Raw genomic sequence first — 288,358 nt, forward strand, 5'->3', positions numbered from 1 at the left:
ACCAGCCCAACAGAAATCCCCTGCATCACAAAACTGCATTTTAAGATTTAAAAAAATGATGGCTGTGGTGTGTCTGCTGAGCACATATGGAGCAGGATGGAACATAGACATCCCAAGAATGGGTACATTTTTTTTTCTTCATGTGAATCCAACCAGAAGAATTCAAAGGCAGAATGGCTCAGCGCTGCTGTGCTGTCATCTCAAAAACTTAATACTGCACAAGAAAATGTCCTGTATTCAAAACGACCTTGCACTGGTGCTACTTTCATCTTTAAAACATCACACAGTTTTTTGTTCTAGTAAAAACACAGACATGTCCATCTATTTCAGGTTGAACACCATCAAATGAGGGCCATCACTCACTGAACGCCATTGTTTTGTAAAATAAAGTCTGTGACGAACAGAGAATTTCATTTCAGTCTGCACGGCTAGCATTCAATTTGGGAAAAAATGTACACACGCAAAGCACTTCAAAAGAAGCTCTCTCTCTCTCTCTCTCTCTCTCTCTCTCTCTCTCCTTTGCCTGGTGTCAGTTTCAAAGAACCCATTTGCCAAGCATATCCCTGTGTATAGAAATTGACCAGCACTATGAAAGCCTTCAGAAAGTAAATGCGAGGAAAACCACATGTTGTAAAATGTACATGAGCTAAGAAGCACACTTGTAAACCTGTTTTTGCAAAGCAGTGAAGTGACACGCTGAATGCTAAATGTGAAATCATTCCAAATGCTCACACAGAAATAGTATATATGTGTGGGACTGGGGTGATTTAAATGTATATTATATTTATTTACAAAAAGACTTGGGTTCTGGAGAAGAAAGACAGAAAAAGAAAATAAAATGTTTGAAAAAAGCAGAACCAGTTTTGCAAGGCAAGCACTTCAGAGGTACCCAGCCCCTTGGGAAAGGAAGCCCTTTTACAAATGTGAAAGGACCAAGGTATAGGAATTTGCGACCTCGTCAGACAAGGGCCAGCATTTCTGCTGCAAGGAACAATGGATCAAGGTTAACTAGACCTGTCACAGAAGTGTGAATTCCTTTTGACACCTCTCCTCAGCTTCAACTGCCTAGGATCAAAGGGTGCTATGTTTACCCTGTTGTTCAGAACTGACACAGAGGGGCCAAGCTGGCTGTGGAGAATTGAAGGACCGCCCAACAGTGACAATTGACATTGATTTGAATTAAAAGACTTTTTACATTAAGATATTTATTTCAATACTCTGAATAAGCAGTAATATGAAATTATACCAGTTTTTATGGGATTATTAGATACACAGAATGAGACTGGGTGTGTCTGTGTAGCCCCTGCAGAAATGGAATGGCAGAAAAATTGCATTTCGGTGTGAATTATAAATGGTACAGACATGAAACTTGAGGAAAATATGCCCAATACTAATATGTATATATGGAGCCAGTTGCAGAATTTTAGGTGTTTTGTTTCCCCAGAAAACAGTGAAATTGTGCCCAAAGGTCAAAGCAGCATTGGCTGTTTGACATTGCATATTCCTTGTAAAATATAGGATCTCCCTAGCTAATTTTTATGATGATAACAATTGTAAATATAAGGGGTTTTGTTCCATAACTTATTTTGGCAAAAGTGACTGTGGTGAAACAAAGCACATCCTAAAACACACACACTTAAACTGATGTCACTTCCTTCAGTCCAATCAGCTCAGGGGGAGGTGGCGACAGGAATAACCTGACCTATCTCATCCAAGAGGTATGTCCAGGTTACTTCCGCCCACAGAGTAAAACATTCTCTGATGTTATCCTGCTTATATAAGAGGGAGGCATAGGGAGGTCCAGGGATTCAACATTCAAAATTCACCCTGCAAGACTCCAGAAACCAGACCAGGCAGAAACACCTATCCAGAACCTCCTATCCAGGCAGAACCAGCTATCCAGAACTAAACCCTACAAAAATCCCAATAATTCAGGGAGAAAGGAGGAAAGGCGGCTGATCCCTTTGGGAGAATCCAGTGACCAGGCCTGTCTTTGCCCAGATGATGCATCCCACTGTCCATAGTGACGAGACCCCTGTTACCCCGCTGTTCCCTTAAAGGAGAGCCCAGCCACTCCCCAGTGACCAGATTCTTGTCCCGCTGTCCAGAGACACGGTTAGCTGTCCAAACTACCCAACTCAAGTGCATTTTGTAAGTATCACCCTCCCCAGTACAAAATACCCCACCCTGTTGCCTTGCATTCTCTCTAAACCCTATAAAAATCCTATAAGTACCCTAGTAACTTCCCAAATTGTTAGCATCCTTTGGGTATCCCATTCTTAAAAGAATCTGTGTTAGTCTCTATCTGTTATCGTAATTCTTTTCAAATCCTTTCAGTCCTTTTTGTAAGTCCGTAGTACCATTTTTAAATAAATACATGATTTTCCCATAAGGATGAAACATTGCAACATTGCAAATTAACCTCCTTGCGTGCAGTATCTTTCTTTAATAATCTAGCCACTAAAATATAGTCTCAGTAAAACCAATCATTTTGCTAACAAAACCCTGTTTGCTCATGAAATTGTTTCCATTCTAAAATCCGATTTTCCTTTCCCATAAAGAAACTCAGACTGCCACACCATAAGAGTAACCCATACACTTCAGTATCATATCTGTTATGTGCCTTTGTACCTCATCAGAAAAAAACAATTTTCGATTTGGACTGTTTAGCCCATTTCCTTAGCTGTGTGCTTGTTTAAACCCGTGAAAAATAAGAAATTTAAATTCTGCCAGATTTGATTTTTGCTGCACGGCTTTCCTTCCCAAAGTCGATTTCCTCACCTGTATTTGTGTTGTTTAGTATCTTGCCTTGTAGCTTGTAATCTGTCTTGCCTCTTTAGTTTAGCCACACAAATTCCTGTCTTATTCATTCTACTGCACATGTAAACTGATTTCTAACTATCCAGTAAATTCCGAGTGCCATTTTGCTCATTTTTCAATGGTTTTTCAATTTGTTTGGCCTCCAATTCTGGGGTGGTGGGTAGAAATTCAAATCTGATTTTTGTCTCTTATTTGTGACTCCTTGCTACTCCTTTCCAGCCACACAAAACATGGTCAGCCAGTGTTTGGGGGAGTGTTGCAGGGAAAGTGCATAAACTCAGTGCAATCTAAAAGTATGACCAAAAAGGATCTTGCTTCCATTCATATTTGCATTGATGTCTCTTATGTCAGAAAGTTAAATTAAGTGTATCATATCATGTTGCTGTGTAATTATCACCACACTGGTGATTGCTGCACTATATTGAATCTGTTTGATTTTCATTTGAATTTTAAAATAAATGAATATTTCATTACTACACACCGGCCTGGTTCATGGTCCATTGCGACACGGGGTGTTCATCAAGGGGGGTGTGAGACGGGTTGGCTGCCTTCTCAAAGCAGAATCCGATATTAATAAAATTTAAAAGTGTTTTTATTGTGCGCCACATACCTTACCAGTGGAAAGAGTCCTGGTCTGGAGTGCGCTGTTTCTTTAAATCTGTTACAGTTTGCAATGCATGCACTAAGGTGATTGTGCACCCTCCTCTATGTGCACCCCACTGCCCCTGCTGACGGGATGTGCTCTCTTAGCATTTATTTTTCATACACTATCGCCTAGGGGGGTGGGAAGACCCTCTCTGCTTCCCAACATTATCAAAACTATGTCATCCATTAGATGAAGCCATTCGCAGGTGCGTGGCAAACCCTCCAACAAGAGTCGGCAGCAGACCCGGTGCTGACCATCATTGCTTGCTGCATCGCCATGGGTAAGATGAAACATGCGAGAGACATGGAAAAGCCCCTCGACCACGCTCACCAGGAAGATGCCAGAAGCATGCCCCTTGTGCAGGATGAACTCACAGTCATGGAGGATCACATCCTCATGAAAGGCTGCAAGATTGTACTACCCCGATCACTGCGACAACAGTTTGTAGACCTGGCTCATGAAGGCCATCGCGGGGTGGTCTCCACCAAGAAATGACTTTGACAGAAAATGTGGTTCCTGGGACTAGACAACAAGGTGGACGCGTCCTTGAAGAACTGTCCCATCAACTGTGTGGTGGCCCTCTGCCAAATCCCTTACAGATGTCTCTGCTGCCGGAGGGCATATGTGACGAGCTGGTGATTGACTTTTTCAGTCAATTCCGGGAAGGCTCCTATGTCTTGGTGTTCATCGATGAACATTTGAGATACCCAGAACTGCAGCTCATACCGTCCACGGCAGCCACATCTGTCATACCAGCATTGGATGGCATTCTTACAGCATATGGCATTCCTACCCAAAACCATTAAGTCAGACAACGACCTGCCTTTCACAAGTCTAGACTTTGCTCACTTTGCCCAGTACATGGGGTTCAAGCACCTGAAGGTCACGCCTCTTTGGCCTCAGGCCAATGGAATAGTCGAACGATTCATGGGAAATATCAAAAGGGCACTGCAAGTGGCCCACATGGTAGGCAAACCATTTGAGCAAACTTTGTACCACTTGTTGAGAGACTACTGCCACACGCCTCACAGCACCACAGGTATGTGCCCGGCGGACCTCATGTTTGGCAATGGGTTCGGGACTTGCATCCCACAAGGACCAGAACCGAGTGTACTGATGGTCTCCGACCAGTGGATTTGTGAAAAGGACACGAGGGATAAGATGAGAATTAAAGCGGTGGCAGACCCCAAGAGGGGCGCGCGAGAAGACTCTTACACCACAGGAGACAGAGTGGAGGTGAGGCAACCGTAACGTCGGAAGGAAGATCCCAGGTTTTCCCTGGATGTCCTCACATTTACGCTGAGGAAGGGCCATGATCACGGCACGAGACAAAGGGGGCAGGACAATCATACAAAATATATCTCACTTCAGAGAATGTGGGGAAGAGAATGGAGCATGGGACTCCCCCACAAATGTGCAGGAAATGTGGGACTCAGAAGAGTCATATCAGGGAGATGCCGAGGCATTAGATGAGGAGTGGGAAGAGCCAGAGCTGTCCTCGCCACGAAGAAGCCCTGTCCCGCTGAGGGAGGGGCAGCCGGGCAGGGCTAAGATAAAACCAACAAAACTAATTGAAGAAATGGGTTAAGAAGGGGGAGGTGTTGCATTCTGCATCAGCCTCATTATGTTAGAGGCAGGTGTGGGGACGTCACGTGATCGCGGGAGCGCGGTCTCGCGAGATCTCGGCATAACGAGATCTCGTGAACCTGCGCTCCACGAGAGAACGTTGGCGCGAGTGAAAAGGTTGGCGGAGTGCCAGACAAGAGGTCTGGAGGAGCGCTGCTCCTGATAAGGAACCAGAGTAGCTGAGGCCCAGTTGAACCTATGCAGCCAGCTTCCAGGGCATACATCCAATGCCACAGGAGGCCTCATGGGGGCCCTGGAAGCTTACAGCGTGCCATCCATGTGTACACCCTGACTCCAGTGAAGTAACTGGGAGGCCCAGGCTGAGACTGTGAGTACCTGCACTTGCCCCGCACATGGACATTTTAAGCCTGCCTGTTTATCCTTTAAATAAAGGCCATTAGAATCACTTCAGGCGTCCTGTTGTCCTTCGAGGCCACCACATAATTGGCAATGAGGATATCAAAAGACTCATGGGCCCACCACGCAAGGCGCCACACCGCCCCCTGCGTTTCTCCCCTCACCTGGGACCCTGGCAATTCCGTGGATGCAGTGGGAGCCCCTTTTCTCTACGTATCTGGAGGCTGTAGGGGGCATGAGATATGCCCCCGCCAGGAAGAAGGCGATGCTGCTGAACGCAATGGGGGTTGAGGGACAGCAAATTTTTGCCAGCTTAACAGCCATACCAGTGGACAATGACGATGACGTCTACAAGGAGGCAACCCGCTGCATTGTGAAGAGGTTCACCAATAAGGAGAACGTGGTGCTACACAGGCTGAGGTTCTACACCTGTAAACAAGAAGGGAGTGAACCCGTGGACGACTACATCACCAGGATGAGGGAGCTGGCATCCTTATGCGCTTTTTGGCAAAAACGCAGAACAAGTCATCTGCGACATGCTGGTCGTTCACACTAACTCCAAGAAAGTGCAGGACAAGTTCATACAAGAAAAGGAAGTGACCCTCGACAAGGCCATCCAAATTGCCAGGGCGGAGGAAGAAACCTCCAGCAGGCGCAAAGAGGCGGGAAGTCATCTGCCCGTAACCAAACTTATGGCGCTGCAATGGAGAGGGCGCAGAGAAAAGCAGTCCCGTGACAGCCCCAGAGACAAAGGCCCCAGGCAAAGGGATGTGCTGAAATGCTACAGATGTGCCAGCAGCAAACACATGGCGAATGATCGTGACTGCCCAGCCAGGAATAAGTAGTGCTCCAAGTACGGACGCATTGGTCACGTGGCCCAGGCATGCACGTGGCGGGGAAAAACCATCTCCTGTGTCGATGGCGACCGCGCTTCAAGCGACAATGACGAGCTACAGGACAGACCTATGGTCATCATGGTCAACGCCCTCCACGCCAGGAGAGAAAAGCCCCACTGCACTATTAAAGTGGACGGCATGGAAACACGTGTCATGGCAGACTCAGGATCAGATCTCACAATCCTTCCCATCGACACGTACAAGGAGATGATGGGACAAGCACAAGTGGAGATTAGAACAACCAGGCAAAAACCGACAGTCTTCGGAGGTGCAACCGTCGACCTACTAGGCTACATCAGAGCCCAAATTGAATTCAAAGGGAGGTCTACCACCACCAAGGTGTACTTCTCACCCAAAGGCCCAGCTGTGCTCGGATGGGACGACCAACACAGACTCAGTATTAAACTGGACCCCAGCACTCCGGAACAGGTACTCATGGTCTCCTCAGGAGCAGCGCAAAATTTCAAGGAGATTTTTCCAAGCCTGTTTTCCGAGAACCCGGGGAAAGTGAGAAACTTTGTCCACAAGATTCATTTGAAACCCAATGCGGTGCCTGTGAAACATAAAGTTAGACCAGTACCTGCCACGGCGAGACCTGCGTTAAATGCCCACTTTCGGAAGATGGTCGAAGAAGGAACCATCGAGACAGTGGAATCCTCCGAGTGGCTGAGTCCAGTGGTCTTAGTTAAGAAGAAATCCAGTAACGACCTCAGAATATGCATCGACCTGAGAAGTCTGAACCTAGAGGTTGTTACCGATAGCTTTCCGCTCCCCAGCATCAGCGAAATTGTCCTCATGATGAAAGAGGCGGCAATCTTCTCGAAGCTGGACATGCGTGACTCCTATCACCAAATTCCACTACACAAATCTTTGCACCCCCTTACGGCGTTCAACACTCCCTTTGGCACATTTCAATACACTTGCATGCCGTTTGGGCTGTCTTCGGCGGCATCCGCATTCCAGAAGATGATGAATTCCCTACTCAAAGGACTCACAAACGTTTCATTCTTTCAGGACAACATCCTTGTATATGCCAAGGTCAACAAGACCCATGACAAAGCACTCAGGGAAGTCCTGAGCAAGCTTCAAGCGGCAGGCATTCATCTACGCCACGAGAAATGTGTTTTTGGAGTGAGCAAGGTAGAATACCTTGGGTACTGCATCTCAAGCGAAGGGGTGAGCCCCAAGAAGAACCTTATGGAGGCCATAACACAGACGCCCCAGCCCCGATGTCCAGAGAAGAACTACGCTTGTTCCTGGGCCTAGCAGAGTACTACGCAGAATTTGTCCCAAGGTTATCCGAAACCATGTCCCCCATGTGAGAACTTCTGAAGAAAGGGGCAACCTACTCCTGGGGGCCACAGCAAGATGAAGCCTTCACTGAAATCAAAAGAAGGATTCTGCACGCACCATGCCTAAAACCGTTCAACCCTGAATGGAACACCTGCATCACAACGGACGCCAGCGTGTACGGGTTGGGGGCCACTCTGACCCAGAAGAAGGGCGACACTCAAAATGTTGTGGCATTTGCATCAAAAGCCCTATCATCAGCGGAGAAGAATTACTCCACCGTAGATAAAGAAATGTTGGCATGTGCCTGGGCCGTTGACTACTTCAGATCTTACGTTTGGGGCACGAAATTTAGGTTGGTCATTGACCACAAAGCCCTCATTCACATGTTGAGCCCAGGCGGCACCCAGACTGCCACCCCGAGACTGGCCAGGATCGCCGCAAAACTTCAAGAGTACACATACGAGATAGCCCAAATTGCTGGCTGGAAAAACGCGCAAGCGGACTGCATGTCCAGGCTCCTGAACCAAAACGCCCCTGGGACCACATTCTTGGAAGAAGAATGTGTCGTAGCCTCTATAAGCGACTTGAGGAACGGCGAGTACATGGACCTGAGTGAGCGCCACTGGCAGGACGAGTTCGAGCAGGACGATGCCCTACAGCGCGTAGCAGCCTCGGTCCGTGAAGGGTGGCCTGACGAAAGAGCAATTCCTGAAGGCCTACATCCTTACTGGAAGGTGAACGATGAAATCACCACCATGAACGGGTCTCATTCTGAGAGGTGACCAAGTGATCCCTCCCAGTGGAATTTGCAAACTGATACTGTGCAGAGCACACTCAGGCCATCTGGGGTGCAACATGACCAGACGCAGGATATGTGACGCTTATGGTGGCCAGGCATGGATCAGGACATACGACAAATGGTCGAAAGGTGCCATAAGTGCACAAACAGTGACAAGCGCCTGTCTGTGAGACAAGCCCCCATGCTGCCCACTGAAGTCCCCAAAGGGGTGTGGCGCAAACTAGGGATGGACTTCATCTGGCCTCTGGACAGCATGCCCCCAGAACATAAATATGGGATAGTCACGGTCGACTATTTCTCAAAGTGGGTCGAAGTTGACTTCACCTCGGACATCACCACAAACACAGTCATCGAAGCACTCACCGCCATATTCCAGCGCAAAGGCCTCCCCGAGGAAATTGTGGCGGACAATGGCATCCAGTTGGTCTCTCGTGAAATGGAGAAATTCCTTAAACTCAACAATAATCGACAGCGAAGAGCAAGCCTCTACCACCCACAGGCCAATGGCCTGGTCGAGCAGGCAAACCGCTTCATCAAAGGGGTGCTCCAACTAGCGCATGCCTCGGGCCTAAACCCATACAAGACTGTCAAGGAGGCCGTCACTGCCTACTGCATCACTCCCAACGCCGGCACTGGCGTTTCACCATTCCATCTGCTAAGGGGGAGAAGGGCAGCATTCATACTGGTACCAACATGGCTCCATCAAGTGAGAGCTGACGTAGATGTGGACATGGAAGACGTAGTCTTTCGCATGCAGCGTAACAAAGAAGCCATGAAGGCTCAAGGGGACATGCGTCGGGCCGCTCGCCACACAGCAGTTAGAGGCGACCTGGTAAAGAAACGTCTTCCCCACAAAGACAATTCGACCAGCTCCAGATACAGCAGTCCCATAGAGGTCTTTGAGAAAGGGTCAAACCACATTTGCACCAGTGATGGAAGGAAATGGAATCTAGAAAGGGTAACCTAATAATAGGGAAGGAATCCCAGTAGTCACTTGTCCACCACTAGGTGGAAACACGTGTCTACTCTGTCTATAACCGGGAAGGAGAAACCATCAACATATAAATGAGACAGAGCTCAGAAAACAGGTTGCACGACTAAGTAGGTTCCTAAAAAAACATATATAAACTTTAATTTGATACACATAAAAAAATCACTAAATCACACAGTTAATAACAATCAACACAAGTTCCTAAAATGAATTACAAAAGGATCTTACAAAATCATCACATAAAAAACATAGGATTTTGTCAATAACAATCAAATGGTCGGTTAACATAAAGTGCCAAATACATTCAACATACAGCTGATGATGTATCAGTTTCTAATTACTATTAGATAACACAAGTTGTTATTTCCCTGTATACATCCAGGGAGTTGTCTCAACATATTTCTGTTCTTAGGGAGCAACTCAGAGATCATTCATCAGGAGAATTGTCATAATCACGAAAATCCCAATTAAAAAGTCAACTACTACTGTGGTGTACGCGTGCAACCTTTCGTGGTGCTCGTGGGGTCTCACAACGACAGTTTCTCGAGTTGTGGTGGGCTACCAAGTCGCTCTTGACTGCACATCAAGCACTGTTGCCATCATTAGCAAGCACTGTTGCCGTCATTAGCAAGCACTGTTGCTGTCCTTATCAAGCACTGTTGCCGTCCTTATCAAGCACTGTTGCTATCATTAGTCAGTAATGCTGGATTGAAGATTTGCTGTTCATTAGCACATCCATCACCCGGAGCCTCTGAGGCTCCGGGTGATGGATGTGCTCTTCATGTGACCTGAACACTTTATCGGTGTGTCCTCGTGTCCAGCAAAAGGCCCGGAGCACCGACTGCAAAAGATGAATTAATCACATGATGATGTTTGCTTTCTCCAGACCTGAGCACTTTATTAGCGTGTCCTCGTGTTCAGCAAAAAGTCAGGATTGCGGACTACAAAAGGTGATTGATGGCCCAAAAATGCAACAACAGTGATTGTTAAATTATCTGGACTAATGAACAGCAAATCTTCAATCCAGCATTACTGACTAATGATAGCAACAGTGCTTGATAAGGACGGCAACAGTGCTTGCTAATGACGGCAACAGTGCTTGATGTGCAGTCAAGAGCGACTTGGTAGCCCACCACAACTCGAGAAACTGTTGTTGTGAGACCCCACGAAAGGTTGCACGCATACACCACAGTTTTCCTCTTATGAAGTAGTTGACTTTTTAATTGGGATTTTCGTGATTATGACAATTCTCCTGATGAATGTTCTCTGAGTTACTCCCTAAGAACAGAAATATGTTGAGACAACTCCCTGGATGTATACAGGGAAATAACAACTTGTGTTATCTAATAGTAATTAGAAACTGATACATCATCAGCTGTATGTTGAATGTATTTGGCACTTTATGTTAACCGACCATTTGATTGTTATTGACGAAATCCTATGTTTTTTATGTGATGATTTTGTAAGATCCTTTTGTAATTCATTTTAGGAACTTGTGTTGATTGTTATTACCTGTGTGATTTAGTGATTTTTTTATGTGTATCAAATGAAAGTTTATTTACGTTTTTTTAGGAACCTACTTGGTTGTGCAACCTGTTTTCTGAGCTCTGTCTCATTTATATTTTGATCTAGAAAGGGTAGCCATGTACCGCAGGAAAGAATCTATTGAACAGCCACACTGGGAAACCGGAGAAGAACAAGACCAACACCAACAAGAGCCATCCAAAAACCCTTGCCAGTCAGAAATAGATGCCTCGGAGTCACCCTACAGCGACGAGTTCTCAAGCACCAACTCCCCACCCCCACTCAGGGAGTCACAGCGAAGGGCAACACAAGGAGAACCCGAATCACCCGCACCTCCCCAAGAGTGCTCCCGCAACCCTGCCCCGCTTATAGATCAAGGCAGACCACACAGAGAGAAAAGGAAACCCAGCAAGTTTGCAGACTTTGTCATGGAATGACCATCTATCCTTTTCCCAGCAAACGAGGTGTGTGGGGACGTCACGTGATTGTGGGAGCGCAGTCTCGCGAGTTCTCGGCATAACGAGATCTCGTGGACCCTAGCTCTGCGAGACAGCATTGGCGCGAGTGAAAAGATTGGCAGAGCACCAGACAAGAGGTCTGGAGGAGCGCTGCTCCTGATAAGGAACCAGAGTTGCTGAGGCCCAGATGAACCTATGCAGCGAGCTTCCAGGGCACAAATCCAATGCCACAGGAGGCCTCATGGGGGTCCTGGAAGCTTACAGCGTGCCATCCATATGCACACCCTGCCTCCAGTGAAGTAACTGGGAGGCCCACACTGAGACTGTCAGTACCTGCCCTTGCCCCGCACATGTACATTTGAAGCCCGCCTGTTTATCCTTTAAATAAAGGCAATTAGAATCACCTCAGGCGTCCTGTCGTCCTTGGAGGCCACCACAGCAGGGTTTGGGTTGGGATGGTTTGGAAGGAAGTGGTGTGTTGGGATGGGACGTCCCGAGTTTACTAATTGAATGAGTTGAGGCCAGTTGATCCTGTGTGGGCTTCCGTTATTAACGTAAATGCATAGTCAGCCCATGGCGCCAACACCACCTCCTAACACTCCCTACCTCCAACTCGGTTACAAAATACATTAACCCTTTCCTGTAATATGACAGACGCTCCCAGGGATTAGAAGAAATCGTAATTCCAATTGAATAAATACATCTCAACTGGCTTTCTTGAATCACGTTTTTTTAGCTGGAGAGTTAAGTGTGTCCTTGCATGTAAGGATGTACTTTGCCTTATGTATGTCAAATGAATACTTTCTGAAATTGCCCTTCTTTAAAAGTTTCATAATTGTTTAACTCTAGACCTTTTCAAGTAATCCTACAAATAAAAAGCTATTTCAATGGCCTTCATAAAAACTGAGAAATGCTGTAAATGTGGCACTCTTTACACTAGACATTGCTTTACACGGTGAAATCTGCGGCATCCCAGTCCGGGAAGCTCGCTCCTAGATCCAGATTTTACCAGTCACCCTTTGCTTTCTCGGTTTTACGACTGTGCATCCGGGTTTTGTCACGGGATATTTGGTGATCCAAATCCTGAACCAGGGTTTTGACGTTTCAGGCTTGGATCTGTGTGCTCGATGCCGACGCTCCTGGCTCCGCGTTTTGCCAGACGTGAATCACTGTCTTGTTCCGTGCTTTTTCAGCACGCTCTTTGCTCCGGGTTTTGCGGAGCGCCGCCGACCCGGTCGCTCCGCCCGCTCTCCATGTGCAGCTGGCTGCTGAGGAGTCACTGCTGGGAGTGATAGCCGAGAGAGCACAGGGCAGCAGTAGAGGATCGGGCAGCACAGGGCCGGGCAGTAGCACCCGTTTGAGCAGACTCCAGAACACCCAGCCCGGCCCTTTTTTAACTGTAGGGAAAGACGTGACGGTGGACTGTGAGTGAACTACGAGATCCCTACTGCACAGGGAGTCCCAGATTTTTTATTTTTGTTTTACTTTTTTTTAAAAACTTTGTTGTTGGCAATCTGTCCTGCGGTACCAGCGCCTTCCTTCGCCATGGTCTGCCTGCGCTTGCTTTGCACTTTAGCCGCTCTGATCGTCTCGGCGCTGGCCGATCTGAAGTCCAAGAGCTGCTCGGAGGTCCGCAAAGCCTACGTCTCCAAGGGCTTCAACCAGAACGATGCTCCCAGCCAGGAAATCAACGGTGAGTTGGTGGGGGAGGGGACTGGGTAAAGGGGAAGGCAAACACACAGTGCGTGCAGTGTAACCCGTGGGCCCTGGCTCCAGGAGTCTCTCTGACTGCATGCCCCTCTTGCACAAACTGTAGGATTACTGACTGCCAACTCCCTACCGTGTCCTACTTTCCACAGCCGGCGAAATCTCTGCCTCCCCCTCACCAGCTCAGCCCTTATACACACTCCGCTCAGAATGCCCACAACCAATATGTGTAATGTCAGTGCCTATATGCTTTCCATACGTGAGCAGCACCCGCCGCCTGGACCCGTGTCTGCCGCAGGAGCCCCAGCTGCTGGCATGCTGGCAGCTAGTCCACAGTCTCTGTGATCCCCGCGAAAGCCAGCCGCCCCTGCCTCTGGGACCCCGACTTCCCCAGTCTGTGGAATCATTATTGCCAGAATTAACACTGTCCGGGGGAATCTGTAAGCGCCCCCAGTCTCCCCCCCGCACAAACACGCACTTGCAGTATTTGGGACCCTGATGGTCAGCCCCAGTTAAGATTCTGAAGTGCGAGTACTTTACTCCCTAGTTTTTTTTAAAGTTGGGTGTAAAATGATTTTTTTAGAGAGCACAAAATTAATTCGCATTCACAATGGGCGTTTTTTATAAGCGAGTAAAAATATGTTTTAACTGTAGAACAGAACTGTTTTTGTAATAAATCCTTGTTCACGCGTGGTTTATTCGTGAAATTTACGAAGTACATCTTCGTATGAAGCAGACATAATATTGGCTTCTTCCTGAGACATTAAGTGCACTACTGGCCCAAACCTATCCATGCAGCTGTGGGGTAAATGCAAGGGCACAATGTGTCTGTCTGCTACTTTTGGTTGGGAGTATTTTTACTCACTATTTGTATTGTTTCTGGGTGTTTGCTTATTTTGGGGGAGTAACATTGGACGATGCACCCCTTCCCTAAAGGACTGGTCAGTTCCCTGCATGGGGTTTCCTTGTCCTTTTAATGCCGATGCGACTGCCCACAGCCTCTACGCCCCTGCCCGCGCCCTGTATCTGTAAACTGGACCCCTTCTTTCTCTGAATGCCGCCTAGCCCACATTTCTGGGGTCCTGACTGTCCTCTCCCCTCTGCTTGCACCTCCTTGAGTCCTTGGCGTTAGGCTTTCCCCGCGTCTAGGATCCTGTCCACTCCCTGTCTTTGGCAGCCTGCCAGCTTCACCCTGTGGCCATGCTCCTTGTGATACCCCATGGCTAGTCTTGTGCGTGATCCTCAAATGTGTTCCTAATGTATTTTAATCTAAGGCTCGGCATAGAGCCCGTTACCATTCTCCTGGTGAATGAACCCACTTCGAGATCAGCTGGCCTGCCTATGAAACAACGGTTGACAGCAGCCCCCTCTGTGGGAAGGACTGGCTGGCAGATTCTCCCACGGATTAAGTGCATATTATGAGAGTGCCTGTCAGTAGTCTCGATCAGGCTGATCTCCCTCCTGCAATAATGGCTCAGGGTAATTTATCTCCCATCTTTGCACCACACATAGGCAGGCCTAGCAATGTGTATGCCCCAGGCAGGTAGATGCTCACTGGTCTGTGTGTTTACCCCAATCCCCTGTGTGTGACCCGGAGAGGCAGGCCTAGCTGTGTGTATGCCCCAGGAAGGTAGATCACTTACTGGTCTGTACCCCAATCCCCTGTGTGTGTGACCCGAAGAGGCAGGCCTAGCTGTGTGTATGCCCCAGGAAGGTAGATCACTCGCTGGTCTGTACCCCAATCCCCTGTGTGTATGCCCTGGATAGGCAGGCCTAGCTGTGTGTATGCCCCAGGAAGGTAGATCACTTACTGGTCTGTACCCCAATCCCCTGTGTGTGTGACCCGAAGAGGCAGGCCTAGCTGTGTGTATGCCCCAGGAAGGTAGATCACTCGCTGGTCTGTACCCCAATCCCCTGTGTGTATGCCCTGGATAGGCAGGCCTAGCTGTGTGTATGCCCCAGGAAGGTAGATCACTCGCTGGTCTGTACCCCAATCCCCTGTGTGTATGCCCTGGATAGGCAGGCCTAGCTGTGTGTATGCCCCAGGAAGGTAGATCACTCGCTGGTCTGTACCCCAATCCCCTGTGTGTATGCCCTGGATAGGCAGGCCTAGCTGTGTGTGTGCCCCAGGCAGGTAGATCACTCGCTGGTCTGTACCCCAATCCCCTGTGTGTATGCCCTGGATAGGCAGGCCTAGCTGTGTGTATGCCCCAGGCAGGTAGATCACTCGCTGGTCTGTACCCCAATCCCCGGTGTGTGTGACCTGGAGAGGCAGGCCTAGCTGTGTGTATGCCCCAGGCAGGTAGATCACTCGCTGGTCTGTACCCCAATCCCCTGTGTGTATGCCCTGGATAGGCAGGCCTAGCTGTGTGTATGCCCCAGGAAGGTAGATCACTTACTGGTCTGTGTGTTTACCCCAATTCCCCTGTGTGTGTGACGCGGATGGGCTACTCTAACTCATCCAAGGGTGAGCTAGTCAGGTTTATCTCCCACCCCCCCAGCAGTATGGACCAAGAGGGCAGTCTGCCTCCTGCATTGATGTCTCAGACAGACTGATGGTACTCCCCAGGCAGACAGAACTAGCCTGCATGTGGGTCTAAGGCAGACTACCCTGCCACCATGGCTCGGGCAAGCTTGGGAAAGGATGATCTCCCTCCTGTGTGAAAGGTTCAGGCGAGGGCTGATCTCCCTCCTGTGTGAAAGGTTCAGGCGAGGGCTGATCTCCCTCCTGTGTGAAAGGTTCAGGCGAGGGCTGATCTCCCTCCTGTGTGAACGGTTCAGGCGAGGGCTGATCTCCCTCCTGTGTGAACGGTTCAGGCGAGGGCTGATCTCCCTCCTGTGTGATCGGTTCAGGCGAGGGCTGATCTCACTCTTCTGTCAACAGTTCGGTTGAGGGCTGTGATCTCAGTTCGTGTGAGGGCTGATCTCCCTCCTGTTTGAACGGTTCGGGCGAGGGCTGATCTCCCTCTTCTGTCAACAGTTCGGTTGAGGGCTGTGATCTCAGTTCGGGTGAGGGCTGATCTCCCTCCCATGTGAACTGTTCATGAGGGGTGATCTCCCCCCTCCTGCGTGTATATGGCTCAGGCCGACGTGGACTGCGTGTGTGTAAGGCAGGTAGACTTCTCAACCACTTTCAGGGGATTCTCCATCATTTTCAAGGTTGAAACGTCAGAACTCGAAACACACTCGTGAAAGAGGTTTACTTTAACCACATGATGATGGTGCCTTCACGCGGGGCTGCATCGGAAGCAGGGGCGGGTGGAGGGAGCACCTTGGATAGATAGACACCCCTGTTGAGGAGAGGAAATCCACGAGTGGAGAGGGTGGGGGCTAGGCCGCCTCACCCTCTATGCCTTGATTTGTGTAATGAGATAGGAAATTGAGTCCATAAAACGCATCCTTTGGAGATGCCATCAGAAAGTCACTGTCGCTCTGGCCTGGGGGTGGGATGGGGGGCGGGAGAGGCTTCGCGAGACCCGGAGAGGCTCGGGGCCCAGTGAAAGGCAGCCGTGCCGAACGGAGCCAGCGTGGGTGGTGGTTTCAACCCTCAAAAATGCCACGCCTATTGATGGAGATATAGCAGTAAATAATCAAATTTGATAGAAAGTTCTTCCGGCATCGAGGCAAAGTGTGCTGTGTTTCAATAGCTGGAAAGTGAGCGTGCGCCCCCCCCCCCCCCGTCCATGCGGGCGACTGTGAGGCAGGAGTGCCGGTGGCTTCCATGTGTTCATATCTAGTCTATGCATATTCCAGTCAGAATCCCCCTTTACACAGTGAAGTTCCGGTTAAGGCGCAGCCAAAAAGGAGATTGGCTCCAAATTGCCATGTCGCCTTCTGACCAGAGTGGGAGACACGGGCCCTCCCACAAAGGGACAGTTTAATGGGCCAGCAAGGGTGAAAGTGCACCGTGGAGGAGGGGAAAAAAGACGAAAACCCCTCGAGGGCGCAGAAAAGAAATGCTTCTCTTGTTTCAGGGCGGGGAGGAGGCAGCAGACATGTTCCCAGGCCGGGGAGGTGGCAGGGCCGACTGGGAAACCCTAAACCTAAAGGCGTGTTGTGTTCAAGGCCTGGCTGGGGAGCACTTCGCTTTCCCCAAACGCCCATTGCGCGAGGGTCCATAAAATGGGCCTGGGAGAGGAGGGGGCAGACGGGCCGGCGTGCTTCCTGAAGTGGGGCCGGGTCAGGGCACCCCGGCACACGCATTGTTTCTTAGAGAGCAGCGCCCTTCACCCGTGAACACGCTACCCCAAACTAACTTAACTTTGTTTCCTCACAAAGCGCGCTTCAAGTAAAGCATGTTGTCCGTATTACCTTTTAGTTTATTTCAGATTGTTTGCTTTGACAAATTGTGTGTTTCGTCGGCTCCCGAGTTTGCCTTTTCCCGTATGAGTTTGCCACACCGCTGGGGAGGGGGAGCACTCCCGTGTTTGCCCACGCCTGAAACCTTAGCCCACATGTACAGCAGGCATAGAAGGACGTAGAAATGTAACCTTTCGTGTAGATACATCGCCATGCAAGGCTGCTAAACGTGCGTATCTGTTTTGCAAGTGAGGGCGCTTTGTGGGTGACTTGCCTACCCAGCTTCTCTCCTCTCAATCCCACCCCCCAAACCCCCACAGCAGTTTGTAAGCCGGGTTGAAACTTGGGTTTTTAACCCCGAGGTTAATTGCAAATGCAATTACAGGCATTTGAATGGGATGATTGCTGGAGACCTTAATCTCTTTTGTTTAGAGACGGTCATGCAAATGAAGGAGGCTAATCCCCTGGAAGGAATGATCGCGTTTTTTGCTCTCGAGGTGTTTACAAATCCCCCCACCCCCTCCTGGGGATTGTTCCCGCAACATTCCATTCTGGAAGACTTGCTGCAAGGGCTCGAGCCAACGATGACAAATTGTGCCCTGGAATGATCGGGGCATTTTGCAGCTACCCCCTCCCCGAGAGCCTAAAATCTGTCTGCTTGGTAGTCAATCCGTGCATAGATGGATGGTCTCCGGGCCACGAGACGCCCTGCACTTCCATATACTCAGAGAAAGAGTCACTGCACATGAAGCTGTGGCACAATGAGTCATTTGCCTTCTGTGCTGTACATTAGTAAGTGTTGAACTCTGGTAGCATTAATAGTCTTCGGATAGCAAGTATTTTTTTTCCCTACTGTAGCAGTTTGATGGCCTAGGAGGACTTTTGCCACAATAGAACTCCTATGGAAAACGAAGTTCATTTTGTTTGCATTCATTAACTAGGCGATGGCCATGCCACTGTTTTTTTCAGTTTGCATTTGCATTAAGCAATCTCTTCTTGTTTGCAATACATAGGCTTTTCTTTGGACAATGGGCTGTCTCGGTTGGATCCAGATGGAATACTTTGTCGCGGTTCCCCTGGAACACTTAACAAGTTTTCCTAGAGCAGAATGTGCCCTGCTATTTTTTTCATAGCGCTTCGAAGCCATTGCACAGTTGGTTAACTCGATGCAATTGCCGTAGAATATGTGATGATGCCTGTTCTTTAAAGCGCTTGACCGCCACAAAGCGCTACATTCTGCATGGCCCATTGTCCTCGGCATGGAAGGGGCTGCACTTTCCTGTAACAGACTGGTTTTATTACCCCTCCACGTAAGAACAATTAGACTATCCATGGTGAAAGTGGTGGTGGTAATTAATGGGGGCATTATAGCCCTATGAACGTGCTGTTCCCTCGCAGCTCGTGCTCACGTGCTGCTTTCTGAATGTCCTACTGTGAAATGGAGGAGGGGCGGGGGTTACACATAGCCCCTTAGCGGTGACGTAAAGGTGAGCGCTGTCGCTCCCTGCCTTGACATGGGGGCAGATGAGAGAGGCATTGGACTCGGAAAAGTGACAGAAAACAGCAACTCCAGGTAGAACATATGTGGAACTTCCATCTACAGGTCAAGCAAATCCGCGAGCACAACACGGGGCTATGCCTCTTGGGGCAACGGGTCCATTGGGTTCCCCCAGTGTTCCGTGTGTTAAGGGCATGCTGGTGGGATATGGGGAGCGGGCAGCTGTTCCCACCCAGGCGGCGGCGCTTTCAAACTTGGCGCCCTGGGCGAATTTGAGGTGTAGACCCCGTGTGAACAGACCTGGGTGCAGGGGTGGGCGCGAGCAGCCCCAGAGACGCAGGGCTATCTCGTGCTGGGCCGCAAGGAAGTGACGTGTCGAAGGCCTGAATTTGGAGCCAGGTAAACAAAAGTAAACAGCGAGTTCACACAGGCTGCCGTTTGCTCTGCGGTGCATTTACAAGGGGGGGTGGTGGGGGGGTTTATCAGCCGCAGATTAGACGCCGCTCGCCCTTGAGATGCCTTTGTTTTCGCATAGTTAAGTAGGTGGCGTTTAAGCACGTTACTCATTGCCGACCCCCCTCCCCCTCCCGTATACGCACACCTGGAATGAAAAAAAAGTAGGCCTAAACCACCTCACAGAAACGAGTGACGCAGTTCGCGCATGCGCTCTCGCTTACATTTTAGCAACAACTATTAATATATAAAGACCTGCCGGGAGCATCAAGAATCAATTAAGAAATACCCTTTCCAAAATAATATGCCTCTGGTTCATGAAAGATTATACGACTCTGAGAAGCAACCCTTTGCGCCCCCTTAAGACAAAAGAGTGTCCTGATAAGCCTCTTTAGGAAATAGAAATTGTTACTAATGTGTGCACAAGAGCGGCCTGTTATTCTTCTGGTTTAATCCTTCATCTCCTTCCCAGGACCACCGCTTTTATTTCTCGTATTGAATGACCCGCTGGACTCCATTCTCCCCCCGCAACAAAGGAAGTGCCTTTTTAGCTGGAATCCTTTGGGAGACCACCAAGGACTGCAGGTCAGGCGGTGCCATTCCGCTCCACTTTCAACGGGGACAAGAATGCATGAGTGAATGGCCGAAAAGCGCAGAGTGTCAGAGGCGTTCATCGGAGTCCAGGGCACTGTCACAACACAGACGGCAAAGTCAATACCCCTCCCGCCCCTCGCGGATCCCATTTTTCCTGATGTAGTTTATCTAGTGAATGCTTTTGAAAAATATGCTACAGTAAAGGGGTGCAAACACATGAAGACTCTTTGGAGAAATGTGTTAAAATTAAAAAATGTCCCAGTGCGGTGCAGAATTTGATGAAAATCCTATTTAATCCCAGTGGAAAAAGCATATCCCCAGAATGCATTATGTCACGCTGAGCAATATGTCAGAATGCCCTGTTCTGTCTGGAGCAATGAATGGGTTGTCATTCTGGAGTGGCACCGGACACCTTTATTACTATGTTACATGACCCCCACGTTCCAACCGATTTTCATTGCATGCTCCCATGAGTTCATACATGTGCCTCAGGAGGCGTTTTTGTGTTTCATTTAATTTTGAGTGTAAGGAAATGCACTTTATATTTGATTTAAAACCTCTATGTAGCAGATGTGCTTTAGGAATTTGATTGCAGAGGTGGGGCAAGTATGCATTAAGTGTGCATTAAAGAGGGGAAACCCATCTCTCGTTTTATTAGCGGCCTGGCTTGGGGGCAGGGGTCTCTTCGCTTGTCAAATAGCTCAACTGGTTAATGTACGTGCTGCGAATATCTGTGCACACGAAGGCCTCTGTGGAATCCTAGCAGGCCGCCATTCCACGCCTAATACATGTGCTTATCTTCTTATAGTGCTACAAAGCGCCAGGATCGCAATGACACGCGTTCTATTGGGAGACGGGCAACAGGTTAATTGATCAGGGGCACACTCCGATTGATGCGCCAGGAGCTGTCTGTCTATTCGACACATTCCATATGCCTTTCATGTCTTCCCAATAGAGTATGGATTCAGGTGTCCTGTGGATGATTCCTGGCTAGGCCGAGGGGCACGTTACTGTCACGCTGTTGTTTAATGTAAACACGTGTTTTCATTTTAACATCAGGGGAGCCCCCACTATCGGCTTTCACATCTCTAATGATTCTGCAATGCACCTTCTGTTCTCTGCCTTCCAGCAGCCTATGGTTGGGATAGTCTTATGCAGGTGGGAGTCGAGGAACGCCAACTCCGGAGGTCATTTGCAGTCACATTTTTGGTCAGCCTCCAATCCCTCCGTTCACAAGAGTTGACAATGGTCACTTCTATCCAGACACGCCATCGTGTAGTCTTGAATCTTGGAAGAAGCAATTTGCATGGAACTTTGGAGTGCTACGGTGGTCACAAGCAGTCCCTCTCTGCAAGGCTGTGTGGCAGTTTCTTTTCTCGTACCAGTGCTACCCAGAACAATGCTGTCCACATTGTTTCATACAATTGGGTGAGCTTCCAATGCCGGCTGTAGCGTATCTTGTCCAATGAGGACATTGGTTGTTAAGTTGCGTTAAAGGATACTTATACCGTGCACTATCACCACCAGAGTGGCCCCTTGGTGGATCTGAAAAGCAGGAGGGTAGGGTAAGTTAGTAGGACTGAGCGGGAGAAGGTGCAAGAGAGCTGTGATGTGCTTTTGGCAGCTTCAGTTCGGTTTAACCAGTTGGCTGAGTGTGGTTGTGATTTTTTTCGGTCAGTAGCTGTCGTGCTGTTGTGCGAGGCTAGTTGTGGTTTGTTTTGTTGTTGTTGTGGTGTAGTGAAGTGCGTGGGGTTTGTTGTGCAATATAGCTATGGTTGTGTTTAGAGTTTGAGAGGTGTAAACTGAGGAATTAATTTTTTTTTGTTTTTTCGTGGGTTGATTGGTGGTGGCGCTCCATCGTACCTCCTCCGTTTTGGCCACCTGTAGTACGCGTCCCTGCCAGTGTCGCGTATTGTAGTCAGCTAGGGCAGGGGTCTCCAGCATGTAGTCTGTGCAGGGTTGTGGGTTGTCTTCAAGGCTATCTAGTGGTGCTGCATTCTCTGCAACCCCTCACCCCCCTGTTCAGACTGATGGATCACTACACTGCTTTGGCCCCTGGAATAACCTGGTGTGCAGCTGCCATCGCCTCCCTGGACCCTTTGCTCTCATTCTCGTGGCCTTTAGCTACCTGGGCCCCGTGGTTTGTCTGTTCAGTGCCACTCTTTCCACTTCAACTCTTATGTCCTCTGTCTGTGGTACAACCTCATACGCTCCCATCTCTCTCGTTAGACTCCGGCATGGCCCCCGCTGGGATGCGGGTCTCCCTCCCACTTGGAAGTCTCAGCGTCTCCCTGGACTAGTCTTGGTACGCTCTAGTTCTCAGTCTTGCGGTATGTGTGTTCGTGCTGAGGGGTGTGGGTGTTCATTCATTCGTTTTTGTCTGTTTCTCAATTGAAGAGCCAGATTTTTAGGACTTGCTGTGCATAGACTTGCATTGTGGAAACAAACTTTCATGCCATTGTATAGAGTGAAAGTGTTCAGTACTTAAGAAATATAGCCAGTCATGGTTTCCATTCTCTGATCTCCCTCTGCTCCCCTCTTCCGTCTCTCACCCCCTTACATTGCAAGACTTCTAGTCCTCCTTCTGGTTTGTTTTGTTTGTAACAGCAGGGCAGCAAAGGTGAATTCTAAAAATGGCGGCCCACAGGTTTCAATCTAAGTGTTCATTTTGTGGTTAAACGTAGGCTTTCGCCATTCACTAAGGTGCCACTGATAAGTTCAGTGTTTTAATATAAAAAATCTTGCAAGATTCTTTGCCAATAACATTGAATCAAAGTACAGGGTGTTTAGGAGTTCTTCTACAGCTGTATTTCCTTGTTGCGTTCCAATCCAAGGGTCCGAATGTTCTTTGCCTCCTATCAAGCCACAAGGATTGTTTTTTGTATTTTTTTTTTCTTTTTTTTTTTTTGTGTGATGGGTTTCTGCCACTTTGACAAAGGAATCAAGCATTCTGGGTCTTTCAGATTAAATTGTGTAAGAACTGAAGACCCATCCACTTCACTGGACTTTGTTCTGGACAACTATTTGCAGTCTTAAGGCAATCCAAGATATTCTTAATGCGATGCATTTCTTTCCCTCTTCCACACTACTCGCTTGAATCGTTCCCTCTCATAAAGAGTCCCTGTACCCAGCCCCTCGCCCCCCCACCATCTCCCTGCACTCTGTTCCCACTCCGGTGTGGCCTACCTTTTTCCCTGAACATCACATTCCAGAGATGAAGCAATGAATACGTCTTTTGTTATCGTGGACAATTGCTGGGCTGCAGAAGTAATTATGATGGAAATGCCATTGGAAACCCAATCGTGCCCAGGCGTTCTGCTGTTTAATTGCAAAGGGGAAGGGACCTCATTCATAGCTTGGAACTGATGAACGCGCCCCTCCCTCCTCCTTGCCGGTGCATACAGTGCACATATGCTCATAAATTGCCGACACAAAGAGCAGCACATATGACATGGTATCACGTTGCTTGGTAAACAGCCTGCCCTTTTGGTGTGTATCATGGCAGATGTTTCAAGTTGCGCCATGGAGTAGGCTGGAATCAAACCGCAACAGCTGGCCTCCAGCTCTTAAAATAAAATGATCTATACAGTGCGCTCTAAATCTGGGGTTCTCTTGCCGTCAGTTGGTCCGTTAAAATCCATAGTGGTCTCATTTCAAGGCAAAATAGTGTGCACTTCTCTAGTTATCTACCAAACTTTATGGCCGCCTTCCATTGGGCCGCATGGGTATCCCTTCAATGCTGCTCTGACCTTGATTTTGTTAGTGGTCTCAAAATGGTTGTTTGGAGCAAGCAATAAAGCCTGCGTTTGAGCCAAGTATGACGCGCTTAGTGGTCTGCTTTTGATTGGAACAGTGCGGCTTAGTGTTGCACCGAGCCGCCTCTCTGCTCCAGGCCCCTTGTCTATCAGTTGCTCATGCTTTTTGCTGAAACTCATCCTTTTATCCTGTGCCTTCGAGGCCCAGTGCCATAAGACATCCCCGAGCGACTACCTATATTAAGCAATATTTGGGTGCTCCCTTATTCAATTATGGCTACCACTCCCATCACAGACAACACAAGCCAGTGCCAGACAGACTTTAATAAATCACACAAAGCCCTGCCTGTGTGCCTAGTGCATGCCAAAACCCTGTCTTGATAATGTAGGCATGGCTCCTTGGACCAGTCTCCGAGAGGCGGGTGTTGCCTTTCCTCTGGGGTTGTCTGTACAGGTAGCAGTAGCTTTGCACATGATGGATTTGATGGGACTGCCACCAGTTTCCAAGCTGTAATGTTTACTTGGAAGAAATGTATGTGCTTTCCAAATGGTGGATCCACCTCACTATTGGATGCTTCTTTCCTGGAGTAAATAAAATAATTTATTTGATCAAAATGTTACTCTTCTGGAAGGAAACCACCAGATTTAAAGCACGTGCAGCAGATCACGTGAATACATTTTTTTATTTTAAGGTTTGTATTTTTTTCCCATACTAAAGATGGATGTTGGTAAATTTGGGGTGGAAAAAATATGGCCTGGCAGTGTGAGGGCCTGATCCTGCAGCTTGGCGATGGGAGATTTTTCTCTAAATTGCTCATTCTTTTGCCTGGCCACGTCTGTAAATGGGGCAGGATCCTAAATGTATTAAACGTAACTTCCACTGAGTGAGAACTGTGATCTACCTTGCTTTGAGGAGAATAGTTTCTTCCGGGTTTTCCTCATTGTTCTAACTGTTGAATGCCAACATTCTATTTCTGAGTGGAAATACTCACTGACCAATGCAGTGTTTTCACATCTATTTGAATTGATTTGTTTTTTTTTATACAAGCTTTTTTTTTTTATAAGTGAGGGCCAGGCCTGCAGCAACCTTGTGACCCTTCCCATCCTGATTGGTAGGAGGTACACGGGGATGAGCCGCTTACATTTAAAAGCAAGCCTACACCTTGCCAACAGTTGCCTGTTGCTGTCCATAGTGTGGACACACTGGAGGATCTGTATATGGCCCACTCCAAACCACACATCAAAACATGCAGAAGGAGAAATGAGGCCGTTCCATCTCTTGGACTTGCACAGGGTGAACCTCCTAGAGAAATAACCTTAGTTTCATAGCGGAGAGCGGATCTAGCCGCTGGCAGGAGTAGGTGGCAATATCTGGGGGCACCCGCACACCTTTTCAGCTGGGTTGAAGCTCAGGCCATGTCAGTGGGAGATAGCAAGCAGAGTATAAGAAGCGCACACCTAAATTGCCAGGAATGGCATGCTTCGGATGGGAAATAAATAAGAAAAGTGGCCAGCACCGCTATTTGGTAACATCTTGCAACCTACTTGGTGAAATATCAGTAGAGTTTTGAGAAAGTGACTTTGATGTCCTTTCGTTCATGAAAGGAGGTCGTTTCTATGCGGCCTCTACTCCCTCACTTACCAACTCTGCCTCTGCATTATGCGAGGAAGCCCTGCACTTTCAGATGGAGCGGTGCCTCTGATTCTGTTGTGTGTTCCTGATATCCATGTTTCATGCTTCTGCCAAAGAGCAACGGCAGCAAGGTTAACCGGAAGGGGAAACCTACCATCCTTAATTTAGTTCAAAGAATGCAAAGGCCCTTTTAGTTTCCCTGTCACAGTTCTCAGAAACCACAATGTGTCTGATTTGGGAGAAGACCCATGCTCACCATTACCATGAATTTCTTTTTGAATGTATTTATGATTTATTTTTTTTATTTTTTATCATTCTGTTCCTAAATGTCATTCAATCAAATATCCGTGGGAGTTCTTCGTCTCCGCCTGCCAGGCAACATATGCAATCCCTGCTCTGTCTTGTTCCTATTGTTTTTTTCTGTAATTCTACTCCAACGTCATACGGATACATATTTACTTTAAGGACGCCTCGTTTTTCCAGTTCAGACCAAAGGCAGAACCTACAGACTAGCTATTATTGTCCCTTTCTAGCATTCAAATACAGGGTAGCGGGTATTTCCCAGTGAGATCCTGATGAGGAAAGGATTTGGTATGCCCCAGGCAAAGCAGCCAACTCTTGCCTTTCCTGATCGTGGTCCCATTCATAAATTATTGTTTTGTGGTGGGTTTAATTGCTGTTATAAGCCTGCTTGTATAGACGCTGGAAGTTTATATTTAAGTGGGATGGTTTATTTACTGTAAGAAAGTGAAGGTACCGATTTCCCTGCCTTTTGTTGCATAGTTAGGCCCCACCTTTGAAAAGCTGAAGGCAAGCTGGGGCGTCTGAAATGATTGCAGGTTTAGCGTATATATATTTTTTTCCCGTAGGTTTCTTGCTGCCAGCATACTTGGATACGCTTAAGCTTCTAGATTGGTGCATTCTCCATCTGCTGTCCACTAATCCAAACTAAAATGTCCTCTAATCTGTGCCCAAGTCCAGTACATACTTGCGAAATCCATAGTCGCCCAGGGAGAAGCCAGAGGGAACCAGGCAGCCAGAGACACCCTGCACCAAAGGCTGTCTACCCAAGATCAAATCCCAGCCGTCTAGACGAATGGCTGACAGAAGTAAACTTGCCAGCCTGTGCCAAGCCAGGAGGTCTTTTTCACTCGAGTGGATAACGTGTGCCAGTTGGATATGTTTCCATGACTGAATTAAGACTGTGATTCCTGGTGAAGGTCCTGGAACATCAGTCAGACTCTCCTGAATAGGTTGGCGTTGATACAATTTAGCACCAGGGAAAAAAAAATGTAGGCCCAATACCTGTGTAATAGACTTAGTAAAATAAGCTTACATAGGCATTACATGGTACATCAGTGCCCCCATTGGGCACTGTGGTTTGATGGGTTCTGTAAGAGGAAGTTGGTCTGTCCACATTCTGGGTGCGCCATCCATACACTCGAGTATCCAAAATTGTCATTGAAAAGGGGGACAGGCCAGGCTGGTACTAAGTGCATTAGTTAATTCCTGCAGTTATGAAACGCTGTGGGACATTTTGGCGTGGCTGTTATGAAAACTACATTGCTGCAGGCTGGATGGTCTGACTGTGCCTTTTAACAATCCCATGCTCGGAGCGACGAATTGACACCATGGCACGAATGTTCTGATGGTTTCAACCACTCAGGCCAAACCCAAGACAGTGGCTGATGGTTACAGCTCTCTATTGGATGAAGTTCACCGGTGGTCCTGAAGTGTCTGATCCTCCCGCATTGCTTCCAATCTTGGAGCCATAGAAGAGAATGACCCCACAATGGACTACCTGCATGAAAGATGGCCGCTGCTGTGCCACCATGCATTGCACCCTGGTTATCAGCAAGTAAATATATAAAAATGCACCTTTTTTGATGTTGCTGTCATCCTGTTTCCATGAAGAATAGGCATCAGCCACCCACCGCTCGTGCACAGAACCTCAATAGGTTGATATTTACTTTAGGCGCATCTGAAGCAGAGCAGGGTAGCGTGCACCGGAACATCCCATAGCCCTGGATTTGGACTGCTGGAGCCGTTTATATTTGCCTGGTAGGATTTGGCAAAGCAGTTGCTTTGTTTCCAAGCATCAAGACACCAATTCACAAGAGTACATTGAAGAGAGTGAACTGGCGCGTGGCTTCTCGTTGAATTGTGTTCGTGCTAGCTAGACGTTATAATGGGCTAGCTTTGTGTTTATGCTGAGCGCCTTCTGTGGTGTAGTTCTACAATAAATCTAATGTGTGCGGTGCTGTAGGGTAGAAACATGACGCTGCTAGTCTTTTTACCACCCTGTTCATCAAAAGCGTGTTTAACACAGTGGCAATAGAAAGTTATAATGTACTGAAGAGCATTTGGATTGGAAACTTGAGTCTATAAAACGATTGTTATTCTCTTGGCATCACAAAGCCTTCTTAAAACTGCAAATCAAGTGTACTGATGTGATAAGTATCCAGCGGGCACATACTTTCAGCCTCTGTAACTGATTACATTGGGCGCCGTTTCATTGGTTAATTATGTTAGCTGTTAGTTATTTACAGAGTTACACATTGAGGAAGCAAGAGCTATATTAAAAAAAAAAACAAGCTTTGGCAAAGCCAACAAGACTTGTGACAGCATGCGTTTGTCATTTTCCAAGCACATCCGTACTGGTAATGCTTATGCAAGAGTCAACACGGTCGGCTTCAGCAATATTTGTTTTAAAGGGAATTCAGTGCAAGGAACAGATGCAAGGACACGGACGTTGCTTATTAATCATTTGAATGAAGGCACACTTAAGACCTTTTTATCATAGCAGGAGCTCATTTAAAGTCCCAACTAAGTGATTAGTTCTCAGAAGACTGCATCGAAATGATAGCAGCCTCAAAAGAGATCGCAGGGTGTGTCTTTTGGTGGGGAGGGGAAGGTACTGTTTGGGAATTGCCATACGGGGAAGCATGCCCATAGACTGTCAGTGGGTAGGTAAAACAGCAAGCGCCCACAGGCTACACGGTGCTCTTGACATCCAATCTCTTTCCTAGTTTCACTTCTCATGCCAACAGCTGTGGGTTAGAATTTGCATCTTCAACCAGTAGCCAAAACGAATCGAGTAGCTGTTATTTAACAGTGGGTATCGGACATGATACTGCTAGCATTGACTTAGCCTGCGAAATACGATCGTGTCCCCTGCGCAGTCTAGTTGTTGCTGCTCAGTAAGATCGAGCAGTATTGTGTATTGCATTACCATTGCAGCCAGCAAAAGGCCCTATATTCTTATGCGCGTGTGTTAGGTGTGTTGTCGGAAACCTATGCAAGAAGGTATTCGCTGGAATACTTTCTTCAAAGGATGCCTGCCGTCGTGCAGCCCCCAAGCTGTGCGATGCATTTTTGCATGAACCTTGCCAGGAAGCCGCTCTCGGAAGTCTTCTTTTCCTCAGGCAGCTGACTAGACAAGTGACACTGACTACCACTACACTGACTACCTGAAAAAGCCCTCAATGGCGCTAGGCATGGCGGGAGCAGACAGCAACGGCAACGGTGCCCAAAGCGGGCACCAACACCCCTTACTCACTGTCTGACTTATTGGAGCAGAATTAAGAAGCAAGACCCCCACACCCCCTCTCTCCCCTCTCCCCTCGAATGTCTAGCACCAGGGTGCTCGAGAGTGAAGAAGACAATGAGAACTAGCCTGACTGGTGTGAATAGGTAAGTGAGCTGGAAATGTCAACCTGTCAGCGAAGACCAACTACAACTGTGTGGCCTGGTGAAGTAGCAGACAGGCAGCCATTCCCACCAGCTGAAACTTGAGAGGGAAAAAAACAAAGAGAGAGGACAGACACTGCAGAGTTTAGGGGGAAAGCCGGCAAACTCCCTCTAAAGGCAGTGGTAAAAAGCACTCGAGCCTAGACTGAGGTGGAGCTCCTGCCAAGCTAACGATTGAGGCAGCAGGATCAGATGCCGCGCGGCCACATATTGGCACACTGAAGACTGGAATGTGTAAATGGTTGTGTTTTTAGAGAAAGTATTCACTGCCTAAACCGCTGCATGCTGGGAAAGTGCATCTCAAAATAAGAAGTCCCGAAGACGCGACCACGAAGACGATGGGCAACAGTGACAACCTGAAGGGCTCACACAATCAAATCTTCCTTCACCTCCTCCAAGGATCTGGGGAAAAACAAGAATCCATGGTAGACTCTACACCATGCAATTTACATCTAAGGAGACACCCATGGAAGGCCTCTGAGGACACCGGTACTCCTTGTAAGCCATGCAATGTTCCCTGACTTTATCTAGTTACTGCTCACTGGTTTTCTTCTTTAGATAAACAGAAGCCCCCCAGAGGCGTTAAATGTCCCAGATACGGATTGAATTTGGCTGTCCATTGTATTTGCGACCACAGCTAATGTTGGTGGTTTGGTGTAGTAAAGCACCCTATCCCTTATATCTAAAAAAAAAAAAATTACAAAAAAAAAGTCAAAAAAAGGTCACAGGCAGATCATCAAAGAGCACTGGTGTGAAATGTCGACTCCCGCCATTGCACGTTCAAAAAGGAGCGCAGTGCATGGCAGTGGAGTAGCGAGGCGTGCCATTACCTCTCTACGAACCCCTTATTGCAGCCAGAGAGGGTCTACCCTGGAAGGGCACACGTGTGGCTGTTTCAAGCAAAGTCAGTCTATTTTGCCAATGGTGGGAATTCCAAGTGCCAGGAAGCATTCAGAACATTCTTTTCCTGTACAAATGATCTATTCAAAGGAGTTAAACTACTTAATTTGTCCAGGCTATTGCCCAGCCCAGTTTTCTGGGAGGGGCGGGTATCGGAAGGGGAGGTGAGTAGCTAACCTGCATTCATCCAGTTCCGTTTCCAAGCGTCCCCAATGGGTTGTTCTGGGTGGAGTGGGGGGGGGGGGGCGGTGGGGGGGGGTTGGGCTTACTATGATTTTTTTTCGTTTTGTTAACAGCCTCTACCCCATTGCATGAAACAACTAGCCACATGGTGTTCTTTGTTGGAGATATTCCCATTCCTTTTACAGAGAGGGTAACTGCAGAGGAAGTATGTGTGACATACTTCCAGGGAAGTGAGATTGTCTTATGTTGTGCTTTTATTGTGTGAGCGATGGCCATGAATGGATGCATGGATCCCTGGGTGGGTGACATGAGTGAGTGTTCCACATATGCCATTTGCGGATGTCGCAGTAGTCAGCTGTGAGGATAACTGCTGATCCACTGTACCGATGTACCTGTAACCAAAGCCAGTTTGTAATGCCGAAGAAACATCAAGATGCCCTTTTGTAACCTAGCAACGGAAAGCTCATTTTAACGCGTTGCTTGATCATATCTGTTTGGCTTGGACAGTACCTCTAAGAGTGATAACAGAGGTAATGACAGGGAGGACAGTGTGCCACACATCATGCTCTGAAAGCTTGAAGAATGCTATACAGTAATGCTACTGCCAGGTTTTATTTGTATGAAATCTTTTACTCCTCAAAATAAATAAAGGTGGTTGGTAGGTAAGGGGATAAAAGGGGCAGCAAATGGGTTGGGATAAGGATAAATTAAGGAAGCAGGCCGGGGGGGGGGGGGCAGATATATAAAAAAGATTTTCAATTAGTTTTTCCAATGTACATTTTTTGTAAAATATAACGTTGAGGAAAAATAAAACGGGCACAAAAGAAGAACGTGCTGGGCGGGCACTAAAACCCTCTGAGCGCAGCCTCCTTAAAAAAGAACCACAACAAACTTGGGACTGTGATTTGAGATGAAAAGGAAGGGCCATATAAATATAGTTCCAAGGACCACCCATGTCAGGACCACCAGGAACGTGGGGCTAAACAGGCATTCCCCGAAAAATAACTTGGTGGAGACTTTTGAACTCCTCATCAGGAAGAACATCCTTTTCCTGAATGCCTTTTGAAACCAACAGGAAGTCTAAGCGTTCCTTCAGGGAATGGGCCAGACCACCCCTACCAGAGAAGGTGTGGAAGCCCCTTAACACCATCAAGTGGAGCGCATATATTGCAGTATCTTAGGGGTGTAACCTGTAGAGCAAGAGCCCTTTGGGAAAATGAGGGTGTCATTAGTGTCCCTTCTCCAGGGCAACAACACCTCCTTATACGGTACATACCATTTGACAAAAAGGCAACCAGTGAGGTACGAAAGGGCCTCGGACAAAGTGGCTATCTGATGTGATGTTTGCTCGGTTTGTCCAGCAACTTCTCTTGTTTTACATACCAGAGGCACACGTGACTGTGGATTATCGGTTAGGTGCACTTAGAGGATGTTGCTCCTTAAAGCAAACTATGCTGAGCAAAAGAGCCAAAACTGAAATGACCGTACACAAACATTGGCCCCATTAACAACACTGGGAAACCCAACTTGGTTACCAGCCTGTTGCCCAGATAGTAGACCCATGCTACATCTGTGGCAGGAATGTAGTTGGAAACACTTTCTTCCCAAGCAGTTTGTTGGATGAACATTTGCTTTTGAAGGATCTTGCTTGTGGGGACCCCATTAAGAGGAACACATCCCATATCAATGAACCTTCTGCCAAAACCACAAAGGCTTTTGCTGCTGAACATGCACTTTTTCAGTATTTCGCCATAATGTTTTTTATCATCAACCATGTACCATGACGCTATCTGATTAGCAACATGAAGCAGACATGGCAGTGCAAGAAATGGTGGGGGTAAAGCTCTGAACCACCCGCCTAGATGCATACAAGCTTCTAGTTTACAGGCGGTCACAGTTCTTTACTTCGGTGTGGTTGGGGTTGCTGCTGTTGGTACCTCAGTGCCCTGGGTACAGGTACACAACTATCTGGCATGGAAACCAACATCTTATGTCTTTGAAGGTCCCTTCTTGTAATTCTGGGGAAAGACAGGTTTGGCCTCCAGGAAAAGCAAACGATGCAGTGTTTGGCAGCTCCACACCTAAACATCTGAGCAGCAACACCTGCTCTTAGGTGTGGAGTCGAACCTCCACCTGCATCATCCTGTGTAATAAGTGGACGCTGCCACAGTTGCTGGAGGGTAGCATATCAGTAAAACAGCAGAAGGCGCTGCAGCCTGGTAAGTTACGTTGAATTGCCCATTGCAAGGTTAAAATGGAGAGTGGAGGGTGTAGATGGGTTATCCCAAACCAAATGATTAGTGGCTAAATGTCTCTAACCAGTTAGCCTACTATCTCCTCTCCTCCTCAAACCTCTCTCTAATGAGCAGCTGAATTAACCACATGATGGGAGAAGTCTGTGCATGCTAAAAGGGATATTATTGCCCCCCAAACGTGTACATTTATCAGTAAATCCGCCTCCCGCACCAAGAAATTGTACCAGACTAGTACAAATGAAACCTCTACTTCCATGCAGAGTTAGGACCATTCGGTCATGGAGCCTGAAAAACACGCATTATCCCACATTCCTTAATGCTTGGATCTTTGCCCAAACACAAAAAAAGATTTCTCCTAAATGCCTCGCATTACCATTTCAGCAACATTGTCCACCGTGTACTTTCTCAACCCACAGATGCAAACCACAGCATAGCACACGTTCTGCAGTCTGTGTCGCATTACATTGGCAAATGCAATCTTACTCTCCTCTCTGTCAAAAGGGGACTGCAAGTGACAGTCACGCTAAATTAAACCTAGTCGCATAACATGAGACCCTCTTCCCCTTCTATTTCCCTCCTCTTTATCGTCCTCTCCCAGCCTGACTCTTTTCTGTCCACTCCTTTTCCCTTACCATCTCTTTCCCTTCTGCTGCTGCCAACACTCTCCCTCCTTTCTCTTCCTTTTACCCTTTTCTCTGCCTTCTCCTCTCTTCTGCTCCTCCTTCGCTACCACATCCTCATTGTAAACCCTTTTCTTATCTCTGTTCCCACCCACCTGTCTTCCTTTCTCTTCTCTCATCCCTCCCCCACTTTCTTTGCTCTAGTCTAACCCCCCCACATTTCTCTCCGCCATCTTTCACAACCTCCGCCTTCCCCTCCCCAAGGCTCCCTCATACCTGCACACATTACAATACGCCTTTGAGAAGATGAAGTAGGTTTATTAAAGGGTACCCCAGCCTCTTTCTGACCATGTCCACACAGATATACAGACGCCCCCCAGGAAACTCGTAATGGTTGGAGACTGGGAGAGTGCATAGTGTCCAAACTCCAGCTTTCTTAAATCCGGCCTTTGTGAATTGGCAAACCTTAGTCATTCACTGGTGGACCTTCACCCTATTTGGTGTGCGTGAGAGTGGCCCCTTTTCAGCATTCCATGTCAATTGGAGGTTCCAGTTGGTGGTGTCCATCGACTGGGGTCTGTTAACTGTGCTCACCCTCCCTGGCCTGGCTGCAATATTTAGTATGTTACTCGGTTTCCAAAGCGTGTATGAACTCTCCTTTAAAATTAATGTTTTAGTCCAGTAACCTGCAAATAAATGTCACGATTCTGTATAGCGCTTCATTCCAGATTCCTCACACTTCTGAGCACTGCAATAACGGGTGTTAGCCAATATAATGGGACACAATATATCCACCTCGGAAGGGTGAATGGGTGAGATGGTCTTGCATAGATTTGAACCTGTCTTCTGCATGCTGAACCCCGATGTCCGGGGCAGTCTTACCTGGCTGATATTAATTATTACATAACATTTCACATATCACTATGTATGCCTTGATGATGTTGTTTTGATTTATTGACTGTAGTTTGAATATCTAATTGAAATAGAACATGTTTTTCCTGGTGTAAACAATTATTTTGAAGCTGTGACTAGTTGAATTTTTTACATTGAAGGTCATTAAGCCATTTTCTTACCTGCATTATTTTTATAATGACGAAAGATAAACTATTGGACAGATGGATCAATGAATTGTCCAAATGCAAGCAGTACACATCCAAATGGAAGAAATGCCATTGGTTCGCATACCTCCCATTTGGGCCAGGCCTGGTTGTGCTTTTCTGCTATGTTCCCATAACCCAATTCTCCTCATGCTGGATCCACCCCATAATTTTCTCCTACACCTCTCCCAGCACTGCATGCCGGATCGGAGTACTAATTCCAACCTTTCATCTCCTGAGCCTCCGGGCTAGTTCGTGATCCCTTTTAAACCCACTCTTGTCCCCTGGGCTCGGGTTGGGTTCCTCCCTCTAATGGAACCCTCCCACCCTACATGTCACTCTTGTCTGAGATTGTTTGTCCTCATTTACAGTAGCAATGTGACCGCTGGTTATTGTTCCCCTCCTCTCAACACTTCTACTAACTACAAAGCGCCCATCAGTGACATAAGCAGGTCTCTCAGTTTTCAGGATGTATGTTGCTTTTCTTCACAATACTTTTCTGCTACCACAAAAAAAATGGGCAGATTAGACCTACTCAGACTGCACAGTTTCAATGTGCTAATATATCCAAATTTGATGGCCCTTTATTCATGATCCATGTTCTTGCCCAGGAATGCTGGAATCACACGGCATCATGCATGGTTGACTTCGGGTAGTACTGTTTGGAAATTGTTCCCCAGTTAGAGTCCACGCTATTAAGCTGCCTTTTTTGGCGTATGATTTATGTGATCTTCTTTTGATGTTTTCCAGTTTTTTTAAACCATCTGGATATTCCCCTGGGATGAGCTACATGGTTGGTTTGTAGAAAGTTATGTCCTACACTCGAATTGCCTATATTTTCCCTTTTTATTTCGTTCTTTGCTTTTTCTGAGAATTGTGTCATTTTTAGTGGGGGGGGGGTAACCCCCATACCCCCCTCTTCACTCCGTCAACCCCCCCTCCCTTTTTTCAAACCTTTTACCCATTTTTGCCACTGCTCCTCTCTCCACCCACTTTTTGATGCCCTATCATGCTTTTACATACATATTTATTTGTTTAAAGTGCAATTTGATTAATAAAACCCTTCTAAACCTTATAAGCAAAAACAAATGCATACAAATCCTTAATTACACCATATTAAGTAAAGCAAAAATACAGTTAGATAAAAGATTACTTTAACATGTCATCACCTTTTTACAGGTCAATTTCAATTGAATTCTAATTAATTAAACAAATCATCAGTGTAGATTATATCATAAAATACTTTAAAAAGAAATTCATGATGATTTCCTAACAGATGGCTCTTTTCCAAATATAAAAAGCTGCCCCTTAAAAAGGGCTGATCTCCCCTTCATAGATAGTAGCCCACAATTGGTCTGATTCAATCATTCTCAGGTCCCTTGCCAGATTTCTATATCCTTTATTGTACCACACCTTTAATTCAGTGCACATCGTAAGAATGTGCCTTGCGGTCTCCACCTCTATTTTGCAACGCCTACATAGTTTTTCTGCTAGGGGGATATTAGTCCAAGCACCAATATATTCATTGCACGAAAGGGTGTTCATACGTAATTGCATAATAATCTTCTCATTGCCCTATTACCTGTTTTTAATAAATATTCTCTTGGAGTGGCCAGTTTAAGTCCCTGAAGAGCATAGTCAGCATACCGTGTCTTAGTATAAAGATAGGACTGGTTTTCACATAGGTCCCAAATGATTGATATTTCTTTAGATTTTCAAAAATTATAATAACATCTTCTTTCTCCTTTGGTACTATCAAGCCTAGATCTTTAAGGAAGGTAGTATTAGTAACCGTGATTTTTTTATAATGTCACTAGCCAAAGCCAGCTTGTGAGCATTCGAAGGAAGGGTTAGAGGACTTCACTGGGAAGGTGGTCAGAACCTGGGCAAGAGTTGGGATGTAAATTTTAAGTGACTACTTAATGCCTCCGTGGATGGACTGTAACAGCAGTATATACACCAGTCTTCTGATCTGGCTATAGGCTGTGAGGAATGGCAAAAAGTTTTGGTAATGGCATTATCTAGCTATGTTTGTACATAAACTAATGAACGGGCAGCAGGATTTGGGAGGCAGAACATAGATTTGTAGTTGGTTTGGGCGTCCCATCCACTTCAAAATGCTTTGAGAGCATTATTGCGCAATTCTTCCAAAAGAAGATGGCTCTACTTTATGCAAGAGACATACTATTGAGTCACCCAGCAGTGTGCAAACTGAGCAAGTGTCATATTTAATTTCATATTTATTAGTGTGCTGATGTTACCTCCTGGGGTCAACCTTGTTCAAAGAACCATCTGTGCTTCAATATATTGGACACACATTGTGGTTGTCCTCGCACAGTGGCATATGTTGCCTATAAACTCTTTGTGGCAGTGCAGACAACTGCACATGCTGTATCTGTGGTTTCTCCATGAACTGACGACAAGATGACATATGTCCCACTGGAAGCAGATGCAATGCTTCTCCTGCTCTACGCCACTGTGTATAGGCACGTCTGATCTCTGAATAGTGGATACAAGATGGATGCACATACACACATATTTCCAACTTAAGGAGGATACTGGAGCGTGAGAAAATCCAGGGCGAATTGGAGACATTTAAAAAAAAATGCCCTAATGCACCTATGTGCTTTCATATATTAATCCAGTATCCATTCAAATAACTAAGGTCGGTGGTCATTGTTACACGTACTTTAACCATAGGGTTCCTTCTGATTTTACACATTTAAAGCAAAATCCTGCACCACACACTTGAATAAACATTTATATCTCCTGTCAGTATTTACATTAAATGCGTTCCTTTCAAAAAGGACAGTATGTACATTGAACTAAATTTACTAAGAATACAGACATTTGCCTTTTTAGATGGTTGAAACGTATTGACATGCCAATCAAAAACTAGAAATCATTATAGGTTTAGTTTTACAATGGCCTCATTTGTAGGTATATTTTGATAGGTTCTATTGACAACTTTTTATGACAAATTGGCAATTAACGTTTTGGCAAATTACTGTAATGACAAAATGTTCATTTTTAAGACTTGTCAAGATAATAAAAAACCGAAAAAAAGAAAAGTTATGTAAAATTAAATGAAAGTGCGACAGGGAGTGTTAGGGTTACGTTAATGGGACAAGTTGAAACCCAGGAAAATGTAAGACAGTTAAGAAGGAAGGCATACGGCGAGAGGGGGAGATCTATGGACTGGGGTGGCCGAAGTGTAACAGTGAACATTTATGAGCACAATAGTTGGTGCATCTTTAGTGAAGGAGGGCATCACCTGGGTTAATGACTGCAATGCAGAGGAGGAACGTGCAGCATCTAAAATATGAAAGGAAAGCATATTGAGAGCTATATGTGAGACCACTACCCAATATGAACAAAGGAAGAAAAAAAAGGTAAACAAGAGGGTAAAAAATGAGAAATGACTAATCAAAGCAGCAGTGCCAATGAGGTTCTGAATATCCGTGCAGTTTCACCCTGTGTACTGAAACCCATAAAAAAGGTATGTGATGGAAGCATGCAGTGTGTGAAAGCACAAGGAGATAGCCACGTGTGCACTTAAATGCTCATCAAGATGGACCCAAATGGAGGTAGGGTGGTGGAAAGGCATAAGGACATGTGCGGATACAGGGCAATGAGGCTGAACTGTAATTCTGCTGCAAGTTTCATTTTTGACTAAATCTGTATTGCTCTACTTTCTCCCATGCTGCATGGGGTGGTTTAATGCAGCAGGACCTCATGGGGATAAGAACCACCTCCTGGGTGATAGACGGCACAACAACCAAACCTCCCTGAAACTTTCATCACCCTTTCACACACACCCTTTGACTGACACAGCCATGTGCTACTGTAATATCGGGTCAGTTTCCCCAACTGAAACAAGATCATCCAAGATGTAACATTTAACATCATATCTGTTTCATCAACTGAGACAAAGAAGATCTTTCCTTTCGAAAAGCACAATTCAACCCAATTCAATTACTGAGAGCGGTGGCCCCATGGAGCCATAAATAGTGACTTGTGGAATGAAGGAAAGCATTCTATTGTTCTGTGGCGGATTGGCCACCAAAACAACATAAAAACAGATAAAGTACTCAGTGAAGGAGAGAACCGTCCTGGATGTGGGCCAGACGAGAAGAAAAGCAGCCGGGAGAATCAACGGTGGGGCAGAGAATGCTCTGGGGAAGCTGAAAGCAGTCTTCTGCTGGAGACGAGAAGCTGGTGGCGAGAATCCTTTGCCCAGGGGTGTGGAGCGGTTCGAGAACGGAACTGGAGGCTGGAAACGCTGGCGCAACCTTTAAAAGTGGACCTGCAACCTTGTCTACACTGCCAGCCTGGCGAGTGGGAACAAATGACCTGGAGCAGGAGCCACAGAGACCAGGAAGGCCCGTGCAATGCTGTCAAGCAAGACCCCAGGAAGAACCGGCTGAGCGCCCCAAAGCCATCCAAGGTAATGAGTGTAAGTCCAGAACTGGTAGGGGCATAAAGTTTGAGAGTAAATACAAATTAATTGTAACTACTGAGTGCAAGTTAACTGGACTTGATGATACGAGTAATCTTCTTCGTAGCAGTACTTGGTAGGCGAGTGAACCAAGTTTGCCTAGCGAAAAGGGGAGGAAAGAAAGGGCTTGGAACCCGAACACGATAAAGGTCTGCGACCCGAAGCCAAACCAACCATGAGGGAGTCGCTCTCAAGACAGTGGCAGAGATGTCGTCCTCTGGCCCCCAGAGAGGAGTCTGGGGTCCTGTCCACCATCGCGTTGAGGAAGAAGTACCCACTCGCCACCAGGAAAGTGTCCAGGGCCCTGTCCATCGCAAACAGTGGGGGACAAGGAAACCACTGGTGATTATAAGAAGGGTCTGGGACGCCAACAAAGAGACATTAAAGTAGAGGACATCTTCCTAGTCCCGGTGGCAGAGATATGTTCACAAGTCACAAGCAAAGGATCTGGGATCCTAAGAAGATTCAGGACATTATTGAAAGCAAGTTACAAAAGCAATGTGCGTATCAATCTAAAAGCTGTGAATACCAAGTGATACCAGGAGAAGGCAGCCATTCTACCAAGCAGAATTAGAGAGACGCCAGGGGAAACGAGTCACTCACCCAAGCTTTGTGTGTCAATTATAGACCAGGAGAAGGGAGACATTCTCTTGGTCTTAAAATAGAAGTCAAGTTGGTGACGACAGGGGGTGGGAGTCATTCCTCCTGGCCTTTTTGTGCATTGTATCAAGACCGAGCAGTGGAAGGGAGTCAATCCCCCTTATCCTATTCAAACGTGTACAGAATCGCACTAGAAGGGAGCCATTCTCCTGAATAGAACATTGTGTAAAGACTATTTTGAAACTTGCAAATCAGGGGCCGGTAGTCATTCACCCTGGTGTTTTGTTTGAAGGAAAGTTTTGGTTAAGCAACAAATCAGAAACGGTAGCAAGGAGCAACTCCTTAGAGTAGAAACTTTGTGTTAGGTTATTCTTTAGTGTTATAGTGTGAGGGATAGAAGTCGTTTTTTTCTACATAGCACGTGGATTATTCTTTGATGGATAGCCTGAAAGGCCCTTTTAGTATTAGTTAGAAGTTGGGGATAGCCAGGTCCTCTTTTCCATCTTTTGTTTTCTAAAATAACTCTAGAACCAAAATCATGCCACCTTTTGTGTCAATCTCCTTCTTTGACACCCTTATACAAGCTACTAGCCAGCCATTAGAAAATCACTTGCAACCTCAATTCTGTTCATACCATTAGCACACAATGTCATACTCGCCAAGTGTCCAATATCATTAGCCATTGGCTAGTCACAAGTGCACATTTTGCATTCTGATTGTAGACATTGTTCAAATCATTACTTGACATTCCATTTCATCAAAAGAACTCTACTAAAAATAGGTCCAAAAAAGTTCGTCAAACAATGGAAAGGTATGTCACAGAGGTAATTGGTCAGACCAGCATAAAACCTAGCTTATTATTACTGAATGATTGCTATGTAGACATTATATTTGATGTGGAAAACAGTCGCGGGAATATTTCCTTGTCTTATCTTTGAAGGAAATCTGATCATCAGGACCCATATGGCTTTTGTTCGAGTGAAACTCCAAATCGTTTTTGTTGCATTTGAACGGAGTACAAGGAATGAATTACCAATACTCTGGGGGTTTGCTTTGATGAGGTCTTAGACTGTTGACGGTGCCTTGATTTTATTATAGAGTTTTTACCCTGCTCTTCTTGCGCAATTTTATACAGTGCCGTTTGTCTTTCATTTTTGGGTCGGCATGTCTTTGGGGACCTGAAATTATTGCTCATTTAGGTAGGGGCTTGATTTCTCAATTGTGCAACAACTTTGATTTGCAATAAATGATGACTTCCAGATGTTGCTGGCCCTTCATTCTGCACACGGATTCGCGAAGATGTTTGTGGGAACAGGCCGAGTGAATCTGATGTCTGTTTTGAGTTAGGGGTTTGGATGTGTTGATATATGTAAGAAATGCGGAGAATGTTTTTCAAATGGTGTGAAAGTGCACGTGAAGAGCCAATGCATCTTATTGAGGATTGGTCAATCCCTGTTAAACTTGGTTAGCAAACGGGTATTGTGGGCAGAAAGCCCTATATTTGGTTTGGTTTATTTTTTTTAATTAATTTATTTTTTTACACCATACCGCAAGCGGATTAGAAGAGGGCTTTTCTGGAAAATTAACTTGATAGTGGTGATGGTAGAGTAGGGCTGGTGGCACATGCAGTTTTACCAACCTTGGCCACATTTGCTTTTGTACATTTGATCTGCAGGGTATATAAAATAAGGTCTGAAAAAAATAATCATGATGGGAGACCCACACGGTAATAATTCAGGATATATAAATTTAATCTCAGAATTCTAGTGACAGTACATAGAACAAATCACTTATCTGCAGGATCACAGATAAACGGACAGTTAAACATTTAGCTTTCTAGGGTTACCACTATGTACCTCCCTCTTTGATGTAGAGGGTCTTGGCCTCATAAAAGTGCAAAATCTCTCAAACAATTTGAACATAGATTCACAAAACAAGAGTGAGTGCTGCCCAGGACCTCTGTTGGTCCATGGGAATTGTCATAGAAAACACAACAAGAAGTGTGAACATGTAAATGTTATCCTAATATCTAATGTACAAAGATGGACACTGTGTACAAATGCAGTTGACATGGAATAGTAGCACATGGGGTGCCAAAATTGTGCCTAGGGTGTACATAAATGGGCACTAGGTATAATGGACGTGGAAATGTGATGGAAGATATCCCACGGACTGTGTTCATCCTTCACCCCCATCCTGAAGAAGGCCACGCCCAGTGGTCGAAGTGAGCGGGAGTTGTGCTCCTCTACTTTTTTTAATTACGTTTTACTGCTCCTATACTTTTATTTTAAAAAGAAACCGTTCCGGAATGGTTTCGTTTTAAAATACAAGTGTAGGAAGAAGTTGAAACTTGCACTTTCAGTGCACTACACTGAACGTTCCCTTAAACAGCAGGTGCATGTGTTTGGGGGTTTGTATTGTGTGTGGGAGAGGACGTGTTGATGGGGTTTGTGGGGAGTGGGTGCAGGCCAGCAGGGAACATAGTTCCACTACTAATTTTCATACACTTCGACCACTGGCCATGCCAGCCACTAATGTCTAGTCTACGTTACCTGCGGCTGAAACACTACAGTGTCGATCCATGACACAACTCCATTGCACATTTACCTGTTCAAACTTGTGTTTTCTATGACAATTCTCACGGACCAACAGAGGTCCTGGGCAGCACTCGCTCTTGTTTTGTGAATCTATGCTCAAATTGTTTTTGAGAGATTTTGCACTTTTATGAGGCCAAGACCCTCTACACCAAAGAGGGAGGTACATAGTGGTAACCCTAGAAAGCTAAATGTTTAACTGTCCGTTTATCTGTGATCCTGCAAATAAGTGATTTGTTCTATGTACTGTCACTAGAATTCTGAGGTTAAATTTATATATCCTGAATGTATACCCTGTGGGTCTCCCATCCCGATTCTTTTCTTTAATGACTGTTTACCCTCCTGGGCATATCAGGACTTAGCCAGGCGCCCTTTATTATTTACCTGGGTCTGAAAAAAATACATTAATTAAGTGACTAAGTAATTAATGGATTGTGTGGTAATACCTGCTTGTTCTTTGGTAGTTTATCTTAGTGTGTTTTTATCTACAGCTGTTGGATGGGATGTATATATGTACCATATTTTTGAAAGGTTATATTTTGGCTGTTTATATTTGCACTTTTTACATTTTATTTTTTACCATTTTTTTTATTGCCATTTGAAAAACTTGAACATTAACACTCCCCTTCCCATCTTGTCCCCCTAGGATATCCAAGAGTATGAATCTCTGGGCACACCATTGTTCTCTTTTTAATGACTACTTTATGTATTATTATTTTTTTAACCCTCTTCATTGAATTGTAATGCCATATTGCTATGCAATAAAGTTTCATAGATTGGTGACTGGTTATTGTGGGTCACATGTCCTGCTTGTAGGATTAGTTAACTATCTATTTTGGTGGCACCCAGTGGGGGCTATATAGTATTGCTTGCAGCGATCTTCCCATGATTTTAAGAGGGCACTTTTCCACTTTTGTAGGGCACTTAACATGTAGCAAATCTGGGCTTAACGGGGCAGGGTGCTTCTCTCTGAACAAGAGGGGGATTTGCTGTGAAATCTCCAAGGTTACAGGGTTCGAAATTATGATTGTATAGGAGCTAAAATCAGCTCCTGGGTTTCTGGCATTGCCCAGCAGGCAGAAGCTACGACTGTGGACCCAACAGCAACATTGCACTATAAATCCAACTTCCACATGAAATGCAAACTTTCATTTATGCCTGTTATGTTTGATCCGGTGCGTTCAAATGTGTCCTAATTTTTCTTTATTAAAATTCTCAAAGTTAATGTGACATATTGTTTGTAAGACACCGGTTTGTCTGGGCAGCCACAAGTAGCTCCGGTTAGCTGTTGCCTTCAAGCTATCCAGGCTCTACTAGGCTGGCTGCAGAAGCTAAAGAGCTCCTGGCAATTTCGAACCCTGTTGATAGTGACATGCATTTAAAGTTCTTTGAGAGCAGCAACGAGAGAAGAGGTTTTCAGTGGACACAAATAAAAAGGCAGCATCCACAAAGGTTTAGGAATTCTTTCTGCAAAGATTTAGAAAACGATCATACCCTTTTTCAATTCTGAATGAACTCACTTTTGCTTGCTACCAGCTATAATCGCGTTCAGCTCTACAAATGCTTTGCCCGTCAAGTTCATTCCCAGTCTGATCAAACTCTCAACTCCGTATTTAAGAGCAGAAGCATGAGCAGTTTCACGCGGCATGTCGTGACACAAATTGCCACTTGTATTTCTCATTGGTATTCGGGAGTCTGCCGCTCTCTTGGCTGGCCCAATGCGCCTGACTTCATCACCCGAGCTGAGGGCGGACCTTGAAGAGACACAGCACTTCCTTGTGTGGAAGGATATCAATTTTCATGGACTGGACGAAACCATTGAAATGTGGGAGTCATGGCAGTGAGAGAAAAGTGGGAGTGGATAGGCGTACTCGTTTATGACTAGTAACCTGTGTCCTGGAGTACACCATGCAGCACAGAGTTCATGTTATGAGTTGTAGGTTTGCATGAATTTCATCGATGTTTCTGCACTGCAAACCACCACGGTGTAAAGGCGCCACGTGGCCTTACAGAACTCCATGCTACGGGCTGGAAGAAGTATGTTCAGTCCACCCCTTGCTTGATGATCTTGCTCAGAACGAGGAGGCCGGAAGCATGACCAGCCGCCTGCACTGGTGCTTGGTGACCTGCATCGGTTATGCAGTGAATAGTGCAGGCAAACAGAACACCATGATATGTTATAGGTAATTTACACTGCGCACTATTGCCCCCGAAATGGTCCCCTGGCAGCTCTGAAAGGCAAGCTGACTGGTTGGGTTAGTAGGGGATAGCGGGAGGAGGCTCGGAGAGCTGTGATGTGCTGTTGACGGCTTCAGTTCTGTTACCGTCGTTCGCTGAGCATAGGTGCAGATTCTCAGTCGGTAGGTTGTCGTGTTCTGTTGTGAGTCTGTGTGGCTTGTTTTGCTGTAGTAAAGTGCGTGCTGTGCAATAGATGTGCTTGCGTTTGTGTAGCCTTTGAGCAGTCTATGCAGAAGGTCGAGATTTTTGCAGTTGGGTTAGTGGGTTGCATGATCTTACCTCCTTGCTTCAGACATCAAGAGTTAAGCGTCTCTGCCTCTGCCTTTTATTGTGGTGTTAAATGGTGTCACTCTCCGAATCCTGTATGGTTGGTGCTTGTCTACAGGGCTGTCTAACGGTCTGCATGCCTAGATGGAGGGTATGCCGCCTTCACCCATCGGGCATATAGTAATCGGTATCTAAGGCCATCGTGGATCACCATGTGGTGATCGTCTTTCATTACCTAGATGCCGGGGAAGGAAAACAACCTAAAAAGTGATAGATTGACAGCTTTCCAATAATTATGAGCACTCCAAGGTAATCGGAGAAGCTAGTGCCATAATTCCTGCCCTCAACATCTTGTTCGCTCTTCCCCAACTGAGTTCATGGTTGGTTGTGACTAGGTGCTGGGACAAAGCAAGAGAACCAAGGAGTTACTCGGACAATGAAAAAAAGCTTTCAGGATATGGAAGGGAACAAGGCCTGTGAAGCTGGCATTAGGCTGGTGTAGGAGGCAATGGGCAAGTGAACAGGGGCGGTGGTTCATGGGTTAGGCCCCACTGTCTCACGCCGAACACCCCTTTCTGATTATTATTTTTTTTTTTGTTTGCACCTTAATTTGATACATGAATGAAGCAGTGGGATGTCACATGAAGGTTAATCAGAAATGTTTAGGCTGTGCTTGGGGAGGGGCTACTTCATTTCAGTATACATTGCTTGACGGACAGACAGGAGGGCCCATTCTCAAGACCTAATCTAATGTCAGGATAGATTTATAACGAGTGTCTCAATCTTCCAGACTTTATCTGCAGTGTATGAGGCTTGATTACAGTGGCTGGGGCAATGGGGGTGGGGGGGTAGTGGGTGGCCAGATTACAGTAGCTGGGGGAGGGGCGTGTGCCATGCCGGATTACAGTGACTGGGTGGGCATGTGTGAGGCACGATTACAGTAGATGGGGGGGGGGGCATGATTAGTGGCTGGGGTAGGGGGGCATGTGTGAGGCACGATTACAGTAGATGGGGAGGGGCATGTGGGGCTTGATTACAGTGGCTGGGAGAGGGGCGTGTGTGAGGCTTGATTAGTGTCTGGGGGAGGGGTGTGAATCTTGATTACAGTGGCTGGGGAGAGAGTTGTGTGTGTGTGTGGCTTAATTAGAGTGGCGGGGGGGGGGGCGTCCTCTAGACTTGATCTCTGTGAGGCTGCATGAACAAAGGCGATTAAACTGCCCGTTGGATCATCATGTGAGCCCACGCTGGTGTTTGTGATCGATTCAAATTATAATGAAATGTGCATAGCAGTGCCATCTATAATGGATAATTTTAACTGTTTGTCTAAAAGAATCTTGGTCTATATTTTTTTTCTTCAACTGATTAAGTTTTAAACTGATTTTGGATTGGACTGATTAGGCCGTTCTGATGTTTTATTTGGTCATGCGGGAAAGAGTTCTGATGCATGAAGCAGTGAAATGAAAACAATCCTAATTTTTATTTATGAGATCATGAAACTATAGTTGGATTGGTTGATTTTATTTTGCGTTATTGTAAACCAAGCAACAGTGTGTGCGCTGTGGGGGTGAGCATCTCACTTTATCAACAAAGACCTCCAGCATCCACTTTGGTGCAAGAAAACATGCATTTGCATGCACATATCAAATGCACATAAATGAGTGTAACTATTGGAATTGCCTGTAGGGTTTCCTTTTGGTGTTTATGGGACTATCACCGGAAGTGCACTAACCACGGTCTCGCCATACCACTGCCTCCCTCTGCGGTATTTAATGTGGTTTCGAATTCTTCGGCTGCTATGGGTGCTCGACACGTGCTGCTTTTGTGAACTGGCGATGTTTGTATTTGTATTTATTTTATTTATATAGCGCAGGCCAGGCCAAAGGGCAACCGGGCGCATATCTTAGTCAAACAGTTACATAATATTTACAAGTAAAGGAACAGTACATTACATATAATCACAATAGTCCCGCCCGATTGCAACAAGTAAACAGTAGGCGTTACAGATCAGACATAGATCATCATTGCAAGTAGGGTCCCAGCTGGCCCATTCAATAAAGAGGAGCAATTGTTAGTAGGAAGTGACTAACCAGAGCTTGGCTTTGTGTTTGAATTGGTTGAATGAAGGTAGGGTTCTGATCAGAAGTGGTACGGTGTTCCAGAGCTTGGCTGCCAGGACAGGGAAGCTGGTGCCTCCAGCCGATTGAAGCTTAAATCTGGGGATCGCAAGACCTTGGTTTTGTACAGATCTGAGTGCTCGTGCTGGTGTATAACGAGTGAAGCGCGAGGCTAGGTATGAGGGTGCTTGGTGGTTGATGCATTTGTAGGTGAGGGCCAGTGCTTTCAAGGAGATCCTTTCGGCGACTGAGAGCCAGTTGAGGTTCTTTCTGGTTTCTGAGATGTGGGCAGATCGAGGGATGTTAAGGGCTGCTCTAATGGCATTATTTTGGGTCGTCTGGAGTTTATTAAGATTACCCTGGTTGGTGCCCTGGTACAATGCATTACAGTAGTCCAATTTGGACATGACCAAGGTCCTGGCCAAGGTGATGCAATTCTGGGCCGTGAGGAAAGGGCGGCAGGCTGAGATCAATTTGCAGGTGTAAGCAGACGCGGAGGCCACTGCATTGGTTTGTCTAGTGAGTGTCAAGGAAGCGTCCAAGTATATGCCCAGAGTTTTGGTGTTTTTGGATACTTTAATCAGATTGCCGTCAATGTTGAAGGAGTCGAACAGGTGAGTGCCTAGGATGAGAAGCTCAGTCTTGTCATCGTTGAGGCACAGTTCATGCTGGGCCATCCATGCCTGTATGACAAGGTAAATGTTATTAAGGGCTTTGGAATCAGTAATCTAGTCACCGGTGATGGGTATGAGTATCTGGGTGTCATCAGGGTAGTTGGTGTAAGTGACACCCAGATAATCAAGCACGTCAAATAAAGCTTTGGTGAAGACATTGTAAAGAGTTGGGGAGACGCAAGAACCCTGCAGGACTCCACACGGGACTGGTGTGGGATCGGCCGATGAGGTAGGAGAGAAAACTCTCATGTGCCTATTGTCAAGGAATGACCTGATCCAATTGGATGCATTGTCAGAGAAGTGGGCCGCTGACTTCAGATGCCTGCATAGTATTTGCTGTTTGACCAAATCAAAGGCAGCTGATAGATCCAGTAGTAGTAAAAGGGCCAGTTTACCGTTGTCTTTAAGGTCATCAATTTGAGTTTTGAGATCAAGTAAAGCTGTTTCAGTCCCATGCTTAGGCCTGAAGCCAGATTGTCTTGAGCCAAGGAGGTTATTAGTTTCTAAGTAATTCTGAATCTGCAGGTAAGCTGCTCTGTCGAGTATTTTAAGTAGGGACGGTACGGTGGTAATAGGTCTATAGTTAGTTGGTATTTCAGGGTCTAGTGTTGGTTTTTTTAGGAGGGGGATAACCCACGCGTCCTTTAAGTTGTTAGGTACCGTACCTGTTAGGAAGGAGGAGTTAATGAAGGCAGTTATAAAGGGAGCAAGGTTGTGTGCTGCTTCCTTGATGATGGGTGCTGGACAGGAGTTGCCTTGGCAGTTGGAAGGTTTTAGATTGCGAATGATGTTTTCGACCTCAAGGATGGTGAGTGGGGTGAAACTAAAAGGGGTATGAGTAAATGGGGCCGTTGGAATATGGGAGGGTTTGGTGAGGGGGTTGGAGAGTAGGGTATTTTGTTTGGCGTTAATTTTAGATTGCAAAGTGGTAATTTTGGTGAGGAGGGCTTTTTGGATGTTATTGCACCATTTGCTGTCTTTAGTGCAGGTGTCAGGCGCCGGGGATGGTGATTCCAATTATTTAAGGATTTTAAATAATTCCTTAGTGTTGGATTCCGCTTGAACGATGCGTTGGTTATAGGTCTCCTTTTTGGCTTGTAGGATCGCCTCTTTGTAGTTATGGGTAGTAATGATGAGGCGATCTTTGTTAAGGTCAAAGGGTGACTCTTCCAAAGTGATTCAGTCTTACGTTTTTCTTTGTGTAGAATTCTTAGCTGCGGTGTGAACCAAGAGTTCAGGTGGGCATGTTGTTTGGCTTTCCGTAGTTTGAGTGGTGCTATATTGTCAATAGCTTTGAGCAATGTTTGATTGAAGATGTCTACTAGGGCTGTGGGGTCGTTATGTTGGGACACGCATTTGTTCAGGATGGGAAGGATGAGAGGGAGGAGTTTATCCTTAGTGATGTCTTTTTTGTTCCTAGTGGGAATGGTTGGAGCTATGGTAGGAGCAGTGTGGGGGTTGGTCGCTGGTAAGTGGAAGGTGATAATGTGATGGTCGGACCAGGCGCAGGCGTGGTTAGATATTATGGTTGTGTTGCAGTTAAGGTCAGTAATCCAATCGAGTGTCCTGCCCTTAATACGGGTGGGTTTGCCAATGCATTGTTGGAAGCCTAAATTAGCTAATGTGGTAGCTACTTCAGAGGCCAAGTGATCCTTCGTGTCGAGAAGGCCCAAGTTGAGGTCGCCTAGTAGCAATACCTTCGAGTTGGGTTTGGTATTGACGGTCAGAATGGCCGTGATCTCATCTATGAAAGAGCCAAGTGGTCCTGGAGGTCTATAGATAAGGTGGATGGTGGCAGTGTTGGTAGGAGATAGGGTGAGTTTCACAGAGAGGGATTCTGCGGAGCTGAGCTCAGTGTTGGGGATGGTTCTGAGAGTGATGTTATTTCTGTGTATAAATGCGGCTCCACCTCCTTTAGATGTAGTTTGACGGTCCGCTCTAGTGATAGAGTAACCGATGGGAATGGCGAGGGCAAGGAGTGGGCCAGAGGCAGCATGTAGCCAGGTTTCCGTAATGGCTAAGAAGTCGAGGTTTTGAGTGGTGATAAGGTTGGAGATGTCCAACGCGTGGGCTGTAAGAGATCTAGCATTGATGAGGGCGCCCTTGAGTTCTTTGGCAGGGAAGGTACAAGGGGGTGGTGGTATATTCTGTGTAGTGGAAGTGTTGTGAGTGTGCTGGGTGCTCGCGGCACAGGGGGCACGGGGCAATCTGGATCCCAGTCTAAGAGTCCTGACTTGGAGCCTGCACGGTTGATTGGGTGTGGGTTTGGTGCCAAAGTGATGGAGCCATAAGGCAGGGTCATTAAGGTATGGGTTGCTGAGGGGCATAGTGAGAGAGAGTGGGGTGGCGTAACAGTGGTTAGACTTAGCAGTGCTGTGGGTGGGGAGGCAGAGCAATGTGGCAATGGTGAACCCTACTATGGTAACAAGAATTGGGTGGCTGGCAAATGACAGTGGCCGCATATCGTGAGCCAAGTGTCCTAGCCGACTGTGTAATGGAGTAAGGGAACACTGGGAGGTATGTGGAGGGGTTCTGCACTGGTCAGGGGTGGAATCCACCAGGCGATGGCAATCCACGTGCAGTTTGCTAGGTGAATGCATGTTCAGATAGTAATCAGAAGGGAGTGGTTCAGCTAGTCTGGCAAGGAAAGTGAGGAAATGCAATCAGTGACTCAAGGCCAAGGTTCAGCTGGTCTAGCAGGTGGGTACATGCGCAGAAGCAGAGGGCATGTGCAGGTACAGTGGACCAAATGGGTTCACCAAAATGCAGAATTCACAGGTAGGCTAGAATGGCATGTGCAGGCAGGTACTGGAGACCAGAGGGGTTCACCAAAATGCAAGATTCACAGGTAGGCTAGAATGGCATGTGCAGGCAGGTACTGGAGACCAGAAGGGTTCACCAAGAGAATAGGCAAGCTGGAGGTACAGCCCTGAGGCAATCACAAAATAGTAGTAATTACAGGCAAGCAGTCATGCATGTAGCATTCAGTTGATATGATTAATCACAGTATCACAGCGTTCTACTAGTATAGGTGTAATAGCTAACTACTGTAGGCACTAACCAATATTGCAGCTGCTCTTGGGTTAAGTGTGAGCTGGCTGGGTTAACATGGGGGATGGTTATGGCAGAGTAATGCAATACATAATAAGTGGATAGCAATCGAGATAAACACAGTGGACCACTGCAGAACAAATGCGCTCTTGGATTATAAGGATAGTGTAGTAGCACTATGTATAGCAGTCCGTGATCAGGATACAGTATCGAGGAGTCTTACCAGGTCACTAGCTAGGTTGATGGGTGGACATTTGGATCCTTGGACAGACAATTGGGCATAGCGACTGGCCCCGGGCTCCGTTTGGCTCGTGACAGGCTCAGGACAGAGCCTTTGTTCTCCGCCTTAGTGCGGATGCCGGCTTGCGCCTGCCGGTGGGTCGGCGTACTTGATAGGTTGTGGGGCAGCCAATCAGTGGATCGCTTGGGTGAGGGGGCTGAGGGCTCTACAGATCGGCCATCTTAGAGTGGTCAGGCCGAATCCGAGCACTGAGGCATTTCAATCGGCAAGGAAATGCACGGCAATATGGTGGAAGGCACGGTGGGGATAACGCACATGTTATGTGCAGCAGACATGCTCCGGTGGGTAGAGGGAGGAGGGTGGACCCCAGGCTCACCTCCTTCTTTGTAGATGGGCTCCAGCTATGAGGGGGGCACTGCTCCAGCAGTGTGCCTCGAGGGGGGAGCTCCTGCTCCAGGCACTGCGGGGACTTGTATAGTGGTGTCCTCTGCCCTGCAGATAATCGGCACACTCTCCTGGTAAGCTTTTAAAAAGGAGACAAATACTCCCCATTTTCTTTGTTGGGAGTAAGGACAGCCTGAACATTAAATGGGGAGTTAAAATTCCCCCAACAGAAGATGGAAAACATACACAGGAGCCTGCACGCTGCTTCCACGTACACAGCTCAACAGATATGCGCAGCTCAGTGGTACCAGCAGAGCTGTGCTACATGTAGGAGCTTAGTATTACTACAGCCCGGTCCTGCTTCCTCTCACACAGCTCAACAGATATGCTCAGCGGTACCAGCAGAGCTGTGCTACATGCAGAAGCTCTTGGTGTTACTACTGCCGGCACTGCTTCCACGTGCACAGCTCAACAGATCTGCTCAGGTCAGTGGTACCAGCAGAGCTGTGCTACATGCAGGAGCTCTTGGTATTACTACTGCCGGCACTGCTTCCACGTGCACAGCTCAACAGATCTGCTCAGATCAGTGGTACCAGCAGAGCAGTGCTACGTGCAGGAGCTCCTAGTATTACTACAGCTGGGTCCTGCTTCCTCTCGCACAGCTCAACTGATGTGTTTAGGTCAGCAGTATGTACAGAGCTGTGTAAATTTGACTAATGTATAGGTGCAAAGCAGTATGGATGACGGGAGGCTATGCTGGGGTAGAAGAGCCGTGTTGGCTAACAAGCACACCTACCACAGTGCTACCCAGTAGTCAGTATGGCATGTTTATCAAACACCAAGTTATGGTGGACTTAAAAATGTGTTAACCAAAACTCTTCTACCTGAAAGGGAAGGGGGGAAAATAGGCTGAAATGGCATTATGTTCTTAAATTTCAAATCGTTTTTCTTAATAAATCTTTTTAAACCCACCGAAAACTTTGATGACCCAAAGTATATGCTACATTGTTTTACCTGCCTAAAGATCTTGCCGCTGGGAATGGGGATTTCTTTTCTCCCTAAAATGAGGGTTTACGCCACAGTTCAAAAAATGGGGGACACTAGAGTCCCACTTACAGTTTACAATTTTAACCATCCGTTGAAGTAGCTCAGTAAGATGAAGTCTTTGTTTTAGAGAATGTAATAGTAGTGTTTTTCAATCGCAGCCGTACCGCCTCGGCCACCACCCTTCAAAGACGGGTACAGTTTGAAGCAGTCTATAGGGCAATCGCACCTGCTCTTGCATTGCTTTGAGAGGGAGGGATCTGGCATGGAGCTGCAAATGCAGAACACAAAATGGCTACTGTAAGGAGGGCTGGGATCTATTGCTAGACTGCTCCCTTTACGCTGTATGTTATCTAGCACCCAAAAGTGCTTGGTGTGCGTGTGAATTCTGATCGCCGGGTACTTCTAACAGATGGAATAGGCTGGCATGGGGGTCACTCCCTCACCCTACCGTGACCCAAAGGATTTTCTATGTGAATGTGTACTCGTATATACGTCTTGGCCTGGCAGAGCTGTGTAAACTGGAGATGTCCTTTAATTTGGGCATGCCTGCCTGCCATCTGAGCCTACTCGGGTAATGGGCACTGCCTGCAGTCCAGTAAATACAGTGCAACAAATGGTTAATGGAGGACTATCCACTTCTTCTAGACAACTTGAGTTTGCTTTTCCCAAATTCTTACACCCTACATTACCGTTGAGTTAGCCAGGTATCTGCGTAGCCTGGCTACTGACCGCAATATGGGTGGGGTGGAGCAGCAGAATTCCAGGACAGGCTGTAGGGTCGCTCACACACTTGTAAAATATTATCGCTGCCATTTAAGAGGCAACAGTACCCTTGGATAACAATTGCATTGTACAGGCCTACTGCCAGCTGCTCTGTGTTCATGGTACATGTTCTGCTCATGAAAAGGCTATACAAATGCCGGCCTCTTGCTTGCTTTTTCGACTGTCATTTCTGCAGCTCTTTATCCATCACGGCCTGTCTTTACTTACTAAGGCTAAACTCCATCGGAAGACGGTTTGCTTTCTTTTGGTTTTGGCTTTTGAGCCCCACCTATAACCCAAAACTATTAAGTGCACGCGAGGAGGGACACAACGTGGGTGGTGTTTGGCTATTTATCCACCCGCTGACTGCCAATTTCTGTAGTAATCCGTATTGCCATTCCTACCCAAAACTGATCTATATGTTTATAGAGCGCCACGGGCACCAGGGCGCAACTAGAACACAAGTAGACAGCAGAAAGAACGGGACAGGGCTCATTCTTCCGGGGATCACTTTGAGCCAGCTATGTCAGGCAGTAACAACTTGTAACATTATGTGTACTGTATTTTGCACTATATTCTTCTAATATTATAAGCTGAAAACATTCTTGTTCCTGCACCCTGATACCTTCGGGTCTGGTGTGCATTATAAATAAACAAACAACAAATATTGCTGTATAGGGTCTGCCAGTGTTATTTATAAGCAGCCTTCTGAAAGTTAATTGATTTATTGCAGCTAGAAATGTGCTACTGGTGTAATACTATTTTATAAATGAGTGCAAATTCAGCACTTGATTCATAAACGATGTGTATGTCTACGTATCTGTCACACTGAAGTGATAATAAAAACAAGCCTTTGTAAAGCTGATCCTTTTGGCTTGCGTATTATAGGCATTAGATAGGCAATTGCAAGATGCTGCTATTACGTGCCCAGGTACTCGTGCGCTTTTCCACCTTTTGCCATCAAATGACCATTTAGTATTACCATTATAGCACTGCCAGGCAAATGCTTTTTCCATGTCCGCACACACTCTAAACGGTTGGCTTTGCCAATGCTTGCTCTACTTTGCTGTTGAGTTCTCTGCAACATTTTGAAGCCATCTTGGTGACCTCGTGTTGGACTGCATGCCCAGTCAGTGAAGTTACTCACTCTCTATTCGCCTTTTTCGGTTACTATATGTTCTCCATTAATTACACACTACACAATTGAAAGACACATTCTGTTGCACTTTCTACTACTTTAAGAAACTGCAGTACACCTATCCAATATTTTGGGGGTCCACCGTGTTTTTGATGGCACAGTCAACAAACGAAAGCCGGCCATGAACTGCGTGGCACTGCCTCCTGTAGCTTCGTTGTTTGAGCCAAGTTTTTGTACGGGAAATGGAATGACGCACGCGCAAAGGGACTCTTTTTAATGACTGCATAGCAGAGAAGGCAGTCGCTGATCTGTTCGCGAGCTTTTAAATATCCTCCTGGAATTCTTTCCTGAAAGGTTTAGACATAATTATACAGGTTTCGCGAACGTGGTCCTGCCAGACAGATGCAATCGCTCTTAATTTGTAATGTAAGGTGTCGGTACATTGCAATTTGGTTTTTATTTCACCATACTTTGTCATGTTTGTTGTTTTGGAGTGTCAAGTCAGCTGCACTCATTTGTGTTCTAACACGTTATGCATAGTGTTTTATAAATAAAAACTTACACTATGATTAAACAAAGTATTCTGAGCTCCATTTCTGACCACCTTCTTCAGGCGGCCTGAAACTGCTGGAGTTGCCATTTCCCTAGGTTTTCCCAATATCTGCCTGCCGCGATGATGCAAGCATTGCCTTGCTCCTTTTCACACCTTATGAACTTCCGCACGATGCTCGTTAGTTTATTTTTATTTACTTGTGGAATGATGGTGCACCCTGTGATTTAAAAAAATAAAAAATAAAAAAAAATAATGTATTTTTTTTTGTTTGTTTTTTTTGCATGGGAGAAAATTAAGATTGCATTAGTAGGAGCTAAAGGAAGCTCCTGGGTATCCAGCATTAATCCGTAACCAGGCAGAGGAGTGGTCTGGGGTGCCACGTGCTACCCCTAGAATCTGATCACCTCAGGTGTCCCCCATTATCCTAAACTATGATCCTTGTGCGTTTGTGCGCTCGCTCGCACTTCATGCCACCTCTGCATAAATCAGTGCCCCAATTGAGCCCCCCCTCACCCCCCATTCATGAGTCTGCACACGCCACTGAAACCAGGAGCTACCAATGGAGAACAAAGAGCTAGTGCATAGTGTTCTGCAAATCTAACTTCCACATAAGATGCAAAAATAACCCCCCCCCCCATTATTCTTGTCCGAATATGCTTTAAATGTTGTATAGATGTGCCCCACTGTGTATTTAGGAATTGTCCCAAATGCACAGAGTTAAATTCATACAGGTGTGTTTGCTCAACATCAGATCGCCTGGGGAGCCAAAAGTAACTCCGGGTAGTTGTTGGTATCAAGTGAACCAGGCTCTTTAAGGCCACCTCCAGGAGCAAAATAGTTCCCAGCTCTCTTCAATTTTTAACCCTGTTTTTGTAAAGTACCTGTAACGTTATTTGAATTGAGTTATTGTATTTTTAGTGCGCAAACCTGAGCCCCAGATAACGCAACATGCTGTGCGTAACGCAGACTTCTGTTTGCTTAGCATGGCAACACACATTGCTCATTCGTTGCGCGTAGCACAGAAGGAAATGTAATGCGACAAAGCATTGGTTTAAAAAATAAAATAAATTAAAACCAGGACTCAAGCTCGGAATGCAGTAGCTGGACATGCAGCCATTTTACCCAGATCTGCAAATAGCACATGTACATAGCGCAGAAGGAAATATCCGTGTTGTGCAATTCTTCAGAAATTCAGAAAAGGGGGAAAGAAACGCGGCCCTGATGACGGCTTGTTTGCCAAGAGGGCACCACAGCCGCTTATTTCTTCTTTCATATTTGGGCCTTTATTTACATTTTGCCAACGCTGCACGCACAAAATGGAAAGAAATGCAGAAATATGAACAAAATAAACGTGGCCCTGGTGCCCTCTCGGCACCCAAGCCACCACCAGAACCAGTTTTATGTCTTCACATTTAGTCATTTATTTCCATTTTGCCCACGCAGAGCCTGCAAAATGGAAAACAATGCCTATGAAAAATAAAGATATGGTGGGGAGTGGGGGAACGTGCCTACGCTTCTTAGGTCGTAGCTGCTTCAGGGTGACTCCCTGTTCTGCCCTCAGCCAATCATGATCTGGGGGCGGGACAGGAAATCATGGCTCAGAGGGTGGTGTGTGGGCGGGCTTGCACGCAGCTAAGCTTTTTTTTTTTCCCCTCCTTTTTTTGTCTTCAGCTTTCCTGGACACTGGGCAGCTGTGATGGGGTCTGGGGGTACCGGCCCGGAACAAAGATCGGGCTGGAGCCCCTGTTTGAGCCCGGGCCAGCCCCGGCCACCTCTTGTATACTGGGGCCCAATCATCCAACTGCTTACTGTCGGATTTAAGCACTAGACTGCCCTCAGCAGTTATACTCTTTTTACAGCAGCATTATGCCATTAGTCCTTTTCTTGAGCACCGATATGCTGTTCTCGCTCTTCAGTGACCCTACAAGTATGGAAACTATTACAATCTCCCCACCTACCTTCCGTTCCATCTCTTGCCATCGCAAGTCCATCAGATTTGTTTTAACTCAGCTGCCCCTGATACTTCTTTGTCTGATGTCCGGGCCTCGTGTCCTGAATTAAAAAGTGGGGGGTGGGGGTGACTGACGCACGCATTTGGAAGTGATGTCACAGGAACTGAATTTAGGAGACATTTTACCATGACTTGATATAGACTTCATCTGATCTTGTTGCAAAATGGGTCTCCTTTCCACCGAGCAACCTAGGTTCGAATCCCGACCACGGAATTGTACACTTCAAGAATGTGAAGGAAAGTTTGTATATTTTTTTAAATTTATTAAAAATAGTGAGACTGCGTTCTTTCTCCCATCGACTTGTGCCCTCTCCATTCCTCTGCAGATTTGGATACGCCTGGAAGTGGCACAATACACCCCTTTTCCGGTGCTGTTGGACCACTATTGTGGTGACTGCAGTATTTTAAACGAATAAAATTAAGAAAAGAATCGTTTCCTTAACAGTCGTTAAAAGAATGAAAAAGTCGGAAAAAGAATGTCTAAAATCTGGCGTATGGAAGGCCGATTCCATTTGCCAGTGCCACCAGTATGTTGGCAGTTACATTTTCAGTCAGTGCTGTAATTTGATTAAATGCTTTGCCCCTCCCCCACAGGATTTTTCCACCGTGTTTCCTCTCGAAGTTGCTTTGTGCGGATTGGTGAATAAGCTTAGTGCTGTTTCTTAATTTCCATTACTCAGAGAGCACGAGTCATGCCCAGTCACAGCCAAAGACACTTCAGCAGGTCTAGAGAGAACCAGATAGCCGACAGGCTGGAATGTAGATTTATCAGGGATGAAGGAATGAGCCAAAGCTCCTCACTTGGATGTCTCTTTTTAGGCAGGTCCGCCCTGGCCTGTCTGCTCCTGCCTTTTGAAGAGGGTTTAATCCCTTGTGTGACATTACGTGTTTCCTTACTAGGCCCACATTTACATTGGAAGCGGAATGTTTCTGTAACGTTATGCCCTAGGCTGTCGCACTAATTTAGAAGCATGTTACCAAAATGTTATTAAATGTGTTTTCATTTCAAGATCAGGTGTTACGACGAGTCTAGAAAGATGACTCAAAGGATTGCTGGGTAGGGGGGCAGGTAGCCCTTTCCAATGAGGCGCTAAGCTGTATAAGTTGAACTCCGATGGGGTCTGGCATATATGATCCCCATTCCTGCTTATTTGCGGTTGAAACACCCTTCGTCCCCTCTGACTGCTTGATATAGTTCCTTAAAGACAGAATAAAAGTATAGTGTATAGCCTCAAACTTTGATTAATTACATTGGGCCAGTCTACAGTTTGCTAGATCTAGTCTAGCCTTGCCTGGCTGACTAGACTAAGCCTTTCGTGGTTCTAAAAGGGGTCAATTGAATATCATTAAATGGAGCACACCAAAAAAAACCACCGCTCAGAAGTAATAGGAATCGGTTAGGAGCTTTATGTAAAAACATGATATCATTGTGAGTGGAGGTCGAAGTTTTGGATTTATAATTCCAGGTAACCTTGGAAATTGAGGATCCTTCCAATCGGGGTATTGAATCTTGTGGCTAGATAAGCTGTTCGCTCTGGATCTCAGCAATTGTCAGCCATTGCTATGAGGAGAAAGACAATAGAATATGAGGTGAAGGCTAAGAGGATGTGCACCAGTTGGGGCAAACTCCCAGGTAGGTTCGCGATCTACTAGGAGTTTGCGTACTCTTGGAAGGCCCAACACCTTCCCCCCCAAAAGGAAAGTAGACCCAGCCAGACATCAAGTTCAAAGTGCGGTTTATTACAGCAAAACCAACAGGGATCAGTACAAGGATAGGAGAAATTCAGACATCTCAATGACTCCTGGCTCGCAGGACAGTTTTGTCCTAAAGTTGCGTCATAGTGACCTCACAACCTGGGCCCTTCTCCAGAAAACCTATTGCACTACTGGATTGGGTACTGAGTAATATTCCACCTATAGTGGACACTATACATGTTAGTCTACTGGCCCTCGCATTTGTCAGGTGGCTGGCCTGGTCCGTCCCCAAATTGCTATCTCTAACAATGTTGTAGTGTGAAGGTCTTACCATTGGTTCTTGCCAACTGCTACCCACCCCTAGGCGCCTGAACTGTGGTTGGCTAGAGCTGACCTCCCCAGGCCTGGGATCTGCAAAGGTTCTCAGCTCCTAGTGTACCTTCAAAGGTAATACGACCAACTATATGTCTGTGTTGTAACTCGTGTGTGTACCACTATAGACTATTAGAGTGCTCACTCATTTCATGCAGCACTTGTCCCACATTGCAACATCCTTGTTCCAAGCCTCTGTCTGGCGGCGTGAGATCAGCTTTCTTTCCCATCTCTGGTTTCTGTCCATTGTCTGAGTTGGCCCGGTCACATGGATTTGGTACTTCTGCAGGTCTGAATTATGAGGAATTATTTGCATTTATTGCAACTGGTGTTACTGTCGTTCAGGGAAAGGCATGTTCGTATCTGGTAGTATTGGCAGCGGCCCTGTCTCACATGTTTGCTCTTGTCCAGCCTGAATTCACCTCAGCTCTTCCTGAGAGGCTTGTGGCGTGCTGTAATTTTCCTAAACCATTATGCGATTCCTACAGTGTCCATGCTATTCTATATTCTCCATATGTAAGTCGCGCTTGGCTCTGTCGGGTCCCATAGGTGCTCCTGCAGTTCCATAAGGTTAATTGTATATAAGCCTCAACAAGCTTTGTTCAGGATCACCTGCTTCTTGTGGTTTCTGCATTGCTGCGTTAACCTAATGACAAAATAATAAAAGCAATGGCAATATGTATCTGTCCTCTAACTCTAACTGTATGCTTGTGTTCATGTATTCGAGTGTGTGTTTGTATCCCGATGGCACGTGTGCTTCCTGTCTAATGCTGCTAAGTTGTGGTGTCTCTAACAACATCAGTGGCTTTGGCATCTCAGCGCGTTAGTCAATACTGTCAATTGAGGTCTATTTAGATGCAGCCTGGGGCTACTCATCCACTCGGGGGAAGATTTGTAATGCTCCTATTCTGTAGGGCTGGCTGAGTGGGTACCTCTCGACATGCTTATCCATCATTGGAGCACTAGGAATTGGTCCCAAATAGTATGGGCGTTCACGGTATCTCCTGGTCTTCTTCCGTGTCATATACCTTTATATGAGGGGGTGAATTTCCCCATCCCTCTTCACACCGGGTTGTGTTGCCTGAAAATAACACATGTATGTTGGTCATTCACGAAACCGCCACCTTCCATGGCAGCGATAAACTGTACCCCGTGAGGGCCACCGGTGACAACCGGAGAACTTGAATTCTCCTGGAAGCCTTTCTTAATTGATGCTTGTCCCACCGGCGCCCTCTTCAGTAGGTTTTGGATTATTGAGTCGTAGCTTATGTGCCGACACTCCTCAAAAGGCCTTATACCACCCGTGCACTTTTGGACTCAAGTCTTTTGTTTCCTTGCGTTTCTGGTGGGCTGATTGCAAGTGTTGAGAGGTTTATGTTGAAGGCGGCCTTCCTGTACGTGCTAAACTATGTGTTGGAAAGCGGCCATATGATTTTCTATGTGTCTGTGATTCGCCATCTGTCTTCCAGTTCTTGGAGCAGTACAGTTCCTTTCCTGGTGCCCTTGGTTGCTGATCGATGCTGTGACTTCTCAAGGCGGCGCCATGTTGGCCTACGTAACGAACTGCTTGTGTTTGCATGAAGGCATAACTTCATGGTGGTGTAGGATGGACTGTAACCATGAGGTTTTTAGGTAACGCCAGTTGCTACTTTACTAGTCGAATGGTGCAGAGGCTTGTCGGAGGAAGTGCCTCGTTATGCCCTGACCAGGTGTAACCAGTGCCAGGTGTCTGATAGATTCATAGGGGATTTTACAATGGCCCCCTGGGGATGCCACTTTTTCGGATCTCAACTACATTTGAGCCATGCATACCTTGCTCAAATGACATTCGTGTAACGCACACCTTGCACTGCTTTACTTATGTGGCATTTGCAGGTTTTCTTTTTGCATTATAAATTCAGGACTATAAGCCCTCAAAATGGAGAAAAAAACCGGGGGGGGGGGGGAACGGATCTGGGTGACGATCAAACCAATGTTGGCCAACATGTTAAGCAGACTATGTGAACGCTACTTCCCTCACGTTTTGGGGAAGGTAGTGTTCCTTACCTTGACTTCACCAAATAATACCGTAGCACACTATTGTAGAACAGCCTAGGACTGGAAACATGTTGTCCTTGGGACGCAAAGTTATCTAACCTTTTGAATACTGTTGTTTTTTTATGGACAACATGCTTAAGAGAACGCCATGGGAAGAAAAGTCTGGGGGAAGCGTTCTGGTGAATTCTGCTCCCCTTGCATGTCGCGAAGTCTTATGTCGCGATATTTCCCTCGTTTGCTTTTAAAGTGGAATTTACAGATGGGGGGGGGGTGGGAAGGAAGCGACCACCCAAAGTGGCCAGTTGCAGTCTGTGGTGGGCGGGTGGGGGCAGTCAGTCAGCAGCTCTCTCCACTCGATCTTGTGTAAGCTGAAGTCTGACTGCCAGGTAGGCCGGGCCACTGGGAGGAGCCGGCTTTGTGCGTATGTGCATGCAAGCAGATTCTTGTCCTCACAAAAGGGAACAGCTGGCTGCCAACGTGAAGACACTCCTCGCTCTGTGGAGCGAGCAGCTGGGTGGGCGAGGGGGCACCTCTCTTGGTGAGTCAGACCGAAAGAGACGACAAAAATACATAGAGGGCGCATAACCGACGTTCAGTGCAGCTCGCAACTCCACACCGCCCCACTCCTGCAAAGGGGCACAAGGAGCGCGCTGTTATTAGTTGTGCAATTATAAGCTATTCGTTTGTCAGTTAGGAAGAGCTTTTGTCCAGGTTCAGCGCCGATTTATCCTGCTACTGGAACGAAAAAGAAGGAAACTTGCAAAATGTGATTTTAATCTGTGGAACTAGATTTGAATTCTCCCCATGGTTAAAGTGCTTTATATGGCACCACAAAGTGTTCACTGTAACATACCTTGTGGCAAGCTTCACAAAATCCTTTTCCGTTTACTTAAGAGTGCGGCAGAGAAAGGACTTTCACATTTCTTGTAGATCCCTAGAAAAGGTTCTTAGACCTCTAATGCTCCCATGTTGTCCCCCGGATGAACCCTCGCTAGCAGGGGACACCCCTTTTTCTGCCCCCTCTTATCTCATCTAGGTAATGCATTCTGTGAGTTGTAATCTTGCTTCCAGCCAGAACTCTGAACCGGGGGTTCCGCTGATATGGAGCAGTACGTGCTGTCTTTGCAAACGTTCTCGGAGTTCGTTATGGCCGAGTATTGCACTAATATGACTTTTTCTGCGTTCAGATCAGCATCTGAATCCGGACTTCAGGGCACACATTTTGCCTTTTTGAAGAAAAAAAAAAAGCAGACCCATCCTTTGCAATGAATTGTTGCCAGTTATGTTTTTATTTTGTTTTCCTCAAAGGAGATGTGAATTTCCGATCACTGCAAACTTGGGTCATTGCCACAGACAGAGCACTTTGTGACTTAGTTGAACTCAAGCTTAACGCCTTACACAGCAGACTGTGAAGATCCGGCAGGGCCACAGAAGCAATATGTGGCATACCCCACTTAGATTATCCTCCTGCCTCAAGAAGACCCATTCATGCGATTCAGCCGCACTCCTTCAGAAACAGATAGCATGGTGTGTGACCAGGCCCTCCAGCCGTTATTGGAATGCACACAGGACAACAGTAGGAATAGATCATGCCACAATTGTTCAAACCCATATGGAAATGAGGAGGTTTGGGGTAGTCTCAACTCTGTGACTCCTGTAAAACCTTGGTAGCCCCGGGTTAATGTTTGGTTACCTTAAGAAAACCAGCTGGAGATTCTCCAGAGGGAATTGGTGCTTGCGCTTTTTAAGGAGCACTAGTGCCGAGAGCTAGTTATGCAAGCAATGGACATGCATAGAAGGGATCCAGGGCAGGGATGGTGGTTTCCTCTTGTTACATGGACCTGTGCTCGTAGACTGTTCAGCATCATCCATGTGGCGACAGTGAAACTGGGGTCTAGTGGAAGGACAGGATGTTCATGTTTTTGATGGTCAAAGCCGCTCTGGCCTGTTAATGCCAGGATTATTGGTTCACAAATTGCGTTATTTGGTAGTGACAATGTGGGTGGAATGTATAAAGTGGATGGTGGTTTCGCTGTCATACAGGAGGACCTCTCGGGTGCAAACCAACGAAGTACAGAAGAACATTGCATGATTGCAGCGCTCATGTCCTCATTGTGAAAGTTAATAGTGCACTGGGCACGTCTCTGAATGAGACCATATTACAGGGTATCAGGTAATATTATCCCCATATATATGGTCGCCGTAAATGAAATCGCCGGGAAAAGGTTGTGGCGATATTATATGGGTGACCATATATATGGGGACAGGGGCAAAAAAACCCCCAAAAAAAATTTAACAAAAAAATTGGGGGTTGCGGGGGTGTCCCCCGCATGTTCCATGCAATAATGTCGCCACAAAAAACGGCCATTTTTCGTCGCGATATTTTTGCATGGTGAGATTTTTGTGGAGACATTATTACATGGAACCTATTACAAGGGCATTAAATCCCGGTAATCCCTTACTTGGTCTTCCTCAATGTACATTTGACCATTTTCGATGGGACATATTTGTTGGGGTGTAAGTTAAGCACGTGAGACGATTGAATGTGCCCATGGAGCATTATACTAATCTCAGCATCTATATGCACTTTTTCCTCTGGAGTGGAAAATAGTTCAGTTCCAATACATAGCGAATGGAACTCTAAAGCAGGCGATGCATTAAAAGGGTGGGATGCTGCCAATTGTATGCTTTTCTTCTTGCCTGCCAGAAGCTAACTTTCATCCACACCCCTTTGTCCGTTTCCAAATCAAAAAACAAGCTTGGTTTCACTGAAGTGGCTGCTTAAATGTCTGAGTGTCGCACCATTTCATAGTAAGGGGTCAAAACCTGGCACTATCGGGTAGAAGGCCGATGACCTAACAATTGGCCTAATTGACAGTTTACCAGTAAGTCACAAGTGTTTTTCGTCTCTAATCAGAAAATCCAAAAGGGACATTTTCTGGGGGGTGGATTTTTGAAGGATTGAAATCCTGCTTCATAATTGGGTAATCATGAATTCCACATTTATAGACCACATGAATTTGGCACCAGAACAAGGAAACGCAACCACTCACATTTATTCCATTGGGCAGTCATTCTAGAATTAATATTTGCCACTCTTCAGCACATTTTACTAAAGAACAAAAATAGATTATGGGCTGCAAGCCTGGCATTGGACAGTTAAGGCCACTTCCTGTCTTAAGTAAATAGTCACATTGTATCAACGCTCTATTCAGTAGACCATGTAACTGCAATTGACATCTGGGTCCACTTCTAATGCAATGTGACCTTGTATGTACTTGTCTCAGATAAGCACAGTGGCCAAGTTGAATTCTAAAATATCTCCCTTCTGCTCCCCACAGGAGTGCATGCATGTGTTCATTTGGGGGCTTATTTACATGCAGTCTAATCCTATTCTCCACGGAGAGATGTACGATTACTTCAGTGTTGAAGATATTTCCCACAGGATACAACTCCTTATCCTTTTTGGGTCATTCATTTTCTGTATTTGTTTGGAGCACTAGTCTCCATTTGACTTTTTTTCTGTTCAGTTTGCTTCTTTTTATTTGTTAAGTTGTGACTAGTGTGTGGCTCTTCCGTGTGACCCAATCGATGCTTGGATGGAGCACAGTTTTATTATCTGACATCATTAGGGAAGCGCTGTTCAGGAAAACAATTCGATCTCACATTGAGACAGGCACTATCCAGATAAAATGGGCCCCATCACTGGGTGAATATTGTGTGGGCCTTCCGGAGTGAATATTGTGATTTACTAGAATGATTTTCTCCCACACTTCAAGTAGTGCAGCTTCCAGAAGAGAAAGCACTTGAGTCGGTGCCATGAAGCAACAGTGTGTTGCACAATGAGGGGATACCGTGATAGATTTAGGATGGACTATTAAGGGTGCACTTGGAAGGTCATGGAGTAATGTGATGATACAGAGGGTTACAGGCAGGGGGATACAAGTAATGGAGGAAAAGGCGTCCCATTCTTGATTTAATTTGTTGGTGGGTCCAGAGAAATGTTCCAGCTGAAGCTATATTACCCTGAGCCTGCGTGTATGTCGATGCCTCCCCAAAGAAGTCGATATCGATGCTCAAGGGTAGTGTTGCACTCCTGCTGTTCACCAAGCACAATGTGCATTTCTATCCAAATCTTCACCCAGCTTTATTGCAGTCAGCAACAATTAAACTGACCTGTTCCCATGAAACTGGCAGTGCGTCTACCAAGACATCCCTTGGAAGCGACCTGAAAGTGATTTTTTTGGCTTATGGCGCTTCTGGTGCGTATTAACCGTACCTGTGCATGCATGGAGTTCTCCTGCCTAAAATAGACGATCAAAGGGAGCCCCCCATACATGAACTCTCAGTAACCTCTTAAAACAAGTGCACTTCAGCCCACACCATCTTTGATGATTAGCCATGTTTTAGCCTAATGCATTTTTAAGGAAGCCTCTGTAGTTAAAGTTGGAAACTTAAGGCAGTGAGAGACGAAGGATTTCACCAAGATCTCCTAGCACTGGTTTAGGTCGGTGAGGATGCTATGGCCTTCTTCTGCATGCAAGTGTTTGCCCGCCCCACCAGTACGCAAAAGCCCTGCCTTCAGAGCACGTAGTGTCTCCATGCAGCGCCACCCTTTATATGCCATTTTGAGTGTTCACTTTTGGGATGCATGTTCTGTAAATGTGTGGAATCGGTTTGAATGCATCACACTCATCTAATTCTGATGTGGAAGAAGTTTCGAACCAAGCCTGAAAGTGGCGATATTTGCTTGACTTGCGTCTATTTTCCTTGAGCCCGTTCGAGCGACCATATGCAGCCATTGAGATGCAGCTCAAACCCGTACGAGTGACACGTTTCCTGTTTTCTTTGGTTTCAAGAATTCATTACTGTTATCGAATAAAGTATTTCAAATTGATTTGATCAAGAATTTTGAGCCCAGTCAAGACAACAAGTTCTCGTCAAGACAGCAAGTACTCTTATCTTTTCAAGGAGTTCCAGTAACTTTGAGTTTCCTGTCCATAGAGTTCAAATCATTCCAAACCATTCAAACTCCAGTTCCTTTGATGGACAGGAATCGGGTATCCAACAGGTCATGCATTTTTAATTTACATTGTCAATTCTTCAAGACTGAAGAGTTTCATTTCTTTGGGGGGGAAAGGTTGGTGGCATAATTACAGCAAATGTCCGCCTGATTTGCACTCCGTGGAATGTGAACTGACCAGCTCAGCCACACCTCTCTTTTCCTACTGGGTGCACTGCAGCTTCAATTGAGGTTCACCTTGCTGCGGTGTTGGTGCCAGATCAGATGCAGCCAGGAACCTCCCTCCAGGACACCAATGGTTTCATTTCCCATTCCGGCACTCGTAGCTCTGATGCACAATGTTATTATCTTAGGCAGCGGGCACTGATTGCCCAGTATAATACCGGAGTATCTCACCCAGTCTTTAGTCTAGTATTTCTAACTTTAAGGCAGACTGTAATCCTACTAGTATCAGACGCAGGTGCGTTCAGGGCTGCACGAGCTACACCCGTCATGTGCCAGTTCAGCGCTCTGCTGAGGGTTTATGCAATAGGAGATGCCACGTCTTCTGCAGGGTTTGAGAGGCTGTTTTATGAGCTGTGCCCTTTGCCTACCGTTCTCCAGCCAGAGCGCTATATAAATGCCAGATAATGTAACAGAACATTCCTGCCTGGTCCTCCATCAAGTTACTTTTGTGAAAGGTTTTGAAATCGGGAGATTTAGCTGACAAGGACAAAGTCCCTACTCTGATGCACTCATGCGTGATTAACCAGTTTACTTGCTGAAAAGGCTGCCCTTGTTCGTTGGCATTGTACCCTACACTCTTGCCTCAGTCGCCCAGACTGGTATCTTGTAATTGTTTCCAGCTTCTATTGGGACTGCAGTAGCCCATTTAGGCATCCACATTTCACCAACCATGAGTATTTGGTTCTGCGTCATTATTTCGATTTTTGTAGGTCGCCTAACCAAAATATCAATTTTTTTCAGCCAATTTTAGGTGGCCTACAACAAATGGAAATAATCACATTTGTACGCCACTCGCATCCACCCTCTCTTCCTAGTTTTACTCCAAAAAGGGGGGTTTCACCAATAGACACCCCCCACCCCACAGCACCCCTGCATCTCCCTCCTTCCCCAAGACACGCCCACCCCTCCAAAATGCACACACACACACATAAACTTACCTGTTCTATGTTGCGGAGGCTTCCGGGTCATGGCATGCCTGTCAGCCCCTGCGCACACTTGTGTGCGTTGCAGGGGCTGACTATTTGATTTAGAAAGACTGCTCTGCGGTCTTTCTAAATCATTTTTTATTTAATTGGCCTGATATTCTGGTAGAAGAAGAGGCGGGTTGCAGGCGGGAAAAATCAGCAACAAGAAAGCAGCATAGGTTTGGATGAGGGTTCAGGTGAGAGTGGACATAGGAAAACTTGACAGAAAAGTTTGAGTTTTTATTAATTTATGGAATAGAAAGAATGGTGCTTGTGGATGTAAACTTCAGACCGCCCTTACTGGCCATTGGTGTCAGAGTTTAATGGCATCCTATGAGAAATAATTTCTTTTCGCTTGGTGCTAAGTGCGCACAGATCGTGAAATAATCCTACCTAGCTTATAGTTGAAGTTAAGATATTAAAATCTTGCCATACAATCTTTCAAAGTAATTTTGCAATGTTCTGTTTTCCTTTTTAATTACCCCATTTTTCCAATAGGGCTTTCTTTTGTTAATTCTGATTAATGTGTGGTGTAAATCAAGGCCTCTGCATGAAAGGGAGTACTTTCTTTAAGTGAGTTTGAGTTGCTTGCCAAAGTGTTCTCATGTGGTTAATGGGTGGTAGAAAGTTGGCAACAAGTGAATTGCAATAAAACAATATTCTCTATTTATGTGGGATTGGGTCCAAGAAACGTTTTGTGGTATGGTCGAGCCAGGTGACTTAATTTCATTTTCGACTGTTTGAAAAAAGCCGCCATCTGTCTTCAATGTACGCAGTGTATCATAGTTTTATATATACATACAAGTGTGTTCATTTCTTACGTTTCCATGCTTGTATTACTTTCCATGCTTGTATTACTTTCCATGCTTGTATTACTTAGTTTTTTACTTTTTCATCCCTTCCTCTCTGTAATTAGTGACTCACCATTTAACATGGTATGTGCATGAGCTATCTTGGGGAATTAAAATGATAAAATGAACTGGAAAACTGGTCATATTGCTCGATCTAGAACTATGAGAGACCTACTCAAGTGTTAATTATTTTCACCATGACTGAAAATGATTTTTCAGGGTGGAAAATGTGCACTCGGCAGTAGCCATTGGCTAGTGATGACTGACTCTTGGCGACCAGAAATTGTATGTTGTATGCATGTTTTACAATTGGTGTTTATGGTAGGTCGGAAGAAGGAGTTTGACACTTTAAGAACATTTTAAGGGATCTCTTATTTAAACTATAAGAAAAAGGCCAATCTTTCCCAATCGCTAAAAGGCAGGGTAATCCCATCTAAATAACTAAAGATGCTCCTCTGTCATTCGGAAGTCCAAAATAAATGTCTTTGCTCCACACCTAACTCTACCTGACCCTACTACTAATATGAAAAACTCAAAGTAGGTCAAAAGAATGTCTCTCTTCTCCTGGTCTTTTATTGCCTCCTCATATTCTCTTTATAGAAATGTCTCCCTTTCAAACATACATTTCTTAAGATAATCGTCTTGGGTATATTCCTCGCTATCTCCTTTATGTGCTCTTGTAGCTCTTCCAAAATATTCCAGGATCTTGTACTCTCTTTAGAGATATACTTATGACGGCTTTCTTTGAGACACACTTACATCCTTGTCTTTGGTCGTATGTCGCTGTCTTTAAATTCAGTCTCTGATATGATTTTATCCAATTTTAGTCTCCCCCTCTCCTGCGTTCTCTGTATTGGATTATTACTGTTCACTTGACAGTCTTAACTCACAACATTTATTACACGTTTTTGTTGCGTGTTCTCTACGCTCTTCCACCCTGTACTCATGGGTCCTTTCCCCTTCTTCCAAGTTATTTGTTGCCACTGTTCACTCTCTACGCCATGGTTTGCTTATGTTCTGCCTCTTCAATGCATGCTTATGTCAGGGGGCTTCCACTGCGCACCATACACACTCTCTCCTCGTAATCCACTCGTCCCAGTTAAATACACGATTCTTCTTAAAGACACATCTTCTTTTCCTTTTGATGACTGCTTCAACATTGCTTGTAGACAAATGTAAGGAGACATTATTCTTCATAGCAGACAGTCCCATATGTATTAATAACGTGCTTGGTCTAAGGAGTTAATCATGGGAACGAGTGCCCTTGTCCCTCGACAGAGAGTCACTCCCAGTGAGATCCCACTTGCCCAGACCCCTAGGGAGGGTCTTGCAGAGTGGGCTTACCTCCCTAGCCTCAAAAGGGGTGGCTTTCCCTTGGGGGTGGGGGGATAAATACCCTTGATTAATCACACGTGGCATTTTATGGCTGGCTAGTTGGCTTGCAAATATTTTTTTTCCCTACTTTTGCCATTCCATCGCATGGATGGAGTTTGAAGACGTCCTCTGTCAGGCCCAATTTGCATTTACGTGCAAGCTAGGAATATGATGGGGAAAGGATGTCCCTCAGTTTATTCAAATTCTGGTCCTACATCTTCATCCCTTGTCCCATTGGTCTTATAATGCGCAACATGGCAATGCTGCAGGTGGTCTACTGTCTCCGCCACTGCTGTTGCTATTATAATGTGGGCCCACTGGCATACACATCGAAGAAACACCATTTCTATGGTGTGCTGATGGAGAAAAAACGGGTGCCGTTCATCAACAATCTGACAGAATAAATTATAGGAATGTATAAACAAAATAGTTTACATTTAACTTTACACTAGCCCCTCCTTCATTTTGTATTAATGTGCACCATCAGTGATGCTAGACCCAGGTTCCAAATCTCAATCGAGGATCCCTGAGGGAGACGAAGATCCTTCTAATCTGAGAACGCGTCTCAACTGCCAGACATCTTAGCCACTTTCGACACAGTAGACCACCAGGCGCTTATGGACACCCCACATAATCGCATGGGGATCAGCAACCTTGTCTTACACTGGTTCAAGTCCTTCCTCGCCAACCGCAAGCAGTTTGTTCAGATGGACTCCTCTAGATCGCCAATGCTACCCGTCACCTGTGTAGTCCTGCAGGGTTCCATCCTCTCCAATGATCTTCAATTTATACATGTAGCTGCTAGGAGCCCTCCTAGCGCCACACAACATCCACATCCACCAATGCGCCGACGACACACAGCTATACCTCAAGTTCGACTCCATCAAGGACATCCATAGGCACAAAACCTGCTTCTAGCTGATCCAGTCTTGGATGTCCAGTGCATACATGAAGCTCAACACCTCCAAAACCGAAGTCCTACTCCTCACCAACATCAAACACTCAAATATACAGACCTAGCTATCAACCATGAATGCTAAGGGCTTCATACCCAAGATCACCCCCTGTGCCAAGTCCCTTGGGTTCCACATCGACAAACCCCTCTCCTTCAAGACACACATAGATAAGAAAACCCAGACAGCTTTATCAGCTCTCCCTCCTTTGAAAAGTCAAGTCCCGCCACCCACTTGGACAGCTTTACATCCACTATTCAAGCACTGGTGCTATCCCACCTGGATGGGGCCAATGCACTACTCCAAGACCTCCTGTCATCCTCCCTTGTGCCCCTGAGAAGTGTCCTGCACGCGGCTGCATGCCTCATCAAGGGTCTACGCAGATACAACCACATCACCTCGGCCCTCATCGACCTTCACTGTCTCCCCCTGCATGCACAAATCCCCTTCAAGTCTTGCTGCATCTTCTATAAGGAAGTCGCCCTCGAGTCAGTTAGCTACCTCGCGGAGAAACTCTGCATCTCCCACAGACGGTGCACCACCAGAAGCCAGGACACGTGCAGACTGGAAATCTGCTGATGCAAAAAGTAAAGGACCAGAAAACGAGCATTCTTTGCCTGCGCCCCAAGACTATGGAACCTCCTCTCTGTTGACATTGGACTCTTCCACAAGCTCCTGCAATTCAGAAAAGAATTCTTGACCCACTTCTTCAAGGAGTCTCTCCTCATCAACACCTAGTCCATCGCGCCACCTGAGTTGCTAGGTGCTGCCCACCACTCTTGTTCCTGTCACCCTGTACAGCTGTACCTCTCCTCTGTTCCCCTCTGTATTCTCCTCCCTCTCCCCCAGCTGTATATCTTCTCTGTTACCACTGAAAAGCACTCTGTTATCTATCTGTATTGGTGTATACCTCTGTAAGCGCTCCGTTGCTTCTCCAAGCTAAGTCCGTGCTAAGTAAATACTGTGATAATAATAACAGCGAACGTGTTCTTCTCCTGTAGGCTCCCTTCTATCCAGCAGCTTTTCTAAGGATTTGATCCCTTTGCAGAATCTTGGAAACTCTGCAGCCCTATGGAATACAGTAATTGCCGATCCTGCCCTGAAACCTCAAATGACACCGAACATCACTGAGTGTGTCTTCTCTCAGCCTCTCGATACAAACCCACTTACGTTCTCCCCAGATGTAACATCTGCAAGAAGGATATGTGAGAAAGGCCTAAGGCGAACGGGACTAATAATATTGTCACTTTCCCTGTAAAGAACATGTTGTGCACAATGTAGGAAACGTGTTCATTGCATCTGCACATGCAGTAGTTCAGAATCTGTTGTTGCAATTATCGGGTAGTTGCAGGTCTCCACTGCAGAGGAGGGAGGTATAATTAGCTCTTTGAGTTCCCTCGTGGTTGGGCAGCCTTCTTTTTTTTCAATCAGACTTTGATAAATTACAGAGTGAGTGGCATCCTCTTTTTAACTCTTGGCCACCATCCAGTTCGCCTCCTTCCTTTTTTACTGTCGCCGGAGCAGGCCCCGCTCTGCACAGTAGCCCGGGCCACTCTGACACACTATCCTCCTGTGACTCCCTTCATTATGTCTGTCTGGGCAGCGCGATGGGCTGGCTGGCAAACCTATTAGTCTTTTATAGAATCTAAGAATCTGTGAAAGTCCTGCCGGAGTGCCTCGTATAGCCATAGTCCTTTTTATCTGTACTGTAAAATGCAAGCTCACAGTAATTCGTGAAACACTAGTGCGTCAAATTACACTTTCCTAACGGATACAAACCGACGAACTCCTTTGCTGTATTTGAAGCTCAGTCCCTAAGGTGGATAACCAGGCTAGCAAGTCTCTTATGCCAGACTAAATGTGCCATTGTAATGTAAAACTTCTGAACTTTAAACTACACTTCATTCCACTCTGCATTTCTCGGGGAACTGTTTGCTTGGTGTGACTTCTTTTCCTAGTCTTTTTACCACTTCCTCGTCAAAGTGCTTGCTGAAATGAGGTGTATCCACCCCCTGTGACCAGCACCCCTTTACATCCTCGTAACCTCCCTCCTGGTGCCATACAACGGGATCACATTTATCTGTTTTGTCTGTCTCTAGTGACGCAGACTCTCGTGTTCCCTGTCTAATGCGTGTTAATGTACACCTTTTTTATTTTTTATTTAAAAAAAAAATGTAGGGCTTTGCTGGCCCTTTTCATGACTCTAACATTGGCTGGTTATCTGCTGGGAAAAAGTGTCAAGCAGGGATGTGTCATTGCACTTGAAGCGTAAGGCTTAAAAATATTGCTCCTTGACTCTGGAACCCAGGCTGGTTCAGGGCCACATTCTGGGGATTAAATCCCACTCCTGGTTTATTTATTGAGCATTTGTTAGGTGCCTGAACAACAAAATAGTGTTTCAAGGCGCCACAAAGCACAACGGCAAAACACAGAAAAAATACAATTGTGGTCCTGCACTTTGTGGCATTCGGATGTGCAAGTGCTGTGAGAAGTGCAGGAGGGGCAGGGGGTGTGGAAGGTATGGGAAAATGCTAATGAGAGTGCGAGAGGAAAGTGCTGAGGATGCCAGGGGAGAACCTGCTGGCTAAGTGCTGGGGTGGAGGAGTCCCACGGGTGGGATGCACAGCGGCTTGGTAGGGGCCCATAAGGGCAGTACTGTGGCTGGGGAAGCCGCTGGTATCGACTGGGTGGGGGCCTGGTAGCTGTGAGATTCATAAAGGTCCAGGCCACCAGTCTCAGCAGCTGTAGGGTGAATAAAAGGGAAGGGAAAGCGGAAGAGAAAAGAGTTTGGAGATGCTTCCAGAACTTAATGATATGATTGGTTATTTATAACGTGCTTAATACCCAGAGTTTTCAAAGCGTGGACCCGAAAGTCAAACCTGTGTTGCTCCATGTCGTCTTGCTTCCAAGGCGAGCATGTTGCCCCTGAGCTATCCTCCCAAGAGGTCAGGCTCAAGTCCGAGATGGGCAGGGAGGCTGTTCCAAAGAGAGGCACCAGGAGGAGAGACCAGCCCCCATCTCTGCATGGAGAAGCATTTGACAAGCAGAGAGTTTGAGTTGGAGGCGTGAAGGGCTCTAACGGGGAAGCATTTAGGGAGGGAAAGTTGGGGATGTTGTAGTCCCAGGCCCCAGAAAGCCTTGTGGATGATGCAGAGGGTCTTCAATTTGATCCTTGCGGCCACCGGGAGCCATTGGAGATATTTTAATGCTAGAGCGATACGGTCCCTGGGCTTGAGGCCAAGGATAAGTCTTGCAGCCCTGTTTTGGATTAGCTGAAGGGGGCATAAGGAGGAAAGAGGGAGATTGAGGAAGAGGCCGTTTCGAAAGTCCAGCCTAGAGAGGACCAGAGCTCTGGAGACATTGAGCTTCTGGAGAAAGGTGAGGAAAGGGAGAATGCCTCTAAGGAGGTGAGGCTGGAAGTGGGCCTTCTTGGCAAGGTTCAAGATGTGATGGGTGAAGGAGAGTAAGTAGTTGAAGATGACCCTGAGGTTTTTGGCTTCAAGCAAAGATGAGGGAAGAGGGCCCAGGAAAGGCGGCAAGTGGGTAGGAGGGGAATAAGGCGCAGGTGTCCCAATGAGAAGGATATCCTGTCTTACTGGCAGTAAGACAGAGGTCATTGGCCGCAAACCATGCCTGGATAGCGGTCAGACATTCAGGGATGATGGAGGAGAAGGAGGTAGTAGAGGGAAGTTTGAAGGAAAGCTGTGCGTCGTCAGCATAACACTGGAAATGAGGAGAGAAGGAGGAGATAAGGTGAGCAAAAGGGCCATGGCGAAAGGATAGAGCCTTGGGACATGCCACAGGTGGAGAGTGTAGTGGTGGAGGAGAAAGTGCACTTGGTGTCAGGCTTCAGGCGGATCCTCATGACGGGGGACAGGATATCGAGGGCGCTGGTGATAGAGAGGTGCAGTTTAGTGAGGACAGAGTCTGAGGGAGAGTCGGAAGCAGGGGTGGGTGGGGATGATGATGGTGGAGTCAAAAGCAGCAACTGACACTCACTTCATCGGTGGAATGACGGCAAAGGAGACTGGCAGCACTGGGGGTGAGGGCCGAGGGGCCTCACGCAGGAGGAGATAGTGGGCAGACTAGGAGAGGGGTTGGTGACTTGGTTTGAGCGTGGGATGTCTCCATATATGGAGGCGTAAAGTGTTTGTCCGGCCAAGTGAGTCGGACCAGAGGGAAGAATAGTGAGGGAGGGAGTCGCAGATGTCCCGTATCTGAGAGGTGGCTGGATCAGGAGAGTCGAGGTGGATATTGAAGTCACCAAGGAGGAGGAGCTTAGAAGAAGTCAAGAGGGAGGAGATGAGGTCAGCCCGTTCAGAGAGGAAGAGATGGGGCAGGGCGGTATGTAGATAGTCGCGAAGGTGAGTGAGGAGGTGGGAGAAACCCTGAGCCTACAGGCGAGGCATTCAAAGTATGAGTAGGATTGAGTAAGTATGATAGGAGCAGGGACCCACTCAGGGAAGATCAGGGCCACTCCACCTCCAGGTCAGTTGGGTCTGGGTTTGGAGAGGATTTTGTAACCCTCCCGAAGGAGAATGTCAAGAGCAGTGACCGAGCTGGCCTTGAACCACATCTCGGTAAGGGCGAGGACATTGAGCTTAAGGTTTAGAAGGAGGCAAATGTCAGAAGAGTGTTTGACAGCAGAGCAGGCATTCAGGGTAGCTAAGTGAATCTGGGTGCCACCTTTAAAGGTTTTCTGAGGGGTAGGACAGGGGCATGGTACTACCATCAGTGGTGATGGTGGTGGGTTAGAGGAGGGGAGAAAAGAGGAGTGGCGGTAGAAGGATGGAGCAGGGAGCCACGAAGGGAAGATTGGGGCCACTCCACATGTTGCATGCTGCTTATCGTTCAATATGCTTCCAACGTGTTCTCTCTGGGAAATGTGCTCTGGGAAGCTGTGAAGCAGTCCATTCCACCTGAAGGAGAGTCCTGCCTTTTTGATGGTCTCCTTTAAGTCCTGGCTTGGTACTGAAAAGGAGTGGCAGGTGCTCTCCTTTTGTATATGATGCGAAGATGGCCTTGTTCATAGTGTCTCCCAGGAGAGCCAGCACCACTCTGCATACATGGTGAGTGTGTGAAGATCTCAATGTGGGCATTTATTTCGAGGACTATTTCTGGGGTGAGAAATATGAGGCTTCAAGCAATGAGGATATTTCCCAGAATGAGCTTATGGATGATAATTGGTGATGGTCCTTATCTTTCTTTTTCCTATCCTAATATTGGTCAACATAAGTGCCACAAGGTCACATTTTAGATACACAAGCACAGACGTACACTGTTGTATGGACGTGTGATAATTGGCTCTGATACAGGAGCAAGATAGTTTGTCTTGATTCTCAGTCTGCCCAAATGTAGGTGTTTTGAAAGTACTTTGATTCCGAAGTTCTGCCAAAATGGTGTCGACCGGAAGATATGGAGTGGAAGTTGGCAAGATTTTTCCTTGCTGATTTATTTTTGTTATCCCTTGCAGTGTCATCTTAGGTGGCTGTCTCCTCAACATATGCTACAAGCAAGCAAGTGGGTGGAGTGGCTCTAGAAATGTCATGCCCATGCATAAAGGAACAGACATGTACATGTATAAAGGAGCAGAGACAATGTCGCAACATGCGTTGGTGTTTGTAAAATTTTAGTTTAATCTCTTGGTGCTGCCATTGTGTTTAGCATGCTCGCATCACCTGAAGCTTATATATTGGTGTCTTCCATTTCTGTCTGATGTCATTTCACTGGCCTTTGCGCTAGAACTTTGGCTGCAGGTGCTTTGATGGTGGCCAGATATCACATGCACTTAAAAGATGGCAAGTTAGAGCCTCTATACATGACTATGCTGGTCATTCTCCCCAGTCGGATCACACATGGTTTGACTACTAGATGTATTCCTGAAAAAAACATTTGATTGCCATCCGAGCCAGCCTTAATCCTCATTGGCAGAATTGCAATTCTTTGTTAGTAGATCTGTAATCTAGCTTGGGTTTTACTTGGCCAGTTGTGGTGTTTGAGGGGGTTAGGGGTCAGCTGCATCAAGTTCCCTTATGGATGGGGATACATCTGTTTCCAACCAGCTGGGGAGGAGATAATGTGACAATTTACATAGTGCACACGGCAGACTTGAAGTTCCTCTTGGCGCTGGTTTCCACAAACCTGTGATGAGCAACATTCTGCTTCAAGTTTAGAAAATGTGTTCACATGGACAATATACCTGAATGATTGGGTTTGGAGCAACAGAGAATAGGGAGTTTATTACACTGTTGCCGGCCCCCCAAACTCTCTACCACACTACTAGCAAGAATATTTAAGTTTAGGGATGATGATGATGATGAGGGGTGGGCTTCTGATCTCAGAAGCCATAGAGGCTGATAAAGTCGTATCTTGTCACAGATGCATGAGGACATCTCATGTGGAGGTGTTCCTGAATGTGGCAGTGCTTCCAGTGTGAGGCAGTTTGTGCAATAGAAATGTCTTTATTGGAGGCCCGCGGCATGATGCACAGTTGCGTTCTGTATTATTTGAAGCTTATTGGTAAGGTTGCATGAAGCCTGCAAAGAGTTGACGAGGGCATCCAATGCTGTCACTTCTGGGCAGGCGGATTGAATGGTTTAATAGTAGGAAGCTGCCTCGTGATGCAGTAGAGTTGGCTGGTTCCATTCACAAACGGCACGAGCTTATTGACTGTAGAGGGGCAGAGCCACCATCATTGCCCTCTGGCCACCACAACATGCCATTTAACTTCTTCTGGATCATGCTATTATTCTACACGGTCGGGTTGAAGGGAGCAAACAAATGTAATTGATGCACTTATGGGAGTGAAGGTGCCTGGATTAGTAACCCATGCTAAATCAGGTTCATTAGTTTGATTCAATTCATGATAGATCTCTTCAAAATATCGCCCGTTTTGCGGTGCCTGAAAGATCATGTCCTCTGTGAATATACAGGGCACTTGTGTTCATGTTCCTTTCTGCTGGAGAAACCACTTTGATTTTGAGGTTGTCTGACTTCATTCATTTTGTTTTAGTTTTGTCGTGAAGTCTGCTCATCCGATCTTTATCCAAGTCCTGGGTGCCCTGGTAGAATTGTTGCAGAGGAGTGACTTGTGGCCTTGCCTTACCTGGATTAATTTCTCACCTATTCAGCCATCCTTCAGGTGAACCTGCACGCTTGCTTTGTTTACAAATCCTTGGAGAAGCCCCTTGTCATGCTCGTGGGAGCCTGGAGCCTTTAATGGTCATAATGTGGTGATGGGCCCCCTCTTGCTGTTGGTAGCAGTTTCACCAACAAGTGTGTTCCTGCTTCATCTTGGTCCCCCTTTTGCTGTCCTTGGAGCCATGCTTCTGAGTCAGATGGTTCAAAGGCGGGTGAGGGGTACTTCAGCAGATCAATTTTTCCTGAGTCTTGGCACTTGCAGTACATCAACTGTACTATCCCTCTACATTTGAAGGCATATTTGGGCCTCTCCCCGGGCTTTGTGCCTCTTGAGAGAGATCTGTGCAATGGTGCAAGAAGATCCTGCACTTTTTTTGCTTTTAACAGGATGTTTTGTATGCATCGTTAACTGACTACTGACTTCAGGTGTTCATTGGGCATCAATCAGTACCTTTAGGGATCCTTGGACGGGTTTGCTTCAGATGAGTCCATTCTCTGCAGGCTTTTGCCTTTGCTCAGCTTCCGGTTATGTTTCTTCTCCCTCCGGTCTGCCTATCTTGTTATGTGCGTTGCAATATTGTCCTACCTCTTGTGAGATATTCAGTAAGATAAATCTGCTATAAACATACTTTAAGTGGCGAATCCTGCAGCGGCCATGATCTTGGCTGCATAGCTGAGGCACTCGGTTGGTTTTTGTTGCAGAGAACTCTACCTTTGTGTTCTCCCAGACTGTTGGTACTTTGCCACGGTCCGTCCATTTCTTTAATGTTTTATCATTTTTTTTCCAGACAAATCGGTAGACTATTTTTGCTGTTTTTCTTGTTGTTTATTTCCTCTGTGGTGGTAGAGCGCCTTCACACATTGGCTTAAGAAAAAAAGAAGTAGAGATTTTGCTGTCGAAATCAGTAGCTGTTTACAAATGTCTCCCTCTCCTTTCCTCTCCTCTCCTCTTCTCTCTCTTATGCCGAGGAGTAAACCTCTTGAAATTACTTGAGCATGTGTATTTTGATGACTATTTCCATGATCAAGTGAAACCACTACCTTTTGATTCTGGACACATGGACTAGTGGATTGGGCAAACATGCATAGATTTCCTTGTTTGACAGTTGTCCTGCAGACCCTTGGTCACCAGTGAATATTTGAATCACTACTATACACTGTTCCCCTTTTGGCTTTATAGCTCTGCTGTTTGTTTTGGTTTATATACGCCATTGATTCTGCATCAATTAACAAGCATTCGCGATGCCAACAGTTTGGGCTTTTGCATAGGCATGGGAAAGGCACATGCCAGGCATTGCTGTAGTGGTATTAACTGGCCATTAATGTTAGCAGGTGCAAAATGGTTTGCGTACCTGCGCATCTAATAGCCATGCTTGGCAGATATCTAATATTTATACACAAGCCAAAACCAAGCTTGTTTTTTTAACATCCATTGTGGCTGTAGAGAAACCTTGTTAAGAAATTTGTATTACAACAGTAGCAGGTTTTACGACTCGAATTAAGCTATTGAATCTCTCAAGACTGCTTTAAAAAAACACGAAGGCACTTCGAGTGAAAAGTTTGATTGTAAGGCTTGAATAAAGCGTGTTCAAAGAGTTCCCATAAGGAGGTGTCTTGGGTGGGGAGGGGCAGGAACTGGGTGGGAATGGCCATAGGGATTAGCAAGGCCATCTGCAGTCAATAGGTGGACAAATAAATACCTTCAAGCTGCATATACCTCCTCGCATGCTTTTTCTCCCCGTCTGTACTCTAATGCAATAGTTTCGGCTTTTAGATGTCATAAGCGACACACAGTAGCCCAAACTAAAAATCAAAGGTGTTGCATAACTGCTTAGGTTTCAGCAGTTGTTTCTGGAGGCTGAGGTCTTTGGACTGTTTAAAAATTGCCACATGTAGTATGAAAGGGGCAGGAGTATTAACTGGTTACCTCAAAGTAACTACTGTTACTTCATCTTATTCCATTCCTCATTGTAGTCCGATATTGAGACAAAGATTCGACGAACTGGAAGATCCCCCCTGGTATTGTGCGTTGCGCCGCAAGCAGGAGCTACCTCCGAGAAACAAGGATCTGGTTCATGGTTCTACAAATGTAACTGTCGCTGGAGAAGGAAGCCGTAGCATTTCTCCGCTCTAGATGAGCCAATCTGCTTTAAGTGTCTTCTAGATGTTTCCTAATGCTCCTTTTAGACATGTTCCCAAACACACTGAGTTAGTGTCATAAAGGTATGCCGGCCTATTGCAGTGGTATTCAAACGTTTCTATGCTGAGCTGAGTAAAAAATACTGTTGTTGAGCCCCCCTTGAGTAAAAATGGTGTTGTTGCCCCCCTCCCGATGCCATATATGCTTATCTTTTCTATTGTACATAGTCATTGTACTCCCTTTTTAAAGAGCTTCGTGTCCCCCCCCGGATCTCCCCCCGGCTTTCCCTTGGCACCCCCTGGCGGGGGGGGGGTGCAGCCCCACAGTCTGAAGACCACTGGCCTAGGGAGTCGAAAGCTGTTGTCAAGCTAACAAGTTTCTCCGAGTCTGCAAGCAGGATCTAAATAGTTGTCCGGTTCTATCTATTTTTATTCAGCAGTCCTTGCTCTTCTTGCGTCCATTTGTTCATTTTCAACCAGTATTTAATGCAGCCCCCTCCCTCTTTTTGGAAGGGGTCTGCCTTTTCACAGATAACATTTTCACGAAAAGAGCAAAATCTGTCACGAAAATCTGATAACAAACAGAACGTGAATCGGTCGGTGTTAGGGTATTTTAAGAGTAGACAGCGGCGGGCTGGGAGAAGCTGGTTAATGGGGCATGGTGGGAAGCCCCCCTTAAAATAAGAAATAGCAACACTAATAAAAAAATGCAAATCTGCGATTCAGTAGTAACATTTTCGTCGAAAGAGCACGGGTGCCAATTTTGATCGCCGAAACTGTCAGAGTAGGGAAGGGATGCCTGATCACAGCTGAGCACAGTCTGGCACCTTCCTTCTAGAGCTTCTAGAGGGTTCCTGACGAGGCATTGATTCAAAATGGCGGGCTATAAAAAAAACTCCTAACGATAAGAATGTGCACATGTTCCTTTTAACGGTGCATACACATAAAGCACTGTATCACATACACTAACATGTTTGTGTACCGCTAATGGAAAGTCTGAGCCTTCCAAATAAAGCCACAGTTTGTGAGGCCTCGTAGGATGGAATGCACAGAAAAGCATGAAAACATTTTTGGCAGTTGTGAACTAAAACAAATGAATGCCTTATTTGTCCAGCATAGAGGATGTACGTTTGCTGTCAAGTTGCCATTACGCTGCCCTTCCTCCATTGCAACCTTGTCATCACTTAAACAGGATATTTTGGGTAGGATATAATTGGATGCTAGGGTGGGGATTTCAATCCTAGTATATTGCTCCAGGGATGCATTTAAAGAAATCCAGAGCAAGCGGTTTTGTGGGCCTTGGGCTATGATTATGCTGCCTCGAGGCGATGACTTCTCATTATCAGAGCAAGAATGTATGGATACAAAAATCAATGCCAGGCGATGCCATTCTGTCTAAAGCAGTCAAGGCAATTAGTAAAAATGCATTAACTGCTGCAAAAACTGTACATGCCCATCTGGGTGATAGATATTTGACGTTGTGCCTCATCGCAAGTTGGTCGGTCCAGAAATAAAGTGCCGGTAACAACGTATACCGGCACTTTTCCAGACCGGACAACTACAAGTTTGCCGGTAGGGTGGTTGATTTGCCTCCAGCTCGGAGCTGGAGGTACATTTGCCACCCTATGGCAAAAAAACAGCTGGTATTACCGGTCTGGTAATACCAGCGAATCCCCCCCATGGATCCGTATGGGACTCCATGGAATGGGGATTTACCGGCGTCACCGCCACTTGGAATCTGCTGGTAATTCTGGCAGATCAAGTGGCAGAAACTGTATTAGTTCTTGGTATCCCGCTGGTATTTATCACGACGGTAGTACCGGCAAACTTGTAATGAGGCCCCTTGTCTAGTGGCCAAATTGACTTGTGCAAAACTAATCTCGGGTACTTGATTTACCCAGATTCAGTCTCTGTGCAATGGTTTTGTCACTTTGGGAAAGATGTTCTTTTCATGATCAAATATGGACTGCTAAAAGCAACACTGGTTGCACTACCCGTTACCGGTTCTTTATACATCAGATGTTTGGCTCAGTGGGCTAATGTATACATTGCAGCTGCCTATGTGTGACCTCATGATCACAGGTTCAAATTCTGGAAGATCTGTTTAGCCCTTCATTCAACCAAGGGTATAAAATGTGTACTGTTGCGCTGGATAACATCGTTTATCCATCTGTAGTGCCAAGGTATAGTGTGAGGTACACAGGTGGCGTGGGGCGGATGATGGTAAACGTGCTCCAGAAATGCCCTGATTGTGTTAATCATGTTATTACAATAATTTGCCAGTAGTGGCAGCATTTTACTCTGCCTCCCTCCCCCTTTAAAAAAATAAAAAGAATATCCATGTCAAATGTTTTATAGGGGGGTGGGTGGTAATTCCTATTCCTAACGTGGATATGCGGATATCCTGTAGGCAAGTACACATATATTGGAACTCTAAAATGGGTATCCTCTTTGCAATCAATTTTTCTTTTTACCTAATTCCTGAAAATTGAAGATGATGCATTTTTACCTTTACGGTTCATCTTCATCTCGGACCTTTGACTCTACTGCCCTGGAGGTACGGTGGGTTAAAAAAAAAAAAACATGTAGCAGTGTGAGTGGGAGCAGGAGGCGGGCTCTTGTGTGTCCCGGTTTCCTAATTTTTGTTGCTGAGTGTTTTTGCTCATTAATTGCCAGAAGTATTTTACTGTTTTTTATTATAACATAAAAGGGGATGGAATGTTATTGTGGCTTTAGAACTTCGTCCTCTTAAAGTATGGATACTATGCACCGCAGCGAACATGGGCGGAAAGAGAGATTTGAATGCATACATTGACATGATGCAACATTTTAGGAAAGGCCTTATTTAAAAGCCCTCCTGTCCAAGTTAATGACTAAATCGTACAGCATGGTTGAAACACCTAGAAAGCCTCAGGATTCTGTGAAGGACCCCCCACTCATTCAATTCAGAAAGGAGCCCAGGGCGCTCACCTTCAGGGAGTAGCTTTTCCTTCACCATAGATGGAAGCTTCAAGTTCCTTCTCAATGCTCGTTACTTCTCCCGTTGCTTAACTGGAATACACCACAGCCATGTTGTAGCTTTGGCCCCCTTACCTACTACAGTCCTCTAAACCTACTGATGTATAGTGATCCTCTGCTTCTCAAAACTAGGTTTGCACTCACACCCAACGTACAATATAATCGAGGGCCTGTCGTGAGAGTGTTTTGAGGACGTTTAATGAGATGCAAATGTGCAGTTTGGCAGAAGTGCTTGCAAAATGTTATGCAAATCGTTTACATTTTAATGGGGCGAAGAAAAATGTGCGGGAATGTTGGCTCTTGATCTTTATTTATAAGAGGTCTTTAAACGGGTGATGGATGTATCGCGAGAAACTCTGGTTCCCTCGAGTACCTTCAAAGATCACAGAAAACGCAACACATCTTTACTAGGGGGCACGTTTTAGTGACCCCCAAACAGGGCTGTTTTTTTCCCATTAAGCTCATTGCGTCTCTGCAGTGGAAACCCTCTGTGCACCTCACGCGTGCATCCAAGGGACTGGGATATATTTACTGCAATGCTTCTCTGACTTCATGCTTCAAAACCATTGAGAGAGATGTAGCTCCTGCTGGTAGCCTAGAACAGCCTGGTGAGCTGGACACCACGTGATGCCAAGATGAACATTGCAATGCGGTATTAACTTTGTGTTTGAGCGTCCACATCAGTGGCCATTGGAGCATTCTTTCTTCTCATAAAACGAGCAAAGTCTAGATTCCAGGCACTAAGCTCCGATAGAGGCATGTATTATTCAATGCTCCATCTTTTGTCCTTCTCACTGTTACTAACTCTGTGGTTCATCAACCAGCGTGGACATTTCGATCTAATAGTCTTTTAAAAAGGCTGCATTCAAGCTTCCCTTAGTGATGGGTACACGTTGGCCATTGGGCAATGATCCCTGGAAAAACTGTCAGCGGAAGCTCCAGGTGAGGCTTGCCATTTATCCCCCTGCCTAAACCCCGATATTGTTTCGAGCCCTTACCATTGGGCTCTGTTGTGTGCTAGGCGACCTTCACTCTAACCAGAATTTTGGATTGCTAACTTTGGGCGGTGGTCGTTTCCCACACAACGGAGCCCTCTGGTGTGGTCCCTTACTCTTCATTAGGGCATATCTAGAAGGCGTTTAAAGCACAGCGGGGTCATATGTAATTGACAAGAAGTTAGGTTGCCTTTCGAGTGGAAGCTTAGATTTTTGGTACACTATATACTACCTCCTCGGTCCCCAGCCGTAGCGCTTGCTTTATGGGTAATGCCCAATACCCAGGATTCGCTTATATCCCCTGCGCATCAAAACTGTATTTTGATCTCAGTGGCTCAGACGTCGAATTGTTTGTGTGTGTATTACACAAAGTAACCTTAATCCTCAGCTGCACAGCTGCTGCGTATTTTCCCTATCTGATTGTTTGTTCTACACTGCCTTTATTTCTACTCAGTTGCTCAGTTTAAGAATTAAATACACTCTCAGAAGTGCTCACAACTATTGGTGATTGCAGCACCTTTTTGTAAATGTGTACCTGTCCCATTATTCATATTACTCTAGCTCACTGAACTCACTTCGGGGTGGTGAGGGTGTCTTTTATCTGAAATATGTGGTCTCTCTTGCTCTAACTCAGTGGTCTTCAAACTGGGAGGCGGCCCCCCTACCCCCCCTGACGGTGCACAAAGGATGTCCAGGGGGAGGACCAAACTCTTTACAAAGGGATTAAGATTACTGTTTTTAATATCAAATATAAGCACATGTTCTACTGTTTACGTTTTCTTTTAAAAGCAGTGAATTTAATCCTTTTTTTCAAAGAGCCCAGGGGCCCCTTTGACATCATTTTGGCCTCCTAATGGTGCCAAACTCTAGGTTGAGGGCGTGTGGGGGCAGAAAAATTAGATTTTTCCGGAATACCACTGCTCTAACTGATTACATTGGCACCGTTCTGCATGATGCAAGTCTGACTGCAGTAGTCTACTTGACTGGCCGTTGTCTGCTACTGGTTTTGTGTTTACCCTCGAGCCTTATATGGCCTGTACCCTTCTGCCTAACTTGGTCTGTGCCCCTTTGGCTTTTGTGGTCTGCATGCGGGTACCTGGTTTTGATTTTCTACATAAGTCTCCCAACTTTGGTTTGCATTGCTTTCCACCCACTGTATTGCTTGGCCGGATGGTTGCGTCTGTAGTCCTGCGTTGTTGTTTCCTTTACCTGCCTTGGATTTACTCCTAAACCCCCTGATTTTGTAAGTACTGGGTCGCGCCTTTGCTGGGTCGTTCGGCTGAAGCTCTGTATAGTTTGTTTCTTGTCTCTGAATCGCTGTCCGATTCCATAAGCATTGTTTCCGTATGTGCCCCTCTAATAATGTTGATGACCTCCTCCCACTACCCTTTAGCCCTCCTCTTATCCGTACTGTCTACCTGTGGAACTCCTGTCCTCTCCTATCGGTTATGTATACTATGTGGGCGTATCAAAAATTGTTTCACTTGATTGAAAATAGTGAGGAAAACAGAACTCTAGCTGGCTTAGTTTGTTTGCGAACAAGAGGTGTGTATGGATGAAAGGGATTCGAGGATCATATACTCCTAATTCTGTGTTAGATTTTACCGACGTGAAGTGGTTTCTCTGGCTGCTTCGTTGGTTGCACGTTGTCGACTGTTTTCAGTACTTTTTGACTTTTGCATGTGGCTGTTAGCATTTGCTCCTTGGGCGTTCAAAATGGACACCATACTTCTTTGGCACATTAAATGGCCGTTGTATCTAGCGTGCGGCGTGTCTTCATCCAAGCTTGCTGCCAGATTTCCGCTGTAAAAATGTCCTTGTGTTGTGTACGGCATTGCACTTTAACTTGCAAGGAGGGGTTCCCCACAATAGAGCAGAATCCATAGTCCTCTTGTGGAAAATCCTGTCTGCGTGGTTTCTACTGGATCCAGTTGCCTACCTGTGGGATTGTGGGCAAATCCTTAGCTGCTGTAAAGATGAATACTATTGACTCCAGTTACAACTTGAAAGTTGTTTTAGATGTCTAAAGGTTGCTGTTTGCCCATTTTATTTATCCTGTAGGATTGTACTTCTTTTTTTCTGCTGTTCATGTAAAACAAAAAATCTGCAGCTGGATCTCGTGGAGACTTTTGGTACTGGATAACCTCCATTTGCAACTGATTTGCAAAAAAATAGCTATCTGGTGTAAGTTGTAGTTGGCCCGTGACAACATGTATTCTGCTTGATCTTAGAACTTGTCTTGGGAGGATACATCGGGGGCAACGCGCTTGCCTTGAAAGCAAGATGCCACGGAGCACCACAGATTCCGCGCTTAGAAAACCCTGGGTATTAAGCGGTTATAAAAAACATAACATAACCGAGGCAGCCTGCCCGCCTGACAACTGTTAGAGCAGCATGCACAGAAGCCATGCACACGCGTTTGTATTTGTAATGAAACGTAATTGTCTGACATTAACAAATATCCCAGGATTCAAATGTGCCTAATTTTTCTACCATGCTTTCTCCGAATTTGTTAGAGGAGGGCAAGACCCCTACAGCTGCGAGCCAATTTACGTAAAGCGATTTGATTGCAAGACAAACACCAGATTTCTTTACAACATGTAAATGAAACCAGAGCGGCCGCAAATGGTCTTTGGTTAGTGTCAGGACAGTAAGTGATGGGATGAAATGTGTGACCCGGATGTTGATGTTAGCACATTCTGCTGACGGAGCTGCTGCAATGCCAACAAACATGGGAGCCTTGTGATGGGGCCTTTCTCCTTATTGAGTGAAGGGCGAAAAACCGGCTCGGAACCTTTAGAGCTGTTATAATTTCAATTTTACCCTTGTCTTCTAAATTATCCCAAAAAATGAACGCCACTCTCCCAAAATGTGCACGTTTCTGATGGCCCCAAACCCAGAAGTATATCCTCTCCTGTTAATTAACAATGTCACCCCAAAAATGTAAGCTGATCAATGGAAGTGTTTCTTTCTGTGGCTAATGAATAATTCTGCCTTGATCATCCCCCTTTTGGCCTCTTGCAAACTCTGTCTGTGTCGCCGTCCTGCCCCCCTCTGCCGCAGCTCTCTCCTCTCAGCAGGGCCCCTCTTTGTTAATTGATTGCGGGATTGTCAGGCTTGGTTCCCAGCGAGAGGTCTTGACAAAAATGCATGTCAGGGAAGGAAAATGTAACCTTTCACGGTTGCTATCAAGCGACGGCTGGAGAAAAAAATCCCCTAAAATGCCTGGCATTCCTGAATAGCCGATGAGGCTGTTCTAGGAGTGGAAGGTGCTACATGATGCGGTTTGAGCGGGGAGAGCTCTGCATACTCCAGAAAATGCCCTTTGTTGCCTCGGGGCCGGGAAATCCAAAGCCGTCAGTATAGGTTTCCCGTCTCCTGCAAGTATGTGTTTCAAAATGGCTGCCACAAACGCGTGGCTGCCGTTCCCGGTAAAGAGCCACAAACTACCACGTTAAAGTATTATGCTCTTTTTACTGCATGTGCCGAACACATTTTCTCTTTAATCGGTAAATCTGAAGTTGTAGTGGTACATTTTAAACCCTGTCCCTCCTAAAATAGTAGCAAAACATGGAGCCAATTGACACAATTCTTAGTGGATTATGCCACTCAAGAATTCCTAGGACGACAGTCCTTCCACCAACCAAAAGTGCCATATTCCGCCTTCTTGGACTTTAGTATGCCTCCATGATTTGGGGAGCTGTGCAAAAAGTGTATGGGACACATTGATGACGCACGCCATGGAGAATGGGTTCGGTGGACCAATACCCAAAGTCCACTGATTTGAAAGAATGGACGAAAACAGGATCCTGTGCGTAAGACCTGATCGTGGTGTCTGAGCAACCCAAGCATCAGGGCTGTGCAACCTTTGGCTCTCTAGATGGTTTGGACTACAGCTACCATTAACCCATAGTCAATGGTCTAGGATTTTAATGTTAAAGGTTGTATACCGCGCACTGAAGCCACTTGTGTGGTCTCCAGGCTCTCGGGTGGATCTGTAATAAAGGCGGGAGGGTGGGTGGTTAGTGAGCTTGAGCAGGAGAAGAGCAAGAGAGCTGTGATGTGCTGTTGGCAGCTTCACTTCGGAAACACTGTTCACTGAGCATAAATGTGATTTTCGGAAGTTCGCCACTGTGTGCTGTTGTGCGAGGTTATGCATGGTTTGTGGTGTTGTTGTGAAGTACGTGTGGATTGTGGTGCTGTAGAGGTCTGGTTGTGTTAAGTCCAGAGTTTTAGAGGTGTATGCGGAGGGTGAGTTTGTACTGGTTGCTGTTGAGTCCTGGTAATCCATCTAGGTGTTCCACAACTCCCAAACCCCGAAATCCACCTAAGTGTACCAAATTTCCCAGTCTAGGCATCCATCCAGCTGCGCCCCAACCCAACCCAAGTGCACCACTACCTCCACCCCAGGTATTGATCCAAGTGAATCATAGCTCCCCACCCCTGAAAAATCAATCCAGGTGCATCACACCTCTCTCCCCTGAAGTTCAACCAGCTGTTCCATAACTGCCACTCCTGAAATCTATCCAAGTGCGTCACCTCCCAACCCAGGAGTCAATCCGAGTGTCACACCTTCCCCTGAAAATCCTACCGGGTGCAACACATTTTTAGCCACCTAAGCGTATCAGATTTCCTAGCTCTGACATCCATCCAAGTGCATCACAATTCCCAATCCTGAAATTGGTCTAAGTGCGTAACATTTCCCTGTCATGAAATTAAATTCATCTAACTGCATCATCTGTGGCAGTCGTGATCTTTGTCTCCCTCCTAGTTGCCCTTTCTGGGTTTTGGCTTGATTACCACCACAGTGGTCCGAATTCCTAAGCTTGTCTGACTCATGCTGTCTGATTTTTTTTATTTGAGTGTTTTTTTTTTTTTTTTTTTTTTTTTTTTTAGTGCAGGCCCTATTTCTAGCTACACGATGTCTTCACCTGGCCATAATTTAACCATTCCACCTGCCACAATGTCTTCACTGGTCTAAGGGGGGGTAATGGGAGTAATAGTTGAGAACATCTGGTTGCTGACCCACTGCTAAGCTGGGCTTTCTGGTCCTGCCAGAAATCATGCTTTTGATAATAAAGATATTCAGTATTTTATTTTTTTAATGAAAAAGCAAAACCAAGTTCTAACCACTCCTCCACCCGCTGCGTGGCTGGCACCACTGGGTTGAAACTGTTGAGGTGGTACATTTTTGAGGTACTATCGAGTGCTTTTTGGCCAAGGAACAATCCTGTTTGTAGTCCTAGCACTAGTCATGGTTGTTGAGTTTGTATTTGTTTGCTGTTGCAGTTTTATTCTGTGTGAAATTGATTTTGGAGGAGATGAGGCGAGATGTGGAAATTATGAACCGGGAGACATGGGTTCCAATCCTGAAGTGCTACCTCAAAGCTTAAAAAAAACAAAAACGGTCCCATTGTGTTCTCACTGGAAGTGATTATTGATGAATTCCAAACGGATGAACCAGGAAGCGTGGGATCAAATGACGGCTTGCCATGTGACTTAATTGTTATTCTGGGCAAATCACTCTAGGTGCTTGGAGCATAAAGCTGTGCTGAAGTCTTCTCAATTACTTAAAAGTTCATGAATGCACATCCATATACGAGTGAATGTGCATGGGCAGGGGTTCCGATCTCTGAACGACTACACTGTTGCAGCTAGTAATACCATGAAGCATAACAACATTCTGAATAGATCTAATTGGTCCATGCCCCCTAACTTCATTGTCCATGCAGTAAGCACCATTTTCCCTTTTCATCCTACTGAAAGTATTTCTCAGACACATAAAAAAGCCTGCCATATGTATGATGGATAACTTGGCTTAACAAAAAGAGACCTCAAAATCACAATTTACCCATCATATTTACCCTTTAATGAATGCCCATTGAGCCATCAAAAGACAAACCTAGAAAGTGGACTGAAAAAAACTCAGGCAGACAGTAGACTGCTGTCATTTCCACAATTTACCACTCAAATGGGAATAAACCTTTCCTGGAGTGGTTGCACCTGGCCATAATTTAAACATTCCACCTGCCAACACCCCCACCACCCATTTGAGGATTGGGCAAGTTATGACTACTGAAAGTCACTCAAACCTGAAGGTGTCTTGGGAGTCACCCACTTATCCCTACTATGGAGCGGTCTTTCAGGGCGGAGTGGTCCTTCAGTGCTGCTCCTTCTGTACACTGGTGCTCCCATCGTTTGTTTGCAGCATGTACGATTCCCTTCTTTCTTCTCTGTGCTGTGCCTTACTGTGGAAATAAGCAGAACACACACCTTTTTCTTTGCTAATTCTGCCAATCCTGCTCCCTTGGCTTTTTGTTACTAACAGTCACCTCTCACATGTCAAACTCTTTTATTTTAGGCTGCCTTTTGAGTTGGCTTGGCAGCCCCAGAATTATAGTTCGGGAATTGTATTTACCTGCAGTAACCTAAATCAACATTGTTGGTGTTTTCAGTCCATATACCTACTAGGATTTCTCGAGCCCCTGACTCATACAACACTATATCTCTATTTTATAATACTCCAACACTGTCTTAGAATCTCTATAAGATTGCCCATATATAATGGATCTGGATCCATCCGCGTACAATAATTTAGCGTTGCCTAACTTCCCTCCCTGTGCCGCTTTCCCTCTTATTTCACCATTGTTCACGATATATATAATTCCCACTAGACAAGGTCTGGTGATCCTGGTCAGGGTGTACAATACACCTCAGAAAACTATTTGGTGCTTTGAAACAGGCATGGTGGTCATTCAGCACAGTGCAAAAGCATAGCAACATTACATTTTGGGGTCTCGTAGAGTTGCCATTTAAGGACCAGTTGTGTCTTCCAGTGGCACACGCATGGTCAGACATGACGGGATAAAGTCTCTGACAATGTTTGCATTGTGCTTTAGAATCCTGGATTGGTGACTCACTCATTCGTCTTGTCTCTTTCGTGCACAGCATGCCAGGAGGCGAGCGTGCCTCAGCAATATCCATAGGTACATCTCTTAACCAATGGTGGTTGCCCTTCTGGTTTACATTTGTTTGCACTGTCAGACATTTTGACACTCACCTGTCAGGCTGTGTTTTACGGTGACATCCCAGTGTCATGCTCTAGCACCAAAGAACACTGCAAGAGCAGGTACTGGTGATTCAGTAGCTCCCGTGAGTTGCAAGCCTGATCTGGGGACGCTTAGCATATATGGCTGCCTGAACTTTGTTATTAGGAGCACAAGTGCACAGACGGTGCATATGTATGCTGAACATATACATGCGTGCAATTTATTACGCTCGCAGTTGAATTTCTTATTCGCTGATAGCCACTGGAGAGCACAAATCGTGTGGGCTTTTTATTGGGTGTCATTACTGCTCAATTTAACAGTGATCAATTGATCAAACTCTGAAGTTGAAATGCTGAATCTACAATGCTAAGATTTCCTGCCATTTTACATGAGTGTTCAAACTGTATTAGCAAATATGTAGGATTAAAATCCAATAGGGAAACCATGAACTCTAGTTAAATAGACTAGTCAGTAGGTGCCCAGCACTAAATTGAAATACTGTGGTTTCTTGGTGATGCTGGGAGTAACCTTCGCAATAGTATTTGGCTTGTCCATTATCTCTGGTCTCTGTTGCCCGAAATCAGACTCGAGGCAAGCCTTGAATTTTGTTATTTTAGCTTGCACGTCCCACAAATGGGGAAACTATCTCGAAGCAAGAAACTGGGTCACTGCCCATCCCAGAATGCTCCTGTTTATGCTGAACTTTCACGTGCATTGGTCCTTAGCGGACTCTCGTGTAAAATGCAGCCACAACATATTTTGCAGGGTTAATGTTTTTGTATAGACCAAGTCTAGAAATTTAAATTATGAGCAGTCTGCCTCCAGGACAGCAAAGTGATGTATAGTCATTGAGCAGTATAATATAGCCATCTCTTTGTGATATTAGTTTACAGAAACACCTGTCAGGGTGTGGACATTACCTGCAATCAATTAGGCTACAGTATTTAGTAACCTAAGGCTCCATGCCTTGGCCTCATAAGCAGAGCTCGGATAATGTTACAATTTGCTTATCTGATTTTGTGAACAGCATTTACAGTACAGCATCTACATGCAGGATTTCCATTTTTCTGTTCTTGCCTTTTGTGAGCACAGCAATTCTCAGAGCTGTGAGGAGCCAGGAATGAGATGCAGACACAGGACTCATAGTTTTGGCTAGGAGCTTTTATTAAAAATAATAAAGGGGCTGGAAAATGTCTCACTATCCCTAATTTAGGAGGCATTGACCCCACCTCAACCAAAACTAATATGTCTGTCTTTTGTCAAGATGTCCAAAGCGAAAATACATCCTGTGTCGAAATACTATTCTGGCCCTCACACTCTGAAACTAACTAAGGTGCAAAGGAAAAGGTTTCTGGATCTCAAGGTACACAAATGTTCAAATAACACACAAAGATGTAAATCCAACCAAAAAGTTTCAAGTGCATAAATGTTCACAGTTCCAGGGAATGGCTACCTTCCCCAGGTTCCACAACAACAGTTCCAACAAAGAATAATCAAGCTCCTTCTCCGTTCTGGGGAATGACTCCCTACCGCAGGGTTTCTCTTCAGGTTTCAGCTGCTGTAAAAATCCTCGGGGATGTGACATCTTAGGAATTATCTTCTTTACTGTATTACAATTCATGTGCGGGTCCCAGACTCGCAGGTTGCCTGGTATGCTCTCCTGCCAGGACTTACACACTGTTACTTTTCCCTTTTATCCATGAAATGATACTAGCCCAACAATGCTGTATCGTTCCTTGCTTAACAATGTTTGTTTCAATAATGGCTCTTTTTATTTCCATACAATGGGCTTTTGCCCCTTTTACAAGCTCAGTTCTGTCTGTTTTGGGATATGGGCTCATGGGTATGTAAACCGCTGCATGTTGTTTTCCGTGACGTTTTTATGAAGCGGTGCACACTTTTAGGCAACCCGGTAACCCTTTCCGACTTCCCTGGGCTTACCAGGTGCTTTTAGTGTTCCTCGCCCTTCTCCGCTTCGCTTTCCTCCATGTTGCTGGCTCGATGGGCGCCACCCCGTCAGCTGCTGCGCATTCGTTTTGTCCTTCTCTGCTATATGCGCTATCCACTGCCTTGCGTTCTCGGGCAGTGAGCCAACTGCATTCTGGTTTCCTCCTCCACTGTTTGGATCAGCCTTAGCACAGTTTCCCGCCTCCTCTTTCCCAGCGTATTGGCTGGTATCTGTTCATGTCGCTGTGCTGCCCAATGTCTGCAGCTTTCTGCTTGCTGCTAACTGCGCTGGTTTTAAACTCCCTGGCATGATTGATTAATCCCCAAAGACTAGACCACTGTGTGGGCTTACTGGTTTTAGTAATCTTTTTTTATTCTGTCCCTCTTCCTCGTCTCAGTGGTTACCATATCGTTCTTTATATGATGTTGAGGAAGCTGGTATGAGATTGTATTGGGCGTGATCATTTCTGCTCCCTGCCGCTTCCTCCTCTCAGTAATTGATCTACTGGCCTTTGTGTCAGGTTGGGGAATACTAAAAGTGGGTCTGGTAAGTGATTGAGGGAGAGTGCTACAGTATGCGATTAAGGTATGAGGAATGGAAGGAAAATCTGCTCAAGGGAATGGAGGGCCTGTGATTTTTCCCCCACTGATTTCATGTCGTTCCCCCAAAGATCTCATCCCTCAGGCGTTCCTCCCTCCTATAGCCATCCCCCTCCCAAGAGTCAGGATCTGGTAGTGGCTGCCGTCCCCTGGCCTCATAGGGAGAGGCTACCTCATGGAAAGGAGTGATGACCTCATCAGATTCATCACAAAGCCAGTTGATATATGTTTTTCTCAAGGCAATCTTTGTGTAATGATTTATTAGTACATCTTATTGTTTTTAAAATACTATACTGGTTGCTGCAGAGATGATACAGTTTATTTGCGTATATTTTTGGCTGCCCGCTTTCACGACTACACTGGTCCCTTTACTCGGGCAGCCATGAATGAGTTGACTACTCAGCACAGTGTAAGAGGATTCAATTCAGCACTACAGCTAAGTTAACGCCTAGTCTAGAATACTGAATGAAAACCCTTATTGATATATCTTTAGGTCCAGTTCATGCGTTCTGGATGACTACCCCTGTATCACACCCCTCTCTTGGAATCCCCCTGACCCCACTGAGCCAAGAAGTAGTTCTGTTTTGCAAGTTTAAAAGGTTTATTTGATCATTTAAAATAGATATATATATCACGCTTTATAATAAATTAATAATTGAATAGCACACTTAATCTGATATGATAAAGATCAACAACGGAGAATCTGGCACTAGCACACTTCTTATAATCACTAATGAGTTGACATGAAATGGATAAGGTAGCACACTGGTGAATAGGAACAAAAGTATAATGTGGTAGAGGATGCTTTATGTAAGCTCAGGTGGATGCAATATTCAATGAATGCAGTACAGAAAATACTCAATATGATTTCAACCAAACAATGTAATCACTTTTCTCTGGCTATTCACTCCCCCCCCTCTTTATGCAATGCAAGGAAATGGGAGGAAACACACAGTTCTCAGAAATGCAATCAATGTAATTCAGTTCAACCCAGCAAGCTTAGACAACAGAAAACAGATAGGAGTTTTGAAAACACAAGCCCAAATGCTTTGATATGTGCTAGCAATGGATGAGAAATATGCTAAATTTGCTTTTAATTCCCTTTCAGAGGTTCAGGGTGAGTGGTATCTAGTTAATATTAGTCCAGGCTCACACTAGCAATGATGCAGGGATAGTTAACAGGTTAAACGAATTTCTGGAAAATGGAAAAGCAAAACTGCTGTCTTTTTACACGTGAAGAAATTTGCACATCGCGGCAAAATTTGCGGATGCGTGTTCCGCGATTGCGGTAAAACTATAAGGGGTAGGAATGCGGTTCTAGGTGCGATTCAAAGCTAAGATTCTAAGCTTTCAAATAAAAGTTATTGCAAGTCTCTAGCACAAACGGTTGCGGAGATATGACCGATTTACTAGAGGTCGTTTTTGGTTTTTGCAAATTTTAAACGCACACTTTTTCAGCTTTAAAAATGATGGCAGGATAACACAATTGCTAAGCTGCAGTTCTACTTAGATTAAAAATGGATTGAATTATATGATTTTAACTAAGAGATGTGTTCTGAGTTTTGCTGAGTACTCACAAGAGATTTTGAACCGGAAAGCGGCTTTGTCACGATCTGGTCAGCAGTCTGGTCAGGTCTTCCCGGGTTCTGCTCACAGCGCCTGGCCTCTGGAACTGCTCACAACGGTCTGGTCTGGGTCTCTCTAGGTACAGCACTGCTTTCTCTCTGCTAGGCACCGGTTCTCTGGGTCGGGTCCTGCCTTCTCTTTGGATATCTCTGTCACCGGGTTCTTGCAAAAGTTCTTGGCAAAACTCAGACGGCTCGCCCGGCTGTCTGAAGAGTTCAGTTGCAAAAATATTTTGAGGCCTGCTGACAAATACTCTTGCTGGCAGTGGCCTTTTTGGTTAAGGTTCTGAAGTCTCTGTTTATCTTGGAGTCTAAGGGTTGGCTCTTTGAAGATTGATGGAGGTAAGTATGGATTTTTCCGGCAGAGTGCGTTGCAGCAAATGGAATTGAAGGTCCCTATCTGTCCTGACTCTCTGCTTTTATGTGTTTTTGAGAGTGGGTGTGTGTGTTGCATCACTAGACTTGCCCCTCTCACTTGTCATTGGTCCAGCTTTCATTCCTCCCCTTGATTGGGGAATGAACTGTGAGTCAGAGTGATGTCATTTTATGGCTTGCCAAGAAGGCACTCCCTTGTCAGATTGCACACATTCTATATTTGATAATAAAAGACATATTTCACAGTTACACAGTTGCTTGAAATTACATATACATGGTGTGGCTGAATTTAGCCATGTCTCTGTCCAAATCTGCTCTTTCTAGGAGCTTGCATTCAGAGATGGCACATAATGGACTTTTTAACTGATTTTTCAATTTCTGACATGGACCCAACTTTACATACATGTGCGCAGGGAGTAGGGACATTAACTGATGAAGTTTCAGATTTTTAACATGCATACATTTTGAGTAATATCCACTTTTCCGCTAACACCCCCCTGAACATGCCACCGGGTCGAAAAACCTCTTAAAATGTGGGCAGAAAAATCACAAGAATTATGGTATCATTTATAAAATTTTCACATGTCCGCACCATGAGTTATTAATCTTTTTCTAAACAATATTCTGGCTACAAAGGGGTGTGGTTTTCTCTCAGCACAAGGTAGAAATACTGGTTAATCCAGTTCTGCCAAGCCAGCTTGCTCTCACAGGCAGTGCCCCTCCCAGCTCCTGCCAAGAGGAAGCTACATTTTACGACTGCGGTAATAAAAACCTTTGCCTGAGTGAAGAGGGCTTTGTTCACTCTCCTGCAGAGCACAGGTAATTCAATTATCAGATAGATGGCATATCCTTAGTGTGAGCAGCAAAAGGGCAGCTAGGCCTGGGAACACAGTGGTGACTCAAGTTTCACTCCTGATGGGGGTAGCTGCCAAGCAAAATCAAGTTCCTTAAGCCAGACCTTCAGCTAACTGGCAGGTTTTTTGTTGCTTTTTAACTTAACTTGCAATTTTACACATGCAGCTAGGATGCTGAGTCTAAGTGCAAAACTATGACATTTCAACAGTTACAAAGGCATGTGATACCAAACATAGGTCACTCATTTAATCTAAACATTTTCGATTTTAGTGTCTTTAAATCCAGTGCAACTTAAACTGCTGCAATCCACAGCTCAGCCAGTCTTGTTATAAACCTTGTCTTATGATCTTCATTTCCCAGATTTTGTAGGCACACAAAATTCCATTCTGCCAAATGTCTGCTGGTGTTCAGTAAATATTTTGCACATATTGCAATGTTTGAAAATAGGCATTTTGACTTGCCTTCAGGGAAACAGAGTGGTTTTAAAACGCCGGCTTTTGGATAGTGGTGAGTACTGGTACTGCACCCATTTTTGGGATTTAAGAAATGAATTCCCCACAATTCTAGGTTGCATTTGGCAATCAGCATTTCCATTCCCAATGGTTTCAGACTACTGTGCGGGTAGTCCAATGGTGGTTTTAAAGCGCTTTGAAGCTAACCGGCGCTACTGTTTTTCCTTTGGCAACCCATTTCCCTCATGGCAACCCGGCCTTTCATTCTCGCACTGGTGGGTGGCAAGTGAGGCAACCATTTTAGTGTGCGCACAAACTGCGCAGCTTTCCTGGATTTCGGCGCACATGTGGGTTTTCCGCCATCTTGAATTTTCTAAGCCCACAGCACCAAATGTTGTGGCATGATAGCTTAAACGTGGGTCAGGACACCCAACAACAGTATCCTGACCACTTATTGAAATTAAGTGAGTTTGCCAGCTATACATTGAAATCTGTTCTGCGGCTCACAGCACGACAGCTCTCACTTTGGTGACAGCACTGGCCTGTTTAGTTGAGGCTAGGGTGCAGTGGCGCTGGATATCCTCACCCTCTCTTCTACTAAGTCTTCGGGGGGGGGGTGCATGAGGCCCATGATGCGAGGGACACCAGACGAGGATTTCTCCTGGCCTGGCTGCCTCCATTTCAGACAAGGTGATTTCTGAGGGAATTATGCCACCCAGAAGAGTTTCGATGACAAAACCATACGTTTTGAATTTTGGATCAGAGCCTATGGTTCTGAAGAATTCATTTCTGTTCCTCTGTGGGTTTTTCTTTTAATAATAAACCAGTTGCATAGACAACACCACATATGGAAATTAAGATTTGATAAGCAGGAGCTAAAAGCAGCTCCTGGGTATCGAGCATTAACCAGTAACCAGGAGCAACTGCTTGGGATCCAGGAGATGATAGATTGTGTTCTGCAAATCTCAACTTCCACATAACATGCAAACATATCACTGTCTATTATTTATGTCCCCTTCTGCTTTAAATATTGTATAGATGTTCCTTATTGCTCATTTATACATTGTCACAAATGCACAATCCACATAGTTGTGCTTGTTCGGTATCAGTTGGCCTCGGGAGACAAAATTAGCTCCTGCTAGCATTTGGTGTCAACCTTCCCAGGCTCTTCTTGGCCATAAGCAGAAGCTAAATAGCTCCCCTCAATTTCGAACCCTGCAACACACCAACATTGATTCTGTGTGCAGGCAATTCCATGCAGCCTAAAGAATCAATGAGAAGTTGATGAATCGGGTGTAACGTATAAGATTTATTTACAGAACATTCTTGAAGGAGGTAATCATAGAGGTTGCGGACTTATGGAAAGTGTCAATTCTTCTCACATATATCATTTTGTGTACTACCAACCAGGAGAGCCTACTCATAGAATGGGTTAAATGAATGGCGGCAACAACTGATGAGAGGGTGAAAGTAAGACATACTACCTCCTTTAAAGCAGTAGCCAAAGAGTCAAACTAAGATGTGTCCAGCCCAAAACCACTCACCCTGCCAGTTTCCGAGCATATTTAAGACAATATTTGCCTTTTTGGGAATTCAGTTTTCTGGATGCTTAAATGTGCAATGCATTTCCAGTAAGACCTGTAAAATAATGCTATCCTTCTGTGCAACTATTGTGATGTACTTAATAATAATACAACTTTTTATATAGTGCTTAATGCTAGATACAGCCAGCTTCCAAGTGATGTAATAATGGTGCTCCAATTTATCAAATGATGAAGGTCAGGGTTATCCCTGCCGGGGTTCAAACTAGTGTTCTGCAGGTAAAGCACGTGTCCCAGATGAATCCTTATTCCTCTAGACCATCTCACAGGTTGATTGCAAAACCGAAAACATTTTTTCAGACACCATGGTCATGTAGAGTAGTTTGTTTTATGTACTAGCAGGGCTCCAAATAAGATTTTAAAAGTTGGAATTTTGTACTCACTATTTTTGAAGAAAGGTAATTCCCTTCCCCAATGGGGTATTTGTTTGGGTTAGTGAAAATGCTTTAACTCCAAAAGAGAATTTGTATTGCTTTCCTTGCTGGTTTGCACATTCATGGAGCTATTTGTTTCCTCCCCCTTTTTTTGGGTTGGGATTATCTTTACTCCCTATTTTTTATGTCAGGAGTATTAGCCTGTTTTCAGTGAGTAAAAGTGGGTGGTTCTCTGCTTCTCTGTAGGTCTGTGTGCTATCTTGGTAGATGTAATGCTGGGATTTACATAGCAAAATAAGCCTGGGACACCTTTCAGGGTACCTGCTGTGCGGTGGTGAAACTGAAAAGGGTAATCCTCGGGTGCTTAATGCTTTCAGACAGTTGTGCACCAAATATGGACCATGGTTAGACATGGGCTTCTGAGGGGTCGGAACAATCGAGGCAATAGCCGTGTTAGTGATAGTCCATTTCTCATGACCCTTTAGGACCATTGGCGACCGGAATAGGTGGACCTGTCCCAAACTGAGCAGGATTTGCGATCTTTTTTGTTGTTCGACTCGATATAGAACAATGCAGCCAGTAGCATTTTCACCTTGCATGGGCTAGGCACAGGGCTACTCGAGCACCATGCTTAATGGCCAACACCACAGCATATGCCGGCTTGCTCATGCTCTCTACCCAAAAAGGATGCGGCCAGCACTTTGTGTCTTACATTTGCACAGTATCTTGATCCTCTTGCCGAATTAATATACACAAACTCGCGCATTATCACCATGGGAAGCAATTTCAAGTTGCAAGCCAGTAGCCAAACATAGCCACGTGCCGCTTCAATTTTATGCATACACACAGCACACCATTTCTTACCCACCAAGAGTTAATTATCACTAGCCAATGGTGAGTGATGATAACATATTTTGCACTCTTATCACTCTAGAAAACCTACTTTGATTTAAACAAATACCATACGCATTATGTTTCTGTAGTTATTTTAGTTCTGCTGTTCAAACATTTTAACCATCTGTGCCTACTCTATACCCTAAATTCACTTTATACAATTAACTACTTGCATTAAGCAGCAACTATATACGTGTTTCTTTGCCTCAAGTATTCTTTTTAGGATTTCACAATTGTCCATATTCAGTACTCCTCTTTATTCGAGAATGGTCTAGTATTCCCACCTCTTAAGGACTAGACTTCATGAACCCTTGGCCTGTGCAGCGCATTTTAGCAGACGTGCATCATTTTTCATATGGTTAAGCAATAAGATCGAGTCAAGTCTGATCTCTTCTGCTAAAAAAATAGCAAAGAGAACCTACATTTTCCTTTTTGATCTCAGAGCACTGTGCACAATTTAATAAATGCAAATGAATATAAACCAACAAGCAATTAGACACGTGCATTGCATTTACTTTTTTAACAACAAAAAAACCTCCATTCCCGTTCCAGAAAGGAAACGCCCCAAAACACTTGGCTCGGAGAAAACAAACCACAGCACCACTAAAGCAGACCTTGGAGTCCTTTGAAAATGTTAATAACAGCTGTGCCAATCTTACATTTTCCAAAGTTAATTCCAGAACTTGGTTGCCCAGGCAGAACATTCTAGACCGCTAAACATTCATGACCTAATCTTTGGGAGTGCCACAAAACCTATACACTTCCTGTAAGTAGGCGGAGACAGATTACAAATGTAGCAGCTTTAGCTGTTTAAATCCTCTTATAAGATGATACCCAGCTAGTGGTTGGTGTTTGCGTTTTACCCACCCGTTGACCTTCCAGGTTCATGCTAATCCGTATAACCATTCCCACCCACTACAGATGAGAGCTTACATTGCAATAAAAAAGTATTAACCAAGTGTTCCTTTAGCCAATTGATTTATAAGTAATCTGTGTGACCTTACCTCTGCTTACAGTGAAGTCCTGTTAATAAACCTTTTTGAAAAGCCAACAGTTTTTTCTTGTGCCTAGATATTAGTTATGCACTTGGCAGGCACTGAGACCATATGCCCAGATAATCTTTAGTGTTCGAAGTTGCCGGGAGCTATATAGCTCATGGTTATAGCCCAGGATAGCCTGGCTGGATGGACACCAACGACTAGCAGGGGCTACATTTGGCTACGCAGGCCAACAGATGCCACACAAACCTATTCATATGGCAGTAACCCTCTGCATTTAGGAATGTGTACAAATGAGCATTGAAACCATCCAGGAGACGTTTAAAGAATAATGGGTCGTATATAATTTACAAAACGCTATAGTTTGCATCGCCTGTGGGAGTTGCATTTGAGCCATGTTGTATAATAGCTCCTGGTTCCTGCAGGTAGCTCCTGCTTTCTTGGTGATGCTGGATCTCCAGGAGCTGCTTTTTAGCTCCTGATAATCAAACACTTCTTTCAATGCCTGGTTTTCCATCTCTCGCCTTCTTATGGCCAGGTCGTACATGTGTGGTAGGCCCTGGCAAATGCCTATAACATGATAATACTGTTGGATTTGCCAAAGCCTATTTTTGGTGAGATAAGCATGCACTCAGCTGGAAAGATAATACAGTAGGCATTTAATAGGATCTTGCTCAGCTGATCTGCTGCATGATGGGGTATCGGTGTACCTACTACATGGAAGGGGTAAACTGATTAACTCCTCCCCCAAACTCCCACTTCCTCAAACCACCTGATTGCTGTGATTTGAATGTCCTACAAGCGGAGACTCCATTGCTAACCCAACTTGAGGGGGCTCTGTGGTTGTTGGAACATTGTTCAAACGTGCACAGTGTCCTGCTAAAACGAACCCAAATATTGAATCCTCCACTGGCCAGCATACTCCTTCGATTCGAGGAGCTTCCAGCGGCATGAAGAGCTCCGTACATGTTAAGTTCTGTTTTTATATAGCCCAACTGCTGCCATGTTCATCGTCTCTTGGTATATTTGTAATGCTACATTATGGATGGATCCATGCAATCATTATTTTTCATAGTTTCTCATTACTTTCTTCTCATATCTTAAGATTGAAATGTTTTTTCCTCCTTTTTCTGGATTTGTTTATTTTAATAACTGTCTTTGGCAGAAATATTTCTTGCATATTCATCTGCTTGTTTTTTGTGCTCTTCGCTTCTTTTTCAAATGTGAATTTAGGAGTAGACCCACCATCTCCCACTTTGCTTCTCTGCTCTACTTTTGCCAGCTCCCGTCTCCCCATCCTTTTCCCCTCTTTCTTCCACCAGCCGGACACAGTGTGCTGGCTCGTGACTCTCGCCACTTCTCGACCCTTGCCACACATGGTTCTATGAAGTTTTAATAGCCACCTTCTCTCCACCAGAAGGGTTCCTTGTCTCAGGAATAGAGAGAGTACACCAAAGACCTAGAGGTTGTTCATGATGGAATTAGAAGGGGTCTATTTTTCCTGTCCGCTTTGTTGTGTGGTCAGGGGTGTAACTTTCTTCTTTTTGGCTACTATGTACAGCATAATTATTTAACAAAGCAACATTTACAGCACAAAATAGCCAGGTAAAACGTTTCTTTTATAATGGTAACGTTTTCTGTGCTTCCAAATAGCTAAGTGACCCGTGGACAATGTAGTAGTAGATCGCATACCTCTAGCACTTCCTGGCAGACTCTCTCTGCGAATTGTAATGAAGAGTACATTTTATACCCAGTGTATGGATCCTTACTTTATTGATCTGTAATGTCTGATGGAGAACCGGTAGCGCCACTCCAGCAGGGATTCAAACCGGTGAATTCAGGAGTTGTATGTGTAACCTGCGGTTAAGTCAATAAATCGCACTGTGATTTTACCAGATTGGCATTGAAGGTGGGGCTGATCATATTTAATACTTCACAGTTGGTATTAGATTTAATGTTTCGATTCTCAACATTTGTACCTATGCTCTTCCATTGTAATTCGGGTTGTCCCTCCTTCCCTGCTGCTCTCTGGCCGGCCTCTCTGGGCCCTCTCCCTACTCCTACCTGCAAGGCAAAAAACCTTGGGGTCATCTTCGACTCCACACTCTCCTTCTCTCCTCACATATCCGACGTATCTAAGAAGTCACACTACCAGCTACACCTCCTCAGAGGTATCCTTCCTTTCCTCTCCTTCCCCCAGAAGCTCAATGTCTCTAGAACCCTGGTTCTCTCTAAGCTGGACTACTGTAACAGCCTCTATCTTAATCTGCCCGCCTCTACTCTCCGCCCTTTGCAACTCATCCAGAACAGGACTGCAAGACTTGTCCTTGGCCTCAAGCCCAGGGACCGTATCTCTCCAGGACTGAAATCACTACACTGGCTCCCAGTGACTGCGAGGATCAAGTTCAAAACCCTCTGCATTGTCCACAAGGCCGTCTGGGGCCTTGGGCCAAAATACCTTCAACTCTCTCTTCCTAAATATCTTCCTTCTCGAGCTCTTCGCTCATCCGCCTCCAACTCCCTCAGGGTCAGCCGCTTCTCCAAACAACGAGTTGGGGGCAGATCTCTTTCCACTGCAGGGGCCTCCCTCTGGAACAGCCTTCCTACCTCCCTGAAACTTGAGGAGAACCACCTCCGGTTCTGGAAGCTCCTCAAAACCTTCCTCTTTGCCTCTGCTTTCTCTCCCCCTCTCCCCCTGCTAATACTACTGAAACTGCACTGAATCTGCAACTGGGCCATTCACCGTTCTCAGCCCAGCCACTCTCCCCTGCACTGCCTCCACGGCAACCCCTGCACTACGGGACTGTGTCTGTATCCATACAGCCCCCCCTTCCCAGCACTTGTCTGCACTTACCTCGCACTTGCCACCAGCTGGCCCTTGTTATTTACCCTGTATGCTGTATGCTGTATGCTTATAACCCTGTACTGCACTTTCCCCTCTCCCTTTCCCCCATGCACTTTTCCCTTCCCCTCTACCCTTGCACTTGCGCGATCTGAATGACACCTGGCCTAGTAAGATCGTTGTCTGTCTCCCCTTGTTCCCCCCCCCTGCCTCGTCGCGCCTTGAAACACTTGTGTATAGGCGCTTTACAAATGCCTTATCATATCATAAATGCTGTTTTAACTGGGAGCACAGCTTTTTACATGACTACCCTTTTAAGAAACCATAGTCGCTCTTGTCCAGTTACATGATGAATGAAGACTTGCATACGTTTTTGACATTGCTGTGAGAGAGGGATCTGGTGTTGGGGGTAGCTCAAGGCTGCCGAGGGAGGTTGGGGGTAGCTCAAGGCTGCCGAGGGAGGTTGGGGGTAGCTCAAGGCTAGCGTGGGAGGTTGGGGGTAGCTCAAGGCTAGCGAGGGAGGTTGGGGGAAGCTCGAGGGAGGTTGGGGGAAGCTCGAGGGAGGTTGGGGGAAGCTCGAGGCCACCGAGGGAGGTTGGGGGTAGCTCGAGGCCACCGAGGGAGGTTGGGGGAAAGTCGAGGGAGGTTGGGGGTAGCTCAAGGCCACCGAGGGAGGTTGGGGGTAGCTCAAGGCCACCGAGGGAGGTTGGGGGAAAGTTGAGGGAGGTTGGGGGTAGCTCAAGGCCACCGAGGGAGGTTGGGGGTAGCTCGAGGCCACCGAGGGAGGTTGGGGGTAGCTCGAGGCCACCGAGGGAGCTTGGGGGTAGCTCGAGGCCACCGAGGGAGCTTGGGAGTAGCTCGAGGCCACTGAGGGAGCTTGGGGGTAGCTCGAGGCCACAGAGGCCACCGAGGGAGGTTGGGGGTAACTCAGGGTCTTGGGGGTAGCTCAGGGCTGCCGAGGGAGGTTGGGGGAAGTGGTAGTGTTTTGAGGCGATGACCATATTCAGCCTTGAAGGATTTAGGCATGGAATGCCAAAGCCAGTCAGGCATGTTTTCAGGTACCCTTTTATTTGATCTCATTGATGTATGTCATAAAGAAAATGTGTTCCAACGTCTTTTCTTTTGGGCATGTTGAAAGCCGTCATTCCAAAACCTTGCAACCCATCAGAGTAGTTCATACTTCCTTTCTGACCAACTGGCTGAATATTGGCGCACTAGTTTCATGGTCTTGTTCTTCAATTGGCTGCACGCCAGTTAATCTGTAACTTGTCCGATTACTGTATGCACATAGTACACACTGCCACTTTTTTTGACAGTTCGGCTAATCCTATTGTATACGCGTGTTGGCAGATTTTCAGAAGTTGCTCTTATCCTGCCATGTACATGTTTCTGCTGCATGTGCAGTTTTTGTCTTAGTTTTTTTATTACCATAGCCCCCACCCCGGCATACAAGTGCTGCAGCAGGAATGATCGCTTGACTGTCATCACGCTTAGCTCTGGAGTTGTGACTGTTTCTAAACACAGAGGCTTTAAAAAAACATTTTGCTTTATTCAAAAAGAAAGATGAAAGAAATAATATGGGAAATGCAAAAAGGAGGAAAAATCCGAGTGGAGCGGTTACTCGAGTGCTGATGCAGTGCATGGGAGCGGTCAGTCTCACCGACCTTGCCGTGCTGCGTGCGGAGCAGTGCGGAAGAGGTAATCCTACCGGGTGTGCAGCACCCGCTTCCCTGAAGCTGCAGACATCAATGATGTTTGTAGCAACTGAGAAGAACATCAGTCAAAACAAATCTTCTAAGCTCCAAACACACCTACGTTTCGGAGAATATTGATCTGAGGGAGCTACACGGGTCACCCATGTGTCGCCGCACACAGCAGCTTACTCATGGCAAACAGTATCAGCTGAAGACAAACGCCATTTAAAAAAAGAATCCTGTAGCAGCACTACCCATCATCCAATGGTACAGACCTGTAGTTCATTGCTAGGTAATCAAGAAGACATTGCTTCTTTGATTGAGGGACGATGTCGCTAATCACAGTTTACCTTATTCTTGCCGATCAGAATGTGCTCTACTGAATGTTTACTATCCTATGTTATATGTTGGTTTTTGTCTGTGAGCGCCTTGAGGCCTACGGGCGAATGGCACGATACAAAAAACAATAAAAGTGCGTACAGCATTAAAATATGAGTGGAAAATCTAAGACGGACCGTTACAAATGCTGCACTCTCTAAACGCTAACATAGTTTATAATGTACTGTTTGCTACAACGGAAGGAATGCACACTATTAGGAGTACATTTATAATAAATATAAATTGGCTCCTGGATGCATTGGGTAAAACAAACAAAAAAAAAAAACAAAAGGGGGTTGGGAGGGAACACCCTCATTTCGAATAAAAAACATCATTAAAAAAAATTCGACATTTTGACATTCGACTTTTTATTTTCAATTTTATCATTATAAACCCATAATCGTATGTTTTTATACTGCAACAAATTGCTGCGCTAGTTGTATCAGCACCTAGACTTCCTTTTGAAAATGTGAGTTTTGTCCCCGCCTGGGTGTTCCAGCTTTAGGGGAGGGTGTTGTGATATGATATGATAGGTTATTTATAACGCGCTTAATACTCATAGGTTTCTAAGCGCGGTCCCAGGGATCGAACCTGTGTTGCTCCGTGTCGTCTTGCTTTGAAGGCGAGCTCGTTGCCGCTGAGGTATCCTCCCAAGACCCTGGGGAGCCAGGAATGAGACACGGACACGCGGGAGATATGTTTGTGGCTATACACATTTATTTATGAAAAAGGGGGTTGGAAAATGACTCACTATCCCTAATCTACTAGGAATTTCCCTACCTCAACCAAAAGTTAACAGTAGATTGTCCAGTGAATTTCTGCAGATGTGAACTATTGGAATCGGCTCATCTTGGGTTGCATCTAAAGTAACCCCTTTGGAGGCCATATCCAGATCTATGGTCTTTCTGGGCAATGCATTGACTTCCTTATTTTCTTTAGCTTCCCACCGATCGATGCGGGTTTGCATTGGTTTTATGTTTTCAGATCCAGGTGAGCCCATTACTTTGGCGGAGAGAGTACGGCAGGAGGCAGCTGTTAATCATACACATGCTTGTCTGTCTGATCGATATCCTAATATTTCGCTCTTTCCCGGATGCACTACAAAAGCAGGGAGGGGCCTCAATGTGTCCATTTTATGTAGAAAAGACCCTAAAAGTCCATGTTCTTTCAAAAGACTACTAAGGGGGCAGGGAGGGTATTGGTCACCGTGGAGCACTCCATTCTCTTCAGCAAGTTATCCGCTGCCCTGCTCAGAAGCTACCTCACTCACGGCTCCAATGGCCAGCTGCTGATTGGGAGACATTTACGGACTATGCCACGCATAGCTCCATGTGTTGGAGTGAGTAGTCCGCGTTAGAAACATCCAGCTAGACCAGCAAATGGAACAAAGTATGCCCCCGCACATGCTGGCGGCCCTAGTATGGCTGGCAACAGCACCAAAGTACAGATAGTTCTGGAAACAACTGGAAAGGCCTTTCTCATTTTTGCTGTGAAATATCCGACAAACTCCAGACTAGTCTTGGCGCTGTTGGACCACTTTGACAATACACCTCTTGCAGGTATTCCCTGTTCAACTTCATATATTACATGGGAATCCACGGCGAGAGCCATACTGTTTGCCCTAAAACATGTCATACTAATAGGGTGCCAAGGTGGGCACTGCTTCCTGTAAGTTCGACCTCCTTTTCCCGCCTTCTCCCTTGCTTCCGTTCACATTCACCTACGCCGTGCTGCTCTTGGCCCTCTGGCTTGGCAGCCCCAGTATTAGTCAGCTGGTGGTGCCTTTTCAGACCACATACGCCTCCACACTTCAAGCGGTCGTTTCAGCACATCTCAAATCCATCACAGACCCCTACTCTCTGCAATCTATAACTGATTATATTAAACGTGTATCAAGCAAACTCGCACATATCCAAGCACACCTTGGGGCTTACTTCGCACTTGCCACACTATTCCTTCACATTTCATGCTTCTTAGTGTTTCATGCTTCCACGTCTCCTCAGTCGTGCCCCCCCTCTCCTATTTTCTGCCTTAGTTTTTGTCTTTACCGTGTCTGTCCTTTTATTGGGTACATTCTTTCTTTTCTTACCCTCAATCTCTTCCCCTTCACAGACAGCGGCCGTGAAACACCTAGTTAAGGCACGGTGCGCTGCTTTTCAGACAAGCCTAGGCTCTCGGAGACTAAATTTGTGGCAATTGGACACAGTATAACTGTGTGACATAACTCTGTGCAACATAATATAACTTAAAAGATAATCCAACTTTTTAACACCAAGACACAAACTCAAAAGGAAAGAAACCCACCATAACTGACAATGGCAACAGGTTTCAACCCGATCCCTAAGATCATGTACCAGCACACACCTGAACGTTCCTCGCTACAAGAACAGAAGGGCAGAAGGCTCTAGCTTCCCAGTAGCCGCACCAACGATTTGGAACACTCTACCGGCACACATTAGAAATGAGCACCAGCGATTCAAGACCATGATCAAAACCTGGCTCTTTAACAAATTCGACTAAGGCCCTAACTAACTCCATGCTGTAACTGAATGTATCTTTGTAACCAGTATCCTAAGTCTGTAACAAGTGATGTTTTTAAGTAACCAACGCTGTGATACCCATGGCTATCGTGTAGCAAATGAAATAGATTGACCTGTTGCAACAACCTGAGCGTCTACCCAGGCCCCCCCCCTGCAGTGCTGCCAGACCCACTCGCAGCCCTAGGTTGTCGCACCAGTGGCAGGTGTGTGTGCACGATATAGATGCCCGCTCGCGTGGCATTACATCATTAATACTAATTAGTTTCCAAAGTGCATTGCAACGGGAGGTGGAAGTCTAAATTACTGACAGACTTTTGTTGAACCTACTTTTGAGTATCGTGGTAATATCGATCTTATTTTGGCAGACTGACGTTCCCACATGCAGTCCAAAGTTGCAGAAAAAATGACCATCTGAAATGGCATTGTCTGATGTCCTGCACGCGATGGTGGTTCATTGTGGACTGGTGTCTGCATGTAGCATTTGAGGCTGATAATTTACGAGTGAAGTTGTTCTTTTGACCCCGCAAATCACACAGGGTTTGGATGTATTGAGCAGTGGAACGTGCTTAATTTGCGGGTTGTCTGTCGTACCTAATTTGAAGGGTTTAGATCTCGCCTCGATTCTCTGCTTGAGTTCACAAATTAATTACACCCCCACCCCCTTTTTTCTGCAAGCATTTCTCCAAGGCCCTTCACTAAACCACATCTCTTAGCCTGGGTTTCCTTCCTGGAAGCAGACGAGTACACCCGGGGTTTTAGACTCGCAAACATGGCAGCCGTGTAGGAATTGGGAGTACGCGGAAAGGCCTCGACTGCACCCGGGATCTGTTTTTCCAAAGGTTACACAAGAGCGCGGAGTTGAATTGCTGGAAATGCAAATGATAAATGCGCAGCCTAATAAATTATTAACTGAAGGCTCCACCAACACGTGGTTATCACGTGCCCGGCGCGCTACATCTTGTGAGCAGGTCGAAGGTCAGTTTTAGTCGCTTGTGCCAGAATATACAGCTTTAACCCAGTATTCTCCTTGACGCTAATTAATGGTTCGAAACCTTGAGTGCTGATCCCTGCGTCTTCGTTTTACCAAAATAGTTTTTGGTGTCCGAACCCCTCTCTGCCTGTGATGCTCTTCCATTTTTTACTGCTTAATAAAAATGGCAGCGCTCATAAGAAGGAAAAATGGCAGCCTTCTCTATAAGAAGCAAAAAAGGCAGCGCTCATAAGAAGCAAACTTGGCAGCGCTTCTTCATAAGAAGCGAAAATGGCAGCGCTCGTACATAAGCTCTTCTATGCATTCATAGACCATCCCGTTGAGTTTGGAAGCGCCTTTAATGAGATGTGCGACACGCTAGGCAGAGCGTGCGCTTGTTTTGTTCCTTGCGTGTACGCTGAATTGCACATGTTTACAACACTTAAATACGCGCATCGGGTGCTTTTTGTTACATGGGTGTTTGGCGTAGCCAAAACACCTTTTGTTACGTGTTGTATCTGTTCAATAAAATGGCGACGTTTGAGCAGCAATTTCAAGCAGCTGTTCAAAAGTACGCCCCCCCCCCCTCCCCATCTCTGACCACTTCATGGGCGCAGAGGTTACACAACGAGGAGTGCCTCGTAAACGGAAAACGCAAATGCAGAACAGATTTCCCCAAATAGATTGATTATCTCAGCTGTTTATCTGGGCTACGAAACATAACGTGAGGAATAGCCGGGTGATTCCCGTGTTGCCGTTGGGTGTCTCCCAGTGTTTGCTGCAGATTAATCACTAAACACCACAGTTCCTAGGTCACCCTAAATTATCCTGAACCCCCCCAAGGACAATTTCCAAACAAATCTGCTCTCTGTCGTGCAGAAACAAGCGTAACAGGATCCGCTAACGAGGACAGTATGCTTTTCTGATATGAATATGGCGACCAGATGTCTCGCCACGTGTCCAGCCCCCGCCACCCCCACCCCGCCCACGTCAGCGTCATAAATCATTGGCAGTGGGCGTTGAGCCAAATTTGACCAATTGAAGTTACCCCCAACTCCTTAAAGTGCACATTAATTGATGGAACGAAAGTGCAGTTTTGTCTGGTGATATGGCGTCATAATGTCACCCCGGCAATTTAACACTTTAGGGGCTCCATTACTGAACAATCGCACCGTGCAAATTCCGTTTTATGCATCTGCAAACATGTAATAATGCTTTGGGATTTTTTTTGGTAATCTTGCTTGGATTCCAATGACAAAGGTGTTTCCTTTTTGAAAAGATGTAGTCAATGAATGATACAAACGTGGGTTCGTTATTTTGTTTCAGTTGCTTTGAGAAGTTTGAGTTTCAATTATTAAGTTCCAAGGACGAGTATGCCCGTACATAATAATAGCCTGGCACTTAAGGGGTTAATCAAAAACGCGCTAGAAATATTTCTAAAGGTTCTGCATCTATCAGTGGCAGGCAATGGGTTCCTTAAGAAGGCTCTACTCAACAATTTCCCACAATATTATTGTAGTGATCGTGGCAATAAGTGTCCCATGTATTTTCAAGAAATTGCCAAAACTTGACCTACTCGTGAAAGGAAAATTAGCTTCAAATGAACAGGCCTCTTTCTTTTTGCCTCATTCTGCAGGTAGATGCTACTACCCTTCATTTTTCAAGGCCGACAGAGATTGGTGCAAGAACATGCCACTTACATGTCTTTACATTTACAGCCAGCACAAGGGCTTCTCGCTGCTTTCCTAGATTGATTCTCCCCACCTTTGTAGCGGTAAACACCCCTCCCACGTCCAGTTTCTTGTTAACCCCGACCACATTTTCCTCACATGAACATTAAGTATAGCAGAGATTTCTGGGGGCTCACTCTCAGGAGATTACAGCTCTCAAGTTTCCCATGGCCATGCGTGTGAAGGTCATCAGTCATATTTCCCTTTGGATTCTGGGACTTGTAGTTTTCCCACATTTCAAACGAAGGTAGAACTACAAGTCCCAGAATTCCAAGCAAAAGCAGGATTGCATGGTCTGCTCACACATGTCCATGAGGAGTTTGACATCTCGGTCTGACCTGGTCTGAAATAAGATGTTGAAATCTCTTTACCGATGGTGGATTGTTTAGAAAGGAAGGGTGGCTTTTGATGGCCTGCTTCCTCCCACATCTACAGCTAGTCCAACCAACGTCGGGATTTGAGCCCAAAGGAGTTCTCTGTGCACAAAGTGTGCTTTGATTGCATGTTGGTGTGGATGTCCACATGACTGTGCATGGCACTTGCCTTTCAGACCACCAAAAACAAAAAACATTTAGCCCCCTCACCCTCTACAAGGATTCAAAAGGCCACATTACTCTACCCTACACATTTATTAAACCATATAGGTGTGATGTGTAATCCTAATTAAACCCCCATTTGGTGCAAAAAGCCGACTGTTATGGATCCGATATTTGATTAACATACAGAGACAATGCAAAATAGACAAAGGGGGCGCTCATTGACACAACCCTTCATCGTGTACAGAGCAATTACCTGAGATGACCGCGGTGCGCAGGGATGCATTAAGCTGCATTTGTCTCTTGTGAACACTTAAAAAGTGAGTCTGCTGTTTTTGAATATGTCTGTTTTTTCGTTCATCGCATCACATGCCAATGAATTTTCATAAGAGTAAATGCAGTGGTCTTAATGTCGGCTGCTCTCCGGCGGAGTTGTCCTATCGGCGCTACCCCTTCCTGGATTCCGCTTGATGGCCGTCGGGGGGATTATTCACTTGCTGTGTCTGAGTGGCATAGGCTGCATGCATATAGTGCATTTCAGCATATAGTGCATTTCAGCATGCAGGTTGGAATTGTATTGCGGTGAACTTAATTGAGGGCTATCTGAAGAACTTGGAGCATCCTTCCAGTGTGGCCATGGTGCCGTTGGTAGGTGCCTGCTTCACTTTGGAGTGGGTTGTCCTCTGTTTGTTGATGGCGCACATTGACTGGTTCATGATGCGAGAGGGAGAACACAAGGAGAGGAAGATATGGGGAGAATGCAGCAATCCAGCAGAAAGTGAAAGCAAATGGTCCCCAAGGAGAGATCCTAGTTGTGATTCCAGCGAGGGCGAGGGCGGGTCCTAGTGGATTCCCCGGGAAGACCTCAGCATGCTATAAGGTTGAGTTGAGGTGCAATATTGGAGCGCCAGTCTAATGAATTACTTTGGGCACCAGAGAGCGAAAACAGGGGTGGACACTAATTGTATTAGGAAATATACAGCGTGACGCATAGGAGCATTTTGCAGGGGGGGGGGCGGCGGCCTGGGAGCAATATAGAGAGATATAAAGTAGAATGGGGAGCAGGTTGGTGAGGGTTGCAGACAATCAAACTACATGGAGCAAGATTGAAAAGAAGATTTTGATAATAAACTTAAAACGGTTCCTCGGTTTCAGGCATCACTCAATGATCAGGAGCTTCCTCAGGGCAATGAAGTGAACGGAGGATAGCACAGGGGCAACACGCTGGTCTTGGAAGCAAGACAACGCAGAGGTTTGAATCCCAGATACATGCTTGGAAAATAAACTCCGGTACGGTATTAAGCGCATTATTAAAAAAAAACAATTGAATAAATTAATGAGGAGCTAGTACACAGCACATTGAAAATCTAACTCCCACAAAAGTTGCAAACTGTGTCCTGATGCTCCTTTATACATATATACGCTTTCTCCATTTTGAATCTGCTTTAAGTACATACAAAAGGACCTAAGGAGACTAAATTAATATCAATGTGTACTGTAGTGTTTCATGGTGGATTCCTCCTGCTTGAAACCTCTCTAATAAAAGCTATTATTATTATTATTAACCAATTTCATGATGGGGGAGGCCAGGCACCGTAAGACCGCCACAGCGGGAAGGGGCATAGTGTAAATATTGCATAACAGAAGTGTTACAATGATAAACCTACTTCATTAGACCAAACTGTTGTTTTATCATCCGATGCTATCCATTGTTCATTTTAAGTCATTCATTTGCACTGAGCGTCGCCGTGAATGGTCTTTAAAATTCTGCCGCAGTGCAGCTGTGACACTAACACTTTTCTCTGACCGTGAAGTAGTGAACATTAGCAGAGCCTTGGTATTGGTGCGTGTGGGCTCTAAATCTCGTACAGAAGTCGGTGTTTAGTCGCTAGTGACGGCACAGGATGGCCCTCTTCACTTAATAACATGCCTTCCCGCCATAGAAGGTAAGGTAGGTGTTCCTGCTTTTGAGAGCCCGTCCTCTGTCTTGGGGCATTTGCCTTCGTGTCACGAGCAGAGGCAGGCAGGGGTGTGCAAGCTGTCTCTGCACAGGATGGTACAGCACAAACAGGAACTGGGGGGGGGGGGGGGTCATAGGCCTGGAGGAGCAGAGTTCGGGACCTTTCCCCCCCGGAGGTCTGCTTAACCCATTTCACATTTTACAGAGCGATTGATTATCCCCAAGAATGCGCTGGAAGGATGTAAGGAAAACATCGGATTACGCCGCTATGTCTGCACTGTTTCCAGGAGACGTCAAAGGATGGGACTTCATATTATAAACGCTTGTTTTGGGGCGCACCACGTAAACCAGACCAGTAGGGGCATTCTTTTTTTCTGATGAAACGGTAAGCAATTTTGATTAGATAATACCTTTTTATTAGGCGGCCACAAACCTATCTTCCTTGGCTAGCTCTGCCATCGGACCCCCATAGCAGCGGCCTACATCTTCCTCAGAAACATGCGGCTCTGCCGCCCTTCAAGATGGCTTCCTCGACTGGCTCTGATGCCAACCACCGCACGTTTGCATTGCATTGCAGAATAGATCCAGAAAATACATGGAAGGCGCCTGACCTGCGTGCACGGTTTTATTGAAGCTTTCCAAAGGGAAATGTTGGCCAAATGTCCAACCTTGTTTAATCCAAGGAGGAATTCCAAGTAAGCCTGATCATCTGGACAGCTGCATCTCCCCCTTCCCCCCCCCGCGCTGCTTTCACAAGGAGCGATTTCTTGACTTTATTTATTTGGTTTTGCTTGGGAGGGGGTGGGGGCGCTCAATGAAATTACCGAGTGGGCTTCTGCGTAGAACTCTAGCATGTGTGCACAGAGGTAGGGGCAGTGGTACGTCTCACTCTCTGTTAATATATCAATATTGAGTCTCTGATGGAAGGTTCCCCCCCATACACCAAAATGGACGGCTCAAGACTCCCCTCTCTCTGACCTTCTCCCCACTCTCCGTTCTCTTGCTTTGGATATTCGTTTTTTCATAGGCCCTAAATATGTTGCTGCATATGTCCCATTCAGCCAGGGAGCTTTTACCACTAATGCTGTGGTGTATTATAATTTTTGGGGGGGGGGGGCGGAATGGGTAGCCTAATGTGCTTGAACATCTATACTGTAGCAGTGATTGCCCTTATCCAGTCTTTCGGCCATTTTCCTCCATGCACATTTCTCCGCTTCTCCACAAGCCTTGGCTGCCATCTCTTCCTGTAGTGACTGCCTCCGGCCAGCTTGCTTCTGAGGAGAAGGTCTCGGTGGCAGGATGCACGACACCATTTAGAAATTATTTCAGGCAAGGGTAGCAAGCGATATAGGATCTGATATTTGTAGTGTGGGTTGATTTTCTGGGCATTATTCAAACTCTCCACCATTGGAGGTAACAGTTTCCCTGTGAAAGCCGCCACATTCTGGAATTCTTTGCCACACAACCGGACAGCCGATCAACCCTACCAGCACTTTAGAAGGAATCTCATTAGTCATTTGAACTCCAACAACCCCCGTACTTGTACATTTTACACCTCTGTATAGATACTTGAGGCCTTTGTTCTCGCCAAAGAGCCCTATACTTATCTGTATATTTCACTCCTTTGTAAAGATATTATATTTTTATGTGTAAAGTTTTGTATATTTCTCATTCCTGTAATCCTTAATTGCATATGTCTATAATTTTATCTTGTATATTTCTGTAACATTGTAAGCCTTGCATATCCTTTCTGCCTGCGCCCTGCTGCCCCTGGGTATGGTGCGCCATATAAATAAATAAACAAACAAACATTATATTGGCATTCCTGCCAACATAATGCTTCGTGTATGAAGGGACGCAGCAAAGGTCTTTTGGCCTGGTACTTTGCATGATATACCACCTCATCGACCGTTATTTTTACGACAGCCTTTTTTACGAGTACAGAAGTCCGAAAAAGGTAATCGAAATTTTGGGCGGGGGTGGGAAAGGGCAGATGAGGGGTCGGGGGGGCGGTATGCTGGATTAGTTAAAAAAATAGGTGGGGGGGGTTTGGCGGGGAACACCTCCAAAAAACATTTCGATTACTTTTTTCGTAATTGTGTACTCGTAAAAAGGCAGTCGTAAAAATGACTGTTGATGAAATAACATAGAACCCTTTGCCTTACAACATAGATATGGGTTTCAGTTCATGCTGCATAGTTCAATGCACGAATGGCTCTTGATTTTGCAATTCTATCACAATATGATGTCCTTATAAACCGAGGGAGGGACTGTTATCGCAGGATGACGACTCTCGTCGCCTCGGGTTATGAAGATGGGGAAGGGCCCAAATCCTTAGCAATAATGACCCCTCCCAAAGACTGAGGTTATTTTCCTATAGTGGTAATAACAATATAGCTTCTGGAGTTGTGGTGTCATTTATGTGTGCATTTATTTGGAGCGCGCAGTCTATAATCGTCTAGGCGCTAGTTACAGACAGAAAAAGGTAACAAGTGTCAGTTGAAGAGATACGTTTTGAGCTTTTTCCAGAAGGCGTGGTACTTGTACAGTGAGCAAAGTAAATGGACAAAACATATTAATTCATAAAATGTCCTTTTATACTCTGTTTAAATAACATGGTTTACTTTATAAGATAAACATTTTAATTGTAACATCAGTTGAACTGGAACTGTTTCAACATGAGTATATATTGGGTGTATTGCAACATTTTTACACTCTATACAAACATAATGAAAATGTGTGTTCATCGTTAGCTTTTTTGGTTTAAAGTTGATGTTTCCTGTCATGTTGAAGGCACAATGAAAAGGGTCCTCTCAAAGTCTTGTTAAAATGAATCTAGCTGGGAAGTTGCATTGCTGTTTCTTTAATCCAGAGAAGACGCTTTTTACGGTTATCAGGTCTGCTACAGAATCAGCAATGTTCTTCATGCAGCCAGTACAGTTATTGACTGCATTCTGATTGGCTGGAAAAAGGTCAATAATGACATGTGTGCTACTATTGTTCACAGTAAGGCAGCGGTGCGTGGTACAAGACCACATTTAAATCAAAGCAAAACACGAAGAATGAGTAGTAAACATGTGACATCCGGAATAACTCGAGATATGCTGCCGTTTGAAGGCAGAGGTGCACAGTTTCTGGCAATATGCACAATATTTGTGAGAAAGCAACACACAATGCCATTAGAAATCGTTTCCGGTTATGACTTGTCATTTATTTAAAATAATATTCCGTGTGTGTGTCGCTCCAGTTTGGAGGTGACTGGACCCTGGTCATACATAGAGAGTAGTGCACAGCAATGATCCATGTTTTCACAAGTCTCGGCAAGTGTGGCAGGCTGCACATTAGCGACCGGAGACTGCCCCCGGTGGTGGAAACGGTGCACGGTATAAGTCAACCTAACATAACTAACACCTGTGGATGATGAATCCTATGAACTATAATTCTATGTGGCGCAGCATTCATGCCCCCAGGCTCATGGGCCGACATGGTCATTGCAGTAGAATGCAAATGGCGCACTTTTGGGGTTCTCAAAGGGAGTTTAGCCACTTTGCCAAAAGAAGCCTATTGTACTTTTTTGTAACTTGTGAACTGAGCGTTCAATCAAACGCGCTAGATGAATAGTGCAATTGTGTGACCTAGGAAAGAAATACTGGAGCACCAAGAAGGTGGGGGAAGGGGCCAGACCACAAATGCTTTCGGACTGAAATCCCAATGCATGGTGCTCCTTCTTTTTTTTTTTTATATATATACACAGTGCGAGTTTCGGGAAGCAGCAGAGCTCTTTCCAATCTTAGGGGTTTACAGCCAAGGGCTGGAGAGTGAGCCTGGAGAGTGTTAAATAACATTTTTGCAGACTCAGTTGCGGTTTTCATTACAAAACATCAGTGAAAACGTGGATTTATTCTCAATACATATTTGCGTCTTTAGCACATTACAAAGCTATCGCAAAGGAGATGTATATGCACATACATGCACGACCGCCTGCTCAACACGCCCCCAAATAGAGGGGGTGGAGAGCTGCCCCGGCCGATCACGAGCCAGGGCTTCGGTAGATGGCGATGTTCTGTAATCTTGGGAGCAATGATGAAATCAGAAGCTGGCCCGCCTTTTATCTCGCTCTGCAGCTGTGGAGTCGTTGGAGGGCGCTGTGATGGAAGAATTTCCTACACAGATAAACGTGCAAGCTCGCAGGACCTGCGGCCAGCCAATCAAAAGAAAGGCCTGCTTGGAGGTGCCTGCTTATCGCCAGTCTTTGCCCATGCGTTCAGTACGCATCCGGCCTTGTGATGGGTTGGGGGGGGGGAGGCGATGACAACTTCTATTTTAGATGGTGCTGTGGGATTCCATCCAAGCTGGAGCATTCCTTTAAAACGTACTTGGGGAACTATAAAGTCAATATTACTGCAACGTTCTGTCTTTTTTTTTTCCCAGCGTGCCTACGTAAATCTGAAATCCCAATACTTGCCAGGAAGATCAGGGTGGCATTGTCAGCCCTTTAAGGACTGCTTTCTTCCCTAAGGGGCATCCGAAATCCAGGCAAGCAATGACATGCCTGGCACGGAGTTCAGTGACCTCCATTAGTGGTCATGGCTTGCTTTCACTAGACCCAAAATGGCGCCCTGCTGGCAGGTTTAGAAAGTGCTTCCTGTAACTGCCCTGACAGTCACCAGCAGATATCTGACTTTGCGGCAGCCGAAAAGCACCAGATCTACCAGGGAGTTGCGCGGTGGGAAATCTATTCCGGGGTTGGGAGGAGGAAGATGAAACTGAGCAGGGACCGGGAAAAAAAAACCCCAAGATCAAGCAAAACTCTTGAACGCGATTGAGGCCCAGAGACAGCCTCGAAGATGATTCAAGCTTCCCCACATGGAAGTGATTAACAGGTCAGGAAAGTGGTTAACCTCACTCAGAAGAACCACCTCATCTTTTACAGGGCCAGCACTAATTTAGGAGGCCGAATTCCCATCCAGGAAACTTAACAACAGTACACCAAGTTACGATCGGCCTGCCAGAGACCGTTTTAACAACCGCTGCGGCAACATTTGCAACCACTTATGCCGGTGAAAACCAATTCCGACGTCACAAAGCTCGTGCCCCATAATTTAGGTAACGGTCCCTAAACCCGTACCAGAGATTGCACTGGAAACTTAACCCGCCCTCCTCCTAATATGCACTTTGGTCATAATACATGTAAGGGCACTGGCAAAGTGGTTTACAAAATAATTTTGTATGCGATTATCTAAAAAAATATATATTTTGGCCCTTGCTTGCGCGAATAGGCGCAAACATGAACCATTGCATCAGGAATGGTACATCTGTGGCGTTTTTCAGTTTTCTTCAAGAACAGGAACATTGTGAGGCGCAAATATTATGACTGAAATAGACCTTCACCATCTTAATTCATTTAAGCCATGAAACAGAACGAACCCCCTTGGCCGTATTTGGGTACAGGGAAAGTTTTCTCAAACCAATTCTAGAACATCAGTTTAGAATTTCTATTTTTATTGAATTTTTTGTAGTGCTTTTGCCAAAGTACTGTACATAATTACAACGGTACCGAAGTACGTCCAGTAAACAATTTAAAGCTGAGGGGCTGAAGGAACATGTTTCTTAAGCTGCACAGGAAAATACAAAAGGCAGCGATGGGTCTGAGAGAAAGAGGTGACTGGTTCGAGTGCTTAGGAGGTAGGAGAGGAAAGGGGACGGAAGTGACCCTGGGCACAGGGAGATTCTGGGACTGATGGGAAGAGATGAGGTTGGAAACCTAGAAAGCGCAAATGGCCAATCGAGAGAAACAAGTGATGAAAGATGGGGGCAAAGCTGTGGATGCACCTAAAGACGATACAGAGAAAATGAAAGAGGAGACTCAAACGAGAGCCAAGCAAGGGAGGCATTTCTGTTATGAGGAGAAAGACAAAAAAAGACACAAAAAAAGGACTTCTAGAGTGAGCAAAAGGGGGAAAGAGCAATTAGGAGGACAAAACAGTATTTATTTATTTTTTGGACATTTGTATGGCGCCTAAACACAGGTGTTTTCCAGGCACCACAAGACGAGGGGGCTGGGGGGAATCTTAAGAATACAAAAACAAAAAACGGGTATATTGGTTTTGTTACAATCCTACCGTGCAAGTGCATGAACGAGGTGATTAAGTGCAAGGGGGAGAGGGGCAGAGATAGAAGTTCAGGAGTGGGGTGCCCACATGGGTGGGGATGGGTAAGTGCTGGTTGGGCTGAGGCGGCAAGCGCCAGAGGAAAGAGGGGGGGTGTGCAGGATACAGGAGGAGTCAGTTGGGATAGCCCAGGAGAGGGAGCTCAAGGGCAAATGCTGGCAGAGGATGCTGGGGTGACTGGTGGGGGTGGTCCGGCCCTTGTATGACTCTGAAGGGAACAGGCCCCAGTCCAACGTCAGATGGACAGTTAAGCACAGGAGGGGGAGGAGGGAGAGGGAGAGGGAGAGCGAGGGAAAGAGGGAAGGAAGAGGTGAAAAGGAAGGTCTTGAAAAGTGTCTGGAACTTAAGAAGATCTGGTTCAAGTCTAAGGGGTGAGGGAGGGTGTTCCTTTTCCTCGGCTGGTGCCTCCCTCTGGATCGACCTCCCACTTTCTACTTGGAGAAACGTTTGACCTGCTAAGAGTTGGCGCCAGGAGACAAAGGACTTTTGGGAGATGAAGCTGGATATAGAGAGGTCCCAGGCACCTTGTGGATGATGCAGAGGGCCTTGAATGTGATCCTTGCAGTCACTGTGAGCCAATGGAGAGATCTTAGGGCTGGGGAGATTCGGGCCCTGGGCTTCAGGCCAAGGATAAGTCTTGCTGTCCTCTACTGGGTTGGTTGGAGGGGGCAACGAGAGGAAACGAGAAGGTTGAGGAAGAGGCTATTGCAGTAGTCAAGCCTAGACAGGACCAGAGCTCTGGAGACATAGAGCTTCTGGGGGAAGGCGAGGAAGGATAGAATGCCCCTGAGGAGATGAAGCTGAAAATTGGACGTCTTGGCAAGGTCTGTGATGTGTGGACAGGAGGAGAGCGAGAAGTCAAAGATGATCCCAAGGTTTTTGCCTCACACATGGGTGAAGGGAGGAGCCCCACGGAGTCGGGCCACAGAGTGAGGGGGACACTAGGTGCGGATTTCCCAATGAGAAGGATCGCTGTCTTGAAGCAGAGATAGTTGGCCGAGCACCATACCTGAATAGCAGTCAGTCGGGTATGAGGGAGGAGCAGGAGGATCTAGGAGGAGGCAGCCGGCGGAGGCAGCCGGAGGCAGCCAGAAAGAGATGTGTTGTCTGTGTAACACTGGTAGTCAAGATGGGAAAATATCCAAGGTGAACGTAGAAGTTCAGACACCCAAAAAGAAAGAAACAGAGAAACTTTTACGCAAGTTATAAAAATGAAAGCGGCAGGAGCAGGTAAGATTGGAAAAGTAGGAAAAAAGAGGCATGGATAAAACTTTATGCATCAGCAGATTATGGCTTGCGTAAAAGGGTGGGGGTTATAAAGATGGCCTATTTACATTTTGACAAATCTATTCCCTTTATACTTAAAGGATTAAAGCACATTATCATCAGTTGGAGGAAATGTAGATCTGTATATATGCAAATATAATTTATTTATAACCTTTTTGGAACACCCAAAACTGTTGTATCGCAGCGTTTGTACAGAAGAGACTTAAGGAAGCAGTTTAGTGGTAAGCTAGTGGCCTTAGTTGCAGATGAGTGTCCATGGTCATATTTTTTGAATAGCCAGGTCTTGACCAGCTTCTTGAAGGTGGCATAGCAGCGCTCGTCTCTGATGAATTGAGGTAGAGTGGTCCTCAGTGTGGGGGCAGTGACAGTGAAGCTAACACCACCAGCTTGGGACTTTTTGAAGTATGGTGTGGCGTGGTTGATGCTGTGAGCGGAACAGAACACTCTTGTTCAGGTAGAGGGGGGGCCCCCATTGTAGATACATCGATGTGCCATGGTCAATGTTGTGAAGTGAATACGGTCTATAATGGGCATCCAGTGGACTTCACGTCTGACAGCAGAAATGTGGTCAGAGCGGTGCAGGCCCAGTGCGGCACAGTGGGCTTTATTTTGAAGCTTGGCCCATCGGTTCCATGTAATAATGTCGCCACAAAAATCTCGCCATGCAAAAATATTGCTGAAAAATGGCAGTTTTTTGTGGCGACATTATTGCATGGAACATGCAGGGGACACCCCTGCAACTCCCAAAATGTTTTATTTTATTTTTTAAATTTTGTTTTTTTGCCCCTGTCACCATATATATGGTCACCCATATAATATCGCTACAACCTTTTCCGGCGATATTATTTACGGCAACCATATATATGGGGATAATATTACCTGATACCGGCCCATCTGGTGGCTGAGGTGCCCATGAGGAACACGTTGCAATAGTCAAGTTTGCAGATGATTATAGCTCTTGCGAGTGTGAGGCAGTTAGTCGGAGTCAGAAATTGTCTACTCAAGGAGATGAGTATCACAGTGTAGGCTGCAGAGGAATTTAAATAGAACTAGGATGCTGCTAGAAGGGGTTACACAGGCTGCTTGGCTAATTAATGTATTGAGGGATGAGTCTTGGTGAGAGAAAAACAAAGTGGGCCCATGCTCACTGTCTATCAAAGCCACTACAGGCATTAACAACTTCAAACACACTTCCCCCTTTCCCATCACAGTGAATATATGACTGTTGTACCGATTCTTCCTGAATTTGGAGGAAAATTGCATAGGAAGTCCAGGTTAGCTTGTAGGTGCTCAGAAAATTGGTGTGGTGTTTGTAAGGCGTGGTTGGAGGGGTAATGGGATATGGGTGGGGGTATGCAGCACGTGGTAGAGTTTGAGCAGCATTGTGTAGAACATGGCTGGTGACGTGTAGACCCATGGATAGGAGAATATCAAGCCGCAAGTTTGAGCATGCTGAGGAGCCCTGATCTGGGCTACAGAAGTGTGGCAGGGAGTGTGCTGCACGGGTGTGGTCAGGGTTGTGCAGGCCACTGGCATCATTGGCAGTCTGACAGCACCATACTAGTTCATGCTTCTCTAAACACAGGTTCTGGGCCCTGGTTCACTGCTAGAAGAAATATCTGCAATGCTTAAGTGCCGTCGAAGTGTTAGATCGAAGGAGCCCCGCGCCTCTTATTGAGGAGTAATGGATGCATTGCGTCAGGAGGAGCTTCTTCATCAGGCGTCCCTTGAGTAGATGAAAGATCCGTGTGGAGGGAGCTGTCTGCCCTCGTGCCTCCAATCGTTCTTAGCAGATATTGGCAGTGGAGTAACTTTGCTGAAAATGTTGGGGGGGGGCATGACATCTGAAGAAAAGGTCCCACAGCAAAATGAATGGGGACAAATGGTGTGCCATGAAAGTTGGGGGGGACAAACACCCCTGTCCCCCCCTAAAATAACGCCCATGGATATTGGCAATAAGGCATTGCAGTATTCTCACTGGTGCAGTTTTATGTGCGTGTCGATACATTATACGCTATCGCTATGGGGCAAAATGGAAACTCGGGTAATTGGGAGTTAATGTGCATTTATTTCTTCTGCCAGTTGTCGTTCCACTCGGTGAGATTTGTTCTTGTCATTCTTCCTACATTATGTTTCAGGATGTGGTGGTGCAGCATGACCTCGTGCACGAGCCAGACTAGGACTGGCCACAGTGCTGCAGCTGCAGAAGCCTTGGAGCACTAGTCACTGTTCTGCCCAATTTAGCACCCCCCACTGACGCCCTTCACTGATTGTGCTATGCCGATGTGTGCTCAGTTAAGAGCGCACATACAACACAACTACGCATTAGGTTTGGAGATGGCACCTTGCGTTGACTATGCAGTAGAAGGGTGGCGGGGTGAGCATTATACAACATAGCACACACCCAACTTACATTCTCTCAGATCATGAGAAGTAAGCCAATAGCATGTGTTGCTTGCACCCTTAATGAGCACACCGCATATGCCTATGGTGTGAAGTTTGTGCTGGGAGGCTAAGATAGGGTGACCAGATTTCCAAAAATGAAAAACCGGGATGGCCAACAACATAAAAGGACTACCCCATCGCAGCCCACGCATTACTACCCCTCTTCCAACACGCCCCCACAACCAACACCCAACACTATTTCCAGCACTTCTCCTTTCTATAAATCATTTATGATCTACATTGTGCAGTTTTGTCTGTGAATCTTGGCATGTTAATTAAAAGGAAGCTGCTGCTCTAATTTATATTACATGGCTTGCTGTACAATCATTTCCAAGCCAGTCTCTGTGGCACAGTAAATGAGTTTTGTGACTCGTACCTGAAAGGTTGGGGGTTCGAGCCAATCCACCAACTTCAAAATTCTGCAAGAGTTTTGAAGATAATTACTGTTATAATTATTGTCACTCGCCCTTTGCCCAAAACCGGGACAGGGTTTTTAAATTTTAAAAACTCTCGGGACGATGGGACAGAGGGCCCAATTCTGGGACCGTCCGGCAGAACCAGGACGTCTGGTCACCCTCGGCTTAAGACTACTTCAGCTCTGACCCTCTTGCACCAGTTGTCATCTGCTCTGGTTTTGTAAGAACTCTAGAGGGTGTCTAGCTCCTCTGTTGGCTTGCAGCTACTAGAAGGATGGATGAGCTTTGTCACCAGTCTTTCTACCCACACAAATGTAATTGAGATGGATAGTTCCGGAATGTGGGCACAGTTTGGAACGTCTGTAAAAAAACAAACGAAAGTGTACTAAAACTGTAATAACTGCACATTTGAGGAAACGAAATGATGTAAAAGCTTTATTATCCAGAAAGAATTGGGGGCTCTTAATGCTGCCGAATAATCCATCATGCCAAACAACGGAATGTTATTATCTTGGGGGTGGACAAAGAAACAGACCAGCAATGCAGATAGCCCAGATCTGCACCCAGATCTTCACCCTTTGCCGGCCTTCTGCTCTGGCAAGCTCCGTTATCTGCCCTGAACACTAGGTTATCAGCATCTTCTTGGCTGGAAGGCTACTTTCAGCAGTTTGTGGGAGATGCCGGTTAGTAGAACTTCCTGGTTATCTGGGTGCCATATATAAAATCTAGCGTTGGGAAGCTCACAAAATGGCGTATTGTGAAAGGTAACTGTTCCTGGTCTGGATCTAAGGATCTGCTGGGATGACTCCCACTTTTTAAACGTGCTGTGCAACTAGGAAAGATTGCAAGGGAACGAGAGAGTCCCTCGATCCTTACCAATACAATAGGGCAGGGGTCGGCAACCTTTGACCCTCCAGCCGTTTTGCACTGCAAGCTTGGTGGTCCAACACATCTGGCGAGCCACATCTTGCAGACTCCTGCCATAGGGGAAGGAAGTTGCCCCAACATGTCCAGCTGAAGGCAAGCCGGGTGCATTTGCCCAGTGTAGGCAGTGCAGTGAGAACCTCATCTCACAAAGGTGGTAGGTAATCCATTGCATTGGAAGCGGGTGCCTCTGCTGCTCCCTAATCATTTTGGGATGTTTACCTTGTCAAATCCGATTTACAAAGGTGATAAAATTAAAGCTCTGACACTGATTTCTGAGGGCATGGGGGAGGGGGAGACATGCTAGATTAGAGAGGGTTTCGGAGGCCTTCTTTACTAATAAGAAAGAGGTTTGATAGCAACACTTGTTCACTGGGATTGTGTGCCTGCAAGGCCGGGGTGGGGGAGAAGGGGTGTCTGCGTTGGAAACATGTTTGCACTTGGAAACCCTAGTGTGGCTTGGTGTCTGACCGCGTCATCTTCATGTTTTCAGGTGACCACTTGAAGGTGTGTCCTCAAGGATTCACGTGCTGCTCGCAGGCCATGGAGGAGAAGTACAGCCAGCAGAGCAAGCACGACTTCAGGAACGCCGTCGCGGAACCCTGCAATCATATGCAAGCGACGTTTGAATACAGATATAAAAAGTTTGACGGTAAGTGGCACTTTGCTTCTGCAGCTCTATTTTCGGCTCTCCCGTTTGTTTCCCTTTGACTGTGGTCGCTTTTATGGGGCTGCCTCCCTCTTCGGTGCATCTTGCTGCGGTGCCTGACTCATTCCCCCAGAATGCTGAGCGGGGCAATGGATGTGCAAGAATCCACCATGAAGCGAGTACATGCACATTTCATAAATATTTGGGACAGGATGCGGTCTAGGGTTTAGGTCATAATTTTGGGTTCGGGATCCACGTCTGGACCAACTATTTTACTCTCAGGGCATTCCCATGTACCACCGTTCCACAGTCTTCAAGAAAAGCGGGCAGAGGGTACAAATAGTTTCCACCACGTAGCTCAGCAAGGATTTTCATAATACGCATGGTAAACATATATTTGTGCTGCCTGAGTAACTAAAACAGCATAACTATCAGATATTGGGCCTCATTACGACTATGGCGGTAACCGTGCCGCCGGAGTAGTTTTTTCCCCCCCCCCAGCAATGGGCAATTACCGGGGCATTCCGGACCCAGTATTGCCGGTATTTATTACTCCACATTCCCATTGACCCCGATAGGGCTCAATGGGAATGGGGAGGCAGGTAGCGCAGGCACCGTCATTAACTGCCGGCGCTACTGGCTAGGTCTGCTCGCGGGACCTGACGGACAGACCTCGTAGTTTGCTGGTCCAGTAACTACGGTACCGTACTTACCGGACTGGCAAACTTATGAGGCCCACTGACTCCTTAAGCACCAGTTCTTGAAAGTTATATTCAGTGGTGAGGTTAGTACCTAACCAAAGTATTGAGCAAATTTGTGGCCCGACCCTTCTTCCTATTTTACAGGTTCCCAGACTTTGTGCCTCTGTGCATTTACATGGCTTCCATGCCCTGTAGGACACTTGGTGTCTTGACTGCCTCTATGACGTTCCAGCTTTTTAGCTGCACCTAATGCGTCTTTGCATGCATGCATGCATGCCTGCCTGTCTTTTATTACACCTCCGCAGAGACCTTGCGGGCGAAGCTGGGTTTTCAGGACACATTCATGAGATACATTTGCATACAATGATTCTAAATGTACACGCATTTTTCCTCATGAATATTGAGGGATCTCCTGAAAATCTGTTCGGATTCTGGCCTTCGAGGCCCAGAGTTGGACAACCCTAATGGATCGTTATACCGTTGATACTCTGCATGCATTTTCATTGCCTCTTTATGCCCTTGTATGGCACGCAGGCTGCTGCAGTGCACATATGTCTGTTCAAGCCCTCTATGCATTTTAATTCCCCTTTTCCACCCTTTACACCACCCTATGCCTTTTATTTATTTTTTTTTACACTTTTCTGTTTCCTTAACATACGTTTCACTGGCTCCCAGTCTTCTAAAACAGCTCTTATACAGTGGAGTGGCTTCATGGCTTTCACTTGACCTTTTTGCCTGGTTATGATATGATAGGTTATTTATAACGCCCTTAATACCCAGAAGTTTCTAAGCGCGGACCATGGATCGAACCTGTGTTGCTCTGTGTCATCTTGCTCCCAAGGCGAGCACGTTGCCGCTGAGCTATCCTCCCTATGCCTTGTACTTCTAATTCATTTCACCTTTTGTGTACATCCCATTCCTCTTCCTTGCCTTTTGCCTCTTAAATCACTCTCTGGTGCCTCTCATGCCTTTGGAGGTACCTGTACGCTGTTGGCGCATTTGCAGTTCATCTTTTATGCCTTTGCATGTATCCCATGCCAGAATTCACATGTCCTGCGCGTGTATACACAGTGCCTTTTAATGCACGTCTTGTAATTTTGTGTGCCTTTTCAATCCAACTTCTTTTCACTGCCATGTAGTAAGCAGTGTTTGGTTGTGGCACTTTGAAAACACGGCATACGGCAAGCTGGAATTCCCTGAAAGACCAGTGTGCAACGAGGCTACAACAGTGGTTGCTGAGCGCACAACCAACAACACTTACAATGAACAATATACATCTTTAAAGAATTTGGTTTCTCCATTTAAAACGCAATCATTGGGAACTGGAGCAGTACATGTTTACCAGTATAGTCTGAAGCAATTCCTTTTGTTTCAGTTAGAGATCTGTTCTGGCATTCTTTCTCTTTCCATTGATCCCAAGTGAAAACAAAAATATCATTTTAACTTCAAGTTACTTTAATGACACTCTTTACTTGTTATTTAAATCACCTTTGGAAAGGCCCAGACGAATACTTCAGTGAGATTTCAATCCATTCACAAATCCAGATGAAACTGTATATCGTTTTGAGCAGTAGAGCCCGGTTTGAACCGGTGTCTTAGGTCATCGCATTGTTTCACTGTCCAAAGAATTCGTCATAATCTAATTATCACGGCATCACCTTCATGTCTGTGTTAAGGGATTCACATCCAAATCGGGAAACAAGCAACAACTTCCAGTAAGCGCGTTTGCAGCTTATCTTCAACTTTTTAGTTTGTCATCCTAAAACAAAAGATCAGTGTCATGTGATCTGAACATATTATCACTTGAAAACATGCTTTGTCACCCAAAAATGCTCATCGCCCAAAACTCTGTCATGAGATGCATAACTTTCTGCTTTCGGGCCATCTGTTATGTTAAAACAATTTCATAGCTCATGTTTACCCTCAAAGTAGCCTCTTGGCACCCGTGGACAATAGTCAAAAACACTAAATAAGTGTTCCTCCAGTTATCAAAGGTCCAGGCAAAGCATTGTGGTTGCTATCCACTCGCAGGGGAGTATGCGCTTGATTCGATAGCCTTGATAATAGACAGTAAACAGTTCCAGAACATATCTACCAGACTTGGGACGGATCATTTCTCCATTCTCTCCTGAACTCGGTGACAATGTTGCTTGCTCTAGGAACACTTGAACTACTGATGTAGAAGGGAAGGCTGAGGTTCAGCTGCAGTCAAAGGGCCTCGCCGTGGATGCGGAGGGTCTAGAACCTGATATGACTGCCTGTAGATTGCTATTGGAGCGGCTCGGGATCCTCCTTTCCTGCCAAAAGGGCTCCAACTTTCTTCTGATCAGACTGGGTAGATAACGTTCTTCGGCAGGAGCCTCCCTTTGGCACAACCTTCCTGCCCCTCTCAGACTTGAGTCGGATCTCCTTAAATTCCGGAAACTTCTCCAAACTTTCCTTTTCTCTTCCTCCTTCCCTCTCCCCCTCCCTTGCTTATGTCTTCTTGCTGCTGCGACTGGAGCCTGGTTCCCTTATGTGACTTACTGGGGCCGGCCTTCCTCGTTCAGTCTACTCCAGCACCCCTCAACCAGCACTTGACCTCGGGCACCCTTCTCGGACTAACCTGGACCTGGACTAGCCCTTGCTCATGCTAGCTGGCCCTTACCCCTGGTTCCCCTTCGCACTTGCCCTCCTGGGCTCCCCTCAGCACTTGCCCTCCTGGCCTCCCCTCAGCACTTGCCCTCCTGGCCTCCCCTCAGCACTTGCCCAGCCCTTGAGGCCCCGGCCTTTCTGCACTTCTTCCTTCCCAGTCCTTCCATCCTGACCTGCCCCTCACCCCTTCCGGCACTTACTGTTCACTGCACTTGCATGCTCTGAATGTCGCACCAACCTTGAAACACTTGTGTATAGGCGCCATACAAATGCCCAATATATAAATAAATCCCGCCACCATGCGTCCCTATCTGCCACCCTGTCTGGGTGCCAGGCTTGCTGTTGTGGTCTTTGTAGCCTGTAAATTAAAATAACTAGTACACAATGTAGCATGCCATTTTATAGAATGTTTCTTGGTCTAATCAGGACTAAAAGCTTTTTGTGATGATGTGTTTCTGATGATATTTGGGGTACACCCTTTCTAAGATGTGAGAAAGATGAAGGCATTTGCTGGCGACATGGTTACCTTTTGTAGTTTGGTATCCAAGAGAGCCCCATATCCATAATTGATGAATTCCTATGTCCTCCATGTACTGAAAAAAATCTTTTTTTTGCCAGTAAGCAAGCCTCTGCCGCTGGTTTATCGTTGCCAAACACACTTCGGGTTTGGTTGCTGTGCCCACATGATCGGCATGAATTTGAAGCATGATCAGAGCATCCCTGGCATCGGTATAATAGATGCAAGTATTTCATCTGCTGGGCAGGCAGGCGGGGGAGGGGGTGGGGTGTGTGTGTGTGTGTGTGTGGGGGGGGGAGAAGAGATCAGCACGATTAAATAAAAGCAGTGAAAACAGAGAGCGCAAACTGTGGTGATACCCCTGAGGATGTAGATGTAGGACGAGAGTTGGCACTTTGATTTGTGCCAAAAAGAAAGTGATTTGATGGCCTACGGCAAATCTCCTGAATCCAACCTGATGGACACAGTTTAGTAAGAGGATATGTTGTGGTTGATAAGGGGCCTCCAAGGCAAACTATGTGCGTGTGTTAGTATTATCAAACCTAATAACCAAATCGGTGTACCTCCATCTATGTTGACCTCAAAGGCTCAAAGCAAATTACTTTGAACCCATTTCATGGTCGTCGCCTTCTAAAGTAATTTCACAGGCTATGCAGAAATTGAGTATGGGGTAGAATCTTGCAGGGTCTGTATGACAAGAGTGATATAGTTTTCATAAGAAAAATGAGTTCACAATCCTTCAATGTTTGAGTCGCCTTGGTCACTAGGATCTCCAGAAGAAGACTAAGCCAATAGCGCACATAACCCAGGTGGGGACTTGCCATGTGTCCTGTGCCTGGCTCCAAGAGGCATCTCTCCAGAAGACTAAACCAACAGTGTACATATGCCAGGAGAGGAGTCACCAGGTGTCCTGTGCTTGGCTCCAAGAGGCATCTCTCCAGACAAAGACTAAGCCAATAGCGCACATAACCCAGGTGGGGACTCGCCAGGTGTCCTGTGCCTGGCTCCAAGAGGCATTGCTCCAGAAGACGAAACCATCATACATAGCCCAGGTGGGGACTCACCGGGTGTCCTGTGGCTGGCTCCCAAGACGCATCGCTCCAAAGACTAAACCACCAGTGTGCATAAGGGTAGGGACTCACCAGGTGTCCTGTGCCTGGCTCTAAGACATATCTATCCAGAAGACTAGACCACCAGTGTACATAGCCCAAGTGGGGACTCCATGTGTCCTGTGCTTGGCTTCAAGAGGCATCTCTCCAGAAAATTAAACCACCAATGTACATAGCACAGGTGGGCACTCACCAGGTGTCCTGTGCCTGGCAAAGACAAAGAGGTGATGGCTGGAAGGTTTAGAATGAATCCTAACCGCTGGCATTGTTCTGGGCAACCCTCCAGACCATCGTTCTTTGCCTGCCAAGCCATTACAGAAGGGAAAAGATCACATGCAAATCAGGCTTGGTCCCACCCCAAAAGGGGCAGTCCAGCCCGAATTGCTAGGCCACATCCCCTCTGCACGAGACCACAAGCATCCCCAAACATGTTTTAGGCTTGTTGGGCCCCATCAGTGAGGAGTAGCTTGGGCCTCTAGGCCCTGCAGGCACGGGACCCGCGTCCCACTCGGGGTGACAAAGCAAAAACAAAGAGTTGATGGCTGGAAGGTTTAGAATGAATCTTAACCACTGGCATTGCTGTGGGCAACCCTCCAGACCATAGTTCTTCGCCTGCCAAGCCATTACAGAAGGGAAAAGATCATATGCAAATCAGACTTCCCGGGAGGATAGCTCAGTAGCAACGTGCTCGCCTTGGAAGACGCACTAAGCAACGCAGGTTCGATCCCGGGTCCGTGCTTAGAAACCTCTGGGTATATAAGCGCGATATAAATATGCAACGAAGACCACAACAAATTCTGTAACAGCGCCTCGATGCCCCCGGGCTGCGTGTGTGCTTTAAAAATGCGAATAAATAAATAGACTTAGTCCCACCCCAAAAGCGGCAGTCCAGCACGAACTGCTATGCAACGTCCCCTCTGCACGAAACCACATGCATCTCCAGACATGTTTCAGCCTTGTTGGGCCTCATCTTTGAGTAGCAGCTTGGGTCTCTAGGCCCAGCAGGCACAGGAGGCATCTCTCCAGAAGAAGACTAAACAACCAGTGACTCTCCAGGTATCCTGTGCCTTGCTCCAAGGGGCATCTCTCCAGAAGACTAGACCACCAACGTACATAGCCCAGGTGGGGAGTCACCTGATGGATCACACGGGCTAAAACCTGCCCATTGAAGACTGCACCAAACCAGTCAAAAAAGTATTCTTTTTGGTGTGAGCGACAGCGCGGAGGTTTTTGACATAGAACCGTTCATTCAAGTTGTGTTTGTGCACTTTCTTGAACTTTATAAAGCTGGTAAAATAGCTTAGCAAGTTGAGAACTCACTGCTGACATCTTCAGTTCATAGGATTGAATCCTGCAAGGCTAACTAGCCCTTCATCTTTACGAGGTAGATAAATCAGTACCAACTTGAGTTGGCTAATAATAATTACATATGAAAATTGTCTATGTACTTTGGCAAAGGTGCTGTATAAATACATCATTATTTAAAAACCTACAATTTACTGAGTATGTTATGACTTCAATATAGGTAAATCAGGGTTTTTTCATAAAGCAGAAAACTATTCTTTATCGGAAGTTTGATTGCGAGCTTTCAGGACAAGGGAGCGTGCCATTATTTCCTACTTTCTTTTTTGTTATGACTTATAGTGCCGGGAGGATAGCTCTGGGGCAAGCCGCTTGTCTTGGAAGCAAGACATCCGCCCAGCCTGGGTTTGCTACCCGGTCCCGCACTTAGAGTGGACTAGAGAGTGGACGCAGGCATGAAGCTTGTTATAAACCCATTTAATTCGGCTTTTATATCGGTCTAGATCTGTTTTTGCCACGTTAAGAGACCGCAGTCCATATCAGTTTGTGATTGTTGCATGTCGGGTAGCTTGGGAGATGGGTTGGTAACTAGTGACTGTAGTTGCCTAGGCATGTTCTATTTCCAAAGTGGCAAATTCTAATAGCTACTTTCTTTGTTTCACGCATCTGGTGTAGGTTAACATGGCGGATTCGCAACACAGGCAGAGCAAAACGAATCGGATGCCGGTCTTTCCTATTACAGGCTAAAAACACATTGGGTCTCATTCATACCCTGCCGGTCCGGAAACAACAATGCCCGACAGATCTGACCCTGCCGGGCACAGCGGCCACTGTAGGCAGACCATTCATGGAAGCACCAGCACCGTTGGCAATGGTGCCGGTGCTTCCGTGGTGCCCACTCCCATATGGGAATGGGGACTTATAATTTGCTGGCGCGTGACTTTCCGGCCCGCCAGGGTTGTAATCCCAAGGTGGCACTGGGAAGTCAGGCGCTGGTAAATATTTACGGATCCGGCGGCAACCCGCCAATAGCACCGACACAGTTACTGCCGGACCCGTAATGAGCCCCATTGTGTTTTTATGGCCTGTGTTTCATTCAGTAGCTGTTCTTGGCATCTTTACCCCACTCACCAATGCTGTCCGTTCTATCATGGAACTTGATGTTAGATTACCAATGTCACATTTATGGAAAGGCATTATGTGAAAATGTGTCATTATTTAAAATAACTAAGTTTATTGAGAGATGTGGCAACTAAATTACATTTACTGAAAGGTGAGCGTGATCTTTTTGAAAGGTTCTCTCGCAAGTAGTGTTGAGTGATTTTAAAATGATTTATTTCATACAAATGTGCTAGTTATACCCCACTTGAGTAAATATAAAGGAGGCTAATTTCAACAGATTTCAACCCGCTTGACAGAGCGGTCCCTTTTTGTCATCCGGTGGTGTAATCGGTCTTCTTTTGTGATGGTAGAGTACTGAGTCGCTCACATAGTGGATGACGTCACTCCCATCGCATCTCCCATTCCAGTTGGATTGATGCTGCCCCAAAGGGATTGGTGTGGCCTCTAGTGTACACTGGTTGACTTAACAAGTGTCCGACTTGCCCCTATTTATGTGGAATACCTCCAAGCAAATCATGGTGGTTCATGATCACCCACTACATATAGATGTGTGAAGAATTGTGGATTATTGGAGTGCTCCCCAGGGGATTTAGGGAGGCCAGGGGACACTTTGTAAGGATCCCACCTAAAAAAATGGTTAAAGTTTATGCACGTTTGTCTGGTTCTGTAGTAAAAGGCTCTATCCTGATTTGTTTATTTTTTTGTTTATTTTTTTTTTCAATGGATGTGATGCTTGACTGCTTGATCAATGCCACAAAGAACAAGCCAGGGCCTGTCAACCAATCTTCTTGCGTTACACTAATTTACCATTAAAAAAAAAAATATTCTTTTTGACATTTACCATGTTGGTACGGATCAAAAATTGAATTTTTGAATTAATTCAAGAAAATGACCATGCTTGTTATGAAGTGTTTCTGCTAACTTTAATCCAGAGTCCGCAATCTGGTCAGATGTTTCCATCAATGTTGTGATGCAAATGAATGGAGGGAATCCTAACTAAGACAGTGGAGTCGGCTTTAAATCCTCCCTCGGCACACTTTATTCAAGCTGTCCTGCAGGGGATGTATTAAATGTTTATAGATGACCATTTAGTTACCACGGAACACTTTCAATCTTGATCTGCAACATATGTTGCCCTTTCAGTCTGTACCACCATGTACCCGTCTCGGGGCTTTTCACCTTGAGAATAAGCATCGTGGAGAGCTTGACCTCTTTCTTCCTAATGCCAGAGATGCAGCTACTTTTAAAAGATGAGGGTTTATTTTAGAACATCGAATGGCTCGCATTCTTGTAATTTGAGGTATAAAGTGTCCTCCTTGTTGTATACTATTATCACAGGCATAGGTCTGATCATTTGAGAGTGATGTTATAATGTTCCTGACCTTTCGCCCCTTTTCATTCTCGCCCAGCCCCCATTAGGGTCTCGAAAGCAGCCTTCTGGCTGAGCTAGTAATGTCTGAGTTCTTTCTTGCATCCCTTTCCCTAATCCTGTGCAATGAAGTTCTTAACATTTAAAAATGTGCCTCTCCTTATACGAAGGATGCTCATCTATAAGGAGTCTACTGAAAACGCGGTCCTGGAGCTCGGGCTGTCCTTCGAGACTGTGATCTATGCAGACCGTGAATATTCCCATGATTTTCACGCTCCACTGCTGCCATAGAGGTGGTGCCAGAAGTTACATACATTCAAATTAATACATTAACCCCAAATCCAATTGGAACTGTTTTCCAGTGTGTACTAGAGCATTTTATAGTTTTCCAAAGTTAACAGTGGATGGAGGAGAAAAGGCTGTTATGTGATGTTTTCGCAGCTCCCACCAAAGCGCTACACACTGTGATTGTAAGTATCACTTTGGTCACACCTTCTCATTCTTGTAAGCTCGTAAATAAACGATTAGGGAGGTATTGGTGTTCTGTAGCAAGATACACTGACTTTGCAACTAGTACCGACATCTTAGTTTATATTGCTGTTTAACCAGATACTACAATTCATTGAACCACTTAAGGATCAATTCCTCTAAACAACGTGTCGTAATCCTAAAGCACAATACCTAAGAATAGCAGTGAAATGCTGCGAGAAGTTGTTACAGGCTGTTAAGTGGAAGCTTATTGGGGCTGGGAGTTACACAGGTTCTCAAGATCTGTGCTTGTTTTCTTTGGCTTCTGCACGATAGGTGGGGTTGGCTGAAATCTCGCGTGTTTATCAATGGGCAACCCAGGAAGAAAGACTTTGCTCGTCTCTGTCTGATCCATTGTGTAGCGCCACTCTTGAAAATCCAGTACTTTATTTAGAAACAGTGATTAGCCTTACAGAGTGCCGCCACTTGCACCTTCCAGCCAAGGCCTCTTTGCTGAGAATGCCAGCAAGGAGGACAATCTCTGCAGAATAGAGTGGAGGCTTTAGTAAAGCTGAAACTTCCCATATATGAGATGAATTATGACCTCCACCGGCATAACAAATGCCTTGAGATCCACTTACAGTCCTCGCTGACCCTGACCCATGTCTGCTAATGAGCGCCTTGAAGTGCAGTGACTATTTTATCATGTGACTCTTAATAGATATTAGTGTAGAAAACCATGCAGTATCTAATAACGTTCACAGAATAAAAACATGTGTCCAGGTGTTATTTGTGTTGGATGTTTCAAACTTTGAACCGTATCATTCCTTATTTGTACATACACATGTTTGGACTGAATGCAAATGGATTTTTTTCCCCTTCACGCAGGAACTTCTTAACACAAACTAATGTTTCTGAAATGTTTCCCCATAACTTTTTCGCATCAGGGTATCCACAATAGTTGGCTTGAAATAATTGCCATTAGCCCACTATAGTTCGTACAACAACTCTGCCTTACCCCAGACTACGTTACACTCTAGCCCGGCAACTTACTTGCCCTCATCCACGTTCAGCTGCACCATATGCCTCACCTCAGATAGATCTCCCTCATATGCCCCTGCAGCAACACCATGTGAACCACAGACACACCTCACATCACCCAAAGTGACATCTTGTGTGTCGCCCAGCTTAGCTGCAGAAATCCAACAGCCACACCTCACATGCCCAGTGTGAGAAACTTGAAGGTGTCTCACCCACTAGTCCCCGGGGGATTTGTCATCCAGGTGGCCAGGACGCATCCATTGCGCTTTTGGAGCCAGTTCCTGGGGGTGGACCAGTGCTCGAGGATCACCTGGATGAGGGGTCTTTGGGGAGTGGAATTGGGGACTGGACTGTGAGATGTTGTATCCTCTTCCCTAGAACACCTTTTCCCCATCCTACCAGGTAGGATACCTAGGAATTCAACCACTCCCCCCTTTTTCGACACAAACACTTTCTCACGGATAACTCGCTGTGAGCGACAATCGGCTAACACCAGAGCCGTATACCTGATCTCTCCAAACACTACGGCCAGGCAATGTCAGGCAATTACGAATCATTACACACACCTGACTTCCATCACGCTACCCCACACGGATAAAAGTCGGAGCACGAAAGAAGCACATTCTGAGCAAGGAAAAGTACACGAGGAAACAGCAGTTCCAAGATGGCAGTTTAATACAAGGAGACAGATGGCAAAACCAGAAAGGGTTACAAGGAGGGAAGTGCCCGTGACCTTTTTAAAGACTTACTTTTGCAAGCCTTGGAAAGTAAGAAGCCTAAGACCGGGTACTAAAGCTGAACAAGCCTACACTGTGCATCAAAGGTCCCCGGGACTCTCCCGTGTCAATAACCAAGGCGGGGAGGAGCGATTGCCGCCGTGATACCGTCCTTGGCTCCCACAGCATAGCAGCACCATTGAAGACGGCACAGCCAGTGAGTCTGAGAGACTTATACCAAACCAGCTTGTGTTTGAACCAAGGTTGCATGCAGCAACATTGTATGAAGAAATCCAAAGAGAACAGTGTATGCAACACATGTCATGAGCGATGCAAATAGAATTGGAAACCAAAAGGAGTGAATTAACTTTGGGAGGCCAAGTGAAATATCATATACAGAGTGATCCAAAGCTACGTGGGTGCTCATTCGAAGGTCTCTGTTAGGTATACAACTGAAAGGCAACTGTATTTTGAAACTGAAGTTTTGTATCGAAGTGGTCCTGCAACGGGTCAAGACAAATCCTGTGCACATTCGAAAGTCTAAGATAAACCAAGGTGAAATACAAATCGGTCCAAGCCCAGCGGTAGGAGACTAATTGGAAAAGGGAAAGTATCTGAGACCGGCTGAGGGGGATCCGGGGTGAAGCACCTAAGTTGAAAACTTTTGAGAAGAAAAGAACTGTGTATATAATTTTTTTGTACATCCGGCCCACTGAATCATGAGACTTTGAAGAGAAAAGAGACTTGGGCACAGAAGGATGGACGGATGGGTGGGTGGGTGTGTGGGTGTTTGTGTGATGGGGAATGTGTGAAACACGGGAGAGGGGGTAAATGTAACTGCGCTTTTGTGTGTGTTTATGTGGTAGAGGAATGAGGCGAATGCTTGGGTGGGGAGGGGTGGGGAGGGATGTGGCGGCTGAGGAAAGGTGGTTCAGGGTTGAAACCCTCCGACTTCTAATACATGACCCCCAGCATGGGTGGGGGCAGGGCGCAGAGAGGGGCAAGGCTTGCAAGGAAGGTTAGGGGCGTTGAACCCACTGCAAAGGAATGTGGTATTTCCTCTTTTTGTGGGCCGAAATAAATCAGTGTTTTTTTGTAGGCGACATTCAAAAAGCAGAAATATCATATAGAACCATCTCCAGTGGCTAACAATTCGTACACACGCCCAGCTACATCAATGTGTGCAACCACATGCACTGTGCAAACCTTCAGAACTTTCTTCATTAACAGATCCCACTTGCGGATCTTGGATATTCCCCACCAGTCTTGGGTGCTATGGTCGACTTACAAGTTGAGCAAATGGAGTCTTGTACAGCTTTATAGTGAATTATACCGTTTTACTCTACTTCTCAGGGGCTATGTCATGCGTCCATTACGGTAGATGTCTCAACAGAAAGACTGTTGCGCATTGTGCGCTTGCCTGAAATATGAAGACTGGTGTGTGGAAGAGGAGGAAGAAGGAGGTGGGAATGGAACATGGGTACAGTTTTAATGCACACTGACATTTGGAAGACTGAGGAAACCCAATTGGGGCGAGGGATAGTGTTGCATGTCGATTGGATGCATGTTAATCGCACACAGGTGGATTGGGGAAAGACGCACATATTGGGGGCAATTCCTTGGTGCCCCTAAAAGCTGTGAGTGTTTCTTTGAGGCCAATTTCTAAGTGCTCTCTAGAATTTCTCTGGACAGTGGGAGTCCCAGATGATCTAATCTATAGGGCCGTGGTGCGCATTCCTCCACTACAGAAGATTTGCTCCTGCAATGGCTCCACCTTCAGCTGGTCCTAACCGTGCTAGCCTACTTTCAGGATGATATGTAGCCGGAGGCCTAACCTGAGGATAAGGCGCATGGGTCTTGAGGATGTGTACTCAGCCCTATAGATAAGGGATGTATCTGACACTTTTAATCCCTAAAAATAGGCAAATACTCCCCAAAAATAAAAATGGGGAGTACAAATACTCCCAACAAAAATGACAGCGACTCATTGGAGCATGTCCCCCTGCGGTCCTCCACACGGCTCCATGTTTGGACAGTTAGTGCCACAGGAAGCTCTACTATTATTAAAGCCTGATCTGAAGAGGTAAGCATGAACCATTTAATGGCATGAATAAGTAGATACAAAGAAATGTTTCTTACAACACATTTCTGTTTTACAGGTAAAATATTTTTTACTTGCTTGATTAAATATTCCCACTGTGAATGGGGCTTACTTTTTGCTCCCTAAAAAAATCATTTCACTCCAAAATTTAAAAACGGTGAGTAAAATACTCCCACTTCAAACGCCTATCTAGAGCACTGTGTCTACTGCTTTCTGGCTATGTTGCCAAATGCTGATTCTTTGTGAAGCTCATTTCAGTCTTCACGTTCGGGTGTAACTGCATATTTAGGTCATGTTTATATTTGTTCATAAAAGATGTGGAAGAACACACACATGTTAATGGGCAGGTACTCTATACGCACTCCCGATTCTTCTTTTGTATGAGCCAAAACATCTTTCTCCTTTTGCTGTCTCTAACTCTGAGTCATTTCGCATCACCCTTGTGACTTTCAACCTTCCTGGCACCACATGTTTGTGCAGCCTTGACTTTGCAGGCTGTGATGCTCTCGTTCTTCTCGCCACCTCCACAGCCAGGTCACTGGCACGGATCGTGGGTTGGCCGCCATGGTCTACTGATGCCGCGGTTACCGATGGCACTGTTTCTGCAAATCTTGTCGCAGCGTTCCACACCCAGACCGTCTATTTCCACCAAGGGTCGTTGCTGCGGGAATTTCTACCTATGTTAGTTGTACTTATCTAATGATTAGGCACACACTGGGAAGATCTCAAAGGCAACAGGACTATTGGCAACATCAGGTGCTGACTGGCATCTAGGTCCACTTTTCCCTGAATATGTGAATACATTAATTTTGCACAAGAACGGCCAAAAATCTGGGGCCCAGTACTGCTTCCTTTTTACTTCCACTGTTTTGGGGTCAGTTGGAGATTTGTGTAGTGACATAAAATGGAGCGCTCTAGCGGGTTAATTAGGGCTGAGCCTCTTTTCGATATTGTGTTGCATTTTTAACAACTGAGGCCGTTGTTTGGGTATTGCATTTGATCCTGGTAAATGTTTGTTGATGTCTGTAAGACCACATTAAATAAGGACTTTCCACCGAGGAGGGTAAACTGGTCCAGAAGCGACGTCTTTCAAAAAAGAGGTCAAAATATTCCTGCATTTGCTCACCAAGAACAGCTAGCTAGTCCCTGGGTCCCGACATTGCATAGCCCCAGATCTTTTTCAGACCTAGTAACACCCCTGCCCTCTCCTATTTTCTGACGCATTCGGCTATAATAACATTAAAACTTTTAGATATAGCGACTCGCACTACTTTAAAAAAAATAAGAAAAAAACTCTAGATGCTTTAAATGGCTTTATTAGCCAAGGCTTATCCACCTCCCAAAGATGAAAGGCTGAGTCTCCCCAGTCTTCTCCACTGTGTCCTGTAGGCCGAACACCGCTATCCGAGGTGAGCGCGTACCTCGCTGCGCCATCTTGCTTGCCGCTTTAGTGCAAAGCTAACTGTGTATAGAGCAGCGGCATCATCACCCGAAGGTCGCAGAATAAGATATATTTGTTCTCCTTGGCTGTTAATGATGGGACTATCTTCCATGCTTTTTTTTTTTTGTTCTACCTTCCTGGTCTGATTCTGTACATGAATGCTCCTATGTACTGCTCCCACTTCTTAAGCTAGCCTATTCCAGCATGATTTGTACCTCCCCGGTGATCCCCTTCAACAAGTCTTGTTCGCTGTCGGAAGTGAATGTCTCATTAAGAATAATGAGACATTTCTACAGGTGCTGGAAAGCCATGCCTGAGGAATGTTTGCTTTGCAGATGAAACCAAAACTCTGGTGTTTTGTTTCTTTTCTCTTGGTTCTCTTTATCTCTGCGCATCAGACTCACGGTCACCGCGTCATGGCATAGAAGCAGCTGCAGGGTGGAGCGGGTATTCCACAGGCAACAGCCTTCTAAAGGAACAAAGGCACGCTCTAACAATGGGTGATGATGGATTTATTTTTCGAAGAGCCAGAGAAGGCACTCGAGTAAATGTATATTTAAAGAAAGAAAAAAAAAACAACGAAATAATGCAAACAAATGTATAGAGACAAATGCCCGATAGGCCTCCTGTTTGTGGCCAAGGGACGCTTAAGGCAAAAAACTAGTAGAGAAGCACAAATCGGTGCTGGTAACTGCTGGCGCATCAGATTATTTAATGCGCTTTCACTATTTATGTGGATGTCGGATAATTTATTCTATTTCATCGTGGTATTGTTCTTTGTGACTTTTTGATGGAGTACTTTGATGAATCTTTTAGTCCGTATTGGATACTTTTATGATGATAGGGGTAGGTATGGAGGAGGAGTGATGGGTTGGGGGGGGGTTAGGGTACTCGCTATAGGTTTCGAAAGTTGCACTTTGGTGTAGGTTTAAAGAAGTTGATGGCAACAGTGTTCTTATAATTGGGTGGGGACGGGGGTGTATTCCAGTGGTGGGGGGTCCTTGAGGGAGAAGGGTTGAAATCTGGAGGATGGGCAGGATTTAGAGCGATAAAGGAAGGTGCTTGTGGAGAGGTTGCCCAGCGGATAGTAACGAGCGATGGCATTGGCTAGCTAAGGGGGCAAACCAATGGGTGAACCTCAAGAACAGCAGTCAGAGTTTAGCAGTGGGTGTTTTTTTTTTTCATCAGGAGCCAGTCAGCATGTCGGTACTGATGTGAAGTGGGAGATGAGATGAGCTGAGGTGTAAGTAGCAAATATTAGTGTTTTGTTGCTTTGGGAGAAAGAGTAGGACGAGGGTAAAGAGTAGACAGTAGTCAAGGTATCTGAGCATGAGGGTTAGAATGAGGGTTTTAGTGGAGAGGTGCGTGAGGAGAGGGTAGATTTGCCTGATGTTAAGCATGCTAATCCTAGCAGCAGTAGCGGTATCTTTGATAAAGTGGGAGTGATTAAAATGGACTGTCATGAGGACCACACGTTGTGTCGTGTGGTAGATGGGAAGAGCAGGTAAGTGAACACGGGGGCGGGGGGGCATTGTAGTCCATGATATAGATGACTTAAGTCTTCGAGGAATTGAGCATGAGACAAAAAAGTGCCATGCCCCGGGAGAGTGTTGCGAGGCAGTTGGAAATGCTGGCTGTGAAATCTGGAGTGACATGAGGGATGGAAGGATCAACTGGGTGGCGCCCACAAAGAGGTGAAAAATAAACCAATATGGCAATGTTATGAACGAGTGAGACGGTGTGAAGGGTACACGGTAGAGGGCCAAGGACAGAGTCTTGAGGAACACTGACGAGGACGGATGTTGGATCACAGGTGTGCGAAAGTCGAGTCTTTTTAAAAATAATTGTTCTTATATAACACACTTAATACTGGAGACCAGTTTCTAAGCGTGAGACCGGGACTCAAACCGGTCAAGTGTGCTAGCTTGCTTACCAAGGGCAGCAAGGGTCTGAAGGACAGTGGGGTGTTCCACCACATCCAAGATGACAGAGGTCAATAAAAAATGATAGCAGAGTGATTACAAGTTTGACCACAGGCCAGGAAGTTGGAGACATGGTTGGTGGGTGCTTCGTGTTGAATCCAACTTTGACTTCAGAGTGTAACTTAAAGTTCTAATGGGGGGGTTTGAATTTATTTTTCCCCCCTCTGGCTTTTCTTTTATACTTTGAGGTTTGCATGAGAGTACATTGACTCTGCTGTGGGATTGGAGAAACGATATGCTCGATCATTCATTTGGGCTTTTCTATGGTTTTCAAAACAATACTTGAGAAGAATTAAGACTGCACATGAGTTGAAAGAAGAGCAACTCCTGGACTAGTCTAGAAACCTCTGCACCTTCTTTTCTTGGCCACATGCACGAAGTACTTGACCTTTCTGTGTTTGAAAGATTGTCTTACGAAAATGTTTGATTTCATCTATTTATATTGCGCACTTAATAGACTATTCCACACTTAGGTGCAGGTTATGCAATGCTCCACCTTCTGATCAAAGTTGATACGTCACAAGAACAGCCTATATTCCTGGGAAAGGAGAGATGTCAACTTGCGCAGCGATATCGGGAGGAGTTCCACAACCGAGGCTCATAGACAGAACAACCTCTGTCTCCCCCTCCCCCAGGACACACAATTGGTGGAAGGAATATTCAAGAGGTCCTTATCAGGCACGTCTGCCGATAATGAGAAATTGTATTAACCAAATAAGGGGACGCAGAACCACTTATGCACTTTAACACCAGGCACAGGATTTTAATATCTATCCTCTGCCTAACATGTAGCCAGTGGAGGGCTATTGGGACTGCTGACACTGAGGCCGTTTTAGGAAGCGTATGGTTAAGTCTGGTGGCTGCGTTTTGGGCATTTCGTGATCTGGTAAGTTGCTTTGCAGGAGTACCCGCTAGCAAGCAGTTTGCATAGTCCATTAAGGTAAAACAACCGGAGCCGAGTAAAGTATGAATTGATGTGAAACACTGTTTCATTTTGAGTCAAAGTTTGTTCTTTCAGCATTGCAAAACAAAAAGCTGATGGTTGGAAGCTACAGAATGAATTTTGGTCCCATGCCGAAAGGGGCCATCAGCCTGAACCGCTAGCTTACATCCCATCTGCATGAAACCACAAGCAAGACTTGTTTCAAGATTATTGGCCATCACCATGGTTTGGTTATAGTTAGTCTCCGTAAGTGAGAGAGGGTATACCCAGAAGTGGTTCTCTTGCTCGCTGCTACCGAGGGAACCAACCTGCACCTCGCTGATGAGGCCCAACATGGCTAAAACATGTCTGGGGTTAATTCATCTTTTATTACGTGCTTTATACCAGAGACCATTCTCCAAGCACGGGACCAGAATTCAAACCTGTGGTGCTCTGGGTAGTCTTGCTTCCAACACAAACCTGTTGCCCCTGAGCTATCTTCCCGGCCCTGCGGTGGCTTGTGCTTCTGTGCAGAGAGGACATGGCCTTGCAGTTTGGGCTGGGCTGGTCTGCTCGTGTTGCTGGCAGGACCAGAGTGATTTGCATATGGCCTTTCCCCTTCTGCATTTGTGTAGATGGGCTAAAAAAACATTTTTGGAAGATTGCCTAGAGAAATGCCAGGGGCTACTTTAAATTTTCCACCCATAATATTTTTTGGTCATATGTTATTCTCTTAGGTCACCGGTAACCTATCGCTTCTCATTATAGTCATTGAATTTCTCTTTGCATTGTGCGTCTATCTGTTAAGAGTGGTATGGATCACAGTCCACTTCCATCACCCTCCTTTTTCTTTTTTCCTTTTCCTTTTTTACATTTTGTTTTCAGTGAATGTAAATATAAAACATAAAAGGAAGATCACTGGACACAATCAATGGCCCCACAATACACCCATGGCTAAAACCCTGCCTTTAAAAATGCGGACCATGGGTACAACAGCCATAGATCAATATTTCATTTTAGATATGAACAGTGGTAAGAATTATTTCCCTGCATTTACACACCAGATATGGTGGGCTGCCTGGTGGGAGCAGAGTCCTGCCTCCAGTGAAATTGGTTTGGCTAGAGTTTTTTTCTAGGTGAAGTGGGGATTACTGGGATTCATTGGTCCTCATTACGACCCTGGCGGTCTGGGAACTACGGTACTGGTAAGCATGCCGGTACCGCAGTTGCCGGATCGCCATACTACGTGTTGTGGTCGCGGGTGCCTGTCAGGTTTTTCCTGGCGGGCTGATCTGCACCCATAAGCACAGCACGTCGGATGCACCGGCACAACTCTGAATGTGCCGGTGCATCCGACGTCCCATCCCCATTCAGCCCCGTGGGGCTGAATGGGGATGAGGAGGCCCTTGATTCCGGCACCCGAAAATGGGCAAGTAATAGGTCCACCTAACTCGGCATGACCCGGTTCTTGCCCATTCACGGGTGCCGGAAAAAACGCAACTCTGGTGGCAGCCGTGCCGATTTTACTGGCACGGCTACCGACAGAGTTGCAATGAGGCCCATTGACTTTATCCGGGAATGTCCCAATGCTATGGGTTGTCCCAGAGCAAATGCTTGCTGGTTTTTAATGTAATTGGGGCAACATAACACACCATAGACAGTAATGCGCTGCCGATTAGTGAACTATTCAATGCTTCCAGCCCACTCACAAGGAGAGGTGTGAGTAGATAGCACAATAGACTTGCAAAGGAAATGGGACATGGTGCATAACAATGAAATTAAGGACCTTGTTTTTTAGGCACTATTCTAATGGCCTAAACACTGCCCACCCTGTCATAGTAATAAGAGCCTAGGGGATGCAAGTATTTACATTTTGGCCACAATTCGATCATTGTGAACCGAGAATAGCACTAGGGCAACGCGCTGGTCTTGGAAGCGGTATTAGGTACGTTATAAAAAACAATTAGATACATTGTTTATTTGTCCCATTACTTAACTAGAGGCGGCCAACAGCACGCAGCAAGGTACTTGAGCACTTTTATTTTCCATGTTTGTGAGATTGGATGGAACATTATTTAAGGGCACGATTTCACCCTCCTTCGAATTCACCTTCCATCCATATAGTTTGCGGATGGTGCCAATAAAATCAGCAATGGCTGGGAATGATGCCCAGTGACCAGAGTTATTGGATTATCTAGCACAGAGTTTATCCTAGTGGCATAGTTGTTTCTTTCAAAAGTATTACTTTGATTGTGATTACACCTAGGTTTGGGGAAGCCAATCGGGGATTCTGCTAAAAAATAAAAGCCTTGCTTGCATCTTCGCCGTAGGAGTGAATAATGTTAGCAATGTGGGATTGAAGATGCCCCCAAAGGTCTGAGGAATTTGAGCCTTGAGCCCATCAGACCTAGGGACCTCCTCAGGCCAAGGTTGGTGCATTATTGCTGAACACCGTTGTTTATTTTTAATGTTGGGGTGCGTTTTACCACCCTTGAATGCACTCATTGGCGATCACTAGGGACAGTGACCAAAAGTGGGCCATGCCACATTCAAATGGTTTTGCAGCACAGACCCCAGCTAGACCCACAAATTCTGCAGAACAAAGTGCCTTCTTGCTTAAAAATCCTTACCCCGGTCCAATAACCAGAATTGCTCTTTGAGAGATCCAGTCTGGTGGTCCTTTACTATAGGGAGGCCCCAGGGTACGGAGACACAAGAAAGCGGGCATACCTGGTCCACATATGAAATGTATATATGCAAATGCTTGTCTTGCTAAGGTTAGATGCAACCGCTAGTGGCAATTTTGAAAACTTGAAGATCACCATTTATGCTTTAAATGTCGATATTGGTGATCTTCAAGTCTTCAACATTGCCACTAGTGTCTACATCTAACCACACCACAACCGGTCTATGTGTACATATATAAAACAAAAAATTGTCCCTCACTAGGTCCATGCCCACAGCTTCGGGTCCCCTAGAAAAGAGACTGCAGACATGAACCCAAAGTAGCCCATTTGGTGGCCAAATGGCGTCATATGGTCCAGGGATTGTACTGGGCCAACCCATTATTTTTGTTGGTTACTTGGGGGCATGCATTTCTTTTCAAACTGCTAGAGGGCCATGCCCCTCACCACAAAAGAATCCTGCGTCTGAGCAAAAATGTGGAGATAACGTACGTTCTGCGCTCCCCCGCCACCAATATGCAACCACATGAAACGTTTCCAAATTATTCAGTTAGGTCTATATCATTTGTGGAAGGTGCTGGGAAGCTTTGTCAAACGGAACCAAAGTTGTATAGTTCCCAAAGTCTGTCCTTCCCGATGGACTCCAATTTAACCTGAACTGCAGATGGCTATCCCCGGCCTGTAATATATATGATGTTTTGTCTAGGACATGGGTTGGGAAAGGAAAGCAACCAGGGGCAGGTGCACGAGCCGAGAAACGAGCACGTGGCGACGTAGTGGGCGAAGAATGATCATGGTGTAAGTGTTACTTGAGTTTTCATGCCAAAAGTGCCTTTATATTGCCGCTCTCTCCGGTTTCACCAGCCCGGAGATGCCCGTGACGCCATCGCTTTTGTAAATTAAATAAATCCCCATTGGCTAGAAGTAATTTGCCCTGGCTTCCTGAGGCCTGCAGCGCCTTTGTGTTCAGCGCGAGGGCCGATGGATGATTTGTCACCCGGGAGAAAGGCCTGCGTTTGTCGGCTTTTCCACAAGCATTCTGTGGAAGTGCTGATTTAATGAGTGCAGATTCGTTTGCAGCTCAAATGTAAAGTAAGATTTCGCAGTAGTGAAATGAGAGCGCAGTGCTTGTGAGCGTCGTACAAGTACCCTTTTATTTTAACCAATGTATTAACGGAGGCTGCTTTACACCAGTGAAAGGGCTATTGTTTTCCAAGCACGCGGTTCAGGTCTATCGAGGTGCAGTTTCTTGTAGCCTTGTAGGTAGGGTGACCAGACGCCCCGGTTTTCCCGGGATAGTCCGGGGAAGTCACCCAGGGTCCCGGAAGTTTTTTCACTTTACAAACCCCGTCCAGGGTTTGCATGGTTGGGTGGCTACGGTAATTAAAATTGTTATTTTTTTTCGAAACTCTTTCAGAATTTTGAAGTCGGAGGATTGGCTCGTACCCCCAACCTTTCAGGTACAAGTCACAACACTCAACCGACTGTGCCACAGAGACTGTCTTGGAAATGAGTGTACAGCAAGACATGTTATAGCAATTGGAGCAAATGCCTGTTTTTAATTAACATGCCAAGATTCCCAGACAAAACTGCACAAATGAGATCATATACAGTTTATAGAAAGGGGAAGTGTTGGAAATATGATTGGGTGGTGGTTGTGGGGGCGTGTTTGGGGAGGAGCGGTAATTGGTGGGCTGCAATGGGGTAGTCCCTCTTTTATGTTGGTCGTCCCGATATTTTGTTTTGGAAATCTGGTCACCCTAATTATAGGTCAAGGGAGGGGTCGTTATTACGGGGGTTCACCTCGGCCATAAGTTTGGGAATGGTGATTATCCAAAGCGATAACGACCATTGCCGAGGTCTATAAGGTAGTTAGCACTTAGTGGTTCTGTTTTGGTGCTTTGGCGGTGAAGTAAAATGTTAGTTTAATAATGAGAAAATAAATCGACGAGTTGAGGAAATGACATGGTTTTATTTTGTGCTAAACAACAAGCTTGTCTTCAGAAGTTATTTTTGACAATTGTGTGCCCAACATTTTTGTTTCAATGGCTATTATAATTTTTTTCTACAAGCGCTTAATGCCAAATTCTTCAGAACTGTCCCTTTTTGACCTGTATAGATGTATTGGTGTTTTTATTAGAAAAGCACACAGATTTCTTTGTGTTTTTTCTTTTTTTGCTTCATAAATCAATTATTGCAAACAATTCTTCACTTTTCAGCATTTCCGATGATTGAAGCATCTTTCTTATCATAATACATTCTTCGAGTATTGTGTTGCAAACACCCTGTATTTCAATACGTTTCTGCTATACACCACATGATGTGATTCGCACTTAACACGCATGTGTGTAATTTTTTTTTTTTTAATTCGGGTCTACCTCTCCAAGTTAATGGATTAGTGTTACTTCTATTTGTTTGTAGAAGTTTAAGGGGGATACTATATCCCCTAATTTTTGGCTGAACGTTTCGGTTGGATGTGCATTGGACCACCTTCCTCAGGACCTTCTATTTTTGTCTGACCCTTGTGTATTCTTTTTTGCTCTCTTTTCCTCCCATTAGCAACTTTGAAGTGATTCAAAAACTTCTGGGCCTGCGACTACCGTTATCCTGTCTGGACTTGCGTCCCCTAGGGTAGTGCTGCCCCTGCAGTCTGGATTTGGTGTGGGCGTCCGTTGCTATGGTAGCCTTGCGAAGGGGGCGTTGGACCTTGTCTGGAGTTTGTCTGCCGTTCTGTATCTTTCTTTACAACTTTTCCCAAATTATTCTGTTTGTGATCGCGCGGCATTGCTCTCTCCTTTCCCAATACTAATTCTTGTCGAGCGCACTACTGTCTTCATAAGTCAAGCATTTCAATTGCAGGCTTGGTTAAACTGCAGAGGGCTTAATAGGAGAATGTATTAGGCGTTGTGTTTTAAGTACATGCTTTCTCTGTAACAAAGTGAACGCATGTTCCTATGTTTTAGCTTTACATTGCACTGTTTCCCTGTCTAAGTTTTAATTGAGAATGCAGTCAATACCGGTAGTTATTGACTGCACTCTGAACACTCTGCTTGTTTGAGGGGAGGTCAACCACGATTTCCGGTGCTAATAATGGTTATGAATCGTCTAATGCAAGGTGTGATCTATAAAAACCCAACTGTTGAATAAGACATTTTTTTAATAGCTCACATAACCTTGATTTCTGTTTTGATAGCTGGCTCGTTCAAGCAAATTTCTATGTTAACAGAAAGTACGTCAGGGACATTTAAGTGGTGTCAATTGCAGTGCCCTAGAAGAAGTACTTGGCAACCACAGCATGGACTATCAAGGCTGTGCTATCCTTGCTTGTGTTTTGACTGTAGAATATGGTGTTGCATGCTCAGTCAGTAAAACCATGTAATCTGGAAGATAGTCATTTAAAATCTGCTATTGCTACCTTCCTTAACACTCCTCTTCCATTTTATTATGGCTTGAAAGTTAAGTCTCCTAGGAGATGAAATCACTATCACGTGACATGGTAGTAAAGAAAATTATACGTGACTCGAATCCCACAACTTCTAGCTCCGTGTTTGGGACCAAATCGTGGCACATTTTGTAGATGAACTGCCTCAGGAGACATGTCGTCAGACTGTGTTTGAGGAGATCTCGAAAATGGGTAACCCAGAGTTGCCGCGTATGACTTTTGACACCCCACCAGTTCCTGTTAGGAAGTCCTTTAACTAAAACACTTTGTTTGTTTGTTGAACTTAAGTTGGCGAAGGGCAACTATTTTTAGATGAATTATGGAGGAACGGAAATGGTAAATTTGCTTGAGAATGGGACATAAGAAGTTAATTTTAATTAGCACCTTGGGGAGTGGTGCCAGCCAATGAGATTGACTCTAAGCCTGGTGGAATTACAGTATCCTCACACGTTCCTGAGTGGCCAGCCACCACCTCTCCCTCTGGCCACCATTTTGTTCTTGGTCTTCTTCCTTCTAGGCACCTTATTACCCACACCCCCTCCTGTAGGCCCTCCACCAGTGTTTGGCCCACTGCACCCCACCAACCGATGCCCTTTCTTGACCAATTTACCTTTAACCTCTGTCTCCATCATGACTGCCATGGAAATAGTACTCTTTCTCATGGCGGGCAACTTTGTTTGTAGTATTATTATTCAGGGACATTGAGCATGTGTGAAAGTCGCAGCTGCAATGTCTCTGGAAAATAAATATTAGCACAGTGTGGAAAGGCCACAAGTGCAAATAGTTATCGGCCCCTTGTTTGGCGAAGAACAAGGCCGACAGTGGCCCTTGCTGAGGCCCAAGTGACTGGCTTGCCATAACTGGCCTTGACTGTTCCCAAACGTGGGGATGGTGGTGTAGTCATCGGGGCACCGAGAGGAGACCGAACATTGTGTGGTGTTAAGTGTACGTGGTCTGAGAAGTAAACGCATGACACAAGTATCTTTTGGATGCCAAACTGGCCATATTTTGCTAACAGAGCAAACATAAACGTACTCGAAAAATGTGGCACTTTTCCAATAAAAACGGTTAACCTATATTTAAAATACTTATTACTGGTAAGTGGTCCAGGTGGACCATGGCTCTCCACGTTAGTGGTAGCCCCATTTCTTACCTAGCTGCCCCGGTCCTGCCGTAGTGCCTCATTCCTGATCCTGTGTCCCCCAGGAAGTGATTTTAGTGCCACCGTGGTCCTCCCCCCACCTTCACCGTACCCGTTACCTGCGGCTGTGGTGACTGCCCCAATTCTGAAAGAGTGCGGGGCAAATCTCATCCCCACAAGGCCCGCTCTTTTCAGGGTTTTCTGAAAAATCTTCCAAAACAGTCCCTGGATAGGCATGGCCCGTCCCTGTGTGCAAACAGCAGGCCTGTCCGGTCCCACTCCCCACCCCCCTGAAACCCAGGTATGCCTGTAACCTCCTCACCAGGCAGATGTCTACTATGGCATGCCCTGACATGGTTACCCTGGCCCCTTTTCCCTCTTGGTCTGTTTTCAACCTCCTGAACCACATGTGGGCTAGTCCGCCCACTTCAAATGACAAGTCTTCTCTGCCCAGTCCTCCCACCAGGTTGGTTGATGGCAAAATCAGCGGATGGCAGGGACCTTCCTTGTAATACTTAAAACAAAAAAACAATAGCTGCCGTCTTTGTTGGCCATCCCCATTGTTACCCCCCCCCCCCGCTCATGAAAGCTGCTTACCCAGGAATTTCCTCATTGCCCTTCTATGAAAAAATGTCCTCCAGACCATGTCCCACACAATTCCCTGCATTCCCCAAATACTCTTTCATAAGCCCTCTTTGTCTTTTGCGATACTGATACCTCAATTAGAGGGGCTAATTCCGGGCACCATGTTACCAATAGTGTCTCAGGGAATGAAGAAATCGCTAAATCCGCCTCTGGTAGCCATCGCTGGAAGTCCTAAGCATCAGCCGTTTTCAGTACACCTGACACATGTTTCGCCTGAAAGTGTATATTTCCTTTTAAGCACATTAACACCAATCTCTTGAGTAATCCTAGCAGCATTGGGCATGCCACCCTCTGGCTGTTGATTGAGCAGACCACCGACTTACTGTCTGACCAAAAAATATCTCTGCCCCTCAACTCAGCATCCCAAGTAGATTATGCCACTATTATAGGAAACAGCCCCAATAATGTTCTGTTTCTGCAAAGGCCCTCCACCTTCCAGTGTTCAGGCCACCGCTGTCCACACCCTTTCTTGCCCATGATGGCCCCAAATCCTACACTCCCTGCTGCGTCGGTGAACGGGCTCAACTGGCTTTTTTTTCTATTTCCTTTGGCCAAACCTGTACTCCGTTGAAAAGGTATCCCAGATTAGCATGTCCTGTTTTGCTCTTTCGAGAGTTTGATATGGTAAGGGCTTTTGCCAATCCTGACATAGCCCCTGGCATAGACCAAAAGAAGGCTCTCCCCATAGAAATGATTCTGAGAGCAAAGTTCAGTTGTGCCACCAGACTCTGCAACTGCCCCAATGTTACCTTCTTAGCCCTTAGACAAGTGGATACCGCCTCTCGGAAACTTTGCACCTTGGCCTCCGGGAGGTGGCATTCGCCCATTTCACAATCGATTTCAATGCCCATAAAACATAGTCAAGTAGTTGGTCCTTCTGTTTTTTGTCTGCCACCAGTGCTGCCACCCTTTTTTATGCCACCTCCTGAAATGTTTTCAGTGTCATCTCGCACTCCTTTGTACCATGTGCCCCATAAACAGGAAATCATCCAGGTAATATAGGACCTGTGCCCCCTTACATTCATTCTGTCACCCATTCCAGAAACCTGCTGAATGCCTCAAAGTAAGTGCATGAGATGGAGCATCCCATAGGTAAGCACTTGTCATAATGGAATTTCCCATCCACCTGAAGGCCGCCACAATGTCTGCTTTTGCCAGCAGTGTCCCTGTTATTGTGGAATCAAAGGAGGTGTATCTCACAACACACACATCCTACTTGATAGCATCATTAACTGAAGCCCCTTTTGGAAATAAGTTATGTATCAACCTATACTTCACTGGTTCCTTCTTCGGGACAATGCCCAAATGGGAACAAGCCAACCCCCTCAGTGGTGGCGATGAGAATGGGTCTGCAAACCTCCCCAACCTAATCTCCTTTGGCCACTTTGTCCATAAATATTGTTGACTGTGTCCGGGCCAACCTCTGATTCCCTTGCACCACGGGTGGCCTGAACCTCTCCACTGACATCCAGAAACCCTGTTAAAATCCTTCCACTAACAATCTTGCTTCATCCCCAAACATGTACCCATTTGCCCAGGCCCTTAACACATCCATCCGCACAGCGAGGGTAGGCCCACCGTTGGAGCGCCGAGCCCCCCCACTCTTATTTGTGCTCCTTACAGACTGGCCTTGCACAAGAGGATTTGTTGTATGCCCAACATGCTCCTTTTTTGTGCCCACTTCCCCCGCCATTCCGAAAGGGCTGAGCCGGCCTCCCAGCTGAGCAATGTTTGCTGCTAGGGCCGTGCTGCTGTGCAACTTGCCCACAAATCAATTGCCCTATTACACCAATCCAATACAGAATTCCCTGCTTTGGCACTCTTAAACCTCTACTCATAATCCAACCAAGCGCCAAATATACAATGATGGTACATTGTCAAAAACAAATGGTGATATGACCAACGTTTCTGATGTAACTCGGGACATTTTTCGAGCAATATGGCTGCAAATATTGCAAACCTAGTTACTCAGTTGGCAAGCGATTGTTCCACAAATAATGTATACTCTTTCCCTTCATCTCTTACCCTTTTTACTTTCTTCCACCCTTCTATAATCCAGGAGTGAGAATATGTTGATATATTTCTCCTTCCATATTTCTTCCTTTGTTTCGCGAAGCACATGTCAGATGAGCATACCCGGCACAGCTGCTTGTATTGAGGAGGAGGCCTTCCCTGCCTGATTGCCTGTCCACCTGCCGCCCAGCGTGAGCGAGGGCCCCACACTTGCAGCCATTGTATCTGCTTTTTTTCTCCCACTCCATTCTTCTGTACAATTCGCCCCCACCAGTGGGTTTTCACCCCTTCTTGTCGCACCTGTAGCCCCCTCTGTAGTCCTTGTTGCTCGTGTGGTGTCACAAACCCTGCCTTCAGCCCCCTGTGGGGGTATGCTTGTGACCCCCAATGCATGCGCATCCTGGGTGTGCCCCCCCCTGAGGTGTTGCTCCTGGGGCCCGTAACACCGGCCAGGGGGCCCACCTGCAAATTTCAATAATTCCCTCCGGACAGGCACTCACCCTCCTCCCCTCCTTGTGGACCAATTTCCCCAACCAAAGCCTGCTCCATGGCTGTTGTTCATTCCCCAGGGGCCTGCCTGTCCTGCTGTACCATACCCTGAAGTGCCCCCATTTATACTGCTCCCAGGAATTGCCCCTGCACCGGCTGTAGCTGGCAGTGGTGCAATAGCTATCTGATCCTCCTGTCCAAACCTTCCTGTATGGGGGAAGGATGCTCACTCATCCCTCTGTGTGGGGCAACTGTCGTCCTGCCCCCTCCTCTTAATCGGGGAAAAGCTGCTTCGGTAGCTAAATTTGTCCTCCTAGGCCTTGATGGTGGAGTCACTCGTGTGCTACCCTGTTTGTTCTGTTCTACTGCCCCAGGGAGAGATCCTAACACTGCCCCAACTCCTTGCCCTGGAGTAGGGCAATGATGGCTGCCAAGGTAGTTGGGTCCATTCCCCCACTCACGAACAGCAGGATCTTTCTCTACTCTAACCCTTCCCCTGCTTAGTAGCCCACACAATCTGACGCAAACGCAATTCTAAAAAGTGTTCTTCCTGATCTTGATAATGCGACCACACTCTCCCTGACCAAATACAGTTCGATGTATCCATCCTCCCACATTTAATCGTGCCGACAAGTAATGCGAAGGAAAAACGCTTCTCAACCTGCCAGTGAACATGTTTCCCAGGCTGCTCCCTGTTGACAAGGCAACCTCTCTATTTCACCCTCTGTGATGACTCAGGACTGGATACAAATCAGCCCTGCCATGTGTGACCTTTCATTCAACAACCCAAATACTGAGTACCCCGGGCACTGGAAACAACTTAATCAAAGCAGGCGCAGTGAGGAATTCCCCCCAACACAAACAACCCGGAATCCCTCACCCTCCTTCCAGTCACTAACTGGTACGTAAAAATCTTCTTCTGCACTCTGAACTGCTTTTCCTAATATGCCACCAACCGAAAGGCAAACCTCTGACACTTTTCACAATAATTCCTTGACCCTCCCACCTGATAAATCATCAAACAAAGCTGCAACTAAAACTCACCCTGGGGGATTTAAACACTTCAAAATAACCACACTAGCGTGACATCTACCTCAAAGAAAAAGGCCCCCACTGCTACCTGAGCCTGTCCACACCCAACTCCCATCACTGCTCTGGGCTTGACCTGCTGCCAGAACCAACCCCCACCTTACCTCACCGCACCCACATGCACAAGGAGATCCCAGCTCCTGACTCCAAAAAAGGTTTTCTCCTCATCCAGGGACAGCAGGGCAGTGACGGCGTCAGGGTTGTCTAGGCAGCAGGCGAAGTCCAGCAGGAAAAGAACTCCATGGCAGTCCGGGGTCCCCAAGCAGTCGGTGCAGGCATGGTGGCGACAATCCGGAAGGGACAAGGCAGAGAACTGTACTCTGCTCGTCTGCCAGGGGCTCTATTTAAGCCCCAGATTAGCGCTGTAGCGCCCCACACCCTACAGTGTCCACAGCCCGCGAAACCGCCCCAGACCCTCCGCTAGGTGGCTGGTTACAACCAGAATCCACCTGACCCATCCACACTGGCTGCCCCCCACCTGCACAACCCGGCGCTAGGTTAGGCGGGTTTTGGCCTTTGTTAAAGGTAGGATATGGCAACAAATATCCTGTGCTGCAAGTCAAAGCTGTTCCAATGAGACAATTTAAATTAACTAAGAAAAGATAAATCCAAATTGACCAAAAGGGGGCAGTAGTTACATCATTTTATCCAGCACAGATGAAGTTACTGTTGGTCTGAGAACTAGACAGATGAGATCAGATGGCTTACGACAGGGATTGAAATGGCTTTGGACTGAAGGGATAGTATCAATAAGGGTCAGATGGGTTCAGAGGCTAACATACAATGGAAGATATAATGCACGAGAAATAAGAAGTGTGTTTAAGAAACATGCAGTTAGACATCACCAGAGTTATGGCCTAGATTTGCATGCATCATACACCATATAAAGAGAATGATGCTAATTAATTAAAATCAGATATGAAATTCCTTCTATTCAAATGTGTTGCTTTGAAAGTGATATTTGGTATAGTTTATACATTCTGACACCACAAATATAATTTTTAAGGCAGTTGTGGAAATGCCTGGGTGTGACTGTCATGTTTCCCAAATGTATCTTCTATCTTGCACTGCATATGACTGTATATTTGCCCCAGACTACAGTTTCTGCGCTGTGTATGCTCACTGTTTATTTCTGTCAAGTGCTTGCATGTTCCCAACATTACCTGATAACTATATTTTGTACCATAATAATCCCTATAGTTTGTTTCTGGAACACTAGACACTGCCACTGGTCACATTCCTCCCAAAGGCCTGGCCAATGCTCCTTGTCGGAAAACCTGTTCATCACCCCTTGAGCCAGAAACCTGCTCCAGTATAATATGCTGGCTAGGGTTGAATCTTTACACCTTGTAATGATCCTGCCCGCTGCAAGTCGCCAATCTAGCTCCTGACCTCTTGCACCCTTTCTGGGAACCTCCTCCATTTTCCAGTCCTGCAATTAACCTCCCTGTTGGCTTCAACTGCCCTGCACTACTTGTCCTGGCAACAGCGCAAAAAATACTTGCCTGGGTGGGGAGGTGGCTAACCCTGGAGGGCAGGTGGAGCGGCACAATATGTCCTGGCAACAGCCAAACAAACACTGCTGGAGGTGGTGGAGCAACAAAATGTGTCCTGCCAACAAGCAAAGCAACACTAGCCTGGGTGGAGGGCTGGCCCTGCAGTGGGCGGAGCAACAGCCTTATATAAGCTTGTGAAGAAAGAACTGGGGACTCACTCTTTCTTTGATTTTTGGCAGTGGAGTGCTGACGAGGGAGGCCCCTTCAGCATGTACCCTTGTCTTCCCTCTCCATCCTTCCCCACACTTTTCCCCGCAACCTGCTGTACTTTTCCACCAGGGCTCCTGGCCTGTCTGGCCCGTCTCTCCCTCTTCCTGTGCCTCTTTGTTGGTCTCTCTGCCCCTGTCTCTGCTTCTCCCTGTGTCTATGTCAACCTCCTGTGCCTCCCTCTCTCTCTCTCTCTTTCTCTCCTTCTCTCCTTCTCTCCTTCTCTCCCTCTTTCTTTCTTTCTCTCTTTCTCTCTCTCTTTCTCTCTCTTTCTCTCTCTCTTTCTCTCTCTCTTTCTCTCTCTCTTTCTCTTTCTCTTTCTCTTTCTCTCTCTTTCTCCTTCTCTCTCTCCTCCCCACCTCTTTCCCCTCCCCCACCCCCTCACCATCTCTACCAGCCCCCCTCTCCAACCCTTCCCTTTCTCCTTTGGTGTCCATCTGTGGAAATGGCAATTTCTATGTACCCTTTTATTTGCAATGTAGTACATGACTTTAATTTCCCAACTTCATTTTCCAAAGTATTGGGTGACTTTTATTTTTCCCAAATGCATTTTCATCTGTGTCCCCCTCACCTTTTGGGTGGGGGGATGTAGCCCAAGCCATGATACGTCAACAAAGAACCAGTTCTGTCTGTTGCTCAACTGCAGCCCGGAACCCCTTTCAAACTTCGTCCGACTTGCCCCACCCTATAATTAATCTCCCCTTGACATGAAGCCTCTCTGAACCCTGCAAACCAGTTCCACTTGTTAGGTCCAACAAGTAACCTCTTCTTTGACCCCAACTGCCCTGCACTGTCTGACTTTCATGTTTCCCGCTTTGCGGCTCAAGCTCCCCTTAAAAGCGAGCAAAACATACTTCTTCCCTGCCAACATCTGCGCTGTTTACATTGTGTCTTTAGGGGGTTTATGGAATTCTTCCAGCCCTGGGAAAGGACTCCACCAGTTTCTCCTGTCCACTCCCAGGCAACCACTCATGGCCAGTAACAAAGGGGTCACATTCCTCCCAAAAGCCTGCCAACTCCCCTGTTTTAAAACCTGTTCAGCAGCCTGTTTGAGCTGAGACCCTCCTCAACTACCCAGTGACGTTGGCCTGCTTTTCACCCCGTCAGTCCACTTGTGTCCATCATGGGGGTGATGGGGGGGGGTCCTCTGACAAGCCCACCCTGTAATTATCCTGCGTCACCAAGCTAACTTGCCTACAATTAACCTCCAACTGTAACTTGTCCCTAACAACCAAAGAGACAGACAAGTTGCCTGTACCCCATCTCCTCTGGCAACTAAATGTTGTATTTCTGGGTTGGGGGGCTGGCTTTGAGTTTCCCCTATTGAGGGAAGGGATGCGGGTGGGCTACCTGATGTGTGCCCGCCCTGCACCTCACCTCCCCTGGCAACTACATGTTGTGGCCCTGCAGTCTTATATAAGCCTGTGGAGAGAGGGCTGGGTTTTCCCTTTTTTTTCTTGGCTGCTGGCGACGTGGTGTGCTGACGTGCATTGGGGGCAGAGGCTGCAGAAACCTTTCTGGTCGGTACCCTCCCCTCCCCCGTCTGGCCTTATACTTATCCACTGGTTCACTTCCTCCTCAGCCCTGCTATATTGTTACACCAGTGGGTCTCCTAGGCTCTGTCTCTTCTTCACATGCTTCTCTCTCCTGGCTTCTCAGCCTCTGCCCCCCTGTCCCTCTCTGCTTGTCTATCCCCCTTGTGTCTGTGCCTATCCCCCTGTGTGGTTGACCCCCTGTGTTTTTCCCCCTTGTGTGAGTCTCTGCACTGTTCTCTCTCTCATTCCCCCCCCCCCACACTATCTCTACCAGCCCCACTTCTCCAACCCTTCCCTTTCTCCCCTGGTGTCCGTTCCCCCACATTTGCATCCAAGGGTACTCCTCAGGCACCGGGTTCCATGTCAGTGGGTGTACCTAGCTAGTTCAGTGTCTCATTTTTCCTGCTGGCAATGAGTTTACTCCTCTTTCTGTAATAGATGTGTTTCTGGTTTCTACAAAGACTTTGGTGCCTTCATTGTGTTCCCACTTTTCAGTGTAGCCTGCCTGTTCTTGCCAGAGGGTGACCCAGTCCGTCTGCGTACACAATGCACCCCACCGCGTCTGTTGATTCCCTGGTCCAAAACTGTGGCCCTGACTGCGTTCTCTCCCATGGCCTCCCCCATTTTGGCCTGCCTCTCACTTCCACACGGTCAGTGTTTGAGGTGAGTCCTTATTGTTCCTTGAGAATAGCCAAGTACAGTGGGGATATAGGAATAATTGTTAATAAATAGAGTGAGCCACACAGAAGCATTTGCAATTGTCATTCTATCCATGCAAATGTTGTCCCCCGTGGCAACAGAAGATGCAGATGGCAGCCTGGAATTCCTTGCAGAAGATGGCAAAAAACATGTTTGGTTATTTGCTGATGGGTCCTGTGTTGCCTTTATTCTCCTACAAGTGGGACACTTTGTAGAATTAATATAGGATGTGCATTTTTTGGGGCTAATATTGAAATTTTAGCAGCTTTCTGACCATGCTGTGGGCATCCCAGCCAATCTGGAAGGTGGATTTCCAGGCACTAATCTGTGGTAATGGCCAGAATCTCACCTTCCCTGAGGCTGTTATCCCCAACGTTCTGTCTCTTCTCCTTTTGCTGCACACATTCTTTTCCTGTGCCATTTAATTCCTAGTCCACCTCCTAATGCTCCTCTGCACTTGCTCCAGTCCCTTCTGGGTATCTTCTCCATTGACACCCACTCTCGCCTCGACCTTCTGCCTCCATGCAAAGGTGCTGTTCTGCAAGTGTCCTGTTCTCAACTCAGTGTCATTTTCCCTATCAACCTGACGGTGTTTGTTTTTCGCCATGCTTCTTCTCCTTTCTTCGATGTGCCACCCAACTCTCTGCAGATGAAATCCATATATTAGGTTTCAGTATTGCTCCTTAACAGCACTGACTTGAAGTCGTGATTCCAAGCCCCTAATGCCCACATTGCCCCTCGCCTAGGCTGCTAATGCCTAATTTTGATCATGTGCTACAGCTCTCCTCCCTTCCACGTGACCACACAGTTGGAGTCCACCTGCAACAGCGTTCCCCTTGAGGAGATGTCTCCTGAGGTTGGAGAGAGAAAAAGAGCAGTGGACAACTGGAAGACAACAGACAGCCACTCTCTTTACTCTTAAGAGTTCTTCCATCTGCCCTCTCCTGCTACGGCTCTGGTGCAACATGGCAAGCTAGTCCTACCTTCAACCCGTGGCCCCATGGGGACCGCTTACAGTGAACGGTTGCATTCTAAGCACCGAGTTGCCCTATACATTAGATGAAGTATTACCATCAATGGCTGACATCTATACAAAAGAATGTTCGTGTTCTGCCCAACGAATGGTTGCATCCAGTACACGTTCTCTTTTTTGGCATTGTTCACTCTTTTCCTGGGAATCTCTCTTACTATCTTGAATGTTGAAATCTCTCTTGACTGAATGATTAAGGCGCTACATGTTCCAGGCACAGGGTCACCTCAGCTGGTTAGTATTAGCCATTAACTGATGCAGTGTATACCTTGTTGATAAAGAACTCTTGGTCCTCTTTTTGGCTACTGACACTAGTGTGGTCGCTCTGTTTGGTCGTCAGTCCTGGGGAGAACCATGGTAAGTATCGGCCAACCGTGGTCCTGCGTGGACGACCATTGGGTCAACCATACATGGTCCAGTGTCCTTAAAATAGCATGTGTGTCAAGTTTGAGGACATGAGTCCGTACTTGGCGGTGACTGCCCTGCACCTGCATGTGGAAGGGAGCCATTGAGGAACCGGGCCGCCTTAATCGTGAAATACCTGGCACGGCCGTTGTTGTGCGTGCCTCAAAGCCTGCCCTGCCTCCAGCTTGGTGTCGCTGCAGTACACGGATAGGTTCCAACTGAACGTCACTTGGAGGCCTATTAAGCGTTGATTAAATATGCAGCCTCTGAGGCCCCCACTTAAGATAGTGAAAAGAAACAGCAAGGAAGCGGGCCTTGAAAGCAATTAAGTGGAATCGAAATGAATGTAACCGACTGGGTTAATGTACAGGCAAGTCACCGGAATAATCGCCCCAGGCAGGAAGTGCCAGTCATGGGAACCCGAGTGGAGGCTCCTGCTGATGTTCGACAGAGAGCGCGTTGGGAGTTGGGAAATCAATCTTTTTATGCCCTACATCAGTCCTTTTGTGCTGCTGGAGAGACTGCTCTGCACAGCTAAGTCAACCAACAAACCTCCTAAGTCTGCTAATAAGGAACTCGAGGAATGTGGCTCGGTTTTCCGGAACATGCTCCGTGTTAGGCCGCCTTTGTTTGTACTGGAGTGCTTTAATGGGTAGAAACTGCACTCTGGCTCGCTATATACATCTGACCTCAGTTTAAATCGCAACCAGGCCGGGTTTTTTCATGTAACTGCATTAGACTTTAAATTTGATCACAAATCAAAGGCTTGTAATATTCAAGATTACTTATTAAATATATCACTTGGCATAGCACAGTCCAGAATGGCATGCATCTGGTGCTCTGCATTAAAGCATCCAACGTTACCAACATGTTACGTGTTTTGAGGGGTGGGTTTAACGAACATGTGTGGGATGCCAATCTGAGCGGTCCTCAATTTTAATTTTTTTATCCTTGTGCATAGAGGGGTATGTGGGAATTTGGAAGGTTTCTTATGTGTTATAACAAAAAAGTTAACGCAAGGCGCCCCATGGGAAAATACAATTGAAAAAGTAACTTTAAAATGCAACCGTGCATAGTTGTGAGACAGAGAGGGGGGGTGGGAATGGCTGGTAGGGGAGGTGGTGACCTGCTACCCCAGAAGCATTTTGTCATTATCAAATTGTTCTGGGAGTGCAAGCGTGGGGGCCATCTTGGACTGGGGAGAAAATAAAATCGCCAGCCGGAATAGGCTCGTTACAGGTACTAGCTTCCCCGCTGGTTCATTTATAACCACCAGGCCGGCTCCTGATCAGACCCACAGTCTCAAGTTCAATGAAAGGGAAATGATATTTCATAGTAACTTGAATTATGTTGACTTTCCAACTTCTGCTCTATCAGCAGTGACATAACTTTTAAAATGTACAGAACGTTGGTCTTAAGTGTTACGTCCTCGGGATAAACTAGGAAAGTGTTTTCTCACATCCAGTGTTTGTATTGCTCTCTTATATACCTTTTCCCCATTTATTGGTGGCAGATTAAATGCAGAACTCTTAAGAGAGTGCATGTATATCAGTGACCAAGTTTTGTCTTTGCTCCAGGAGGCGCAGGTTGTGATCCCTGCTTCTTCACTTGACCTCATTGAGGGAAATGGGTTAATCTCCCAATACCTCGGTTGCCCTCGCTGACGTATTTGGAGGTCTTGAAAACAGGCCTGTTGCTACGAAGTGTTGAATTGCCGCTTAAAAGCTTACCGCACCGCGATCAATGGTCTTGGCCTTGCAGACTTGCGCTGCTTGTGCATTAGCAAATGCGCGATCCTTGCAATTGAATATTTGTGTTTTATGTGCCAGCCGCTGGAAAGGTAACTCTAAAGGAAAAAATAACAATGTATGTTTGGGCCCTTTGTGAGTTGACAAAGTCAGATCTCAATATTCTAGATTGTAGGAACTAAATTAAGTTGCTGGAATCCATCCATAGGATCTTCAGACTGGAGCAACCAAAGCATGACCACGGAACATTCTCCCCGAGCAGGACCACTAAGTCCCTCATAACGGGGCACTGTGAATAGTGAAGGATACTTGCATATTGCAGTGACTTAAAAAAAAAAAAAAAGGATTTAAGGGTTTGCTTTTGGAAACCAGTTGATCCGTGTGAAGGATAAGGGACCACAAGAGAAGGGGGGGGGGTGTAGGGCATTATAATTTACCTTTCAAGGTAGTTTGGCTGCCTTTATACCTTCAAAAAATATTGGGGGTGGTATTATTCTGTCTCATGGCTCAATTTTTTACAGAACTGCATGCAAAGGCAATCCCAAAACCTATTACCATTACCACCTCCCCTCCCATTACTTCCTTTAAACACCAATGCTAAAACAAGACCAGCCGAAGGCTGGTGCTGTTCTAAACGGTTGGGGCTTCTGATCAAGGCTCTGATACACCAGCATTGTTCACTTTGTGGGGGCATGGCTAGAAGCCCCATGAAGAGGACATGAAGCTCGAAACTCCACTCATCCCTATTAAGAAATCCTGTTTAATCCAGTCCGTTGGCCCCAAGAACCCAGGCAACATCCTGAGCTGTGTACAGGAGAAACCTTGGGGGGGGGTGGTTTCGGGGCTGTTTCAGTTTGGTGGCGGGTAGTTGGACCGGTGGGTCCAATGCAAGATCCCCTGGAGGCACACCATCTTGGATCTCGGGGTCTGGCCAGCCTCGGCCCCAAATAGTCCATCACAAGCACTCCATGTTGTTTAAAAATAAAAAATAAAATGAAAAACCAAAGCGCTTGCCGCGCTATGGTATGGAGTGGGGGGGCAGAGCCACACACAGCACATTGGCACCATGAGCGCTCCGCCTGAAGACCTATGTCACAGCAGGAGCCAAGGCAGACCCTCAGCGAACCTGGGAACTCGCCTCTGTGACCTAATCTGCTTTGCGCGAGTGCGCTGTGCACACAGTCTGTGTGCACAGTACGCTCGCACAGAGCAGCTTAGATCACTGAGGCGAGCCCCCAGGTTCGCGAGGGTCAAAGACACTGTGACTGAGCAGAAAGCGCACTGTGCACACAAAGCAGAATCCATTTGGAAAACACAATGATCACCAAGCCCCCAGCTTCACGGGCTTGGTGATAGTTACCTTTCCTAAATTAATTCTGGCGTTTGTAGTTTGTGATGTCAAAATACATTATGAAACGGATGGGACATGGTGTGATGGCTTGAAAAATACACAAACCATAGTAGGGTACACTTAATATGGTTTGTGTACTTTTCAAGCAATTGAAGAAATTGTGCCATTTTAAAACTATTATTTTGAAAATTTCCTTTGATCGGAGTTCAACTGGCAGCTCCACTTTATCTGAACTCTGCCTCCTTGGAACTCCGCCCCTTCCTCCAAACTCCGCCCTCACACTGGCCCTCATGGGATCCCCCTCCAAATGTTTGCCATTTCAATCACTAGTAATGCGGTATAATTCAAACAGAGCTGAGAAATCTTGGATATTTCGTACTGGAGGCTTGAGGGTTTTATACGGGGTGCGGAGGGGGGAGGGGAATAAGTGTTTTCTCTGGGTCCTTATTGTAACATTGCATGCAACATGGAAAGACGGCTCAGGTGACCCATTTTCACATCGACTGTGTAGTGATTGCTTACCAATTACTTGTTGTTTTAAACGAAATAAAGAGTTATGAAAAATGTATAATATACATTGTTCACTGTGTGATATGCGAATGGGGCCGGCTTTGTTTGCACGGGGCATGCAATAGGCAGGACCAGACCTGAATGCCTAATGGCAAGGTTCCACCCGCTAATATGAGCGCATGCGTCTCAGTCTCAGTGTGAAGAGCAAGAAGTTGGTCTATTTATTAAGGTGATGCAGGCGATGTGTGCTCTTGTTTTTACAGGCAAGCTGCTTGGTAAACAGAAAAGTTGAAACATGTTCTTCTTGAAGCAATCACACCGAAGATTGCTTGTGTTCAATTACAAGCGATGCTTTGTTGGGGGGAGTGGCTTTTTGAACAGTCGAGAACAAAAGTGTACTTATTTCCTTCTGCCCTATGCCCTATTTACTGAGTGTGAGCTTGATGCACATCCTTGCAGGCTGAGCATGCGTTTGCTGGGAGTTGGGTTCCCAGAATGCTATTAGCAACTCTCCTTCTTGAATGCTGTATCCTCCTCCTGCTGTAACAGCATTGCAGATTATTATGGAATTCATGATCAACTGCTGTGGTGATGAGATATCTTCTCTGGCAGGCTTATTGCTTTATTTCTGTGTTGTTGGGTGGTGTGAAGGTAGGAGGCATTTAAAATTAATAAATGGTTGCTTCGTGCCTCCTCTCTCCACCCCTCTGAATGCTGACCCACGGGGGACCAGGCAGGAATGGAAAAGGGATTCACGGGGGCCAAACATAGCATAGATTGTGGATTGTGGCATTAAGCCCCCGTTCCACGGGCTGGAACGGCAGGGTGCCCGTGGAACAGGGTTAGGGGGTAACGGCCCAGCAGCCCAAGTTAAAGGCATGAGCGAAGCAAGGGCCATTACAGAGGGCTCCGGACCGTTACCCCCATTCCAGCAGCTGGAACGAGGGCTTAAGGCCATTAGCACTCCGAGCTACCAAAGCGGTAACCCGGCGTGCTGAAAAAAGTAGGGATTTCCCTTCATTCAACAGGATGCAGCATGGAACACATGCTTGCACCTGCGGTTCAAGCCCACATTCCTAGCCATCTGATTGGCTTTCTCCTTGTCAGGGTGCTAATGGATGCTTTCAGCCACCCCAGCATTCTGAGTGACATCATAGACCAGTCAGTCAAGATTCTCTGTCATTTTCTACCAGATGTCACTCGGTACCCCTCAGTTGCGTATACGCCCATAGTTGATAGCTACTGAAGTATATAATTCTATGTTTTTTATAGAAAAGCAGGCACAGTAAACATGGGAGATGATACAAAATATGGGTCTGTGTTTGGTAAAGGGAAGCATTTAGGGTGTGTGGATGTTTGTGTGTGTGTGTGCACTCACACACACCCCCCTTTCAGGCGAGTCCTCTTCCTCTCCCAAGCGTGTCCAAATGCCATGTATGAAATGTTATTTATACCGCGCTTAATACCCAGAGGTTTCTAAGCGCGGACCCGGGGATCGAAACTGTGGTGCTCCGTGTCGTCTTGCTTCCAAGGCGAACATGTTGCCCATGAGCTATCCTCCCGGGACAAATGTGTTTGCATCTTAGATGGCACCTAATTGATCGTTTTGCTGTGAACGTTGAGGGCATCACTTACATGTCAGTGTGCTGCCTGCCTGATTGCTTGCAGTTTCCCCCGTGCTGCAGTAGTTTTGGCTAAATGAATGGGAAGGCTTTACGTGCTTTTAGCAGTGAGTGACAATGGCACACTACACCTATGGGGCAGATCTGATGTATAGCAATGCATTGCCCCTACTTATTGCACTTTGGAATTTAGTAGCATTGTTCTATGTGTACTTCCTATTCTTCCTATTAGTCACATTTTGTATAATTGCATCGGAAACACTTTGGTAACTAACTTTTGTACAGAATTCTAGTTATCTATAACGAGATGCATTATTAACTCTACATCTTGACTGTAGGCAACGCCTCACAGGAAGTGGCACGACTGTTAGCGACGTAATTGTATTATTCTTTTGTTTCCCTCCAGAATTCTTCAAAGAACTTCTTGAAAACGCGGAGAAATCTTTGAACGATATGTTTGTACGGACCTATGGCCGTTTATACACACAGAACTCTGAGCTATTTAAGGACCTTTTTGTGGAACTGAAGCGATACTATGTGGGTGGAAACGTCAACCTGGAGGACATGCTGAACGACTTCTGGGCGCGCCTCCTGGAGCGCATGTTTCAGCTCGTGAATCCGCAGTTCAATTTCACCGAGGAATATCTGGAGTGCGTCAGCAAGTACACGGACCAGTTGAAACCCTTCGGAGATGTGCCGCGCAAATTGAAGCTCCAAGTGACGCGATCGTTTGTGGCGGCGCGCACCTTTGCACAGGGGCTTGCAGCGGCAAGGGATGTGGTCGGCAAAGTGTCTGTGGTAAGTCAATCTTGATTATAGCAATGGAAAATGTCTATTTGTAACATTGTTGTATTGAACAACTATTGTATAATTTGTTTCCTCGTGGCAACGACTACTTTCTCCTCTATTGGTGATGTCCAACCGGGAACTCGACTGAATTTGTCCGATAGTGTGAGAGGAATGGTCCTGCCACCGCGACTTGTTTGGGGAGCTTTTGTTCACTCAAATATCAAGCCCATCACTAATTGCACTGCAGCAGATCTCCAGCTTTTTTTTTTTTTAAATAGATTCAGATGGACCTTCACCACAAGAGTCTGGAGACATGTACAGTACACTAAGCTCTGGCAATTAGCAAGAGCTGAGCAGATGCTAGGGCCCAGGACCGGGCTGCTGCCATTGTGTGGACCAACCACACAGGTGTGTTCTCTTAAAGGGCACACTTCCTGAAGCCAAACTTGTGCACCACAGATTGGCTCACAAGAGATTTAAATTATAGAATCCAGCATTAAAAAAAAAACTGCACGTTCTTTTGCTCACCCATTGAGGAAAGTGAAGCAACATAAGACCGGAGTTTACCAAAGGGGCAACCGAGCAGAGCCAAGGCTCCTTAGAAGTGAAGGATTAAAATGGACCCGTCCTGTAAGGGGTGTGGGCGGGTTTGTGTGTGTGGGGTGTGGTGAGGGTGAACACACAACTCTGGCAGAACATCACCATTCGGTGCAAGTAGTGACCCAATAAGCAAGATGCCGAGAGAATCAAGTCATCGACTAGACCAAACAAACCGCGCTGTTGAGGAAATCATTGACATGGGGTCGCTAATTCTAATTCTATTTGCCATGTGTTATGAACCAAAGCAAGTCTCTTGTGGATGGGATATTACGCAATATGGAGTGATTAAGTGATAACATAGGCATGCCACTTGCCCCCTCGTGTAGGTGGATGAGAAAAGGCGTGGAATGATGTCTTTTTCTATGTAATTTTCTGTTATGCTGGTTTATACCGTGCACTGCTACCACCCAAGCGCAATCTCTATGGTAAGGTTCCATGTTTTCACTTGGCTGGCATTCTGAGCGACTTGGATCCTTGCACCAGATGGCTATAGAATTAGTGATCGATGTGTGGGTGTAGCCTCCCTACCCCGAGTGACGTTTTTCTTCTGCTTGTTATTTTATTTTTTTGTTTTTTTTAGTATTAACGCAGTTGGATGTTAGCAGTTTTCTTGGTTCTTTCCCTGACCTACTGCTGCATGTTCAAGCCTGTCACGATTATTTCAAAGCACAACCTTGAAAATTGAGCCCAGTGGAGGAGCAGACACATATTTGGTGTCCCTTGGTGCGCAGCCTCTTTGTATTTTAGTGGTACCACAATTTCCTTTTCTGTGCGGGTCTCTAGCTCTGACCAACGAGTAGGGTCGAATCCATTCTTTACACTTGAGAGAGCGTGGATTTGATATCAATAGTCTTATACAACAATGTACATGTGTAGGCCCCAACAAAAATTGCCTCTTGAGACACATCAAAAGTCTAAGGATTTTTACAGTGCAAAATATGTAATGTGTGCACAGAAATGATAGCCTTGTGTCCACCAGTAATGCTGAACTAATCTGACAATTACTAATTAGTTGAACTTGAAACCATTCTTGCTGAAGGCGACAAGTTAATCCTCGCCGCATGGGATGTGACAATGTTCTTTATTCTCATTATGAACAAGCTCTTCAAGCATACACATCCTCAGACGTTTGACGGGCAGGTCAGCGGTATTACTGGTTCAGTCTTCAAGATGCATTCAGAGACTTGCATAACAATTGTGTAACTAGAGATTTCCATTGGCTCACTCCAGTACCACTTTCATCGTCCGAGAACATCTAAAGTCCAAGCAACTTCATTGCCGTCCTCTTTAAATAAAATCAGATGTATTGCCAGTTCTGATTCACAAAAAACATGTTCCAGTCTCGCATTTTCAGCTTGGCATTCTAAGATTAATCGATGGAACACCATTCTGCACATGTAGAACTCAACATAATTTAAAAGACGTTAAGAAATAAATGATACTTTCTTTGACCCCTTAAATGACCCCCACGCTCCAGGGCGCGAGGACAAGATTTGCGTCGGCAATTAAACAAGTCACAATAGATATGTTCTTTTCTGTGCAGAACAATCCATCAAGTGACACTTGTGATTTTGCAGTGCTTTATTAGCACAGCCATTTTAAAATGCATGAACAGCGTTTTGTTTAAATACCCAGCAGCCTATTATTATAATATTCTAAATAAATGCGAAAATAACGGGTTATTCACTTGTCAGCCTACATTGGTTGGATTGCTAGAACTGCAAATAAGCCAAGGATGAAAGGCTGAGACGGCTTTGCAAGGAGCCAGACATACAGTAATAATTTTGCATTTATGTAGCACTACGAAGTCTCAGGCATCTGAGCAATGCTTATTATTTGCCCACAGCGTATGGTGCTCATTTATCGACCTCTGAAGGATGAAAGGCTGAGATTAGCCCTGCCGATATTCGAACCTGCGATGGCAGGCTCTGCATGGATGTGGAAGGGAGAGCTCTACTCGCTGCGCTATCTGGCTGGCTTTGACCATATGAGCTCTGCAATGGACACAATGGTTTCTCATTCACTGGCTAAGAAGTATACATAGCACTGCTCATGTTATTGTCCGGTGATTTATAATTTGTAAAGGCATTGCGTTTCCGAAAGACTTGTGACGTGTCCTCCTACTTCTCGCAGCTCCCTTGACATTCCCTTCAAGCTGTTGGTCACTTGATAGACTCATGCCGTGAGCAGTAAAGTTCTAAACGGCATCCACGCAATTGCTCTCTAGCGGACATCCGCCCGAAATGACTATAGAACAGAGTGCCTCATCGTGAGGAACTTGTCGGCACAATATGAGGCCCATAGAACCCACCGATATCGTGCGACATCTTAATAGGAAGGTAAGCTACAGGGAAGCCACCGTTTATTGGAGCCTGTTCTTGACTGAGCAGATAGGATTGCAACCTGTACATGACTTGATGCATCAGTTCCTCCAGCTCTACCAGGACCTTTAAAAGACCGGCAATCCCAGTGGACCTGCTGCTCTGTGAACCTTAAACCCTGTTGGATGAAATGACCAGGGGCAGGTCTGATGGGTGCTCTGGCATTAGAGCACAGTTCGCAGGACGGGATGAGTCTGGTTCTTGATCTGTTATTAAAGCAAAGTCTTGCTCAACGGCTGGCCGAGAACCTGCACCATTTCAGGCTTGCTCATGATCCCCTTGTCCCACGCATTCATATGCCAATATTGTATTGGTACCGCTAACACCTCACAACGAAGAGGCCCGAGAGTGATGCCACAGCCATACTGTTGTACCTTTTTCTTTATTTACTGAGCCATTTTATAAAAACTGAAAACTGAACCTAGACACTGGGCTTCAGTGAGATGCTCGCCTGAGAAAGGAAGCTGCCCAGGAAAATTCAATATTCTACTAAATCAAATCTAGACACTGCATTCTACCAGCTTTGGCCCATGCATGTCTTTAAACGGTGTTAACAAAGTACATGCATTCACTTTTTCTGGGATAGTCTGCTTGGTAATGTTAATGGCTCTCTTTATGTAAAAGGAGTACCCCAAAATCGTAATGTGGTAGGATCGAGACCATTTTTGCAGGTCTTAATTTGTGGATTTTTTGCCCTGCAAACCCAGTTTAGCAATGGTAGGCTTGGTTATGACCTGTCTGACTCCTGGAGAGGGGTCTACGTCTCCCAGTTACACTGTACACTGGGCTGGACCCGGCTAACAGTAGACGTTGAATAACAGATGTAGGATGCAAGGGTTCTCGGTAGGCTTGTGTGATTTCTTTCTAAATGTTTCTGAGGAATCTTTAGTTGAGAAGTTCTTCTTTAATGATGCTGAGGAACTCCTTAATTGGAACTTTAAACCTCCAATCCAAAGGGATAGGGTGAGTAGGCCGACTACACCGCAGAGTCTGTGTAAGGGGAAGCCCCTCCTTCGCATGAATATAGGGGATACTGTCCAGAAACTTTCTACGTTTTTTAAAATCTGTAAATGTTTGGAAAATTGCTTGCAGGGAGAATCCCTTTGAAAGTGTAAGTGACTAGGCCAGAGAGGGCAGGCTTTGTGTGGGGTTTGGACCAGAAAGCATCTGTGTGGTTCTAAACATTACCCCCAAAAGTGGTGTACCTTTTTTAACACAACACAAATATAAGTGCAAAAAAAGTTCACCATCCTTGCACCTTCCTCACCTAAATAGAATTATATTTTGAATTGGGTGTTGCTTGATTTCTCCCTTTTTGGAATTACTTTCTTGAAATATTAATTTAAGATTTTGTTCTTGTTTATTTCGGGAAGACCTTGTACTTTTTTGGAATTTTGGAGGTTGCGTTCATGTTTCTGGGCTTGTTTGGGCAAAATCTGTCTTTTGTTTTTGCGCTATAAGCAGTTACTTTCGAGGGGATTGGGTCCTCCGACGTATTCCATATCTATGACCGTAATCGCCACAGCTGTGCTGCTTTGGAAAATGTTTGCGCTATAAGCAAAGTTACTTTCTAGAAACGCTTGAAAGATCTTTAAGGAGTACTCTAGCTTTAATGGCTGGATACAATTGGGAACGTTCCTGGACATCTTTTAGACGCTCTTCCTTTCCAAAGGCGTCCTGCTCTATTCCTTGTCTGTATGCCACAAAAACAGCTCACAGACTGCACAGGCTAGCCCTCATCTGGCTGGCAGCCTAAACCTGCTCCTGTAACCTCAGACTGTGGCATCAGCATAATTGCATTTCTTATGTCTCGCTGGATTTGACCAGGAAACTAACGGATATCTTGGGAGGAAATTGAGTGCCCAAGTTCCTGTGATTATGGAAGCCCACTAGATCTGCAGCGCCTGAAAGCTGTTGGAATAAATACACGAATTACAGGCTACATTTATCTGCCTTCCTCTTGCATTTAGGCCTGCTGGTGTCGCTGACTGGAACGTCCACCCGCTCCTGACATTTGCCCTTACGCCAGTTCCGCGCTGCTAACGTTGAAGCCTCGGATAGGGCTGGTTTCCGTTCAGCGCTCTTGATGTCATAAGCAGGATGGGGACCAAAAGTCTGGTGGGAGTTTTAATTGCTTAATCTAGCCGTTTTTACTGGAACTGCAGGACTGGAAATGATTGCTGTCCATTAAATGTGTGTATTTCTTTAATTTATAAACTTGACACACACAGACACACACAGACACACACAGACACACACTCTCTCTCTCTCTCTCTCTCTCTCTCTCTCTTCAGGGAGCAAAGGGTGATAGAAAAGGGGACATGGGGGAGCGGGAGAAATGGAGAAGGGGGGACATTTTTGTTTTATTATATAGTAACGCTGATATTTATATTCGTGGTAAAACAGTCTCAGGTCAGGGCTTTGCTTTATTTAATGGTAGGTGCCAACCTGTGCTTGCACATCCCTAGGAGGGTCCAACTTAAAGAAGCACCTTTTTCACTTACCTGTGGAATACAAGTGGGTTTCTACGTCTTTCAGTTGCTCTGCAAGGCTGCGCCACGATTGTAGTCCTTGCACTGCGATCTAAGAACTTCACTTCACTACCCTTACTAGAAGTACTTAGCCCATACTAATGCATTCCGTCAATTTGGACCAAAAATATGAGCTATTGATTGTGGTTATTCATTTTATGGTGCGTTGTGGGTGAAAAGCAAGAAAGTAAAATAATTAATATAAAAGTAATCTTTTCTGACAAGGAGGCGGCTGTATCAGGGCAACATGACAAACATATATTACAGGTGCCAAAGCGTGTCTCACAGACGTATTGCAGGTGCCAAACCGTGTATCACAGAACCTCCTCTGGTGGGCCCGGTGATAAAATGTTCTAAGGGGGGGGTGCCTATACAGCAACCTTGATCTCAGCTGACCTATGCCCTCTTATGGTGAGGGGGATGTGATGCTCGGGCACACACCTAGGCGCTCTGATGGTGAGGGGGGTGTGATGCTCGGGCACGCTCCTAGGCGCTCTGATGGTGAGGGGGTGTGCGGCTCAGGCACGCGCCTAGGCGCTCTTATGGTGAGGGGGGTGTGATGCTCGGGCACGCATCTAGGCGCTCTGATGATGAGGGGGTGTGCGGCTCAGGCACGCGCCTAGGTGCTCTTATGGTGAGGGGGTGTGATGCTCGGGCACGCACCTAGACGCTCTGGTGGTGAGGGGGATGTGATGCTCGGGCACGTGCCTAGGCACTCTGATGGTGAGGGGGCTGCGATGCTCGGGCACGCACCTTGGCTATCTGATGGTGAGGCGGGGGTGTGAGGCTTGGCATGCACCTCAGTGATCTGATGGTGAGGGGTAACGTGAGGCTCGGGCAAGCGCTTAGGCGCTCTTATTGTGATGGGGGATGTGATGCTTGGGCACGCACCTCGGCTATCTGATGGTGAGGGGGGTGTGAGGCTTGGGCACGCACCTCGGCTATCTGATGGTGAGGGGGGTGTGAGGCTTGGGCACGCACCTCGGCTATCTGATGGTGAGGGGGGGCGTGAGGCTTGGGCATGCACCTCGGTGATCTGATGGTGAGGGGTGACGTGAGGCTCGGGCACGCGCCTTGGCGATCTGATGGTGAGGGGGATGTGAGGCTCTGTCGAGGTGCATGAACTGGGGGATATTAGACTGATGGAATTCCTTCCCTTTGTATGAGGTAAGTGTTGTGATCTTGGCAGACATCACAGGGCCATACATTACCTAAACATTCAAGGTGATGGGGCCTTGCTGACAAGTTTCCCAGTTCTATGCATAACACCTCGACAGTCCTGTTTTTTGCTTCCAATTGCATGCTGGAACTTGTAGTTTCATTGTTCCCGTTGCATGGGTGGGCTTACAAGTACCAGCATGCTCTTCTCGGAAAAAGAAAAACCGGGCTGGCTCAAAGATTCCGCATGGAACTGGGAAACTTGGTGGCTATGATGTGGGTCACTCTGTGCAGGTAAGCGATGCAATAGCGATTATGGACTCTGGCGAATGACGTGTCTCTAGGTGGTACCTTCCAAACTCGTAGAGCCCGACTTGTCAAAGCCGTTTTTCTGCATTTTTTAACTGCATTTTTAATGGCGTTGCAGGATTAGGGCATTTCTTTTTTTATTTTTGGGGTTGGGGGGAAGTGGCAGGGGTGTAGAAGAAGGCTATGGGGAGCATGCATCCCATACAAAAATGCAGTGAAAAATGCAGGAAAATGAACCCGATGAGTTGGCCTTCTATGAGTTGCACCCGATCCCTCTAGGCTGCCCATCTAGCCAGCATGGAGAATGTAATTGGCGATGCTTTGAACAGGCACACTTCAAACTTCCACGAGGGGAGCTTTTCGATGAGGGTCTTGACAAGATCTTCGGCCTATAGGAGACTCCTCAAGGAGCTAAATAGCTTTCTGGTCCCAGTAAATTTCGAACCCTGGAAGGTTGTGTCTAAAGGTCTCAAAGCTCATTCAACTGGTCTGGCGCCCACTCCTGCTCTGCGGAACTGTCCCTGGTTTTGGAGCTCTGTCAGGCAACTACGTGGGATTCTTTGCACATAATTGACCAGCACTACTGCCCGGGTTCTGTTAGATCAGGGCATCCATTTTGGGTGGGCAATGCCCTAGGGTTTTCTGGACTCGGTGGAGGTTTCTCATTATGCTCCCTCTTCCAGGGTGCTGTCCTACTAGATCAGCAATCTGTGTGAAGGAGTCCATCAGAAGAATAAACTACTTATCTATTGCTAAAGGTCTTAAGCGTGGATTAGTCCCCTCCTCCCAGAGTTTTCTCCTTGCCCTCCCACCTTACCTTTACTGTTGGAGAGATTGTTCACCTTTTGCTGTTCATGCGACTCCCTTGGTTCCTCAGGGCTAGGCAAAAAGGTGCAACTGAGGTCATGGGGCGTGGGGTGGGGGAATGATTCCATATATACTCCCCCTGACTTCCCTGTTGAGCAGAACTGACATGATGCCCCCAGTGGCTTTAAGGGTTCCAAACAGAGATCTGCATCAGAGATGAGGAATAGGTGACCTGAATGATTAATCATCAGAAAGAACATTACCAAGAGGTACGCCATTCTTCTGTGCTGCTGAGATGCAATGACGGACACCGCAAGGATAGGTAGTGTGGGTCACTCTGCATCTCAAGCACTTTGCTGCCTCTTCTGTGTTATGTTTTTATACTTTTCAAGATCGGAGACGTCAAGGTGTAGCAAACAGTCGTTAAAGGAACCAAGAAGGCCTATGCTAGTAATCCCAGTCAAACACAAACTTGCAGGGAAGCTCAAAATAATAGCGTTCCCCTATATAGCGCTTCATGTTAAACTCCTCCAGCCTCTAAGCTGTGCAATCGCAAGTGTGGTTATAACCCATTTCGATTAGTACTTGATTTATTAACCTCGAGAGCAGAAAAGTCTTAGTCGACGCTGCTGTGGGATTCAAACTTGCCAAGTGCAGGCTGCCCTCATGCTGGAGACCCATGCTTTCTCCTCGTTTTGCTATCCACACACAATAGGCACATGAAGCACGTCTGTCCAGTGTGTCGATGGTCAAGCAGGGAGATTCCGCCACCTCGCTGAGGAACACTTGGGCAAATACCATGGACCATCCTTGGCCGAGCATGGAGAACCACGGATTACCATAGTTTGCCAATGTACTCTTTGTTGTCCGTAAGACCAATGCAAAGAGATGTGTGACATTTGAGTGTGGTTTAATTTTTGTATAAAGTCCCCAGTACGTCATAGCTTCTTTTGCAACAGGTGTTCGGTTTTTTGAGGTTTCTTTTGAACTTTGATGAAAGCAATACGAAAAATAAGGTATTGGTGTGGAAGAGCTTTGCCTAAATCTAATCGCAATTAGTTCTCTCTTGTGAATTCTTCCTAAAACTCATGTGCCCATAATTTACAGAACATCAAAATAAAATTGAGAAGAAGCTGAACATGTTTGTGCAAGGTGTCCTGCAATTGTATCCACATAACTTTGATCTCTGAAATCGAAGTGTAGGCGTGTTTCCATAGATTTCGAGAATTGTGCAGGACGGGTTACAGTCCAGGCTAACTTTTGTACGCCATGATCCAGTCCCCACTCTTCATTTGTTATGGGTGGGGGCTGAAGTGAATGTTTGCGTTGAGGATATATTTATGTATTTAATTTCTTACATTTATAGCAGTGCTCAAAGTCCTGAGGCATCTAGGCCCTAGTTTACAGTCACAGGAATGTTACAATGAGGAAAAGACATTGAAAATCAAGCTTTTTAATATTAATCAAGATAAACCCCCACTTTCTGGGTCCATATTAAAGCACGGTTGAAGCAGTAGGGCCTAAAATATAAGAACTCGTCTGGTGAGGAGGGCCAAACGGCACACGCCGTCAAAGCCGCACCCACTGTGCCTGGGGGCCGCACCCACTGTGCCTGGGGGCCGCATCCACAGTGCGGGGCATTGGAGTCTAGGTTAGTAAAGAATTGAGACTTTGCGCCCTCGCCGAGGGTGACAGTGGGACTATGGCGAGCAAGCAAAGAGAGTTTAATTTTAGGGATGGGCCACACACAGGTATCCAAAGGTTTGCATACATTCAGTGGCAGGCGACTCGTGTAAAGGGAGATGGCCACTGCTCGCAGGCACTCCAAGGCAATGTCTAGAATGGACTTGGCCCGTGAGGCCCAGGGGGAAAGTCTGCCTGCAGCTGCACCGAGAAGGCTGTGTGCTGTAGGAATGTGAAAGCCACTCAGCACGTTCCCTGACAGTTGTATGTTTCAGCACTTTTCTTATACATACAGGGCAGCCAGACAGATTTTTTTTTAAAGAAATACAACCTGCCCATTCTTCTGCTTTCCACATTCGTTTTGGCTGGATGGAGCCGCTTCCTTAATTGACCTGAAAAGCCTTTTATCATTAGCATCCCTCGTGAAAAGCCAATCACTCCAAAGGACGCGTATGCACAGCAGGTCCTCTCGGAATCTTGCTACTGGTCAACTTCATTTTTCTTCCTCCAAAATACCAGGCTCTGGGAAACTGGCCTGCCCTTCGTTTTACAGCTAAGAAAACAAACATTTTGAAAACGCACTCTTAAAATGAGGTCGCACGAATACCTTCTGGGTGACTCGGAGCCTTAGCCTGTTTTCACCCCTTTGCTAGGCATTGTGTGCGTGGCAAGAGTAAGCGCTAGAAGCTGTGGCCCATCTGTATTAAGTGATGGCGCAACTATTTCCAAAAAATGATTGGTCAAAGAACGGTTAAGTGGCAACAGTTGCAGTGTTTCTAGCATTGTTTACTCCACGCGTGCGCAATAGTGACCCCCTATTATTACAGCGCTTAGAAGCGGCTTTGCATGAAGTGCTCTATAAATCACCAGATTATTATTGGATTTCATAGAGGTGCTTGCACAGACTAACTATCTTGCTTTTTGATGCATCAAACCACAAAACCTTAGTACTTATAGGTGAGCAACTCTTACTTGCATCCGACCTGGTGCTCCTCGAGGAACTGCGAGCAACCCACCGACAACTAAGTATCGCAGCCATGGTCGCCTACCATCCGACAACAAAAGCGGAGCCCTCTTCAAAGAGGTCAAGCACTTGGTCAATCCACTACCCAGCCCTGCCATACCTCACTCCATCAAAAAATCCACCGCCAGCAACACCTTCATCAACAAATCAGCAAGATTCGCCAGCACATAGACACCAGCTTGGCAACCACAGACCCGCCTCACGTCCCTCATGAAATCTCCTGTGGAAGTGGGAGGCAGGCCAAAATGGGTGCGGTTGTGTGGGAGACCCCAGTCAGGGCCACAGTTTTTGTGGAGTCAAGAGACCCGGTGGGGGTGTGTTGTGTTTGCAGACAGACTGGGTCCCCCCCCCCCCGTAATAACAGGCAGGCTACACTGAAAAGTGGGAACACAATGAAGGCACCAAAGTCTTTGCAGAAACCAGGAACAGATTTATTACAGGAAGATGATGAGGGAGTTGGAGAAGAGAGCTGGTAGAGATGAGGGGTGGGGGGGGGCACAGAGGCCAGTAGACCCACTGGTGGACAAAATAGAGCAGGTCGGGGAGAAGGATAAGGCCAGACTGGGAAGGGTACCTGCTGGAAGGACAAGGGCTGCTGTAGCCTCTGCCCCCAACCCCACACGGTCAGTACATATTGGGAAGGGAGCGAATGCGAGCCCCATTGAGAGCTCTCTATAGACCAGGGGGAGGGGGGTGTCCTAAAGGCTCCCATACAATCATAACATTGTACACGGCCAGACATAGTGCACCTATATAAGCAGGCGCCATTTTTGCAGATATTAAGAAGCCATAGCCGAGGCATGGGCCCTGCACGGCCATGCAGTATTTAGTGTGTTAGACACAGGGTGCGAGCCTGAAGGGGAAATCCAGACCGGCCCAAGCGCTGATGAGAAAGGCCCACGCTGCTAAATTACACAAACTTCTCTTTGCTCGAAGGTTGTTGCCAATATGTTTGTTGTGAGAGAGAATGTGCCCCGCAAGGCCACGAGACAGTGTTGAACACCTTGGCACACATGTTATCACAAATAGGCCAGAGCAGGCCTCTGACCTCCAACCAGCTAACTACGAGTTATAGCCCCCGTACCTGTCCAAGACCCTTGAATTCCAAGATACTGGGTGACCCAAAACCCCCTCCCCCAAAAACATCAACCAGCCATAAAAGGCCTAAGAGTATGTCTGTCCCACCTTTATTTCATAGTGACATGATTTGTAATGCGAGGTACAGGGAGGGATACATTATACTGTTAGCAATTGTAACTAATTGTTTCTTCGGCCTTGGTTCCCTGGAGAAGTTGAGCCCAGCAGACCCCAAGTGACGGAAGATGGGCCGACTGTGCTGGGACCAATGGCCTGGCATCCCCTATGGAGCAAGCCGACCATGTATAGGGCCGCACCAACAAGCCACGCAGGGTTTCGCCATATGTAATGACATCACCTATGATGCTGTGTCTCCTTTTATTTGCTGGCGCATCTATTTTTGTAGAAATAAAACTTGTTATCCTTGCAAGACGTTTCTTGGGCCTTTTCCCTAGAGTGTTGTATTTTTACGGGTGTGAGCATTTAGGGGCGTGCCTTCACACACCACAACACCAGCAGCCAAAAAGAAGAGAGCCCTGTTCTCTCTCCACGGTTCTTGTATAAGGCTGTCGCTCCCACCCAGGAACACATGTGGTTGCCAGGGATACGTTTTTGTGTGGTCTCCAGGGAAGGGGGTGACAGGCAACTGGTTTGTTTGGTTGGTGCCAGGGACAACTTTGTGGTTTACATGGGAGAGGAGATGGGCACACATGTTCAGGTAATTATAAGGTGGATGCCACGTGTACTTCTAGAGGACACCCCACACCCATTCCCACAATGGGGAAACTAGATTCTGTGTGAGTGCAAGGCAGTTGTGATTAATTTTAGGACTGGGGAATGGAGGAGTTTCCCAGATAGGGTGCAAGAGGTCAGGTGCTAGCTTGGTGACTTGGGATAATTAAATGGCGTGGGACAAGTGGCTTTCCAGAGCCCACCCCTAATGATGGACACAAAAAGTGGAACTAGTTTTGCAGGGTTCAGAGAGGCTTCTTGCCAAGACAAAGAGAAGATAGAAATTATAGGGTGGGGCGAGTGGGAGGAAGAGTTGAAAGGGGTTCATTGCTGCAGCTGAGCAACAGTTGGAACTGGTTCTTGGAAGGATCATGGCTTGGGTTCACAACACCCCCAACAGTGCGGGGGACACAAAGGAAAATACATTTGGGAAAAATAAGTTGCCCAATACTTTGGAAAATGAAGTTGTGTAATACATTGAATAAAGTGGGGAAATTAAAAGGCATGTACTACATTGCAAATACAAAGGAACATAGAAACTGCCATTCCCACACTCCACACAACATTCAAAACACTCTCTACAGAGGACCTAGTAGACACCCTGACTGCCCTCAATGCCACATTTTATACAGACCGCATCCTCCTAGCATCCATCTTCAAGACCCTCCCTGCAGAAGCTCTCCTTCCCTACATGGATATAATCAACTGCTCCCTAACTCAAGGCTCCTTCCCATCGACCCTAAAGACAGGACAAATCCTCCTTCTACCAAAGAAACCCACTCTGGATCCCGACAACCTAGGTAACTATCCCCCTACCTTCCCTTCCTAGGTAAGATCATCCAGAAAACAGTAGCCATGCAACTGCAGCAATACATAGACACAAACAGTTTCCTCCAAATCGAGGTTCAGACCCAGATACGGCCACCATACATGTGGTTGGCAATGCCCTTAACATCCTTAACGGCCACCCCTGCCTCCTGGTTCTACTTCACCTTTTAGCCATTTTTGACACAGTAGACTACCAGGCGCTCACAGACACACTACATTGGTGCATGGAGCTCAGCGATCTTGTCCTACGCTGTTTAAAGTCCTGCCTCGCCAACTGCCAGCAGTTTATTTGGATGGACTCCTCTAGATCGTCAATGCCAACTGCCAATTGTGAAGTCCCTCAGGGTTCCATCCTCTCACCTTTGAGGTTCAATCTATGCGTGGAGGTGCTGGGATCCCTCCTAGCCACATACAACATTCACATCTACCAATATGCCAATGACACACAGCTATACCTTAAGATCAAGGGCATTCACAGGCTCAAAACCGGTCTCTCAGTCTAGTATGTCCAATGCATACTTGAAGCTTAACCTCTGCAAAACCGAATTCCTACTCCTCACCAACAACTCATAACACCCAGACATGCAGACCTTGCTATCAACCATGGACCCTGAGGGATTCACACCAGAGTTCAACTGCGACAAGTCCCCCTGGGGATCCACATTGATGAACACCTCTCCTTCAAGACACACATAGCTAAGAAAAGTCACAGCTTGCTATCAGCTCTCCCTCCTGCGGAAAGCCAAGCCCTTCCTCCCTGCAGACCGCTTTAGATCCACTGTACAAGCACTGGTCCTATCCCGCCTGGATGGAGGCAATGCCCTTCTTGAAGGCCCCGCGTCATCCTCACTACATGTGGCTGCACGCATCATCAAGGGTCTTATGCAGATACAACCACATCACCCCGGCCCTCATCAACTTTCACTGGCTCCCACTGCATGCACACATCACCTTCAAGTCTTGCTGCATCATCTATAAGACAGTCCCCCTAAATTCCCCCAGCTACCTCGCAGAGAAACTCAGCATCTCAGGCGGACAGTGCACCAGCAGAAGCCAGGACAGGTGCAGACTTGAAATCAGCCATTGGAAAAAGGAAATGATCAGAAAACTAGCCTTCTCCGACTACGCCCCAAGACTATGGAACCTGCTCCCCCTCAGTATCGGATTTGCCACCATGCTCCTACAATTCAGAAAAGAACTCTAGACCCAGCTCTTCAAGGAGTCTCTCCTCCTCAATACCTAGGCCATCACGTAACCCCTTGTGCTACCTGACTCACTAGACGCTGTCCTCTCCTATCCTCGCCACAACCTTGTACAGCTGTACCCCTCCTCTGTGCTTCTCTCTATTCTTCCCTTACTATATATGTTCTGTTACCTCTGAAAAGCTCTCCGTTATGCATCTGTAATGTTGTATATCTCTGTAAAGCGCTCAGTTGCTTCTCAAAGCTAGGTCCACTCTCAATAAATATCCTAATAATACTAATAATACAATACAAATGCTGACTCTGTTGTCAGCAAGTGGGGGAGGTGAGTGGAAGGACCCAGAAAGGAGGAGATACTTTTGGGGACTAGAGCATAATATTATTTTACAACTCTAGACAGCACAAAAGATGCAAAATGGAGTAAGTGCAGATTTCAAAAATAGTGCAAATGAAATGAGTGCAGAGAATGCTCTTCTTTTCAATTGCGCTATTTTCAGAAATGTCAAGGTCCCTTCAAAGAAAAATCATGACCGGGTCAAAAATGACCCTGCTATGATTTGCGCCTCTGCCTGGTTCAAAAGGTGCTGGGAGGGACCCTTGTGAAACCCCCCCTTACATGTGCAAAGGTGGGGGGGGCATCTGAATGAGCAAATCAAGGATGCGCTCATTCATATGCCCTTTGCGAATTGGGCTGCTCCTTTTTTTTGGCACCTCTCTTGCGCCAAAAAATGAGTCTGTCCCCATGTCATTTGAGCCAAGTCACACATGCCACAGCGCCAACGAGTTGAAAGTTCACCTCCAGTTCAGAGTCACAGCATTGTGGGTATACAGATTATCCCAAATGCAAGCCTTTTGCTCCAGAAAATTGTCTGTTTTACAGGGCAGTTCACTTTTATACATTGCTTCTTCATCCCATGACAGACAGCTCTGAAAGCTGTGGACAACTGCATACCTGGTTTCACCCTCATTACGGATCAGCAGAACAGTATAGTCTACCCGCTTTGAGATAGAGGCATTGTACATTAAATGTGGTCTAGATGTGTCTCGGTTCTCTTTTATGCACCTTTCCCAATGCACAGTGGTTGGTACATAAGTATTCTTGTGTGGCACCAATTGGTTTGGGGAGTCGAAAGTAGCTCCTGGCAGCTCTTGGGCCAATCTCTGCTAGGCTACAAGCAGGCTTAACAGCCCCACTCAGGGATTTCGGCAAGAAGTTCATACCCGTATTCTGTTCCCTTTTGAGAATGTGGTTGCACATCTAACCGACAGACACCTAGTACTTTAGTTCCCATACATGCTCGAACTCGCTTCTGTGTGCAAAGTTGCTTGTCACAGCATTTCTTGAGATGTCATAACTGACAGTAAAAAATACCAATACACCCACTAATCCCAGATTCAGAGTATAGAGGGCACACCGACAGGTTTACATTACAGAAAAACGCATTTCATACTGATGTCTAGAATGCTTAACGTTGGGCCATTTACTATATGGACCTAAACCTCTAAACACGTATCCAAAGCAGGAGGTGTGGCTACGGTTAGAAGATGCCAGTCTGGTAGGCAGAGGGCACAGAGCGGAGGCATGATGGACTATAGTTTACAAACGACCTCGTTTGGCGCTGCGGGATAAATGGCAGTAAGGTCATGGTAAACAAATGACTGCTGCTTAACCACTAATTTACAGCAGCACCAAGTTCCGAGTTTGGGAGTAAAATAGAGGGAATACGTTGTGTTCTTACTCCACTTTATTCTGGGTGGAATTTTCCAACGGCTGCGAAACCTCCAAATCCCCACTTGCGCTCGTCCTAGAGGCTCCAGGAATGGGGTTCAGTACTGCCACTCTTAATCGGCTGGATTTACAGTGATTGTGAGTGGCGAAAATGTGAAGCAGGTTTGGTGCTATTTCCTCAGAAAATAAAGACAAATTTATAATGAAGTCTCGCGCTCTCACTTCTCTCATCCGACCCACATCACCCAAAAAAAATAACAACAATCTAACAAAGAAAATCCTGTATCGCCCTTATTTTTTATTCTATATATGGTTTACAACAAATCTTAATGTACAACTTCTCCCTCTTCTTTAAGGTCATAATATTGTATTTTCAAGCGTCTCGAAAGCCACACACAGCCGCTTTGTTTTTTTGCATCCTCCTTGAATGTGTCGTATACGTTTACGCCAGGAATAATACATCGGTGTCAGACGCCGTCTTTTGTTTCGACGCTTCTCTTGCGCATTTACCCATTCACTCGCTTCCTGCACAAGGCTGTGAAACTGGAACGCTTGAACCCACTACATTATTTGGTCCTCATTTCCATTCATTAGAAAAACGTCTCTATGCAAACGATTTGTGCACAAATCCGTGTAGGACATATATGTACAGTCTTTGCGTGAATTAGTCCCCACATTGTTTTAGTTACAATTATTTCATTTTGGACCGTTCTCTGTAAATGGTTACCGCGCAGGTCGCTTTGCCTCGACACACGCATTTCTTGGGGATTGTAAACTCCTTGCCTTAGTGGCACGCTTTGGAGTTGCAGAATGTAGATGTGCCTTTGAGCCGAAATAGTTATTAGGAAAGTTACAGCAGTTAATGAGATGAGGAATAGTTCTCCTTTCGCTCCCTTCGGTTAGCACAGAACTACCAATATAGTAAAGCCCTGTTGAGGTCTGCTGTTTGGCGCCATCTTGTGGTTTACTCTAGTCATTTCTCCCCACGCATTTAGACCCTTGATCGAGGCTGCAGTTGCACGCTGCATTCTGCACGCTCGTTTTTTATAATTGGTTACTTATAATTGGTTATTCATAAAGCGCTTAATGCAGAAGAGGTTTCTAAGCACGGGCCCGGGATTCGAACCTGTGTTGCTCTGTGTGGTCTACTATTTAGTGAAAACACGCCCATGTGGTGTTTAGAGCTGGTTCTCTCCATCTGCCCACTATTTGGAAAAGCAGAAACTTTTAACAATCGCACCATATCAGTGTACATTCTACAGAGCATTTGAAAAGAAAGATTAAAAACAAACCAAAAAAACATATGGCTTGTATTGCCCTTTTTTCCTCGCTAAAATGAAAAATACAGCATTAAAGCTAAGAAGAGCAGGTTTGGGCAATCTAAATCAGCATTGATTGTTGCTTAAGTAGACATTTCCTGCCTTGTCTGAGTTTTTCCCCTCTTAAGTTAGTAGCCATCAGTAAAGACTAAATGCCTCCACGAATCGCATACATTCCATATTATATGGACGATATAAAAGCACTCGTAATTGAGAACATGCATCCCAGGCGCACCGCGGTATTGGGTGTCTTGTGCGTTGCTCAACTGGTTTCCCTCCTGCCATGGTTTATGATTTTTTTTTCTTTTCTGCTTCCGGTTTATGTTGCGGGCCAAAGGATAGAAATATGCTGGGATCTTTTGAGCCCGCTCCACGGCTCATGACGTTTTCCCGTTTACCGCCCCACAGGAGAGAGAGCCCAGTGTCTGGCTGAGGCGCTTGCTGAATTCAGGGTTCGTTTGAACTGGACTGTAAGCTGCAGCTTGTGCGTGTCTGATGTGTTGAAAGTGAGAAATGTGCATGGATGAATCGATGTGGAATACCCGCCTGCCATCTGGCTCTGTGAAGCCGAAGCATGCTTATGGCATGCTGCTTCACACTTTTTGCCCACAACTCTTTGTCGGGAGTACTTTGGAATCTGGACATAATGCTGGGAGCCCCATGCAGTTGGCACAATGTTTAAAGAGTGCGAAAAGTGGAAAGAGTGCTGTTGACAATCCATGTATGCCATTGAGTGTTGTATAAGAGCATTCTTGTCATTTTCATGGTTTCTTGGCACATCGAGACCTTCAAGAGGAAAGCTAGATTGGCGTTGGATTGATTGGGAAGTTAGGAGTAAACGGGGCTTTTAGTGGGCAGGGGCTAGCCGGGCTGAGCCCCGGCAGGCTCAGACATATGGTTTTGAGGCAGGACCCTGACAGGGCTCATTAATGTCCCGTGCCAGCCCCGGCCACTAAAGGGCAAGCCTTTTTTCTAAAGCCTCAAGCTCTCATTCACGTGCGAGAGCTCCAGGCTTGAGAAACAAATGCCTTTTTTCCATTATGGTGGTCCTGGCATCCCTTTTAATCAAGAGCTGCCTGTGGGTCAGTGTCCGTATTATAGAAGAAAAGGTGAGGCCACTGGAAGCCAAGCTTTTTTTGGTCTAAAGCCTGAAGCTCCCCTTCATTCGCAGGAGCTTCAAGATTTAGGAAAAAAGGCCTCTGCTTCCAGCAGCCTCACCTTTTTAGCCTTAATGGTGCTGCTGCCCCTCGCCAGGGATCCATTTTAGCTAAGAGATGCAGCGATCACCCAAGGGTAATCGCTGCATCTCTTCACTAAAGGAATGCTTGGTGAGGGGCAGCAGCAACTTTAAAGGGATGGTCTAGTAAAAATGTTTATTTAAAAAATAGATAGGCAACATAAAAAAAAATACTAGCCTTCTCCGTTTTAAAACTTCCTATGTAAAATTTTGAGCTATTAAAGCTCAAAATTCGCAAAAGCAAGCACATGGGCGCATCCATTTTGTGAAATGGAGGCCCTCCTGTGCTGGCTTTTGCGGCACCAATGAAGGAAAAGCCAGCCAGCTGTAGTAAACAAAGGCTACCGCTGGGTGGCTTTCCCTTCATTAGTGCTGTAGGCGGAGGACGGGGACCGGAGACCAGAGCAGGAAAGCTGCAGCTGAATCTCGGTAAGTGCTATTTAAAATAAATAAATAAGCACTAGCTGCATTTTTTTTTCTAAGTTTTCCAGGCTGGAGGAGCCCGGAAAACTTAGAAATAAAACCGCAGCTTTAAAAACGTATTTATGTTTGCGGTCACTTTTGAAGCGACCGCAAACATAAATACAACGTTATTGTGCTGGAAAACGCTGCAGTTTTTCTTTCCAAGTTTCTCAGGCTCCTCCGGCTCGGAGGAGCCTGAGAAACTCGGAAAGAAAAACCGCAGCGTTTTCCAACACAACCGCGTTGTTTCTGCCTGAATCTGCTTTACCATTTGGGGCTCTCGGGCTCCCCACGGGGAGCCAGAGAGCCCCAAATGGTAAAGCAGATTCAGGCAGAAACAACGCGGCATTGCGGAAAACAACTGCGTTGTTTCTACCTGAATCTGCTTTCCCATTTGGGGCTCTCGGGCTCCCCACGGGAGCCCCAAATGGGAAAGCAGATTTAGGCAGACAACGCAGCATTTAGCATTTCCCATTTGGGACTCTCGGGCTCCCCATGGGGAGCCCGAGAGCCCCAAATGGGAAATCAGCTGCAGGTAGAAACACTACGCGGCATGTAAACACAACCGCGTGTGTTTCTGCCTGCTGTGGCTTTCACTTTGGGTCTCCGGTGCCCCCTTGGGAGCACCGGAGACCCAAAGTGATAGCCACAGCAGGCAGAAACACACACGGTTGTGTTGGAAAACGCTGCGGTTTTTCTTCCAAGTTTCTCAGGCTCCTCCGAGCCGGAGGAGCCTGAGAAACTTGGAAAGAAAAACCGCAGCGTTTTCCAACACAATAACGTTGTATTTATGTTTGCGGACGCTTGAAAAGCGGCCGCAAACATAAATACAATGTTTTTAAAGCTGCGGTTTTCTTAGAAAAAAAACCACAGCTAGTGCTTATTTTAAAAAAATAAATAAATAGCACTTACCGAGATTCAGCTGCAGCTTTCCTGCTCTGGTCTCCGGTCCCCGTCCTCCGCCTACAGCACTAATGAAGGGAAAGCCACCCAGCGGTAGCCTTTGTTTACTACAGCTGGCTGGCTTTTCCTTCATTAGTGCCGCAAAAGCCAGCACAGGAGGGCCTCCATTTCACAAAATGGATGCGCCCATGTGCTTGCTTTTGCGAATTTTGAGCTTGAATAGCTCAAAATTTTACATAGGAAGTTTTAAAACGGAGAATGGTAGTATTTGTTTTTTTTATGTTGCCTATCTATTTTTTAAATACATTTTTTTACTAGACCATCCCTTTAAGGCCAAAAAGGTGAGGCAGCTGGCATCTCTTTAGGCCATAAATGCATAGTTCTGATCTATACAAAGGGCTGCCTGGCTGGGGTGCCTGAAGCCCACTAAGCTAGGGCTCATCAAGGGGGAAGCAGCCAAACTAGCCAGAAGGCAACCCCCCACCCCCTGCTGTTCAGCCACACCCCCTTGCTGAGCCCTGGCTAATTTTCCAGTGCTGCCTAAGGCACTGGGAGTAGGGGAATCCAGACGTGGACCCCTTGCTCACTATTCTTAGAGAGGCACAGATCCACCCTACTGATGAGGTCCAACCAGACCGAAACACGTATCTGGGGTTTCTGTTGGTACTCGAGTTCAGAGGAGAATTGCCTAGCATTTCGGTGCTGGACTGCCCCAGGGCAGGACAAAGACTGATATGTTTGGGATATTTCTTCTCTGTGAAAGATAGTGAGCTAAAGACTCTGGGTAAGTCTCTTGTATCCAGGACTAATGTCTGGCAGAGGGACTCCCAGGACCCCCCCCTTGTTAATTTGCATAGTTCTGATCTCTACAAAGGGCTGCCTGGCTGGGGTGCTTGAAGCCCACTAAGCTAGGGCTCATCAAGGGGGAAGCAGCCAAACTAGCTAGAAGGCTGCCCCTCCTCCCCTTGCTGTTCAGCCACACCCCCTTGCCGAGCCCTGGCTAATTTTCCAGTGCTGCCTAAGGCACTGGGCGTAGAAGGCCAGCACTGTAGCTGTTAATCTGGTGTTGATGAGTGGAGATCATAAGAAGCCAAGTTGTGTGTGGGGGGTGGGGGATGTAAGCGTATGGATGTGTTATACACACAATGCATAGTTAGACCCACACTGGGTATATCCTGTGATCGGTATGTTTTGTATCGAGTGTGAATTTTTGTTGACACTTTCCCAGGTTCCTGCTTGCAAGCACTTTGATTTGAAAGTTAATGGTGTTTGGCATTGCATATTAAGTGCTCTCGTGGTGTGGCTGGAGGTGGCCTTCAGTTAGGGCGGTAGGGTGGAGAGTTAATGGTATTGGGTGCCTCCTACTGCAATCCAGTCCATAATAAAAGAAACGTTGCATAATGGTAAACGTATGGTGTTACTTAGTAAGCAAGCATTAGCATTGCATGCGAAATAGCATAACGCACAAGCAGATGTCATTTACAAGAGCTTGTCCGAGCTTTAATGTTGTTAAAGAACCGTACATTATTGTGGTGTGGTTTGTGGTTGGATATGTCAATTGCTACTGGACTGTGCATTTCCGCCCCCATAGTGTCATCACCACATGGAAGGCTGAGTGACGCTGCGGTTGTGATAACTGTGTCAGTGGGAGACGGAAGGGGGGGTTCACGGCAAATGACAATCTATTGTGGCTCTGAATTATCTCGCCTTGGCATAATCTAAATCTGTGAAGGATCCAATACTGAATAGATTTTTAAATGAATGAATATGGTTTTTTCCCCCGCGGTCTGGAATTTCCCTCCATAGTATGGTGTCAAGTTAGACCAAGGAATTTGTACTTTAAGAATTTTATGTCATTCATGCATGCCCTTACATTAGGCGTGTAACTGTCAAGCTATGCCTCTAGGCCACAATGTGCGGAAAATGCAGAATTTGAACAGGAGGAAGGTGCATGCGCCCTATATTGAATGGCTGCAAGTGTGTTTGAAAGAAAAATTGGACCCAAGTAAACTTTCTATTGAAGACCCTCAAACACCTCTACTTTCTGTTTTTGGGGAGGCGGGGCAGTCAAGTTGTCGTTAGAACAATAGTCCCAGTGAGACATGTTCCAGTATCAATTTAAATCTTATATTTTCGGAATCCCATTTGAAGGTTAAGGTTTCAATGAGTATTTTTGCAAACATTTTTAGTTTTACACCTACCCCTCATAGAGACACATTGAAGCCATTTTGTTTGTATGTAAATATCAACTGTTTCAGTGACGGCAATCCGCACAGGAGCTTGAGCAATGTCGAGGGTTTAAGGAAGCTGCTGGAACACTGGTGAGAGGAATGGGAGGCATTCAGGGCAGGGCCTGCATTGCTAGAATGGCATGCTCACTGTGATGGGAGTGGAGATCAGGCATGCTCGGCACATGTAATGGATAGCAAACATGCAAAGGTGTGGAGAGTGGACTCCATTCAGTGTGGCAGAGGGGCATAGTTACCGGAGCAGACTTCACTCGCTCTGATGCACTCACAAATGTCCAGAGCATCTCTCTAAATATTCAGCATCTGAACGGCACTAGTTCGAGCAAGGATGACGCCTGGTGACATCCCAGCAAGGAGCATTCAGGGTGACCAGCCCTGATCACTCGAAGAGCAGCCGGAAGCTTGGGGAAACCACCCGTAGACCTGTGTATCGCACTCCCAGCATATCTGGGCCATACATGGTATGGTTTAGTAGCCTGTAACTAGACCTAGTGCAGCCCTTGGACAGCCAGTGGCCTTTTACAGTTAGGGCATCTTGTGAGATATATCTATGGGACCACAATGAATAAAGGGAATTATTTTCCTCCCCTATAAAAAGCGCCACACCAGTATACCTCCACGTTCTATCTAGCCCTGTCTGTGATTCATCTAGAACCAGTGAATCTCTCCCCCTTTAGCAATGTTAAGCCAAGAACTAGGCCGGTGCATAGAAAGAATATATTTGTATTCATAATATGGACAAATTAATATTTACACTATTTCAACCGACATGCCCCAACATCTATGGAGCCAATACAAAGAATTCATTTTTTGCGGATAATCATTAACAAAATATCTGTGATTGCACGACATGTGCTTTTCATTCTCCAGTAAATAGAATACAGGTCAAATGAACATTTCAACACTTCTATCGCACACAGAAATCCATGAATGCCAAAATAATGCAGCTCCTTAAAACATAACTTAATTTAACTACACCATAGATTTTGCATGAGGTTCAAGTTTCAAATAGTTTATTTTAATTACAATGCCCCTCCTTTAGTATTGGCAGAATGAAATGTTGCATGTGCAGCGCTCTTTATTTTAATCTCCCGGCACACGTTGAAATGATCACAATGTAATGGCACACCAAACCATTCAAAAGGAACTCTTTAAATTTATTTTTGTAGAAAACTTTTTCATCCCCATTCTGCAATGCAAAATCTCCCTTCTCTCAGGTAACCCTTTCCCACTCTCTCTAGAAAGTATGCTTTTCAAATCATAGACTTTATTCTGTTGAATTTTGGGAAGACACAATTTCTGTCCCAGCGCAAAGACCCAGCTATTCAGTAAATCATATGGGACCCCTCTGTGCTTTAATGCAGAGTTCAGGAGAGTCGGAAAGTAGTAGGGCATTTTGTTTTTATACACCCCTCCTTTAAGGGAGTTTTTGGGGTTGGCAAAAATAATTGGAATACCCAATCACTTTATAGGCTATCATTTTTATTCACGTTGGAAGCAACATTGTTGATTTCGAACTTCAACAAAATTACTGTAATTGGGCTATATGGGAATTAATTAAATCATTGTTTAATACAATTGCTAAGGATCTACTGCCAGCCCCCCATTCACTAATTAAGGGAACGGTTAGAACTCAAGAAGATCCCCACAAGACTAGGTTTAGTATGACAAGATGGTTGGACAAGTTAACTTACATAATCATCTCTGGGTTTGCGCATAGGAAAGGGCAGCCAGGCCATCTTTCAGATACAAGCCAGGAATCTGGTCAAAAATCCAACATCAGTGATGGATATTCTCCAGTCTACCTTCCTTCTTCTGCCTCGTTTGATCAAAGATCCCCAGCCTCTGTCCCTTTTTGTGGTTAGCAGTTCCACCCAGATGATTTCAGTCAATCCTGCTCATTCATTTTCCAGGCAGTTCTCCTGGAGTTCCCTGGTGTATCTCCTTATGAATCTTTTACCAACCTTCCAGCCTCCCCTCCCCCGACTCCAAAACATGTCTAAATTATCATGTGCCAGCTTTTTGGTCATCAGTTTTGATTGGACAATTATTTCCCATTCCCTTCTTCAAGGGGATGGCTTATTTTCTGTGATTGGACTCTTCAGTTTACCAAGGCCGAATTGGGAGGGGTCAGTCCACTCACTTGGATAATTTGTTTTCAATTTTTGCACTTATAAGTCACTACATGGCAGCTAATGAGAATGTATAGTTAAGCATAATAATATTTAGATGACTACAATGGTCTGCCCATGCCGGTTCTGATTAATCATGTGTCAGCAAAGCATGATGTTACATGTGCAAATGTTGTGATTAATTCAAAAATTACAGTTATCAATATGACATTTTCTATACAGACATCTAATGTATTAAGCAATCGCCTCCTTTTGACATTTTCTGGGGAATTATTAGGAGTTAAATAAACAGGTAGGCCTGTTCATCAGCTTTGTAATGATACTTGAACCATTACTGGGTGACGTATGGTTCCTGAGAAAATGAACAAAGTATGATTCTTAAAACTTGTTGGCAAACTCTTACCATAAATGCATATTCTGACTTAGATCGTACATTAAGTTTCACTTCCCCTACTCAACATGAGCTCAGGAAATCTGCTTCCTGTGTTTACTATGCTGGCCATAAAGCCCATCCACATTCTTGTAAAATCAAAGGCTGGACTTAGTGGATGCTGTAGCGATCTTATCTCTCTGGCCAGATGGGTCTCTAGCATCATTGGACAGTTTTGATTGCAGGCCATCCCTCCAGTCAGCCATGAGAAAGACCACACTATTTCTTGAATTTTGGGGATTTTACAAAGTTCAATACATTAAGAGCTGCCATTATTTATCCAGATTTCATGACTCCACCCCAATAAAAGCCTCAGTACAGCACAAGTTGGCTCATCAAAAGATTTTCAAGTAACAGGGATATGCAGAGATCGCCCTTTAGATCTGTTGGGTGAAGTGAACAAAAACTGATATTTTCAAATGTTGCTATTCCTTTTTCACATCCGGTCTTTTAATATCTTACATCATGGCATCAAAATCCAGTCTACATTGTTATACATATTTCACATGAATCTGGCAATGACCGTTCATTTTCCCATGTGTTCATTGTTCTTAAACTGCAAAAGCACTCCTTTCCATATTAACTGTGTTTTCAGAGTTACCCCTTATTCTTTTCTCTGTGTCAGCAAGATTATACTTAAAACATGCCATTGCCTATAATGCAAAGTAGCTCTCTGGTTTCGAGCTTTGACAATGTCATGTAGCAGAATTTTGATGGCAGTAGTGAGTGAAATGTTTCCTTTTGCCAGTCAGTCAGCAATGTGCCTTTCAAATTCCCTTTTGGAGCCAGGTTTCATTTTTCACATGTTCCTTAGTTCAGCCCCATGAGTACCTACATTTGAATTCTCTAGGCACATTGGCAGTGTTGACATTTTTGATGATGGCTTTTCAGTTTGCCAGTGTGCCTTCCCATGCATGACAAGTAGGTATTTCTGCACATGTTAGGCCTAACATGACTTTTCAGTTCATTTGATCCTGGGGCTGCCTTTAAACTGCATAATATTTGCTTGTAGAACAGTGCATTTTCACCCAATGTTGCATGTGGAGTTTCAGGGTATACAGTGAGACTCTCGGTGGGTCAAACCTTCATCGGGAGAACATTGTATGTTTCCCCCCATTAGCCAGCTCTTTCTTCACATTTTCTAGGACTGGAATTTGTTTATATGCTTATACCAATTTTAGAATATCTGGGAAGGGTCTTTAATAGAAGGTAAAAAAAACATTGATGACCTCGGTTAGAACAGAGTTTCAGATGTTCTGGGCACTCAGCATATCTTTGCAGGTGTAAAGTGATTACAAAGACAACATTTTGAAGAGGTAAGGTTTGGTTGACTGTTTGGTCGAGTCGACCAAATATCTATCTATAGCGTTCTGGTGGGTCGGCATGGATTAAGGGGTATTGAGTAGGTCCTCCGTAACAGGAAAAAAGGGGGTTGACAGGAAAATCGGGAGTTGAAAAAACGTACTACCTAGGCAGGGAATGACCATGATTGCAGCAGGCAAAAGAACCCACAAGAAAAGTAGATTTGATGAACCTGTCCTGCAACCATCTATCATGGATCACTTTAGCTCCTGAGACCTTGTTAAGCTATCACCTGCAAAGCAGCATCACTAACAAATAGGGTGTTCCCAGATTACATTAAGTTGACTTGGAAATCCACCTGATCTTTCTTTGTGTGCAATATTTTGTGGGATGTTTTTACCCATGCATCCAAGCCCTACCATAAAACTGTGCAGTACTGGCATGGAAAACATCATGATGGCCAGAACTCCCCAGAGTGTGCACAGGGAAAACATGAAGAATAGGCTGCCACCCATTTTTGCCTATGTTATGAGCACAGGAGGGCACTGCCTAAAACCACCATTGGGCTACACACACAGTAGCCTGAAACCATTGGGAATGGCAATGCTGATTGCCAAAAGCAACCCAGAACTGTGGGGAATTCATTTTCTTAATAACAAAAATGGATGCAGTACCGGTGCTCACCACTATCAGAAAGCCGGCGTTTTAAAACCACCAGACTTTTGTGTAAAACTGAACAGATGAACCGAAACCAGGCCAAGTAAAGACTTGATAAGAGGTGGATACAATGTAAAACTATATTCTGAAATGACTTGAAGGAAGTAATTATTTAATGTATATGTAAAAATTGTAAGTTTGATTTAAACGTGGAACTAAAGTGACATTTAGCTGAATTCTGCCTGACAACTACCCCCGACAGGAGAAACCTGCTCAGCCACTCTTCCCAGGCCTAGCTGCATCCTGCTGCCCCCACCAAAAGGAGATGACACCTCTTTGATTAGATTAGGGGAGGGGCACTTGCAGGATGTTGAACAAAGCACTGTCCTGGGCTCAGGCAAATGTTATATTGGGGGGGGGGTCGTAAAATGGCTTCCTCTTGGGAGAAACTGGGAGGGGCAGTGCCTGTGAGAGCCAGCTGAGCTTGGGGGAAGTGGATAAACCAGTTATTCCACCATGTGATGTGGGAAGCCACACCCCTTTTTGACCAGGGCATAATTTTAAAAAGATGGATCATTCATAGTACGGACCTGTCAAAACTATATAAATAATATCATTATTCTTGTGATTTTTCTGTGCACATTTTAAGAGGTGTTAGGACCCTGTGGGATGTTCTTGGGGATAGTAGCGGAGAAAAGGTTGTTACTCCAAATGTATGCATGTTAAAAATCTGACACTTTATCATCTGTAACCCATATCCCTGGTGCACATTTTTGTAAAATCTGGAAAGGTTTAGAGGTCGTTATCTGGATGAAAAGGGGAGAATTCTGTCATCAGTGGACACGACATCGTACAAAGACAGGGATCGGATGGTTTGGTGCTACAGAAAATGTTAACTGGACCTATAATATGAGAAAAATGGTACATAGATAAATATGTATTTAGATCAGAAATAGATTTGTGTGCAATTTGACAAGGGGAGGTTCCTCGGACCATAAAACCTACAGCATCACTCTGACACTCAATTTCTTCCCCCCAATCAAGGGAGAGAGGAAAGATTGGCCAATGATAAGTGAGAGGGGCAGGCTTAGCTAGGCCCAGGCACACACCCATTTTCAAAACACATAAAAAGGGCCACTGAAACCCAGGTAGGGGATTCACTTTCCACTTTCTTGCGGGACGCTTTGCCGGGACACTCCAGACTTCAAATCCATCAACCTCCAGAGATCCAGAGAGACCAGAGATCCAGAGAGACCAGAGATCCAGAGAGACCAGAACCGGTGCTTGACAGACCCAGAGAGCAGAGCTGACCCAGATAGCCAGGACTTCAGAACCACCCGCCGGAAGTCCCGTCCAACCTGACCAGATCTTGACGGCTTATTTCAAAAATATAGTGAGTACTCACTGTGCAAAACCAATTTCTTAGTTTAAAATAATCTAATCCAAACTATTTTAGCCTATTCGAACTGCCTCCTAGAATCGTGTTATTCTGTCATCTTTAAAACTGAAAACTGTCATCTGTCATTCTGAGCTTTAAAATTTCAAATCCGAAAAACTACGTTCACAAAGTCGTCCGTATCTCCGGGACCGTTTGTGCTAGGAACAAGATTTAACTTTCATCTTAAAGCTAAGATTCTAGGCTTTCCAACGAACCTAGAACCTACTTCCTACTCCTTATAGTGCCTCCGTAATTACACTCGACGCGCGCGAGTAAATTTGCCTCGATTTGACATTTTGCACAATTTCAGCCACGTGTAAAAATCAGCAGCTTCTTGCTTTCCTCTGCTAAAATTCGTTTTAACCTGCTGGTTACACATAGAGCATTTCTAAAGTGAGCCTGAACTAATATAAACTAGATATCACCCACCCTAAACCTCTAGAGGGAATTAAAAGCATTTTTAGCACATTTCTCACTTCATTGTCATCACATTCAAAGCATTTTGGGCCTGTGTTTCAAACTTCTACCTGTTTCCACTAAGCTTGATGGGGGGAACTGAATTTCGTATTGTATTTGATTGCATTCCTGAGAACTGTGTGCTTCTCTTTCCATTTCTTACATTGCATAGGGGGCGGGGGTCTGAATTGCCAGAGAAAGTGATGATCTTATCTTTTGCTAAAATCATATCAAGTTATTTCTGTACTGCATTTTATTCCTCATTGCTTTTCCCTTGAAACCAGAAAAGTATTTTCTGCTACCTTATCCATCCTATACTAACTCCTCATTGATTGTAAAGAAGTGTGCTAGTGCCAGATTACCCATTGTTGACCAACATTATATCCATAAGTGTGATATCAATTATTAATTTATTATAAAAGTGTGATATATATATATATATATATATATATATATATTATTTTTTCAAATAAACCTTTTAACTTGCAAAACAAACCTACTTCTTGGCTCAGTGGGGTCAGGGGGATTCTAAGAGGGGGGTGTTATACAAGGGTTGTCATCCAGAGTACTGAACTGGACATAAAAATACATCAATAAGGGTTTTCCTCAGCATCCCAGACTAGGCATTGACTTAGCTGTAGTGTTGATTGAATATCGCTTACAATTTCCAGCTTTTGCCCAAAATGATTTGTATTTGTAACGCTATATGTGGCTTACATGTACCCTATTGCTACAGCTTTTTATGGTGTCTCACTACATGGAAGTTAAAAATGCCCTGTTGATGAGTGGGCCCCTTCCATCACAGCCAATGAAAACTGATGCCGTAACGCCGAACACTTTGCAGGCCATAAAATCACACTCCCCAATAGCCACTGGCAAGTCCTAATTCACTGTTCAAGTAAGAAATAGTGTATTGTGTGCGTGTGGACAGCAGGTATTCCTGCCATGGGCAAGTAAATGTTCTGCTTGACTGCCTTCCAACTTCCTACTTTTAGCATGACCACTGTCAATGGTACATGTGTCAAAGATGGACTTGGTAGGCCTAGGCTAGTGATTCCAACCCGAGCTAGAATGTCTACAAATCGATGTATCCTTTGTATTCCTCTGTTGCACAAATGTATTGCAATGCACCATACTGAGTCCCCTTTTCTTCATTTTCTCCAACACTCCAATCTTTTGGTCGAAAATTGCAGGCCTATAGTTTTAATTGTTGTAGCTGCAGCAATGCAGTTATTGTGAAAATGTGTAAAGAAACGGTTTCCACCTCTGGGTGGTGAGCTGCTCAGCGATACAAATCTGCAGCCATTTTTAATTAGGAGAAATGAAAGACATTTCTGATAAAGGGATATTTATCACATGATGAATTTGTGTAGAAGTAGTGAGTGGGAGTCAAATGAGAGCAAACCGGACTGCTTTTTCGTCATCGTCAACCAGGAAGGAAACAATGGTCCATACTATAGAAGATCCAGGTTCGTACCCGGGGTGGCACTGACGATGATGATAAAATAGAGATGCCTTCAATTGGTTCTGTACAAAAATTGATTTTCCAAATTTGTGGAAGATTAAGCAATTCTAGGCAAAGTTCCATTTTCAGCGTTCTTCTCTTTTGATAATAGAGCTGTTTTCCCTGAACAATTCCATATAATTCGCACAGATTACAGAAGTACCAATATTGGATACAGTGAACTGATATTGTTCCAAATAATAAACAGAATTCATCTATATCGTTTGTTTCTATTACTCCAAAGATAAGCCATGAGTTGGGTTCTCTCGAAAAACCTACCAGAAGTGTCCATGTGTTGGTAGTTTCGACACTATATAGTTAAATGTTATTGGTATTCTAATACATTTGTAAAGTGTAGCCCTCTTATGCAAAGCAGCATTTACTCCAACACTAGGTGGGCCTTTTAACCTTAACCTGCATCCATCAGGAAAGTGACCCTTTGTCTTCCTGTCCAAGAGATGACGTGGGGCGCAAGGTGGGATGGGGGTCTTAGTTTCCAGATGCTGCATATGCAGGGCGTTGCAAGTGCCAAAATGTAGGTAGCCCTGGCCCCAGGTCTGGGAGGTGGCTGAAGTGTGGCTTCCAAGACTATGAAAGGTCGGCTGCCAAAACCTCATTTGTGGGAGTGAGCAGTTAAAAGGATGCTGTCTACGATTGTTCTATAGCTGCCACACGTAGGAGATGAGGGGGAAAGTGGGTGGTGAAGGTACTATGCAAAGGAATGGGATATCGGTGTGTATTTTGAATACTAGCCAACGGAGGGTGGATGGGATCCGGATAATCATGTGCTTAAGTAACAGAAGACTGGCTGCATCATCCCTTTGAATGGAGAGCATTGGGTAAGGGGCAGGGGATATTTCTGAGGTTCCACTGGGTTAAAAGGCAAGAGATGAACATTGAGTTCATTTGGGGAGTTGAAGTAGGTGCATTGCAAAGTCTTTGACTGTGGGGGGAGGGAGGTAGTGGCATAGACCGAGCATGATGGGCAGTAAAGATTGCGGAGGTTGGTTATAAGAATGATCTTGAACCTGCCCAGAATTGAAATTATGACGTGCGCCTTTGGGGGATGGTCATTACTGGATGATGTCGGCATTACTGGCCTGTACTCTTAGGATGGCGCTTCCAAGATCTGCTTAGTCTGGTAGGAGTATTATATATTTGAAATAACTTCAGAATGCTGTGGCATAAGTAATGTGCTCTGGGGCTCATTTAGCTGCTATTTCCTTGTTGGTGTCAGTGGTCCATTTTAATGTGCACCATAGACAGATCCAAATGATAGCAATATGCATCATGTTTGCGAAACGTCCCCTGTCGTCGAGCTCGTCCGCTATTGTACAATACATGTAGATCATGTGCTCCCAAGGTAGTCCTTGCTCTGCTTTCCCTCCTCCCGCTCCCCGGCAGAGAGGGGGCCAAGGCCTCCGCGCAACGCATGGGAAACTCCTCCCGCAGCTAGACACTCGGCTTCATTTCTTTTTGGCCATGATCCTGTGGCTTGATTGGGTGTAAAATGTCAGATTTTTCCTAAATTAGGATTGTGAAGCACTTCCTTTCCTGTGCAAATTGCTCTGTAATTGCTTCGTTCGAAATGAAGTATTTGTATTGGCTTCTCGTGCACTTGGAAAGTTTAAATCTCACATTGTCATCTGCTGTCTTCTGAATGCGCACGTATACAGTATGGCGGTGGAACGCTATTATGTTACCCAGACGGCACCAGCAGTGGACCTGCATGTTGGAGCAGAGGTACACAGACTGGTGCTGTATATCTTAGGGTGTCTGCAAGACTGATATTCGTGCAAATGATATTTTTAAAGGATTGGGGATTACTTTGGCGCTGACTGGAATTTACTGGGTGGAGTAAGGGGGAAGAGGGGGGTAATTATTCCTTAGTAATTTAACCTCCCTTTCTGGAAGATGTTTTACTTATTTGATGTTGGATATTTATTGAGCATGGACCTAGCAGGGAAGCAGCGGCGCGCTTTGCGACAATGGGTTAATAGAGTATACAGGTAAGGATGCACAATTTCAAGGAAGTCTGTGTTACAGGTATCTGCAGAAATGAGCAAATACAAAAATACCTAATGAGAAATGACCGAATTTTTGTGGTCGAATTCCTTAGGTAGTTTGTTGTCCATTTTTGTTAATTTTTATTAAAAATAGATGTGGGGTGGAACAATGGGATAGGTTATGGTAGTGGGAACTGTGGGGAGGGCAGCGGGGGTCTCCCACCACCCAACATTTTTTTTTTTTTAAATTGAAAAGAAAATTCATTTCTCAGTATGTATATTTTTCCGATCATTTCACAGTAATCCTGTTACATGCATCAGGAACAATACCTAATGGTGAGGTGGGCGTCAGTCACAATGTGGGGAGTCTCCAGTGCATGAAGAAAGTGCTCCTCAAAGAGGAGGAATGTGTTCTGGTTTGCTTGAGGTTTGGTGCGAATCTAGTGTTCAGGGCTATGTGGCCCCACAGCTTGGGAACCTGGATTGAGAATGTTGGCTTCTTTGTGTTTTCTTTCGTATTTGGAGCTCTAATCAGGCCAGGTCCTGGCTTCTTGAGGCGCATTGGCCACCAGCGATGGTGGCCTACTTGGCTATGCTTGGGGTAGCATGGAAGGTCATGGCTTTGTAAATGATGCAGCTCTGCATGGCAAACCAATGTAGTTGGATGAGTGTGGGCGTAAGGTGGTCCAATGTCTGGCGGCCTTTAAGGCGGGCCGTGGCATGGAAGATGCTTCTCATTGGTGCCAGGGTGTAGTTGGGTAGGTTGGTGTATAAGACATTCCTACAGTTCACGTCAGCAAGGTCACGGGCCTGCACTGTTGAACAGAAGGTATTGTATGAAAGGAAGAGCTTGATTTTCTGCATAAGAGTTGGTGCCAAACTGTCTGTGTTTTTTGTTGCCATGTGTGTTCTGACGTAAAGATGATTGTCAATGGGGCATCCCAGGAACTTGGTTCATGGTCTCGGCAGTGCAGCTATGCCCGCTAGCTTCATGGCTAATAGGCTTAAATGCTTACAACAGACCTTTTTAAATGGACGTTCAGCTGAACTTGCTTTGAAACCAGTGGTCCATGAGTAACACACAACCAGAGAGACTATCCCTTTTACCCTCTGCAAACCCTCCATGTTCCTCCTCTCCCAATCCTAAATATCCCCTCTCGGGTGGATCTTTGCACCCATCATTCTCTTCCTGCTGGTGTCCCACTCCGAACCCAACCCCTGCTTACAACCAACCAGAACTTCTGGTTGCCTTCTGTGCTGTAGCCATATCTTAGTGTTGTTCCCATAAATACCACCAGACGTGGCTCTGAGACAACAGTTGGTGGTGGCAGAGTACAGCGCGCAATAAATAAGTTAGTTCACTGTTCTGCATCCCCCGGACTCTAAGCTTTACCTCCAGAACTGTTGGTTGGCATTTGAGTCCACCACAAGTGGTTGCACGCATGACCAGACGCGAGTCTACTGCTTTGATGTGCCTAGCACCTCACTAATGAGGCACAGAAACACATGTCTGTAGTTGGTTATTTTCCAGTGGAAAAGGGACAAGGGCTAGCCGTTTAGACTGGAACCCTCCCATTGGTGACAGGACAAAGACTAAGGTTATTAAAGATGGCTGAATGGAAGCTGGCAATGGAATTATACAAAGTTTTCCACATGTCACGTTTTGGCTATTCCTATACAAAATATGAATGTGCACAGCTTCCAACAAGCCCACAGCCATAATGTACACTTTGCATCATTTATTCAAACCCTCTTTTTTTGTCAGCAAACCTCACCTTGAATGATGCAACATGAAGGTCCATGTTAAAAATGGAGAACTGGAAAGCGCACAGATCTGGTATGTAAATTGCTGGGTAGGGGTCATTCTGACGTGGCCACGTGGCAGCTGTTAAAGTTTGGAGACGTTTTTGGTCTTTCCGTTTCTGTCAGAGTACCAGTTACTTGGAGCGCATATCTTCCCAGTCGACACCATTTAGCCAACCCCCGGAGGTCCGCTCCGCTCCAAAGAAATGCCTGGCTAATAATAGGAAACGTGCGACGAGGTATTAACGGCATCCTGTGCACGGCGGATATACTGTGTGCCGCTTGCCAGCAGCTCCTATCTGTCGGGCACTGATATTCTGATAATAGCGGCTTCCGCGTTGCGCGCGCTTTATGCCTGACCGCTCCATGCACCTCGCCATCCATGCACTTTCCGGCCTCGGGGTCTCGGTTCCAAAAGTTGCTTCCCTGCCTACTTTGCTGAATGTGGCCTAGACAGGAAACGATTGGACTGACTCAGCTCAGGCGAGCTCCATTTATTTTTAAAACATTCGCTTTTCAGAAGAATGGTTCACTGTTCAGAATTTATTGACCATAAAATGTATGATGAAAAGCTTTAACATTTTTATTGTTCAGGTGCTGCAACTGCTTATTTTTTTATTTTTTGCTCCAGTCACTATGCAACTGCGATTGTTGAAGCAGGTGCTTCCTTTATAAGACTTTGCACTACGAGGCGGCTAAAATGGCGGGAAGGAATGATGGGTAACCCTGAGAAGGCCAGCCCTGGCAGATAAGGTTACAAGGCCCATCCATTGTTTGAGTGAGAGCCGCATTGCGTGAGAGTGCAATCGGGCTATCGCCCTTCTAACGTGTTTCTTTGCTCTTGTTGGCTAAATGTTAACTTGACAGTTTTTTTTCAAAAGAAACATTATAGATATGCTTTAAGGCATTAAGGGAACGAAGAAAAACCCTTGTAAGGTCAGTGATAACATAGAATTGCTATCGAACCTCTTGCCTCACGCAGAGCGGTGTATGTAGGAGGCCCTTACACAATGTCAACAAGCGGATTAGCGCCGGTCTTCCGTCGGGCCCGTTTAAGGCAATGCACGCTGTCTGTACAGGGGGACTTTTCAAAGATTTATTGGTGGGTGTTTCTTTGCTATGAAATCATTTGTTTTTTTGTCGTGTATTTTAACCTTGTGAGATCAGCATTCATTTGTTACTTCAGTGATTTATAATCTGCAGACAGCACACTGTTTATTGATAGTGCTGTGTGTCGTAGTTTACAAAACACAACAGGAGGGTGCAGAGTTGCTAACTGGTTGTCATCCGAATCACCTTCAACTCGTCCTGCCTTCTTAAACTAACTGCAAGTTTAACTTTATCCCATTACATCTATTGGCCAATAGGTCGCGGCCTGCGACAAGCTGTCGACTAAAAAGCGAAGCTTGGATAAAGGTGATGTCCTCCCTGTTTTCTAATCGTAATAGCCCAGTGTCCACAATCTGAATGCCCTATGATGGCTGTCTGAGCGGGTGAGCTACTGTTCCACCCACAGAGGGTTCCCAACTGAAGCCAGTTCTCTGGGCAAAGCCAGAAATTCACTCTTCACCGGCACATCGGCGTCTGCATCATGTACCCTCCCGGTGGTCAGATTTTGCCACATTTGGCATACACGTCACTTTCACTTTCTCCACATGCAGACGACACACTACTTCATCCCTAAAGGTTTCAGTGTTCCTCCTCAATAGCGATTGGTCAGTACAAATGTTGTAGCCTGAGTAATCTGCAAAGCCCAAGTATGATGTCAGTGTGTGTCTGCTCTCTTCCCGTCTTCCAAAACGCATGATCCTGATTGCGTGGTGCCAATTGGCAGATCTGGCTTCATCCGCCTGCTCTTGATCCTTGGATTTTGGAAGGAGACAGCATGCTTGCACTCAAGAGAGCAGCAGTTGAATCTTGCCGATCTCATATCATTGTGAATTCGTCCTATTCAAAAGTTAATATAAAAACAATATACTTATTATCTTTGTGAGCAATGGTCCCTCAAACAAGAAATGATGATAATTAATATGTCTACATGATCTCATCATTTCACTCGGAATTCGTATCCTATACGCTTCTGACAACTACATACTATGCTCCTAATAGGTCTTGTTTTCATTGGTCTCATGAAACGTTGGTGATTGCTACTGTTGTTTCATGGCATTATTTTCAATGTAGAAACCCGTCCAATGCGATAACCACGGCAGCAGCAAGAGTCAACTTTTCTTTCTATGCAGCTTCAGAGAATCAGATGGGGAAACTGACGAGCATTCCTGTCCTTTCAAAATGGCTGCCAAGCTCATATTTGTCTGTGGGGTCTGAGAATCGTGCATAAAACAATAAACTATATTTAGTCAGTTACATTAAAACAATACATTTCCTAACAGAACATCCTGTTAAGAAACACGAAAGACCACCTAAAATTTAGAAAAAAAATGGCTCTTCAACACCTCGGAACCAAATTGAAACAACTAAAACAATCAAGCAGGAAACCCAAAGAACAGATTGACAGAACATATAATGGCACAGACAACATCCAAGACCAACTAAGGGAAACTCCTACAAGAACAAGAGAGAAGACGCTAGGTGGAATAGAACCCAAGCGACAACCCCATGAGGACAGAATTTGGCATACATGCCTAACACTACCAACAACCTCACCCACTTAGAAAGGATGTAGGATACGGGCGTAGCTCCCAAGTAAATCAATCCAAAAGACTCAATCAAAAGACTAGGTTACAGCAGAGACAAACTGGGATAAAAGGGCTGGTCGAATACAAAGATGGAAACACCAAAGTAGCTAACTTAGTATAATGACAGAGATGTGACAGCCTTATCAATCTGAAACTTAATCACCGAAAGGAAAGAACCTCCTCTAATCACGAAGACGCAATAGGAATATGCATTTCCCTAACAAGGATACTAACCAACCCCCGAAAAAAAACCTACTAAAAACCTCACCACTCCTCACACCTCCACACCTCTTGCAACCGCAGCAACCCGCACACACTTCACCACACAAACCCCCACACAACCGCACATGACAGACTTGGAGCCGAAAAACACACCAATACGCTCAGCGAACGGTGTTAACCGAACTGAAGCTGCCAACAGTACTTCACAGCTCCCCTGCTCTTCTACAAACTTTGTCCTACTAACATGCCTAACATACCCCCCTTTGTTTCAAATCTGCCAGGGGACCACTCCGATGGTTATAGTGCGCGGTACAAATCTCCTTTAACATTAACATCCTTCAACCTTGAGACATTAACAACACCTCATTATGCCATAGTCTGGTGAGTAGCACCCACGTGACCCCTCTGCCGTTTCTCAGGCAAGGATGCCTAACATTCGAATGTGACTTGTCAGTATAGTTCACTGGGTGTTCCTATGTCGAAAGCAGTTAGTAAAGTCACAACTGCTCAGATGTCTCATCTTTTCCCAATTTCCTGCAACCAATCATGGTCGACTAGAGGTGGCGCCATGTAGTCTCACTGATCATGTTTGTGGTGCTGTTCTGCACAATCAGTGTTGATAAGGGAACATAAAATGGATTATTTTTCAACACCAATATAACGTCACATCTACGCACCACTGGAGTGGAAGTGTTGATTGTGTATAAGAGAATGCCTGGCACCAGCCAACATTCTTTTCATGTATTCAGTTGACACCCCGACCTGCCTTCATGTTTCCATGACTTTGTATTTTTGTTGTATTCGTCATTTATATAGCGCCATTTTCCCATTTGTATGGCCTCAATGCGCTTTGTGGTTGAAACGCCCTTGGTGCCCGCAGTCCATGTGTGGGAGGTTCTAAGAGTTTAAATAAAGGTGCTTTTGTGCATTTCTGCTGGGTTAGGAGTTAGGTAGGTTGGCTAGGCTCCAGTAAACATCCTGGAGGTGTGGGTGCTCTTGGTGGTTTAGGATAGAGCTCTAGCGCTTGAGATTCAATGTGTGCCCAGCTAAACCACTTTTTATTTTGTTGGTTGTCGCTGTATGCTAATGGCCGAGGTGTTGAGGTACGTCAGGGGTTTCAGTGTGTACGGCTATGTGTGCTGCTAGACCGGAATAGCATAGCCATAGCAGCATTCTAGGGTGCATGAATGGGTGGCCGTGTCTGTGTCCACATACATGGTGTAAGGTATAGGTACCATAGGCTTGGCTGGAGTACGACTGCAGTGTTCTTTTTCTTGGTCCAGTGCAATTGGCTGGTTTCGTTATTCATGGTTTCCCTGGAACGAATGTCTGAGCAGAGAGAGATGGCCCAGAGGAATGACTGGGCAGGGGGGGAGGGGAGGACGATTGTTTCACTGTGTCACATCGAAAGCTGCCGGCATCCATGGGGCATGGGTGTGAAGGTGTTGTGTTTCGGTAAGGAGGAGTTTGTCACAGTGTGCTGCTGCGAATGCTGCCGGTATCCGCGGGGTATTGCCGGATAGGAGTGCTGTTGTGTATGGGTCAGTGTTCCTGTGTGCCAGTCAGGAATGTAGTTGTGGAGGGTTTCAAGAGAAGGGAGGGAAAAGCCAGGTTTTGAGGGCCTTTCTGAATTCCAGGTGATTGTCAATGTTGCAAATGTGCAGGGGTTGGGAGTTCAGATGATCAACGCTTGGACGGAGAAAGAGGATCCGCCAAGTCTGGAGGAGTTGTACTGTGAGACTACTAGGAAGAATGCTGTGCCAGATCTGAGAGTCCTTGGCCCTCATTACGGGTCCAGCGGAAACAGTGCTGTAAAACCAGCAGGTAGCCGCCGGACCCATGATTTAGCGCCACCTGACTTGCCGGAATCACTGGGGCATTACAGCCCTGGCGGTCTGGTAAGTCAAGCGCCGGTAAAATGTTGATCCCCATTCCCATGGAGTCCCAAAGTCCCATAGGACTCCACGGGAATGGGGACCACGGAAGCACCGGCACCGTTAATGACGGTGGTGCCGGTGCTTCCGTGAAAGTCTGCGGACGAGTGCCGTTTCCTCCCACCTGGTCTGACCATGGCTGGCAGAACGCCACCGGCCTGCAGACTCGTAGTTTGCCGGTCTGGAAACTGTCGGTAATTTTTTCCCCATAGCCCTGGAATGGGCAAATACCGGGGCATTACAGCCCCGGCAGACCCGGTAATTGCCCATTCCCGAGTGCTGGAGAAAAATGCTCCCCATTGGAGCCCCATAGGGATCAATGGGAATGGGGAGGCCGGATGCACCGGCACCATTCTTAATGGTGCCGTGCATCTGACATGGTCGGGTCGCGGGTACCGGTTCGCCCGCCAGGTCACACCTGTGGGACGAAAAAGGCACCCAGGAGCAGAACTCGTAGTTTGCCAGTCCGGTAACTACAGTACCGGCAAGCTTACCGGTACCATAGTTACTGGACCGGCAAACTTATGAGGGCCATTGTCTTTATAACCGCAGTGGTTGAAATATTGGGACTCGCATCCCTGAGTATTTCCGGATGTGTCTCGCCGTGCAGTGGATGTGCTTGCCCCTACTAGGGCAAAAGCAGTTAGTAGGCCAGTTTATCAACTGCATTTTCCCTTTGTCTAATTTATCACAGGGGATGTTTAACTTTTTTTCCTTTGCATATTTGTAAGAGCTTGCTTGTGTGGTTTTAGTTGCATTGATGCGTCCCCCAATGTGTGCTGAAAGAGATGGTCACCCGTATGCCGCAAGGTTCCATTTGCCATCCGACTGTCGGGTTGGTAGAAGATGGTGTGGCCTGTTCCTCTGCGACAGCCACAGCCTGGTGGTTTGGGTGTTAATGTGGAAGGGAATCCTGCCAGCGAATCAAGCTGCTGACAGGAGTTTGTGAACGAGTTAAGAACACATTTTGCTTGATTGGGCGGCCAGGATGACTTCCCATGCTCTTTTCACTCTGAAGGGGGACTGGAGTGAGATCACTCCGCCAGCTGTGCATACCAAGTCTAATATGCATCCTGTCTGACATAAGTGAGAAAACCATGCCTGCACCATTGCGCTGAAGTCCTTTAGAACCATCACTCCTGGGGCTCCCATTGAAAGGGCGTAGAGGCACTCATTCCAAAAGGTTCTCGGACTACCCGAGACTTAGAAGGAATAAGTGCAGGCGCTCCAGGCATGCATGTATGCCTTTGCAGTCACTTTGCCTGTCGTGCCTTTTCAGGGGCTTCTTAGCAGAGTGCTGAAGTAAGTGTTGCACACCATTAGAGGGATATGTTCCCACATGTCCACCGCGAATCCAACATGATTGGCCCCAGCCACTATATGATGAAACGAGACAATCCAATAGAAGGAGCTTTAAGTGGGACAGGGCTCCACCACAGCAAGGTAAAAAATATTGCTCCCATGCCTGGCCCCTGCCATTCATTCATGACTTGATTTCTCTGACCCATTTTCCCTGAAAGCAAAACAATCAATGAAAAGAGAGGAGGATAGCTCAGGGGCAACACGTTTGTCTTTGAAGCAAGACAACGTAGGGCAACACAGGTTCAAATCCTGGCCCGCGCTTCGAAACTGGTCTCTGGTATTGAGCGTGTTATAAAAGATTAATTAATAATGAGACAAAATATAGCTGTATCCATTAGATGTCACTATAAGCCCATGTTTACAATCGCATTATCCATTTCATACATTTGGAGTAAGATTTTTTAGAAATTCTGTGAAGCATAATTATAATATAAGGCATACATTATTGCTGTTTTGCAAAAGTTTGTTATAGTAAATTCTTTCCATTAGAAAGATGTTGACTTCATTTGGTTTTTATATAAGCCAGTTTGACTGGTGATTAATGATATCATATTGAATACACATTTTAAAATCGATGTTTGCCCCTTTCATGCTGGGTAAGAATACTCAGCCGCACCTGTTGGACCCCTGTCTCAGAGTTATACAAGCCCGTATGTCTTTTAAAGGTTCTGGCGCCTCCTAGTGCCTGCCCGACACTACTCAGACCCCCAAGTATTCTCTTGTGAATCGTAGAAGCCATTCATTGATTGTCCCATTTTAAAGCACTGCCAAAGCACTGCCAACAAATGTGTATTTCAAGCATCCTCCTACTTTTAATTAGTGGCAAATGATGTTGTACTCATGTTCCTTAACAACTTGACTGACGTCTGTATTTGTGTCTATCGTGGCTGGGACAGTGCGCTGGTGATGCATTCTACTGTAACTCCGGGGCATTATCTGGTAGGATGTGTTCAACATGGACTTCGTGCAATGTCGCCCACCCCGAGTGTGCGCATTTCAAGAGAATTCAGTAACACATGTGCGTCCCAAGGACCAAATACCGTGGTTGCTCAAAACGGAGCGTTGCAAACTGTACAACACTGTTGCTGTTCTTGATTGCGCTGCTTTGAGCATCTTCTGATGTACTATTTCCTTTCCTTCCCTCTCAAGGTGAACCCTACTCCAGAGTGTTCGGGAGCGCTACTGAAAATGATGTACTGCCCCTACTGCCGGGGCCTGGTCACCGTGAAGCCGTGCAGCAACTACTGCCTCAACGTGATGCGGGGCTGCCTAGCCAACCATGGAGACCTAGAAACCGACTGGAACACTTTCATAGGTAAAGGAATCTTGCTTACCAGTGGCGTGCCTAGGATGAATGCAGGCTGCAGATCTTCTAGATGCGAGGTCGCAAATATTCATCTGCATTAGAAGGGGCTTCTCACGCCGCCTCTGCATGTTACTAGATGGCCATACTTGTCTTTCAAAAGCAATTGCTTTCATTGTTCATACCTGCAGTTAACGCTTTAATACACCTTTACAATTTTCTTTACCCCAAATACATGCTCACAGATGAGCAAAACTCCCTGAAAACCGTTGTTCAAAGAAAGTGCGTGGAGCGAGGGATCACGGTTGGGAGCGGGAAGGTTGAAGGGATGGGTGTAGATGAGGAGCGTGGGCGGGGGGAGAAGGGGTCATTCGGTGGGGAATGAAGATCAGAGGAAAGCATGTGGTGAGTAGGCTTGTATGAGGGAAACCTATAGCTCCTCCATACTCTTAGCTTTCACTTTAGCTATCCGGGATATTTGGAAGCATTTATTTGCACACTTCTGGTTCCTTGACAGCCTTTGGTAGGAACAATGCATCTACTGATGCCCAGGTACTGCGTGCCACTGCAATTGATCGCAGGAGCATCATTTGTGAGGCACGAGTGATTGTATCCCCAAAACCAGCTTCCTCCGGTGAAAACTGTGCCTGTTTTAGTGCCTTTATCTGCTTTCATATATGTTTATTCAGATCCTACTTAATGTAGGATTTGTATCCATTTCCTGTGATTTCATTGAGGTTAAGGGTCGCATCATGTCACCGCCTGGGGCACTGGGGTCCTGTTCTGTCACTATCTTTGGTATTTCTAGTGGGTAAAATAGCATGTGTTGTCAAGAGCTACCACTGTGATGAAATGTAACCCGAGGCGCCATGTTGATTTTATTGTGCACATCTTCAGGGTACTGTGCATGGCTCCAGATTTTGAATAGATTGGCATCCAATGGAAGGGATGTGGAACCATGTGACACGGTGTGTCAGGGTATCCAATCAAAACCCAGCACATCTCGCTCAGCTGGTTTGGTTCTGCCTTGACACCTTACCTAAGCACTGCTGGATTTCCTTTCAGCTTCATGACCCTTTTTTCAAGGACTTAAGAGTGATGATCTTCTCGACACCCAAGTGAGTTATCTGTTACCAGCCACACGGCACTTTGAGTATAGTTGCAAATTCACCTGCCATAGAGCTATTAATGGCTTCCAAGATGGAGTTCAAAACCGTAGGGCCATCGCCTGTCTTTGAAACTATGAATGCTCACTCCATGATTGGTGCACTTGGTGTATTCATCAAACCTGCCACCCCTTTGGGGCTCAGGCTGAATTGGCCAGTTTTCCCCTGGGTGCAAAATCAAGATTTAGCAGGATCATTGGCAATTTTATTGCCTTGCTGTATATTATCTGCATTACCAGGGTAGAGAGAAAGCTGGGCTCTAGATATGAACACTCATGTGCTGAGATCGTGGTTTGTTCTGATGGTCTTGCTATATCCTATGCAAGGTCACAGGTTGGTAGAGTTGAACCAACACCTCCTAGTAGGGAAATGGTAGACAGTTCTGGTTACCTTGCATTTTTTTGATTTTTAGCGAATCTTATGTATGTGATTCTCACTCTAGGATGCAGTGTTTCTCAGTGAGATTATTTATTTATAGTGGTGTACACACATGGTCTAAGTGGTTTTAGTGCATAAGATTCCCTAAAAATAAAAATGCAAGGTAACCAGGACTGCCTACTATCTTGGTTGGTTAGTTGTTTATTTATAGGGCACCAGAAAACTCTTGGGTAACTGGGCGCACAGAGTAACAAGAATACTTAAAACTTGGTTACAGGGTTGTTACAGGGTTATCACGTGTTGGTATTATATGTTATATACAGTAATTACATTCTATACAATCTTTACATACAGGTACATATTATAAACAGGAGATGCATTATGTACGTTTTACATGATAGAGTGGAGAGGTGCGTATGGTATCAGTACACAATACACAAGGTTGCAAGTTTCACAGGTCATTGCGACGGAGCCAGGTGCGGGTATGGTGCCTGAAGCTGTTGTAGGACTGATCCCGTCTTAGTTCAACTGGTAGGGCATTCCAGTACTGAGCTGCTTGCACGGGGAAGCTATTGCCTCCTGTTTTTTTCAGTCGGAATCTTGGGGTTTGGAGACAGAAAGAGTTGGCTGTTCTGGTTGGTCGTGAAGAGGTTTTTCTTATTATTCTGTCCCTGAGGTATGGGGGGGGCAGCATTGTTCAGGCATTTGAATGTTAGTGTGACAATTTTGAAGGTGATCCTATCCCTATCTGCATTACCAATTCATGTTTTATTGAACTAAATTTCTGAGTGGCCTCCCTCGTGCAGAAATCATTGCCTTGGATCGTTGGGCATTCTTGTGTGCACATTAAGGCTCCTATTAGCTCGCTTTATTGTGAAAAGGTTGCGCTTGTTACTTATACCGCATTGGTTCTTCATTACTCATTGCATTACCGGTGTGCATCAATGTGCCCAGTCTTCCGGTCCATTTCTTCCCCTCCTCGAGGCACGCCATTGGCGAGGTTTGCACAGTAGCTTTACCATCATCCCCACTGTTGATTTGAACTCAACCGTCTGGTTACGCCTTGTTTCATTCAGTCTCAGTTCTGTGGAGGCACTTGCCTAGTAAGGAATCTGGTTGCTCTAGGACCTCATACCAATAAGTTCACCCCCCCCAACCCCGCAGTAGTCTGCGCCCTTTACTTAAACTTCACTTAGACAGGTTTGCAGCTGCACTCTCCTGAGGAAATGTAAGGTCTGAAATTGCCAAAGAGGAAGTTGCTTATCCCTGCAAGTATTTGATTTGTTGTGCCCTGTGACCTGAGCAGAGCCACATAAAAGGGCAAGGCTGTAAAGTGACTTGCACATAGTAACACGCTGCAGATCAGAAGCCAGCCTCCTGGCTCGCCAGTCACTGGAGAGAAAGGGAGGCAGCCGAGAGACTCCCTGCTCCCAGGGCTTAATTTGGGCGTATGTTTTGCACTTTGACTTCTGGGATCATAAATCTCCGAAACAGACTGGAGTACCAGGGCTCGGCGGGTTTGTTTACTCGCCTTGGGCAGGAATATAAGATCAAAAGGCAGACCTGGAAGTGCGTAGCCTACTGCTTCAGAATTGGCGCTTTCAGTCTCGCGTTCAGCCGTAGAATTAGCCTGCTGAGTGCTCCAACTTTCCGACAACGTCGAGGCGGTGTCTAGATTTAGTACAAGGGAAGCTTGAGCAGGTTTTGTTCCGGTTGTTGAATGAGGCAGGCTGCAAGTCCAGTGACGTTTTATAATGTGGCGAATGTAAACTCGCGCGCGCGTGTGTACATGAGTGTTTGCGCAGGCGCGCGCGCACGCACGCGGAAGGGCATGCTCAAGTACTGTCGGGAGGACGACAAACCAGGATGTAAACTGTAGTCGTATTTGGTTTGAATTGCTTGGTATTCTTCTGCCCTCTACAAAAGGGCATGTGCGGGTCACCACCATCCCTCGTTTGGTGTAGTGAGTAGAAGCTTCAGCATCACTCAGTTTCATGTAAAAGGCGGATTGTGGTGCTGTTCTCTCTATATGCCGAACGTTCCAATTCAATGCCCAGTTGCTATGGGTCCAGCTCGCTCCTTGACACCTATTTTGCATAGTTTTACTTGACACTTTCGCCATGGGCTCTATGTAAAGAGGCTATGTCTCACTACCAAGTGGGCTTCCATCCTAAATGCAGAATGCTAGATTAACGTTTGATGCTTCATTTTTTAAATGCTGAAAATCGACCCCAGGGTGGGGTTTGGGGGCAAATGATGTTGATCTTCCTGGAGCTAGCGAGTAGATCAATGATTAGAAACGTTGCACTCGTGCTGGGAGGCCAAGGGAGGCATTATTGTCCTGGTAAGGGTGGTGTCTCGCTCCAGGTCCTTATGGTCACAGGAGGGGTGATGCATGTGGTGTCCTGGCCCTCTCTTCTTCATTCTGTAGATCAGTGATGTTGCTCAGCATCTGTTTTGGATCCCCGCAGATGCATCTCCGATTAAGAACCACGCTACCCATTGTTCTTTCTCCAGATAATGCAGTGATGTAAGAGTGAGATGGCACTAACTAAACTCTTGATGACGTTTGATGGCTTTTGTACTGACACAACCTTGTTAGAAATTCGGGGAAATGTACAAACTTTATTGTAGATCATCAGAAAATAACATTTAGGATAAAAGGAAATCCTTTAGACCTGGTGCAAACTTTTGATTATTTGGTAATCTGTGTTGCGGCAACACATCATGGGACTCCCAAATTAAGACAACTCAGGTGCACATGAAGCAATCGTTGGGTGCATTTCATATTAAGGCTGCTATTCAAGTGTACAAGGCCAAGGCTGTTTGCCTACCCTTACTTCTTCTATGCACTTACTCTATCAGAATTGTTCCTTGAGGTAGTATGATAGCAACCTCATCTGTCTCCCCCACCCCTAACATGTCTCCCCCACCCCATACGTGTTCCCACCCGCCCCCTCCAGCACCATCTGAAATGTCGTCAGGCCTAGTACGACAGTCGCTTGTTTTGTTCCTCTCCTCCCTTTCTGCACCCCTTTCCCTCACCTTTTTGTTTTTTCCGGCTCTACCAGAAATGTTGTCGGGCCTAGTACGCTATTCGTCTGTCTGTTTCCATTTCCTTTCCACTCTCCCCCTCCCTTCCTTATTTATGTCTTTGCTCTTGCACTATCTGAAATGTCGTCAGGCCGAGTATGATAGTTAATTTCACACCCTTACTGTTCATGGCCTGTAAGAATGTCATTGTATTTTCCCTTGTTCCCTCCCTTGGCTTGAAGCGCTTTGAAACACATTGTGTATAGGCGCTATATAAATAGACTATCCTATCATATCCCAGGTGCGATATACGAGGAATCATGGCATCCATTAAAAATGCATTTCTAAAAAACGTCCTTGGCGTGTGTAGCTCTGTATTTTAAACACAATGAGACTAACCTACCTTATACCAAAGTTCCTGTCTCCATACGAATTATGGCATTTTGGGCAAAGCTGTGCAGCAAAGGCAGGCAAAAACACTGTTACGTGGGGACATCTTTAAGATAATTCACAGAGCTGGCTCTCACCTGTAACCACTCCTATACAGGCGATAAGGATTCACTCTTCCCTGTGGCCTAGGACTTCCCTCGGAATACCTAGAACGAATCCCAACTTGTGTCCTTGGTCTTAATCACTGGGCTATGCCAGTGAGAGGTTATGCCTTTCACAAGCATGGCAACGTGTTGGTACAGTGACCTGGATGGCCAGCAGAGACTGTGTGTCTTTAGCTTGAACTTAGGAAAAGCTGCATGTTCTCCTATATGTGCTATCTGCATTTGGGAAAGAGGTGGCTAGTTACTCCAATGCATGCAGAAGGTTGTGACAATTTGGGAGAGACCTAGAAATACCTGTTGACGTTGGACGATCGAGAAGTGCCATTTCTCCAGCATATAGGATCTTGCATGGATTCACATGCTCATTAATATTCCCCGTCAGGTTGGGAATCATTGGTAAAAAGAAAGCCACTTAGCTTTAAACTAAAAACTGCCCATCTCCTCTTTAGCCTATTGGTGTCATTTGGGACATACTGACCCCAGCTAATGTCATAGGTTTTAGCATTTTTGTTTGCATTTTCAGAAGATCTCTTCCATCTATTCTTAGTCTACCGTCAGGCCGCGACTGCCGACATCAGGGATCGGTTGTCAACGAAGTTCTATCAATCATGTTTAGAGGCCCACTGAGTGAAATAGGAAATCATGGAAACTTATATAAGGATCTTCAAGCCATGGCGCCAACAAGCCCAGGCTTCGGCCTACATCTCGACACCTCCACCATGGCTGATGCTATGAAGAAGAGCCTCTTCAGTACCTGTGAAAGCTGCAGCCCGAAGAACATCTTTGTTGAGTGCCTTTATTGTCTTCACCCTCACCAAGACGTGAACGGATGCAAAATCTGCCACTCCTTTTTATCGAAGACCAACGGGGATCGCCACCAAAGATTGGTGACATGGATCGAGGAGGGGAAGACCTCTGACGCGGCCTCTGGTCGCAGTCATGCCTTATACAGGGCCAACGGGTCCTTTGAGTGTACTCCCTCTGGCAAGAAGAGGTCAAGGTCCTTTGAGGATGCTTCTTATGTGAACATCCAAAAGATGGCAAAATCCAGCGCTCCATCGGCGCCCTAGTCAACGAACGGTCTCCAGAGCTGCAGTACCAAGTTCTGGAAGGGGTCGGTCCTCGATGGTTGGCCTGTTAGCCTGCCGGCTGGTGGTTGTCCTACATGTGAGAGGAAGTCACGGATACTGGCCAAATTTTCAAAGGTCCCGTCACTGGCCCGCTGTCGTCGACAGTCAGTGGTGCGAGCCCCGTCGACAGCCTTGTCCACCAGGACCACCGCTACATTGATAACCTCCTCCGCCTCGTCGACGACCACTTAAGCGACGACTGCCCCATCGATGACGCTGTTGGGTGGGTGGGGGGGGGGAGTCTTCCATCATTGACGAAGAGTTTGTTAACGACCATCTTCATGACAACCAGCTTGCCTAGGGTCTCTGCCTCCTAGACCGACTACGACCCCGTTGACGGGGGCAGTGCCTATTCCAACTCTGCAGGCTCTTGTGTTAGCCTCCTCTAGAAGGAATCTGATCAGGCAAGAGCCTTTCCACCCCCTGCTCTGGATTTTCTGGCCAAACCTACCAGGACTGTTCCTCTGGCTCCCCAGGAGATCCACCACGATGTAACTATATCAGTTCTGAGTAGAATCTGCCTGAAGATTTGTATTCAGACCAGGGAGGGGTCCAGGGACCCTTGCCTCATGAGGGATCACAATCCCATAAGCCCTAGCAGCTGTTTATCCCTCCAAGTGGCCTGAACCCAGCTTCTGCTGCACCACCTGCTCCTGCACCAAGGGAAATATCCCTGGACATTTTCACCACCTTGCATACGTTGGTGGCAGAGATTCAGCAGCGGCTGCCTGCTACTCCTGTGCCTGGTGCAGGCAGGAGCTCTCAGGCCTTATCAGCATCAGCCGACACCGCCCCATTGGGCAACCGTTACCCCTGGCCAGTGCTGCCCCCTGTGGCGGAGTCAGTTCACACCGATAGTGACATTGCCGGTTGAGTGTGACGTCTACGTTCCCGCAGATGGGGCTTCCAAGGCTTCACACCCAGACGAGATTGGCTCTCTCTACTCCGCCATCTCGAAGGCAGCCAAGCTCTTCAATCTAGTGCCAGAAGAGAAAAAGAAGGAAGGCTTCCCTTTTTAACGGCGAGTGTCTGCAAAAAAGACCATTGTGTCTATCCCTTTGTTGGACATTTGGGAAGATGGACTGGCAGTCATGAATGCTGCAAATACCACACCATCGAAGCGTGACATGTTGGAGAAGAAGTACCGGGTCCCAGATTCAGCCCCCACGTGTCTCAGGGCTAAACCTTCAGCAGATTCAATGGTGTCATCCGCTGCCAGGAAGAAGTCATCAAACCCCTCATCGTCCATGGCGCCTCTTGAACAGGTAGGCAAGAAGCTCAATGCAGCTGGCAAGTGCACATCACCACAGCAGCCTCCACTAGCAAGGTGGCCAACGCCTTCACCATCCAGTCTAGGTACAACAGGGAGCTGTGGTACAAGCTCAGGCCCATCCTGGACTTCAGCCCTGATGACAACAATGCCAAAGCTGTGGCTCTGTTCCATTAATATGAGGTGGCCTCAGACGACGCCATCATGGTCGTGCTGAACATAGCGGACTCAGTACCACCAGATGGGGAATGGTGTGGCTCGTACACGCCAATGTTAGCTAAAGACCACACATTTCCGTGCAGACCAAGGTTATGCACGCGCCGTTTGACAGGGACAACCTGTTTGGATGGCGCTGGATGCCACTCTCCAGGCCATTAAGACCGGCATGGAGAAGGCGTGCTCTCATTGGACCCTGCAGCAGAGAAGGTTGTCCTTTCGTGCCTCCATGGGAAGAGTCTTCAGGTCCTCCAAGGGGTACACTACCCCCTATAGTTAGCCCTCCCACTCCACCACCCAGGAGGCTTACAGGGGTCACACCCAGGCCTATGGCAGTGGAGGCCAACGTAGTCAGTCGTCCATGACACAGAAGCCCAAGCAGGCCTAAACCAGCCTACGGCCCATGCCCCCACTTTCACACGCCAGTGGGAGACTGGTTATCAGACTTTGTCAATCAGTGACGAAAGATCTCCATGGACCAATGAGTACTGGTTGTGCTTCAGCAGGGGTTTGCTTCAGAATTTCAAGACAGGTGCCCCGCATTCCTCCTGTTATGTGTCAAGAACTCCACATGGCCCAGCTGCTACTGGAGGTTCAGGCCATGTTGCAAAAATTCTGGATGGTCAAGTTGCAGCCCGTGCTCGACCAGCTGGAGGAAGGGGATTTTTTGGCAACCCTCAATCTGGAGGACACATACGTCCGCATTCCACAAACACTTGTGTACGAGCGCGATCGAAATAAAATATCAATCAATCATTCCTCACAAACACTGGAACTTCCTGCATTTTGTTATCCAGGGGAAGCATTACCAATTCAAGGCCCTTCCCTTCGGTCTGAAATCGGCTCCGCGGGTATTCATCAAATGCTTGGCACCCGTTAGCAGCGCATCTACGCCGCAAGGGAAACCACGTCTACCCTTACCTTGATAATTGGTTCATCCGGTCCCGCTTCCACACACTGGCAACCCAGCACACAGGGGAGATACATACGCCTTCTGATTTCACTCGGATTCTTCATCAATCATCTTAAGTCCTTTGTGGTACCATCTCAGAACGCACTGTTTTTGGGTGCCCGGCTCAACAAGATCTCATGTTTGGTGACCCCCTCAGAGGAGAGGGTTAAAGCCCTCCTGGGGAAGGTTCAGCGTCTATCCAAAGCATCCATTGCAACAGTCCGGTCTCTCAAGTCCCTGTTAGGCATGATGTCTGGCTACATCCACCTTGTTCCCTTTTGCAGCCTCCAAATGCGGCCCCTACAGGAATTCTGGGATGCCAGGTGGTAATAGGTCGCAGGCACATGGACGGACAAGACATCCTCAATCAGGCAGTGAGTTTAGCTCTTCAATGGTGGTCGGTTCGGCAAAATCCCACTCAAGGAGCCCCCTCCCAGATCTCTCCATACCAGGCTATGGTCACTACACTAGAGGTTTGGGGGGGCGCACACAGGACAGCCTCACGCCAGAGACCTCTGGCTCCCAGAGAAGAAGAACTTAAACATAAACATTCTGGTACTACGGGCGGTCTTTTGGACTCTCGTAATTCCAGCCTCTGTTACAGGGGAAGGTGGTGCGGATCTTCATGGACACCACCACCATGTTTTACATCAGGAAACGGGGCGGTACGCACTCCTTTGCTCTCTCTTGGGAAGCCCAGTCGCTGTGGCACTGGGCCATTCATCAGGACATGTTCCTCATCCCCTTTCATCTGGCAGGAATCGAAAACACCATCACGGACTCGCTCAACAGGGAGCTCTGGTCCTGTCATGAGTGGGAGCTTCATCAAGCGCAGGTGTCTCACCTCTTTAGCGAGTGAGGTCTTCCCCAGATCAACCTCTTTGTGACAGCTGCCAACGCCAAGGGCCAGAAGTTTGCCAGCAGATATCCTCAGCCAAAGAGTCTAGGGGATGCCTTCTTGTTCCCCTGGGACAGACTCTTCCTGTATGCCTTCCCTCCGATTCCGCTACTGTTACGTGTGATCAACACACTCTAATGTTGTCACTGCAGATGATACTCATCAACGTGGCCAAGGCAGATCTGGTACTTGGACCTTTTCCATCTGTCAGTTGTTCAGGCCATCCAGCTGCCTCCAGTTCCAGACTTCCTCTCTAGAGACAATGGATCAATCCTGCACCATGACCCATTGTTGCTGAGCCTTACCGCCTGGCTCCTGCAGCCCTAGAATTTGGGCACTATTCCCTGCCATTGGAGTGCAAGAAGATCCTGGCCAAGGTAAAGACTCTCTACGTTGTCTTGCTACAGACACAAGTAGAAGCAGTTCACAGCATGGTGCCGGCCACAGATGATCACGCTGCTGTGGGTGACGGCTGCGCAGCTCCTCCCATACCTGCTCTCACTGGCTAAAGCTGGCCTGGCTCACATCTCCATGAAGGTTCATCTAGCTGCCTTATCCCGGTACACACGGGCTCCAGGCAAGATCTCCCTGCAGTCACACAGGCTCACCAAGAAGTTCCCCGAGGGTATATTCAAGACTTTTCCATTGGTGAGAGCTCCTGCCCTGGCTTGGGAACTGAACGTGGTCCTGTCTAAGCTCATGGGGCCTCCATTTGAACCAATGCACTGTGCCCTTTTCAAGTTTCTATCGTGAAAGAATGCTTTCCTGGTGGTGATCACCTCGGCCAGGCGGGTGGGCGAGATTCAGGCTCTCCTGCAAGCAGCCGTACTTGTCATTCCATGCTACTAAGGTGGTGCTGCGGGCTCATCCCACCTGCGTGCCAAAGGTTTCTTTGGACTTCCATCTCAGCAAGCCTTTAGTTCTGCCAGACTTCTTTGCGAACCCTACTATACTTGCTGAAAGGGCATTGCATTTTCAGGACATTGCTCATGCCTTGAAGTTCTATCTGGCACGCACAAAAGACATTCGGAAGACTTCTCAGCTTTTTGACAATTTTGGGCATGTGGGAAATGGGAAGGCCCTGTCTAAGGTTTCCATATCCAGTTAGCGCTCTGGCTGTATCATGCACTGTCATCGTCTGGCTAACAGACTACTGCCAGGCCGGCTGAGAGCCCACTCCACCAGAGCCATCGCAGCAGCTCCAGCGTTAATTACTGGTGTTCCTCTGCTCGACATCTGCAGGGCTGCTACGTGGAGGTCTGCCCACATTTTCACGAGATTGTAATGCGTCAACAGGAATTCCAGGGAGGAGTCCCAGGTGTGCCAGGCAGTGCCATGCAACCTGTTTGTTTGAGGTGAGTCTGTTGCAGGGTTAAGTGTATTGCTTCTGTGAGCCTTACTACCTCCCGTGGTTGTATATATGTACTGATGTGTAATCGTATTCAGGAGCATGTGAATACATAGAAGACCACATGCTGGAGGAGGTACAAGTTACTTAAGTGTAACGTTTTGTTCTCCGGTGTGGGTCTTGCATGGATTCACATGCAAACCCTCCCTCCTTCCCCTTCCTGGCTCTTCTTGGTTCATACTGCCACTTTGCGTGCGCAACCAAATCTGCAGATGGCCACCAGGGGTGGACCTTAGGGAGGACGCGTGTCATTGGCTGGGGGCATTATAGCACAAACACTGATAGGCTATAGAGGAGACAAGCAATTTTGAGATTAAAGCTAAGCTGCTTTCTTTTTACTGAGTATTCCCAGCCTGAATATTCACGAGCATGTGAATCCATGCAAGACCCATGCTAGAAAACAAGAGTTATACGTAAGTAACTTGTACCGTGCGTTTTGATATGTCAAATTGACCCTTATGATTATATATTTATTTGCTTATGTATTCTGCACCGAAGCAGGCAGGCATCAGGGCCCACAGAAAGGGACATGCATCCTACTGGAAAAAAAGTGAAAACTAAACAAAATAGTTTTCAAGCGCTCGCCAAAGGTTAACAAATTCCTTTTCCCTAGGCAAATCCACTGGCAGCTTATTCCAGGTCAAAGCTGCTTGTGCTGGAAAGGAGCGGCCATTACCTACCATTACTTATATATGATGCTGCTGCCCACCCCCTGCATTTATTGGAAAAGATCTACTGCTAACCTAGTAGCCTAGGTCATAGGGTCTACCGTTACATGCACTTTGTATGTTTTACACGTTAGGTTTTACACGTTGCAACGCCTTTGGTTGCTGGTTTAGAATCTCTTTTGGTCCACTAATGAAATATATTTTCACAAACTTGTAATAAAGTAGGTTATATTTGCTAAAATCGTTTTTAATTTTTCTAGATTTGATTTTTCGTGCTTACTTTTTTTGAATGTGTACACCTTGATCCGAAATAAAACTTGCTTTGGATTTTGAATGAAAGCATCAATATCGCACAGAATTGAGTGCAAATGTCAACGTAAGCATGACAGTTTCCCATTTATTTTAGTGTAAGCGGGAATGCACTCATCATTATCACCCTTAATTTAGTGTAAAAAAGAATGTAGTCTTCACCATTGTGCAATCAATCACATGGCTATTTATATATTATGCAATAGTATCCAAGCATCACCATTGGCCATGATTTAGTGTTGGAGGGAATGCACTCCTTACCATCACTCATAATTGAGTGTGAAATCACCGGTAATTTAGTGTAAAAGGGATTGGAAGCATCTCTATCACCATTGTTTATTGAAAATGCAAATGTAATGTAAGAGTGAATGAAAGCATCACGATTAACAAAACTGCCAACAAGACTAATGCCAGTCTGCCGCAACAGAACGAAAATAAGGACAGATTTGGTATCTGGAGCAATGGTACTGCCTCAAAAACAATTTGTGTCTCAGGTAATAGTATTGACATGTGAGCCAATGTCACTGGTTAAAGTAATTTTGCTACACCTCTTTAAACTTTCTTATGAGTTCACCTAGATCATTCCACATGGTCTTTTTCTGCAGAGCCAACCCGATCATTCACATTCTTCTGCAGCGTGCTTCACGCAGCTTTCCATAAGGTACATTTGTAAGTACAGTCACTTCATAGATGGGGGATAAGGGGATGCAATATTCTTCTTTAATGCCCTTCTTAAACCTCCTGTGATGAAATGACTACTGTTTTAGATCTCCATGGCATGTTTGAGTACAGGGCTGAGTAGTGGCTTAAAGCGCTTACTCAGCCCCACATCACCACTAAACCAGCAGTGATCCCAGGCATAAAGGTGAAGTAGACACAGCCTGACCGGTCAACCTCTTTTGACTCTTTTGGTAATGTGGGCTTGAGGACAAGCTATAAACTTCAGTAGAGTTCAGTGTGATCTGATACGGTTGCAGCACGAACAGTAGTAGTAGTACAGTGGTAGCAAAATGAAAGATATCCAGCCAAGGTTGTATGACAATAGAAACTTTATTAAAAATGAACAATGCACACAACTGAGTAAAAACGCTAAATAATCAGCTCGGTAATGGAAACCTAGCGAATGTAGGTTTTGAGAACAAATGGGGCACTCTAGTTAATCACGGGTGCTGAGCCAACGCCTTTCAGCAGCAATGTCCATGTTCAAGGCTATGTCTTTTAAAAAGGTAAGGAATGGGGCTTAAGTTTCTACGGCTCTTTAAGTTAGGCCAGGGGGTTGTTTTCTTGTCCCTTGTGCTCAACAGCATCATGCTAGGCTTCGCTGTGCTTTTATTTGCTTGAGTCAACGTCTAGGAATATCGAATTGGTGGTTACCAGTAGATTGTGGACATCAAGATAGGTCGAGTTGTCTGATAGTGGTGCAGCAGTGTTGTGGTCTCTGCAGCGATGATCTTCTTGATTGAGAGATGCGCAGGCAAGAGATGAGTTTAAGTCTGCATCTTGAGTCCGTTGACTCAGCTCGGAGAAGTCCAACAGCGAATTGCAGTGCTTGGGCGTCGAACAGTGCTGGAGTACAGGCAGGTGACGGGTTGAGTAAGCAGCTTGATGGCTCTGCAGCAGATGAGAAAGTGTAGTGTCAAAACCAGCATCTGTTGCTCGTAGAAGCTTGGAAAGTGTCCAAAGTCCCAAGTGGTTGAGCTGGCTCAAAAACGGATCAAGTGGAGAAACTGTATCCCGAGCATGTCCTTGACTGTTGGGTGCTGGGAAGAATCAATGCGGGTTCTCCACAGGCCAGGTGAGTCTTTTCTTCTGCACCTGCCAGCCAGGAGGGTTGTAAAGCACACTTGCAGGTCTCTGCCACCTCTATTGAGCAGTATCCTGAGTATCAGTGTCTCTGCTGCAGTAGGCCCGGGCCAGTCAGCAGGTCATCCTAAATGTAGCCTTGGGGGTGGTAGGGACCAGAGCCTGCCTCTGCATTGGGGTCTTCTGCCTTTACTTCTGTGGCAGAAGACTTTGGAATAGACTGTAATCCCAACACAGTTTGGGTGAATCCCTCTTCTTTTCAGAGGTCAAAGTTGAATTAAATAAGCACAGGATGTCCTGCCCTTATCAAGGCAAAATGCTACAGTGAATTGCTCCAAAGCAGGCATGTTGTGAGGGGTCCAATCCAGGCTATTACAACAAGTGTAATGTGCTTTCTGATGTCATACAGAGTGCTTTCTCTGCAAGAAGTAGGGAAGGCGCAGAATGGTAGGGAGACCTAGCAGAATCTCTTTGCCTAAACCTGTTCTCTGGCTATTCTAGCTCCACACCCTTCCCATGTCTGACTACTTCAGAAGGATGCCAGTGCTCATGACACAAATGGCTTTGTTTTCAGAACTGTCTTTGAAGCACCTGTTCCCAGGGGCCCAAAGAACATAGGGGCAGGGTCCCACGTGTTTGTTGTGAAGACACACAGCCCAGCCATCTTATATACACAGGCCCTGTGTGAAGAATCTTGCAGATCCCTCAACAAACCCCTGTCTAAAGTCTCCTCCCAGATGGCCATGGGAAGGCAGATGCTTCCCGGTCCCAACCCTGGGGGTGGTGTTCTGCTGGAGGATCACCTGGGAGGAGACGAGGCCCAGGGTGGTGAGGCGATTCCATGGGATGAGGCACAGTAATGTTCCTCTGATAGGAAGATTCTTACAACTGTGCCAAACAAGGTTATGGCTTATTGTCATTTTAATGTCTCTGAACCTCATATTAAATCTAAGGTTGTGAACCCTAAGGTTGTAACATCAAAGCACACTATACCAAAAGAAGGACCATTTTTGGAGTCGCAACTAAATAAATACTCTCCTCAATCCCACTGGTGCAATGCAAAGGATTGTGGCAATGTTGTCTTCTCTAAACAATCTTTCTCTGTAAAAGATGAAACCCACAGCCCCTTTGTTAAAAGTATTAAGGTAATTAAATATAGCCTTATAAATAATTTAGAAGTAGAAAAACTAACTTTGTTACAACAAACTACATGTCCCAGAATCCTAGAGGTACTGAGACGAGGAAGAGGGCTAAAGAGGCATGTAGAGGTAGTCTGGCAGTTAAGCCTAGTAGCCATTGTTGGAGTCAGGCAATTAAGGCTAACAGGCTGCACCTGAAGTCTATTGTCAAACCTGTGAGGCATACAAAGCCCCAGCAGGAAAGCAGTAGTAGGAGCTGGGACAGGAGTTGGAAGGCTGGCAGTAGTAGTAGAGGAAAAGCACAAGCCTGGCAATTCCAGAGGAAGTGGGCACACAGAAGGGGCGCCAGAACGTTGAGGCAGATTTCACCTGCAAGGTCTGAGAGGAACCTTTCCCAAATCCTGAATTGCAGAGGCTGCGTAGAGGAAGACTTGCTGGAAGTGAAGTTTTTCCCATGTGAGCCAAGTTGCTGGGATTGCAGAGCTGTGATCGTGCAGGAGCCCAAGGCCAGAAGCTGAAGGCAAGCTGAGGGTTTTGGGAGGAAAAGAAACTCCCAATTGAAGTGGCCAGACCCGAGACAACTGTTCTGGAGAAGAGTTGTTCAAGTTACGAGCAATCAAAATGTAATAAAACATCATTGCGTGTGCTCAATTGTGTTTCCCGAAAGAAGTTGTTGCATCCTTTAACACTGCGCAGAGCAGAAATACAATTCTATACACCACTTTAAACCTTAAAGAGTGGTAGCATTTTCCCAATTGTGTTTTTACTTCAAAGTCTGACTCCTATAGTGTATCCATAATTACATTATTTCTCTTATCAAGAAGTAAAGAGTACAAAATACTGAAGAGAAAAACAAATTAACCAAGCCAAGAGGCAACCCCTTTCCATAGTGAAACCAGTCTTCTTAAGAGCTATCCACCTACACTGTGAAGTTTTCAGTAGTCTGGTGGCCTAAGATAAAAGTGTGGCATTGTTACCGGAAGCTGAAAGAGTGGCACTACAGGTTCTGGGTAATTACTTGGGCAGAAAAGGTGTGACTAAAGCTAGTCAAGGGGAGCTGGATGCTTGTAAAGAATATTCAGAAGTAGATTATAACCTGTGATGCTAAAGACTGCTGAAGCTGAAAGGAAGTCAGTCTTGTGGGCAGAAGCAGGTTATCATTGTGGCAGTTAGACAGACGGAAGAGGCAAAGGCTACCCCTTTTTAGGAATTCATTAAAAGGAAGAGTGCCTTGCCTACCTAAAGAGGATGACGTGTCTTGTCAGACTTTGCCTGATAATTCAGAAGTACAAAGCAGTGGCATTGGTTCCTGAACTGTGGTGGCATACAACGTTGTCAGCAGATGTCACTTTGAAGTGGTTTGAAGTAGAGGCATACTGTGGGACAAATGTGACTGTTCTCACAGTAACAACAGTAGAAAGGTGATTGTTAAAAGGAAGCAGCAACCCAAAGAGACGCATCCTGACAAATATACCAAAGGTACTGAAGAAGTCCTAACCAAATGTAAATTTGTAGCTAAAGAAGTCCTAAAAGTATATTACTGTCATTGAGGAAATATTACACCTTCTTTTGTACTGTGACAAATAATGTTGAAGAGACACTTTATAGTCATAACCAGGATTACCATTGGTGCTATTTTCTATGCTGGAATTTGGAAGTGGATCTTTTCCACCAAGACCAAAGAATTATTACCAGTGGATTTTTGTTTGAACTTTTGCTTTGACTTGGAACTAATAAGAACTGGTTCCAGACTTTTCTTTAACTTTGAACATTTTGAAGTTGACTTTAAAGCCTGTGAAAGGGATCTTACCCAGGCAGGGGAAGGCCATTCAGATATTGTATATTACTTTATATTGCTTTATAATTTCCTTTATATGTTTAGAGCGAGGGCCAGTTTACCCATGCTAGAGTTTGTTCCCTTAGCCTCGAGACTAGGTAGGGAGTTCCTCTGTAGAGTAGGGCAAGTGAGGCTTCATATGAAAACCTTTACTTTAAAAATGTCATATTTTGAGAAAACTGCAAGCTGTTGTCCGCCTTGCATTATTGACCCCTCACACCTGTCACAACTAGAGCACTGCTCCCAACAATGACACAGATGACATCCACATGCTGTGGCTGCATGTTTTTGTGTACCCAGTAGCCATCCTACCAGAACCAGGCACAGCTTATATTTACAGTGTAATGCGCCACAAGGCTGAATAGCATACACAATTATTAGGTTTCGATTCGGAGCTACAGATGATTAAAAAGCACCTCTATCTGTTAGAACTTTGTGTTGCAGCAGCTGTTAGGAATGCACATGTGATCTTTGAACCTGCTCTGGTGCCACTGCAGCACTGGTGGTGGGCATATCAGTAGACACTTGCAGCAGAGGATCATGACTGTACTATGATTTTTGGGATGGAGAATTATGAAGGGGGTCCGATTATGAAACCTCCCTTTAAGAAACGACTACCTGAATTATTTTGTTCCTAAAAAAACAAGCAAAGTCCCACAGCAGCAAACCAGAGAGTCGGCCTCCACAACCTTGCTACCTCCTCGCTGTCCTGGGGTAATAACCCTGGATGAATCCATGAGTTTCTGTATGCCTCGTTTTCTTAAATGGTGAAGAAGTCGGGGTGTATGAGGGCCCTCCAACCCAAGGTTCCATCCTACAAGTCTTGGATGTGATTCAGAAGAACATTACAAATACGAATGAACGAGGAAGCTCATTAATTGGGCAATGGACATGCAGAGGTGTGGAAGTGGGCCTGTCCTTGATCAGGCTACTGCTTCACCTGGAATGTAATCATGTTCTCGTCCCGTTCCTTTTCCCTTTAGGCGAGGGCTCGCCTTTCATCATTGGCTGTTTTGAGCCTCGTGGATCTGTAGCCATCTTCAGCGTATTAAATTCGGGTTGCCTGATTAAGGCTCATGCACGTATTTGGTAGATTAATAGACCAGAAATCATCGTCAGTGCAGCATTTGTAAATGGGGAAACGGGTAAGGCTACAACCCAAACCACCTTTTAAGTGCCTTCGAATCGACTGTGTTGCTTTTAACTTCGCCCATACTTTCTATATGTCCTCGATACAACTCTCCATCCCTTTCTGCCAGTGTGGCCCGTTGGCCAACCCCGAGCCAGATCCCTGCCCATCTCCCCCCCTCCCCCCCCAAACTCGTGTTTCTTTTGCTCTGGCCTTTCTTGGCAGCCTTAATGGCCAGCGCGGCAGGCAGAGCTCTGGTTGAATATGCACTTCCGACCCAATGGCCGGCGCCCTTCTCTTTGATGGGCAGCATTGGCAGCGCCGCTGAATGCCTCGTGCATTCTTCCTGTCAACAGTCAAAGCAGAGGCCGCATTCCTGCGCCAGGGTACACGCTCCACCGTGGCTCCAGGGGCGACCAAAGGCCCCATTCGCTCGACATTCTCATGCGCTTGTCCGTGCCCCGAGGCCTACAAAGAGGCCGAGCGGCCAGAAGCATTCAGGCCTTCACGAACACATCATCGATCTGCAGCCTTTTTGTGCTAGGGTTGAAGGGGGGCGAGGGGTGGGGGGGGGGGGGGGCGGGCAAGCAGTCTCCAAAAATGGAACTAGTTCCTTCTTTCAAAGTACACTCCTCGCATTTCCCTCCCTGGATATGCTGCTTAAAATTTCGTCCTTCCCACTAGTCCAGGATGGGGCAAAAGCAAACAAAAGTCGTGACATGTGCGCATTCAGGCTGCGTGAGACTTGTTTGCAAAAATCTCCATTTTGCAGACACATCAAAAGCATTTCCCCCCTCCCCGCCCCCTACAATGGGATATTCATGCCAGCTCTCTGCTCTGAGATTTGAAGCATCGCTTTGTACCGCGAGCCGCCACAATATAAGTCTGACTCTTTGTTTCCTTTCTTATTACCTTTTCTCCTTTCTCAACCAAATATGCCTCGAGTCGGGGACCTGTTTGCAGGTCAGAGCTTCTAAATTCCGCCGGGAGCAGCCTTCTCATTCATCGTGTGCGTCACTAGTGTGTGTGGTGCTCGCGAGTGAAAGGGCTCATCGTCCGTCCTCTTTCACCCTTCTTTGAATAAAAGGGAGACGTTTTTTGATGTCACCGTGCTGGCTGGAGCACCAATTCATTCGAAGCATCGCCACAATTCTGTCATTCAAGTGAATTGTGCTCCCGGTGAATGGAGGCTCTGGCTGGAATGCGCATTCCAGGGCAGAGAGAAAGGTAGCCTTCGGCCCAGCCAAGCAGGCGCAGGGCCGACTTCAGCCTATGTGAAGGGAAGCACCAGCAAATACCACGCTTCAAAGGCTATTTGTAACAGAATTCACTTATTGCAATATGCGTGACCACCCAACCCGTAACCCTGACAGATAAATGCATGTACTAATCATTCTGGGACATGTTCCAAAACGTAACTCGTAGTGTGGCAAGGGGCTGGAGGACAGGATATAGCTAGCTGCCACTGGTTTCCATCCCTTTAAGAGCAGGCACATTGCGCTGGAGGACATGATATAGCTAGCTTCCACTGGTTTCCATCCCTTTAAGAGCGGGGACATTGCGCTGGAGGACATGATATAGCTAGCTGCCACTGGTTTCCATCCCTTTAAGAGCGGGGACATTGCGCTGGAGGACATGATATAGCTAGCTGCCACTGGTTTCCATCCCTTTAAGAGCGGGGACATTGCGCTGGAGGACATGATATAGCTAGCTTCCACTGGTTTCCATCCCTTTAAGAGCGGGGACATTGCGCTGGAGGACATGATATAGCTAGCTTCCACTGGTTTCCATCCCTTTAAGAGCGGGGACATTGCGCTGGAGGACAGGATATAGCTAGCTGCCACTGGTTTCCATCCCTTTAAGAGCTGGGAATTTGCATTGTTGTGATCATTTAAAATGTTTTTGACGTGCTGACAAAGTGGCTTTTTATTAGAGGGTGCTAGTCTTGGGTTATAGGCTGTGGCCGTGCCCTCCAGGCTTTTAAGGGTGCTAGAGGATTGTGCATCTGGTTATATCAATGCAGTTCACTTGGGGTACTCTGTTGGTGGCGCCTGGACCCCTTTTTTAGGGGTTTGGGGGAGAAGTGATTCTAATACTGAATTAAGGAAATGAAATTATTTTCTGTACTCCCTCTGGGAGGGTATTTTTGATTATGATTATGATAGGCTATTTATAACGCGCTTAATACCCAGAGGTTTCTAAGCAGGGATTTGCGGATCGAACCTGCAGTGCTCAGAGTCGTCTTGCTTCCAAGGTGAGCACGTTGCCCCTGAGCTGTCCTCCCGAGATTTTTGAAACCGTTAGTCCCAGTCCTGGTCTTCTGTAGGTCATGTGAACACACGCTAACTCTTGTACACATACCTATGTGCCTGTTTCACTTGCATTTTGTCCCCTTTTTTCTGAAAAGAATCGAGACCGTGCAGAAAAACTGCAGGGCCAGACTTTCAGCAATTGCAGAAAAATTGCTTCCCAGAGTCTTTGGGCCCGGTTCACAAACGTTACCAGCAGTAAACCTGGCTTACTCTTGACTTAATCCCGAAGAGGGCCATTCGATTCACTAAAGAAGGTACGCCAAGTGGCTCTCGTCTGCTCGAATGAGGTCGAGTAATCAGAGTTTTTTGGAGTAATTTAGTTTGTAACTCCCATAGCCCTCCCCCGGTTTAAGTTAAAGGTAAGTCATACTTACCCCTGGTAATAAATTACCCCTGGTAATCGTCACTTTGCGCATCAGACCGTGGGAACGTATCCTTTGACGTATACTCTAGACTTTTTGCGGAAAGTTGAGTTTCAAACTCTGCGTGCACTTAATCAAACTTCTTGGTGCAGCGAGGCCAAAGACGTGGCAGTTGCAATTGTTTATGCCGCCTCTGAGAAGGTGCAATTTGGACAATCCGTACCATACCATGGGGCTTGATTTCAAATTTCTGTGGAAAAAACAGCACCCTCTGTTGACACCTTGGCCATCTGTTTACAATTGCAGCAAATTAGCACTATGACTGCAAAAGAAAATATTTTAAAAAACTATTTTAAAATGTTTGTGAGCCTTCCATTTTTTAGGGGACGTTTTGAATGCGCGTTGGGCAGCGGCTACTCCCACCAAACGCTGCAGTTATGAAATGTGCTTCTTGGACGGGTTTGCTTCCGTGCTCCAGCAGAACTGCTTCCCTGGAGCCATGCTGCCTGCCTTACTTCTAGCGGCTGTTCCGACAGATTGCTGCCAGCTAGCTCAAGCTTTCGCCCAAGCAAGCAAGATCCGCTGCCAGAATCCATGTCAGAAGCAGACAAGCTGCCGGTCGGTCAGCAGTGCCTTCTCAGTGACTAACTCCTTCCCACACTGGGGCCGGCCACGCACTCACGGGCTTGCCGCCATTTTTCAGCAGTGACATGCCCAGCCTCGAATCTGTCTTCAGCAGGCTGAATGCTTTGTGCCAGTTCTGATCACGATTGAAGAATTCAGACCTCAGTTGTTGCCCTTGCGACTCATTTGTGGATCCTCAAAGCTCGGAGTTTCTGACAAATCAGGTGTTAACGTGTGGTCTTCTATGACCTGCGTTTTTATAAAATTACCGTTTCCTAAACTATAACAATTAAGTATGCTGTTATTTTTTCCATTGCTGGACTGCATGATCTCGCTCCACAGGCCATACAAACACATTCCCGGTTGCTGCTGCTTTTGACTGCCGAATTATGCAGCAGCCAAGGGTTCCATCGTGCAGTTCTCTGAATCTGCTTCTTTCTGTTGCTTCTGGGCCTCCATTGTGTTCACCATTTTAGGCAGAGTTTTATGTTCTTGCATTTAAAGGTTTGGGTGCGTGAAATTTCTGATTTGGCTTCACTGTGTCCTGCGTACAGCCACGCGCAGGAGCACATTGCAAGCCAAGGCCTTCGATTTCCAAGTGCACAGAAAGGGGTCAGCAAAAAACAGCAACACAAATAAAACTCACTAACTAAATACCATGGCTGGAACACAATATTTTTGCTAGAGATCCAACATTGCTTGGATATCTAAGTGCCAAGGATGAGTATGCACGTCCTTTTTGCATAGACTTGCATAATAGCCTGGCACTTAAGGGGTTAAGGTGCATTAACCTTTCCGTGCATTTTCCCTCTTCTTTACCTCTAACGCTGTACTGGAAGATGCCCACTGCCGCGACCTGCACCGCAGACACTGACTGCAGTTTCCTTCTCTCCTCTCTCTCTGTGCAGATTCGATGCTGCTCGTGGCCGAAAGGCTGGAAGGCCCCTTTAACATCGAGTCGGTCATGGATCCCATTGACGTGAAGATTTCAGATGCCATCATGAACATGCAGGAGAATAGCATGCAAGTCACCCAAAAGGTATAGCTTGAAAAGACGGCCTCTTGCAAGTTTGAGATAAATTAACCATGGTTCTTTTTTCAAGGTTTCTACCGTGCTAATTCACTATTCCCTCCCCCAACTTAGTCTCAGCCATTTGCATTCCTGTTTAGGGTATTATGCCTAAATATGTACAACTATGTGTTCATTTTCTCTTTCTTATTACACATTTTACACCACCGAGTTACTACTTTGAAATGGCATTCAAAGGTTCACAGAGAACCACTGGCTGGTAATTGTTTTGGAAAAGTAATTTTAGGACTCGCACCCAGGTAATGCGGATTTAGAGACAACTTTGCAGCACGATCATTGAAAATGATGGGCACGAAACAACAATATAACACTTTATCCTATGGCAAAAAAAAAAAAAACTCATGTTCAAATTGTGCAAATAGAATGGTCTATAGCAGCGCAAATCCTGGCTGGAAACCTTTGGGGCTGGAAACCTTTGGGTCTCCAGATGATTTGGACTACAACGTCCATCAACCCTTACTACAATGCTTTGTATTTGCCACACATCCCCTTCAGATTGTTGACTTTTGCAAAGTTTATCGCAAACATTGAGCGAAATGGAAGACCAACTGTACAATGCATGCGTGCCCCTCTAATGAATGTCCCTTGTTCGTCCCCCTAAGGCAGATCCTTTATTTGTGGATCAGTGGAGATTGGAAGCCGTGCCACCATTCCTGCCTGGTCTGCCTCTCCGCTTGGAGGCCTTTTATCTACAGGTTTCCCTTCACATGTAGTGGATTTTTTCCTTGAGTAGCAAATAATTGAATTGGTAGTCTCTGGCTACGCCAGTTTTAAGACCTGACTTATGGCCAAAGATGATCTCTCCTTGACCCATTCATTGGTTATGAGATCTTGTACTAGAGCGGTGATTGGTGCCTAGCTAGTATCCCAGTCTCTGAAGATTCGTGAAGATGAAAGATGCTGCTCCAGCCAAGTCGGTGGGTTTGGAGGAGAAAGTTCACGATTATGCACACATCTTGGAAAAAGGGCAAAGTTCATCCACCATTTAAAAAAAAAAAATGTATTGAAATACATTAATAATATTCCAATGGTGCTACCAGGATGACCTGCTCAATTAGTTCATATGTACATTTTTTATGCAGGTGATTACGAAGCCATATACAAACAGTCCAATTGTACACATAATAACTTTTCATTAGAGGCTATACAGTTTTCATCCTGATCACATCAAATAACCAAATCCTTTATCAAGGCAAAGATCAAGTGGCAGCAGACTCGAGTTAGAGCTGGTGGCTGCTGGCCCAGGTTAGGGTTCCAGATGGAGGCTGGTTAGCCTATCTCTCGCCATGGTGACGCTGCGTGTTCACGGTCCGCTGGCGTCTGCAAATTCGCCTCCACCTGGAACCCTAACCTGGGCCGCCAGCCACCAGCTCGAACTCGAGTCTGCTGCCACTTGATCTTTGCCTTGATAAAGACTTCGGTTGAAACGCGTGTCGGCTTTTTCTTTTGTTTCACAAAATTGGCACCAAAGGCTATTGTCTATTATATTGTGAAAACACAAGTAAACTACCACGCAAATCACCCCAGGACTGGACTATTACTATACTGTCGGATCTCTCGGCAATTGGACTATCAAACCCAGCCAGCGCCCACAATTAACAAAGGTTTGTCACCCTACCAAGCATCAAATCAACTGGGGACCTAGGAGTTGGTACCCAGACAAACCATGTGCCAGGCTAACCAATAAAAATTAATAGGAGGTGCGCAGAGGACCGGCTGTCACAACACCAAAAACTCCTCACCCCTTTTGAAACTATTAACTGTGTCATGTAACGTCTTCTTCACTTTAAGCGCCCAGATACCCCTGGGTCAGGCATCCTATATAAATAAAATAAACAAACAAAACTGGCATGGTGGAACAATAGGAGCGGCAACATGGTCCCAACAAAGTCAAGGAAAACGTTTCTCTCTTGTTTGAGGAAAAGTATAAAAAAAGAAATGCAGTGTAAACCTCATCCGGCTCTGCAAGGACACTTACTGAAGCCCTCCATGGCCTGAGATAAAACCATGATGATCGGCACCCCCTCTATGATGTGAGCCTGCGCTACCAGGATGTGGCACGCGCCTCTTAGAATGGCAGCCCTCCAGAGGCTTTAAGGCCACATAAAACACTAGGAAGATGAGCACTGGTGTTCCTCTAGTTCATCCTCTGGGTAAATGAGTTACCTTAGGAGCTTTCTGTGGAGTCCAAGGACACTGAGGATGGCACGTAAGCTCTCGGTCCTCCAAGACAACCTGCTGAAACGATTCTGCACATTGGTGCCGCACATTTTATTTCAAATCTTCTACCCATCCAACCTTGCCAAGTGTTGTCAAAACACCTTTTTTGTCCTGGCACATTTGGGCACGTAGAAATGTGTAAAAACATTTTTGTGATTTAATTTTAATAGTTGAAGTGCTATAGAAATGAGAAAAAGGCCGTGCTCCAGGTCTGCCGGAGGGGCCCTTGCATGGGGCCCTTTCATGCTTTGCATTGTGATGGCAAGATAAGGATAACATGTATGACCCGTGTTGTGACCGCACCTTTCTGTTCCTTATTGTTCAAGTATGCAACTTAATGGTTAATATCGAAAATGCCTACTTGCGAGGTAAAATATTTGGTTGTGGTGGGAATAGTTATGCACCGAAATGTGCAAATAAACTATTAGTAAGATTTCTTAGTGGTGGCGTGTGCATTTGCTCATAAAACACAATCTAGTCCACGTTTTTCTCAATTGCACAGAATGGGTCTTGTACAAATTATAATGATCGAGTTGCATCATTTCAAAGGTCCAGGCGTGTGTACTAGTGCTTTTCAGAATCATTTTACAATGAATTAACAAGCAACTCTAACAAAGGGGTCCTTCTGTTCCATTATAAATGTGTAATGTTTGTCTGTATTGTACACGTATTTTACTTAAGAATTGCAAGCGTTTTGTAATTGGAAGCAGGCTTGATATTGAATGCAGCAAGTAAGGTGTCCGATCTTAAGCGTTCCCCTATTTTCAGAAAACCCTTTTTCCATCCATCCTACTCCCCAATAAGTACCTTGGGGCTCAGTCTCCTAATGCAAATGTCGGCTTTGTGTAGTTATTACAGGGACACCCAGCAGATAATGGCACTGTCCATGTAGTTGTGTTTGCGGAATCCTTTGTTGACAGTATGACGAAAACTTCTTATACCATCGATGCCTTATTTCCTTCTAGGTTTTCCAAGGATGTGGACAACCGAAAGCCGCTCCTCAGGGACCAGCTCAAGGCCAAGCCCAAGGGCAAGGTCGATCGGCTCGCTCTGTCTCGGAGGCAGGTTTCAGTGCCCGCTTTAGGCCGTATAACCCCGAAGAACGGCCAACAACAGCAGCCGGCACAAGTTTGGATAGACTAGTGAGTGAAGACGTGTTTCTTCATTTTTAATTTTTTTTTTTTTTACTTCTGTAATTTATTGAACTCTGATTGCTTTTGCACTGTGCCTTTGCCACCCTGTCTTCGTAAACCTCCAAGCAACTAAGCCAATGTTGTTTACTGTGGGTAAGTCCTTGTTTTTCTGAATGGGTTTACATTTTCTCTAGCTTATGGCTCTGCCTCTTTCTCATTTGTCCACACTGACTCTGCAAGGTGGGTATGTGGTTGCACTGCCACTTTTGTAATCAGTCAGCGGGTGAGCCTCTTTACACTCCTCAGTCTGCCCTGCTCAATGGAATCCGTCATTCTCTGCTGACCACTCGCTTGTGCTGTCACCTTCTTGGCTACTGTGGCCAGATTATTTTTCTAGCAACCTTTCTTTGTATGTCTGCCTGCCTTGTCTCTTGATTTTATGTTTGTGTTTCAACATGCCCCTGCCCACTCCAGCCAGGAAGCAGCATTCCCGTTGCCCTACCTGTCTACCTAAGCAGTGATTTACTGTCCTTTCGATTAAGCATCTACCAAAGAAATGCGGTTTAAAGACGAATTACAAACCAAATAAAAACATTTGATGAAATAAGTGCACAAGAAGTTAATTTTATGGGAGAAAATGTGTGCTTTTAATATATTCGTTAATTAAAGAGTAATATGACGACTGCAGGCCGTATTTTTCTACATTATTTTCTTTTCTTTTTTTCTATTAGGTTACTGATGTTAAGGAAAAGTTAAAGGCAGCAAAAAAGTTTTGGTCGTCTCTTCCAAGCAAAATATGTAGTCCCAAGATGACTGCAGGCGGCGCTGAAGAAGAAGGAGGTGCATGCTGGAATGGAAGCGCGAAGAGCAGGTTTCTACCAATTATGAAATTACTCCATTTTCGGGATTGGATCTAAAACAAATCTGGAGGGAGGGGCTGCGTGCAAAGAGTGTTGTGAATTCCTGTTTTTCCTAAAAGCATTCAAAAGCGATCCCCAGTCCAGAGCTTGTTTCTGATACTCGGTCGGAAATCCTCCCACTGTGCAGATTTGTAATTCCAATATTCAGGGTTCTGTGGAAGCACTACTTGTAAACAGTACTTTCCAGAACACTTTCCCACCGTTACTACCATCACTGTTCTCCCCTTTGAGCACTGCTATTGTGCTTCCCTTCTTCACTCCCCCCCCAGTGTACACGACTCCTTTAAGCACTGCCCTCCCCTGCACTACTATCACCCTAAAGTTCTTCTCCACATTCAGTGCCAACTTTGTCCTGTTCTCATCCTCTTTGGCCACCACTCCTCCCTCCTTGCCTCCTGCTCCAACTCTCTGGATTCCTTGGTCTGGTATTCTAGGTGTCTCCTCCAGCTTCCAGAGTCCTGTTTTGCCACCAGCAGGGCCTCGGCTCCAGGTCTCTGGGCCCACAGAAGTCTCCTGCTTTCTCCTCCAACCATCTCCAAATAAGCTCTTTTGTCCACTCTCCAGCTCGTACTGCAAAAAACACTGATGGCGGTTTGAGTCAATGTGACTTTATAGTGCTCTGTTCCCATATTCCAATCTCTCTGTTAAAAAGGGACTCAGTGTGATGGGTTGTCAGACTATGCCCTTGGAGACAGCCTACAGACTTGGCATGGGGGATTGGTCATCCCTACCCTTGGGCGGCCTTCTCTGTCTGCTGTACCCTGGTCCTGTCTTCCCACCTTTCTCTGGCTTAAGGGCACTCTGGTGTACTGGCTTTGTGCGGGGAACTTGGAATTAGTCATACTTTGGGCATGCATGGTACTTGCAGAACCGCATCCATCATTTTAGCACTCTTGGTTTAGGGACTCTGGATGGTTCCCAGCCCTGAGGAGGGCTTCCAGATCGGATGTGGGGACTGGGGTTGGTTAGTCCCTTGTCTTGTGCGGTCATGCTCGGGCCCTGCAATCAGGGTGGACTCCCCTAGTGTATCTGCTATTAACTGTACGAGAGCAGAGTCCCTGTTTGAGGATCAATAGGCAGCCTTCCGGCCCAGGTGCGCCCCCCCCCGCCTCTTCATTCTGTAGATTTACGAGCGATATCTGAAGCCACACAAGGGTTAGCAAGTGTGAGTTTCTGCCGGTATGCAGTGATGTTACAGAATCTTTTTTACTAAAAACGGTATTACCGAAAATTTTACTGACATTTATTTTGGTATTTAAAAAAAAAATAGTGGGGTAAAGGTGGTAAAACGGATAGAGAGGAGGATGGGGAGGGGATAGGAACAGGGAAAAACAGGGAGTTTGGGGGGAACTTCCAAAAAAACGAAAAATACGAAAACATTTTTCAGTAACATTTTTTCAGTATTACCTTTTTCTGTAAAAGAAGAAACCGTTTCTGCCAGCTCCATGGGACCATTCCTCCTCGCTTTCCTTAAAGGAGCAGTAGCTACTTAGTTTCTGGTTTTGAAAATACTGCGCTTTGGGGAGAGCCTTAATTACCGTCCCCATGTCTATGCTTTCCGGGTATATGCCTATGCTGTCTGTTCACACCCCCTAAGCATGAGCTGCAGGGACTCTGTGGGGGGTTACTGAATCCCTCACTTCACTAATCCCGAGTCCCATTAGAACACCCCTCCCCCTTCTCAATTAGCAATCCTTCTCAATTGGTGGCTGATCTGTCAGACCTTCTGGGACCGGCTGCTCCATTGGGACTGGAGTCAAGGAAGTGTGATCAGGGGATCCTCCTGTACCGCTCCCGGGGACCGCCATCAGCTGGCTTTGGGCGTTACCAGGCCCTTATGGTCACCCACTAGCGACCACCAGAAATAGGAAGGGTACTTCCTCACAGTATTCATGGCCTAGTAGAATGTTACTGTAGACTAATATTATGGGCTCTAGAAAAACATGTGAGCTGCCCTATTCATACAATACTGTGTAATTGGTATTTCAGGTACGAGTTTGCTGTGACTGGGAATGGCTTAAACAGTCAAGTTAACAACCCGGATGTAAAAGTTGACACAAAGAAACCAGATGTGGTAATTCGCCGTCAAATGGTCACCCTTCGAGAGATGACCATGAAGATGAAGAGTGCGTACAATGGAAATGATGTGAATTTTATTGACATTAGTAAGTATTTAGAAATATATCTTTCTACTAGTAGTTTATAAGGGTTGTTGCTAATTTCTTCACACACAGGGTTGCAAGTCAAAAAGCCAAGAAATTGGTCACCTCTTCTTCCTCCTTTAAAAAAAAAAAAAAACACAAAACAAATCGCTTAAAACCCCATAGAAATATTGAATACGTTTTTTGTATGCCTAGTGCCACTTGGGTTGACGACCAACCAGCCAGGGTAATAATGACCCATAAATGAATGTTGACTCTACTTAATAAAATGGAAGAGTGTATATCCAGTTTTAATCTCCCTGCTTCATGATGGGCATCTCATCTCCTGGCCTGCTCTTCCCCCATCTGACACTTTTTATTTTAATGTACCACGCTGTTTCTAAGCGGACTGAAATCCAGGTCTTCTTTTTTGATATTCAAATCAAATATTTCCTTGTTTTCAATATTCCCCCCCCCCCCCCACCTGACAAAGTCCCTTGACTTGGGCCATTATTGTGCTACTTGATTTTGATATGTTTGACCAAGAAAACGTGGCATGTTTTAGAACTTTAAATCTTGAAGATGGTTTGCATGTAAGGTAAGTGGCTACTCTCATGGTATTTTGTTTTAAAGAGATCAATCATTGTATTCATCCTGTCGAATGTGGGCATTGCCTGGTTTAAAATACAAAAGTATTTTTTCAACGCCGTCCCTTTCTGTCCAAGACAGTCAGACTTCTCTTACAAAATTGCATGCAGAGATCACCAACCTTGGCACTTGTGTGCTATGGGGTCCCCTACTGCATGCAATTCAAAAGGCCACCAGGTAAAGTGGACAAAGGCAGGATATAGGAGAGAACAACTCATTTTTACCCTTTCAATTTTTCTACTGGATCATGTAAAAGTAACCCCACCCAGGTTCCAATGCAATTTGCCCGATTTTGGCCAGCTGCAAAACTGAGGCAGATTCTATAGGAATCCATTTGTTGTAAGGCTACGAGAAAATCTCATGCAGGCACACAACGAGTCACACTTACGAGACTGAGGACTACTTGGCAGAGATCTTATGATATGTTGTCTGGATTTGTACCGTGCACCGCTTCCATCTTCATGATCTCCAGGTGCTCTCGTTGATGTGAAAGAGAAATAAGGGCAGGAGGGAGTGGTTAGGGGATGAGTGGGAAAAGACGAGATGTTGTGCTTTGTAGAACCAGGAGCAACTGGCACCTGTGTGGGTGAGTTCCCTAGGCCAGGGGGGCTGCAATGTGTAGACCTCCAAATTTATTGGACTACAGCTCCCATGATCTTTTAGCATGGACTATGCTGGCTAGAGCTGATGGGAGCTTTAGTCTAAATTATGTGGTTCTGTCTAAATGTCTTTCTTTAGTTTCCATTATCTTCCCAGTGTTATCGCAGTTTGGGGTCTGAACACCGCAAACAAAATACCGATGTTGTGGAAGGCACCGATAACTGCCACCCAGCAAGGTCGGTTTTATGCCTGCCCTCTCATTTCCCAACTACCCCACGTGCCACCCTCTGGCTGTGTGGCCCGCCACCACACTCCAACCCCACTCACCCACCTCCTAACTCTACTGGCTCTGGAGGCCTTACAGCCTGCCTCCAAGCCGCTTCCCTGAATAACAGACATATACAATGCATCGCGCCACTTGCAATGACCTTGTGTACATCAGTTATTCGGGGAAGCGGTCTAGAGACCGCTATCAGCTATCATATATTGACTGTCAAAGAGCACCTATCTGAGCCTGCCACAATATGGCATATTATATCCAGCAACTTCAACAACATGCTGCAACAAGATTGCTACACGCCCTCGATCACTGCACTGACTTCTGCCCAGCATTCGGTACTGTGCACTGGATCCCTGTGGCATCTCCATGGAAATGGACCAGATTTCCTGAGAGACAAACTGACTCCTTAGTCCCCTTCTCGTGACTTAAGATCCACAAGTCTAAACTATACCTGGATATTTTTTTTAAAACACGTTGAACTGGTGACAGATCATTCTCCGTGCTGGCCCCTAGACTCTGGAAGCCACTCATTACTCAACGGAGGGCATTCGAGGAACTGGTGCATTTTTTTCAAACTGCTCAAGACAGATTTTCCCCCTAAAGGTTTTATCCAACATCAGTAGGCAAATGTCCCATTGACAGCACATACAAGCTGCTACGGTGGTGATTATTGTGCTCTACGAAAGTACCATAATTTAACAGATGAATAATATTAAAACAGCTGTGAAGTCATGCACCCTTTACTACACGCAGTGAATGCTTTTCAGCGCACTGCGCAGGCACAACAATATAGTATCTACTTTTGCAGTGCACAACAGTTCTTCTCTGATAGGGGTCTGAAACCTTTGGCTCTCCAACTCCCATGATCCCTCACCATTGACTCAGCAGGCTAGGGCTGAAGGAAGTTGTAGTCCAAAACATCTGGAGAATTAAAGGTTGCATACCCCTGTAAATCTATCAAGTCAGCAGTTCCAAAATGGAGTTGTCCAAAAAAAGCCAGCCTGTGCTCAATGTGCGAGAGCACACAGCCGATGCAAATTCTCCTGACTAGTTCCCAGTGCAAGTGTTAAGCATCTCTAAATGCTTGGGTCTGACTTGGAAAGGTCTTCATCTTTTTTTCTTCCTCCCAAAACCCAATCCCATACTCGCACCTTGTCCCAAGCACAGACCTATTCGGCAAACTCCTTTCTCTCACGAAATCCAAAAATCGCGACTCTTTATTAATTTGTTTTCATTTTTGGACCCTGTGCTGCGAATGATTCTCCCTGAGGTTTAAAACACAACTTGAAAATGGATGGCTTGGAATGCTTTACTGTTTAAAAGGAGTGAACGATTTGTTTGTAAGGGAGATGCTGTGGCTTGAGTTTAAACTGAACTGCCATGGGTTTCCCAGCCCCTTCCCACCCCCCCTCCCCCCAGTGGCAAGGTCTTTTTTGGTGATTTTGGTATATCACCATACAATGCCTTCTAACGTTTTCTCTTTCATTAACCCGTCAAGTGCCAAGGACGAGGTACCCCGTCATTGGCACTTAAGGGGTTTTAATGGCTGTCTTGTCCTGCTGGCCTTCCACCAAGACTAGTGGACATGTGGTCCATGTGAGTGAATGGCTGGGCAGTAGAATGCTGGGTGCATGGATTGCCTGTGTGTTCTGAGAGGGTCCGAGCTGGAGTGGATGAAGATGTCAGGTGGGTGGTCTCTTATGTACATATCCAAAGAATACCTAGAACTGTATTTTGGTCTCCTCCTTCCACTTGAGAGAATTGTACACACGCTGGTACTCTGCAGCGTCTGTTGCGCGTGGCCAGAAGTCTTCTAACTTTTTCTTCTTCTCGCAGGTGATGATGGAAGCGGGGAAGCAAGTGGAAGCGGCTGCCAAGGCGACGAGGAGGCCTGCACCAAAGACATTGATTTCAAAGAGAAGATCGATGGTAGAAAAAATGAAAAGAGCGGTACCCCAGTGCAACTGCCCAGTGCCGCGGCCACCTTTGCCTTGTCCCACATCGTCTTTCTCGCTAGCATCTTTATCTTGGCCATGCAAAGACAATGGAGCTAATTTTGAGCAATCGAAAAGACTTGAGTCTCAAAGTTTTTAAAAGCACACCTTTCCACGTGTATACCATCTAGTGACTTGCTTTTTAATTTAATGGACAATGGTGTACAGTTTCTACAATATTGCCACTGGATTTAAAGTGTTCTTTCTATTTTCAATTACTGCTCCGCAGAGTGGGACAGGTCCTTCGCCTGTCCTGTCCATCAAGAGGCAATATTAAAGGTGGCCAAGAAAAAAAACATGTATATACAGACCTGTAGTTAGCTATACATTTGTGCTTTTGATGCATTTCGGTACTCCACTGCATTACTTTGAAAACAATATTTGATTTGTATGTACAGAAGCAGCATTTATGAATCCTTTTGCCATATAGAAGAATGGTACACACTTGTAGCAGGCTGTTTGCAGTTCACTTACTTGCTTGAAAAAGCCTGAACCAAAGAGAGGAACAGGCACGAGTTCTCTTGATCATCTACATTTGACTTTTGAGATCTAATAGGTCAGAGTAATGATTACGATACCTCCCTCTTCCAGGAAGCATCCCGCTTGCTCTTCGGTTTCCGGGAGACTGCAGTGAGTTCCATTCTAATGTATAACACAAGGAGGACGTTAGAAACATGTAATAGTGTCAGAGGTGTGCCACATTACCACAGGTGAGGAACTGCCCATCTGTGGAATTACAGCTAAGATACCAAGCAGACCAGTAATGCACACGTGTTGTGTATGTACATTGCTAATGGGTCCTATATGTTTTGCGGGATCTCCCTAAATAAGGTGAGATAAGCATGTCCTGTGCCATCCGAGTAGCAGCACTGCACACCGCCATTGAAGAGTCAACGAGTCTGGAGCTCTGTGATAACAGTACACTTGACCCCGGCCAAGCGGGGTGGTTGAGAGGAGTATTTGGGCACTGTGACGATGCCCGTTGCTTGGAAGACCGAGGGAAGGACGGACCGGACCATTCTTCCCTCATTCCCGTGGACCGTCCGGAAATGTCAGATTTTAGAATCCACAGCGTCCCTTTTGCCTGTGTTGCCAGAGAACATGGAAGCTGTTGTGGAAAATTCCAACTTGTCAACTAAAAAGGGAACAATCACTTTGAAGAAGAAAGTTCAGAAATGTATATTCCCAAAATTCACTAAAAGCCTTTGAAATCCATCAAGATTGCGATGGTTATTTTTTGTGCCTGTAAAGCATTCTGCAATCTACCTTTTCTCTGAAGGTTCTGCACCAGTTTGCCGTATTGTTTTTCCATTTTTATGGAGATTTTTTTTTTTTACAAGCTTGTAATGGCTAGTTCTCGGCTCAGGATTGCATACAAATGCATTTCATGCTGGTATGCCACGCCATGATGACAAATGGAAAATATCGCTCTTTTCACCATTTCTGTAGGCATGTGTTTTACTTTAAGTAACCGAGTATTCATATTACCTTGGTGCTGGTGGTATGGACACATTCTGATTCTATGCGTTTCTTTAAAAAAAAAAAAAAAAAAAAACATGTTGGAAATTGAAAAAGTTACGCATTCACTTTTCATGGAGGGGAGAGTAAAATTGTAAATAGTGTAGTTACATTTTTGAGAAATTTGAAAATGTGCTGGTGCGTTAGTAACTACCTCTGTTCTGAGGAATTACCTTTTTAGCTGTGAGGGCTCAAAGATTAACTTCATAGAAATGATATTGCTTCCTAAAATGTTAGTAAAAGAGTTGTCCCTCTCGACCTTGTTAGTTTTTAATTTAGAGAGTGGAAGACTTTGCAGCTGTTTCCTTTCAGATAAATTTCATGATGTGCAACAATTTCTGAATTTAATTTTGCTGAAGGCTTTCCACAATTTTAGTAGATTTTTGTTTTTTTTCCTTGAAATTATTTTGATTGCCCTTTTAATATTTAAATTATTTTAGGCTTCTTTTTTTAGAGCCCTGACCTAAACAAATATTAGATGCACTACTTTTGTAAATATTTCTGAGGTCTAACTGGATAACTAGCCTGGTTTGCCCCCAGTTTGCCAACACTACTCTCACGTTACAGTTCAGACAAGTTAGAGGGAACAAAACAATGCAAAAAAAAAATCACTTTTCCAAATGCTGGCTTTCGGCACACAAGTTTCAAATGTGAGATGCCGCGGTCACGCATTGCGCTTGAAAGCTATGGCGGAACATCTTCAGCTGTCTGTTTCAGTTAATGACTTGTGATTGGTTTTGTCATTCTTTTCATTAGTTGGGTAGAAAAATAGCAGGCAATTCAAATAATTGACCGTTGCTATTGCCCCGGTCCAGGAAATCAATGGTCCCATGGCAACCTTTCACTAGACAACATTCAGATTGCAACATGGGCTTCAGAAATGCGATGTGTATAGCGCTTTGTTTTATTTGTATGTGTTCTGTTTAGCGAGGAGTGTTAGATCCATGATTATACAGCCTTAATTCATGCAGTTCGACATGTACACAGGTAGCCAGAGGCCACACTGCTGGGTATAAAGAAAACAAAGACATCTGTTTTGGGGTGGAGCTCCCGCCGTTGTGTTGTAAGACACAGCATTGTATCTGTTTAATGTAATCATGCTTGTAGCCTCAGTAATCATTTTCCATCTCAGATTTAGAGTACTGTTAAGGATTTAAGGGTAGCTCAAGTAACGATGCATACAGTTTTCTAGACTTCAAAACTGCCATTCCTGGCTGGAGAACATTTCCAAACCCCTATTTATTTAAGCTATTAAAAACCAAGCAATAGCAGTTTACAATACTAGTAATATATAATTATCTAAGCTTATACTATAATGTAAATAAGTCAGCGTATAGTTTGATGTTAAAATGGCGTAGGAGGGTGAAACTATGGGTTACTTGTGGCTCTACCACACCCTGTAGCTACCGAGTTGCAAGGTATGTTTTGCTCAGCACGCGCGCATGCGCTCTTACGGAGTGCCCCTGACGAAGGTTTACTTTTGCCCTAGAGTGGAAACATGTACACCTAGGAGGAGCAACATGTACCACATGTGGAATTAGGGTAAGGAGAATGGTGGGAAGCCTTGTCGATATGCAAGTGTTATATTATGCCTTAACATGCTGTAAAATGACAGCATGCACAGTGAAAACAGGTTATCACCATAATGCCTAAACTCTATTCTGGTTCCCTTCGATGGCGCAGTATCACCTGGGCTTTCCTTTCTCTACCAGGGATTACTGCGCACACCATGTCATCCCCTGGCCTTACACTAAAGACGGCAAAAGTCGACTAAAAGCCTTTTAGTTTGTTTTTGGGAAATGAATAGGAGTTCTTTGTTACTCACGTCTGTGCCTTATTCCATCCGTCTCTTACTTTCCTGCTCACCAGGTGAGCCGCAGTCCCAGTCGATTTAGCAGCAGAACCGCCATTTTAGTTCTTCTAAGGTTAGCGGGCAGAGGTGTCCCGCGCTGTGCTACTGGACTGAAAACAGACTTCAACGTCTTGGCTGCGCTGGTGAGAGATCGATGCTCCTTCATGGGTGCTCTGTTTGCCCCCCTGACTACGCCTCATTGGGGAACGCAAAGAGGGATACTTCCAGGTGGCACTTTACAGGCCGTTACCGAATGAGTGTAGTACCATTTCATTTACAGTTGCACATGTCTTCAGTGTTTATGGTCCCTAAAAACAGTTTATTAGGACAGAACGCAAGCGTTAAATGCCAGAATACAGAGAAAACACACTTATATTTTTGGTATTTTTTACAACGTTTTTCTTAATTTTTGAAATGCTTACTGTCTAAACTTAAAGGTACATGCTACATCCTGTATTTCAGTAACTAAAGAATACATTTTAGTGTACAGCAATGGGTAATTTTGTATTGCAGAAGTAAAATAAACAGTTACAGTATTTTATCATATTTGATGGTTGAATCGTGATTTCTGTACATGTTGTTGGCAGTCATGCTGACATATTGTGGTTTGGGTCTTGTTGTTCTGATGCATTAGAATACGTTGACGCCATTTTTGTTAGCAACATTAATAGCTTCTGGGAAAGGGAACATCTTGACTGTGCACAACTGTTACGCTCTGCGACAGAACCGGTTCTGTCAAACATTGCTCTTTTTCTCCTTACTACACGATAACATGGAACATGCCAGAGAAGGGACAGGGCAACGCTGGAAGTGATGAGCCTTATCATAAAAGAGGAGGAGGTAGGGAAAGGTCAGGGGAGAAACCTGCCATCTGATTGCATGATAAAACTGCACACACCAGTCAAGCACTTTGCCACACACTGAGGGTGGAGTGTGCAAAATTGACACGAGGTATCGTACCCAATTGCCACTTCAGTCCCCCCATTCCCCCCGCCCCCCATCGCCCCGCGTGCAGGCCATGCAGCAGCTGAACCCTCTTCCATGGCGATGCAAATGCTGTGTCACAGTTGCTGTGAGCAGTTGCTGCCCTGGGCACGGACAGGGGAGCTGCTTGATGCTTGCACGAATGCAAAGGTCCATTGGTGCGTGCACCCATGGAGCAGGCATGCATGACATGGGGAGTGAGCAGTGCTTAATTTGTGGGGGTGTTTGCCAGGGCTCCTCCCATGCACTTATTTTTTTAGCCCCAGCACATTTTGTCTCAGGTTCACTTTAATTTTGAAGTGGTGATGGTCAGTGCACACATCAACCACAATGAGCAGGTGTGAGCTGTTGTATAACCCCAAAAATGTTGCAACAGTAGGGAAAAGCTATGGGTGGTGGTGGTAGTTGTGGTGGGGAACTGCCCACCCGCAGTGTCACGAGTGCTAGAAAATATTTTGCCGCTGCACTTGTTCTCTTTTCAAATTAAGAATTGGGAGTGAGCATAAAAAGGTGGGCAAGCAATATTTGTCTTCGCAGTTCTCACTGTTGCTAAGCGATGCAAAGTTGCTGCAATGCATTGTGGCACCAGTCATTTGGATGGATCTGCAAAGTGGACCAGCAGTGCACCTTGTCAGTGCAGTCTCCATGCACCATACTGTCATCCTGCTGATGGATTGGAGTTAGCAGGACATGGGGGCAATTGACCCAAACGACCTAATTCCGTCCATTGAGAACAAGTTGTGATTGACCTAAAACTGCAGTGGGGCATCACTGATGCCCTCTCCCAATGTTCAGACAGCTGAACGTGTATAGGGAGAGTAGAACTGATTTTAGTGCTCTTGTGTAAAGAGACTAATGCAAAGGATTACTTCTGGTGAGCCTCCTGCATACTATTCTGGGTGCTGTGTTCCTGTATACCAGTGCCCTTTAAATAACGCACTGAATCAAGTGGAAAGTAAGCCTGAGATAAAAAGGAGACCATGGGAATGAGCACACAGCAGTTTCTAGCATACAACATGGTGTCGACACACATGCAAGGGCTCCTCAAGCCCCCTGACAGCCCAGATCAAGCCACAACAGAATAAAATGTGTACTTAGCAGCCCAAGCTTGTTTCGTTGGAGTGGTGATCCTCCTGCAACACTGTGCCTCTGCATGGTCACAACTTGGATAAAGGTTATTTAAAAAATCTCATGATTGAAGTACGGATTGGCAAAATACTTCATACAGACAAGTGCAAACTTGCACAGAGAGCACAAGAAACAAGCATTTTGATAATAAATCACGCCACAGGTCAGCAACCGAGAAAGACGTTCAGTGATGATCTCCAACTGCTCAAAGGTGAAGCCATTCCAAGTTAACTACTTTTCCTTATAAACTCCAGATTATATTGAATGACTAACGCCACTTCCCTGACTCATAGGAAGCAAATATTCGGAACTGCACCATTCAATTGGACTGAATTTGGAAGGAGCATGAGAAACATGGGCGTTGGCGATGTGTGAAGCAGGCCAACATGGGGAAGGCTGTGTGGGAGACTCCAGGCCAACCCACAGATTTGGGCCATGGAATTAACAGACCCCAGTGAGGGTGTGTTGTGTATGCAGACGGACTGGGTACCACCTCTGGCAATAACAGTCAGGCTACACCGAAAAGTGGTAACACAACTGAAGGCACCAAAGTCTTCACAGACATCAGGAACAGATTTATTACAGGCAGAGAAGTAGACTCATTGCCAGCAGAGTAAGGTAGGCACACTGGACACAGATTATTGTCACTGGGCTGCAGGCACTTGGCAGGGCATTGATGGCTGGTATATGAGCTAGGCACACCTGCTTTCATGGGACCCGGGAGGTGGGGGGGTGGCAGGAGAGATACCTTAAATGCAGGGGTGAGGGGAGGGACACAAAGGGCAGAATGGATGGTTTGGTGACGGTGAGGACTGATAGAAGGTGGAGAGACTTGGGCCGTGGGCGGCAGAATCAGACAAAAGGCCCACGGTGGGGTGAAGTGAGAAAGAGGGAGAGAGTGAAAGCGGAAAAGAAAGGGAGGAGAGAAAGGGAGACGGAGGGAGAAGGGCAGAGGCATAGGTGAGCAGGTCGGGGAGAAAGGAGTACAGGGGGAGTAGAATGCCAGCCTGGGAGGAGCATACCTCCTAAGGGCCTCTGCAACATCACTGCTCTCACCCACACATCCAGCACACCACTGCAACCAGAAAAGAGACCCCAGAGCCTCGCTCAACATGAATATAAGGCTCTATTCCCACACCTCTCTCCGCTAGAGCCTGCCCTCGGTGTCCACGGAGGATGGGGATCACAGAGGGTAGGGCAGGCACGCACATGCGGTCACTTCCCCCTTCATCTAGAGCCCACCCCCAGGATGAATGTAGCTGTTCCCAGAGTCCAAAGAGGCTTGGCAACAGGAAGGGGAGGCAGGTGGGCAAACATAAACACAGACCACATATGCTGTGGGGAGGGTAGAGGAGGGGAGGAAGAAGAGATGAAAAGTCCATCTCCCAGGATGCTTTAGATTTTAACACTGGCTGTAAAGTGGAAGGGAATACAGGTGGGAAAACCTAGGCAGAGACAGATCCTCTCTCCACAGCTGTGCTTCCCCACTCCAAAGACCACCCCTTCCCCCTCATGATGGACACAATGTTTCCCAGGGCTCAATGAGAAAAGTAACAGAAAAGGGGCTGGCCATCACAGGTGGGCAAACCTACACAAGGACTGGGGAGGGGGGGAAGTTATCTAAGGAGATGGAAGAAGGGCCATCTCCCCCCCTAAAGGTGTAAAGGCTGTCAGGAGTCCACACGTGGAGACTGCCATTTCCACAGTCTGAAGATTGAGTTTTGGGGTAGGGAAGTGTGGCCACAACCAGCAGGTTCACTGCAATCTTAGTTTGCCCCATGTAGATGTGTTACTCTAGCCTACATAATATTCAGCACACACTTCCCTTCCAGAAAATGACTGTAAAGGTGTTGCATGGGGATATGCATGCAGGGTATGACCTCCAAAAAGAGACACGAAATATCCTTCATGTCCAGACACAAGTCTTGTCTCTATATAAGTATATTTCTGATAACTCCCCTTTGATATTCTGTTTTAAAGAGCCAGTAGTAGCCTAAAAGATTAAATTGGAAATTCAACATTTTTTTGCTGAGCGATAGGACTTTTGGGAGTCATGTGAATCTGAAATTAATTAAATCGTATGACATTAATGAAGGTTTATAAAAGGTAGATGTAGGTGACAAGAAGATGGAACAAATGCAACTTTAACTATTATGCCTAGCACCCCCTTGTGATCCTGGAAATGCATCGGAGGGTCAGGGCCTCTGTATCCTTGTCCTTTACTGCCTTTTATCGTGTGTTCTGTTGTGTTTTCCGCGCAGGAGTTCATGTGGGACTCCTGGCGGTGCAGCTCTCTTTTGGTGAACAGACCCATGGGATACCCTTATGGCACTCATGGGCGGGGGTACAACCCTGTGCCCCTAGTGTATGTTTTTGGGCACCCGTGTGTGGCCCACAGAGCAGGGTATGGGCTGGTGGCAGCTCTGTGCTGAATTGACTGGTGCCCTGAGTGTCCTCCATTTTGGGATGCCCAGGCCCTGTCATTGGAATCGGTAGATTCCTGATGGAGACGAGATGGCCCCCGTGGCCTCTTGCCTTCCATCACCTGTTACCTTGATCTTTCCGAAGTCCCGGGAAGCCCTGACTCTGTCCCTTCTCCCTGACTGGCTGTTGGGTGGAAGTACTGTATATGGTAGTGTGGGGAAGTGCCGACCAGACTGGCTGGAGCCTTCACAATGACTGTATGTTGTGGGTACGCCCTGTGGATGGGACCTGGGTGAATGGAGTATGTGACGAATACGCATTGTGTTGTGGATGTCTAGTATCTGGACACAATGTCTGGTGTTTGACACAATGACTGAGACCGCCGTGTCCGAAACTGATATGATTGTAGTGTGGAGTGTTGAATGGCTGGGTACTTGCCCCAATACACATAACTTGTTGTGAGTGTCTGGAGAGAAGTGAATGGCCTGAATGGACTATGCACCTGATTGGCTGCCTCCCTGCATGAATTCCCTTCTGACAGATTGCTTGCCTGAGTGTGACCCAGCAGAATGAATGGGAGATCAACTAGTATATCTGGGGGCCTCTCACTGCTAGAATTCGCGTTCAGAAGCTGAAACCCACTACGACGAGTAACTGGAATAACTGAAGCTTGACCTTGAAGCCCTGCTGGAAGATAAGAATTGCTGTTGCTCTTCATCAATCTGAAAGCTGCTGTGTCTCCAAGGACTGACCCAGAGAGGACCTGGTAAGGCCCCCTCTTCCCGAGCTACGAGGGACCATCGTGCACCAGCTGATCTTTGCCAAAGCTCCCTGGTAGACAGACCTATGACGGGCTGCCGGCCAGAGACGGGGACTGCCGCGGAATCCCAAAGAGAAGTGCCCGGAATGTTGTTCGCCACTGTTGATGACCGCCCTCGCCTACCGGAGCCGCAGTGCTCCCATTGCCTAAGAACATTCGATTCACAGACATGCTCGTCTGCACCGCTGCCCGCCTTATCTCGCTGGAGAAGGCCAGGCCGTCGACGCGCCGAGAACCATCCGCCACCCCAAGACCACAGAGACACTGACGACTCGACGCCCTTGCTGGGCCACAGTTCTTGAAACTCTTTCTGGGCCTGAACTATCGACACAGAGGTGCCCCGCACACCTCTTCCTTGCAGGACATTTACGCTTCCCCGTCGACGAACACCGCTAGGAAAGAAGCTGCCACTTCACCGTCGTAGCTCACCCCGTTCTCCGTCAGACGTTCAACAACCCGTGACTCCTGACTTAAAGGGAGGGCAATCAAGAAGGGCCGTCGATTCCCCGACGAGGAACGCTACAACGCCAGGTACTTTGGGGTTGCAGAACTATTGGAAAGTCTCTTGTGAACAATATATGGACTGGGCTTGTGATATATTTTCATTCTACAGGTTGTGCAGGTGGGGGGGGGGATCTCCACACAGAACTGTGTCTAGGTATCAGGGCCAGTATTGTGCCTATTGTTCCAACCAACTGCTTTCCTCTTATAATCTATTGTTGGTTTCCTTTATGAACTGATTTGTGACAGTTGATGCACTTTAAAGAGATCTAATAGTAATTGTGGTACCATGTAGAACTGTATATTTGCCATTATCGTTAACCGAGTACAAAGTGAGTTATCACGATATTGTACATAACCTTGAATATTATATAAAAACTGTGTTTTAACGGATAGTGTGCGGACATTCCTTTGTTGGTGCTTGGGGACTACACTGTACTTAAGAACCAGCCCCCATCACCTCCCGAGAAGCTAGGCCTTGATTGCTCATCATTTGCTAACACAACAGAGAATCTTGGCTGGGGTCCTCTGTGCCTCTCCTCTACCATATAGAGAGCAGAAGTACAGACACACCCCTCCGGTCTTTACAACCCTGAAGTCAAGACGGACAGGTCACAGGTTGGCCCCAACATAAAATTCTAAAAATATGACTAATGAAAGAGAATGTGTGCCGTTATCTGAATTGCAAGAGATATCAGTGTTTTGAAGATGATAATTGGTAGGGTTTTGATCTGGATGTTAAGCAAAGAGCCGGCATTGACAATGGGGCTCAGTCGGGGAGTGGCAGCGTAACACTGCAAATAGATATTAATGATCAATGCAAGGGAGTGTAGTAGAATCCATACACAGAAGAAAATACAGCAACCCCTCAAGAAATAGATGAGATACATCCTGTGTGCTCCCTGCTCAGTGTTGCCAATGGCTGGGTCAGAACCCTTGTAAGAGTACAAAAAGCAAACATTGGGAGATAAGCATGTAGGGACAGTTTCCCACTGAAAACCTTTACCACTCTCTGCCTATACCCCTGGCCTCTGTGACCTCTGCCAAATGTCCAAACTTTGATTTTACTATACATGATTAATTTGTCAGGACATTTTTTGTATCTTCAGCAAAAGAGCAAAAGCTCCACCATAATGTTGAGGATGTACGGCTGTATATTCACAAATAAGTGAATATTTCTTTTGGCCTACAAGCAACAGCTTATACATTCTTCTGCTCGGTTGAATTTTATTAAATGTAAAGTGGTTTTATATAGTGCCCTTCAGTCACATTGTTGGTCTCACTGCATGTGGTCCTTCATGTTAAAAGGGAAGTGTTGTTATTGGGATAGCCAAAGAGGTAGATGCAAAACCTGCAGTGCTGATGAGTACAGGCCAGAAGAACCAGAGTCCTGGGTTAAGCTCTGCTTCTATGTGTTATGTGTTATGCTGTGAGACTTGAATATGTTATCCAAATGTGAGAGACCAAGGTCTTGTAGGTTAAAGTGCTTTGGGTCTGTGCTAGTCACTGATATGGGTGTGTACAGAAAGGGAGTGCTTAGTCCTAGCTTAATTAGTGTTGATGTAAGGGATAGGCTTGTGGTGGTCGTGTGTGTAGGTTTTGTGTGTAATGTAAGGTGATAGATTTTACAGGGGATTCATGGGGTAGACAAACGAGGGCTACATGTTGATGGGGTGAGGTGTTGGATGGGGTCAAAGTGATTGGTGACTTTTGTAGAGGAGAGTAGCTCAGATAAGGGCAGTGTGATCATAAATGGGGATAGTATTTGGTGGAGTCCCTTTTGGTTTCTTGGGACCTGACCCAGATGAATCAATGTTTCAATAGTTTTAGCATCGCCTGCAAGTCTTCATATTAGAATGCCATCCACTAGGATGATATTGCTGTGTGATGTGTTTGGGTGTGCCTAGTTGAGGTTTTGGTTTGGGTCGTGTGTTGGCATCTATTGAGTTGGTTTTGATGCTTGACTCATGCTAATGTTGTTTTAATAGCTGTTTTTCAGTTGTTTCTTGAAGGTTAGGTGGTCATCTATGTGCCTATATTTGGGTGTGTGTGTTTGGATATGGGTTGTTCTGTAAGGCAGTCAATTGAGCGGTTGCTTGGATAAACCTGTGGACATACCTTCATGCAATCTGTACTCCTGTGTCCCGTCTCCTTTCCTTCATATTGATCAGAGTTCATCCCATTGGGATGGGACTGGAACCTTTTTTGCATTGCAAAGAAAACACGTTCCCTTTAATTTAAAGCATGCAAGGGTTTTGCCGGGCATGCCCCCTCAATGCTAATTTCTCCCACATGCCTCACCCGCCAGTCCTTTTTACTGCTAGATGGGACTAGAAGCCTTTACACCTGCTTCCTTTCTGACTTTTGTTATTGATTTACTGCATGCCACCCCACACAGTCATTCCTCTGCATATGCTGGTGATAATCGGGTTTGGTTCCTGCACCTCCTGTGACAGGAAATTCCCTTCATTCGACAACCAATAACCTCTGTCTGAGGTGTTTGGGACACACGCCACAGTGGTATTCTCATACTGCTTGCAGTGCATTAGATTCCTGGGCACTATGTCGTTGGTTGAGCTGGTGGAAGGACCTATTTGGCGAGACGCCTCAGTGCGCCATTGACCCCGCTGAGAGACACAGGCCCAGAGTGCGGCGGTTCCTTCATGGAAGTCATATTCTTTTCTGGGCCCTCCTCCCGGGGCAACTCTTTCCCTAGCACCACCTAAGTTGGAAGGGGCCCATTGGAACCTCTGAGACCCACCAAGGGTGACCCCCCCCCGAAGTGAGGAGCAAAGCTTCTCCAGCATGGGGTCTGGCATGGATTCACATGCTCATGAATATTCCCCGTCGTCAGGCTGGGAATCCTCGGTAAATAAAAAATCAGTATCAGTTTCGTTTCTGATCTGTCTTTTCGTAGTAGTAACCAATCACTGATCTCTGCGTCATACTGACCACAGCCAATGACTGCCCTCTACCTAAGCCCTGCCTCTGGCAGCCATCTTCAGATTTTTACCGCACGTTCAAGTGTTGGGATCCTCGTGCTATTGCTCTCGAGCGTTAGTGCTGTTTTTCACGTTTTTTCTCAAAAAATTTCTCTTTTTTTCAGTCAAAAGAGCCTCAAGCTCCACCGTTTCTTCATCCGATCAACGGGGACCCGTGTCGGATTCGTCTACGCCCCTCAAGGGTGAAGATTTCGTCGAGCCACGCTTTTGGAGGACTCCAGAAGTTTCTCAGGCCCATCTCGGACATGGCCCAGGAGAAGGGACGCTCGACGCCCTGAAAGCTGTTCAGGGTCTGCCCTGGATGCCAGCTTCAGAATGTCTTTAAGGAGGACGAACACTCCCTTTGACTTTACTGCCTACATGAGGACAAGACGCACGTGGAGAAGGACTGTGCGTTTTGCGGCAATATGTCGGAGCGGACCATGAAGGACCGCCATCAACGTCTCGCCAACTGGCTGGAAGGAAAGAGCCCGTCAGGCGAGAAGAAGAAGAAGAAGAAGTCCGAGCGGTCTTCTAAGACCTTTGAGGGTGCCCCGGTGACGGGGGTCCAACAGAAGGCCAAGCACTGCGAGTCCGCTGGCACCGGGAGCGCCGAACGGTCGGGCTCTACGGGCGCTAGGCAGGGCGCATCCTCCCCGGCACCATCAACCACGAGCCAACGCTCTGGCTCGGGTAAGAGGAAGGCCGAGCACCCGGCGAAGCTCCTGGAGAGACCCCGGTCGAGCTCGAAGGCCCCATCGGAGGGGGAGCGAGGCGGTGACCCTCCCCCCCAAGGAGAAGGCGGTGAGTGCACCTAAGGTGGTGAAAGCCTTAATCCATCCGGCCAAGGCCTCTATCGAGACAGTCGCGGCAGCCCTGGCTCAGCCTGTGGAAGCTACACCAGTGGTGGCGACCTCGGGGCCCAGAGTCTCCCTGCCACCGCGGAGGGAGTCCTCTTTCATGCCCATCGACAGGACCCCCGTGAAACCTCCGACGGAGAAGAAAAAGGGGGGGCAGGAGGTCGTCGTGGATTCGGCCTCAACCTCTGAGGAAGAGCTGATCGAAGTCTTAAGCCACGGCGTTGGCGTGGAAGAAGACCAGCCCATCAGGAGGGACCCCGACATAGGAGACGACGAGAACGTCGAGGGTGCCGACGGGGCTCCTGACCACCCGTCGGACTCCCCTCAACCAGTGCCGCAAGACAACTCGGCGGCCATTTTGTTGGCTATACAGTCCTTATGCTCGGAGATAAGGACGAGACTGCCGTTACCACCAACGGAGGAACCGCTCCCGCCGGGGGACCCGGAGCCAGGCTCTTCTGGGAGCCCCTCCCTCTAAGAGAAGAAGGATTCATCCTCCACCTCCTTTTCAACCATCGCGCCCTGTCCACCCCTCCTCCCCGTCCACCACACGTGGGGATGATACGGGGACTGACACGGCCGCGACGGGTACAGATGATGATGTTTACGACGAGGATCTCCCGGCGTCACCTCCCACCCGGGCTTCCCCGCCCGACGAGATTGGATCATTTCACTCCATGATCGCCAGGGCATCCGAGCTTTTCCAACTCTGCCCGGAAGAGAAGAAGGAAGGTTTCCTTTATCAACGGCGCAAGGCCAAGAGGAAGACGGTCCTCGCTGTACCTCTACTGGACGATATTTGGGATGAGGGCCTCGCCCTCCTCAAGAACCCATCCACGACGCCGGCTAGAAGGGATCGGTACGAGAAGAAGTACCGGGTCCCGGACGCGGCCCCCTGGTGCCTTCGGGCACAGCCGACCCCGGACTCGGTCGTCTCCGCGGCGGCCAGGAAGAAAGCGGGGGGGGGGGCGCGGCCTCTATGTCGACCTCCCCGCCGGACGGCGAGGGAAAGAAATTAGACATGATGGGACGCAGAGTCATCTCGTCGGCAGCGACGACAATTAAGGCGGCCAACGCCTTGGCTATCGTAGCCCGCTACGACAGGGAGTTGTGGTACAAACTGGCCCCCCTGCTGGACTTCCTACCAGACATCAAGAGGGCGGAAGCCCTAGAGATCTTGCAGGAAGGAGAGGTGGCGTCGGACCACGCCATTACGATTGTCACGGACATCGCTGACACTGGATTTCGCCAGTTGGGCAACGGCGTGTGCCTTAGGCGGCGTGGATGGCTCAAGGCTACTGACTTCCGTCAGGACGTGCAGACCAGAGTCTTGGACATGCCGTTCGACGGAAACAACCTGTTTGGGAAAACAGTGGACGATTCCCTTCAAGCCATCAAGGCGGAGATGGCCCGGGCTCTTGGGGTTCTCCAGCAACGGCGGCCGCCCTTTCGGAGCCGCGGAGGCAAATGGGGTGCCTCCAAAGGTTCCAGCGGCGGATTTTCCACCTACCGTCAAGCGGCCCGTTCGTCGTCACAGGAAGCTTACAGGGGACGAGGCAAGTCAGGCAGACCCCGCCGTCGTCGCCAAGGAGGACAAGGCAGCAAAGCCTCGTCGAAGCAGGACTGAACCGGCCGTGGGGTCGGGCCCCCACCGAAGCACCCCTGTGGGAGGCCGGCTGGCGAGCTTTGTCAGCGTGTGGGAGTCCATCTCCACCGACCGTTGGGTGCTGGACGCCCTAGCTCAGGGTCACGCGCTTGAGTTTCTAAAGAGGTGCCCGCGCGCCCCCCCCCTGTGGCCAGGAAAGAACATCACGTCCCTCAACTTCTCTTGGAGGTAAAGGCGATGCTCAAGAAGGGCACCATCGAGCTCGTCCCAAAGAGGCTTCGGGGCTCCGGAGTTTACTCAAGATACTTCCTCGTCAAGAAGAAGACGGGAGGATGGCGTACCATCCTGGACCTACGACGACTGAACAAATTCATCAAGGCACAGAAGTTCCGGATGGTCGCCCTCCAACACGTCCTGGGTCAACTGGAGGAGGGCGATTTCCTGTCGTCGTTGGATTTGGAGGCTGCCTACTTCCATATTCCCATCCTAAAGGGACACCGAAAGTTTCTCAGGTTCGTGGTCCAAGGGCGTCACTACCAGTTCAGAGCCCTTCCCTTCGGATTGAGGTCGGCACCCAGGGTGTTCACCAAGTGCCTCGCACCGGTGGCGGCGCAGCTGCGCCGAGAAGGGATCCACGTCTACCCCTACCTGGACGACTGGCTCATCCGAGCAAAGACGAAGGAGCTCGCCATGGAGCACACGGCAAGGACCGTCCAACTACTCACGGACCTGGGATTCTCCATAAACTACGCCAAGTCCCACCTGGTGCCCGCGCAAGACGCACTGTTTCTGGGAGCGAAGCTCGACAGTGTCGCTTCTGGCCTCTCCGTCGGAGGAAAGGACGAGGGCCATCTTGGGCAAAGTGCAGCGGATGCTGGTTGCGGACGTGGCCAGGGTGAGGTCCATCAAGTCCCTCCTCAGAATGATGTCTTCTTGCATTTATCTCATCCGCCTGTGCAGGCTCCGGATGCGCCCGTTGCAGGAGTTCCTGGACGCGCGCTGGCTCCAGACGACGGGCAGCTTCGAGGAGAGGATCACACTCGACGAGAGTTTCCGACGAGCGATCCGGTGGTGGGGCACCCGCGCAAATCTGACGGTGGGCATGGACTTCCAGACCCCCGGCCACCAGGAGACAGTGACCACGGATGCCTCCCTTGAGGGGTGGGGAGCGCACACCGAAAATCTGCACGCGTGAGGCCTTTGGCTTCCGACGGAGAAGTCCCTCCATATCAACGTCCTGGAACTCCGTGCAGTGTTTTGGGCCCTCCGGTCCTTTCTTCCGTCCCTCAAGGGCAAGGTGGTGAGGATCTTCACCGACAACACCACCACCATGTTCTACATCAGGAAGCAGGGCGGTACCAGGTCCCCAGCCCTGTCCAAGGAGGACGCAGGATCTGTGGCATTGGGCCGTCGCCCCAGGGATGTTTCTGGTGCCGTTTCATCTGGCAGGGATATAAAACACCATCGCCGACTCGCTCAGCAGAGAGCTGCTCTCGTGCCACGAGTGGGAACTACGACAGGATCTAGTGGACCGCATCTTCCGACGGTGGGGCACACCCCAGATCGTTCTGTTCGCGACGGCGACGAACTCCAAGTGCCTGGGGTTCGCCAGCAGGTTTCCCCAGCCGAGGAGCATGGGCGATGCTTTCTCGTTCCCCTGGGAGGGCCTGTTTCTATACGCGTTCCCTCCATTGCCATTGCTGATTCGGCTCATCAACCAGCTCAAGAGGTCACGGTGCAGGATGATCCTCGTCGCACCTACGTGGCCGAGGCAGATATGGTTCCCGGACCTTCTGGACTTGTCAGCGTCCCCGTCAATCAAGCTGCCAGTGGACGCGGATCTTCTCTCCAGGGAAGGAGGCGCCATCCTCCATCACGACCCGAAGTCGCTGAACTTGCAGGCCTGGCTCCTGCAGTGTTAGAGTTTGGAGGATACGACATACCGGCCGACTGCAGAGAGGTTCTTGCAAAGGCCAGGGCGTCCTCAACTCTTAAATGCTATGGACACAAATGGAAGAGGTTCTCTGTCTGGTGCCACGCACAGAAGATTAACCCTCTACGGATTACGGCTCCCCAGGTACTGCCGTACCTTCTGACGCTGGCCAAGGCTGGACTGGCTCACGCGTCCATCAAGATTCATCTTGCTGCGATCTCCCGATACACCAGAACCACGGGGCGGACGTCTTTGTGGTCTCATCGTCTGGTGAAAGAATTCATGAAGGGACTGCTCAGATCGTTCCCGCCGGTGAAGGCTCCGGCCCCGGCGTGGGAGCTCAACGTGGTGCTGACCAAGCTCATGGGATCTCCGTTCGAGCCTCTGCACTCGGCTCCGTTGAAGTTCTTGTCGTGGAAAACAGCGTTTCTTGTGGCCATCACCTCCGCACGAAGGGTAGGAGAGATCCAGGCCCTTTCCTGCAAGCCCCCGTACTTGACTTTTCACGACACGAGGGTAGTGCTCAGGACGCACCCCTCCTTCATGCCAAAGGTACCGTCGGACTTCCACCTCAACGAACCCTTGGTGTTGCCTGTTTTCTTCCCGTCGCTTCGTCGCCGGCCGAAAGGACTTTGCACTCGCTGGATGTGGCTAGAGCGCTGAAGTTTTACGTGGACCGCACAAAGTGTTTTCGGAAGACGTCACAACATTTTGTGAACTTTGGACCTGTCAATCAGGGGAAGGCTCTCTCAAAGGCCTCCATTTCCAGATGGCTCTCCGGCTGTATCATGTACTGTCATCGGTTGGCAAACCGACCGCTGCCTGGCCGACCGAGAGCCCATTCCACCAGAGCGATCGCAGCTACCACTGCGTTCCTATCTGGTGTGCCCTTGATGGACATCTGCAGGGCTGCTACATGGAGGTCGACGCACACCTTCACGAAATTCTACTGTGTCGATCGGGATTCCAGGGAGGAGTCCAGGGTCGGCCAAGCAGTGCTGCGCAATCTGTTCGCCTAAGGTGAGCCTGGAGAGGAGGTAAGAATTGCTTAATGTTGAGTTTGATGTAATGCTTAATGTTGAGCCTTTGCCACCTCCCGTGGTTGCATGTGTGTACTGCTATGTATTCTTTATTCATGAGCATGTGAATCCATGCCAGACCCCATGCTGGAGAAGGAACAAGTTACTTACCTGTAACTGTTGTTCTCCAGCATGGGTCTGGCATGGATTCACATGCGAACCCTCCCGCCTACCCCTCTGCGGCTCTTCACTTGGTCATACTGCCACTTCACGTGCTGCCAAATCTGAAGATGGCTGCCAGAGGCGGGGCTTAGGTAGAGGGCAGTCATTGGCTGTGGTCAGTATGACGCAGAGATCAGTGATTGGTTACTACTACGAAAAGACAGATCAGAAACGAAACTGATACTGATTTTTTCTTTACCGAGGATTCCCAGCCTGACGGGGAATATTCATGAGCATGTGAATCCATGCCAGACCCATGCTGGAGAACAACAGTTACAGGTAAGTAACTTGTTCCTTTTACTGACCTTCAGGTTGAGATCTCTCAAGAGCCTATTACCAGGAATCAGTCTGAGGGGGCACGAGTTACCGGTGGCCTAGTCACTGAGGGTACACCAGCACCTTCAAGGCGGCTGGCCAAGACTCCCTGAGCTCGTTTTATGGGGTACCCACCCGATCTTCGACAACCTACAATCTTGGACTCCAAGCCAGCAAGAAAAAGCCTTCTTATTCCATGCAACAAAGCTACACTGAGCACGAAAGGGCCGAAAGCTACGGCCATACCGCGAGAACCAAAATGGCCAACCCCCAACAAAAGGATGAACACTTTCCAGAAGGAGCCACAGAGGAGCATGATGTGCCCCCAACATCAAGGCACCAGCATCTTTAAACCATGCCCCTACCAACATCAGTGGTCTTAAACCCATTCTTATGATGGCCCGTGCACTGCCTTGTGTACAGGTTTCTTTTGAAATGCCTGAAGAGCTACCCAGCCGCAAACAGCTTCCTGATTAGATGTTCCCACAAGCAAACCATGAGGCTCCACCGGGCCCAGAACAAAGGCCCTGGTCGAAGGCCCCTCTGTCCCGGGAAGGCCAGGAACACGAGTCCTACATCGACCCACAGCTTGCACGAAGGCTCCTGCTGCCATCATTTACATGGAACACTCTACCTCAGCAAGGTAAGAGGCCCAGTTGGTCAACATCGATGCCTACTTGTTTGATGGTCCTGTTAGAAGCAGTCGCAATTATCCACCCTTCCCCTAACCCCCCACCCCAACCAGATTCCTAACCCACCCTGCATCTCTGCCTGAATGATGATACAATGGTGCTCCTCATCAGTGGCTCTCCCCACCACCTCAAAAATCTCGACCCTGCCTTTGCCTTTTCTGCATTGATGGGAACATCACTCCCATATCACCCCACATCAAAACACTGGGAGTTGGTCTCAACTTAGAGCTAAACATGCCGAAAAAAATTATCCAAAACAATTCCCTCAGGGCAGTTTTGGACCTGAAACAATCAAATCACATCTTGCTTGGGAGACACAAAGCAGGCATTGAGTTCAAAATCTTGTCCATCACCCATCACTGTCTCCACAGCACTGCCCCCATTCCTCACCCATCGCAGCACAAGCAAATCCTACCTATGCAGCCTGCGCTCCTCGTCCACCTCACTTACCACCCTGCTTCACCGTTCTTGCCATTGCCCTGTGGAATGCCCTACCAACCTGTATCCAAGATGAACCATCCTACCCAATATAAAATCAGCATTGTTTAACAAATACCCCTCAACTTACTGCACAACTGCACCGGATATGTACTGCCAGGTACAAATATCTATAACTCTGCTACCTGTGTTATATTTACCTCTCCAGAGTCTTACTGTCTGTAACAGTAACAGTACTTCTGCTATATACGCTGTAAGCTCACTAGCACTGTGATACCTCTGGTTCCGGGCACTACAAACAAATGAAGTGAATAAATACATAAAGAACGTGGAAAGACCACTGCCAAATAATGGTCCTCGGCTACGCCTAGGCCAGGACAGGTGACACAGAATGATGGTCACCCTGTTCAGCTTCCCCAGGTGGACTGGCTGCCAGATCCACCTCTAGGGCTCATGATTTGCTGATATCCTTGACCCCATTGGTAAGACGTGTCGCGTTCATTCCGGGGACCAACTGGAACACCTCACAATGGAGTATGGTATAGCCATCCTGCTCTTGTGTCAACCGGGTGCCAGTGTTGTCGACTACATGGATGCCAACTCCCCCAGAGGTTACGTCAATATGGACCCCACAGTGTTGTCGTCCTCCTCTAGGGGGCATTCTTAAGCACAAGAAGACAGGTTCTATGAGGGCTAGGCCAATGGGTGATTATTTTAAAGGACTAATAAAGGAGCCTATGCCCCAACCTCTGATGCCTGCAGTTCTGTCAGTACCACAAGTGTCACAGCATCCCCCAGTTCAAACCCTGCCACTACCATCACCATTAGTAGTGCTGCAACCATAACCAGTACTGCCAACCATTGCGCTGGTTACTACAGCCCACAATATCCCCTCTTCAGTTTCCCAACCAATCGAGGGGATGCCCAAGACAGTGTGGGTCATTGATAAAAGACACTGCCACCCACAACACTCAAGACACAGACCAAGAATCAGTGAGTGACACTAAGGAAGATGTTGGAATGGTGGACCTTGGCTAGTGAAAGCCAGAAGTATGGGTTGCACATCCTTAGTCTAGCTAAAGAGTCAGAACAATGTATGTTAATTGTGTTGGAGATCTAGTTGTATTCGTAGGTTGAAAAAAGTAACTACAGATTTTTGTTTAGACAAAACAATGTTGTATTCTATGTGTTGACCACTATACTGCAGCCAATGCCAAAAAGCTGCAAAGCCTGTGCATTTCGGCCCAGTGGTCCATCGTCGGGGCATACAGCTGGCACAAAGAATATGCGTGGTTGTCAGGGGGTGTCAACGTGTCACAATCATCAACTGCCCATCTGACTGCGCATCCAGTGGCATGTGCTTGCCAATGAGAGCAAAAAGTCAAAGCGTGTGTCGCAACCAACTGCTTCTTCTGCTGCGAAAGCAGTGGGGTTCGGGGGTGTGTTCTTCCAACTCGCCTAGGAGGATGTCCCATGCTCCTCCAAAGTGTTTCAGAACAGGATGATCATCTTGGAAGGCTTCCTAGACATGGCTACCGCAGACAAATTGTAACAGGAGTCTAGTCCTTTCTGAGCTACAGGCTCAGCGCTCCTCCAGCAGATCCGGCTTTCCATTCAAAAGGTTGTTTTGGCTGAAGCCATGAAGCTGTGTGAAAAGCCTCACTCTATTCAGCCTACAAATAAGATCCTAGGCACCAGATACCGCCCCCTAGCATCTGAAAAGCTTTGCTTGACTTCTTACCCACAAAAATGGTAACCTCGCCTTCCCTCATCCTAAACCACCTGGAACAGGAACTGCATTCTCTTCTATGGTTCTCCTCAATAAGGATAACCACCTTAAGTCGCATCGCCACTAAGTATATGCCAATGCCTCACTGCATTTTCACCAGGCCAATGCAGATGCATTCGTAGCAACCTGGAAGCAAATACTGTGGAAAGAATTGGGAGATTTTCTTCTCTTTTTTCCTGCAGACAAACAGGCCTCCAAGTCAGGATTGACAGATGCTAAGATCATAGTGCAAAACCTCCTCAAGCTGTCATTGCATCATATTGACACAGCAAGTCTGGGGATGGCACTAGGAGCAGACATGCACAGGGTGGCAATGGTGCATTACATAACGTTTACTTGAGAGGTCCAAGATCACATTGTAGACTTTCCACTTCACGGCCTGGACCTCTTTCACTCCTCCATCGATGAATCACTCTATAAACACAAGACATTCACCCAAGGGGCTAAGTCGCTTGTAGTCCATGCCAGCAGCCCTTTCATCTGCTGGCATTCTCTAGGGAATCTAGCCAAAAATCCATGTGGAGGGTTTTATGGCTAGCAAGAGAGCAACGTAAGAAATCTTGATCGCTCACTGAGTGAACATAGGAGGAAGCAAGCAAGCAAGAAACTTTTCAAAAGACTGCACATAAGCATCGACAAACTATGGCAGTTCCATCCGACTTCAGCCGGTTTCAGACTCAGGGGTGTCTGGCTCAGTATTTCACCTCTTACCCCCTGCTTCACCTGTGCTAATTCAACTGGGGTCCACTCCCCTGTTGCACGATATACACAAACTGCACATGTTGCAGGCCATAGAACCTGTGCCCCCCCTCGCCGAGAAGTTTATGGTTTTACTCATCCGCTAAAAAGAGCCAGGCAGGTTCGGAGGCAATTCTGGACCTCTCCAATTTCAACTTTTAGCTCCCCAAAGAGAGGTTCAAGATGATCACGCAAGCCCAAAACTGCGTTCTGTTCAGAGGGATGACTGGTTTTGTGCGGTGGACCTCAAGGATGACTATGTACATGTACCGACCTGGGAGTCCCATGGGCAATTCCTCAGGTTCAGTCAGCAGGCAGCACTAGCAATATCAGGGTCTGCACTCTGGACTCGATGCAGCCCCAAGAGTATTTATCAAGCTTATGAACGTCGTGGCCAGTTCTGTCTCTGGGGGATTCACGTAGATCCCTACCTGGACGATTGGCTGGTGGGACCGACTTCAGACCAGGAGGTCCTTGTAGCTTCCCACAGACTGGTGAATACTCTGAGCTTGGGTTTATCGATCAACTTCAACAAGTCTTTGCTTACCTCTACTCATAGGCTGACGTTCCTGGGTATGTATGGGATTCCAGGCTGGGCAGGTTTTTCCCTTTGCCAGAGCGTATCTCAGACATAAACCTGACAATAAAGGTGCTGACAGCTCGGTGGTATCAAAGACTTCTGGGCCTCATGGCAGCATGTGTTCTACGCATTCCTCATGCCAGGTTGAAGATGAGTTGACAGCAGCTGCATTTAGGCAGCACATGGAATGAAGCCACAGATAAACAATCGCAGCACATTCCGGTGGCTGCATCTTTGGACCAAGATCTTTGTTGGTGGACCGAACAGCAGAACCTCTCTTGGGGGTGGGGGATCTCCTTCAGAGAGCTGTCCATCGCAGAGTGCATCCCCTCAGACTCCTCCCTGAGCACCTGGGGAGCCATGCTAAGGGGCCTGAAAATCCACAGTCTGTGGTCCAAACAGGAGAAAACACATGATTTGAAGGTCCTATAGCTACAGGCTATCTCTGATACCCTATGAGCATTTCTCCCAAATATCTGCAGGAAGACTCTTCTGGTCCAGACGAACCGCTCCACTGCAATGGTCTTTATAAACCAGCATGGGGACACCATATTGCCACCCTTATGTCATCTAGCGATCTCCATATCGGAATGGGCACTGCTTCTCAGCAATGTGCTCAGGGTAGTCCACCAACATTCCTGACCTCATTACCAAATGCCAGTTAGACTTTCTGGCAGTCACGGAATCATGGCTGCATAGTGCTGCAGGACCATCCCTATCACTTGCCATGCCTCCTGGATACTGCATCTTCACAGCAGACAGGCTGGACAAACCAGGTGGTGGTGTTGCCCTCATCGCCAAGACGGAACTGGCCTTTAGGGGAATCCAGACTACCCCTCTGCCAGGATATGGCATTCATCCTACTAAACTACTCATTAACCCCCAAACCATCATCAAAATGCTTCTGTTCTATCGCCAGCCCAACCACCTGAACTGCCTTGAAACAAACATCCCCCCCCTGAACCCCTGATGAAACCCACCACCAAGCTGCTACTGCAATGCGATTTTAACCTAGGCATCAATGACATTGCTGCCTCCAGAGCCACAGACCTCTGCAGTTCACATGAAGTGATGAACTTGATCCAGCAATTTAATTTCCCTCCAGGTCTCCAAGCATGTGAAGACACTGGGTGTTTACCTCGACGCTGAGCTGAACATGACATGCCACATCAATGCTCTTGAATCTGCAATGGCCTATACAGCCCAACTCAACACCCTAAGCAGAACACTTATCTCCCCAAAGAACTGCCTGACTCCTGCCTGAAACGACATAGGCAGCAAATTTGATTATTGCAATGTTCTTTTTTCAGGCAATCCCTCCAAGAACCTTGCTGAGCTACAACTCTTAAAGACAAAGGCACTAAGAACGGCGCTGGGATAGAAACATCGTACCCCATCTTGACCATGAGAAGAGATGTTCATTGGCTACCAATCAAAGCAAGAATCTATGTATATATATATAAAATACTTAGATATGTTTCCATAATCAGCTGATGCAATTTATCAGTGTTATGTTTCTCTCTGCTGTCCAAATGGCAAAGTGCACCTCTTTGTGCCCTTCCACTTCAACAACAGCTATCATTTTAACAAACAGAATGAGCACTGTTCTACACGGTCACCTTCACCTTCCATTATCGCAAACATTTGGAATAATTTCAAGTGACTTCTTTCCACTCCCACGTCTCTTCACACAGGGCATGGCGGTTCCATTCTCAGTGAACAGTTAATTACCGGCTCAACGTTTCAGTCTCCAGAGAGCGAAACGCTGTACAATGAATGCCTCCTCACGAGCTGAAACTGAAAGTAGGCGCTGTAATTATGCTACTATGCACTCTTATGCAATCACAGGGACTGCAACGGAACAAGGTTGTCAATTATGCATCTACAAAGACACATCATAGAGACCCATGACATTGATGGAACCTAGGTACTGTTCTTATACTGCGTACACCTCTGATTCCATCTGATAGAAATATGCCTTTTGAATTCAAATGAAGACAGTTACCTATACGTTTAGCCTTTTCAATGATGATTAATAAGTCACAGGGACCTATACCCCCTTCCTGGAAGCGATCCGTGTTAATTCTGATATTTATTAAGGGGGACAGAAGTGACCCTGTGAATTACTGACTGATATTGACCTTTAAGATGTGCTAGAAGAGCGTATGTTACACTTGAATGGCTAGTTGAATTTAAAACTCCAATTACACAGCAGTGCTTGCAACACAATGCTTCCTCCTACCTTGTTCCTCGCATCTCAGCTAAACCTAAAATACATCCATTTTGCTCCTCCTCTAGCCTTGAACTGTGTACATCCAGATTTAATCGCTAACGAGCGGGGGTTCAGGTTTCTGTGTCACCGTGTCCACCCTCTGGAATTCTCACCCTGGACATATTAGAAATGAAAATACACATCGCCTTCATGAAACTCCTGAAAACATGGCTATTTAACACATATTCTTAACTTTTCTGCCTTCACTTACCTATCGTGTACCTGTGCGAGTATTCTATGTTAACTGTTAACAATTATGTTTAACCTGACTAATTTACAGCCTGTCTGTACCTACTTATCTTGGACCAGCACTGTGATACCTTCGGGTGTGGGTGCTACATAAATGCTAAAGTAATCAGTTTTAGACCATGGCATCTTCTGATCTGAGAACTCTTCTGAAAGGTCGCTCTGTTAGCATCCCTCACTTCTGCTAGGAGGGTAAGTGAGATCCATGCTTTTTGGCATCTGGCCTTATACCTTTTTTCACAACAATAATGTTGTCCTCAGTACACACCCACCCACATCGTCCAAAGTAGTGCCCTCTTCATGATAATGAGCCAACCTTTATTCTGGACCCTCAGTCGACTAAATCCTGCACTGTCTTCATTATTGCAGGGATCTCACATTTTATATACACACAACTAAACAGTCTGATGCTCTCTTTGTTACATTTGGTGGACAAAATCCTGTCCAAAGCTGCTATTGCGTGATGGCTTGCATCTGCTATTAATCATTTTTGCACCTTACAAAAACTGATGCCCCCTAAGGGTATTCATGCTCATGAAGTGAGGGCTAAGGCTACTACGGTCGCTTTGCAGCACATGTTTCATGGGACATCATCAGGCTTGGACTGGACTATAGGGCAATAGGCCCATGGCCAAACCCAAAACCCAAAATGCTGGTGTGGGCCTGGTTTTTTGGTCAAAGTGGCCCACTTTTTTGGCCAATGTGGGCCTGTTTGATGAGTTAATTCACTCTGCAGCTAGTAGTTTTGACCAGTGTTGCTGAATAAATATTCTTTAAAATGCACAGTTTGCATCACATTTTATCCAAAAACTCCCCCTTGGGTACTATTCATACAGTGTCACAAAAGGAATGAATTGCCATTTACAACTGTGGGTCACATTTTCATTGGTGCCCAAGATAATTTTATGGCCCAGTCCGATCCTGGACATCATCCAAAATGCTGCAACATGGGGCATGCCGTCAGCTTGAACTGCAGGCTTCCAGCCCTTTAAGATGAGTAACAATACCCTGGAGATGGGTGGGGATGCAGATTCTACTCATACATCAATAATCAAGACGACATAAATATTTTGACAAAGTTTGTCTGTTTTAATGCAAGCCTTAAAACGGAGTACAACGAACATCAGCAATCGCTCAATACTCTTAACTACTTCATAAAAAAGTTGGGTTCTTATACCCATAATTGGTCATAGCTGACGTGTTGACCTGCGTCATTACCAACGACATTCTAAGTGGCAAACTGCAGAAACATATTGGGAAGAGGGATTGGGTCTAAGTGAATAACTAAGCCATATGCACTATATCTGCATGGAGTAACGGAGAAAGGTAATAGGATACCTAACATCAGGTGGGACAACTAAGCCCTCCCTCCAAAATGGCCACTATGAACATCACTAAATGTACGACGTCCCATTGGCAACACAAACTATAGGACCCCTAACTGCGTGGTCCGCACAATTGGTTGGCTTCTAACCCCTGTCAGTAATTTTCCATCTGCGTGAGCAGCATGCAGACTGAACAACCAGGTGCGGATAAGCTCATCTGGATACCAGCTTCCCTCCAATAAAAATGGGATCCATCATCACTTCAATTATTGTCTAGTGTCAATTAGTACTTTTGAAGTTGGCCTTGAGTCTGTACTGTTCTCTGCGAATTTTTAAGGAGTATGGGTACTATCCGTCTTCCGTGCGTAGGTGTGACCATCTTGTCCACCCAACTTTCTTCCATCACGTCACTGGACACCATGAATTGAGCCTTTTCGTGTATTTGATTTTAATCTTCAATAGTCCTCTGACATCTTTTGTTTTAGCTTGACCTTTTTGAACAAGAGCTTCTGCTCTTTCACGTTAATTGTATCCAATGTCGGCCAACTCCTAGTTTGATAAGACTTGGCTTTCTTGGCTTCTCTTTAATTCAATTGCTTTTTGTAACTGCGACACTGAAATGAGGCCTTCTCATGTTATTCAGTACTGCTTTATATGTAGTGGAAAGATTCATTCTTCACTTAATCCATATGTATCTGAGGTATATAGGTATATGTTGGCGCTTGCTGCGGTCTAATCTATTTAAGCATGTGGCTAGCTTCATGATTGCTTTGCTTCTTGTGTTTCATTGCATCGGTACACGTTTGAACTAATTAAATATATTCATCACTTTTGTGGCATGAGTTTCTTCATCTTGATCCCAGGCTGTCACTTATCCTTGGTACTTCTTTGTTCTTTGTAATCATCTGCCTCTCTGGTCTGGTTATCTTTCTATCTGGGTGTCGATTCGACTTTGTATGATGTCACCATTCATCCTGGTCATTCAGTTTCTTTGTTTCATCAGGAGTCTCGTTAAAATGGCCATCATATTGTCTTGGATGCAAGTATGGTTCCCTAAATGGGTACTTTACTTCCCATATTCTCTTAGGTATAGGTATTCTTATGGGTTCTGCACAGAGCCCTCTCTCTTCAGTTTGTTGGTTTAACTGTTCAGTGTACGTCACATATTTTGGTTTATACTTTTCAGGTAATGTAGATGGGGCAGTTGGAGTGGGGGTACTTGACTCCTCCTCTACTCTCCCCCCCTCTGGGCGATTTATCGACCACTCTCACATCTTCTGTATCTAGACATCCTGGTCTGAAGAAATACTTCTTAGAGGGGGTCATATCCTTATGACCCCCTTCAAGCATCCAGCTGATTTCACATGCTCATCCTTGTTCCGTGTCATGAGCGTGCACTGTCCACTTGGACTGCAGTAGATCCATCTCCCCACATACTTCTTATGGTCCTTTGGATGCAGGAACTTTGTTCCCTCAGGTGCATGGATACTGCCCTTCACAAAGTCTCTGATTTCTTCATCAGTCAGATCTTTAGGATTCCATCCGGTTCAACATCAATCGTAATCTTCATCCCTATGGCTTTCTTTGTGGTCTTCTTGCATTGTGAGATTATTATTTTGATCACACAGAATCCAAGCATTACTAATAATAATAAAGCTCCTAAATACTTGAACATATCTGCCATCCATTGTGGAACCAATGAGAAGAGTGATCCAAACCAGCTGTCATCAGCAATGTCTTCGACCTCTTCTATCATCTGGCCATGTAGCTTCGTTAGCATATCTATGGCCTCTGTCAATGTTCCATTCTCGTCATCATTAGAAGGTATAAATGTGCAACATGATTCTCCAATTTTGGCACAGACACCTCCTGAACAGTCTATTTTTATATGGAATAGCATCAAAGGCTTCTATTGATTTAGCTGAAAAGTAGTTCTCTCTCTTCATTCGATTTATTAGTACCACAGATCTCTTCTTTCTTAGATGAGCACCTGCTTTTAGAAAACTATCAATGTTCAGGTCACCTTTAGGAATCACTAATGCAGGAACATGGACATTCACCAATGTGCAGATACCTCCCCAGACTCTAGGCAGTCTGATATAGGCATTAGAGCCACACGTCCAATAATGATCCATGATTACTGCTGTCCCGATATTCATTCCTAGTGCATCGAAGATTTGACCACAGTTCTGATTTTCTCCCAGTTTTCTTGTACCATTGTTCCTGAAGCACAAATTAGAACTATTCAATGGTACTATCTGCAGGAGTCCTCTGTCTTCGACCCATGTCAGTAGTTTAGCAATTTTTGGCCATAATGGTTTACAAAACATTTGTACATTTTCGATTGTTGGTTGATGGCGAACTATTATTACCCAGTCTCTGCAGATTACTACTACTCCTTCCCAACCATCTGGTGATAAGACAGTTCCTCAAATCTGCATCTGTCCTCTGTTCTTCCATCTGCGGATGTCTTCTGTAGAGTGTCCTGGAACTTTGTTTTGTATTTAGTTCTCTACTTACTCCAGTTCCTTTTACTCCAGGTTTCTCATATCTGATCACAATATTCTTTGTTTTGGCATAGTTTCTTGTCTTTATGTCTTGAACATAGTGTGACGCTCACCTGGTCTCTGCGGAGGCATTGGGGCATGGTTGCAGCCCTCCCAGGAATTAGATCTCCCCCTTCAGGTCTCTCCCCCTGCGGATAAGCTGCGGGTGGTGACAATTGGTGGCACTGCTCCTGCGTGGACATGAGAAAACGTGAGTGCGCTGATTGGTGACTGTTGTACCTCTCCAACCCTTCTACCCAAGGTGTGATTTCAGTGGGCACGTACCGGCCCATGAGGCTCATCTTTTAAGTATGGATGATGAGCTCTCCGTCCTGCTACTTCTAGCTGGGGCGCTTTTTGGTGGGATCTAGTTCCTTCACTGATCCTGGGTAAGTAATAGTGCAGTCCAGCTGCGACTATGCTCCCCTGGTTGGTGGTAAGTGTCTATGAATGTCTCATGCCTTTTCCCCTTTCTGCTTTCTCTCAATGTCTCATGTCTTTTCCCCTTTCTGCTTTCTCTCAATGTCTCTTGCCTTTTCCCCTTTCTGTTTTCCTGTCTTCATATTATTGCTCTCCATGTTGTTAATTCCTGAATAACGTTTTCTCTTCTGTTTTCTTCCCCATAGCTGGAAATGCGGCCAAAGCAACTGTGGAGGCGCGGAACGCGGCCGGGAGAAAGATGACTGAAACCGCAATGTCTGACAACAGGAGAGTGATGGTTTAAGGGAAAGCGCGAGGTTCGGTGGTAGCGCAACCTTAAAAGTAATGTCTGTTTAGTGTCTAACGTTGTCTTTTGTTTTCAATTGCAGGTGCTGCGGTCATGGGTAAATCGCGTCGTGCTACGGTGTCCAGATGAAGATTTCAGCATCCCGGATGATGTGGAAGTGAGCTGCGGTACCCAGATGAAGAAGTCTGCACTCCGGAAGATTTAGAGATGAGCCGTGGAGTCAAGATGAAGACGCGCACAGGTGAGAGCAGGATCCCCCCAGATGGTAAGTATGGAGACAGGAGACAAGGTTTCCAAAGGTAAGTTGAATCCCAGGTGGCGGTGAGCGTTGCGCTGCATGGAAGTGTAGAATAACACGAAATGTCTGCCTCAGGGATCCCAGCAGCTTTTATAGCTTTGATCGTGGGCACACCCACTAGGATTGGCTTGCCTGCCACACCCTGCCACTCCATGTGAGTCAGCACGTACCAGGCAATCCAATAACAGTAACCCCACCCAAGAATACACGTGGGGCTGCTTTAAAGATGAAAGTTCCATGTGAAATACACTATGCACCCAAAATGAAAATGCCATGTCCATAATAAAAGCATTTCTTCCTTAAATGAATGTCTTGTTTATTGTTCTTTATGAGCCTGGCGCTAAAGACGCCAGTACTCTGTCCATCCGGGCCCACTGTGTGTGTGACACTGTCAGGTCTGCGTCCTTGGCCCGATGACCATGACACATAGTCATCTTCATTTGGATCTGTTACTTCAGTTGCCCATTTGAGGGAGGCTGATCGACCCATGAATTGGCCTCTGGTACTACAGAAAGCTAGGTGCACTATGCAGTGTGCAGTTAGGACATCTATTTCAATAGCTATGAAGATCTTTTATTTACCCATGCTGTATGGCAGGAGTACACAATCAAAGCATTGTTCATCTGACGACGTCCTTCCAACTTCTTTCATGTGTTGATACCTTATGGTATTTCTCAAGTGTGCTGTGCTGTCCAGATAATCATTCAGTTCATAATTATCTTCTTGAGTGCTTCTTTTGGTCCTCAAAGTCTTCATGTAGATACCTATAACTACATCTTTGAATGCATCAGTATAGTGTCTTCTGACTGGTCGATTTGCAGGATCATCCATCTGGGTTCGCCGTGTAGAATAAAGTTCAGCAAGTCTTTCTTTATCCATCTGTCTTTTTCTGGCAATAGCTAAAAAAGGCGATATAGATGCTGCTATAATCTCTGCTCGTGATCTTTCTGTGGGACTTGGGCGTGGGCCTTTCGTTCCTGGACCTGCTGTGTCTGTATGCATTATTTGTGTAGGCCCAACCTTTGTCAACACCTTATTTTGCTTAATCCGCTGACCCTGTCTCTGGCGTTTAAAGGCAGTGTTTGAAACAAGTGCTGTGTGTGATTTATTACTGACAACATCCATCTCAAGCTCAGATATCTTCCCATTTTTTCTTGGCTGAGTAACAGAAGGGACTGCTCAAGGAGTGTGGAAGGACTTCACAGCTGTAAATTATTGGAACATGAGGGTGGCGTCGTGCCACACAAATTCTTATGGATATTATTCTGTATTCACATTCACTACAGAAATTGTACCATTTGGCATGCCAAGTATCAAAGAAACTGTATACATCGAGGTCTGAACAAAAGAGAAAGACCTGTGTAATAAAAAAAAAAGGCAAAAGCCTGCCTAATATTTGGCAGACATATTAGGAAGGGAACAGAAAAAACAAACAAGAAAAGCAATCCTGAATATTGGGAGGTAACCGAGTATTTGGTCGCAGCACCGACCGCACAGGAACAGCTTGCCAAATGGTACAATTTCTGTAGTGAATGTGAATACAGAATAATATCCATAAGAATTTGTGTGGCAGGACGCCACCCTCATGTTCCAACATTTTTTCTTGGGACAGGAATAACTATGTAGGGTCTAGGCTGCTTTGTAGTTGCCACGCTCACTGTTTCCTTCTGCTCAGAAACACATACAGAAATCTTTGCATCATGTGCTCCTATATAGAAAGCAGTTCTCACTGTCAGTGAAAGCAATATGAGTATGAATATAATGCAAGTGTTAATAATACAGTGGTAGGTGATGCGACAGCATCTACTTTTGGACAATTTGATTTGTACGTCGGTCATCATGGGGCAACACAACATTGCTGTTGAAATTACCATCTCAATCATTTGATGCTAAGGAAGGAAAAACAATTCTTTAATGGCTTTGCATGTTTAGATTGTTCCTGGAAGCTGTGGTCTTCATTGAGCATTCATCCTTCATCAATTGTCTGCTTTCTGCATGCCTTTAAGTAGTGACTTTATCTTTCTCTCTTGAACCAGTTTTTCCCCAATCAGGATCTAAATGGTCCTTTATCTTTTTTTTATTTTTATTTGTTTGGCTACAAAGTAACCTTTACAAAATATAGAAGTCTCATAATAAAAGATCATAAAATTATGTTACATAAAAACCAATACATAAAAATGTACCAAAACACACATTGTATACAGATAAACCAACAAAGACAGACAAGACAATATTATCTAATAACTTTTCTTTCCTTCATAAATTTTCATGTTACATGTCTCCACACATTTAACCACCAAAATGTCTACACAGCATTCCTCCCTGTATTTCATATTTAGTTTTTAAAAAGTTTAGCATCGCCAATTGCAATTTGACCCTAGAACCATGCAACATGTCTATCCAGAGTGCTTCCAGATTAACACACTCTGGGTTGGGCACATAATTAGTAAAATGGTCAATGCGTGCTTGTCTTAGTCCTACACATTGTGTCAGCAGATGTTGCAGAGTTACTTCCCTGATGTCTAGATTACAAAATCGACATTCTGCCATAATGGTTGGCATGAATTCCTGTCTGTGCCCTTTACTAGGGAATTTTATAAGGTAAGGTTCAGTTGTGGCCATTTTTTTGTTGTTACCGACGAGATGCACATATCATTTTTTGCTTTGAATTAAATTGACTGCCAAATTCCAGTCTGCGTGTTGCAAAAGTAACTTAACCTTTGTCGGATTACTAATAAGCAGGTCTTTAGAGACCCCTACTTCTACCAGGATTTCCTGAACCTCCCTTTCCAATTCCTGCAATACCACAGAAGAGTCCTTGTCAGCCACCAAGCGCCGACCCAGGATTCCATAGAGGCTAGAGTCCTTACCCACGAGCAGTTTCCTAAAAAGCGATACTCTACACCTGAGAATAATACTTGAGAGAGAATGTAACCCAAGTTCGTAGCGTATTGCCGCAAGTGGGACACACTTTGGCAGGTACCAGACCAGAGACCTTAACAATTGTACCTCATATTTTGGAAATTCACTCTTAAACCAAGGTGGAACCAGTTCCATCCCATAGCAAAACTGTGCAATGGTCTTGCTACGGTACATTTTTAAACAGGGTAACATCGAAAATTTACCATATTTGTTGTCAATTTTGAGTAATTGGGAGATAAGTGGAGTTATTTTTTTATCCAAGTAATTGCACAAATTAACCCTGGTAAGTCTCAAAAATAGGATAGCCAAGGTACCAGAACGCATGACATATTGAGAGTTTGGCCTGATCCAAGAACCACGCAAATTTAATTGCACTCTTCCTATAGCTTAATCGCATGATAAAAGTTTTTGAGCGATTTATAGCTAAGCATTTTCCACCGTGTATTGATTAAATGAAGACAAGACTCGTTGCAGGCCTAAGGGAGTTAAATCAAAAAGTAATACGTCATCCGCATAGGCGGTCCACACAATCTTGGTGCCCTCCACTTTTGGGGCAGCAAAGGATGCCACTTCCAAATGCGGACCAACATCTGACAAATATAGATTAAAAATAGTTGGTGCAAATATACACCCCTGTCTAAGACCATTACTTGTGATGATTTCCTCTGAGAGAGTTCCCTCAGTCTTAAGACGAACCCTAATCTTAGTTTCTGCATGGAGATGGTATAGGATAGCTAAGAGCTGTACAAGCATATCTAAAGCACGCAGTTTACGCCATAGCATGGCTCGATCAACTAAATCAAAAGTAGAGCAAAGATCAATAGACGCCAAGTATATTGGTTGGCTACCTCTTTGCCTGGTCTGGTGCTGCATAATGGTCAATAACCCCCCCCGCCCCACCGCTTTCCTAAAGCCAAATTGCTGGGGTGAAAGTACTGCCTCTTCATCCATCCAAACGTGGATGTGTTCCAAGACTAAGGACGCAAAGATCTTAGAGTCGGCATCAAGGAGGGCGTTATGTCTGTAGCTAGATGGTAAAGACCTATCGCCCTTTTTATAAATTGGAACGACAAAAGACATATGCCAAGTAGGTGGAAAAACCTTAGATATAACAATATCCTTAAACAGTAGAAACAAAATGTTGGCACACAGAATCATATTGCCCTTAAAAACAACATTGGCAAGCATATTTGGTCCTGGTGCACGAGATGACAAGCATCTGGAGATCAGTCTTTGTACATCCTGCAGTACAAAGGGAATGTTCCACTGACATGCAGTAATCTCGTCCGGAACCAACCAGTTTGAGGCCAGGGGATAATATAAGGAGCCTAAATTCCCTTCCCAAACAGCCAAGGAGATACATACTCCTTGTTCTTGTTCTCTTACTTGCGTATCTCCTCTTCTGTTTACCAGGGACAAAAAATGTCACGTGTTGGTTTTGGGTAACGCCTCCATTATATTTTCTGCATCCTTCTGCACAATGTTTGCTTTCAATGTGCGTACTTCGGCTCTCCATTTATTTTTCACTTTTCTGATAGTTTCTCCCAAAAGAGGAGTGAACGGGAGTTTCACTAAACTCCAAATCTTACGATTCCTCTTTTGAGTTGATGCAACGTAGGGTCAAAAACATGAGTATGAGTAATACCTTCTTTTTTGGGTCTCCAAATACCTTTCGGACCAAGGATAACACCCTTAATATAGCAATGAAATTCCCCATGAGTATGCATCAAAAAAAAATTTCACAACCATTTTTGTCATAGTCCTCAAAAAAGACCTTATTCACTTTCTCAATATTATCCCCGTGCCAATTAATTCTATTCCCAGCACAGTTGTGCTCCAACATCAGTGGATATACTGCAGTAGACACAGGTGTAGTTTGCAACTGGAGGGTCAATTTAAGGACACTGTGATCACTCACCAATGAAGGGATGATTTTAAAGAAGATAAGAAATTAAGTAAAAACGTGCTAACAAAAATAAATCTATGTAGGAGAATTCAGAATCATTAGTCCAAGTGTAGTCAGACACATCCTTACTCAGGTAATCATTTACAGAAGTTAGGCCCCAGTTCTTCAGAAATCCCCCCCACCCCCGAGGGCCTACCCCTTGCTTTTTTAACTGCTGTAACTTGATGCAGACAATACCCATCTAACACGAGGGGAGAAAGTGCCCAAGTTTCCTGAAGACAGAAAATACTAGCCTCCATAAAATGGCACAAGCTATCAGACTGCATCCTTAGGACTTTATTTCCCCGAGAATTCCAGGATATCACTGAGAATGGCGACAAGGTCTATAGTTTCACATTCAGCGCTTGGATCTTGGCTAATGATTCACTCAGCGTTTGGGCAAGCCATTTAGGTCGGTTTCAGGGGTTTGATTTTGTAGAGATACGCCCTCTGCCCCGCTGAGTAGGAGTGTGAGGTGGTGTCCACCAAATAACCTCCCTCTACCTCAACTCCTTGGCTGATCAATTGATTATTAAATGTTTCTAAATCAAAGCCAAAGCAGTGGATAGAATCAATTTCTGAGGCGACTAAATCCATGATGGCTTGAGAAAAGAATACTAATCTAACACAGTCGGACCTCAGGGGATGGATAAAATCGACCAGTTTAATCTCACCTGTTGAAATCATAGAGAGCCTTGGGATTTCACTGAATAGAGTTAAGATTCTGTGACGATTCAGTGAGGTAGGAACACCCTGCGAGAACATAGAATAAAGCATAATGCTAGGGCAATCAGTAAAAGCGTGAGTTCTCCAGTCCATTCTATAGGCCACCTGTGTTTGTAACTTGTTTAGTGGACTTAAGCGGACTGTACTTATCCCCCCTATCGGGTATTCAGAGGTTGTTCTATTTTCCACTTCTTTCTGCATATCATTACCAGATGCCCGTACATCGGCCAAATGAGTCTTACTATTTTCACCCTCAGAAGAATGTGCAGCTCGTACCAGGTTCACCCATTCTTTAGGTGGCTGATCATGCATGCTTCTTTCAGAACTGTATCTCATTTCCTGCTGCTCACACATCTGATTTTGCTGTCATTTAGAGGATTCCTGGCAAGATTGAGTTGCGGGGGGATGGAAAGAAGGCTGAGCATTTGTATCATCCCCATCCCTTACAAGGCCTCCAGAGCTCTGGGTCAGGTTGTTTGTAACTCAGCTCAGCCCTGTATCGGTTGCTGGCTCAAATAGGTATTTGCCTTTTATTTCACAATCATGAATAGGTCCAGGTGCTTTGTAGTCCCTAAACACTCCTTCTATATTTTCCTTTTTTTCAGTCAGTTGGTGCCTTACTTCCATCCAATTATAGGTAGCTGGAAAAGTTGCACCCGGCCTACTTGAGTCTTCTAGCAAGTTCTTTAGGGCCTGTTTTACCAAAATCTTTATATCCTCACTTGGAACCAGGACGGGTGCCATAGACTGTGACGATTCCCCCACAGCAATCCTTCCCATCATATTTCCTGATGTATGGGCTTCACCTCCCATAGTTCCCACCCATGTATTGGTAGAGGACCTCACTCCCCTTGACACTCCCGTGGGAGCGTCACCAACCTTGACCTTCTCTTGCGCAGTAGGGGATTGCTTTCTCTACGTGTTTTGGAGGAGTGACTTTTGTAGCTGGTAAAGTAATCTTAGTCTCCCCATTGCTAAAAGAACAGTTTTTAGTTTTTGGAGTAAAAAAAAAGCTTAATGGCCATCTTATCGTTCGCAACCATTGCTTTTTTGTTACATTTTGTTTTCATTATGGCATTTTGTATCGAAGACGATACATCATTGCCATTTATGGTGCCTTGCACCATTTTTCCCCCTGCTTGTTTCTCTTCCGGTATTTGTTCATTTTTATTGCTTTCATTTTATATGTTTGTGAGTCTGTGTATTTCCCTTGTGAGTCATGGCGTCAAAGTACCAGATGCTTCTCCATAATTGCCCTCTTCAAGTTCTAGTGAACTTGGAGGATACCGAAATTGATCAGCCGGCCCTGCTTGTTTAGCTTTTTTGGGGTCCCTAATTCTTTTAATTCTAGGGCTTTTTTGCTTTCCTCATCGAGGTGAGACAAGACAATGCCACCTTCGCCAGAAAGTCCACATATCCTTCAAATTGGTATTAGAGATTTTTAGTGCAGGTAAGTTCTTACTTTTTTTTCCCGGGGTCTTTAACAGAACTGTGTGCCTAGCTGCCCTGGGCCTGATGGCCCTGGCCCTCATTTCTTTCTCCCTTCGGGAGGGATGTAAGTTGTGGTTAATTGTACATTCTGTGGAGGAATCCCTATCTCTGGCTCCCCCATCGTCACCGTCCGGATCTCCTCCTTCCTCTAATGCCCTTAGGAGTACAGATGGACTATCCGTTTCAGGGCCAGTCTGCGGGACCTCCGAGGCACTTTCACTGGTTGTCAGCTTCTCATCCAATCATGCAAGATTTGTGTGGACTAATTCAATATTCTCTCTTAGATTTATAATCTGGGCACCATTAGAGGTAACCAGAGCTTTAAGTTCAGCCAGACAAATCAGAAAGGCAGACAGCGTGTCCTTGTTTCCTTGTGTGACGGCCTCTGCATAGGACTTAGAACACACCGCAGTCTCACATTATATTTGCACTGTCTGATCATGGCATGCGCGTTTGAACTTTGTTGTACCCCCCCATCAGTGCACATCTATCCATAGCCAAAAGATAGCCCTCTACTTTGCAGGTCTTTTCTGTATTAACCAGTAATGTGGATCTGAGTTCCTGGATGTCTAAGTGGGTCCGTTCGTGACCTTTATCCAGAAGATTCAGAATCCTTGTTAATACTGGAAAGGTGGCATATGTCGAGGCCGTATCCTCAGGATTGATGGCATCAAATAGCGGACCTATTAGGAGATCAATGGTTCCAAATGACTGATTCAATATGGACGATGGGAAGCAGGGCTGGAGGATTTTATCTGATTGGCCGGCTGGCTACCCTTCCCCACATTATCCCTATTGTGTGACTCTTTCCATAGCCCCAAAATTGGTGTGAACATTTTTTCTACCGGACATGGGAAAGGCCGAAGGGGAAAATGGAGCCTCCTCAATAGGTTCATGTAAACGGACATTATCAAAGCCCCCAGCTCTGGGCCTAATAGGTGTAGATGGCCCATTCGACAGCCTGACCCTTCTATCAAGTTCTGCCCGGACCACCAGAGCCAGCAGGTATGTGTCGGCCCCCATTTTGGGTTTCGCTCCCTCTTCTATTTGCCCCACTGAGTATCTACCCAGATTCTCATGCATACTTAACATACTCTTCTGGGAGGGTGCAGCGGGTAAGCCTGTATTTAAATGCTTGTCCCCCAAAGTCTCTTCCACCTGGGTTGAAGAGGCACCACTCTTACAATTCGCCATACCCTTTACAGGAGTCAGTTGTTCTTTTGAATCACAATAGCCCTTTGGGGCATTTTTTGAAGAAGTATCAAACTGCTGGCCTCCAGCCGACAGGTGATCCATATTAAACACAAACACCGGTTTAGCCAAGGAGTATGTTTTTTTAGTTACTTGAATAGGTCTAACCAACTTTCCATTGCAAAGTGTGCCAACCATGCTCCAGCAAGTAAACAATAAAACTGTTCCTGCTCAGTTAAGAGCAGTGACAGCACAGTCCCCAGGAAACGTGAGACCTTACCACATAAGGCAATATTTATAGACACCCACCGGGTCAAGTGCCCTCTTGCACTCGTCCAATATAAGGGAAAAGAACTACTACTTTCCACTCTCAAAAGTAAAAATACATATAAGGCCCCTTCCATTACCTATTATATACATGAACTACCCACCACAGTTCCTACAGACATTGAACCAGTTTTTCCCCAATCAGGGGAAATGTTCCTTTATCGTGAAGAAAAATGTCATCAGTGAGCCTCTATGTAATCTGCTTCATTTATTAGTTTCCAATCAATGCTTCCAATCTGCTTCAGTCCCGATGATATGTTGCTTGCCTGTCAGCATGAACAAAGAGTTTTGTCCTTCATTCAATTCCTCGATCTGTCCCTCAGAGGAAAGTTTCTACACAGCTCTGTGATTTCTTTCAGAATAGATTGTCACCTGGATGATAATTCCTTCCAGGATCACATTCAAGTTCGCAGTATTTCTTGGATCTCTTAATAAAGTTACTACGTCTGAGTGTCTTCCAACGAAATGCGGGCATTCTTCAATTAGACAAAATAACACCACAGTGACCAGTCTATGTGCTGTGGCGGTTGATAGGGGCATTTGTGGTTTCCTCACTGAACTCCCGCAACTTCAAAAACATTTCAGTGATGATTATGAGCAATCTTCTAAAAAGTTTCTCATTGTCAGGATCCTGAATATATGCTGGAATACAGCAAGTTCTCTCCACCAATGTAGCATAAGAACATAACACCGACTCAAGATACTAGAGTACGAACCTAGAAAGGTCATCACTGGGTAACAACATCAGTAGAGCCAAACAAGAGCTCTGTGTAAAATGAATCGGGTTATTGTACCCTCTTCCAATTGCTGTCCTCGATAAGAAATTTGGCATATCCTTATTCTTATCAAGGCTTAAGTCTGCCTTAGTCCAAAGTCAATGAGCTACTGTGGCTTTCAAGAATGCAGATCTTCCCTTAACCCTGCAACTAAGATGCACAGATTGTCATTTTACCCTTTTATTTGTAGCTGAAAGGGGAGTGTCCAAATTAAACCAGTTTCTTTCCACTTGTCGGGTTATGCGCCCTTCTTCTTTGTCATAGATCTAGTCTGCACATGCTGTGGTTCTTCCCCAATGTTTGTAGTTTCTTCACGGTGGGGTGCAAGCAGAGGGGTCTCTCCGAAGTAGATCTTTGTATCTCCCAGGAAAATCCAAGCTCGCCTACCCTGCAATTTGACAGCAGATGGCGTCACATCCTCAACGACAAAAGTCATTTCAAAAGGGGCTCGTCCCACTTTTTCCTTGTGTGGTTATGAAATAGGATTTTATCTCCTGGGTAGTTTCTTGGACGTAGGAATTTTAGAGTTGGGTTATTGAAGCATCTTCTTCTGTGTTCTGTATTTCCTTACACCCTCATCTCTGCAATTGTCCTGAAATCACAGAAAAGCTAGATGTTAAACAGTTCAATTAGTTTTGCAATTCATGTCCTAGAATTTCTGATGTTGGCTGAGAATTACTTCTAACTCGGGATGGAGGCATTAAAGGTATCCTCATTTGCCTGCCTGTCACAATCTCGTGCAGCGTAAAATGGTGGTCAGAACCTGGTTGGTTCCTCAATGCAAACAATGCCAGTTGTAGGCAGTGCAACCACCCTTTTTTCAAAGTAAGTTTCAACTTAGCTATTCTTTCTTTTAACAGGCCGTTCAGCTTTTCACAGATACCATTTCCTTGCGGATGATAAGCCGAAGAAAACGTGTGTTTTATACCAAGCAGCAAGGTGATCTGCTCAAAACTGTATTAACAAAGTGAGGTCCATTATCTGATCGCATTACTTCGTACACTGTCCATCTGGGAAATACTTTGCGCACTAAGAACTTTGCTGCACAGGTAGGGTCTGGGTGCGTGCATGGACTTGCTTCTATCCATCTACGGAAAGGACATATTACAACTAATAGGTATCTATATCCATTACAAACTTGTATCATGTTGACATAGTCGATATGCAAGTGCTGAAAAGGGCCATTAGGTCTTGGGATGACTCCCCTCACTATGCGCAGTGTATGCCCAGCTGTGAATTGTTGGCAAACAATAACATTTGCCATAACAAATGCAACATGCTCCATTAGGTTCGGTATGAATCAATCCTCAGCAATGGTTATAGCAAGATACTCCCTAGTTGTATGCGCTGGGTAGTGTAGCTGTCCTAGCACCACCCTTAATAAGGCTATAGGCATCACTGGTTTACCAGTGCTGTCTTGTCGCCCCAATGCTTCTGAGGGGTTTAAAGAACACCCTCTTTGCTTCCACAAGTTCTTTTCCTCTTGTAGTGCCTCTCCTTGAAGCCCACCATCTGTGTTTTAGACATATGATTATATCCCTCATCCACACTCATCAGTCATCCTTTCATTCATGTTAATAGTTTCAATATTCATTCTCCCTGTATCTGTATTTGATATGCGCTTGGCTTCAGCTCCTTGATTTCCACGTTAGATAAAATCTGTCCCTTCTGTGTGAGCTGCGCATTTGATGACTGCGATGCCCACTGGGAGTTGTAGTGCCTTAATGAGCCTATCCAATAAGGCTGCATGCTGCAGTGGTGTGCCGTCTGCTCAGAGGTAACACCTCCTTTTCAAGTGTGCTAATCCTGCGTGTACCGTCAACGTCACATAGGCAGAGTCGCTGTACACTGTTACTTCCTGGTCTGCGTGATTCTCAATGCGAGTATCAACGCCAATAATTCTGCAGCTTGCACTGAATAATGAGGGCAATCGAGTACTCACAAGCACTCGGAATTCTCCATTTGCCAAATGTTTCACTACTGCGGCACCTGTATATCTTTGCCCATCATTTTGATTGATTCTCGAAGACCCGTCAATGAAGACAATCTCTCCCCCTGCGAGTGCATTCTCCTTTACTCTAGGGAGCTCTTCACAAAATTCTTCATAGTTTGCACACTCGTTTATAGGCTCTCCTTTGGTAATTGGCTCAGCTATAAACATGGCTGGATTCACTATTTTACATCGAGCTATTTTGATGATTTGAGATGATATGATAACCTCATAGCCAGAAGCCCTTTGAGTAGTCCACGTGCCTTTTGGTTTTTCTGAAATGGCAAATAATGCATGTTCAACAAATACGTCATGGAGCATCCCATCACTATGCTTGTAGTCTTTTCTATGGCGAATGCGGCAGCTGCCAAACTTTGTTCGTATGGAAAGTGACCTCTCATTACTGGGTCCAAAATTCCACTGTAATATTCAAGGGGCTTGTACCCCAATGTGATTCTCTGTGTGAGTACTGCTGTGATAAAAGTACCATCTGTATGCGAAAATAAAAATAATTCCTCTGCATAATTTGGGATCCCTAGAACTGGAGATTTGCAGATTGCTTTTTTCAATTCATCAAACCCTTCTTCCATTGCTTCAGTCTACACAATTTTTTCTTTTGTTGCCTGTGCTTTTTTCAAGGCCTGTAAAAGTGGCCTCTTATATGAGCTGTAGTCAAAGACCCATGCTCTGACATAATTACATAGTCCTAGAAAACTCTGCATTTGTTTTATCGTGTGAGACTTGGCTGTTTTTAAAATGGCCTCAGCTCTTTCAGAGGTGACCTTCTTTCCCTCATGTGATATCACCATTCACCATAACCCCCACCCCTTAGATTTCTTGATAGGATAAACTGACGTATTACATGGTGACTCTGACACCACTAAGATACCTTGGTCCATCATGGCGGAAATTGTTTTGAAAATACCTTCATCTGTCTCTCGAGACATGGGATATTGTCATGCTCATGGTAAAATCGCTCGTGAGTCTAACTCATCTTCTAGATTTGCTCTAGATGTGCCTGGTAATGACTTGGACTCGGAAGAATTCCTCTATTTCTTCCCATGCTACTCGTGGATTGGGATTTCTTACTTCCCTTTCCAAATACTCGATATCTCGTGCTCTCTGCCTTCTTTTACGTTCCATGCCATCATCGACTTCTCTGTGTTTTCTCGCATCTTCTCTTACTCTATTTTCCTCTTTCTTTTTCATATCCATTCGTTCATATGCCCTTCATATTTACTCATCCCTTAGTCTTTGGATTCTTTTCTCTCTTATCCTTTCCTGTCCATCATCTTCTATTTTTCCTTGTAGCCTTTCCTATTCATCGGCTGTTCTACTTTTCTTATCGTGTTTTCTTTGCTCTTCTGCTCTCTTGTTTTTTAGCCTGCTCATCTTGATATAACTGTTCTTGTCTTTGTCTATCTTTACTTTTCGCTCTTTCATCTTTCAATCATTCCTCCCTCTTTTTGTCTTTTCTGTCTTGTTCGTTTTGCTCTCCCCTTTGTCTTACCTCTTCAATACTCTTGCCATCAAGTTTAAGTAGAATCTGACCTCCTAACCATTTGTTCTGTGAGAGCGCTACCTCATCAGTTTTATCCTTTTTTTTTTAAAATTTCTTTTATTGATTTTATACAAACAAAACAATGAAAACCAAACAAGCAGCATAATCATAATGGTTCAATTACACATCAAGTTATCGTAGTCACTGCTCCCATTATCCCTCCCTCCCCCGTGAGCCTATTTGTCCATCTCTTTCAGTGTTTAGCACATGCGGCCGAGTTTCGTCCTCTTTGGAGTCTTTTGGGTTTGATATTACTCCAAACAATTCTGTTATTAGCGTTTTCCAGGCCAATAGGGGGCCCACCTCCCCCTCATCAGCCCGGCTGCTCGCATCTTGCCATGCCACCGTTTCAGCCTCCGCCCATTTCTGTATGTCCTTCCACCATACATCCACCTTAGGTTTGTGGCATTTCTTCCACCCCATGGCGATCCTACGTTTCGCTAGCACATATGCCAGATTTCTTAGTTTCTCAATATGTTTGAGTTTCCGTGGCCTAGGGAACCCGCCCAGTAAGCAGGCCCAAGCCGTGTCTATGACAAGAGTAACCCCTTTATCAGCCAGTTTCTGCGCCACATCACTCCAGTAACACCTAATAATCGGGCACGACCAAAACATATGTGTCATGTCAGCGTTGTCCAGGTTACATTTAGGACACACTTGTATGCCAGCGTTTCGGAACTTAGATATCCTCAAGGGGGTCATGTATGCCCTATGCGTTACATACAGCTGAATTTGTTTTAATCTGGCATTTCTAGATACTTTTTTGTGGTAACCCAGGGCACGCTCCCACATCCCGTCCTCCATCGGGGCACCTACTTCCATCTCCCAGTCCAGTCTCAGATGCGTCAAATCTTTACCCACCTTAGCCATCACCATCTCAAACAGTCTCGAGATCTCATGACCCCTTCAGACATATCATACATTGCTTCCAAAACTGCCTACAAAGCTACCAAATTGTACAGAACAACGCGGTAAGAATTGTCAAGCTCAAAACTAAAATAGAGCATATCAGCAACTCCAGAAGGGAGCTTCATTGGCTGAAAATCGAAGATAGGGTGCATTTCAAAACCTTAACCATCGTTCACAGATGCATCTACGGAAAGGCTCCAACCTACTTAAAAACTAGGATCAAACCATACGTTCCTAATAGAACACTGAGATCATCCCAACTTGGTAAAATTGCTACGGCACCACACAAACTCAAAAGTGGCTTAGGTAGAGCCTTTCCAACCCTTGCAGCCAACCTTTGGAACAACCTACCAGACCACCCTAGACTGGAAAACAACTACTCGCGTTTTCGCAAACAGGTAAAAACCCACATCTTCAAAAACAGCCATCACTGCCTATACCTCAGTTAGCTTAATTCTATGTGACTGTCCCGTCCGCTCTGTCTAATAACTGTCCGTCCGTTCTCGTGTCCTTGTTTCTGCGTCCCGAGGCTCGCGAGCTACTGGCGCAATATAAATATTAAAATAAAATCTAATGTATGTGACATATTGCCCCGTGTGTATCCCCGCCTCTTCGTTGAGTTCTGTAAACTCCTTAGTGGATCCCTCCTGCCAAACATCGCCTAGCGTTGCCAGCCCCACCGATTCCCAGTAGGTCCTAACAATCGCCCTTAGCTGATCATCCCCTCCTGTCAAAGCAACCAACGGTATCTGCGGGAGGCACGGGTATGGGACCTCCATTAGGCGACAAGCCCTACGCCAAGTTTTCCGCCCAAGCTTCAACATCGCAGGGCGCCCCCTCATTTCAGTTTCGGACAGCCAGATCATTTCTTTCAAATAAAACAGGGCACAGTCCTGCCCAAGCACCCTGTGCTCAGGGGTCACTTCATCGGAAAGCCACTTAGCCACATATTGCAACTGTCCCGCCAAATAATAAACCTCAAAATGGGGCAGCCTAATACCTCCTTTTTCATAAAAGCTCTGCAGTTTCCAGAACGCCACCCTATTTCGGGTACCGTGCCACAAGAAATCCCTACACATGCTGTTCAATTTACTAAAAAACTTCTTGGGTATTATGTATGGGATATTACTAAAGTAATGCAAAAGCCTGGGCAGAACTACCATCTTGAGCATAGCCCCCCGCCCCATCATCGCCAAGGGCAATCTTGCCCAGAACTGCATGCTGTTTCTGATTTTCTCGACGGCTACTTCCGTATTGTGTCTGTGTTCATCTTGCGCTGTGTGATATATATCTATGCCCAAATAGCGAAAAGAGCTTGTTGCCCACGGTACCTGTAGCACCGGTAGTCCTTCTGCAGGGATCCCCTTATAGCTACCTAATGGGAATATGACAGACTTTTTTTGGGTTCACCGAGATGCCCGACAACTCCGCATACCTTTCCATCACTTCAAGTATGTATAAGAGATTTTCTTCTCGGTATTGCAAGTACAGCAACAGATCCTCCGCGTACAAGGATATCAAGTGTCGTTTCCCTCCCACCTCAATGCCAATCGTCTCATACTGTGCCCTAAGGCATATTGCCAAAGGCTCCAGGGCCAAGATGTAAAGCATCGGGGACCAGGGGCACCCTTGTCTGGTGCCTCTGCCAAGTTGCCATCTTCGGATATCACCACTCCAGTTCGGACCCTGGCAAGTGGCTCACTATACAACATCTTGGCCCACCTGATATAGCACGGCCCCATACCATATGCTTCCAAAGCAGCCAATAGCCATGACCACTTGACCGAATCAAAAGCCTTGACTGCATCTAGAGACACTATTGCCATCTCACCCTTGTTCTTATTACCCCATTCGACCACCCGATGAAGTCGCCTATGGTTGTGTGTAATGTTCCTGCTCGGGACATAACCCGTCTGATCAGGATGTATGAGTCTGCCAATCACTTTCCACAATCAATTTGCAAGGACAGCTGTGAGAATCTTGCTGTCTTAATTAAGCATTGACAGGGGCCTATAGGAACCACATCTGTTCTCCGGTTTATTGGGCTTGGGCAGTGGTATTATAATCGCCTCTCTAAGTGACTCAGGCAACTGTCCTATCTCAAACGCTTCATTCAACATGTCCAGCATTGGGGGCAGGATTTCCTCCTTGTATACTTTATAAAATTCGCTGGGGAACCCATCTGCCCCTGGGGCCTTACAAGTGGGCAGCTGCTTTACTACCTCTTCTAATTCCTCCAACGTGATTGGCTCATCCAACTCTTCCCTCTCTTCGTCGCTTATCTTGGGCAGCCCTATGTCTTCTAACATTTCGGTTATCGTGCGCTGGTCGCCTATCTCATCATCTCCATACAGCACTCTGTAATTTTCCACAAATTCTTTGTTAACCCCCTCTTGTGTGGCCACCTCTTCTCCGTCCTCCCTAATAATAGTCCTAATCGGAGGCTTAGGGGTCTCGCTTTTGTATAGCCAGGCCAAAAGGCGGCCTGTCTTGTCTCCCCCCGCGTGCTGCCTCTCAAGATATTTCTTATAATTAAGATTGCAGAGTCTTTCCCAGTGCCCTGCACATTGCTGCTGTAGTTGGAGTACCAGCTCCGTGTCTACATCTTCACTCTTTAACGTTGGTTCTAGCTCAGTTTCCACCCTCTGTAGGTCAGCCAAGACCCCACCCTGTAACCCTCTTGACTTAGCAATGGCCGCCCCCCGCATCACCACCTTAAAAGCTTCCCATAGTGTGCCCGCAGAGTCAACGCTTCCAGTATTTTCCACAAAAAAGTTAGTAATCTCCTCTCTTATATCTTCTCTAAAGATTGGATCTTTGAGCGCCTCCGCTCGAAGGGCGCCATGTAGGGATTTTCGTCCTCGGGGGGCAATATTGCCATCCGAGGATCAGGGGCGAATGATCCAAGAGGACCCTGGCCTTGTATTTGGTTTGAGTAATCTCGGACATCACATCTGCTGTGACGTAATCGAGCCTAGTGTGCAGTTGGTGCGGGGCTGAATAGTGTGAGTATTGCCTCTCAGTGGGATGTTTCATCCTCCACGCATCTGTAAAACCAAAATCAGTTAGCAGCGTCCGTAACGCTCTCGCCGCTGGGCTAGGCTTACCCACCCTGTCATCTGACCTGTCCACCACCGGATCAAACACACAATTAAAGTCCCCGCCCCAGATCACCGCGCTCCCCATACACACACTAAGATTGGTACACAGGGCTCTGAAATATGCTGCTGTGTTTTGGTTGGGGGCATACGTGTTTACTATGCATACCTCCCTGCTCTCCACCAGCCCCGCAGTATAGCCATCCTTCCATCCATTTCAACCACCTCTTGTGTCAATTTGAACGGGACATGCGGTGCCACCCAGATTAGCACCCCCCGGGCATATGCAGAGTATGGCGAGCCCACTACAGTCCCTTTCCACTTTCTCTTAACTAGGTCCAACTTCTCCCGCGTCAAGTACGTTTCTTGTAGTAATGCAATGTCTATTTTCTGCCTTTTCAGGTACATCATGATCTTGTTTCTTTTCAGGTAGCTGTTAAGGCCCCTGACGTTCCACGTTATTATCCTGAGGTCCCCCATAGGTCGTTAATAAGCACCCACCCGATCCTCCATCGATTAGCTCCCTTCATGCACCGCAAGTACCACAAACTGATTCTCCCAAATAGGCTCGAGACAAAACTTAAACTCCCCATAACCACACACACACTCAACTCCCCATCCCCCAACTTTCTGCCCACCCACCCCTCCCCCAACAATATCCTCCCCAACCGTTGCCCAGCTCCATTCCTGGATCTCGGGCACCCCCACATCTAGCCCTGCCGAGCGCAAGCTTCTACTCAGGGCTCAGTAGGATAAAGCCGCCCTAATGGCCGCTGAAACTAATAGTCTATTGGGGTAGGTCGTCCGCGTTCTGTTGCTCCTTTCAAAAAACATTACACAATCAATTGCCAAACCGTTACCGATTACAGTTACACTCACTATATTCCAATCCGAATCGAGCACCAGGCTCAGATTGTGTACAAAGTGCAGTTAGTCACAGCTTCTCCATACAACCAGGGTCCTTCTCCTTACTGAATCTTCATTTGGTATGATCCTGCCGATCCCGATCCGCTTCTTGTTCCGGGCAGCCCTGCAGGTCCAGCCATGCGACAACATCCTCAGGGGTATTGAAAAATAGTGCTTTGTTCTTATGTAGCACTTTCAATCGTGCCGGGTACAGAAGCATATATCCGATTCCTGCTGCCCTCAGCCTCCTTTTGACGGCTACATAGCTGTACCTCTGCCTCTGTACCAACATCGTGTAGTCCGGATATGCTGTGATGTTGGTGGATGCTCTCTCTATCGTGCCGCCCTTACGAAAGTATTCGAGGATCTTTTCTCTATCTCTGTAATTCAGGATCCTCGCGATGATCGGTCTCGGCGGGGCCCCCGGCCGGGGTTTCCTCATCAGGGCGCGGTGCGCCCTCTCCACCGTAATCCCTGCGAAAGATTACCAGCTCCGATCCCTTGCAGGATCATGTTTTCAACATAGTTTGTGGGATCTTGGCCTTCTTCTCCCTCCGGAAGGCCAACCACGCGAATGTTGTTTCTCCTCGCCCTTCCTTCCGCCTTTTCCACACGATTTTCCAAGTTAGCGACCTGTTGTTTTAAGACATGAATCTCCTTCGCATTGCTCGTGCTAACATCGGTATGAATCTTCAACCCACTTTCCAAACCGCTGGTCCTTTCTGCAAGTGCCCTAACATCTTGACGTAGCAGGGTGAGTTCTGTACCCACAGCATCGATCTTATTCTCCAGAGCTGTGCGTAGATCCGCCATTGCCAAGTCCCATTTAGCGCTTAGCCCTGTTATAGCTTCTAGGATCTGGTGCTTATCCCCTTCAGGGGCATCCTCCGCAGGGGTCCCGATTGCGCTCTGTACTGATGTTGAGGGGGTCCGTTGCGTTCTCGTGAAAGTCTCCATCGTGGGTTGCTTGGGCTTGACTCTCAACCCTTTCGCCGACATGGCGCTTCCCGCTGCTCCTGTACGCCTCCGCTTTAGTGCTGCTGTCACACCGTCCTCGGTCCGACAATGGTCCGGCTTCCAGGTCACCTAACGCACATTCGAGATGGCACTTCGAATTATCTTGCGGATGGGCTATGGCCTCACACTCCCCATGCAACTTCCGTAGGCCTCGTCACCCAAGCATCCAATGTCATCTCCTCCTGCGGTCAGATCGCCGAGGCTCCATTTGCGTGTGTCAGGCCGGGCGCTCTCATGGATTCGACCACTCTGCCATATCACCCAATTGTGTTACTTCTCCAGGCAATTTACTGCAGCCGCGTCCCGCAGGTCCGGGGAATCAGTTTTGTTTCTCCTCGGAGGCCTTTCCTTTGTTAGCCGCCATCTTTGTGTCAAAGCAGCACCGACAAAACCATGTATATCCCACGATTCTCGGGGACTATGAGATTCTCCAGCGAACTTCACTTAGTGTGCGGCTTCCGACACCTGACTCTCAAAGTTCTAGGCGCTCGTTGCAGTTTCAGCAGGTAAATTTGGCATGCAAGACCAAAGTTATAAGTACTGAAGTTATAAGCCACAATGGGTGTGATATGCTGCGGTGGTTGTGGCTAGGATCTAGAGTCTTCGGCACATGGCCGAAGGTCATACACCCAAGACCCAAGTTATATGTACTGAAGTTATAAGGTAGCATGGGCGGGATATGGTGCAGTGGTTGTGGTTGTGATATGCTGTGGTGGTTGTGGCCAGGGCTTAGAGTATTGGGTGCATGGCCTCAGGCCGTAGGCTATACACCCAAGACTCTAGGCCCTGGCCACAACCACCGCACCATATCACAGCCATAGATCACACCTATAGAATTGAATATCTATCAAATGTTTGCAATTATACTTACTGTTTGATTGGTTGAGATTCTATATATTTTTTACATGAGTTTGGTACCTGGAGGAAATATTCTTTTTCAATTTCTGTGATAAAAGAAAAGAGCATGTTAGTGTATGTATTCTACAAAGACTTATTACATTGCATAATAGACATTTCAGCTTTTTTTTGGACCCTCATATTTGGTTTACAAACCAGTGTATTGTGCAGTTTGTGTTTGTTTTTCAAATCATTGGGTCGGTGGGAAAAAAAATCCTTGTCGGATTAACAAAACCCTTTTTTTGTCATGCTACAGTCTGTTTGTTTCCTTCCAGTGTTCACTTGTTGTTTCTG

The 288,358-nt window shown here is 46.1% G+C and overlaps 1 protein-coding gene across 1 annotated transcript; it reads left to right on the plus strand.

The window, feature by feature from the left end:
* The first annotated feature begins 12,552 nt into the window (after positions 1-12,552).
* GPC4 (glypican 4) lies at positions 12,553-239,709 on the plus strand. The gene is made up of 9 exons (XM_069612832.1): positions 12,553-13,103; positions 124,269-124,427; positions 164,422-164,813; positions 206,127-206,292; positions 228,377-228,507; positions 231,744-231,920; positions 232,643-232,782; positions 234,821-234,996; positions 238,337-239,709. Exons 1-9 carry the CDS (start codon positions 12,956-12,958, stop codon positions 238,552-238,554), a joined length of 1,707 nt encoding a protein of 568 aa, XP_069468933.1. The 5' UTR covers positions 12,553-12,955; the 3' UTR covers positions 238,555-239,709.
* The last annotated feature ends 48,649 nt before the right edge of the window (positions 239,710-288,358 follow it).

Source organism: Ambystoma mexicanum, chromosome 5p (assembly GCF_040938575.1).
Source record: "Ambystoma mexicanum isolate Mex_15411 chromosome 5p, UKY_AmexF1_1, whole genome shotgun sequence".
Taxonomy (NCBI): Eukaryota; Metazoa; Chordata; class Amphibia; order Caudata; family Ambystomatidae; genus Ambystoma; species Ambystoma mexicanum.

Bases quoted from the DNA above. Each gene is read 5' to 3' on its own strand.
- GPC4 (XM_069612832.1), top strand. From the start codon at position 12,956: ATGGTCTGCCTGCGCTTGCTTTGCACTTTAGCCGCTCTGATCGTCTCG. The intron at 164,814-206,126 runs GTAAGTCAATCT...TTCCCTCTCAAG, and splicing joins TGGTCGGCAAAGTGTCTGTG to GTGAACCCTACTCCAGAGTG. The intron at 228,508-231,743 runs GTATAGCTTGAA...ATTTCCTTCTAG, and splicing joins GCATGCAAGTCACCCAAAAG to GTTTTCCAAGGATGTGGACA.